This window comes from Mesoplodon mirus, assembly GCF_964341445.2.
Source record: "Mesoplodon mirus genome assembly, chromosome: 3".
NCBI classification, from domain to species: domain Eukaryota; kingdom Metazoa; phylum Chordata; class Mammalia; order Artiodactyla; family Ziphiidae; genus Mesoplodon; species Mesoplodon mirus.
The window spans coordinates 17,566,657-17,818,170 of record NC_138978.1 but is presented as its reverse complement, the minus strand read 5'-3'; the positions used below and the strand labels follow the sequence as shown (position 1 = coordinate 17,818,170).

The following is a 251,514-nucleotide window of genomic DNA, read 5'->3' as shown; positions in this document are numbered from 1 at the left end:
ATTTTACTGAAAGTTAGCTCAAAGCAGGCAGTTAAAATAGCTAATGCTAATGGCATGGTCAAATCTAAGTCTTCTTAGTTCTCAGCCTTTCTTAATCTCAAAGCAGCACTTGCTTCTGACCAGCTATGCTCAGCCTCTACCCATGGCCTTTGAAACTGCTTCCTCTCAGATCACTGATGTGTTTTCTTTCTTTCTTTTTTTGGCCTTTTTTTTTTTTTTTTTTTTTTTTTTTCCGCCGCGCCACCTGCGGTGGAAGCGAGAAGTCCTAACCGCTGGACTGCCAGGAATTCCTGTCTGATGGGTTTTCTTGTCCTCCTCTTTTTCTGTGTGTATCGCTAGAGCCAAGTGTTTTTCCCTGCCTCCATAAAATAGGTTCATTTGGGCGCCCCCTGGAGTGTTTCATTTAGAGAAGTAAGTTCCTCAGTATTTTTTATGTCATTTTTTTATTAGTTTGGTCAGCATACAAGATCTTTTGGTGTAAAATTTTGCCACTGAATAGTATTTAATGATTCTCAGTCCCTGTTGGGAATAATGTAGAATGGTTTGTGGCTACTGCTATAATTTCTCCTTAGCGTTTGACTCTGGACAGTAATAGTGATTGGAGAACGTGCGTGAATTAAATCCAGAATTGCAGTTAGAATGTCTGGGATCAGTAAGGGCCTTTTTAAATTTTGATAATTTTTTTGGAAGAGGGGTTTAAAAATAATGTGTTATGCCCCACTGATCCTCTTACAATTATAACCTATTGATTTAACACCACTTTAAACGTGGTGATACCTGCTCCCCTTCTCCCAGCAAAGAAATTCGGTGAGCAGGCTAATGTGCAGTCAGTACAGTTTTATATACATTCCGTCTTTTCTTCAAGCTTCTCTCAAGTCAATCCCTAGATGAAGCCAGACCAGCAGAGAACTCAGCTGTGCATCTAGGTTGAATTAGAAGGGACAGTATTTTGTCATAGCCTCTCCTTAGGAATGGATTTTAGAACTCGGTGCTGCATTTATTCTGTTAAGGACATTGTTTATCATATTATGAAGAGCGCCAAAGAGAAATTTCCCTCTTGTCTTGGTATCAAGAACAGTGGTATCTCTTAAGTCACTTTAAAAAATCTTCTTTTCCTTGATTTTAAATAGAACATATACATTATTTTTTTTAAGTTAAAATTCAAAAATTAATATGGGCTAGTGCTAATATTGATTACCCACAAGGGCACTGATAGTCCAAGTTTAATGTTCTTGTATACATACTCTTTCTTTTTTTCTTTTTTTCTTTTTTTTTTTTTTTTTGCGGTACGTGGGCCTCTCACCGCTGTGGCCTCTCCTGTTGTTGCGGAGCACAGGCTCTGGACACGCAGGCTTAGCGGCCATGGCTCACGGGCCCAGCCGCTCCACGGTATGTGGGACCCTCCCGGATGGGGGCACGAACCCGTGTCCCCTGCATCGGCAGGCGGACTCTCGACCACTGCACTACCAGGGAAGCCCCCCCCCCCTTTTTTTTTAATATTCATTTTTTGGTCGTGCCACATGGCTTGCGGGATCTTATTTCCCGACCAGGGATTGAACCCGGGCCATGGCAGTGAAAGCCCTGAGTCCTAACCATTGGACTTCCAGGGAATTCCCTATACATACTCTTTCTTAACGGCATCATGCTATTTAATTCTGCTACTTGTTTTTTCACCTGATGCATCTTAAACATCATGTATTTGTAGAGATTCCCTAAATCCTTTCTGGAACAAAGTATGACAGAAAAAAATACTCAAGTCCTAACGTATGTATTAGAGACTTCAATGCAAGTCACCTAACCTCTCTGAGTGTGTTTTACCGTTTGTGTGAGGGCATAGATTACATGGCCTGTAAGGTCTTTCAGCTCGGAAATTTCAGATTTGTAATTTCACTTCCTTTATAAATTGCCTTTTCTGATAAGAGTGTATTACATAAACTACAATTATCAGGATTATCCCAAGACTTATTTACAGATTTCTGTTCATTTAAAATTTTGTTTTAAAGTCGTGAATCTATCTTTCTCTATATTCTTTACTTGGAATGCTTTCTCCCCTTCTCAAAATCCGGTTTGTCTGAAATCTAAACTCCATAAAGCCTTCCCTGTTGATTTTGGCTACCAAGGACCTCCGAGTTTCCTGGCTACTAACCACACAATTTCCTGAGTGATGTATGCTAGCATTTTATTATTTCAGTCATTTTGTGTCTCCCAGGGATTGTCAGACTGTTTTCTGAATTCTCCACAATCTTAAGCATAAAGCTGCTACTTGACAAATAGTTCCCCAAATGGTTATACCTTCTTGATAGAAGCCTTAGGACATTTGTCCCTAATTTCTTAAGTTTCTACAGTGCCTTTGGTGAGTTACTAAGGAATTCTTATATTGACTGAAATGCCAAGAGGTAGTCCTACCCACCTTTCCCTGGTGTGCCTGGAGCTCTGACAAACCCTGCTTTACTACTTAGGAGAAATGCTCATAAGATCAATATGGGAAATGAGCTTCGTGGTACCGTAATGTCCATTTTAAAAAGGAAAGGTATCTTTTTGGTATTATATGTACTTATATAAACAAACAAACAAAAAAGAACTTTGATTACTCAGACTCAAAGTCCAAATAGGTTTTGGAAAACGCTATTCTTTATAACAACTGCCTTAACATTCAAAAATTGACAATTATCATTCCATAATTAAAACAAGGTAGACAACATTGTGCACTTTTATTTTTGTAAAATGTAAACTGAGAAGTACCATCTACCTTTCAATAATGTAGATACTGGTACTTTGTATGCATGAACTGCTTCCAATTTTGCTACTAAGTTCTTTATTTTAAAAGATTATAGAAGTTAAAAAAAATTTAAACAATGCCAAAGAAATTAAGGCGAGTCTCCCCTTCAAAACCTTCCCCAGGGCTTCCCTGGTGGCACAGTGGTTGAGAGTCCACGTGCTGATGCAGGGGACACGGGTTCGTGCCCCGGTCCGGGAAGATCCCACATGCCGTGGAGCGGCTGGGCCCGTGAGCCATGGCCGCTGAGCCTGTGCGTCCAGAGCCTGTGCTCCACAACGGGAGAGGCCACAACAGTGAGAGGCCCGCGTACCGCAAAGAAAACAAACAAACAAACCTTCTCCAACCCTCTATTTCCCGGAGGTAACCACTGAACAATTTGTTTTGCATCTCTCCAGACCACATAATGTTCTGCAACTTGATTTTATCATGTCACATATCATGGAGAGCTTTCCATATTAGGAATATAGATCCCCCACACCCTTTTTTTAGTGGCCACAGGGTTGAAATCCTATTTTTTTTAAAATTTTTATTGGCGTATAGTTGATTTATAATGTCATGTGAGTATCAGGTGTACAGCAAAGTGAATCAGTTATACATATATATATATATATATATATCCACTCTTTTTTAGATTCTTTTCCCATATAGGCCATTACAGAGTACTGAGTAGAGTTCCCTGTGTTATACAGTAGGTCCTTATCAGTAATTTATTTTTTATATATTAGTGTATATATGTCAATCCCAATCTCCCAGTTTATCCCTCCCCGCCCCCGCCTTACTTCCTGGTAACGGTAAGTTTGTTTTCTACATCTGTGTCTCTATTTCTGTTTTGTAAATAAGTTCACTTGTACCTTTTCTTTTAGATTCCACATATAAATGATACCATATGATATTTGTCTTTCTCTGACTTACTTCACTCAGTATGACAATCTCTAGGTCCATCCATGTTGCTGCAAATGGCGTTATTTTGTTCTTTTTTATGGCTGAGTAATATTCCATTGTATATATGTACCATATCTTCTTTATCCATTCCTCTGTTAATGGACATTTAGGTTGCTTCCATGTCCTGGCTATTGTAAATAGTGCTGCAATGAACATTGGGGTGCGTGTATCTTTTCGAATTATGGTTTTCTCCAGATGTATGCCCAGGAGTGGGATTGCTGGATCACATGGTAGCTCTATTTTTAGTTTTTAAGGAATCGCCGTACTGTTCTCCATAGTGGCTGTACCAATTTACATTCCCAGCAACAGTATAGGAGGGTTCCCTTTCCTCCATACCCTCTCCAGCATTTATTGTTTGTAGGTTTGTTTTTTTTTTTGCGATACGCGGGCCTCTCACTGTTGTGGCCTCTCCCGTTGTGGAGCACAGGCTCCGGACGTGCAGGCTCAGTGGCCATGGCTCATGGGCCCAGCCGCTCTGCGGCATGTGGGATCTTCCCGGACCGGGGCACGAACCCGTGTCCCCTGCATCGGCAGGCGGACTCTCAACCACTGTGCCACCAGGGAAGCCCCTTGTTTGTAGTTTTTTGATGATGGCCATTCTGACCAGTGTGAGGTGATACCTCATTGTAGTTTTGATTTGCATTTCTCTAACAGTTAGTGATGTTGAGCATCTTTTCATGTGCTTTTTGGCCATCCATACGTCTTCTTTGGAGAAATGTCTATTTAGATCTTCAGCCCATTTTTTTTTGTCTGTTTGTTTTTGGTTGTGCTTGCCCCGTGGCTTGCCAGATCTTAGTTCCCCAACTAGGGATTGAACCCGCAACCTTAGCAGTGAAAGCATGGAGCCCTAACCACTGAACTGCCAGGGAATTCTGTTCTGCCTCTTTTTTTTTTTTTTTTTTTTGTGGTATGTGGGCCTCTCACCGCTGTGGCCTCTCACTGTTGTGGCCTCTCCCATTGCGGAGCACAGGCTCCGGATGCGCAGGCTCAGCAGCCATGGCTCACGGGCCCAGCCGCTCCGTGGCATGTGGGATCTTCCCGGACCGGGGCACGAACCCATATCCCCTGCATCGGCAGGTGGACTCTCAACCACTGCGCCACCAGGGAAGCCCCTGCCCATTTTTTGATTGGGTTGTTTGTTTTTTTGATATTGAGCTGCATGAGCTGTTTGTATATTTTGGAGATTAACCCCTTGTCAGTTGCTTTGTTTGCAAATATTTTCTCCCATTCTGAGGGCTGTCTTTTCATTTTGTTTGTTTTCCCTTGCTGTGCAAAACCTTTTAAGTTTAATTAGGTCCCATTTGTTTGTTTTAATTTTCATTACCCTAGGAGGTGTATTGAAAAACATCTTGCTGTGGGCTTCCCTGCTGGCGCGGTGGTTGAGAGTCCGCCGGCCGATGCAGGGGACACGAGTTCGTGTCCCGGTCCGGGAAGATCCCACATGCCGCAGAGCGGCTGGGCCCGTGAGCCATGGCTGCTGAGCCTGCGTGTCTGGAGCCCGTGCTCCGCAATGGGAGAGGCCACAACAGTGAGAGGCCCGCGTACCGCAAAAAAAAAAAAAAAAAAAGAAAAACATCTTGCTGTGATTTCTGTCAGAGCGTTCTGCCTACGTTTTCCTCTAAGAGTTTTATAGTATCCAGCCTTATATTTAGGTCTTTAATCCATTTTAAGTTTATTTTTGTGTATGGTGTGAGGGAGTGTTCTAATTTCATTCGTTTACCTGTAGCTGTCCAGTTTTCACAGCACCACTTACTGAAGAGACTGTCTTTTCTCTGAAATTCTTAAGTGTTATTCCATTAGGGATTTATTTTTTAAATAAATTTATTTTATTTTTTTATTTTTTTGGCTGCTTTGGGTCTTTGTTGCTGTGCACAGGCTTTCTCTAGTTGCTGTGAGCAGGGGATACTCTTTGTTGTGGTGCGCAGGCTTCTCACTGCGGTGGCTTCTCTTGTTGCGGAGCACGGGCTCTAGGCATGCAGGCTTCAGTAGTTGTGGCACACGGGCTCAGCAGTTGTGGCTCATGGGCTCTAGAGTGCAGCCTCAGTAGTTGTGGCTCACGGGCTTCGTTGCTCCACGGCATGTGGGATCTTCCCGGATCAGGGCTCGAACCCGTGTCCCCTGCATTGGCAGGCGGATTCTAAACTACCGCACCACCAGTCCCACCATTAGGGACTTTTATGAGATCAGTTGAATATACTCTTTCAGGTAAGTCTCTCTTGTATCATTTAGACCATCCTTCCAGTAAGGGTTTATAATAACATAAAGAATGTGTACACCCACCTCCTCATTTTTTAAGGAGTTTGGGTGTGATGTCAGTTGAGACTGACCTTCAACCAAGAAGCCATTTTCTCACCAGTCCTGAGGCTTATCTAAATTTCTGATCTCTGATACTGGGGATGTGCCTATTCCGGGAGAGACTGAGCGCATTTAGGAAGGTGTCTTTATAAAATAACCACAGACTCATATTGAAGCACACTTTTTTTTTTGGCCACGCTGCGTGGCTTGTGGGATCTCAGTTCCCCAACCAGGGATTGAACCTGTGCCCCTTGCAATGGAAGCGTGGAGTCCTAACCACTGGACCGCCAGGGAATTCCCTGAAGCATACTGTTGACTATAACATGCAATCCGAAAGAATGAAAGTTAAGAAAGCAAAAATACGTGTCCAAGGCACACTCATATAAGTCCATCATACTTCTTTATAGTTTTGGTGCTATTGTACATCCCATATGCTGTGATAAGATAACCTAGACTGATGACCAGAATGCCAGCTTATTGATGACAGTGAAGACTGTAAATGCAAAGAGGGATAGACTACTTATGTCTGCTAGTTGAAATATATATTCTCTCCTATGAGAAAGCCTGGAAAATAAGTCAAAGTGCTATTATAAGTTTGCTTGGTTATTATGGACTTAGAATAGGGGGTGTGATAGCCTATGCATGGTTTTTATCATAGATATATATCTGTAAGAGAGACCAGAATATTCACTTCCGCTCGTCAGGACAGCCCTTCCTCATGCCCCAATAGTGCTAATATATGCAGTATAACCATTAGATTCCACTCTTCCTGGACTTTATGTACACTATTTTCTGTTAAGTGCCTGCCATATGTCATTATACTCATGATATACTAACCACGTTTTCCTAATCACAAAGTATTTACAATTTTGTTCTTTTAACTTTTTATTTTGATACAGTTTCAGACTTAGAGAAAGATTACAAGAAGAGTCCTAAGAATTCTGATACCCTTCACTCGGATTCCCCAAATGTTAACATTTTCCACCTATTTGCTTTATCCTCCCTCCCATCTCTCCATGTAGCTTTGCGATAGAGTACATAAACCAGCATGCATTGTTTTTTTAAAATTGAAGTATTAGTTAATTTACGTTTCAGATGTACAGCAAAGTGATTCAGTTATTTTTATACCTGTATATATATACATATATACTTTTTCAGATTCTTTTCCATTATAGTTTTATGAGATACTGAATATAGCTCCCTGTGCTATATAGTAAATCTTTATCTATTTTATCCACCACATTGATCTTTAAACCATACAGTTCAGCTACGGCTGCTTAATTTTTTTCTTTCATTGTATTTCCTGTAACGTGACTGTATCATTTCGCGCTTTCTTTTACAATTTATTTTAGTTCCTTGCCCAGCCACTTGGGCTTAGAAGAGAACTAGTATTTTAAGTCCCTCGGGTAATAATTTATAAAAATTACTATTTTTTAGTTTCTATCTTATTTTCTGGGCCGAAGTGTTAGAAGCTGTTTCATCTAGAAGTCTTTTTTACTCCCCTATTTATCCTGTTTCTTTCGTTATCTAAATTTAGAATGTGGATGCCATTCCAAATCTTTTATATTTATTATTATTTTTTAAAAATTTATTTATCTATTGGGTTGCGCCGGGTCTTAGTTGTGACCGCGGGCTTCTTAGTTGTGGCATGCATGCGGAATCTAGTTCTCTGACCAGGGATCGAACCCAGGTACCCTGAATCAGGAGCGCAGAGTCTTAACCACTGCACCACCAGGGAAGTCCCCATTCCAAATCTTTGTAGCAATACAAAAACCTCCAATACTGAAATTAATGTGGTATTTATAATGGAAGGTCATTACCCTAGAATGCATTCTTCAAATCTGTAAGCCAGAAATATTAAAAATATACCCAAAAAATGTTTAGGTACAGATGCAAATCTCCCTATGATAGTCTGCATTTGCCTTTTTTACTCTTTCGTACAGCTGCAGCAGATGGAGGGGGATGGAGGAGAGCAGGGTCATTTGATCTTTTATTATTTTCTGAAGCCTCTCCAAGAGAACCTTTGCAGATTAATTTTGTCCTTTGGGTAAAATAAAATTAATGTCCCAAGAGCCACTATAAAATACTTGGTCTCCAGCCTTCTCCTTAGGGTTCTGTTTCTGTATCTTGTAGTATGGCGATAGTTGCTGTGTTACGGAAAGGTTTTTTTCCCTTTCATCTTTTTTACGTTTAAGGAAACTGCTGTTTAATTAACCCCTGATATAAGACACTAAAGGAAAATTCCTACTGTTATCACTGAAGCCATGTTTTCCTCCAAGACTGGCCTTGACTTGACTGAATTTTTTTTTTTTTTTTTTGCTGTACGCGGGCCTCTCACTGCTGTGGCCTCTCCCGTTGCGGAGCACAGGCTCCGGACACACAGGCTCCGCGGCCATGGCTCGCGGGCCCAGCCGCTCCGCGGCATGTGGGATCTTCCGGGATCGGGGCACGAACCCGTGTCCCCTGCATCGGCAGGCGGACTCTCAACCACTGCGCCACCAGGGAAGCCCGACTTGACTGAATTTTATTTCTAATGTAAAATAGCTCTTTTCTTACGAAGATTCTAGATTGAACACCAGGTACCAATTTATTTATCAGCATTACACCAGGAATAAAAGGCGCTCCTCCAAACCATGGGGGAGAATTTCAGGGCTTTCAGGATTTTCAAAACATCTTCACAGCTCTTGTGAACATTTTTTGATTTGGGTGGACTGTGAGCCTCAGGGCCTGGAGCTTGAAGTCATCCACCGAGAACTCACACACAAGAGGGCCCTCAAGGTATGCATACCTTTCCTTAAGTCAAACTGCTTCTCCCTCTTAGATCTGGAACCCAGATCATTTTTTATCGGCAAAAATATAGACATTATCCTGTGGATAAAAGTTCACATTCTTTCAGTTCAGAGTAATGATTGTAAACTTGATCAAAGAACTCGGGAGGAGAATGGATGCATAGAGCAAGCAATCAGTGTTTTTTTTTTTCATTTAAGTTGATATTACAGTAGTACATCATTATACCGCATAGTAAGAGCATTGTTGTAAAGAATATTAAATAAGTGGCACTCAGCAAAACAAGACAATAAGGCAAGGCTAGGATGTGGAGTTTAGGATAGTTAATATTTCCTAAATTGAAGTTAGAGAAGTCCAGGAAATTGGTAATTCTTAGGATAGTCTTATAGGAATATGTGCCTTTAAGATTTTTTTTTTTTTTTTTTGCTGTATGTGGGCCTCTCACTGCCGTGGCCTCTCCCGTTGCGGAGCACAGGCTCCGGACGCACAGGCCCAGCGGCCATGGCTCACAGGCCCAGCCGCTCCGTGGCATGTGGGATCTTGCTGGACCGGGGAACGAACCCGTGTCCCCTGCATCGGCAGGCGGACTCCCAACCACTGCGCCACCAGGGAAGCCCTAAGATTTTTAAAAAAATTCTTTTCCATTATGTTTTATTACAGGATATTGAATATAGTTCCCTGTGCTATACAGACCTTGTTGTTCATCCATTCTATATATAATAGTTTGCATCTGCTAATTCCATCCCTCCCCCATACACCCTCCCCCTTGGCAACCACAAATCTGTTCTCTATGTCTGTGAGTCTGTTTCTACTTTGTGGATAAGTTCATTTATGTAATATTTTAGATTCCACATATAAGTGATATCTTATGGTATTTGGCTTTCTTTCTGACTTCCTTCACTTAGTATGATAATCTCTCGGTCCATCCATGTTGCTGCAAATGGCATTATTTCATTCTTTTTTATGGCTGAGTAGTATTCTATTGTATAAAGAAGTTTTATTACTATTATTTTCAATTTTATTTATTTATTTATTTTTGGTTTTGTTGGGTCTTCGTTGCTGCATGCTGGCTTTCTCTAGTTGCATTGAGCGGGGGCTACTCTTCGTTGCGGTGTGTGGGCTTCTCATTGTGGTGGCTTCTCTTGTTGCGGAGCATGGGCTCTAGGTGCGTGGGCTTCAGTAGCTGTGGCTCGCGGGCTCAGTAGTTGTGGCTCACAGGCTCTAGAGCGCAGGCTCAGTAGTTGTGGTGCACAGGCTTAGTTGCTCCGCAGCATGTGGGATCTTCCTGGACCAGGGCTCGAACGCATGTCCCATGCATTGGCAGGCGGATTCTTAACCACTGCGCCTCCAGGGAAGTTCCTATAAAGAAGTTTTTAACAAAGAATGAGAAAATATAAAGAACAACCAAACAGAATTGAAGAATACAATAACTGAAATGAAAAATACACTAGAAGGAGTCAATAGTAGACTAAATGAGGCAGAAGAACGGATCAGTGAGCTGGAAGACAGAGTAGTGGAAATCACTGCTGCTGAAGAGAAAAATGAAAAAAGACTGAAAATAAATGACGACAGTTTAAGAGACCTCTGGGACAACACCAAGTGTGCTAATGTTTGCATTATAGGGTTCCCAGGAGGAGAAGAGAGAGAGAAAGGGCCTGAGAAAACATATGAAGAGATAATAGCTGAAAAGGTCCCTAACCTGGGAAAGGAAACAGTCACCCAGGTCCAGAAGTGCAGAGAGTCCCATACAGGATTAACCCACAGAGGAACATACCAAGACACACTGTAACCAAAATGGCAAAAATTAAAGATAAAGAGAGAATATTAAAAGCAACAAATAACATACAAGGGAACTCCCATAAGGCTATCAGCTGATTTTTCAGCAGAAACTCTGCAGGCCAGAAGGGAGTGGCACAATACTTAAAAGTAATGAAGGAGAAAAACCTATCACTACTAAGCATACTCTACCCAGCAAGGTTCTCATTCAGATGTTTTTTTTTTCTTTTTTTCAGGATTTTATTTTATTTTCTCCAGGTCTTATTGAGATATAAACCCACAGCACTGGGTAAATGTAAGGCATACAGCATAATGATTTGACTTAAAATCATCATAAAGGGATTATCACAATAAGTTTAGTGGACATCCATCATCTCACATAGATACAAAATGAAAGAAAAAATGTTTTTCCTTGTGATGAGAACTCTTAGGATTTATTCTCTTAAGAACTTTCATATATAACATACGGCGTTAACTATATTTATCATTCTGAACTGATTCGGATTTGATGGAGAAATCAAAAGCTTTACAGACAAGCAAAAGCTAAAAGAATTCAGCACCATCACATCAAACCAGCTTTACAAAGAATGCTAAAGGAACTTCTCTAGGCGGAAAAGAAAAGCCCACAACCAGAAACAAGAAAATTACCGGAGGAAAAGTTTACATTCTTTCTTTGCTAGTAGAAAAAGGGGGGAATGCTCGCGTTACCTGGCAAATAGCAAAGAGCGATGCAAACACGAGCTGGTAACATTACTAATCATGGTAATCAAAACATAAAAGGGGGGCTTCCCTGGTGGCGCAGTGGTTGACAGTCCGCCTGTCGATGCAGGGGACACGGGTTCGTGCCCCGGTCCGGGAAGATCCCACCTGCCGCGGAGCAGATGGGCCCGTGAGCCATGGCCGTTGAGCCTGCGCATCCGGAGTCTCTGCTCCGCAACGGGAGAGGCCACGACAGTGAGAGGCCCGCGTACCGCAAAAAAACCCCCCCAACAACATAAAAGGGATTACAGCGCAAAGAAAGGACTGGTCATTACACTAATAGCGAGAGGTGGTGTGTGAAGGAGAAAGAGTTTTGCAAACTGAAGCGCTATACTGTAACTGTTGGGAGTGGGTGGGGGGTCATCAGGGAAGTGAAGCAGGTGAGCGTGATTAGGCTTCGATGGCCTCTTCTCGTCCTTAGCTTTCTTGAGCCGGGGCCATTATATTCGCCGATGCAGGTCTACTTCGCTGCCTTGGTCTAGTCAACTGAAACCAAGTCCCAAACTCACCTCTCCGGAGTGCCCGAAAGCCACAGACCTCCCATTTTCGGGAACAACTTCCAGCCCGCTGGCGCGGAGCTTAACGCTCCCGCCCTCACCCGAAGGACTACGTCCTGCGCAGGCGCATCTCCTCGTCCCCGTCCCCACGCCGCGTCATGCTCCCCCTGCGAGAGCAGAGGGAGGCTGTCCTCGCGCGTCGCGTATTTTGGTTGGCGACTGCGTCGCGCAGTCTGACGCGCAGATTGCGTCACTTCCGCCCCCTCCCGGGAGGTGGCGCTGGGCCGGTGGCAAGCCCCTGAAGGGAGCCGCAGTAGTACGACGGAAGATGGCGACGAGCGGCGGCGAAGAGGCGGCGGCTGCGGCGCCGGCGCCCGGGGCCCCGGCAACGGAGGCAGACACGACCCCGGGCTGGGAGGTGGCCGTGCGGCCCTTGCTATCCGCATCCTATTCCGCCTTCGAGATGAAGGAGTTGCCGCAGCTGGTGGCCTCAGTCATCGAGAGGTACCGGGCGGCGTCCCCGGTGGGGCGGGAGCCGGGAGGGGGAGGGGAAGTCGTGCCAGAGGATCTGGACCCGCTGCCCGGCTACCTCCTGAGGCTCTGGGACCGCGGCCCTGGCCCCGGCTTCGGGGCTCCCTGGCCCTGGGAGAGGAAGGATTGTCTCGTGTTGTTCCGCCAACCCGGGTAAATCCTGTGCCTCAATTTCCCTCACGAGCAAAACTTTTGAGGACGCCCTCTCGGGAGGGCGTGGCCAGGCTGGTTTCGGAGTAATTTTGAGATGCATCGACCTCGTAGGGGAATGTTCCCAGGGCTGCCCCCTGTGTTAAGGTCAAAGCGCTGATGAGTTTGCATTTCTCGTCCGCGCTCATCCCCCTAGCCTGGGCCGTAGCGGAGCCCGGGGTTTAAATTGGAGAGCTACCCCATAATTTAATAACGGTCTCCCTGGTGCTGTAATTACTTGGGGGCACGTGCTGTTTCTGTCACTGAAGCCACTAGTTATCATTGATGACTTTCTTTTCAGGTTGCACTTATGGTATATTGCTACCGTAATGGTCTTTGATTAAAAACATTTCAGTGTTATTCTGAGAGGTCATTTTCCCACTGAAACCGTATACTCGCCCTCTCTCTCAATGAAATATCTTTAGACTCTTACCAACGGGACTGTTTATTGGTTTGCTGTTACATGAATTTTTCTTTCTGAGATTCTTAGATTGTGAGAGTTGTGTACATACAAGGCCAGTGATATCACAGTGCCTGCCTTTTCCTGTCTTACCTTCCTCAGAGCAGTCTTTCATTAGTTTAATGGTAGACCTGCCTTTAAAGCTAGTCTCACTTTCATTTTTCTAGCCAAACCTGACTTCAGCAACTTTCTGCAATTGCTAACTGGGTCATTTTAGCTTCATGACCACAAGAGTATTCCTACATGTTATCCAGAAGGGTAGAAATTGCAGTTTATTACTCAAGGGAGACCCATGGTTTGACACATTGTCTATTATAGTGTTTATTGTTAGGTTTGTGATACTTTGGATGAGGTTTAAAAAAATAGAATAAAATAATGGTTTGGTTTGGTAAGTTCACAGTTAACTTTACAGATGGATTTTCCTATCTCGTTATTAAGCCAAGAAGGTTCGGAAGATGTAAACAAATATCAAAGATACTGCTCTCAAATTATGTAGTCTCTTTATAACTGTTTTAAACATTTGGATTAGTGATATTTTTCCCGAATTACACTTGTCGTGTTACTTAGAATGGTCAGTGTTCCACTTTTTAGAACATTTGCTTTTATGTTTTTATGGACATGAGCTGAGTAGGTAATAAAGTCATTTGTTGACACCCTGGCCCATACATCCAGTATTATGGGCCCACGCCTTTTAAACTGTAATAGTTAAGCAACTCCCTCCAACCTGTAGAAGGAACCAAAACCAAATATGTCAAGGTACGATTGAATTTTGCCAAATAAGTGATAGTGGCCCCTCTTGCACTCTGTATAGCTAAGATAATCAAGGGTTGCCTGCGTTTATAGACACTAATAAGACCTCTTTTCATGGTTTGGAAAAGAAATCCAAACTGATGGCTGTTTAGTAACACATATTTTTATTGGAAGGCAATATCCTTGAAGTGTCTGTTCTGGTTTTTGTGGCTCGGTCAACTTTGGAAAGCCTGTTATGTGTCCTCTTCAGGCTCTCTGAGAGCAATATGATCTGAAGGTTGTGCTTATTTCTGAGAGGTCATTTTCCCACCGAAACAGTTTTCTCTCTCTCTCCCTCCCTCCTTCCCTCCCTCCCTCTCTCAGTAAAATATTTTCAGACTCTTGCAAATGGGACTGTTTATTGGTTTGCTGTTACATGGTTCTGTAATTTCCAGAAGAAATATCTGGCTTACAAGTTCTTTACAGTTAGAACAACTAAACATATCAAGTGTTCAGTTTGGTGTAGAGCAGAGGTCAGCACATTTTTTCTGTAAAGGATCAGAGTAAATTTAACTTGCAGGCCATACGGCGTGTACACTAGTCATCTCCGCCATTGTATGGCGAAAGCAGCCATACACATTACATAAATAAATGGGTGTGGCTGTGTTCCAGAATCTTATTTATGGGCACAAATGTGAATTTCATATGATACTTACGTGTCACAAAATGTTCTTCTGATTTTTTTTTCCAGCCATAAAAACACATGTAAAAACCATTCCTAAATATGGGCTGTACAGAGGTAGGTGACTGGCTGGATTTGACCTGCAGGCCAACCACTGGTTTAGAGCACAAAAATTAATACCCTGCTATCACTATTCTGTTTCTCAAAAGTTTTATTTGCTTTTCCAAAAAAAAAAAAAAAAAGGTGTCAGAATTGTGGAATTATTTCTTGAACATCAAGTTATGGCTACTGAGTATAGAACCAGGTCAGAGCCAGCACTGTACAGATGCTGTGGCGTGCTTCGCTTTGCAGGTAATCAAAGGTTTAGGTGCCTAGGGTGCTACTTTACCTCTGTGGTTGCCGCTCCCAGACAGTCCCGTGTTTCTTTCTGTGGTTGCATGCCTTCCATGTTTTTCTTCCTTCCCTCCAGGGACCTTCTATTTTTCAGTTGCAGTCTGCTACTCTCTGCTTCCCTTTTTTCTTTTTTAACTTTTTTTTTTTGATGTCCTGGCTGCATCATGTCAGCTCTTACTTCCTATCCGGTGGCCTGCTCATCCATTGAATTCCTCCCTTTTTGACCTTTGGGGACGATGACACATGCCCTGAGAGACTCCTCCGCCATTCTACTTTCTGTCTGTATTCTTTCATACTACTTTCTGCTTCTATTTTTTCATACTTTTATAGTTGGAATTGACCTTTGAGTTTGAAGAAAAGGTAGAAGAAATAATTCCTAGATCCAGACCCTGTTTTTTTTTTTTTGGCCGCACCGCGAGGCTTGCAGGATCTTAGTTCCCCAACCAGGGATTGAACCCGGGCTCTTGGCAGAGTACTAACCACTGGACTGCCAGGGGGAGTTCCCTGGACCATGTTTGTTAAGTTTGACTTTGTAACCAAACTGAAACAAAGGAGAGATTAGCATGGATAAATTGGGAAGCATACTCTCAAAAGTGTCATTAGATTTTTTTTTTTTTTTTTTTTTTTTTGCTGTACGCGGGCGTCTCACTGTTGTGGCCTCTCCTGTTGCGGAGCACAGGCTCCAGACGCACAAGCTCAGCAGCCATGGCTCACGGGCCCAGCCGCTCCGCGGCACGTGGGATCTTCCCGGACCGGGGCTCGAACCCATGTCCCCTGCATCGGCAGGCGGACTCAACCACTGCGCCACCAGGGAAGCCCCTGTCATTAGATTTTTAAAGGAGAAAGATATCTGAGTTTACTTTAAGGGGACTTCATCTTCATTTCTGCTGCTTGTTGATAGCATGTCTTTTAGTAATAAAGATTGAAAATCTTTTAAACACCATTACTTTTCTAGACCAGAAATGAAGCTAGAACTAGCTTAATGGAGCACATGCCATATGTGGGCTTAAAGTGTAATTGCTGAATGTAGCCTTATATACTACCCAATACAGAATTCCTTTTTTTAAAAAAAAATATTTATTTATTTATTTGGTTGCGCCGGGTCTTAGTTGTGGCACGGCACACCGGATCTTTTTAGCTGCCACATGCAGGATCTAGTTCCCCAACCAGGGATCTAACCCGGGCCCCCTGCATTGGGAGCGCGGAGTCTTACCCACTGGACCACCAGGGAAGTCCCCAGAATTCCTTTCTTAACTCTGTGCAGGATAAGTTGGTGAGAATGGTTCTCATTGAATAATTTGACTGAGTCTTTGTAGATTAAAAAAAAAAACAGAAAAAAAGCCCTTTCCCCCTGACCCAGTCCTTCCTAGGCTGTCGTGCCTTTCTTAGTGATAAACCTCCTCGAGTCCCTGCCTCTCAGCTATTTGATAAAATTTAGGCTGAGAAGACCTACTCGGGAAGGCAGAAGCTGTTACAACATCCCTATTAGATAACGCACAGTCATTTTCTAAAAATCTCTTAAGGGAGAAAGGGGTGCAGTAGTGCCATCATCAGCCGAGTCCGTGATTGACCTACAGAAAGAAAGCCAGCCACCGGACGATCGGTGTATATAGTTAGTTGTGAGGTTAGGTAATGTTTCCATGTCTCAGTATTACATTCCCTGCAGGTTTGTGGAGAGTGTGAGGGGTGTATGTGAAAACTTTCAGTTCTTTGGTTAACATGTATTAAGGACTCTGTGACACACAGCAGATGGTCATTAAACATATTTTTAAAATGAATATCTCATTAATGTATTCGTTATGCTTGTTTCATGATTCTAAGTATCTTGAAACAAGCATAATAGATTCTGTACTTGGGAGTTTATGATTCTGATGAGGGGAAAGGGCTTTGTGGAGTTTCCACAGTTTACAACAAAGATATAAGTAGTAATCTAAGAGGGAGAAGGAAGGTGAATCCTTAGTCTTTTATTTTGCCCCATCAGATTTTTCACCTCTTCCTAGAAAAACCCAGATATTTCCAGACCCTGGCCAGTTCTTTTTTACTTACATGTCAAATTGGACTTCTCTGACCAAATTGGACTTCTGCTTAGCTGCTGTTTCCCTTTATGCTCTGCATTGCATTTATTTTGTATGGAATAAAACCACTTCAGATTCCTTGTCTTTTCAGCAGCGTTTGAGGCTCTGTGATACTTTTGTTGCAGAGTTTGTTAGGCGAAGCAGACGTTTGAGGAAAATAGCTTGACTGCCTAGAGGAGAGATATTTTTACCTTGAAATCTCCTTATTTTTCTTCCTGTCATATTTGCCTTCAATTTCTGCATTCTTCCCCTTCCTACCTAATGTCTTGCGCTTTCTTCCATTTCTTTGCCTCCTTTGGTGACTTGGTGTCTGTCAGGTTCTTGGGAAATGAGGGTGGGGTAAGGAATCGAGGCGGCACGTCTTCATCAGGGTACTCAAACACACTTGTTTCTTTAGAATCAAGAGATAACAACATTATCCTTTGGGCCACATGTCCACCTGCCTACTCTCCCCTTCAAGTCTCTTTTTTTTTTTTTAAAGAAGGCACTCCGATATATTTTCTTTTTCTTTTCTTTTTCTTTTTTTGGCCGCAACGTGCGGCATGCGGGATCCCAGTTCCCCGACCAGGGATCTCACCCTCGCCCCCTGCATTGGAAGGGTGGAGTCTTAACCACTGGACCGCCAGGGAAGTGCCCCACCTTTAAGTCTTTTTAACACTAATTTCCCTAGGTTTAGTCCTTACTTGTCCTAAGCAAATTGTAAGTTCAGCCTCAAGACTGCTCCATTTTTTCTATTGCCAATGTCCATCTTTCCCCAAAGTGCGTTCTTTGTTTTTGATTGGAATAAGGCAGTTGTGTATTTCTAGGGCAGGAAGTAGGGTTTGTTAAATCATAATAGGGCAGCATTGAACCAGGCAATTAAGTGTGTTTACTCCTATATTGTGGATATATTTTATTATCTGAATGGGAATGAAAGCAGCAGAATAAGTTTGTTCTTTGGATAGGCAGTTTTTCTCTTAGTTTTGGTAAACCTGTTCAGTTGAAAAACATGGGGGTAAGCAGCTCTGAAACTTTGAAATAAAGCAGAGAAGCTAAATACTTAGTAAAATGGATCAAATTACAGGGTGGGGAGACCTTAGAACAATGAATGCATAAGTGTGAGGATGGGAGTGAAGGAACAGCTATTCGTTGGAGGTGGAAGCAGGGGGTTGAGTTCTCTGCTGAATGTGATATGACTCTCACCTGTGTGATGGCCCCTGAAGCTTTGAGTGTTGCTTGATGTTCTAAGGTTTTTGTTTCCTTCTTTTTGTCCATCTGACAACTAGGGAGAAATGATCCTTGATGGGCAGGGAGGTTCTTGCACATCATAGGTGCTCCATAAATATTTTTTCTTGGTGAAGGAGATATTCCAAGATAAGGAACTGATCTTTGATAAACACCCGTTTAGCCTTGATAAATCTCCAAATAGCAAAGTGTTTGCAGTGCCAGACTCTTAAGTGTTGTTTGAGGTGATTCATCGCTCACGATGGCACCTTCCAAATGTTGAGCTTGTCTTTTTGGCTCCTGTGTTGATTTGGCGAGTGGGTGGAGTCCTGACTCTGTTCACGTTTCCCTTCCTAGGCTGATAGTTCTTGTTGGAGAATTAACTTACTGAGGAAACTATTTAGCCACATTGCTCTCCTCTTTCCATTTAATAAGACATTTTAGTGTTTTCTTTGCCTTCTTGTTCCGTGGGTTGCAATTAGCATCTGATTTGATAAAGAGAATGACATAAATGTATCCAGCTTTTAGACGTAGTTGGGCTCCAGATTTTCACTGAAGAGGCCATTTTCTCAGGTAAAGATAAGGGATGTGGTTAATAATCACTTTGTTGTGATCTAGCTGTATCCTGTGGGTGTGGGGAGGGGGATGGAGGACTTTGGTACCTAAAGAATTTTGGATTTTATCACCCATCAGATGATTTCTTCCCTTGAGTTGTTGATTCTTTTTAAGTTACTGCATTATGGACTGGACTTGTTTGGTCTTCAGAATGTGTTACTATAGTCTGTGTTCCCACTAACAGTATTTTGAGTGCCCTGCTTTACCCCTCCTTTGGCCAGCTCATGGCATTATTAGTTTTGTCTTTGCCAGTCAGTAATACAGGACAAGATGGTATCCTGTTGTGTTTTTACTTGTATTTCTTTAATTCTAAGTGAGTTTGAAAGTGTTTCCTGTTTATTAGCCTTTGCCACTTACTAAGCCTGATACCTTGAACAAGGTACTTAGTTTTAACTCTCTAAGCTTCACTTTTTCAACTTGGATATAAGGATGATAACAGTGCCTACCAAGTAGGATTGCTACAAGGATTAAGTCAGGTAATGCCTGTAAAGGGGTAGGATATCTGGCATATAGTAAGCACTAAGTAAATGTTGGCTGAATGATTTTCTTTGCAGTGAATCAGAAATCCTGCACCACGAGAAGCAGTACGAGCCCTTCTACTCATCTTTTGTTGCACTTTCCACACACTATATCACAACAGTTTGTAGCCTCAGTAAGTATTCTATTCCTGTCATTCCCTTTTAAGGGCTCATGAATAGGGAAATTGTGTGTCCTCTTGTTACGGTGTCTGAACAAGTTGTTAGTGAAGTCTGTATTTTAGTTGTAACCTGTTCACTCAGGAGTGGAGACAACTGTCAGTATGATAAGGCTCTGGAAGTTCCTTTACCGAGGCCAACCAAAAGGGATTTAAAAACTGTTTGGTTTGGACATCTATTTCACAACCATTAAGTTAACCTTCCTTGCCTTTTTAATCAAAAGCATTGTATTGATTTTACACATGTAGTTATTAGTGTGCTAATTTTGGGGGGCAGGGTGGGTGGGATTGGGGGGTTAGGTGGATACTGACCTGGGGTTAGCAGCCACTAACCAAGGCCCTATTCCTTATTTGGTTTTGGTGAGAAATTAGATTCTGCTTTTGTGTTCTCTGGTATGTGACTGGATTTCAACTTCAGTTCCCCATCTTTTAAACTTTTCTACCCCCAAATGTGACTAAGCCCTTACTTTCCACTATTTCTGAAATTTTGCATTTTCACTTTTTTTTTTCCAATCCTAACTCATATAGTTCTGAAGAATTTGAATTATTTTACTTAAATAGTTTGCTAAGCAAGCAAAGTGAAAGGAAGTTACAGGGTTGCTGAATAACCTTTCGGTGTCTAGTGCTGTTTATTATAGGCATTGGCTACCACTGTAAGAGTCACTTTTAGATTGGAGAAACTTTGAGTAGGAAGCCCGTTGCAAAAAGGGAAAGGAGAGGTAGTGTAGTCTACTGGGTAAGAGCATGAACTTTAGAGCCAGACTTCCTGGATTTAACTCCAGCTGCGTGACTTTGGTCAAGTCATTTAACCTGTCTATGGTTTAATTTCCTTATCTGTTAAAAAAAAAAAAAGAAGGGAAGGGGGGTAACAATATTATCTACCCCATAGAATTGGTTTAGGGATTAAGTGGGTTAATATATTTGAAGTGCTTGGTACTTACTGTGATGTATTTCCTATTATAATTATCTTAATTTCTAGTAAATGTAAGATAAATCGATCTAGAAGCAGTTGATGCTTATCAGTGCCAAAATGCCTTTGTTTGCCTGTAGAGTTGTTGGTTCTGAATAATTATTCTCGTAGAATGGTATTGGGAATGTTGGACATATGGAGCTCAATACTTATTTGGTTTATTGACTGTGAGGCTGAAGTGAGTTATAGCAGTCTGAAGTTAAGTCAAGTTTATTCCTTTCTCAGTTCCCCGGAACCAACTCCAGTCTGTGGCAGCAGCCTGTAAAGTCCTGATTGAGTTTTCTCTCCTGCGTCTGGAGAATCCAGATGAGGCTTGCGCTGTGTCCCAGGTAAGAGTGATGGGCCCATTTCTGACCCTTATTTTGTGGTAGGCTTGTGACTGACAAGTGGAATGATGGAGAAGGGATGGCATAGAGCAGGGCTTGGTAAACTTTTTCTGTAATAGGCCACACAGTAGATAATTTGCCGACCATCCAGTCCCTGTTGCAGCTGATCTCTGCCTTTTAAACTCTGCCTTTGTAGTGTGAAAGCAGCCGCAGACAATACGTAAGTGGATGCGCATAGCTGTGGTCCAGTCAACTTTATTTACAAAAATAGGCAGTGGGCTGAACTGGGGCTGTGGTTTACCAACCCCTGGTATGGAGGGCTGCAGAGGCTTTTTCAAGGATTGCGAAGATATGCCTATGGGGGCCAGGCAAGTGACATAACGTGAGTCACGTATGCTGGTTGAGAAGGGTGCGTGACCCAGCTGTGAGGGGGCCAATCACTGTTCGGCTCCAGCTGACTGTCGCCCTACAGGAATGGCAGCGGGGTTGCTCTGTCTTGTACATTATTGAGAGAGACAGGGAATCTGGCTTTGTATGTTCAATCTTCCGTGTCTTAAAAAGTTGGCCACAACTGCAAATGAAAACAACTACAACACCGAGAACAGTGCGACCAACCTGCAGGCAGAGAAGGTCTGAGGACCGTCAGGTTGTGATCTCTGCTTTCCTGTTTTTCCTCATTTGCAGTTCTGGGTATGAACCTAAACTTGGCCCTTTGCCAGCTAGAAGTCCCTAAACAATAGACTCCTCGAAAAGGCATATTTGAAATTTTTTTTTTTTTTTCCAGAAACACTTGATTCTCCTCATCAAGGGCCTGTGCACTGGCTGTAGCCGATTAGACAGAACTGAAATTATCACATTTACAGCAATGATGAAATCGGCCAAGCTGCCACAAACAGTGAAGACACTGTCAGATGGTGAGTGTTCCTTCACCAGACCTGGTTTCTTGGCCAGTCCTCTGGCCACGTATTTCCTCTTTTGCCTTCTAGTGGCACTCCCCTCATCCCTCTCTTGCTTTTATATTTTGTAGTGGAAGACCAGAAAGAGCTGGCTGCACCAGTAAGCCCAGAGCTGAAGCAGAAGGAGGTCCAGATGAATTTCTTGAACCAGCTGACGTCAGTTTTTAACCCTAGAACTGTAGCGTCATCACCCGTAGGTCCACAGACTCCGGTGAGTTACTTCAGCCAAATGGCCTCATCCTGTGGGGTTTGTTAAGATGATAATACTAGGAAAAATAGCTAACAAATGTATTTTACATTTGTGATATAAAATGATGTACCTGCCTTTGGTACAAAGCTGAAGAAGACAAACCAAAAATAAGTAACACCCCAATTCCTTCTGTTCACAGTTATTACTGTTTTGAGGACCATTCTTCCAACATTTCTCAATGCAAGTAGACAAAGAGCATGTACTCCTTTCTGTAAAAGGCATCACTCTATACTAGTTACAGAATACATATATTTTAAAGCTATATATTTTCCCCCTCCTCTTGGAAAAATGACTTGTATTTTCCCCAACGTTAGAGAGGAATTTCCCCCTCATTCACTGGGGGGTCTGAAGAGTATCTGTGGAGCAGCTGTTTACTTTGGATGGTTGGTTCTATTCTGAACTTGAGGACAGCAATCAACAGATGATAGTATCTTTTTTTTTTTTTTTGTAGTACGCGGGCCTCTCACTGTTGTGGCCTCTCCCACCGCGGAGCACAGGCTCCGGACGCGCAGGCTCAGCAGCCATGGCTCACGGGCCCAGCTGCTCAGCGGCATGTGGGATCCTCCTGGACCGGGGCACGAACCCGTGTCCCCTGCGTCGGCAGGCGGACTCTCAACCACTGCGCCACCAGGGAAGCACAGATGATAGTATCTTGATGGGCCTTTCACATCCTTTGTTTCTCTCCAGGCGGAAGGAGAAAATGATGAGCAGTCATCCACAGATCAAGCCTCTGCTATCAAAACCAAGAACGTGTTCATAGCTCAGAATGTGGCTAGTCTTCAGGAGCTTGGTAAGACTCTTAGTTGTCATCAGAAAGGTGGTTTCTCTGCTTTCAGAAATTCCTTAAGTGGAAGAAAATCAAGCAGCAGAGGCCCGTTTGTAAGGTTGAGCTTTTTCGTTAATTCAGGCGGCTCAGAGAAGCTACTGCGTGTGTGTTTAAACCTGCCCTATTTCCTACGCTACATCAATCGGTTTCAAGATGCAGTGTTGGCCAATTCCTTCTTCATCATGCCTGCAACAGTAGCAGATGCCACTGCTGTTCGTAATGGGTAAGGTGCCCCAGGGTGCATATGCTTTGCATTTTAATGCTGCTCTCAAAAAGAGAGAAACTGGTTAGTTTTTATGGCACGCCGACTTTCTTTAACTATCAGATTATAGAAGCAAGTGACTCAAAGAGACACTTTTGTTAATCTTCTCTTATATTCCAGTTTTCATTCACTGGTGATTGATGTAACCATGGCATTGGATACCCTTTCTCTACCTGTGTTGGAACCTCTCAATCCTTCTCGTCTGCAAGATGTGACAGTCCTCAGCCTAAGTTGTTTGTATGCAGGTGAGAAGTTGTTATATCTGATCTCATTTTCTCAACCAGGGACAGTTACACTTTCTGGAAACCATGAGATCCTTCTGAGTACTCTTTCCCCCTTTACTTAGGCCCTTCCCCCAAGGATCATCTAATATCTCATCTAGATGAAATGAGGTCTCAGTAGGAATCTTGTAAATTCGCTTATTGTTCAACTGCTGCCATTGTGTTATGTGGATATTTGATTTCATAGTGTGTGCACATGGTAAGTGTCTGCTGTTTGAAAGCAAAATTCCAAGTGCTTTTGGGATATTGAGATGAGCAGTATGTAATCCCTGCCCTCAAGGAGCCTATACTCGAGCAATGGAGGATAGATAGGACCACAGAGTGTAATATAAAACAGGAGATGATAAAGGCGATAAGAGAAGTATAGAATATTATGGGCACACAGAGAAGGGAGAATTGAGTCTTGCTGTGGGGGCAGATTTGAGGAAGGATTCATAGAACAGGTGGTATCTGTTTATATTGATAAATGCAACGACTGTTATTCTTCATGCTGCCGCAAAATCCCCTCCCTTCCTGTTGATTATGCTGCCTTGGAAGTGGGGCCTGACAGCTGGTGTTTACTCTCTTTTAAGTTATTGTTACAGTGGCTTTTTAACACAAATCACTGATCCTTGGTTTTAAATACCATAGTCCTGGTATGTCTTGGGAGACATAACAATTTCCGACATTTACTGGGTTCTGTGAGTGAGGATGTGAACAGTCTTGGAAACCTGACCTTGGGAGCACCAAGAAATTGCTGAGGTTAATCATCTCCCTACATTCTTTGAATGGCTTTATTATAAACATCTGTGTGTAAACAGGAATATAAAGATAAACGCACTTTCAATTGGGGAAGGCAGTATTCACAAAGGAGTTCTGTTGATGTATCTTGCAGGGCAGGTAGGATTTCAGTTTGGCTATCCCTAGGCAGAGGCAAAAGCAGGACCAAGAGTATCCTGGAATTTGGGGGAACGCGCGCGCGCGTGTGTGTGTGTGTGTGTGTGTGTGTGTGAGATTAGTGGGTGTTGGACAGCTGGAAAGAAAGTACAACCCAATCACAGAGGGCTTAGAAATGCAGTCTAAGTCATTTGGACCATATCCTGTAGACAGTAGAGACCATTAAAGATGTTGAAGTGTGCTATGATCTGAGCTATACTTTAGGAGCACATTGAAGCAGTAGTACCAGGCTGGAAGATCTGCTAGGAAGAATTTGTGGTCATTCGGGCAAGACGGGTGAAGAAGAGTCTGAGCGAGAGCAGCAGCAGTGGGAATGGAAAGCTAAGGCAGCGTGTGAGCAGGCACTCTCTCCAAGCCCGCTTCCAGTGTTTATTCCTAGTTCTCTATCTTTGATTTTTGCATTTTTAAATTTGCGGTTTATTAATTTCAATTTTCAGGGAATTTCTTGAATATCACATGGATCTCAGTGTACTTAGTTGATAAGGATCAAAGAGTCCTTAAAAATTCTTAGTTGTTAAGGGACTTCCCTGGCGGTCCAGTGGTTAGGACTTTGCACTCTCACTGCTGAGGGCGCCTGTTCAATCCCTGGTCGGGGAACTAGATGCCGCATAAAAATTCTTAGTTGTTTAAAGAGCCCAGATTTGGTTTGTTATTGAAATTTGGTCACTTGGGATTTGACTTAAAGAAAGGGATTTGGCCTTGATGTCTTTGAGAAATACTAAATGTGGGATTGTTTTTTTTCCATCATAAAAATTTTAAAAATATTTTAAAATTAATAATTTCATTTTTAAAGCGGTTTTAGGTTTGCAGGAAAATTGAGCAGATTGTACAGAGTTCCCATATACTCTCTCTCCGTTATATACAGTTTCCCTTATTATTAACAACTACATTAATAGGATACGTTTGCTGTAATTGATGAACTAATATTGATACATTATTATTAACTGAAGTCCATAGTTTATTACTTTAGGGTTCCTTTTTTGTGTTGTACAGTTCTGCGGGTTTTGACAAATGCATAACGTCATGTAACCATCATTGTGTCATACATAATGTTTTCACTGCCCTCCAGATTCCCTGTGTTCCACCTAGTGGTCCTTCTCCCCTACCCTTAGCGCCAGTCCCTAGAATCCACTGATCTTTTACTGTCTCCATAGGTATCTTTTCCAGAATGTCATAGTTAGAATCAACTATATAGTATGTAGCCTTTTCAGACTGGCTTCTTTTGCTTGCAGGGGGCGGGGGGTTTCAGGACCCCCCGTGGATACGAAAATCCACGGGTGCTCGAAGTCCCTTGTATAAAATGGTGTAGTACAGTCAGCCTCAGCATCTGCAGATTCGGCATCCACCGATTCCACTAGCTGCATCTCCAGATGCGGAACTGGGGATGTGGAGGGCCAGCTGCATGCATTTAAGGGTCCTCTATGTCTTTTTGTGGCTTGGTAGTTCATCTCTTTATTGATGAATAATATTCCTTGTATCGATATACTACAGCTTGTTCATTGATTCACCTATCAAAGGACATCTTGATTGCTTGCATTTGTTGGCAGTTATGACTAAAGCTACAATAAATATTTGTGTACAGGTTTTTGTGTGGATGGACGTTTTCAGCTCATTTGGGTAAATACCTAGGAGTGCGATTGTTGGATTGTATGGTAACACTGTGTTTAGTCTTGCCCTTACGGAATTTACTTTCAGTAATCAAATCATGGAATTGCTTGTAGGTGGGTTGTGTTTTTGTGTTTCAGTTTCTTGGAATGTGTGTATCTCTTCTTTTTCAGGTGTGAGTGTGGCAACTTGCATGGCCATCCTTCATGTGGGTAGTGCCCAGCAAGTGCGGACAGGGTCCACGAGCTCCAAAGAAGATGACTATGAGAGTGACGCAGCTACAATTGTCCAAAAATGTGTAAGCTACGCCTCTGGGGACATGGAACCTTGATTATTCAAATGAGGGAATACGGCCAGCTCCACTTTCTTTCTTTTTAGAGGGAAGGACGTGGAGTGCTCTCCATACCCCTTCCCCTTGGGTAGTAGGTCTAAGAGGTGGGCCTTTAGCTTGTTTATTTGGCAGATTGGTTGGCTCTGCAGCAAACACTGCAACTTTGTGGTGGCAATGGACTTTGTGAAAGATGAGTCATTCAATCAGCAAATATATATAAGGGCTTACTGTACTGTGTCAGTGTACTTTCAGTGGAGGCATACGATAGACACAAGACAGTTTCAGGTAGTGATAAGTGGATTGGATGAACAAATGTGATAGAAGGTGATCTGATGTGGTGCTGGGTGTGTTGCTTTAGATTGGGTGGAGGGGACGCCTCTGAGAAGGTGACACGTGAGCTGAATGAAAAGACAGAGTCAACATCTTAGGAAGGTCAAGGAAAGTGTGATGGAATTCTATCATTGGAAGTGGCTTGAGGATATTGATGTCTTCAAGCTAAATTGCTTTGGGTAGGATTTAGCATTTGTAATGAACTGTGTCACCTTGCTCAGATTTTTGTGTATGTTTGATATTGGACAGCTCGAAATCTACGAAATGATTGGACAAGCAATCAGTAATTCCCGCCGGGCTGGTGGTGAGGTAAGAAGTCTCTGCTATATTCCTGTCTTATATCTTGTCTGTAAGGTACATAGCCTGTAAGCTCTGTGTTTATATATATTTTTTGTGCCTTTTTCAATAGCACTATCAGAACTTCCAATTGCTGGGTGCCTGGTGTTTGTTAAACAGCCTTTTCCTCATATTGAACCTCAGTCCTACTGCCTTGGCTGATAAGGGGAAAGAGAAAGATCCGCTGGCTGCTCTCCGGGTCAGAGACATCCTTTCTCGTACAAAGGAGGGAGTGGGCTCTCCAAAGCTGGGGCCTGGAAAAGGGTATGTGTCCCCTTGACTGCCGCTCAGGTTTTGTTTTCCTGCAATTTTATATTGATGGGGAGCTAGTGTAACTCCTCTCATCTCCTCAGCAATAGAAAAATTTGCCTCCATCCAGTTTAATGTAACTACGAAGAGGATGATCATAGTTTACTATCTCTACATCATAGCTGTATGATTTTGGGTAAATCACTCATTCTCTCCGATCTTGTTTCCTTCTCTATAAGGGAGAAAACATCTGTGTAATACATATTTTAGGACTTATGTGAGGTTCAAATCAGAAAAAAAATGCTTCTATTTTGTAAAATGGGCTTGTTTGACTTGGAGTTGGTTACTCACTTATGTGTTTAACCTGTAAAGTGAGGATTCTGTCAGGTCCTCCTGGCTTGCTTCCTGAAACATTTACTACTGTTTTGATGAAGTCTGGACAGAAACCCTTGCTTGCCAGGAAAGAAGTTAGAGATGTGACTTCTGTGTTGTTCAAGGTTTTATTTTCTAAGCCTAGGCATTTCTGGATTTTATTTTATTTTTTTCAGTCCCTGCCATGTACCACTAGGCTCTATCCAGCCATTGAGGATAGAGCACTAATCAAAGCAATCTCCTTGCCTTTATAGAGTTTATTTTCTAACTGGAGCAACAGTGAACAGACATACTAGTAAGTTCATAATAGATTATCATATATGAGTGTTGTGAAGAAAAATAAGCCAGAACAAGGAGTTAGGGAGTGTCAGGGGCTAGTATTTTAGTTAGCACGGTCAGGAAAGGGCTCTGAGAACAGGGTGTAGAAGTGAAGTGACGGATGAGCCATGCAAATATTTGGGGTAGAATTGTTCAGGTTTTGAGGTGGAAGTATGACTGGCATTTTTAAGGCTCAGCAAGGTCAGTATGTCTAGAATAGAGAAATCGAGGAAGGATAGTGGTAGAAAATGCTGTCAGAGAGGTAGCCAGGGCCAGATCACCTAGGGCCAAGTGTAATCTGTAGGTGTTAGAGGGTTTGTGAGAGGGGAGTGGCGTGATCTGAATTATTAGTGACCAGAGAACCCAGCTGTTCTATGGAGAATACACTGCGGGATCGTAAGACAAGGAGGAGAGAGAACAGTTAGGAGGCTCCAGCCTTACTCCGCACAAGCGATGAGAGGACTCGGAGTGGGTGGTAGTAAAGGCAGGGAGAAAAGGTCACATAGGGATGTTTTGAAGGTGCAGCTGACAGGATTTGCGGGTGGCTTGGATGTTGTGTGAAAAATACGACATCAGAATTTTGTGGCATGAGTACCTGGGTTGTGTAATTTACTGAGATAGGGCACACCAGTTTATGAGTAGATTGGATGGCAGGAAGTCGAAGAAATGAATTTAATCTGGGCCATGCTGCTTTTGAGAGGACTGGCAAATCTTTCTGTGAGATGTTGAGTAGGCACTTGTGTATGTGAGTCTGGAGTTCAAGGAGGAAGTCGCATTCTGGACCTCATTCAGCAAATTATTCACTACTTTCTCTGTTCCAGGCTCTGTGTTCTGGAATGCTGTGATGAATAAAAAAAAATAGGCACCTTCCGAAGACACAAGAAGTTATTCATGCAAATACATGTCAGATTGTATCTAGAGAGTATTATAATAGGGGCTTTTGACCTGGTTAGAGAAATCAAGACAGGCTTCCCTGAGGAAGTGTTACTGAGCTGAAATCTGAAATAGACATTAGGATGGTAGGAAGTAGACACTAAGCAAAACAGGGAGGTAATCATGTTCCAGGGAGAACAGTAGTTTGTGATTTTTGAGCATCTGCATGCTTGGTATTGTAAAGGGAAATGGGAGAATGCCAAAAGATATATCCTTAGAAGTAGCAGAAACATTTGAAAAATGGCTGTAGTGTCTTGAGACTTAAAAGAATGCAAATACATTGTGTAGGTTGCAAACCATAAGAAAGGAAAAAAATTGCCCGAAATTCTACCACCCAAATTGGTAAACGTTCTGCCAGACATTTTTCTGTGCTCATATGTTAAACGTACATGTTTATGAAAATAGGATCACTGTTACAAAATATCGTAGACATGTTTACAGTCTACGATACGATTATAGATACGATTATAGATTCTGTGTTTTTAGTGACTGATGGTATTCTACTGTATAAATACACCATAGTTAACTAATTAACTTATTGGACACTTATTTAGTGTGCTCCAAATTTCTTGTTTTGATAAACTGTGCTTTGATAAACCTTCTAAAACATAAATCTTTGTGACCTTGTTCAGTTATCCCCTTGGGGTAAATTTCTAGAAGTATAATTGTTAGGACAAAGGGTATACTTACTTAAAAATTTGAAATGTTTTGCTAAACTGCTCTGATATACATTCCTAGCTGTTGTGTGTGCGAATGCCTCTTCCTCAGGTCCTGTTTGACAGTGGGAGTCATTAATCTTCATGTTTGCTAATCTTAGAGGAGAAAGATATTACTGTATTGCTCTTATTTGTATTTCGTTGGTTACTAGTGTGATTGTGATCATTTTCACACAGTCTGTGTCCTTTGCCCCAGTTTTCTCTTTGATATTTGTCCTTTCTTCTTATTGATTTACATGAACTTATTGTATATTAGATATACTAACCCTTTGTCGTGTGGTCGTTTGGACAGAAAGAGAAAGTTTTACTCAGATTTAATGTAAACCTTTGTTTTTATTCTCTTTGGTTTGTGTCCAGATATTTTGTAAAAGTTGCTGATTTTGAACCTTTTCTTCTCAAAAGAATGACTTTTAAAAAATTCAACCAACATTTAAATATTAGTGTCTTCACATGACCCAATAGCTTTTTTTTTTTTTTTTAAATTTTTTTTTTTTAACCCCACATTTGTTTATTTATTTATTTTTGGCTGTGTTGGGTCTTCGTTTCTGTGCGAGGGCTTTCTCTAGTTGTGGCAAGCGGGGGCCACTCTTCATTGCGGTGCGCGGGCCTCTCACCGTCGCGGCCTCTCTTGTTGCGGAGCACAGGCTCCAGACGCGCAGGCTCAGTAGTTGTGGCTCACGGGCCCAGCCGCTCCGCGGCATGTGGGATCCTCCCAGACCAGGGCTCGAACCCATGTCCCCCGCATTAGCAGGCAGACTCTCAACCACCGCGCCACCAGGGAAGCCCCACATGACCCAATAGCTTTGAATCGATAGTTTAAATTCCAAAATTTCATGGATTTGGAAGAATTTCTTCTAGTCCTGAAGTTCTTAACCTGAAGCCTGTGGATCCTTAGGCAGTGTGTAGATGGGCTTCAGGGAGGTTGTGAGCTTCTGAAATTATATGCAAATTTTATGTTTTTGCAATTTTTTTTTTCCCCCTGGGGAAAGGTCCATAGATTCTGAAGTGGGTGTAGGACCTCAAAATGGCAAGATCCGTGGTTTCCGAGATTGTAACTTGTTGTGAGTTGTTAACGTTTGTGTTTCCTTTTTGCTTTGTGTAGGCATCAGGGATTTGGGGTGCTCTCAGTAATATTGGCAAACCATGCCGTCAAGCTGTTGACGTCTCTCTTTCAAGACCTGCAAGTGGAGGCTCTGCACAAGGTGAGGGCTTGTCCTCAGAACCAGCATATTGACCATTGGCTCCCTTTCTGGCTAAGCTCGCTTGAGCCATCAGATCAGGTGGTTATTTCCTGCCGAGTCCTGACATTAACTCTCTTTTCATGTCGTTACCTTCAGGGTTGGGAGGCAGATGGTCCCCCTGCTGTCCTGAGCATTATGGCCCAGAGTACCTCCATACAGAGGATTCAACGGCTGATAGACTCTGTCCCACTGACAAACCTGCTGTTGACATTACTCTCAACTTCCTACAGAAAGGTGGGTGGGGTCATGCCATTGATAATTTGGAAGATCTTCTTATATAACCTCCTCAAAATGAATGAGACTGACTGTATGCCATGATCTTTATAAAGCCATAATTTGTGGTAATGGTTTTGAAGATGAGAAAAACTCTTAAATGGTTTCAAACATTTGAATTAGTTATTGATTATCAGCACTGTGGTCCATATGGCTACTTGGTGATTTGTGACAATTGGCATGCTGAAGCAAAAACATGGAGGACACTATGGAAACATTCCTTTTTCAGTTCTTGTCCAAATCTCTGGTTTTGGAGTGCTTCTATAGGATAAGGCCATGAGAGTCCTGGAGGGAGCTATTAGGAGAAATACTTCTTGGACTTAGAGAAAAGAAGACATGGAGAAAACTTTTCACGTGGCAAATGGGACGAGGTAGGATGGCTCCATTTTTGTGATCATCAATTACAGAAACCTCGCTATTTTCCTAGGCATGTGTCCTGCAGCGTCAGAGGAAGGGCTCCATGAGCAGTGATGCCAGTGCCTCTACTGACTCAAACACCTACTATGAGGATGATTTCAGCAGCACGGAGGAGGACAGCAGCCAAGGTAGACGCCCCTCTTCGCTCTCTCCCAGGGGATAAGCTAGAGTGCAGCAGGAAGTGTCCCTAGGGGCTTCCTGTAGCTTCCTAGCCACTGTTTGCTTTCACCCACCCGGCATGGATCTTGACGGCATGTGCACTTAAAGGCGACGTGTTATTCAAGAGTAAGCGGAGCTGTTGAAGATGAGTGATTAAAACTGCCGTCAGCAAAGCCCAGATTGCTTTTTGTTCCTTTCCCCCCGCAATCAGAATACATCTCAGTTGTTCATACTTCTTTTTGTGCTGACTCATTTTGGGAACTCTGCTCTGAGCTTTCCCAGTGAAACTCAAAATGAAGGCTGTATGTGAGGTGTTGGGTTTGGCTGACGTCATAGACATGTGGCTTGGGGAAGCATAGGGAAAGAAATGCCAGACTGCTGTGGTGAACAACAGGGCAACACTAACATTCCCTCCTGCCTTGGTTTGGAGAGGGATTGAATAAGATAAGTATCTCAGATTCTTTCTAACCAGGTTTGTGGGAGCAATGTACAGAATTGCCAGAGGTACGATTCTTATCTGGGGACTTACAGTTGGTAGACAAGTAAAACTCTGCTACTGAGCATGTTTGGCTTGCTGGTGAAGTAAAACGAGGTGGTTTCTCTTCCTCCACTGGGTTCCTTTAAAAAAAATACTGGTTTTATTGAGGTATAATTTACATACAATAAAATACTCCGATTTTGCATATACGTTTAGATGAGTTTTGACAAGTTTATGCAGCAGTGTAACTACCACCATGATCTACAAACCTTGTGTTCCTTTTGACTCAGGCACTTTTACAAAGCAGATGTACTAAAAATTTTTAAAAAACGTGTTATTTTTGTTGCATTTCTCTTTCCCTGTTAGATGATGACAGTGAGCCTATTCTGGGGCAGTGGTTTGAAGAGACCATCTCCCCCAGTAAAGAGAAAGTGGCACCTCCGCCTCCTCCCCCACCCCCTCCGCTGGAGAGCTCACCTCGAGTTAAAAGCCCCAGTAAGCAGGCCTCTGGTGAGAAGGGCAACATTTTGGCTAGTCGCAAAGATCCCGAGTTGGTAAGAGTGGATTTCTGAGGTTAAGGGGGAGGGAGAAATGGGGAGAAGGGGTGTGAAAAGCAGATCATTTGAACAAAAACATTTTGTAGGTTGGATAACTAATGTTTAAAGATATTTTTACTTAGGACATAAATGTATTGGTTATATTTGATTAAGTAACTCTTATACTCTCGGTGTTGTTTCTCTCACTGAGGGTTAGTAACGTAGCCTTTGGAGTTAGATACCACTTACTGGCTTTATGACTTTGGGCAGGAAACTGAATTTCTCCAAGCCTCAGTTTTGTCTCCTGTTGTATGGGAGTGATTGTACCTCTTCTAAGAGTGTTGTGAAGAATTAAGGAGCCCTTAGCCTAGGTCTGGTACCTCGTAAGTGACTGCTAACTATTTGTTCAACCGGTATTTATTAATGATGTACTGCGTGTCAGCAGCCCCTCTTCTGAAGCTCTATCAGTAAACAAGTCATATACAGTCTTTGCTTTCATACAGCTTGGTCTAGTCAAGGACGTGGATGGAAATTTAATTTTAATAGAGAAGTAAAGAACTGGGAATTCCAAGCATGTATAATGACAATATAGGCTTCAGAATTGAATATATCAATAATATCTTAGAGCTGGACCAATACAGGACCTTAGAAGAATGAAATACATGAGTTAATCTCTTTGGAAAGCCTGTCATGAAATATTTCCTGAAGTCTGTTGTATTAAATTGGCATACCCTTTTCTGTAACTGGTAGAATCACATGGGAAAGACTATTGTAACTTAGTCCCACTGTAGGTGATTTAAAATCTGATTTTTTAATTCATTGTGTTTATTGCAAGAGACCTATGGGCATATTTTATTTTCTATTTGTATTCAGGATTTGTAGGAGCTCTAGGCTTATGAACCTGCAATGAGCTTTTTTGTGTTCTTTTTAGTTCTTAGGTCTGGCTTCCAACATTTTGAACTTCATCACCTCTTCCATGCTGAACTCTCGGAATAATTTTATCCGAAACTATCTGAGTGTATCTCTTTCAGAGCACCATATGGCCACCCTGGCCAGTATCATTAAGGAGGTGGACAAAGATGGACTCAAGGGTCAGTAGACAGGATATGTGCCTGGTGGATTTTTTCCTAGTGGTGTTTGACTGTTGGCAGCATGGTGCGATGCATCAGTTAGATGCTTGAATAATTGGTTTTCCCATTTGTCTTCAAGGTGCATCAGATGAAGAGTTTGCTGCCGCTCTCTATCACTTCAACCACTCTTTGGTAACTTCTGACCTTCAGTCACCTAACCTGCAGGTTTGTGTGCACTACAACTGTGTAGGCCAAGAACTCTCTACATCTGTACTCAGTAGGCTGCACTTGTTTCTATTGCTAAGGAAAAGTTTATCATGGGATCCCCTCCCTGGAAAGAGTGTTGAGAGACTATCCTAGTATGTCCCTCTGCCTTAATTAGGATCATTTCAAGAAATGTGTCCTTTATCCCTAAGTCACTTAGTAAGCTTAAAGAAAAGGGAAAACAACAAAAACAACTCCTGATGACTATCCTAGTAGAAAAGTAAATAGACAACAGAGCATTTTATAAAAAAAAAAAAAAAAGAATGGCCAGCAAACATAGGAAATGTTCAACATCATTAGTAATCTAAGAAATATAAATTAAAACGCGTATCTTAAAGGATCAATCAAATTACAGGAGATGGATGCTCTCATATACGCTCTTACTTGCAAACCCACCACCAAAATAAAGTCTAGGATCTTGATTGTGGTTGTCTAAACCTTGTGGCTTGCTTTCCTCACTGAAGTAGTGGATATCTGGAATCCTAAATCCCTCATTTCATTAGTTTCATATATGTATTTGTTTTTGCATTTAAGGAATACTTTAAAATTTAAAATTATTTGACTGTTTTTAGCAATAACATCATGTTCTGTGTAATTTTTTTCACTTAATATCGTTTAGTACTTTATTGCCAGAATTCATCTGTACTGTTGCATATATCGTAGTTTTTGTTTTGACTGCTATATGATATTCCATCGTGTTTGTGACTATACCAATTTATTCATCTCCCTCTGCTCCTGCTGATGGACATTTGGTTTGTGTCAGTCAGGTTTTATTGCTATGATCTTTCTTGTACGTGTCCCCTGTATGTACCCTGTTACAAGCGAGTCTCTTGGGAATATAGGTTGGAGTAGAATAGACAGGTTGTGGAGTATGTGACCTTAAGCAGATAATGCCAAACTGCTCTCTGTAGTAGCTGCACCATGTTTTACTCTCACCAGTAGTGCGTCAGGGATACTTGGATTCATATTCTCTCCCAACATTTGATGATGTCATAGTCTGATAATAACATGGTCAGAGTTAGTGGTTCTCAATCTTTAGTGTATATAAGGATTCCTGGGGAATTTGTTAAAACTGCGGATTCCTAGGTACTGTGACCACTCACCCTCCCGCTCCCCCCCATCAACCCCAGTAGAATTTAATTTGGTAAATCTCCAATAATTTGCCCTAAGATTGTTTTGAAAATTTTTTTGTTACTCTTAGGATTATTTCAGTGGATTCTCAGAATCAAAACACAATTCAAGGGCTTGCACTTGCCGCCAAAGGGACAAAATCCAGGAAGCTGTTTCAAGAGGTTAAAATTGATTCTCACAATCCCAAGCTATTTGAGAAATTCTTAAACATTTCTTTTGTTGTTTAAAAAGATAATTATAAAACCTATTTATACTTACCTACTGTTACATGAAAAAATTTTTTTTTGGCAGGAAAGGGAATATATAGAGTAGAAAAGTTGTTGACCTGTCTAAGGTGAAGAGAAGGAAATGCTTCAGTTAGTATATTGCCTGCAGTACCTTCTCAGACTATAGGGTCAGGGTGTCCTGCCAAAATTATCAGCTCCTTGCCCAGATTTGAGCAAGGAGGGAGGTTTCAAAGTTCATAGATTTGGCCTTTTCTTGTCTAAACTTGTCCAAATAATGGGGAAGAAATATTTTTCTCTAGAGAATAGGATTCTTAAGACTCCTGTGATGATATTGCCCTCTTAGCATTTAAAAATAATTATAGACCTTGTGTGGACATGCAACCTGGCTGCCCATAGCTACTGACTCTGCAGAGGAAATCCTCAGATCTCCTTTTTCAGTCCATTTCCAAACATGGAACTTTAAATTGTTCCCCCACATTTCATTGCTATGAAGGATAGTCAGTGTGATCTATCTGCTGTTGAGTTCCGCTAACCTTGGATATTGTTTCTTTGGAGTAATGTGCAAAGCTGCCTTAGCCAAGGTGCCTGACTTAGGTTGCAAGACACAGACAGTGCAATAAAATGTATTTTACAGTAAAATGTATTTTGTTACTATTATTACTTAATATTTAACATTGCATATAACATTATAATAACTTAATAATACTATTACTATGGTGATCCAGGTTCATTCATAAGTATTCATTAACTATGTGCCGGGTACTGTTATAGGAACTGAAGAAATAAAGATAACTTGAGTTAGCATGGGATCATGAGAAAGAGGGGAGATAGGGTGTGGATAAAGGACCTATTGTAGAGATCATGGGAAATTATTTGAATGAGGTGAAGGACAAGGAAAGGAAGGAATTCAAGATATTGCCTAAATTTAAAACCCTTGAAACCCAAATGAGACTAGAAGGATGCTGTTGTCTTTAATAGAAATAGGGAGGTCAGGAAGGAGAGTTGGTTTGGGGGTAGATGGAGTGATGCTAAGTACGCAGTGGCTCATTCATCTAGGTTTAAGTCAACTCAGAGATTGTATTTACTCATGGGTCACATTTATTTATTTTTTCAGGATTCTTAAAAAAAATTTTTTTTTAATTGAAGTATAGTTGATTTACAGTGTTGTGTTAATTACTGCTGTACAGCAGAGTGATTCAGTTATACACATATATACATTCTTTTTTTATATTCTTTTCCATTATGGTTTATCGTAAGATATTGAATATAGTTCTCTGTACTGTAGAGTAGGACCTTGATGTTTACCCATTCTCTATATAAAAGCTTACATCTGCTAACCCCAGCCTCCCACTTCATCCCTCCCCCAACCTCCTCCCCCTTGGCAGCCACCACTCTGTTCTCTATGTCCGGATTCTGTTTCTGTTTCATAGATAGGTTCATTTGTGTCATATTTTAGATTCCACATATAAGTGATATCATATGGTATTTGGCGTTCTCTTTCTGACTTACTTCACGTAGTATGATCATCTCTAGTTGCATCCATGTTGCTGCAAATGGCATTATTTCATTCATTTTTATGGCTGAGTAGTATTCCATTGTATATGTGTAGCACAGCTTCTTTATCCATTCATCTGTCGGTGGACATGTAGGTTGTTTCCATCTCTTGGCTACTGTGAATAGTGCTGCTATGAACATAGGGGTGCATGTATCTTTTTGAATTATAGTTTTGTCTGGGTATATGCCCAGGAGTAGGATTGCTGGATCATATGGTAATTCTATTTTTAGTTTTCCGGGGAACCTCCATACTGTTTTCTACAGTGGCTGTGCCAGCTTAAATTCTCAAGGGTCACTTGTTTAGTTCACATTTTCTCAGAATGATCCTTTGGGTTCTTCAGGTACATGAGGCACAATTTGCCATTTTCTCTCTGTTTATAAAAACAAACAGGTCAGTGTCAGCTCTTCAACATGACTTTTAGTCCCATTTAGTAGGCTAGCCATAGAGTCATCGTGCGGTCAAGAAAACTGTATACCTGAGTGTGAGGCTCTCCTTTAAGGAAGGAGTAAGCTGAAGGCAGTTAGCAGAGGCATCATCTATGTGATTATATTGTTTCCTTTGTCAGTATGTTGAATTTTATAGCCCTTTCAATCAAATGAGAAAAACAGTTTATATATTATCAGTGTTTTTAGTTTAAATAAATAGTCACCATTACTACTATTGAAAAAAATATTTTAAATACGGTGAAATTTTGAGGTGCTAGTGGGATGAAGATGTCTAGAAAATAGTTGGAAATGTGAGTCTGAAATTTAGGAGTTAAGAAATTAAGATTGATAATGCAGCTTTGGGGATTATCCATTAAGAGGCAATTGTTGAAGTGATGAGATACAATGAGATGGATTGGGGATAGCAAGAGAGATGAAGGCTGAGGCTGAAACCTCAGGAATGCCAGCATTGAGGAGGAGTGGAGGAAAGGTAGCCGGAGGGTGGCAAGGAATGGGTGAGGCCAGGGTTTTGCTGTGCTGTGGCTCAGTTTTACTACTTCAGAAGTCAGTTCTTCTTCCTTAGAGCTAATAAGAGTTTGAGTGGTAGGGAAAAACTAGGTTCCTGAGGAATGTTAGCTCGTTTCTTAAGGTTCTGAGGCCTAAATAAACTGACCTAAAGACACAAATAACTGACATGAAACAAAAACTCACTTTAAAAAGTGTGTAAATAACTTATAAGGAATATACATTAATCATAATCCTCCCATGAAATTCATGATTTTAATTTTTCCATGTTTCCTTCTAGTCCCTGTCTGTATAGTAGCATAGTTTTACGGTTATTATCAGAACATTGATATATCCCTTGGTTTCTGCTTTTTCAAATTTTACTATTATATATGTAATGTAATATGTATAGAGTATGTTTTTATGTTTACCTTGGTCTTTACAGTTGCCACCATTATGGCTGCATGTCCCTTGATTTGATTTTTTTATTATTACAGTAATGCTCCAGTTAACACTTCTGATATAGCTCAGGCATGTTTATTTTTATTTTTTTGAATTGTTTTCTTGAGTCAGGAATTGAGAAGTTAGTCATTATGGCTGTGTTGAGCATAGTGATGAAGAATATAGGTTTTAGAGATAAACCTTGCTTCGTCACTTGGTAATCTTGTGGCTTTGGTCATGTTCTTCAGCCACTCTGAGCTCTGTTTCCCGTATCAGTGAAGTGGAGCACACCCCACCTGACGCTGTAGCTCTGAGCATTTAGTGTGATGGTCTCTGTACAGCAGTTAGCCTATGGGAACCCCCCAGTACCTGGGAACTACTCATGATATCTGTGACTTTTTGAATGTCTTCGAGGAATAGGGTCCTCTAGGATTTTTTAAAAATATATATTTATTTATTTTTAAATTTTTGTCTGCATTGGGTCTTCCTTGCTGTGTGCGGGCTTTCTCTGGTTGTGGTGAGCGGGGGCTACTCTTTGTTGCGGTGCGTGGGCTTCTCATTGCGGTGCCTTCTCTTGTTGCAGAGCACGGGCTCTAGTCACGTGGGCTTCAGTAGTTGGGGCTCGCAGGCTCTAGAGCGCAGGCTCAGTAGTTGTGGCGCATGGGCTTAGTTGCTCCGCGGTATGTGGGATCTTCCTGGACCAGGGCTCAAACCCGTGTCCCCTGCATTGGCAGGCGGATTCTTAACCACTGCACCACCAGGGAAGTCCCTCTCTGGGATGTTTTATAAGAATATAATTTAATTTGGCAGACTTCGAAATTTGTCCTGTATCCTGAGGTAACCGTGATTTGTGTTTTCTGAAGCCAAGTGAGAAAGCAGGCTTTTGTCTGGTTTTCCATTGGCATCCTGCTCAGCTTGTGTGTGTATTTGAGGAGATAAGTTGCAGCTTAGGTAACTAAGCTGAAAGTAAAGCTCATTTGAAAGACATGCCACAACTGGAGGCAAAGACAACCCTGATTAATTCTAGATGCCTTGACATCTTAGAGGCAAAATTTCTCTGCTAATACTATTACTAGAAGTTGTTGGACTTACAAGTTGTTGGAAATCCCCCTTTGGATTGTTGTTTGTGGCATGTAACTGATTATGAAAGAAAAATGTTAGCTATTACAGTTGTTGAAGAAGTTTTCTTTCAAAGGCACAGTATCCATTGGAAACTTATCATGATTCTGCTGTCTCCATGCACGTCTCCTTTTTGGGGACCCCATTTCTGACACTAATTAACTATAGTTGTTAATGGGGTTCAATCAGTATAATTTTTCCTTTATATTTTTCTCATGTGTGAATGACCTTTTGCAAACTGCTTCTGAATTTGAATTTCTGTGTCTTTCTTTCTTTAAAGTATTCCTTTCAGTGTTAAAAAGTAACGTTAGAGAGCATTAGGAACCTGTTGACTTCATCCCCTGCCTTTTTCCCTAATGGTCTCTTGTATGTCTTTCATGTTAGAATACACTGTTGCAGCAGCTGGGAGTGGCTCCTTTTTCTGAGGGCCCTTGGCCCTTATACATTCATCCTCAAAGCCTGTCTGTGCTTTCACGCCTCCTGCTCATCTGGCAACATAAAGCCGGCGCTCAAGGTGACCCGGATGTCCCTGAATGCCTTAAAGTTTGGGACAGGTAAGGTAACTTAACTAGAAGCTCCACGGAGAAGGCTGCTTTTTAAAATTTGTTTGACTTATTTGTAGTTCATCTGTGACTCTGGGGTGGTACTCTGATGATAAATTTAAAGTGGCAAGGGTGGAGGAGTGTGTTTCCGATGGGATTTGAGAGGAGTTGTGCTGTTTAAACAACAGAAGTATATAAACTACAGTCTGGAAATAGAATCTTCCTTTAGCACATGGGGGATTTGGTTGCAATTATGAGATAGAACCTGAATCCTGAACGTAACCAATTTTATTCTGACCTGGTTTTTTTTTGAAAGAGAGGGAACAGGGAAGCCAGCTCTGTCTTTGGTTATTTCGCTTTCAATGGTTATTTTGCTTTCAACATGAAACCACTTAGGGTGACTTGCAGTCTTTTTTGGACAACTTTTAAAGAATTTTTTTACTTGGGGGAAGCTCACATTAATCATCTAAATCCTCTTTAGATGGACCTATATTTGCCATTTTTGTTTACATGGTTGGGAGTCTTCAAAGCAGTTTGTTTTCCTAAACGGCTTTGTTTTCCTCTTCATCATTGTATGATCAAATAGCTCTAATGCTGGATTTGAGAAATTATAAACCCCCTTGAATGCCAGATATGCACTATATTTTTCCTGGTGGAATCTTGCAAAAAGGCCGGAAGGTGGGGGCCAGGGGGAGGTGGGGAGCAAAACCCTTATTAAAATACAAATCTCTTTCCTAATAGCCAAAGGCAGTGGAAATAGTTGGCTACATTCATTCCTTTTTTGCATAAAAGCTTTTCTCACAAATTCTCTGAATAGTACAATTTTTTTTATTGCTTTTTAAGTGCATAGAGTTAATTTTGACTGTTATCATGCAGTGATTTTTAACCTGTAGTATAAATTCTCAAAACGAGAATTAAACTATAGAATCAAATCATAGGGAAAAAGTAACTGAATTGCTTCTATTTGCCCGGATTTATTAATTAAAAAAAAAAAAAAGCTGCTTTTTGGAGAACTTGTAATTCTTTTCAGAATTGTCAGGAATGGCAGCGTGGGGGTTACCACCACTGTGGCCGTGGTTAATGTTGCCGAAGGGTCTTGAAAATGTGTTTGTGGCCAAATCTGGCTTTTTTGTTGCCAAGATTTAGTTTTTATCTTCTCATTACATGTAGCTTCTTGTCTTCCTTAATTCGTTACCTTAATTTAAGAAGTTGGACTCTTCCGGCATTGGACATTGTCACTCTTGGGGGATGTTCTGACTTTTCCTCACCAGACATGTCTCCTTTCCTCTGTGGTAGGTTTTTGTCAACAGTGAAGCAGAATGCCCTGCAAGGGGTGGTGCCCGGTGAGACGGAAGATTTGAACGTAGAACACCTGCAGCTGCTCCTCCTCATTTTCCACAACTTCTCTGAGAAAGGCCGGCGGGACATATTGACCCTTTTTGTGCAGATCATCCAGGAGTTGAGTGCCAACATGGATGCCCAGACGCGCTCTGTGCCTCTCATCCTGGCTCGCCTGCTTTTGATCTTTGATTATCTGCTTCATCAGTACTCCAAAGCCCCTGTGTATCTGTTTGAGCAGGTACAGATGAACACGTTCTTTTTTGCTTTACAGCTGTTACTGAGAGCATAATTATTCTCAAGTTACCATGCTCCAAACCAAAATGACCTGCTCACTTTAGGGTTTAGGTGTTCATTGCGGTGTGTTTGATTAGCCTTAGGTGACCCCTGGGACTTATGTCTTTGCACCCACAGTTTATGTTTAGCCAGAAGTGATAAATGTAGATTATTTGATTTGATGCATTTGTTAAAATTGGCTCATAGGCTCTGTTCACAGGTGTCCTTCTTTGAACTACTCCTCTTTACCTGTGTCGAGCACAGTGCCGTGTGTGTCGGGCCTCAGTATTTACTAGTGGTTGAATGATGGTCGAGCAGTAAATTTTATGGATTAGTAAATTCCTTTGTTGCAGGGATCCAAAATGAGGATGGAAGGGCCACTTAAGAATTCAGCGTTTCACATAGCACAGGGAGATCAGCTTGGTGCTTTGTGACCGACTGGAGGGGTGGGATAGGGAGGGTGGGAGGGAGGGATACGCAAGAGGGGAGGGATATGGGAACAGATGTACATGTATAACTGATTCACTTTGTTAAAACGCAGAAACTAATACACCCCCAAAAAAAAATTATGGCTGCTAGAAAATTAAAAAAAAAAAAGAATTCAGCGTTTCTTCAAATGTTTCATTGAGCACTATTCCCTTTATACTCCAGCAAAAAGATGTTTCCCAAAAGAAGTCACAGTAAAATCTAAAATTTTGTTTTGGTTTATAAGTTTCCCAAACTTTGCTGTACCAATCTAATGGCAAGCCTGGAGTGAGAAGCAGAATGATGACTGTGTATCTTTCTTAATTTGAGTATTTGTGTTTTAAAAGGTGCAACATAACCTGCTTAGTCCGCCTTTTGGGTGGGTGAATGGATCCCAGGACAGCAACAGCCGCCGGGCAACCACCCCTCTCTATCATGGGTTCAAAGAAGTAGAAGAAAACTGGTCTAAGCATTTTTCATCAGGTCAGAAAGAAGATTGTCAATAAAAAACCGACTTGCTGATTTTCACTGGAAGGGTTGAATTTGGAGCTTGGGGCATCCTTGAGGATCTTTGGTCATCGGTTTAGTCTCCTTCCTGTGGGTGGCAGATACCTAGAGATTCAAAACTCTTGTGGAAACAGACTCTTGCATATCCTGCATCTATCTAAAAGCAAAAAACATTGAGACATGAGAATTAGGAATCCTCTGGCCACAGAGTGCAGTATATGTATTCCTGCCACACTGGGTGATTGAATTAATTTTCCCTTAGGGACATGGTTCTAACCCGCAGGCTAATTTCTTTGGGTCAGGATCTTCAGACAGTGGGAGCTGTGACATTCTCTCCAGTGTTTCTCACATAGCAGTGGTCCATACTTTTCAGAAGGTGCCTCTTGTGTTCATTTTAGCATGTGTTTGCTTTCATCTGAGGATTGTTAGATGTAAAGTGTATTTGGTGGAAATGTTCATCAAGCTCTAGTATGAATTTATTATCATTGGGATCTCTTAGTAGTTAGTCCCTTTGATATTGGGGAAACAGCATTTAAGTTTAAGGCAGTCAGTCTAATGATACAAGTTTGATACAATCATCAAGTTTGTTGATTAACTTGGTGATTATAGAGCAGAAGTTAACTCCCAGAGCAGAAGTTTTCAACTGGGGATGATTGTCCTCCCCATCCCCAAATGGGCCCTGGGGCCATGTCTGGAGACATATTTGGTTGTCACAACTGGGAGGGTGCTACTGGCAATCAGTGGATAGAAGTCAGGATAGTGCTAAACATAGGACAGTTTCCCACAGCAGAGAATGATCTGGCCCAGAATGTCAATGTGTAGTGCCAAGGTTGGGAAACCCTGGTCCAAAGTGTTTTCTTAGTTTTTATGTTTCATGTTTGTTAGACTTGAGAATGAAACCATTCTTTCAGTAAGCACATTGTTTTTCAGATGCTGTCCCACAACCCAGATTCTACTGTGTCCTGTCCCCAGAAGCCTCAGAGGATGATTTGAACCGACTTGATTCTGTGGTACCAGGAATTTAAAAATCCCATTTTACATGTTGGTTAGGTGGTCTCCACCAAAATCAGTCTATCAGGGGAGAGGGAGTGACTTAACTTTTTGTAATGAGGGAATTTGGTCTGTATTAGGATTTGAGTTTATTCTAAAAGGAAAGTGTTGTTTGGAGATTTATTCACTGGGCTCCAGTTTGGCGGTAGGGGACATCCTTCCTGGCGGTTGACACCTCTGATACATTATTCCTGAAGACTATCTCTGTTAGCATTTTCACATGCAGCTATTTTAATGGACAAAATAGTTGCCTCATTCTAAAGCCTGCACTTGTGTGCTCACAATAATCCATAAACTGAGTTGGTCCCTAAGTGGGAATCATGCTGCAATGAGAAATTAATAACTATATTTGGAGTGAGCTATTTTGTCAATCCTGAGTTTAAGTGGTAGTGTCTGGGTAGTAGGAAAAAGATGTTTCAAAAAATAAGAAAAAACGATTGTCTTTCTTTCTTGATATTAGGCATGTGGTGTTCTTTACTCCAAGCTTGTCAAGTACGATGAGCTCTACATTGCACTGACATCCTTACTGGCGGCTGGATCCCAGCTTGATACAGTCAGGAGAAAGGAGAACAAGAATGTAACAGCCCTGGTAAGACCGTGGAAACCTGGGCTAATTAAGAAGAGTTTGGGATATGTTTGATGATTGGGTAGCAGTCTACCAGAAATTTCCTTCTGGCATCTAGTCAGTTTATTGGATATCCGTTTGCAAAACTGACTAGATACTTCATTATTTCTGTCTAGTTTGGGGGTTATGTTCACCTTAGAGATAATTTTTTATGTCTAATTTTTGCATTTTTTTGCTAACACTTAGAAGAATGTGACTTTGAGAGTAAGCGTCACCTAAGTTCTGTATCTCCTGTGAATGCTGGTTGTTGTATGATATTGAAAGCCTCACACTTGAGCTTTTCCTGTGGTCCTGTGAATGTGTCTCGTGCCTGTAGAGCTCATAAGAGCAATTAAGGCAAAGGGCCAGCTGATTGCGGGCGTGCTGAGGAGAATGTCTTGCTCTCTTTCAGTAACTTGGTGAATTACTGGGGAGCCAAAGTTGTCTCAGAATTGCTTTCTTGGCCTGTGAAATGTGCAGAATATGGAACAAGTTTTATATAGATATAAAATGTGAAATGTGCAGAATATGGAACAAGTTTTATATAGATATAAAATGTGCAGAATATGGAACAAGTTTTATATAGATATAAAATGTGCGTTTTACCATTTTCTGCTTTGGGTGTATTCTCTAGAAAGACCTGGTGAGCAGACTTGAGAGCCAAATCTCGGTTCTGCTTTGAAAATTGAATTTGGAACAATTCTTACTGTTAGGGAGCTGTTGAGGCAATACCAGAAGCTTCTACCTCTGTGATTGCTCTTTTTGCTTCTTCCAGGAGGCCTGTGCCCTTCAATATTACTTCTTGATACTGTGGAGGATTCTAGGGATTTTGCCACCATCAAAGACTTACATGAACCAGCTGGCCATGAACTCGCCAGAGATGAGTGAATGTGACATCCTACACACTCTGCGGTGGTCTTCCCGCCTCCGGATCAGCTCCTATGTCAACTGGATAAAGGTACCACAAGGCTTGCTGCTATGGAGTATTCAAAGCCAACATACTCTACTTCTAGGAACTTTTAAATTTAAGGCTAATGAAAGCCTTAGACACTGTCTGTATTGATCTCCTGAACACTTTTTTCTTGCTGTACATAGGACCACCTTATCAAACAGGGAATGAAGGCTGAACATGCTGGTTCTCTCCTAGAACTGGCATCCAGCAAGTGCAGCTCAGTGAAATATGACGTTGAAATTGTAGAGGAATACTTTGCTCGACAGGTATGGAAGTTTGAGGTCCATAATGATAGAACTTGGCTTATGTCACAGTTTTTTTTTTTTTTGCTACAACTAATTAATATCTTGTGTATTTTTAAAGATCTCATCCTTCTGTAGCATCGACTGTACCACCATCTTGCAGCTCCATGAAGTTCCCAGTCTGCAGTCCATCTACACCCTCGACGCTGCTATCTCGAAGGTCCAGGTCTCTCTGGATGAACATTTTTCTAAGATGGCTGCCGAGACCGATCCTCATAAGTCATCTGAGATCACCAAGAACCTGCTTCCAGCCACACTGCAACTCATTGACACCTACGCGTCATTCACTAGGTGTGATGGGCTGCCTGCCCAGAGATGTCGGAGATGGGGGAATGTAGATGCTTGGGTGGTTTACTTTCATCTTTAAATACTTTCTAGCATTTTTCTTGTAGGGTACAAAGAAAGATAATGTAATTTTTCCAAACACTGTCATTTCTGTTATTTACTAAGATGAAGCTCTTTAAATTTCATGGTATGTAGGTAGAGAAAAATTTTTCTTAATGAGTTAGAGAGTATTTTTAAAAAATATTTATTTATTTATTTGGTTGCACTGGGTCTTAGTTGTGGCAGGCGGGCTCCTTAGTTGTGGCATGCGAACTCTTAGTTGCATCATGCATGTGGGGTCTAGTTCCCTGACCAGGATCGAACCCGGGCCCCCTGCATTGGGAGCACAGAGTCTTAACTACTGCGCCACCAGGGAAGTCCCCTAGAGAGTATTTTGAAACCCAGCCCTTTCTATAATAAAGATTGCAAATTACACACCCTGTAGACTTGCTTTGTTTATTCTGCATGATGTTTAAATATTTTAGAATTCATTTATAAAAATTGGGAATTTATTCACAAGTCAAGATTTCTGGCTTTTCTTCCTTTAGAAGAACTGGCAAAACTGGGCCTGTCTTCCCACATGACAGTAACAAACTGCAGCTAAGGACTGGCTGCTTCTCGTTAGCCATTCTCACTGGGACCCTTTAAGCTCATTTACCTTATCTGGTCCCTGTAGGATTTCACTGTTCAGTTCCTATTTTATGGGGCGTTGATGGTGAACGGGACTTAGATCGTTGTAAAACTTAACTAATGTCTTAGTGTGAATGCTTTGCAGTAGACAGAGGACTATTGCTTGAGGCAAAATTTTTGAACGAATATGAGCAATAAACTTATGAACGACAAGTGTGAGCGTTTGCTACGTGTGAAGTACTTTTCTAGGTGTTGGGGGTACAGTGGTAGCAAAGCTGACTGAGTCACTGCCCTTTGAGAGTGTCTAGGCTCTAATCTGGCCCATCAGGCTAAGACTTTCTAAACTGAGCTGTTAATACATGTTCCTGGGCAAATTAGTTTAGGAAGTGCTTTTTTTAAAAAAGGAAAAAAAAAAAAAAAACTTCTCAGAGCCTTTAGTATATACATTGCCAGTCTTCTGAGGCCAGGAAGAGTGTGGTAGATATGTCCTGGAATTGAGTTTTGTCAGCGTTTCAGAGGATGGCATATTCTTTGGGAAACAATTACCCATTGTAATTCTTAGGAGACCCAACTGAGATAAAGGTTTTTGGATTTGTCTAGGGTTAGTTGTTCCTAACCCAAATGGCACTAGATTCCTTCAGCTTTGACCTAACCGCCTGTTTTTTTCTCCAGAGCCTATTTGCTGCAGAACTTTAATGAAGAGGGATCCACTGAAAAACCTTCCCAGGAGAAACTGCACGGCTTTGCTGCGGTTTTGGCTGTTGGCTCTAGTAGGTGCAGGGCGAACACCCTGGGTAAGTGAATGTGCTTTTGGATAAGACTGTGAACACTGGTATGAGTACTGGTGCGATTTCTCTCCCTTCCTACCCGCCTGCTGCATTTATCACTTCCTGGAATCGTTCCGAGTGTCAAGCACTGACATAGGTTTATCTGTTTTGGTCTTCACAGGAACCTTACTAGGTAAGCTTTGTCATTATCCCCCATTACTCATTAGGAAGTTGAGGCTTAGAGACGTTATTTGCCCAAGTCCTACATCTTGCAAGTGGCAGAGCTGGGATCCAAACCAAGATAAGTTGGTTCCAAGGCATTAGGCTGTTTCGCTGTTGGCAAAGACCTTTGTTCTTTTCATTTATAGAGATCAGGAAGACTAGCAAGCTACTGCTTAGTGCTTGGGAGAACTTCCTCCTTGTGTTAGGAATGATCTAATCGAAATTTAGGATGGGGAATCAAAAGGACTTGAGCAGGATTGGAGTTAAGTGCGATAGTTACCCTTTAAAATTTACAGGCATTTGTGTATTCCTGAATTTCAAGCTTCAAGGACCCTTTTAATGTTCAGATATTCTTACTTTTAGAAATTTAATTCCATTACCTCTTTGAATACTGTTCTTAATGTGCATTAATGATCCCTGCCCTCAAGATTTGTGTTAAGTAGAAAAGAGATCAGAGTGATACCTATTCATAGAAAGTCTAGATGTTTAATAGTGACTTGTAGTGACTTGCTCTCACTTTGCATCTTTTATTCAGTTGTCTTCTTTACTTGCAAGATTAGAAAGTGAATACGGTGGGAAATGAAAACCTTACAATTGAGATTGTTAGCTGTTAAGCAATTAGCAAGTTCTTGGACATAGTGCTGCTACTGAAATAAATATCCATCTAAGCTGTCTTAGTAATTATTTTGACAGCCTGGGCTGTGGTGTGTTTCTCTCTGCATTTGGGCTTGGCTTTTAAAATGCTGTGTGTCGTTCTTTCTCTCTTTCTCTCACGATGATTCCTTGTCCTTTCTGTCTCCTCCAGGTCCAACGCTGGTTCAGAATTTACCACCTTCGGTGCAGGCTGTTTGTGAATCCTGGAACAACATCAACACCAATGAGTTTCCAAACATTGGATCCTGGGTGAGCGTCTGTCTGTTCTCAGGAGTAGAAATTAGGAGCACTGTTCTGTTTCTGTGTTCTCTTCTTACTCTTTAGGCTTAAACTAGCTACCAAGAGATTTTAATATGCTGCAGTAGTACTTGCTATGGCTGAATCAATACTCAAGGCCTTGAATTACTCAAATGGTACTCATATGATCATTTTGCTAAGAATAAGAAGTCTGTTACTGGTTTATAGAATAACTGCTTTATTACAGTGGACCCTTGAACAATACAGGGTTGAACAGCATGGGTCCACTTACACATGATTTTTTTCACTAAATCTGGACTGCAGTACTGAATGATCTGTGGTTGGTTGAATCTGTGGATGTGGAACTGCACATACGGGGGGCTGACCGTAAAGCTGTGCATGGATTTTTGACAGCACAGACAGTCAGCACCCCTAACCCCTGTGGTACTTAAGGGTCAACTACTAGGAGCCTCAGTTTCTTCATCTGCTAAATACTGGGATGTAAATATTAAGGATATTAAATGTAGAGTGCCTAGCACATTATCTGTCACATGAATTCTCAGTAAATGTTAACCGTTTCCTTTCCTTTTTAGGTTATGTGTCAAGAACCTGCTCCTTTTGTCATACATAATTTTATGGGGTAGCTTTTAAGTTCTCTAGGCTTTTGGAAGGCTGTTGAGTCCTCTGTTAGTTTCCTTGATCTTTCTGTGTGCTCTACTCAGATTACCTCTATTAACAGATTGTTGCGTTATTACAGTTCTTTGGAAAAGCCAAGTGTTATAATCTAGTTATCCCTGCTTTGTAATCGTGACCTCTGTTTACATCACCCAGAGCTATCATGCAAGGGTAATTAAGATGTTTGTAATGCGGACCCAGATGCATTGTAAAATCCAGATCTTTCTCAGTTACTAGAGGCAAACAAACATAGTTTTAATGTTAAATATAATATATTCTAATTATTTTAAAAGTGGTATTGGGTATCTTAACTATGTACTAACTAAATTTTAGCTTAACTTTAACTTTTAAATTTTAACTCGACTTTGTGCTAACTAGAATTTGTTAACCGTTTCCTTTACTCCACCCCACTTTCCTTCCCAGGATGAATAAGAGTGTATACTGAATAGAGTCACTGTCTGTGAATCTCAGTGGGGTCTTTGGTTATGTCATCATGGTTTCTTTTTTCTCACGTAAGAATTTGGTCCTGGGAGATAGATGGTCTATCCGTTGACGTCTGCTTTGCCTCCTTTCAGCGCAATGCATTTGCCAATGACACCATCCCTTCTGAGAGTTACATCAGTGCCGTGCAGGCCGCTCACCTGGGGACTCTTTGTGGCCAGAGTCTGCCCCTGGCTGCTTCCCTGAAGCACACCCTCCTCTCACTGGTCAGGTTGACCGGAGATCTTATAGTGTGAGTACCTTTTACGTAGCCCTAAGTGCTCTCTACTCCTGTATTCTGTCACAGCTAAGGGAAGACAATGAGAGTTTTAATAACTGCGTAATAATACTTTTTTTGCCTGCTTCTATAGCAGAGAGAGCCTGTTGCCTTCGAGTATGAACGTTTACCTAGAATGATTTTTGGCTTTGATGTGAAGGGCAGCCGAGTACCTCCCCCCTCCTTCTGTGTAGTGTGTTCCAGAAAAGGCATGCTGGTTTTCAACCATATTGTGATTTGGAGGTCCTCTGGGTTTAAGTTTCAAGGTGACAGTGATGTATTTGAAGTCACGCTTCTCCAGATTCTTTGCGGAAGTTAGATGCTGCCATCGTGGAGACTAAGGGCAGGCCAGTGGAGGGACTATTTTGTTTTCCTGTACATAGGTCACGGGTAAAGTCCTATATCTCATTGCCTTAAAAGTGATCCAGGGCTTCCCTGGTGGCGCAGTGGTTGAGAGTCTGCCTGCCGACGCAGGGGACACGGGTTCGTGCCCCGGTCTGGGAAGATCCCACATGCCGTGGAGCGGCTGGGCCCGTGAGCCATGGCCACTGAGCCTGCACGTCCGGAGCCTGTGCTCCGTAACGGGAGAGGCCACAACAGTGAGAGGCCCATGTACCGCAAAAAAAAAAAAAAAAAAAAAAAAAAAAGTGATCCAGATTCCTGGGAATTCTTCTAGAAAGGTTGTCTGGGAGGGTTACTAGTTTAGGTTTCAGTTAATTTTCTTTTCTAAATATTATAAAATACATCTTATAGTATTAATTTAACATCTTAATAAGTGGACTTTTCATATGGAAGTGATTTTAGCTTCTGATATAATAATGAGAAAGGAGACCATGAAGTTGCATGATTATACCTATGTAAAAAACAACCATCAAAGGAAAAAAGCCCTTCTCAGTAAACGAGTAGATTGCCCTCTCCTCCCCTCGCAGCTTTTGAGAGGAGTATATTCACGAATTTGGTTCTGTTTTCTTTGCTGAAGTTGGTCCGATGAGATGAACCCACCACAGGTCATTCGGACCCTGCTTCCCCTTCTCCTGGAGTCGAGCACTGAGAGTGTCGCTGAGATCAGTAGCAACTCTCTGGAGCGCATCCTGGGCCCTGCAGAGTCTGATGAGTTCTTGGCTCGCGTTTATGAGAAACTAATCACTGGCTGTTACAACATTCTGGCTAATCATGCAGATCCCAATAGGTGAGCCTGATTGGGGAGGAGCCTCCGGTTCCTGTGACCTCCTGCTACCATCAATGCAATGTACCAACACTGGCTTCTTTATGTTGTTAATGATTAGATTATGATTGTGCTTTTTAACAGAAAGTTCTATACTTGTGTGCATTTTGTGTTCTTGTGGACACGCATGAAATGTTACTTGGAATCTTCTTTTGTGATTAATTCTTAGGAATAAAACATGCTGTACTAGATGTGATGAAGTGTACAAAGGAGCATGATAAAATTTCTAATATTTTTGTAGCCATGCTTCTGAGATAGGTGTCCTGTGGAATTAGGTGGTCTCATAGCATTGTTTGACCTTGATAGTGTAGGCCATGTTGATGTAGGAGAGTCTTACAGAACAGGTGAATAATTTACAGTTTTATCCCACTGAGAACTGTACAAATAAAGGGTTCCAGGTATTGGAATTTCCTGCCTTTTTGTTGTTGAGGAATCCGGGTTTTCATCAGGGGCCGCCTTTTCTTTTTCTCTCCCTCCCCACTTCTCTTTCGTCCCCCCTCCCCCCTTCAGTCTTTCCCTCCCTTCCTTCCTCTTTCTAACAGTTTGAAATAACAGCAGTGATTCTTGGAACTCTTAAGCCATCGACTACATCAGTTATCTCAGATTTTAGGAATTTTTAAATTTTATTTCAGTTTGATTCCTCAAAAATTTATTGAGCACCTACTGTATGCCAGGGTTTATGCTAAGCTTTGACAAAACAAAATTGAATATTGCCCTCAAAAGGTGTAGCCGTAAACAGACTTTGGATTTTTAAAGGTCAGGATTAGGAGGACATTGAAACAGCCTTGTTTCTGGTAGTTAATTTTTCTTTTGGATTTTCAGTGGACTGGATGAATCCATCTTAGAGGAATGTCTCCAATATTTGGAAAAGCAACTGGAAAGCAGCCAGGCTCGTAAAGCTATGGAGGACTTTTTCTCTGACAGGTGAGCTATGTTTTGTTCTCCTCAGTGAACATTTTTGAGTATCTCCTGGAAGTAGGGACCTGTCTATGTTGACTTGGGTGTTCTTTCTCAGGGAATACAAAAGCCTGCTTAGGTGTTTGTACCTCTGGGAGGACTTCGGTTAACTGCTGGCTCCTTGAGGTTATTGGTGGAGGGGGTTGATTTCATGAACACCTGGCATTGTTGACTCACAAATGACCAGTTCCCCTAGAGGGGATGAGATTGTGAAGAAATAGAAATGGATGCCTTTTATGTGAAGCTTAATGTGATTCTTCCATTTTTACCCTCCTGCCTTTCAGTGGAGAACTTGTGCAGATCATGATGGCAACAGCCAATGAGAACCTCTCTGCTAAATTCTGTAACCGAGTTTTGAAATTCTTCACCAAACTCTTCCAGCTGAGTGAGTGACAGCTTTTAGTAATCTTGTTAAGGGAACTTTGATGTCCAGCTAATGACTGTGCCTATCTGCTGCCCAAGTATAACTATGGCATGAAAATGCTAACATGTGGAGAGAATCCCTCAGAGATACTTCGGAAGGAAGTCAAAAACTTCCTTGGAGCCTTTCCCCCTTTCCTTGCTCACAGTCTGCGCCTTCCTTCCTTTCCCCCTGCCTTCCTTCACTGACCTTCGCCTCTCGGTCTGTCTCCAGCTGAGAAGAGCCCTAACCCGAGCCTTCTGCATCTCTGTGGTTCCCTGGCACAGCTGGCTTGCGTAGAGCCTGTGCGTCTCCAGGCCTGGCTCACCCGCATGACTGCATCGCCCCCCAAAGATTCCGATCAGCTGGATGTGATCCAGGAGAACAGGCAGCTGCTACAGTTGTTGACCACGTACATTGTTCGGGAAAACAGGTAGGGCACCTGCATTTATTTCACATGTTCTAACGGCCCCAGAGACAAGGTGAGATCACTGCCGCTGTCTTTCTTTCAGGAATCAGTCGTGAGCATTTTCAGTGACTCCATAGCTCCCTCTCAGTAGACTCAGGGAATCTAGTGGCTCTCCTTGATTTTTCCCATGGAAAAACTTTTGCAGCGACTTGGCATGTCATTTGTAACGGGGATGAATGTTCTGTGCTCTAGTAGGCCAAGTCCACAACTGGGCTTAGTGTGTATAGTCATGCATTTAATGTTTAAATTTAAACTCCGTAACTACTCTTATAAGTTTAGAAGTGTACAGTCAGATTCCTGTTGATTGCTTACCAACTTGCTATTTCTTCTCTATCAGCCAAGTCGGGGAAGGTGTGTGTGCTGTGCTGTTGGGCACCCTGATCCCCATGGCAACAGAGATGCTGGCCAACGGTGATGGGACTGGTTTCCCTGAACTCATGGTTGTGATGGCTACCCTGGCCAGTGCAGGTCAAGGTGCTGGCCATCTTCAGCTTCATAATGCTGCTGTGGACTGGCTGAGTAGATGGTAAGAGGGTGAAATTGGAGGAACGCATCTGTATGTTACAACATTCCTCTTAGAGAAAAGGGGGATAATTAATTACAGGCTATTTTCTGTAGCTCAGAGTGAGTATAAAAGAAATTTGAATCTCTACCTTTTTATTGGGGATTGAGGGAGTAGCCAGTAACTGTTCAGTTTAGATTTAATCTTCATTATTTTATTAGTAGGATTTTCTGTTCATTATTCCTGGGAGAAGTCTCGGGGAAAGTGTACCACCTGCCACTGATAGGAACAGAGCCCCCAACTTCTGATTACCCACATAATTTTCTAAGAATGCCTTTCGTTCAGTGTCCACAAATGGATGCGAGATACGTGAAGATGCTTCCTTTCTTTGATTCCTTAGATGATTTTGTGTTCCCCCCTCTTTTTTTTTCCTTTGGGACAGCAAGAAATACCTGTCACAGAAGAATGTGGTTGAAAAACTGAATGCCAACGTAATGCACGGAAAGGTAAGGCAAGTGAGGGGTGGCAGCAGTCGGGGAGTGGCCAGGTGGAGGTCTCCTTCCTGTCGGTTTCTGTCTCTGGCTGGCCTACAGAGGGTAAGGCCTATAATCTCAAAGGCCTAGAAGTGTGTCATTGCTAACTGCATGCCCTTAGGCCTCTTCTCGGTGGCAAGAAGTGATAGGAAGGAAAGATTTTGGTAAACAGACATCCAACAGAGTCCTTCTTAAAACGGTGAATTCCTGCTATTTTTAGGTATTGGCATCTCTGGGAAATTGTCCCCTGCTCCTGCATTGGAACTGTGTGCTCTGAGTGTTATACGGAGTTACGGTCTGCCTCCTCAGCTCCAGTCCAGATGCTAGAATTGTTTACTTTACCTGAAGGTTCAGGTCACTGTGCTGAGGAAAAGGGTGGAAACTGGCAGAAATCTTGCATTCAGGCATTTTCTCCCCCCACCCAACCCATGAAGCTGACATACTGGCTAAGAGCAGATAACTGGCCTCTGACCCACCACAGCACCATTCATCTCTCCCTGCTTTCTTGCTGATCTTTATCCTTTCCACACTGAACTGTTAAAGAGTGCAGAGTGAAGGACCTTAGAAATCTGAGGCTTTGATGCCAGACTTTTGGGTTTCTTTAGGCAAGCACGAACTATCTGTAGTGATTTGCTGGAAAAATTTTCCCTTGATCTCTGAAGCTATTCCTCCCCTCCTTCATTAATTAAAAACCCAGTAATTTAAACATCTTTCACTAATGGTTACAAAAATGGTAACAGCAGGAAAAAAGCCAATGAGAGCTTATTCATACTTTTAACATAGCCTTATTTCTTTTTTCTTGAGGTGTAATTGACATAGAATATTATATTAGTTTCAGATGTACAACATAATGATTTGATATTTGTTTTTATTGCAGAATGATCACAGTAAGTCTAGTTAATATCCATCACCATACGTAGTTAACAAAATTTGTTTTTCCTTGCAATGAGGACTGTTAAGACCTACTCTCTTCATAACTTTCAGATATGCATGCAATAGTATTTATTAACTCTAGTCACTATGTTTGACATTACATCCCCATGACTTATTTATTTTATAACTGGAAGTTTGTACCTTTTGACCCCCATCACCCATTTCGCCCACCCTCCTACCCCCTGCCTCTGGCACCACCAGTCTGTTCTTTGTATCAATCTATTTTTTTCTTGAATGATTTTTGTCTCCATTTTAACTTTTTTTTTCTTGATTTCCATTGTACTTCATTTTATAAAAATTTTTAAAGAGTTGTCTTTGTGCTTAAGAAACAATGAATCACACTGATTAAGTACAGTTTATTGACCAACTACATGTAGTCATAGTGCTAAGAGCTGAGGAAATAGATAATTAAAACATGTTGTTTTTCTTCCCTGCTTTTATACTATTCCTTTGATATTGAGCTTTATTGGAAAAAGCTTGAGAAAACACAGTTTACATAATAATCGAATATGGAGAACTGAAGTTTCCATGGTGTGGTGGTCTTCTCTTACAGCATGTGATAGTCCTGGAGTGCACCTGCCATATTATGTCTTACTTGGCTGATGTCACCAATGCCCTGAGCCAGAGTAATGGTCAAGGCCCAAGTCACCTCTCAGTGGATGGGGAAGAGCGGGCCATTGAAGTGGACTCAGACTGGGTGGAGGAGCTGGCAGTGGAAGAGGAAGACTCCCAGGCTGAGGATTCAGTAAGTAGAGTAACCACCACGGTCATGGCTGATTGGCACTTGCAGAGCTCACACTAACAATCCTTTGGCCCTCCCTCTAGCCCCTGTGAGCTTCAGAACTCTTCCCAGCCCTTGCTGCTTTCTCACAGCTTACATGACTAATGCCAGACTGATTTTCCAGGCCTGCAGAGCAAGCTGTAGGGCTCTAATCTCCTAGGGGAAGGACCGTTTAATAAGCACATGCCTTCCTCCATCTAGAGGCACTTGTCCTACAGTTCCTTGGTTTTTGCATCCAAAATGGAGTTTCAAAGATGAGTTCTTCATGGGGATGGTGTGAGCTCCCTTGTAGAGAAAGCATAAGATTTATTTTTTTCTTAGCCACAAAACCTTAAGGTCTCACCTGAAATTGCAGCATATTTATAGCCTGCAAGCTATCTTCAATTGGAGTAGGTTTCTACTGGTCATTTATGCGTCAGTGGTTTACTCTCCGTAGGGTGTGTTTTGTTTTGTTTTGTTTTGTTTTTTGCGATACGCGGGCCTCTCACTGTCATGGCCTCTCCTGTTGCGGAGCACAGGCTCTGGACGCACAGGCTCAGCGGCCATGGCTCATGGGCCCAGCCACTCCGCGGCATGTAGGATCTTCCCGGACCGGGGCACGAACCCGTGTCCCCTTCATCGGCAGGCGGACTCTCAACCACTGCGCCACCAGGGAAGCCCCCGCAGGGTGTGTTTTTATGGGTCCCTGTGTAGAAGGATGTATTTCTGATTAAAACTATTTATTATCTTTGAAGGATGAAGATTCTCTTTGCAATAAATTGTGCACTTTTACCATCACTCAGAAAGAATTCATGAACCAGCATTGGTAAGAGTAGTTTTTCGTTTCAGGTGAGGGTTTGCTGGGCCTTGATTGTTGGGACTTCTGGGCTCATTGGCTGGTTCTCATTCTTCGTAGGTACCACTGTCACACCTGCAAAATGGTTGATGGGGTGGGTGTGTGCACAGTATGTGCCAAGGTGTGCCACAAGGATCATGAGATTTCCTATGCCAAGTATGGATCCTTCTTCTGTGACTGTGGAGCCAAGGAAGATGGCAGCTGTCTGGTGAGAGATTGGAGCATTCTCTTGGCTATAAAGGGTGACTTGTTGGTGACACAAATGCTTAAGCCAGACTGGGCAATTCCCATGTCACCTTCATGGTGGCCTGGGTCAAGGACTAAGTTCTGGTTGTCACTGATTAGCTATATAGTCATGGCCTACGCACTTCACTTAGAATATTAGAACTTGCAGTGTCCTTAGAGATCTTGCAGTTTTTTCAGAGACCCCCTCCACAATTTCAAGACCTATTGCTCTAAGTGGGTAAAGTATCAGACATTAGGTGAATACAGTGAAGATCAGAATTCAGGCTTTTGGATAATCTTTAAATGGTTAGCCAGTGTCTCCTTTGGGTCAGATTTTCCTTCAGCATCTTAGGCAGTATTTCATCTATGCTCGTGGCAAGACTTGGGGCCTCTGACGTTTTCTGTCCCTAGGCTCTAGTGAAGCGAACTCCCAGCAGCGGCATGAGCTCCACCATGAAGGAGTCAGCATTTCAGAGTGAACCCAGAGTTTCAGAGAGTCTCGTGCGCCACACCAGCACTTCCCCGGCTGACAAGGCCAAAGTCACCATCAGTGACGGAAAGGTTGCTGATGAAGAGAAGCCCAAGAAGAGCAGCCTGTGCCGCACAGTGGAGGGCTGCCGGGAGGAGCTGCAGAACCAGGTGGGCTCTGGCGGCGTCCAGCACGGGGGCCAGAGCACGGAGCCTCGCCAGCTGGGCCACGAGCGATCAGCGCACCAGGCTCTCCTTACGACCCCACTAGTGGGCATGGGGTTGTTTTCTCCTCTCTCTAAATTTGCTGATTTCCACAGTGGAATATGAATAGTGTGTGTTGTTAGTCACTGCTTCATAAGGAAGAATTTATGACTGAGGAGTGTTTGGGAAATTTGTGGGAGGGTAAATTTTAGTTGTGTAACACTCTAGAGCACACTTTCTTGGTCAGGCTTCCTCATCTGAAGCACAGAATACAGAAGATGATTTGAGCGATTATTTTCTCAGTTTTCCTAAGGATGGTACATAACTAGAGGCATTCTAGATGCATTGGGGAGAAGTTAACTAATTACACATGGTGGGTGCGTTCAAGCAGTAGGATATCGACATGGGATCCCTGGTTTAGGAAGATTGCTCTAGGTTAGTAGCACAATAGCGTATTGACTGGAATCAAATCCAGTGTTATTGGAGAGAGTGAGATGAGGGCTAGAATATCAAACTGAAGTGAGGAAAGTGGGTTCTGGATTCTGTAGGTAGTTACTAGCAAGATTGTGGTGATGAGTATGACCCATTATTTTTCTCTTTTTTTTTTTCACTTGTGTATTTGGATTTTTCTCAGGCCAATTTCTCCTTCGCTCCTCTCGTGTTAGACATGCTCAATTTCCTCATGGATGCCATTCAGACCAACTTTCAGCAGGCTTCAGCTGTGGGGAGCAGCAGCCGGGCCCAGCAGGCCCTCCGGGAGCTGCACACAGTGGACAAGGTGGTTGAGATGACAGACCAGCTGATGGTGAGTGTGTCCGGGTCTGGGAGTTATGTGCAGGTGGGAACCAGCACGTTGACTGAGATGCCAAAGTGTGCTAGATACTCTGAGGAGTATCCTTAGAACAGTCAACCCCTGGCCATTCAGAACTTAGAATTTAAGATACCGTGACATCCAGTGTGAAAATCAGCATGTGAGGTGTGTCTTCCAGAGAAGGGAATCCAGAGGTCATTCGGACAAACCCAGTGAGTAAGTCTCCGTTTTAGTTCACATAAATATGTGGATCCCTGGATATGAGGAACGACATTTGGGGGAAATTATAATAGTTAGAAATTTCTTCTGTATGTAAAATAGAAGACCTCCTTATTGTATCTTCTCCCCTAAGGTTCACCTTGTTTACAAAAATAATGCTTGTCCTCTTTGGCTTATAGCCAAAGTTTACCTTTAGGTAATCTTCCTTTAATTCCTCCTATGACTTGGGTTGTAAATTGTAAGTCATTATCCACTTTACACCTGCTGCTTAGCACTGACTGAAGGACACCTGGCGTGGTCTGCCTGGAGTCTTCAGCAGCTGTGTAAAGTAGTAGAAAGTAAAGTGTCAGCATTTCCGGAAGGGAAGTGTGAAAATGAGTGAGGTACACAAATAGATCTCACAAGGTGACTGCTTTTAAGGGAAACATAATCACTTGGTAATACACACACATATATTCTGGTATTTTATTAAAAATCAGTCACAGTTGGGAATTCCCTGGTGGCCCAGTGGTTAGGACTTGGCGCTTTCACTATTGTGGCCTGGGTTCAATCCCTGGGCAGGGAACTAAGATCCTGCAAGCCATGTGGCGCAGCCAAAAAAAAAACAAAACAGGCGTTTTAACATTTTTTAAAAGTGAATACTTTGTATTAGTTTAGCTTTATGCAGCATTCACTGCATTGTTCTTATTGGACTGACAATAATTTTGATGAATTTACCTAGCTGTCTATGGATTAGAGATTGGAATCTATTGCTTTAATTAATTAATTAATTAATTTTTGGCTGCGTTGTGTCTTCGTTCCTGTGCTCAGGCTTTCTCTAGTTGCGGCGAGCGGGGACTACTCTTCGTTGTGGTGCGCGGGCTTCTCATCGCAGTGGCTTCTCTTGTTGCAGAGCTCGGGCTCTAGGCGCACGGGCTTCAGTGGTTGTGGCGTGCGGGCTTTAGTAGTTGTGGCTCGTGGAGTCTAGAGTGCAGGCTCAGTAGTTGTGGCGCATGGACCTAGTTGCTCCGAGGCACGTGGGATCTTCCCGGACCAGGGCTCAAACCCGTGTCCCCTGCATGGCAGGCAGATTCTTAACCACTGCGCCACCAGGGAAGCCCAGTCCCATTGCTTTTGAATAACTAAATTGTGCAGTGTCTCAGTCACATGAATAGCATGTGTATGAATCCACTTGATCTTTTTTGCCTTATTACTGCCTTCTCTCTCTGCTTCCCTCTTTGCCAGGTTCCCACATTAGGTTCCCAGGAAGGTGCCTTTGAGAATGTTCGGATGAATTACAGCGGAGACCAGGGCCAGACTATTCGACAGCTAATCAGCGCCCATGTGCTCAGGAGGGTGGCTATGTGTGTGCTCTCCTCCCCTCATGGGCGCCGCCAGCATTTGGCTGTCAGCCATGAGAAAGGCAAGGTGGGTCCTCCACTTCCTTCCCTTTCATTTGAGGTCATGTTTGTCTTAGGTGCTGAGCAAAACAAATAGATGACTACACTCAGATTGGCCCTCAGGGAAAAAGTCTGTTGGGTTCCAGCGAAGCTTCAGGGACAGAGCTCAAGAAACTTTTCTACTTGAACCCTGAGTTACTTTATTAGACTTAGGACCAGTGTGACTAGAACAGAGAGTCTAAATAGTTAATTCCCACTCTATTGTGGGAACCCCTAGGCGAAGGCAGCGACTGATGGTTTCCTAGGACACCGTGGCTCCCAGTCTTTCCCATTTTGGCCACTGAGGACACAAGTGGGGAGAGAAGAGTCTTCATAGGAAGGCTCAGTGATCCTTAGTTAGTTCTTTCCTGCCCTCCCAGCCCTCTAAGGGCGCTGGGAAGTTTATCGTGTTTTATAGAACCAGGAGAGGTTGGAGGAGAGTATCCTAACTTACACTTTTCTATATTCTGACTTCTTCATTATCAGTAAAGTTGTTTTAGTCACACCTTAAGTGAAAAACAAACTAGAGGTTAAAATAGCTCTAAAATCTTTTCAAAAACATTCTCAGAGAAAATGAGAAGGGACAGTAGTATATGGGAATTGTTTAAATAGTTCGTGAACTGATTATACAAAGAGAAGGTGGTTTCTTTTGTCATCTCTAGAAGGAGGAAATGAAAGGCATTCCATTCTTTTAACCAGGGGATGTATGACTGATATTGGTCTTGGAGTTTCCTAAGAGACTTGCCCACAAAAAAAGCCTCCAAATCAGTAGCTCTAGTGAAGGAACGTTTTTTTTATTGCTCTGTGTTCTCTGAGAGGATGTGGGTTAAGAATAAATTAGTAATTATTCCTTTGCAGATCACTGTCCTGCAGCTCTCAGCTCTCCTGAAGCAAGCAGATTCCAGCAAAAGGAAGCTGACTCTGACCCGCCTGGCTTCTGCCCCAGTCCCCTTTACTGTGCTCAGCCTCACGGGGAATCCATGCAAGGAGGACTACCTTGCTGTTTGTGGGCTGAAGGTAACAATCCTGATCCAGGTTTGGTTCTGTTAATATGGACCCCAGTCACCTTCTCTCCCCTGTTTTCAGCACCACTTTCTCTTATTCATTGTTGAGATCAGAACTTAAAAGCCATTGGGAACACAAAAGAAATCTCTGAATTTCTTCCAGATCTTCCAGATTTCTTTTGTATTGGAAATAATCTTTGTGTGTTCTTGACACTTAAACATGTTACTAGACAGTCTGAGTACTGTCTGGAGGCAGGGAATATTAGGGAAGAAAAAGGCAGCGTTAGAACTCTGAAATTAATGAGGCTACTTTCCAAATCAGTTTTTAACCATTCTCTTCCTTCAACCATGTCCAGGACTGCCACGTGCTGACCTTCAGTAGCTCAGGCTCTGTGTCGGATCATTTGGTTTTGCACCCCCAGTTGGCAACAGGGAACTTCATCATCAAAGCCGTGTGGTTACCTGGTTCACAGACTGAGCTAGCGATCGTCACTGCAGATTTTGTCAAGGTATCGTTACAGCCCTTTGATGGTCTCATCCTAGGATGGTTTTGCTTTTAAATCCAAAATGCCTGACCTCCGTTATATGTGCTAGCGTCTCTTAGAATTTAAAAATGAAAAAGTCTAACAGTTTGTTGCCTTTTGTTACGTTGTTGAGCAGGAGCTATCTGTGTGCAGGTAGCAGAAAATTGATTCTGGGTCAACACCCCCTGTGTCCAGTTCACAGCTGTTAATTACTGTACTTGGTATAGAATTTGTTGACGTGTATCTCTCCTCTGCTCATTCCCGAGAGGCAGTGAAAAGACACTTTATCATCTTGTGCTCATTGACTAGCACTTACAGGTGCTTGCTGAGTGGAGATTGAGTGCTCATTCCTCACTGATTGCAGCTCTGTGGGTTCAGCAGGATAGTTTGGGCATGGGACTGAAATGGATCTCCCTTATTTGATCTTTCTTCCTTCCATTCTGCAGATTTATGACCTGTCCGTTGATGCCTTGAGTCCAACCTTCTACTTTCTCCTGCCCAGCTCAAAGATAAGAGATGTTACCTTCCTCTTCAATGAAGAGGGAAAGAACATCATTGTTATAATGTCTTCGGCTGGGTACATCTATACCCAGCTCATGGAAGAGACCAGCAGTGCCCAGCAGGGACCCTTCTATGTTACTAATGTGCTGGAAATAAACCACGAGGACCTGAAGGTTAGAACACATGGCACTGTTCCCTTCTATGCCAGGTTTAATTAGCCTAGCACGGCTTCTGTTGTTCGTTTCTCTTTTTTCTTCTAACTTTTATCTAATAGCAAAAACTTCAGTCCTTTAGGACTAAACTTGAAGTTCCTTTATTCTCTTGGTATTTTTAAGGTTTCCTGCGGGGATCTCATACTTCAAGAATGAGACCCCATAATCATGGTGTAAAATGAATGACCAGCCAGAGCAGAAGCTGGTGCCCCAGGCAGCATGAGAAGTTAATGCGGATGTTGTGTCTCTGTTGTGACAGGACAGTAACAGCCAGGTGGCAGGTGGCGGTGTGTCTGTCTACTACTCGCACGTGTTGCAGATGCTGTTCTTCAGCTACTGTCAGGGCAGGTCGTTTGCAGCCACCATCAGTAGGACGACGCTGGAGGTGTTGCAACTCTTCTCCATCAACATCAAGAGGTGGGGATGAGCACTTAAAGGTGCACTTCCGCAGCGCCCATGTGCAGCAGGAGAGCTCCGCCCCTCGCAAGGGCTCGCTCTTCCCTGCTTGGTGTCTTTAAATCAAGCGGTGTCCAGTGTTGGTAGGTTGGGAGGCCTGCATGGTTTGTCTCCCACCGTGGAGACCCCAAGCTGTAACAGGTAGTTTGGGGAGCCACTGTCACTCAGAAGGAAAAGCTAGGGTCAGGGTAGCAAATGTGATTTTAATTTGATTACTGAGTTTTGAGAAGAGAATGTAAGTTTCTCCTAGACACTAGTGCTGCTAAGATACCCTTTAAGTTTCCCTCCTGGGGGGTCAATCAGTAAATAGAACATGGTGTCAGCAGATGGAGCGAGCTTGGAGCTTGGGGAGGTGGAGGCTGCCATCAGACTTCTAGGTGACAGGGGTGTGTGAGGTAGTGAGTGTTTTATTCAAGGAGGAGGCAGCAAAGTTTTAGGGTCTCTTCGCCTCTTTATTATCTGCCACTGAAAAGCACTTTCTCTCTGGCCTGTATTTTGTGAATTACCCGGTTTGAGATGAAATAAAATGGATACCATTCATACGTAGCTTGATGTGCTTGGAAATTCTTAAGAGGACAACGGGTCATCAGCCTTTGGCAGCTCCGTGGCCCTATGCAGTTGACAGCCTTACGCACATAGGGCCACCTCTTCCCTCAGACAGTGGAACCCAGCAGCTGACTGAGATCCTAAACCAGGACTCCTGCTGGGGGCGCACATTGGGGTGTATGAGAGTATTTATGTGGCTTGGAATAAGACTGAGACTCGTGGGTAATTTGAGTCCTTGGGTGGGTATATTGCTCTGAGAGTCCAGTGGTTCGTGAGGATGGCCTTTAGGTCAAGAAAAGAACTGTTAGATGGTGATTGACACCCTAACTGTGGCCACTTTTGTCGTCTGTAGTTCCAATGGTGGCAGTAAGACGTCTCCTGCCCTTTGCCAGTGGTCTGAGGTGATGAACCACCCTGGCTTGGTGTGTTGTGTCCAGCAAACTACAGGAGTGCCCCTGGTAGTGATGGTGAAACCAGACACTTTCCTCATCCAGGAGATTAAGACTCTTCCTGCCAAAGCAAAGGTCAGTGCCCCGTTCTCCCATCACTTGAATAGACTGTGAACCTGCTCTCTTTTTATATTTGTATGTCATGTCACTTTGCCAGCTCTTTCAACGGAGGCCTATAGAAGAATTTTCTCCTAGACGCCTTTTCTTTGGCAGCCTCAGCACCCCCTCAGTTGGCCATGAATCCAGTTGCTTCTCTGCCTCTTTCTGTAGGTTCTGGTCTATAGGTGCGGGAACCACCACTCCTCTGTCCCCTCCTCCTAGATCCAGGACATGGTCGCCATCAGGCACACAGCCTGCAATGAGCAGCAGCGGACAACGATGATCTTGCTGTGTGAGGATGGCAGCCTGCGCATCTACATGGCCAACGTGGAGAACACCTCCTACTGGCTTCAGCCCTCCCTGCAGCCCAGCAGTGTCATCAGCATAATGAAGCCCGTTCGAAAGCGCAAAGCAGCTACCATCAGTAAGGCCCCTCCTTAGAAGGCTGGTAGGGGTCGGGGACTTAGAGTAGACCGTTGTAGATAGCCATGAAGCGACGGGGACTGTCCTGCTTGTGCGGCTCATAAAGGAAGAGACTGTGCTAGCTAGTTTCTCAGAAGCAGAGTCAAGGTTCCTGAGGCCACTCAACGTTCTGTGCACCTGTTGGCTGTCCACGTCAGGCAGCAGTTCCTAGGTGCCCAGGAAAGAATTCTCTCTTGGACCTGGTTTGAGATGGTTTTCTCTGGGTTTAAAAAAAATGGCTTCCGTGATGTGGTGTGCAGGATGGAACTGATTGAGGGGTAGATCCTTTGGCTGGTTTATTCTCGCCGACGGGTGTAGAAGCCATCATAGGTGTCTGAGCTGGAAGTCTTTGCTCCTGAGTGATGGAGGAGGACTCTTCAGGGAGTGAAAGCTTGAGTTTAGGAGTGAGTGACTCGGGCTGAGCAAAGATCTTTACAGGATTCACCCCACTATCTCGAATTCGTTCTAGAGTCTATGTTTGAGATAATCATGCAGCTTATCCTCCTATAAAGAAATAGTTTCCTTTGTTTATTTTCAATAAACCAGCTCTGAGAGAGCTTGTTGTTACTAAGTGTACCCAATACTGACATCAGATTTCTTCGCCCCGCTAGGTTGTGTTGTGGCTGGGGATGATGACTGTTGGACAGCTGACCACGTGTAGGCCTCATACTGATGCAAACCTTATAATGCCGAGTTGGCCTAGAAAGATTAGGGAGCGTACGCGTGAGCTTAGGAGCACAGAGGTGGTAGCGATCGCACTGATGTTGCTCCGTGGCAATCTGATGCTCTTCTCCACAGCAACTCGCACGTCTAGCCAAGTGACCTTCCCCATTGACTTCTTTGAACACAACCAGCAGCTGACAGATGTGGAGTTTGGTGGTAATGACCTCCTGCAGGTCTACAACGCACAACAGATAAAGCACCGGCTGAATTCCACTGGCATGTATGTGGCCAACACCAAGGTGAGGACTGACTGCACCGTGCTGGGTTCATTCGCTGGGTAGAAGGACTCGAGGACACATTTAGAAGGTTTGAGGACACACCTACTCTTAGAATGCAAGACTCAACAGTCATTAACCCTTGATTCTAGTTTCATGGTCCCTAGAATTAATGAATATTCTCACTTCCATGCCAAAGGGCTCCTATTCCCATGTTTTCAGTAGGGTTACTGTGCACAGGACAGCAGGAGGTGGTTAATGCTGGGGAGAAAGAAGCCTGAAACTGAAGAGTCTACCCCCTGCTTCTGTTTTCCCATCCTTGGAGGAAAAGAAGTCAGTGCTGAGGAGTTAAAAATGATAAAGGTCTTTTGTAGGATCATACGTTGTGTCACTGTCACAGGAAGGATCGAAAGTTTGCCCTTCAGAACTTGCAATAATTGTGTGATGTGTGCCTCTTCTCCCTCCAGCCTGGTGGCTTCACCATTGAGATCAGTAACAATAACAGCACTATGGTGATGACAGGCATGCGGGTCCAGATTGGGACCCAGGCAATTGAACGGGCCCCATCATATATTGAGATCTTTGGCAGAACCATGCAGCTTAATCTGAGTCGCTCACGCTGGTTTGACTTCCCCTTCACCAGAGAAGAAGCCCTGCAGGCCGATAAGAAGCTGAATCTCTTCAGTGAGTCCCCAGCCCCTGGCATAGACTGTATCCTTCTCATTATGAATTCTGACTGGGTGGCCACTTCTCTGTGGCTTTCCAGTATTCTAGGAACCCTCTGCTTTACTGATAGCTCTGTGGTCTCTGCCATCATGAAACTTTGAGCTTCGTTTGAGATATAAAGGAAACAAGATTACAGGAAAGGGTTATACTCCGAGAATGGGAGGGGTAAAGACTGGATAAAACTCTGCTTCAGGGCTCACTTCTGTAGGGTTGGGTAGCCTTGCCGATGGGGTTGCCTGGGTGTTTAGGCAGCAAGATTAGCATGTGAAATTGCAAGGCTTTCTTAAGGCGCAGATGCAGGCCTCAGGGCACATGTCACCGAGAGATGTTTAGCAATGCCTTTAAACCCTCAGAGTACACATCCCTGAGCCTTTCATAAGGCGGGCAACTTTCCCTACCATTTACTGGCCACCTGTCTGATACTTTTCCTTCCGGAAACAGTTGCTGTTGGTATTCATTCATGATGATGATCTGTGCTTTGAACAAAAGGAGTGTTTAGAGATCCCTGGGGGTGGAGTTGGGAGATACGGTACCCTGATAGCACCAGAGGATCCCTACACCGGTGTTTGGGGACTCTTGTTCTGAGTAGGAGACTTTTGGTTCATGGAACTGTTTGTACATGTAGTCAGCATCTATACAAGAAGAAAGTGCTCCTGAAGTCTCAGGAGATAAAGTTCCTCTATGCCTGTGAAATCGATGAGGCTTGGTACTTTGTCCAAACTAGTCTGGTCTTTGCTTTGTAGGTGGTGGTGGTAACCCTTCAGAGAATGTGCTTCCTAAAAGCTTGCTCTTGCTTACTGCAGTTGGGGCCTCAGTGGATCCAGCAGGTGTCACCATGATCGATGCTGTAAAAGTCTATGGCAAGACTAAGGAGCAGTTTGGCTGGCCTGATGAGCCCCCGGAAGAATTCCCTTCTGCCTCCGTCAGCAACATCTGTCCTTCAAACCTGAGCCAGAGCAATGGCACTGGAGACAGTGACTCAGCTGCCCCTGCCACCACGAGCGGAACTGTCCTGGAGAGGTACCGGCACTGGCAGGGGCTGACTCCAGTTCTCACCGGTTCTCACTCTCCCAGCAGAGCCTGTGTCTTGAGAGAGTGAGCCTCTGAGTGTCCCAAGTCTGGCCTGTGAGTTTTTCAGGATTGCACTCAGTGTCTCCTTAGTGTGCCGACAAGGCCTGGAGGCAGCTCAGAGCCATCTGACTCCCAAGGCTCTGCCTGGACCCTTCTCTTAATAAGCTCAGGTACCCTTTGGAGTAGCCAGAGGCTGCTGACCAGAAGATGCTTAAGCCAGTATTATAGATTAGGATCTAGTCTTGCTGAAGATACAGGGACAAATCTTCCCTTTCATTCCGAGTTCATCGTCTTCTCATCTTCCTCTGCAGCAGCTACTTCATGTGGTAATAACACTGCTGGCAAGAGGCTGTCCCAGGCATCTTGTAGCAGAGTTCAGAGCCTCCTGAGGCTTCTCCCAGTAGCCTTCTTAAGCACTGCGCTTGGCTTCTTTGCGCTAGGGAGCTGCTGGTTTGCCGTGGCAGATGCGGGATGTAAGACGTTCAGTTCTTACATTATAAGTCGTAGGAATAGCCTGGCTTGGAATCACGGCCTCCTGCCAGCAGCCTCCCCACCCAACCCCTTTTCTCTCTCTTTCTTCCTCCCCCCACCCTATTCTTATATTGTTTGCTTAGGATGTATTTCCAGGTTTCTCTGAGCTTCACATTTTTTTCCTTTTTTTTCTTTTGCTTCTCCCCCAAGTTCTGAAACTGAGTCCCTAACCAAGCTGGACCGGTTAGTATGCCCTCTTTCTTTTCTCTGCACGAGCGAGTGTGTGTCAGAGAGCGGTGTAACCGATGGCGTGGCTTTGCGTTGATTCCGCTTCTGTGGAAAAGTCCTGCTTCTTTCTGTTCTGGTCGTTGCATGGCTGCAGAGCTGTCCCGTGTCAAAGTGGAGAATGTGGAGGGTTGTATGTGCGTGCTTGGTGTCGGCCGCTTCAGACTCTTAGCTTCCCCTTCCTTACCCCATCCCTCTCTGCTCCCTCTCTACAGTGGATGAGAAGCGGGGAGGGGGCGCCGGGACAGTGGAAAAGTTCTACTGTCTGAAAAGCCACCAGAGAGCTTGTTCTGTCCACCGTGGTTTTATGTCCCAGGTCTCTCTTTCCTGGCTCTTTACTGCCTTCCTCTGCCCCTTGACCTTTTTCTCTCCAGCTGCCTTCTCCACACTTTGCCCTCTCTGTCCAGAGCTTCAGCCCTCAGGATGTTGGTCTTTTTCACTGTACTGCTTTAAACCCACAGGAGTGAGCCCTTGGGAGCGTGTCACTTGGTACCCTTCAGTGGTTGGGTTTCCTGTCCTTCCCTTAGAGAAAATTGCCCAGTTTCCTAAAGGTGCTTTATAGTACCCTTTGAACGTTGGCAATTGGCGTGCACCTGAAAATACAGTTTGTTCTCTTCCCCGTACTTGGGGAACTCATACGAAGTGCCTTTGTGCATTTTCTTGGAGGTGTAAGTAAAATATAACCCCAGCTCTCCCAGTATAAGAAGATGGTTTTAACCTTTCTCTTTGTGTGTTCCCTCTGCCTACTGATCTATGGGGCACCTGAGCTTCGGGTCCCATTGCATCAAGACTGTTAAGCCCTTCTCAGGGCTCCCTGCCACAGGCAGCAGGAGGAAGCACATTTATCCTCTTTGAGGAAGAAAAGCCCTGTCTTTGAGTTATGGATTATGAACATGGCCTCAGGTTGATCTCCGAGCAGGAGCCAGGTTTCTTCTGGCCAGTAACACAAGGAAACGATATGCATGGTGCCTGTGGCAGGTCTTATTGTGCTTTGATTTTGTGTTTGGCATTCATTAGCTGTCCCCAAGGTCCTCACGACTGTAGTCTGTGCAGGCTAAAGCACCAGGCAGAGAGAAGGGATGTTGTACTCACACCAGCTTTTCTGTCTCCCTAGGCTGGTTGTGAGTTCTTTAGAAGCCCTGGAAAGCTGCTTTGCTGTTGGCCCAATCATTGAGAAGGCAAGTTACTTTTTTTGTGTGTGTGTGGTACACGGGCCTCTCACTGCTGTGGCCTCTCCCATTGCGGAGCACAGGCTCCGGACGCGCAGGCTCAGCGGCCATGGCTCACGGGCCCAGCCGCTCCGCGGCATGTGGGATCTTCCTGGACCAGGGCACGAACCCGTGTCCCCTGCATCAGCAGGCGGACTCTCAACCACTGCGCCACGAGGGAAGCCCCAAGTTACTTTTTTAAAGCACATGGGAGCTTTCTGAAGAGGCAGGAAGTCAGTGGAGTCATCAGAGGCCTCGAAGCCTTGCAGCTAAAGAACATTTATAGCATAATCTTGATTTGTAAAGATGGTCCAGAGGAGTCTTCAGCTTAAGGCCTTATGTCCTACTTTTGGGGGACCCATAGTGAGAGTGTTTTGTAGAATAGGATGAATAATTAGTGTTCTGAGTAAAGAACATTGTTCTGGGAGTCATGACCTTGGACTCTCTTTACCTGTATTGTGGGAGGATTGTAATTTCTGAAATTCTTTGTTTTGCTCCTTGCGGTCCATGGAGCTTCACCTAGTCCTGTTGGCCGAGAAGGGAGGAAGGCGTGGGGGGCAGCGTGTGGGCAGTTTATCCTGCATGGATTTGGTGGGGTTAGTGACAATCCTGCTGTCTTCTGCATCAGGAGAGAAACAAGAATGCAGCTCAGGAGCTGGCCACTCTGCTGCTGTCCCTGCCAGCACCTGCCAGTGTCCAGCAGCAGTCCAAGAGCCTTCTGGCCAGCCTGCACACCAGCCGCTCAGCCTATCACAGCCACAAGGTAATCAGGGGTGCCTTCTGTCAAGGCGTAAGTTGTGGTACTGACAGGGAATCAGGCAAGTTGGTTTTTTGGATGTAAAGCAGAGGCGTAGCAAAGTAAGGTGGGGAGAGGAGAGCGTTGAGATTAGACCCACACATCCTAAAGTTTCTCCTGAGAAATTAATAAATACCACTCAAAATGAGGACCAGCCAGTAATGGGCCACTGGTTTGCATTCATTTTGTTCTGCTACTCTAATAGGATCAGGAAGATTTAAGGAAGGGAGGAGAGGGATGCTTGAGTAGGGGTGGCTTCTCACTGAAAGAGTGGGGCGGGAAGTCACTCAGGGGTCAGGGCTGCTGGTGTTTCCACTCCTGCAGCTGTGCCACAGCCCTCAGTGAGGTGTACTTGCTTGTGATGAATTTGGTAAGTGGTTGTTGGAGAGACTGAGGGGGAAATCTGGGGAGAGCGGGTCTCACCTATAAAAGTAAGTAGCGACTGAAGGCAGTAAGTTAGGCCAGTTTCTAAAAATGGGAGAGACTGTCGACAGTTCAGATCCGTGAGGACGAAGCCGCCAGCCCGGATGCCTTGGTGCCTCCGACCCAGAGAGCTGAGAAGTGCGAGCTAACCTGCTGAACCTGTCAAGGAAAGGTGCTTTTGGAAACATAGCTTTGGTGTGAGCCTGCGAATAAATGACTTCCATAGGGAGGAGATCTGGGATGTTGTAGCTCTGGAGAATCGGCTGGTATTTCTAGTTTTCCTATCATACTTTGGTACTGATTTCATGGCTTTTGATTTTATTTTTTTAACGTTTTATTATATGAAGAAGTTGATCTGTGTTGGGCTGCTTTGAAGATTTGTTCCAGGTAGTCAATGGTAATTAACCTGTTCTCTTGAGAGGAGGTAGCCATCCTGATGATCTGTCAGTTCCCCTCTCCTCTGTGCTTTAGTACCCAGGCCTTCCTTGCTTTTGGTTCATCCTCTGTGATTCTTTTGTTGTAGGATCAGGCCTTGCTGAGCAAAGCTGTGCAGTGTCTCAACACATCCAGCAAAGAAGGCAAGGATTTGGACCCTGAGGTCTTCCAGAGACTGGTGGTCACAGCTCGCTCCATTGCCATCATGCGCCCTAACAACCTTGTCCACTTTACGGAGTCAAAGCTGCCCCAGATGGAAACAGGTGAACTTGGCCTGTATGGCCGTGGTCCTGAAATCTGCTTGCTACACCACCTTCTTTACTCTCTCATCTTCTTGTTCTCACTGGCTTCTGACTGACTTCATGCTCTGAGATAGGAATTTTACTTTCTTGTCTTTATATGTTGAAGGACTTTTGACATTAGAATTGTATCATTCTAAGTAACTACTGTTTCCAGTGCTTCCCCCTTGGATTACTCTTGAGTTTATTTAGTGCTCTGGACGTCAGATATAATCTGTCTCTGAATTTACTACCTCTTTAAGATCTTCAGGGTAAAGTTAAGCTTGTGCCCTGGTTGCTTTAAAGTAATAGGATCATGTCTTTTGCTTTTGTGCTGTACTTTTGCCAGTATTTTATTAATATCTGTAGCCTTTCTCAGTGCTTGATTCTATTTCCTCCTCTCTCCTCACATTGGCTGGGTACCAAACCTGCTTTGCTTTCATCACATAGAGCTTATTGATGCCTTTACAGTTCTGTTATTTACATATTTCCATATGCTGTCATCATCCTGTTCCTCCTCTAATACTATAATTCACGATCATTCTAGAAAATTGCACATGTTCCCCTAGCTTTTAGGAGTTGAACACTTGCACCTGAGATCTCTGAATCTGCTGTAAGCTCCTGAATGCTCCCCTCCTACTTAATTCTAACACACAATGTTTTCTGTGATATTCCTTTCCCAGACTGTTTTCTTCCTAGATGTGCCTGCTGGAGTCTAGGGATAGTTGGCATATTGACTGGGGCCCCACTTGAAACTCCCTCCCCAGGCAAGCTTCCTCGACCTGAGTTAACCTTAAAGCAAATTCAATTCCATCTGAGATTGACCGTCGTTAATAATTTTTTTTTCTCCTGCTTAGAAGGAGCGGATGAGGGGAGAGAACCTCAGAAGCAATTGGAGGGAGACTGCTGTAGTTTCATCACCCAGCTGGTGAACCACTTCTGGAAACTCCATGCATCCAAACCCAAGAATGCCTTCTTGGCACCTGCCTGCCTGCCAGGTATCATGTTAAAAGGGATACTTGATAGTGAAGCCTGATGTAAGTTGTTTCTTGGAACAGATTGAACTCTTCACCTTTAGCCTTCATCATCCATCTCTTCCAGAGTGGATATTTAGTGAATATTTAGGAAACAGAAGCCTGTGAGATCAATGTTCCTGATAGAGGAATTTAGCAGTGTAGCAGAGAAGTGGGACTTTCTTGTATCTCTCATGTCGGATTGAATACTTCACATAAAGAAGTGTGTGCGTGCGTGTGCCCTTAGTGGTGTTTATAATTGTTTTAAAAAAAGTCTTTGAGGGGACTACCCTGGTGGCGCAGTAGTTAAGAATCCGCCTGCCAGTGCAGGGGACACGGGTTTGATCCCTGGTCCAGGAAGATCCCAAATGCCACGGAGCAACTAAGCCCGTGCACCACAACTACTGAGCCTGCGCTCTAGAGCCTGCAGGCCACAACTACTGAGCCCGTGTGCCACAACTACTGAAGCCCGCACTCCTAGAGAGCATGCTTCGCGACAAGAGAAGCCACCGCAATGAGAAGCCCACTCGCCACAACTAGAGAAAGCCTGCACGCAGCAACGAGGACCCAGTGCAGCTATAAACAAACAAATAAATAAACACATAAATTTATTTATTTAAAACAAAACCCAAAAACATCATACTAGAGAATTATTTTATTTCTAAGCCACTGCTGCCTTTGGTATCTGACTTTTCACACTGTCTAAGGTTTTTAGGTGGAAGAGTAATAAGGTTCTGAATAGCAATCTAGAAAAGTAGAAGGACCCCTGTTACTCATTTGTGTTTGGACATTGCTTGGGCAGTAAACCCAAAAGGCTTGTTAGGGTCATCTTTATCACCTAAGGTTTGGAGATAGTAGGGAACATTTAGACTCTGCTCAGCTCTTCACATTTCTCTGCCCTGTCTCTTGATATCCATAGAGAGTAGACACCTATTTATTTCTGTGGTGCAGGATATTTGGAAAGGCTTTTGGAGACAGTCTGGGAGATTTAGGAGACTATTAATAAAACAAATCACAAACAATGCCTCCAGCCTACATTCTACATGTGTGTTTTGTTTGTTTGTTTTTCTGTGTGTGCTTGTCATTTTCTTGTTAGCTTGACCTTTACGTGGGCATAAGAATTTGTACTTTTGTCTTTGACTGTCAAGTAGTTAGAAGTTTTTTCACCATCTGTTTCTCCCCTTTAGGCCTAACTCATATTGAAGCTACCGTTAATGCTCTGGTAGACATTATCCATGGCTACTGTACCTGTGAGCTGGACTGTATTAATACAGCATCCAAGATATACATGCAGATGCTATTGTGCCCTGTACGTATCATTATAACCCCAGATAATCCTTATCTGAGAATGTCTGGAAAAAAATTTTTTTGTAAGTTTGCTAATTAATGAAATAAAACAGACTTAAAGGAGGGTATAATGGGAATTAAGAATTTTGCATATCAGTAAAACCTTTAACATCTTACTCATTCCATGCATGGAAAGAAAGGTTTGAAAAGGGAATGGACTTGGTTTGTTTTATTCAGTGCTGAGTCCCCAGGGAATATGCTGATGGTTGCTTCATAGTTAATGCTAAGTAAGTATTAATTAAATGAGTACCTGAACGAACATCATCAACATCTATTTCCAGTGACTCTGGCACAGAAGCTAGTGTTGGAAGTACTGACTTTAGCACAGAGCTAAGTGAGCCTGATCATCTGATGAAAAGCCAAAACCAATTTGTAGACAGCCAAAGGGACTTCAGGGCCAAATGACCTGCCAGTCTATTACTAGGAACTAAGATACAAGAATGTAGCATATGGGGCTTCTATATGCCAGGTCGGGGAAATGGGCTTAACTGTTGACCTGATTCAGCAGGTTGCAGGTGAGAGCAGGCAGATCTTCCACATGCATGTGATTGTCCAAGAAAGGAAAGTGTTTTATAGAGAGTTTCATGAATAATATTAAAACCTAAGAATGATGGTTTCCTTTCAACCTCAGGATCCTGCTGTGAGCTTCTCTTGTAAACAAGCTCTAATTCGAGTCCTAAGGCCGAGGAACAAGCGGAGACATGTGACATTGCCCTCCTCCCCTCGAAGCAACACTCCAATGGGTAATGTGAGGTCTGGGTTTAGGCTTGTGCGAGTGTGGCGGGGGGAGAAGGGAAATAAAGCACTAGGATGTGCTGCTCACGTTGACCAAGGCCCTGGAGACTTCTGGTGATGTATCCGTTGTTTTACGCCGCCTTATTCCATGAGGAATTGAAGGTGGTGTATAAAAAACGCATAGTAAGTAGAATAAAAAGAAGGAAAATCGAGGCCAGGGGAAAATAAAGGTACAATAGTAAAATCAAGCCAAAGACATAAAATCTGCATCACAAAGTCCTACATGGTTGTTAAGTGAAGATCTTATTTTTGGCTGAAAGCTTCCCAAAAGCCAGAGTGAAAATAAAATGAGAACAGTTCGAAAATCACAGTGACTGAAGAAAAAACCCGCCATTTTTCAGGAAATGAAAAATTTCCCCGCATGAAAGCTCTTACATTAAGGGTCCATTTTGTTGCCTAATGGGTAGGATCTTCAGGAGACTTACCTACAATAAGGTTGACAGCAAATTTCACAAGAGATTTCTCTCTTGATACCCTTGGATACAAGTCAAGGACATAACATTTAACATTTTAGGAAAAGCAATTCTACCAGTTGTCTAAATCTTAGCAGTAGTGCATTGTGTAACTCTGGTTACTTCGCTTAGCTCAGAGGTTAAACTTCCAATGAAAGTCACATACATAGTTTAAAATTTTATTTTAGTCACATGATAAAGAATAAAAAGAAATATTTGAAATTAACTTACTGATAATTCAATATATCAAAAATATTATTTAAACACATAATTAATATAAAAAATTATTAGTAAAATATTTTCCTTTCTTAAAAAACTTTTTCTTACTGTCTTAAAAATCTAGTGCGGGGCGGTGGGTGGGAGGGAGGTCCAATAGGGAGGGGATATAGGTATACATACAGCTGATTCACTTCATTGTATAGCAGAAACTAACAACATTGTAAAGCAATTATATTCCAATAATAAAAAAGAAATCTAGTGTGTACTATATACACTAACGTCACATCTCCATGTGGACTAGCCACGTTGTAACTAGTGGCTGTGGCTACTGTGTGGTCCAGTGCAGGTTTAGAGGAGCACATGCAGCTTCACGACCCTCAGACAACCTTCCTTGAGTATCATTCATCTTAAGCTTTTGATGAGTCAGGCAACAGTTTGTGCATCTCTTCTCTGTGGAGAAGCTAGAGTCCGGATAGTTTATGTTTCCAGTTAAGGTCATATGCACATACTTTTTCAGCCCATTGAGCGGAAGGCAAGGTCTCCCTCCTTTTTTGATAATTAGGAGTCTAACCTGGGCTTCTCCCTTTTTAGAAGGCTTTTCCCCGTCATACAGAAGCTGGTCCAGGTAGGACCTGTAGTGCTGTGCTGCAAAACCAGCTTTCATTTGACGCTTTCACATCTCAGCTGGTTCTTCTCTTAATGATGATGTAGTGTGAAAATCTCACTGACCCAGTTGTTTTGGGGGAAAAAAAGTAAGATAACACTCCAAGCTGCCGTGACAGATAATAGATAAACATCTCAACTGTATTATTTTCCCTGTCTTGTCCAGGGTCTCCTGAGGGTTGGCACAAGCTCATGGGACCTGCTGGTCTTAGATTTTTCTGCTTTAAGGAATCCAAGGGTTTTTGTTTTTGTTTTCCTTCATCAGCTGGAAAAGACTTCTCCTAAGTGGAGCAGGCTGTCACTGCCAGCCCCACCTTCCCAGATCCTGCTAGGTCCAGGAAGCAGGAGAACAAGGCCAGGCATGGCTCCCTGGAATTTATCTCTAAAGCACAGGGCACTAGCTGGTAGCTTGCTTGTCTTGGTTTTTGTTTGCTATGTAGCTTATCTTACCACCCGCCGAGGGAGGAAAGAGCAAGCGTCTTCAGGTGACTGGGGTTTCTTTGACTCAGGAGACAAGGATGATGATGACGATGATGACGCAGATGAGAAAATGCAGTCGTCAGGGATCCCGAATGGTGGCCACATCCGTCAGGAAAGCCAGGAACAGAGTGAGGTGGACCATGGAGATTTTGAGATGGTGGTGAGTCTCTGGCAGCAGGAGAGGGGAGGAGGAGCCTCAGAACTCTCCTCTAGCTCTTACTCAGTGGACTTCCACAAGCTGCCGTTTACCACGGGACACTGACAGAGCTTTCTCTCTGCAGTCTGAGTCGATGGTCCTGGAGACAGCTGAAAATGTCAACAATGGCAACCCCTCTCCCCTGGAGGCCCTGCTGGCAGGCGCAGAGGGCTTCCCCCCCATGCTGGACATCCCACCTGATGCAGATGACGAGACCATGGTTGAACTAGCCATTGCCCTGAGCCTGCAGCAGGACCAGCAAGGTAGAAGGCAATGCCAGGAACACAGTGGCCCATTGGCCTTGCACAGGAAAGAGGGTTTGGCAGTTACTGATATCCAGCTGACTGAGCTCGTCCCCAGATTTGGGGAGAGGTTGATCTGGGTGAGAGCTGTTCAGAGATACAGGTGGAGAGTGAGAGGGATCGCGGTGGGATTTTTAGTCTGGGAGCCAATCTCATAGTTTCTGTTAGTTTGGTCTTTTGGATTATTTCCTCCCAAATCTGTTAGATTCCTCCAGCCTGTGTCCTGCCTGAGCTGAAGGAAGGCTTCCACCATCTCTGTAACTAAATTTGGTGGGTGGACAGCAGTGGCTGTTGAGTAACTTCCTCTAGGCCAAGGGGGTCACACGCTGGTGAGTTTAGACTCCTGAGGGCAGCAGGTGGCCAAGCGGCGCTGTGGATGGGGTCTGGAGGGGATGCTGTGCTCACTCTCCACTTGTTTCCCAGGCAGCAGCAGCAGTGCCCTGGGCCTGCAGAGCCTGGGGCTGTCCGGCCAGGCACCCAGCTCTTCCTCTCTGGACGCAGGAACCCTCTCTGACACCACAGCATCAGGTAACTGTCCACAGCAAGGAGCGCGGCTCAGGGCCCCAGGACCCTCAGGCCTCGTTTCCAACGCTGTGAGAGTGTAATGGGCAGCTGCTTTGACAGGCCATCCTGGACTTCCTGCTTGTGCCTTTGCTTTAGAAATGCGGGTGTGGAAGGCATAGTGATGCAGCTTGGCAAAGGCATTCATGGCTCTGCTTCCCTACACTTTGCATGCTGCCTGGCTTCAGCTAATTCCCCAAGGAAAGGCCAAGAGAACAGCTTGCAGGTTGATCGGCTTTAGAGCTTAAATCTCAGCTTTCAGGGTTCTTCACCAGAGTTCTAACATTTTAGACAGTTTCAAAAGGGAGACAAGAAATGGAGCTCAAACCTTTTAACTTTTTTCTCTTCATTTGCAAATAAAAGTGAAGCTACAAGAAGCTGAGTTACACTTCAGGTCAGCGTGGGATCTGAGCTTGGTGGGTAGGGTTTTTGTGGACAATTCAAATGCATAGGAAATCTTCAGACCTCATTTTGTGTTTACTTTCAATCACTTTTCCTAATCTGATAAGAAAAAAATATGTCCTGAGTGGAGAGTTGGACCAAATAGAGGAGAATGGAACATCTGAACAATCTACTGGAAAATCAGCCCCTGAGTAATTTAAGGGTTGATTGAGAGTTTTCAGACTGATGTGTCCCTCTATTTGTTTCTTTTTTTTTTTTTTTTTTTTTCCTTTGTTTCTTGTTTTGGGCGTTTTATCCTGGATAGATAAGAAAGGGAGAAACTGGCTGTCCCCTCTCGCCTGCTGCCATGGCTTGTTGCTTTTCTTAGGTCTCTTTAGTTGCTGTCATTTCAGGCTTGGAGGTCACTGTTGTGCTGTGCCAGTTGTGTTCCTACTGTGCTCTGTGGCTGTCTTGGCTTTTCTCCCCCATGTATCTCATCCAGCATTTTCCTCCTGTCTCAGCTCAGCCCTGATCCTGGATGCTGTGGCTGTCTCTGGGGAATTTCCTTGCTTCATTATTAGCATCTGATGAGGATGATTAGGAAGTTTGAAATTTCCGAACGAGCTCCCCTCTGGACCATCTGATTTAAAAAACAGGGTGGATTTGAGAGCTCATGATAAGTGATTTCCTAGCATAAGCATAAATTGATTGCAAAACAAATCTCATGAAAATTCAGAATCTATGCTTTTGAATGGTAATGGCTATTTTCCAATCTCAGCAGGTGTCAGTAACACCTAGACTATGGTGACCGTGAAGCATTTTAGCTGGAAAACTGAGTGTCCGTGTCACAGATTCTTCTTGAATCTCTGCACTGTTTTACTTGCACTGTGATGTAACAGCGAAGGAAATGCCCAGTGAACTGGGTTTTCACTTCTGTCTAAGTACTGTTTGCAATGCACCATGTATAGTGTTTGTTCCTGTTAGTGATTAACCAGCAAAGCAAATCCTTCCCTTTTTTCTTTGACAACAGGATGTATAAACTGCATTGTGTCTTCTGCACTATGTAGTTTGATGCTTTTGCCCCGAAGAGGGGTTTTTACCTGTAACAGCTCTCGTTACTCTCTCAGCTCCAGCCTCAGACGACGAGGGCAGCACAGCAGCAACTGATGGTTCCACCCTTCGGACCTCCCCTGCTGACCACGGTGGTAGTGTGGGCTCGGAGAGCGGGGGAAGTGCAGTGGACTCGGTGGCTGGCGAGCACAGTGGTAATGTGGCTGGAGGTCCTGATATCCTTGGGCAGAGAGGGTGGGGACAAAATAGAAATCCCTGCCTGGGTCCTAGGATTGGTTTCAGCAAAGGGAAGTTTAATTATCTGTTAGTGGAAGAAAGAAATGACATACATAATCCCAAATCATGATTAATTGGAAACAATTATGGTATGATTTTGAAATCAGTCCTATGGTGGTTTTTGCTGCTTCTGTTGGGGAAGAGATTTTGGGCAGTCCCATTGTTAGTGATCTGGTATATTAATATAGCAGGCCATCTGTACTAGCTGGTGGGGGTTGAGCTTCTGGAATGAGGAAGCATGACAAGCCATTTTGGTTTGATCTTAAAAATCAGTCTCTGCTTAAAAATTGGATATGAACATTTTCTGTGGAAGAGATATAGAGTAGCTGATAATTTCGAGATTCCCAAATCAGTATATGTTTCTTCTGGAGTATGAGATGGAAATTTATCCACAGTCGAGATTAATTGTTCTTGTGGGTGGATCTTCTGTTCTTTGGGTACCCAGAGAGTCATTTAGTCATTTAGTCCTGTGGGGCCGAAATCGTGAATTCAATCCTTATTGATCTTCACACAGAAGAAAAAAATTTTCTAAAGCTACTAGTCAGGTAATTGCTGACTTCAGAATGCACTGGATTCCACCATGCTTTGGGAGTTGATTTGCACTTTTTAAACCATTTCCCTCTAGTATCTGGCCGGAGCAGTGCTTATGGTGATGCCACAGCAGAGGGGCATCCGGCTGGACCAGGAAGTGTCAGTTCAAGCACTGGCGCCATCAGCACCACCACCGGACATCAGGAAGGAGATGGCTCCGAGGGAGAAGGAGAAGGGGAAGGGGAAGGAGATGTCCACGCTAGCAACAGGTCAGGAGCTGGCCACTTGCACTCAAGAGGCTTTCCTAGGGGAGAATGTTTCAGGAATAGGATGATGGATCAGTTGCAGGAGGTGGAGTGGTGATAACAGTTTATTTCTTTTGACATGTAAAGGTAATAGACTCGTGAAACAGTTTAAAAACCTTAAGAAGTGTTCTAGGTCTGTCTTCTGGTCCTAATTAGAATTTCATCAAATCAACTGCAGAGAGAATAGAAAGTGGTTTTTCGCTAGGGCCCCCCTATATCCCTTAGTAAAGGGATTGTCGTAAAAACACGTATCCTCCTTAGTCAAATCTTTCTTGTTTCATCATTAACCATACACTTATTTTGTAGCATTCTCTTTATAAGTGACACTGTTTGGGGCTCAAAAGTGATAGTCATTAAGTAAATACTAGAAATAACTGCTTGTTCAGCATGTTGATTAGGTAATAGAGAGATCAAACAGCAAATACAAGTTTATGGCTAGAAATACCAGTGGTGGGGCATTTGGCAAATTGAAGGTAATCCATAAAATCCTAATCCAGCCCCCTGAAGAAATTCTGGTGGTGTTTGGTACTGGATTGGTGGAGGAATGTATGCTTAACCAAGAGGTGACTAGAGAAATAGAAGAGGAGGAAGAAAAGAAACCTAAGAATATACTCGTGATACAATGTTTGTTAAATTTGGTGAGGCCCATAGTTATCGCATTAGTACAGAAATCAGTATTTTGAACTGAATGATTTCGATCAGAAAAAGAGGTAACTGAACAGTCAGGCATCGGAGACATTTCGGGAGGGCATCAGTGAGTGTTTCCTCTATTCTCTGTGTTCTTCCACTTAAACTCTTGCAGCATCCCTTTGGGGAAGATGACCTCTGGCTCGGTTAACTGATGATATTTTGATGGGATTTGTTTCTTAACTGCTTAACCTAAAAGGCATTTTCTACTTAATCTTTTTTTTTCCTCTTCATGTGATTTCTAGGTTAATTCCATGTGTTCAGATAATGTGATCTTTGTGATTTTTGGTTCTTTGACGTTTATTTTTCAAAATATTTTTAATCCAGTCTACCTTTGCATTTTAATTGGAACAGTTAAGTTCGTTTATAACTAAGGTTAATTACTGATATATTTGAATTTATTTTGTGCTTCTTATTTGCTCTGCTTGTTTCTGTGTTTCTTTTTCTTTGTAGCCCTCTTGTGGGTTGATTTGCTCTTTTCTCATTCTCCCCTGTCCCAACTTTGCAAGTTTGGAGGTCGTTAACTCTGTTTCCCATCTTTTAGTAGTTATACTAATCACTTCAACGTGCATACTTAACCAAAACTAAGGTTAACTAAGAGCTATATCTTCTTCCTGAATTAGTACCTTAAAAGACTTTGCTCATTCTTATCAATGTAAGCAATTATATTTGTGTGTTTTAAGAAAAGTCTTTTTAAAGCTTTCAAGGTATTATTGCTCTTTTATATTATTTACGTAGTCAGTGTCTATTTAGATTTGCTCACATGTTTACCACTTTCTATGCTCATGTTTTCCTTGTGCATCTCAGACCTTCCATCTAGGATCATTTCCTTCTTGAAGTATGTCATTTAGATTTTCCTTTAGGGAGGTCCCCTGGTTTCAAAATCTCAGGTTTTGTTAGTCTGGAAATGTCTTTATTTAGCTTACATTTTGTGGATGTATTTTTGATGGGTATACAATTTTGTGTTGATGGTTTCATCCTCCCAGAATTGAAAATGGTATCCATTGTTATTGCCAATGAGATGTCACCTGCTGTTACAATTATCGCTTTGAAGACAATGTCTTTACTGCTGCTTTTAAGGTCTTTATCTTGTCACTGTTATTTGTAGTTTTACTAGGATAGGTTTAGGATGGATTTCTTTACATTTGTTCTGCTTGAATGTTTGGGTTAGTGTCTTTTATTAATTCTAGAAACTTCTCATTCATTAATCTCATTCAGATATCTCATTCATTAATCTCATTGGGCATTGCTTCTGCCTCATTTTCTGTTATTTCTCTTTCTGGGACTTAAATAGATGTTAGACCATCATATTCTCTTCTCCATGTATCTTAATATCTCTTTTCTTTCTTTTTTAAATTCCTGTGATTAGTTGTTTATAGTTTCCTAAGATTTATTTGAGTGACATCAGAAAACATCAAATACATAGTTATAGGTTTGGAAGCTATATAACACTTCTACACTGAAAACTATAAAAGCTAATTGAGAGAAATTAAAGAAGATCTAAATAAATGAAGGGATATACCATGTTATGGATTGAAAGACTCATTATTATAAAGGTAACAATTGTCTTAACATTGATACAGGTTCAGTATAATCCCAGTCACAAATCTTAGCTGGCTTTATATATGTGTCAAAACTGACAAGCTGATCCTAACATTTATTTGGAAGAGCAAGGGACTAAGATTAGCTAAGGCAATATAGAAGAAAACCCACAAAATTAGAGGACTACACAACTGTAGCTTATAAAGCTGTGCTCAGTAAGACAGTGGGATATTGGTGCAAGGATAGACAAAATAGATTAACGAAACAGACTAGGGTTCAGAAACAGATTCACACATACATAGTCACCTGATTTATGACACAGATGAGACTTCTGTACAGTGGAAGAAAGATGGTCTTTTCAATCAATGGCAATAGGTTGGTTGGAAATTAATACGGAATAAAATGAGTCTTGACCTGATCATACACAAAAATCAGTTGCTATGGATTTAAACACAAAAGGTAACACCGTACTGGTTTTAGAAGACAAAATATCTTCATAACTTAGGGTTGGCAAAGATTTCTTAAATAGGACACAAAAAGTGTTAACCAAAAGGAAAAAGATACATAGATTAGACTATATTTCAGCAGCTGATTCTTTTTTTTCCTCCTTTTGTCTCAGCATCAGGATTTGAGTCAGCTAATTTTTCTTACAGACTCCTGGATGGGGAAAAAGTGGTATGGGGGGAAGTGGTATATTTGTTTACTTTTAAAGTCAGGTTGTAGCCTTCTGTGGTTTTTTTATGAGATTCTCTTAGAAGACTCTCCTCACTTGGGGCAGATTCTAGGCATCTTTTCCTAGTCCAGACGCCTTGTAAGGTCCTAGCACCCTGATGTACAAGTTGCCTTTAGAGCATCATAGCCTCAAGTTTTCGGATGCCCTGAAATCAGTCTCAGGGCTCTCCTTACCCCTCTGGATTTCTGTCTTCACTCATCTCCTGGCCTAATAATTTCTTAATTGCTGGTGAGCTCATTATTACTTTTATTTTGACCTTGTATTCTGTGATCTTTCTAAATTCACTTAAATTCTAATTATCGGTTTTGATAATTAGATTAATCCTAATTATGGATTTGGTAATTAGATTAATTCTTATCACAGATTCTGCATGAACAATCTTGTCTCCTGTAAATAATGACATTTAAGGGTTTTTTTTTTTTTTTTTTTTTTTTTTTTTGCGGTACGCGGGCCTCTCACTGTTGTGGCCTCTCCCGTTGCGGAGCACAGGCTCTGGATGCGCAGCCTCAGCGGCCATGGCTCACGGGCCCAGCCGCTCCGCGGCATGTGGGATCTTCCTGGACCGGGGCACGAACCCGTGTCCCCTGCATCGGCAGGCGGACTCTCAACCACTGCACCACCAGGGAAGCCCAACATTTAAGTTTTTTCCATTCAGTCTTTATACACCTTTCAACTGTTTTCTCTTGCCTTATTGTATTGGGTAGGAGAGAAGTGGTGATGGTGGAAATCCTTATTACCTCATTACCAGACACAGGAGAAATGGTTTCCTATTTTGGCATGAAGTGTGATGTTAACTGGAAGGTTTTCTAGGATATTTTATTTATTTATTTGTTTGTTTGTTAATTTAATTAAAATTTTTTTGTGTGTGGTATGCGGGCCTCTCACTATTATGGCCTCTCCCGTGGCGGAGCACAGGCTCCGGACGCGCAGGCTCAGCGGCCATGGCTCATGGGCCCAGCTGCTCCGCAGCCTGTGGGATCTTCCCGGACTGGGGCACGAACCCGTGTCCCCTGCATTGGCAGGCGGACTCTCAAACACTGCGCCACCAGGGAAGCCCTTCTAGGATATTCTTTATCAAATTAAGTTTTGTTAGTAGTTTGCTGGGAGATATTTTATCTTGGGTTGGTTTTTGAAGCTTTCCAGTTGCTTTTGTGGCGCTTAGTTGATTATATGTTTTTCTCGTTTATTCTGTTTAAGGTTGTAAATTACAGTAATTAATATTTTCCATTATCAAACCAACCTTCTGGGGACACCTGATTGTGATGTCTTATCCTTTGCATCACTGGATTTGATTTGCTGATATTTTATTTAGGCCTGTAATTTTTCTTCTTTGAAATGTTTTTGTCAGGTATCGGTGTTCATGTTATTCTGGCCTCATAAAGTAAGTGAGGACATGTTTCCCATTTCTCTGTTCTCTACAAGAGTTTGTGTAAGATTGGTTTTATTTCGTCTGAGTTCTTGGAAAAATTTAGCCGTGAAGTCACCTGGGTCTCTAAGGGAAGACTTTCTTTAAGGGAAGACTTTCAACTATAGATTCATTCTTTAAATGACACAGAATTATTACTGTTTCTTCACGTGTCTATTTTGATATGTTGTGCTTTTCAAGGAATTCATTCATTTTACTGGCATAAAGTTGTTCGTAATATATCTTATCATCCTTTTAATGTCTTTAGGATTTGTAGTGATATACCTTTTTTCATTTCTAGTATGGGTAACAAATATTTTTCCCTCCAAAAGTCAGTCTTGCTAGAAGTTACCAACTTTATTTACAAAGAACCAACATTTGGCTTTGATTTTTCTCTGTTGTATGCCTACTTTCTATTTCATTTCCACTCTTGATTATTTCCTTTCTCTTCTTACTAACTTTTTTGTTTTAGTATCTTAATTTTTGGTGTGGGGGGGATAATTTTCTGTTTTTCTTTTAGCATTGTAAGATGGAAAGTTAAATCATTGATTTTAAACCTTTCTTTTTCAATACATATTTGAAGCTATATATTTCTCTCTAAAATTCCCTTTAACATTGCTTTGGCTGGAGCTCACATATTTTTATACATTGTATTTTCATTGCTGTTTAGTTCAAAATGTTTTCTAAATTCTTTTGTAATTTAGTCTTTGGCCCATGGGCTATTTAGGAATATGTTGCCAAATTTCCAAACATTTGGGGATTTTCTAATTATTTTTCTGTTATTGATTGACAGCTTAATTTACTGTGGTTGGGGAACATACTATGTGATTTCGATCCTTTGAAATTTCTTGAGACTCATTATTTTGAAAATGTTGTTTTATCTTTTTAGGATTTTCATTTGTTTTTAGCTGGAGGGTCAATTTAGGTAACCTAGCCATATTGCTAATGAAATTCTCTAAAGTTGTTTTAAGTTAACTGTATTTTTCAGGAATAAGTTAGTTAAAGAATTGTTAAGTAACTTATTGTTTTAAGTAATAGAATAACTGAATTGGTTTTACTTTGTCACGAGGAGGAAATTGTAATTTTGGTACACTGTTTAATTTTTTTGTTAAGTTGCAAGAGTACTACTATCTTAAGAGTTTGAAAAGTCAGTAATCTGGCATGATCTTGGTCCAGATCCAGACTCTACTCATTATGTTGGCTTTTTCCTTTCTGTGTATATTCACATGCATGTTCTCCAAATCTGAGGATTTTAATCCATCTCAGAACTTGTTATGTTTTATCCTAAAAGTATTAAGCTGCTTCTGTCATCTCGTCTTTCATCACTTGTACCTTATCTGTTCCTGAGCAATTTTATTCATTTGTAGTCCTCACACAGCTGGTCTAATTATTCGAAGATGCATGCCTGGGTTTTTGTGTATTACTATATTCTGAAGGTTGTTTAGGTCATTCCTTCAAGTTCTTTTTAGAACAATTGTCATTTATTATTCAAGACTATTTTCATTCAGATTTTTATTATACTGAAAATATTCTGGATACCTGCTAGGATATGGAATGCATGAAAATCACACTTAAAAAATATGAAGGCATGTGGTTTCTTACACACGTAAAGTAAAATGAAGCAAAATGGTTTATTAATTTTGAGAGTGAATCCATTAATTGATTTAGCAAATGCACTGTTAATCTGTGTAAGATTGTGTTAGGTGAGACTGCCAACCCACTTGTTGACAAGACCCTAATTAATTTTCATATTGGTCCTCTTGAATCAGCATATTCAGTAGAGATCCAGAAACACACATTTGTTATACTATAGAAGCCCAGTTGTATATCTGCAGATGAAGAAGGCTAGGTAGTGGCCAGCTGCATATATGGGAGAACTCACGGTTCTAGTATTGATGCTGAGATTGAATTTTATACTAGGAAAAATGATGGCTAAACTGTGAGAGGGCAAAGCAGTGACTGGCCTTCCTAAGGACTTGGGAAGCAAGAAAAAAGGGCTAGGTCACTATGCAATTAGATGATGTAAAATTTGTAGCCGGGAGAATTCCAGAAAATAATGCCTGGAGGCAGAATAGGGCCATGTGTTGGGAAAAGCCATAGAGCTTACTATTGAAGGTTTGGTTTGAATAGTGAGAACAACTAGGACCTGGTTGCTTGAGAAATATTTTAACTTTCCTGTAGTAAGTTTTCAGTACCATCAGCTGTATCTTGGAATAGTTTTGCTCCACTTTAACAGAGTGAGATTTTTCCTTCTATGTTGCTGGTATACCAAAGGCATATCTTTTAACAGTTTTTTTTTTTTTTTTTTTTAATGCTAGGATTGTTCCTAAGAAGTAGCTTCCTTATTTACGTCAGTGGCAGGAGGAAAGAACTATATTCAGCTGGTTAGTGTTTGTGTATTAGCTCATGTTTCATGTATTTTCCCTGGTCTTTTAGGCTGCACATGGTCCGTCTGATGCTGTTGGAGAGACTACTGCAAACTTTGCCCCAGTTACGAAGTGTTGGAGGTGTCCGGGCCATTCCATACATGCAGGTATCCCTCAGTTCACTTGGGTCTGTACACATCAGAGTTGGACCATCCCTAAGCATGCTCACAGCTCTCCTTCTGAGGCTCTGTAAGACTTGGTTTGGTATTAGGTCATAGATTAATGGAATGTAATTTTGAATTGCAAGTTATAGCCCTTCATTTTATAGATGAGAAGGCCGAGGATCACAGAATGAAATTAAAAAATTTCTACAGCCATCCAGCTAGTTATTGACAGAGCCAGGAACAAAAGTCTGCTTCAGAGATTCTTAGTGTCTAGTAACTCTTTTTTTTTTTTTTTTTTTTTTTTGGCGGTACGCGGGCCTCTCACTGTTGTGGCCTCTCCCATTGCGGAGCACAGGCTCTGGACGCGCAGGCTCAGCGGCCATGGCTCATGGGCCCAGCCGCTCCGCGGCATGTGGGATCTTCCTGGACCGGGGCATGAACCTGCGTCCCCTGCATCGGCAGGCGGACTCTCAACCACTGTGCCACCAGGGAAGCCCTAGTAACTCTTTATTAATATTAGTAGTAGAGTGTGGTCTGATAGCTGTTCTCCCACTAGCTGCCTTCGTCTTAGGCAAAATTGTTCTTTAATTAGAATACCACAGTGCCATATCTTAAGCCACTTTGGTTGGATATAGTGTAGGCTAGTCAATTAGTTTTGCAGACTTTTTGCAGAACATTTTCTGTGATGCCAAGGGTAGCATATGCCATAATTTGACTCTTCTGACTCTGGACACTTCAACTTTGGTTACGTTAGGACTTAGAACCTTTTCATGGATTATTGTTAGGATTGACAGGGCAGTCAGGAAAACTGAGATTTCTTCTGAAACACCTTGTGTTTAGAATTGTTGTTCTTTAGGGAATTGGCTTTCATGTTTTATCTCTCTGTTGACGTCCAGGTCATTCTGATGCTTACTACAGATCTGGATGGAGAAGATGAGAAAGACAAGGGGGCCCTGGACAACCTGCTCTCCCAGCTTATTGCTGAACTCGGCATGGATAAGAAGGTGAAATTTGAGAGTCATACTGTGTGAGAGGCAGGGATTGGCTGAGATCAGTTTTCAGTTTTTCATTCCTCTCTTAGAGGAACTTCATCTAGTTTCAAAGGGTGACCCTCCACTGAGGGCTCCAGTTCTGTTGATTCATCAGAAACGTTTTTAGTGCCTGCTTTGGCCCTGGCATACTTTTGGCTCTGGCTATAAATGAGGAACAAGACCAAGTCCCTGCCCTCATAGACATTTTGTATCTCCACAAGGTGAAAACAATAAATTGGTTGTTTGTATCTTAACATGGCTTCCTAGATGTATCAGGCTCTAGATCATCCACGTATAGGCCACAGGTACATTGGAGCTTGTTTTGTCTCTGAGTCCAAGTGAGGCAATCTTGTTGAGAGGACGCCTCAAGGTTAAAGTAAGTGTGGTCTTCTGGGCTCCGCCTCTGTCCCCAGGATGTCTCCAAGAAGAACGAACGCAGTGCCCTGAATGAGGTCCACCTGGTGGTGATGAGACTCCTGAGTGTCTTCATGTCCAGGACCAAATCCGGATCCAAGTCTTCCGTATGCGAGGTATCTTGCTTTGGGCTAATGGGTGTGGGGAAAGGAAAGAGGATTGTCTGGTTGGCGCTCGGACAGCGGGCAGAGGCCTCTGTTAGAGCCAGGCCGTTGTCGCTCGAGAGCAGTAAGATTCTAAGCTGCCACCGCTCAGGGGCCGAGCATCCACCTTTCTCGGGGTCCCTTCTAAGCTCTGATCTTTTCCAACAATCCCTCCACCGGGGGCGGTTAAAGCGTTTGGAAGTTGCATTATTGAAAAGCAGGAGACTGTTCTGCAAGGCGCAGAGGGGCTAAGAGGATTCCCCTCTTGTATGTTGCTATAAGGTATGGTAATAGAGCAGAGAGAAAGCACTGGTGTGTGGTGGAAAGGAGATTAACACAAAGCAGAAAAGGTAGAAATGGAGGCTGAACTGCATCCAGTCTTAATGAGCTTCTGAGCTGTGTGGGTGGCTGGGGTTTGCCAGGCTCTCCTAATGGTTTTATTTACAGTAGCTTTTCTCCCGCTTTTCTGTTCATGTGATCACTCACCCCATCTCCTTTGGAAGCTGGTTCTATGGAAAGAGCCCCTACTAGGAGGATGGGGCTGCAAAGAAGTGCCTATAGTGGAAAGTTTTCTCTCTTTTTAGCATAAATGGGCTTCTTTTCTAGCTGCCCAAGGAGAAAGAGAAAACCTCTTCCCTGCAGGTGGAAGGGTTATCTAATCCTGGCCTCCTTGGCCTCTGGCACATATGTGTAGGGAGATTAGATTTGGGAACTGGTGTTTCTTTGTTTTCTCTTACCATGCTGCTGTTCAGAAGAGTGGGGGAAATGTTTGACCTAGTCTGGAAACTTTTTTTTTTTTTTTTTTGCGGTATGCGGGCCTCTCACTGTTGTGGCCTCTCCTGTTGTGGAGCACAGGCTCTGGACACGCAGGCTCAGCGGCCATGGCTCACGGGCCCAGCTGCTCCGCGGCATGTGGAATCTTCCCAGACCGGGGCACGAACTCGTGTCCCCTGCATCGGCAGGCGGACTTTCAACCACTGCACCACCAGGGAAGCCCCTAGTCGGGAAACTTTTAACTCAAGAGACTGACTCCCTCACTTCCATGACAGCTACTCCTAAGGCTGTTGTGAGTGCGTTTCCTACCCCCAACACTCAGCTGAATGCCACACTGTTCTACAGGCCATTCTTAGCTTCTCCCTGGTTTTTCCCCAGTCATCTTCCCTCATCTCCAGTGCCACAGCAGCAGCCCTCCTGAGCTCTGGCGCTGTGGACTACTGCCTGCACGTGCTCAAGTCCCTGCTGGAGTACTGGAAGAGCCAGCAGAACGATGAGGAGCCCGTGGCTACCAGCCAGCTGCTGAAACCACATACTACGTCATCCCCACCCGACATGAGCCCATTCTTCCTCCGCCAGTATGTGAAGGTGAGGTCCTTCCCCGGGCAGTGAACCACTCCTGTCCCTCATCTAGGGCACTGTCCTCTTCAGTCTCAGTGAGTAGCACTGAAGGAGCCAGAAATGTCACATACTCCCCCTGCTGTTACAGGATGCCCTAGTTTAGAAGATGGGCTTTCGGGTCAGGTGAGTCTGGGAACATGTCCCTCGGGGAGAAGTGTTCCCACTTACCAGCCATGAAGCTTGGAGAAGTTCTATCTGACCTTAGTAAGCCTCAGTTGGCACACCTGGAAAATGAGCATACACATAGTATCTGCTTTATAGAGTTGTTGTGAGCACTGGACGAGGTGATGTTTGTAAAGCGCAGTGCCTAGCACATACCAGTGCTCAATAAATGTTAATTATTATTACCATTTCTGTTGCATTTGAGTCCGTGTAGTGGAGCAGATGGCCTGGGGTAGCTGTGCCTCTTGTTGCACCCTCAGGACAGCTTCGAATAGTATGGGAGTCTAACAGGGCAAAAATTTTGAATCTGATCATATCCTTCTCTTTGTATAACCTTCTAGTGGTTTTCCATAACTTTTCAGCCAAAAAGTTCTTTGCCAATCCAGCTATCTACTTAACTCTCTACTTGATCAACTGTAACACCCCCGCATGCAGCCCTGCTAATCGTTGCGTCTCTCCCAATGTACATGCTGTCCCTTCAGAAATTTTTTCCTCTCCTTCTGCATCCCTTCCTTCCCCTGTCTAGTTAATTCCTAGCCCTTCTTCAAGACCCAGCTCAAGTATTGGATCCTTCCCCAGAACACACTTTCCTGCTGTCTGAGCGAGATGGCCTTTCCCTGGGTCCCAGAGCACCCTGTGCACACATGTAGAGTCTTCCCCTCCAGACTATCAGCAAAGACCATATTTTATTTCTTCTCACACGCCCAGTGCTTGACATAGGTCTGATAAACAACTGGTGATTGAATATGTGGGACACGTGCCCCCAAACTCTCGCAGACTCTTCCTGGGGACCACACAGGTTGTAGGATAGCTGTTGTTTCCATTGTCCTCAATCTCTCGGTACCCCTGCCTCTGTGTGTGGGCTCAGGATCTCCACTGAGTTTAGTGATCTTTGACACCCCCTTGGTTACACGAATGTTTCTTGTTGTCATGGAAAACTTCGGTTCTAGGGAATGGAATACATCTCATAGAAAGTCAGAAATCCTTCTCCATTGCTGTTTTTTCAATTTTTTCCTATTCTAATTTTTGTGCAAGCAGAGTAAAATCAATCCAGTGTCAAAAACCAGAGTGAAATGTTAGAACATTTAAGAGCAGTGAGATCTGCCTCCACAATAAGCTTTGAATGTAATGAAATTGCCCCCAGGAGCCTGGGGTCTTCCTGGGTTTATAAATTAAGCCATCAGTCGGTGAAGGCTCCAGCTTTGAAAGGTGCCATTTACCATCTCCAGCGTGAGGTACTCCTAGTGAGCAATAGACCAGCCTTTTTCCTAACTGTGGTCGGGGAAATTGTCAATCACAGGTTCTTATACAAATGTTCTTGTCCCAGGGCCATGCTGCTGATGTGTTTGAGGCCTATACTCAGCTTCTCACAGAGATGGTACTGAGGCTGCCATACCAAATCAAAAAGATCGCTGACACCAATTCTCGAATCCCGCCTCCTGTCTTTGATCATTCGTGGTTTTACTTTCTCTCAGAGGTAAGTGAAGGTCCCAGCTGAGGAGAGGACACACCGGCTGTGACTGCCTTTGTGGCTCCCTTGCATCCTAATCCTCATGTGGTATTTCCCCCAGCAGAGTCCCTTGCACCATTTAGGTCTTGCCCCTCCAGAGTGTACTATGTGGTGAAACTGTGGAAGATGTGTATCAGAGCAAGCCATCCACTTTAGTTTTTGATTCTCTACACTTACCTTCCCCCACATGTGGTGATAATGGACAAGTTTAATAGTTTGGACTCTGCCTGGAAAACAGAAAGTATACTAGTTAAATGAACTGAGAGATTTTAATATAGAGAATTGGTTAAACAGCCACTGAAGAACTGAAAAGATAAAAAGGGAACGCTGCGGTAACAGAGGGGTAGTAACCGCAAGCAGCAGCTGCCAGCAGGCCCCTGAATGCAGAGGAGAGGCCCGGTGGATCTGAGGAGGGGCTGCTGCTGCTCGCACCTCAGGAGCTCTGAAGGGATGTGATGTGGTGGATTCTGGAAGTTCTAAAAGAAGCCAGTGAACAGGACCGCCCGGACCTGGTTTGTCCTTGACTATTGAAGAGATGCTAGAGGCCGCTAGGGTGAAGGGCTGCTCCTAGGACTGCAGGCAAGTGGGAAGGAGCAAGTCCCTTCTCTCCCTCCTGCCTTTTGGTGTCCCTCCAGTGCTCCCCACTGGCAGAACCTAAGAGGGGACCAGCCGGCAAGAAACAGCGCAGTTAGCTTTAGTTCTGGACTGGACGTCACAGAGCAGGGTGTGGTGGGGTGGCTTTGGAGCCGAGAGGAAATAGCTGAATAACCTGCACAGCAAACATGAGATTAACTCTGGGAAGAATAATGTTAGCAAACCCCAAACAGCCATTTCAAGTCATGTAGATGTAACAACGCAGCTTCTTCCCCACCTCTTTTACCTGAAAGAGAGATTCTGAATGTTTTTTTTCTTCACGCGTTCATTCTGGGTGGGCTGGAGTGCAGACCAGCCTCCTATAGATTCCTAAGTACTCCACGAGCGGTAGCAGGAATGTTGCTCCTTTTCCCTTTTTGACGTTTTTCTTTCTATGCCTTTCTTTCTCCTGGTCCTTGTAAGGAATGCTAAAGTTCACCAGGGGCTAGCTTGACTGCAAGGAAGTAGCTTGGTTTGTGTTACCAGTTTTTAGTAACAGCTCATGTAAACCCAAGGCGCCATGGCTGGTATAGATACAGTTCCAGAGTCATTGACTCTCTGTGTCGTTTCTCCCCTCAAGTACCTGATGATCCAGCAAACTCCATTTGTGCGCCGGCAAGTCCGCAAACTTCTGCTCTTCATCTGTGGGTCAAAGGAGAAATACCGCCAGCTCCGGGATTTGCACACCCTCGACTCCCATGTGCGCGGGATCAAGAAGCTGCTGGAGGAGCAGGGGATCTTCCTCCGGGCGAGTGTGGTTACAGCCAGCTCTGGCTCCGCCCTGCAGTATGACACGCTCATCAGCCTGGTACGGCCGGTGTTGGGGTGGTGTGGTAGGGCAGGGGAGGCTGTGGATGAGGTTCAGCCAAGTAGGTAATAGGATGGATCAGCACACACAGGGCTTTTCAGTATTTTGAGAACATCATGGCCGGGGTTGCGATCAGGATAAATCCATGATACCCAACTGGGTGCTGTACCAAATACAGTTGGCTTCAGGGTCTGCGATTGCCCCTCCCTGGTCCCACCCCCACCTGGCAGTGGTTCCTCTTTTGTGAGGAGGGGTGGCTTGGGCTTTTTACCAGTGTCATTTGCTCATGTCGTGGACAGGATCAACCCGGGATTTGTGCACCTCTCATTTTTGTCCCTGAATACTAAAGAAATGATGTATTATCGCCTAAGATCAGTTGTTTGACTTTGGAGAGTAAATTGAATATATTGCATAGGAACATCTAGAAAGAACATCTTCAGTGTTAAAGACTCCTAATCCAGTGTTCTTACTATTATGCTTTTAGCAAGAAAAAAGTAAACTGGATTGTAGTGTCTTAGGTCATGACCTACCTTCCTGCTGCATTATTGAGTGGTCTGAAGAATCCCTGAAAACAAAAGGGCTTTGTGTGGTGGGACGTTGAATGTAGGAGGCTCAGTGGGCCTTGGTCCCAGGTTCACTGGGGCACCGACCAACCTTACACAGAGGGCCAGGGTTTGTAGTCCAAAGCTGAGGTGATGACCCCTCAAGACAGCAGGTGTGGGTCGTTTCTGGTGAGTGGTTTCCATTTCAGATGGAGCACCTGAAAGCCTGTGCAGAGATTGCTGCCCAGCGAACCATCAACTGGCAGAAATTCTGCATCAAAGATGACTGTAAGCAGTGCTTCTCCTTTTGGTTGCTGTTATCCATTCATTCTTTCAAGAACTGTTCATCAAAGCCCACTATATGCCAAGCGTTAAACTGGGTTCTAGAGGTACAGCCATGAGCAAGATAGACAGAACTCTGCCCAGCAAAGAAGACAAGTAAAAACTTATAAGATTGCTAAGCGTCCATAGACAAAATGTGGGGTGCGGTGGGAGCACAAGGTAGGAGTATCTGACTTCCATATCGTTGTGGTCAAGTAAGGAGGAGAATCGTCTTCTTCAAAGGAGTGGGGGCTGGGAGCCAGTCTCTGTGTAGCTGTTGCAGTACTTGTCAGATATTTCCAAAGAGGGCGTAAATTCTTCTGGGAACTTCCAGCAGAGAACCTGGACAAAGGAGGTGGTGGGAGTAGGGCGGCCCTGGCGTCTGGAGCAGGTGCTCCCATTCTTGGGTGTGAGTCTCGCAGTTGTGTCAGAGCTGAGCCCCTGTCTCCTCTGCCTGCAGCTGTCCTGTACTTCCTCCTCCAAGTCAGCTTCCTGGTGGATGAGGGGGTGTCTCCGGTGCTGCTGCAGCTGCTCTCCTGTGCTCTGTGTGGCAGCAAAGTCCTCGCTGCACTGGCGGCCTCGGCAGGGCCCTCCAGTGCTTCCTCCTCCTCAGCCCCTGTGGCCACTGGTTCTGGACAAGCCACAACACAGTCAAAGTCGTCCACAAAGAAGAGCAAGAAAGAAGAAAAGGAAAAGGAGAAAGAGGGTAAGGGTCACCTTCTTGTCTCAGTGGCCAGGGTGATGTGTTCTAATCTCTCTGAGAGCACATCGTTCATTCTCTTCTTCCTCTTCTTTTTTTTTTAATTAATTTTTATTGGCGTGTAGTTGCTTTACAACGTTGTGTTAGTTTCTTGCTGTACTGCAAAGTGAGTCAGTCATACGTATACATATATGCCCTCTTTTTTTAGATTTCCTTCCCATTTAGTTCACCACAGAGCATTTAGTAGAGTTCCCTGTGCTATACAGTAGGTTCTCATTAGTTATCTGTTTTATACATAGTGTATACATGTCAGTCCCAATCTCCTAGTTCATCGCATTCCCCCCTTCCCCCCTTGGTAACCATACGTTTGTCATTCTCTTCTTCTGAAAGGCTTTTCATCCTGATTTACAGGGACCTAAAACCCAAATGCCCTCTAGTGTCTACTCTTGGTCTCATTTTCAGTTATGTTGAAGGTGACACCTCAAAGAGTGTGACTCCCATACCTAGTGTCTGTAACGGGACAGGTCAAAGTGCACCAAACATTTTTACTAGGCCCAAGTTTCTTTTTCTGTGAAATAATAACACTTGCTTCGTGGAGAGGTTGTCAGTGTTAAATGAAACTGTGCTTGTAAATGTGCCTTGTAAACTGGTAAATGCTCTACAAATGGACACTGCAGTGATCAGCACTTTAGCTGATTCCTTGCCATCAGAAAGGCAAAAGCTTTTTTCTGCGTTCCTGATTTTCATGGTCCTTGGAGGCCTGAGACAGGTGATTGGTGGAGAGCAGTGGAGGTTCACATTCCCCAATGAATTATTCAGATCCCTCTGTGCCGGTCTGTGGTAATGTTGACTGTTGTAGGTAGCAAACTTTTGAAAGGAAACTCCTTCTCCAGTGTGACTATCTTTGTCAGTGCCAGGCTTGTAGAGGTACTTTTTTTGGTAGGATTATTATATCTGGGGCTGACTTTTTGTCCCCCAGTAACCAACTGAAAGTTGTTTTCAAATCATAACCATTTTGGTGAAACTTTAAAACATGGACAGAATTCCCTCTCTTTCCACCTGAGCACCGGCTGTAGGACCCTAGACCACTTCTTCCTACTTTTCAGCCCTTTAGTCCTGCTTTGATCTTGCAGGTGAGAGCTCAGGAAGCCAGGAGGACCAGCTGTGCACAGCTCTGGTGAACCAGCTGAACAAATTTGCAGATAAGGAGACCTTGGTCCAGTTTCTGCGTTGCTTCCTGTTAGAGTCCAATTCTTCCTCGGTGCGCTGGCAGGCCCACTGCCTGACACTGCATATCTACAGGTAGGGTCCGGGGCTTAGTTTTAGCAGACTGTGTGGGTCTGGGACCAGAGTGGGTGGTGTATCAACAGTTCTGTCTTGGCTCTATGTCACATACTCAAGGTCATCCGTACTATAAGTATTTACACCAATCTGAATCCTCTTGACTATTGCAGATTTCTTCATTGAGTTATCTGCTTTTTGGCTATTAAACTGATGTCAGAAGCAAGAGATGATCTGTTTTCCACTAAGAAGGCTATGTTTAGAAGTTTGTAAAATGACCAGGCTTGACTCTTTAGGGTAACAAAGCTCAGTTTCTGCCATTGAGAGATGTCAGATGATGGGAATAAATCACCTCCTGAAGACAGGAAAGGATCATGCTACATCTGTTAAGGTTGATTGTCAAAAGAACAGTAGAGCCATTCAAACTTAACCCATAGTTGTGGGGAAATAGATACATCTCCAAAACGGTACCTGGGCCTTGTTGATAAGTAAAGGAACCTCAGGGTTTTCTGCTGCTTATAATATGAACTGTCATTTATCTACAGAAACTCTAGCAAATCTCAACAGGAGCTCCTGCTAGATCTGATGTGGTCTATATGGCCAGAACTCCCAGCCTATGGTCGTAAGGCTGCCCAGTTTGTGGACCTACTAGGATATTTCTCCTTGAAAACCCCACAAACAGAGAAGAAGGTAACAGACGATTGACGGTCGGAGAGGCTAACTTGCTACATTTTAACCTTTTTTATCTTGAGTTAAGAACGTTATGATCGACCCACATGGGAGTACATATATGAAGTGTCTTTTAAATATATATTAAGCACTCCCAGTATGTATGCCACCTAGATAATACACACTAGCAAATAAATATAGTCTGAATTTGGCTTAGCCAATAGAAGTAGATAAAGTGGGGAAGAAAATGCAACTCATTAAAGTTGCTTGGGAAAGAAAGTGCTCCTCTGGGTTTCCTGGCAGTCCTGATCACATATCCAACGTGTTTTTGCAATTAGATAACCATTTCATGGCTTCTCCATAATAGTAAAATTTCTCTTCCTCCACAGGGTATAGAAAGAGGGGCTGTCACTAAGATCGTGGAAACTACTAAAGAAGATAGAATCCTTTAAATGACTAGGAGTTAGGCTCAGCTTTGTTTGATTCTGAATGAGGGCTGCTACTTCTAGGGCAGTATCAGCTAGAAAGCAGAGGAAAAAAGTCTTTGCCAGTAAGACTTTCCCTTGGGCTTTAATTCTGGTCCTATATTGACTTCTGTTTTCAGTTGAAAGAATATTCACAGAAGGCTGTGGAGATTCTTCGTACTCAAAACCACATTCTTACCAACCATCCCAACTCCAACATTTACAAGTGAGTTTTGTTCTGCTTTCTTCCTATTTGAAGCTCGGTCAACAGTCCAGTTGCTATTTCCACATTGATTGGCTCTTATTTATGAATCAACACGCTCCTGTCTAGTTGGTCTTTGAATCCCTCCCTTGTAGTTGGGGCCTTGTGCATAGAAGGTGCTCAAAATGTAACTGCTGAATTAGGGTTTGGTAAGCAATGATTTAAGAAGGTCTCTAGTTTTCAAGGGTCTAAGTGTAAATCACATAAGGCAAGTTTACAGAAATGGTTGCATTAAAAAAAAAAAACTTTGGAAGAAAGTGTTGGTTAAACTGTCAGTTTATTATTTCCCTGGTTTATTAGTGACTGTTCTTTTTTTTCCTCCAAACTTTATTGAGGTATAATTTACATACAACAAAATTTATACATTACAAGTGTACAATTCAGTGATTTTTAGTAAATTTAATTGTGACTCTTCTTTGAGTCAAATTTTAATGTAACATTTAGGATTCCTGTGACCTCAGAACAGCTCAGAAATAGGAAACGTCTAAGGTCACTCAGTTGAAATTCCCTTCCTGTGACTTAACTCTGTTGGGATTTCTCACATTTCCTTGTGTTCTCACTAGAGTGGAGCTTACCTTGGGGAATATTGAGCCATGGTTTTCTCATGGCTTCTTTGTGAAGCTCCATGCCTTCTAAAATGAAAATCTCCTTATGCTAAGACTGCTTTCTTCCTTAGCACCTTGTCTGGCCTAGTGGAGTTTGATGGTTATTACCTGGAGAGTGATCCCTGCCTGGTGTGTAATAATCCAGAAGTGCCATTTTGTGTAAGTGACATCTTTAACATGGACAGTCCCGAGGCTTACAGGGCCAGTGGGTTTCTTGTTTTTCGAGGTTGATTATTACTGCATAGGCATCCCTCTCCCAATGGTTGGTTGCAGTGGTATTAATCCTTACCTGCCCTGCTACCTTAAATAGAAACTTCATCCATGGATGAAGAGTGGGTTACACTGATGAGTTTTGAAGAGGACAGGGTGAGCCGTTAGCCTTGAACTAACACAGTGTTTTGTGTTTACTTTTGCATTTAGTATATCAAGCTGTCTTCCATTAAAGTGGACACGAGGTACACCACCACTCAGCAGGTTGTGAAGCTCATTGGCAGCCACACCATCAGCAAAGTGACGGTGAAAATTGGGGACCTGAAACGGACCAAGATGGTGCGGACTATCAACCTCTATTACAACAACCGAACTGTGCAGGCCATCGTGGAGCTGAAAAACAAGTACGGGCTTTTCAGACTTGGGGAGGGGCAGCAGGCTTACGAGGCTCAATATCAGTTGTTGCCTTTGATTGCTGGAATCAGGTAAAGCAGCACATTTCTAGAGGCCTAGTATGTCCTCTTGCCTACTTAGGTCGTGGCTGAGGGACACAGGTGAAACACCAGTTCTTAAGGATGCTGACGAAAACTATTTTGAAATTATGTCCCGTGGAACCCTCAGGGTCTAAGATCTTCAGCAGCCTGAAGGGAAGCTGAGTGAGGGCTTCTAGGCTTCTCATACCCATGTTAACTAGAGCGGTTCTATTTTTAGATAGATGATTCTATATGGGAAGTAGTTGTTTCTTGGATTAGGACACTGTTCTCTTGTTCACAGAGCAGGCAGTATTTCTCAAGGAGGTTCTCTAGTTTGAAGTCCTTCCATTTTTGCATGGTGCATTCCCTCTACATATGCTGATGTTGGATCTTTCTAGATTCTCTGTCCTAACATCTGAATCTCAAGGCATGCTGTATATGGGCCAAAGAAGACACTAGCATGGGTTACAGTGTCAATTTTTACAGAGACAGACCACTTGTTGTTGAAGACTTAGGCATTTTTGTTGGGCAGAGAATATAAGTAGTTGCTACTTGAATGTTTAGACCTACAGGGAGTGCTGCTCTGTGCATAGAATGGAAGTATTGGTATTACTCTAAAGGTAGCCTAAAGCTAGCATGTACCACATGAACAAATGGCTACAGGAGCTCTGCTTAAAGGAAGTTTTCTCTTTGTCCTTTGAAAAGCATAGTTAACATTGATGATCTGCAAGTAGAAGCTGCTCATTGGGATGACCCAGTCCCCTCTGGAGAAGGTGGATTTGATTTTCTGTTGTGTAGACTCAGCGTAGCTGCTGGTAAAGACCTCAGACTCTGGAATGAGACTGTGGGTTCACATCCCCTGGAGAATTTACATAGCCTCAGTTTCCTTAACTGTAAAATGGAGGGAAGTCCACTTTCAGGGTGTTATTTTAAGAATTAAATGTGTTAGTATATGTGAAGTGCTGAGAACAGAGCCTGACACATAGTAAGTGCTCAGTAAATATTAGCTCTAATTGTATTAATATAATTACCTCTAAATTATCCAGTGCCTTTACTCTTTCTGACTCTACTTGGCACTTGGTCCGGATCCTGGTATGTCCCTCTGCCTCTCTAAAGCAACCTCAGTTTTATCCTTCCAAGGTAGTTGTCTGGATAGGAACTCGTGGCAGTCATCATCATGGTACCTCTTGGGATTACAGGCTTCAGTGTGGCACACTTTTGGAGTAATATCTTCCCTTGATGTGCATTCCCTTGTTTTTCTGGAGTATCAAAAATTATCATATATAATGTCTTAAAGCACCTGTATGTTCTCCCCCTTTTTTTTCAAGAGAGAAAGAATAGAGGGAACATATTTTTTAAATTAAGTTGCTTTTATTTGCCAGATTTCCTTTCCTTAGAATAACGACTTAATTGCCTTAGAAGAATAGGTAGGGACAGTCTTCTTTTCGTCTCATCGGACTGTCACTGCTGAGGGTCTTGTGAGAGGCTCTTAGGCCATCTGCCCCTCTGTCTGACACTGTCTCTCCTAGGCCGGCTCGCTGGCACAAAGCCAAGAAGGTTCAGCTGACCCCCGGGCAGACAGAGGTGAAGATCGACCTGCCTTTGCCAATAGTTGCTTCCAACCTGATGATTGAGTTTGCAGACTTCTATGAAAACTATCAGGCCTCCACGGAGACCCTGCAGTGCCCACGCTGTAGTGCCTCAGTCCCTGCCAACCCAGGGGTCTGCGGCAACTGTGGAGAGAATGTCTACCAGTGTCACAAGTGCAGGTAAGTGAGTGGTTGTCACCCAGGCCAGGCACATTCCTTGTATTCTTCTGTAAGAGTCTCACTGTGCTCAATTTCATTGTGTGGTGCCCTCATAATAACTAGAGGATCATGGGTATGTAGAGTGCGGAGTTCAAGGATGGAAAAGGAGAGGGAAGGGGAAGAGTGGGATGTGTGTGGGCGTGCGCGTGCATGTGAATTCACGAGACCGTCCAGGGGTGGGTGGTGCTGGGGTCCCTAAGTTTGGTTCTGGGTCTCCCTTTCTTGTTACCTGGTTGCTGAAGTCATCCTCGCCTATTTGCTGCTGCCCCGCCGAGAGTCCCTGCAGTAGTTTGCGGTGCATAGACGTGGCACGGTCCATCTCCTCTCCCTACAGATCCTTTGCTGCCCCCTGACCCAATCACTGTGGTTTTTCAGATCCATCAACTATGATGAGAAGGACCCCTTCCTGTGCAATGCCTGTGGCTTCTGTAAATACGCTCGCTTCGACTTCATGCTCTATGCCAAGCCTTGCTGTGCAGTGGATCCCATTGAGAATGAAGAAGACCGGAAGAAGGTGAGGCCACATCCGTCCGAGACTCCGGCAGGGCTTTGATCTGAGCTGTGAACTGAGCTCATGTGGGGAGTGTGCTTTTCCTTCTAGCTGAAGTCTTCTCAACTCAGCACTGTTTTCAGGGCTCGGCTTTTGAGTGGCAACGAATAAGACAGATATATTGGAACACATGGTTTGTGTAGGATTTTGGAGACATGTTGTTAATGAAACTAGAATATCTCAAGGGACAAATGACAAGATTTGGAAAGGCAGATAGAAGTTGGGTGACTTGCCCTGCATTTGTTCCACAGGCTGCTTCAAATTGCAGCTGCTGGCCTTCCCTCATTGTTGGCTTGTCCAGGGGCTAGTTCTCTGCCAGCTGATGTGCTGGGACTGGATATGGGAGGACAGGGAAGAGGGGGGAGCTGTCAGGATAGTCACTAGCAGCAGCAGCCTGGCAAAGCAAAAGAGCACCTAGCTTTGGAGTCAGAAGGTTGAAAGTTCCAGTTCCACCTGTGCTTTTTAATACTGTGTGACCTGGCATAAGTCACTGCTCTCAGCATTGTTTATTTATGCATATATCATATACATTGTGTATTATTAAAAATAACATACCTGCCCCACAGGATTATTGTGAAGAATAGAAATAATGTATGAAACACAGTACCTGACCTAGAGGTCCCTGACCGATCACTCAGGGAAAAATCTTCATGCTGACGAGCCTTCATGCACACCCCTGTCTCTTCCTGTCTAGGCTGTTTCCAACATCAACACACTTCTGGACAAAGCTGATCGAGTGTATCACCAGCTGATGGGACATCGGCCACAGCTGGAGAACCTGCTCTGCAAAGTGAACGAGGCAGCTCCTGAAAAGCCACAGGTAGTCCAAAGCTGGAGGGACATTTGGAGAGGGTTCTGGATCAGAAGCAGAAGACTAGCCCCTGGGTGAGGCCATCTCATGGTGGAAGGCTGACAGCTTCCCTCTTGGTTGCAGGATGACTCAGGGACGGCTGGGGGCATCAGTTCCACCTCAGCCAGTGTGAACCGGTACATCCTGCAGCTGGCTCAGGAGTACTGTGGAGACTGCAAGAACTCTTTCGATGAACTCTCCAAAATCATCCAGGTAGAGAAACGGGAGCAGCTGGACAGTGTGCTTGGTCATGTGTTATCGATGTCGTTTTCAAAGCAGTTCTTTGGTCTCCTCCAGCAGCTCAGCTCCGGGGGTGCCCTTGCCCGGCCTCATAGCTTCTCACCCACAGTGGTTTTGGGTGCTCAGTAGAGAGCTGAGTTCATTCCAGAAAACAGAATAATGGAGATTATTATAGAAGTGTTTTTCTTGACCATTCACAGCCCATCTTTTAGTAGAGGTGTTAACTGGTTTTAAAAAAATTGGGTGCCAAGGTTTTGTTCCCGTTTTTTCTGATAGACGTGTTTGCAGGCTTGAAGGGTAGGGCACACCAACTCCAGTCAACCAGGGTGGGCCATACGGTGGATGGCATGTTACAGACCCCACCCCCATGGGAGGGAAGGCTAGCCGCAGACGAGAGGAGCCAGGGTCCTTGTCCCTTAAGTTGCTGGTGTGCCATCTTTGCTACACATGCCTACATTCCTGACTTTGTTCTTTATGAGACAGTGTTACGTGGGAGTTAAGGGTGTGGGCCTGCGATCAGAGGCTGAGTTCTAACTCTGCCACTTACTTTGGTCAAGCCAACCCCTCTAAGCTTGTTTCCTCCTCTATAAAATGGGGATAAAGTATCTAACTGCTAAGGTTATCAAGAGGGTTAAATTAGATAATGCATGTAAAGTGTTTTTTCAAACCAAAGCTGATTTCTAGTTAACTTCCTCTTTTTATTTTAATTGCTGATTGATTTCTCCTTTGTCATTTTTTTTTCTTTTTTCTTTTTTTCCTTAGAAAGTTTTTGCTTCACGCAAAGAGTTGCTGGAATATGACCTGCAGCAGAGGGAAGCAGCCACCAAGTCATCTCGGACCTCCGTGCAGCCCACCTTCACTGCCAGCCAGTACCGCGCCTTGTCTGTCCTGGGCTGTGGCCACACATCCTCCACCAAGTGCTACGGCTGCGCCTCGGCCGTCACCGAGCACTGTATCACCCTGCTCCGGGCCCTGGCCACCAACCCCGCTTTGAGGCACATCCTCGTCTCCCAGGGCCTCATCCGGGAGCTCTTTGATTATAACCTTCGCAGAGGCTCTGCAGCCATGCGGGAGGAGGTCCGCCAGCTCATGTGCCTGCTGACCCGGTCAGAGCTTGCACCGTGGTGATGGGGGCCGCTCATGCCTGCTCGTGCTGGGGTGGAGGCGGCAGCGGTGCTGGGAGCACCAGAGGGTGCACGGAACCATGCTTCTCCCTGCCAAACAGCTTCGCTAGCTTATAATAGAGAAAAAAATGGGAAGAGGTCCCGGGTATAGCTGAACAAACTTGGGGAGCATTTGAAGCCCAGGTTTCCGTGTAGATAGTATGTTTGGCTTGTACTTGGTTGGTACCAGTGTACTTGGTTGGTACCAGTGGGGTTTCCTGAGGAAGCAGTTTCTGAGTTTTGGTGAGGGAGGAGAAGGGTGCAGCGGGGCACTTGGACTCAAGACTCACACAGAAGAAGACAGTTGGAGCAGTGGAGCCTAGGGATTAAGAGCTTGGATCTGGATCAGAAAGACCCAGTATCGGATATTTTGTACTATGTGCCTTGGACACATTTATTAACTTCTCTGAGCGTAAGGTTTCCTTATCTGAGAAATACTGATAGTGGCAAATATCTTAAAGGCTTGTGGTGAGGATAGACTAACATAACTCATGCAAGTAATAACTCATATTTGTGGAGTACTTAGTCTGTGCCCATGCAGTACCCACAGCTGGATTTGGATTATTTACTGAGTATGTTGCATAAGTTCTGGAACATGTTAGCTGGTTGGTAAGTATTACTTGCTGTATTATTTATTCACTCATCTAACAGATATTTATTTATTGAGCATCTGCTGAATGCTAGGCACCGTTCTAAACACTGAGGATACAGTGGTAGATGAAACAAAGTCCCCGCACTCATGTAGCTTACCTTCTAGAGGGGAGAAGGGCAGTAAACAGGTAATTACACAGTGCAGTGTCCGGAGATTAGATGTGAAGAGCGGTACAGCTGTGATGGCAGCCCTGGTTGCGGGTGGGGTTGCTGCGGAGGATAAAGTGGTCAAGGACGACCTCCGAGGGGTGATACTCCGAGCAGAGCCCTGTGTGAGGCGAGGGGGCAAGTCATGCAGATACTGAAGGCGCGGGCTGCGCACAGAGGAAATAGCAAGTGTCAGGAGGAGAGGCAGGGGTGTGCCCGGGGTGTGAGGGGCGGGGGCCACGAGGAGCCCTTGTGCATGGAGTGGAGGATACCAGTGGGGGAACAAAGGGGAGGGGATTTAGTGAGAGATCGCCAGGGCCCTGATCCTGTAGGGTCTTGTAGGCCATTATAAGGACTTGGATTTTATTCAAGACATGTTGGGAAGCAAGAAAGGGATGTGACACAATTCGTGGGGTTTTTTTTATTATTAAAATATACATTATTACAAAGGGACATAGATGGGAAATGCGGATGCCTTGTGGGAAATGAAGTGAGGGTAGTTGGCGAAGATGAGGAAAGAGCTGTGGCCAAGGCTGAGAGTGGACACCTAGATTCTGGAGGCTGACACACCAGGCAGTGTCTGGGGACCGTGCAGCCTGGGATGTGGGCTGGGGAGAAAATCCCCCGTACGTCAGTGCTGCTCTATTCTCGGTCAGCGTCTCCTCCCAGGAAAGGCGGCTGGGGCATGCCCTTTTTATTACACAGCAGGGTTTTGTGGGGCTAGTGTGTCTTCTTGTCCCTGGGAAGGCTGGGTAGCCCTAGACATTGATTTCCTTTTCTCTGGGCTCCTTCAAGTGCAAAGGAGGGACACAGCCAATGGTGAATAACAGGACTCCTTTCTCTGCCTCCCTAGGGACAATCCAGAGGCCACCCAGCAAATGAACGACCTGATTATTGGCAAAGTCTCCACAGCCTTGAAGGGCCACTGGGCCAATCCTGATCTGGTGAGCAGGCTGGCTGTCCCCTCACTCTCTGCCTTCATTCCCTCGGCTTCCTCCCCGCCGGTCTCGTTTGCAGAGACGAGAGGGAGGGAGGGAGCGGCACATTTGCAGAGCTCATGTCCCACAAAGATTTTCCCAGGTCAGAGTCAACCTCAGAGAGAAGAGAAATGAGTGGTTGGCCCTGTGGAGGGTCTCCATCTCTCCACTGTCTCTCTGATGGTCCACCTGTGACCAGACGTTCTAATGCTGAGTCCCTGGATCTGAGCATGGATGTGAGCCCTAGTCCTGGGATTGACCCTGCAGACCCTCCTCTACTCATGTCTCTTCCTGTTGGCCTTCTAGGCAAGTAGCCTTCAGTATGAAATGCTGTTGCTGACAGACTCTATTTCGAAGGAGGACAGCTGCTGGGAGCTCCGCTTACGCTGTGGTGAGTTTGTGGGGACGTCTGGTTAGCAGCTTGCTAGAGAAAGGAGAGGAGGCTTCAGGATGCAGTCCTAGGCGCAGGGCGGGAGAGGGCAGGGGAAGCTGTGCTTGGGCAGCCTTGCCACGGCAGGCGTGATGTGTTCTGTGATCACGTGTGACTCTGCCTTTCCTTCCTCTGCCCAGCACTCAGCCTTTTCCTCATGGCCGTGAACATTAAGACTCCCGTGGTTGTTGAGAACATTACCCTCATGTGCCTGCGGATCTTGCAGAAGCTGATTAAACCACCTGCTCCCACCAGCAAGAAGAACAAGGTACGGGGCCAAGAGGGAGGGCGGGGCGCAGGCCCCGGCCAGCACCTGCCCTGCCTCTAAAGGCCTCTGCTCACGTGAACTCGCTCTCCCTGGGCGGCACCAGTGCTTCCTTTGCGGCAGTTCAGCAGAGCTGGGTTGGGGTTTTTGAGAAGGAAGGTTTCTCAGAGGGAACTCAAGAGAAAAGCAAACACAGAAACACAAACGCGTAGAACAAAGTGGTTAGCGTGGAGGACTGCCTCTTTCTCCGGTCCCGTCAGATGACTCGCAGCTCCCAGAGGACACAGCGTTCTTTCCTACCCCTGTGCCTTTGTACATGCAGTTTTGCGCAGTGGTGGAAGTCCTGGGCTCTGAGGCAGACCTCTTGATTTCAAATCCCAGCTCTTCCATTCACTAGCACTGTGACTTGGGCACGTTACTTAACTTAGGTTGCTTGGTTACCCCATCTGTAAAATGGGAATACACTTTCCACCTGAAGTGTTGGGAAGAATAAATGACTTAATGCAGATCAAGTGCTCAGAGCAGTGTCTGGCCCATGTTAATCCTTAATAAATGTTATTTGTGGCCGTATGGTGTCTCCTCTGCCTGGAATGCCCGCCCTCATTTTGTTAGCTGCTCCTTCAGTTAACCAGTTCTCAGCTAGGCTGGCTATGAGCTCCTCGGATCCAGGGATTGTCTTACTAAGATGTTTTTATGTCCAGTGCATAGCGTGGTGTCTAGCATTATAATAGCCACTCAGCAAATCATTGTTAAGTGAATGAATAAAGCCAAGTTTTTAATCCTAAAATGGCCTAGCCACAGATGAACTTGCTTAACACCAGTCGGGCCGTAATTCTTTCCCTCGGCCGTGCCTGAGGCCGTCAGTGCCTCCTATCCCTCTTTGTAGTCCTTGGGCCATTCTCCTTCCTGCTCCATCCTGATGGAATCCCTTGGTGGGAACCGAAGTCTTCATTGTAGGATTCCGAGTGGTAAGCAGTAGGGAGGAAGCTGGGCAATGAACAGTTTACTCTGTTTCCCTTCCCTGGTCTGCCCGGACAGTCCTCAGAAAAGAACCCCCCTTCCTTCCCTTTGATGAAGGTTTACTTTGCCTCAGAGCTAAGTCTCAGCAAATAAAAATTGGTTCTTGATTAAAAAGAGGAACCTCATCCCCACGTAACTCATTTTTCCCACAGTGTGAGGTAAAAGATTTCCACAGGGTTCTTACTCTCTGAGCACTGAAGCCTCACATTTTGCTTAGTTTTAGCCCAGAGAGAGCAGCAGTTCTCAAAGTTTGGCTCATAGATCCCTGGGTGTTCCCAAGACTCCCAGGGAATCTGCGAGGTCAACATTGCTTTCATAATTACCCTAAGACATGATTTGCCCTCTTCACTGTTTCGTGGCATTTGTGCTGATGGTGCCAAGTCAGTGATGGTGAGGCCTCTGGAGCCTTAGCACGAAGAGGCTGTGGGCCCAGCTCCACTCAGAGCCGTGCTCTTCCCTGCCATGTACTTTCCTTCTAGAGTGTCCTTGATGAAGCATCGCCGGTTAATTTTAGTAAATCTTGACTCCTGGGTGTTAATCTTTTTTTTTTTTAAATGATTTTTAAAATTTTATTTATTTAATTTATTTATTTATGGCTGCGTTGGGTCTTCGTTGCTGCGTGCAGGCTTTCTCTAGTTGCGGCGAGCGAGGGCTACTCTTCGTTGCGGTGTGCGGGCTTCTCAATGCGGTGGCTTCTCTTGTTGCGGAGCACGGGCTCTAGTCACGTGGGCTTCGGTAGTTGTGGCTCGCGGGCTCTAGAGCACAGGCTCAGTAGTTGTGGCGCCCGGGCTTTGTTGTTCCGCGGCATGTGGGATCTTCCCGGACCAGGGCTCGAACCCGTGTTCCCTGCATTGGCAGGCGGATTCTTAACCACTACACCACCAGGGAAGCCCAGCTAATCTTTTTAATATTCAGCAAGACTATGTGCGAGGCCCAGAGACAGTGCCCTGGTGCACTGCAGCGCAGTGGTTGTCCTGGGGAAAAGCGCTTGTGTGACTGCGTTGCAAGCTGAACCAGCTGCTTTTTTCATGGAACCCCGTTTGTGCTTGAAAGGAGGGCTGATGAGCAAATTGTGGTTGTTCAGAATCGGGTGTTTGGTAGACATTTTCTTAAAAAGTGAATAAAGTGAGCTTGTCACTTAAAGAGGAATTGACGTAACTCGGTGAACTAGTATTTTCCAAATGACCAGTACATGTTACCGAATCTTGTGAGAGTAAACAATGAATTTTAGTGGAATGGAATACGAAACATTTATTGATTGGTTTCAGATTCCACATTCTAGCCAGTCTTTAAGAACCTGTAATTTGTTAAATTTTGGTTTAGTATCAAAGAAAAAATCCACAAGTAATTGAAAAACCTATTAAAATATTCTTTTTTCCAACTAAATATCTGTGTGAGTACTTCAGCTGAAACAACATATCACAACAATTTGAACTCAGAAGCAGGTATAAGAATCCAGCTGGGGCTTCCCTGGTGGCGCAGTGGTTGAGAGTCCGCCTGCCGATGCAGGGGTCGCGGGTTCGTGCCCCGGTCCGGGAGGATCCCACATGCCGCGGAGCGGCTGGGCCCGTGAGCCATGGCCGCTGGGCCTGCGCGTCCGGAGCCTGTGCTCCGCAACGGGAGAGGTCGCGGCAGTGAGAGGCCCGCGTACCGCAAAAAAAAAAAAAAAAAAAGAATCCAGCTGTCTTATTAAGGCAGTCTTTAAACAGTTTCAAAAATATAAAGCAGTGCAACTCCTTTCTCTAGATTATTTTTGTTTTGGAAAATATAAAAAATGTTATTTAGGTTGCCAGGTAATGGATTTATTCTTACTTTTAAATGAATTAATAAATATTTCAAGAATTGCTGAACCTTAATTTTCAATAGGTACATATTGATGGAGAGAGCTACACACACAAGAACTCTTTGGAGTCAGTAATTTTTAAGAGCAATGGGGTCCTGAGGCGGAAAAGTTTGAGAACCCAGAGTCCTGGGGCTCTGCTGTGTAGGCTCCTTGGGATTAGTTATGGCTCTTTAAATTCTGGAGGCTGCTTAGTGACCCCTTGAAGATTTATGTTTGGGAAACTACAAATCAGCCTTGGGATAGGAATTAGTATATGTGGCTATAAGACTGTCTGCAGGAAGCCAGTTACACTTTATCCTGCATAGTCAAAGTCAGCGACCCTAAGCTCAGCATGGAGTTGCCACTGCTAAATTGGATCAAAATGCTTTAAAGGAACACATAGGGGGCATAAAAGATATGAATGTTGATCCTTCAACATTCTTGCCTTTGCATATGTCCCCTTGGGGTGCCAGTGCTATTGTATTGCAGCTGTGGCTCAGATGTGCCCTCAAGCTCTCTCACCTTGTCCGCTTTCCTCCTGCAGGATGTTCCTGTCGAGGCCCTTACCACAGTTAAGCCATACTGCAATGAGATCCATGCCCAGGCTCAGCTCTGGCTCAAGAGAGACCCCAAGGCATCCTATGAAGCCTGGAAGAAGTGTCTTCCTATCAGAGGTGTGTCTGTCTCTTCAAGACTTGAGAAATCGGTCATTCCCACCCCATCCCAACAGCTCCACAATCCCCCGCTTTCTGTCCCTGTCTTCTCTTTACCTCTCCCTGCATCCCTTTGCCTGCCAGGGATCGATGGCAACGGGAAGTCCCCCAGCAAATCAGAGCTCCGCCATCTCTATTTGACTGAGAAGTACGTGTGGCGGTGGAAGCAGTTCCTGAGTCGTCGGGGGAAGAGGACCTCCCCCTTGGATCTCAAGCTGGGCCACAACAACTGGCTGCGGCAAGTGAGTGAGCATCCCCTGGGCCCCTCGCCCTGCTGCGCTGGCCTCAGATCCCGAGCAGGGTGTTTCTGCTCCGCCCCACTTGTCTGCTCTGCTTTCTCTTCTTTCTCTTTGTTATTCTTGCTTCCTTTCACATAGGTAGAGGTTCTCGGTGGCCGCCGCCAGCGTGGTGGACTGGCCGAAACAGAGCTCTTTCCACCTTCTCATCAAGCTCGTGGTCTCTGGTCTCCTCCCTGACCACTGAACGGGCCCGAGCCTCAGTGCCTGTACTCCCCTTTCTCCTTCCGCCTTTCCTATCTTCTGCTGTCCTCTTCCTCTTTCCAGCTAATGTTCTTCAAGATTAAAGTACTTATATTTTAGAGAATTCATTTGTCCATTGGTTCATAACATAAGCAACTGGTTTACATTAAATGTTAAGTGTTCACCGTGTAGCCGTCCCCAAAATACAATTATAGATGGCTTTGCTAAGGAGAATACCTGCTTGTCTTTTTTCGTACTTCAGTCATCTTGAGTACGTTCTCCAAAGTAGTTGATGGAGAAAATCTCCATGAAGAAGGTGGCTCTTAGGCAGCCTCTTTACCAGCCTGCAGCAGTCTGATCTTGTGTTAGCTGGTGATTTTTACCTTTAACCTTTCCTAGAGAGGTACCCAGAGGACTGCCTCTGGATGGGTGGCTGTTGACTGTGCCCTGCAGGGCCCGATGAGAGGCTGTTAGTTGAGCCAGGGCTTCTGTCCATACCCCGCAGGTGCTCTTTACTCCCGCGACGCAGGCTGCACGGCAGGCGGCCTGTACCATCGTAGAAGCTCTGGCCACCATCCCCAGCCGCAAGCAGCAGGTCCTCGACCTCCTCACCAGGTACCATTTGAGAGTGGGATGGGCAGGGTGGTTGGACTTCATCGCGAGCCCTTCCCGCTTTCCCAGGGGGGATCCATAGATCAGGGTGACTGGAGGCGCACCTGTGCTCTGTAACTGTCTCATTCCTTGTGGCAGGTCACAGACACAAAGAGGTTCTAAACAGCTGAACTGTAGGGGTAGTAGCCGTGGTGGTGGCGGTAACAGAGCAGCAGAATTTCAGCAGCTGGTGTTGTTTGAGATCTTGTGAGCTTGTAAATGCTTGGCATGCACTGTCTCAGTTAATCCTTAGCTGGGCTTAAAGTGGTTAATTAACTTGCCTACTGGAAGGCAGGATTTGCATCCAGGCAGTCCCATTCCAAAGCCCACATTACTGGCCACTAAACTCTGGTAAACTTACCTTGTGAGTGACTCAATCACAACCAGACTCATGCTGCCCCGATAACTGCCACTCATCTTTTGGTGCTTTATTGTTCCAAATGTGTACAGTTTGTTGCACTGCATTACCTGTTGTGTGCTCTTGAGCTTTCCCCAAGGGTGGGGAGTTCCCGAGTGGGGAGTGTGGGGTTTTCTCGCCCCACCGCCTTCCTTCCATGGAAGAGGGAGTGAAGGACAGCAGAGGCATGAAAGATGGAGGAAGCAAAGGGGAGCTGTTAGGACTGTTGCAGCTGTTTGGGTTCTCTCTCAGTGCCTGTCTCTCCACGGCAGTTACCTGGACGAGTTGAGTGTAGCCGGCGAGTGTGCCGCCGAGTACCTGGCGCTCTACCAGAAGCTTATCACTTCAGCTCACTGGAAAGTCTACCTGGCAGCTCGAGGGGTCCTGCCCTACGTGGGCAACCTCATCACCAAGGTACCTCCGTCTCACCCAGCCCAGCAGAGCCCCTTTCCCTAGCTCTGCTTTCATTGTCCTCTTTCTCTGCGTGAACTTTGTGGTGTTCTTTTATGCCAAGAAGAAACATTTGTTGAAAATGCAGCCATACCTTGCCTTATTGCACTCTGCAGGTGACTGTGGGTTTTTGATAAATTGAAGGTTTGTGGCAACGCTGCATCAAGTAAGACTATCAGCGCCATTTTCCCAACAACATTATTTTTTAATTAAGGTATAGACATTGTTTTTTTAGACATAATGCTATTGCACACTTACTAGATTACAGTCGAGTGTAGACATGAGTTTTATATTCATGGGAAAAAACAAATCTGTGTGACTCGCTTTATTGCAGTAATCGCTTTATTGCAGTGGTCTGGAACTGAACCTGCAGTATTTCCGAGATCTGCGTGTGATACTTCTGTGACTTCATTGTGTTCATCGTGAGGATGTGCAGTCTGTTGGGGTCACTTTGACTGTTCTCCATTTTTAAGCAGTCCCTTAACGTCATTGCAACTGTCCTTGGCTTCTTGGAAAGGAGTTCTGCAAAGGTTCAGCTTGAGAGAGCATTAGAATAAAAAGATGGCGCTGCCAGTTCCTGGCCCAGTGGTGGGGCGGACCGGTGTCGTTGGCAGTCCTGTCACACTAACTGTGCTTATTGTCCTGTTTAGGAAATAGCCCGCTTATTGGCTCTGGAGGAGGCCACCCTGAGCACTGATCTGCAGCAGGGCTACGCCCTCAAAAGTCTCACAGGTAGAGAGAGCCTCCCAGCCCTTCCTTTAGGGTACCCTGGGTATAGTTTGGGGACTGACCCTTAGTTCCTTGGATGCTGTGGTTGACTCTCTTCTCTCTCACGTTGACCGCACTGCACTTTTATTAAGGTCTGCGTTTTTCTCCTCAGGGATGGCTTTACCTCTTTGAGCATCTGTTGGCTATTGACTAGTTCACATCATTGAGCATGCTCCATGCCAAGCGCAAAGATAGTGTTTCCCTGCTTTTGAGTTGCTCGTCATCTTTTGAGGATGAATTAAGCCTTCTTAGCTTAATTCTCATTCAGAACTCTTGCAGCAACTTTTTCCTGTCCCCACAGGCCTTCTTTCCTCCTTCGTGGAGGTGGAATCCATCAAAAGGCACTTTAAAAGTCGCTTGGTGGGTACTGTGCTGAATGGATACCTGTGCTTGCGGAAGCTGGTGGTGCAGAGGACCAAGCTGATTGACGAGACCCAGGACATGCTGCTGGAGATGCTGGAGGACATGACCACAGGTAGCACCACCCAGCAGCCTGCAGCCTGAGATTCCCATGTCCCTTCTGGCTCCACTTAGGTACACTGGTCTGATTTCCCCAACTTCCTCAGAGCCAGAGCAGGGGCAGCAAACGTCTCACATTCAAGGAAAGAAGGAGAAGAAATTTCTCTTGAGACTATTGGTTCTTGGGGTTGTAAAATTCCGGAGCTGGCCTCAGTCATTTGGGACTTATTTTATACTGGCTGCGCCATGTAGCTTGCGGGATCTTAGTTCCCCGACCAGGGATCGAACCCGCGCCCCCCGCAGTGGAAGCGCAGAGTCCTAACCACTGGACCGCCAGGGAGTTCCCAGTTTGGACTTTTTATATTGAGCTCATAGTGCGGGAAGAGGTCAAAAGTTCTCATGTTGGTGTTTTTCACTGGTTCTGGAAGATTCTCGGCCATCATATCTTCAGTTGCCTCTGCTCTCTTCTTTCTCCTTGTCCTTGTGGAGCTCCACTCTCACTCTGTCATCCCTGTGTCTTCCTCTCTCTTTCATAGTGTCCATCTCGTTGTATCTTTATGCTGATTTTGGATAACGTCTTCCATCCCATACAGTGTCATCCAGTTCATTAATTTTTTCTTCACTCTGTTATCTTTTTAATCTACCCATTGAATTCTTGCAGTTCTGTGTAGATTTTATAGTCTCTAGTTTTTTACTGACATTTCCTACTCCTTTTATAATATTTCAGCATAGCAAACTTATTTCTGTGTCTGATGATTCTAAAATTTGAAGTATTGGTCTAATTCTGTTGTTTGTTTTTCTGGCTCTTGCTTATGGTGCCTTAAATCTTTTCGCATTTTGTAATTTTTATTGACTGAGCTCGTGTTTTGAGGGTTTATCTGTGGAAATTCTTCAGGGCCCGAGTCAAAGGTGGGTTTTTCCAGAGAAGATTTGTAACCGCTTCTGTGAGGCATCTCAGGGTACAGCCATCCCAGGGCCACCTTCAACAAAGTTCTGACCTTAGATTTTTCAGACCTCCTAGATAGTTTGAGCCACAAACCCCTGTGAAGAACAGCTTGTTATGAGTTCTTGGAGGAGATTTTTCCCCCCTCTACTCGGTGCCACATTTTGAGGGAAGACAATTTCCTTTCATTGATTTGCTTGGGGGAAAAGGGAGAGTTACTTTTAGTTGACCCTTATACCAAGGATGTAGCTCTTTTGGGGTACCAGATTTACATGTCTGTGTATAGCGGGGTGGTTCCTGCCAGATTCTCCACCTTGGCAGATTTGGGGCTTTGTATCCAGCTCTCAGATCCTGGCAGGTTATGGAAATGAAAGCTCATGGCAAAAATTCGCCTCAGTGCTTTGCTAACCTCCGTGGGTTCCCAATTTTTCTTAATTTGGGGGCTGTAGCTTTCTTTGCTAGTGTGGCAGTTCACTGATACCTTTTTATTCAATATTTTAAATTGTTTTTAAGTGGAGGAGTGGAAAGGAGGTCGGGGGACACAGTCTACTGTATTGCCAGACATGGAGGTCCTTCTGGGGCCATTTTCAGCTGTCTTGCTGAGCTGGTTTGTGACCTTGGCAACTGGACCCTTTTCAAGAGCGTAATTACAGCACTTGCATATATGACTTGAAGTTTATCTCTTTCATTTATAGAGGGCAACCTACTTAACCTTTTAGAATGAAACTGAAAACTATAACTTCCTTTTGATTTGACTGGAATGCAGTTAGGATCATTATTTGACATTTTTGGGTACCTATTTTGGGCAAGAGGATGCAAGGTTATAATTCCCAGAGGGAGCAAGCACGTGTACACAACTAACTGTGATGCTCTGTGTTGACTTGGGTATTAAGGCTTTCAAATGGAATGTGGTCTGAGTATAAGGATCAGTCAGCTTCAGGCTTCCAGTTGAAATACTGATATTGCCACATAGGACATTTAAAGACTTGCTAGGCAGAAAGAATCTGTCAGTGATGGAACTTCATTTAAAGTCTCGTCTTAGTTTCTGTGTGTGAAGCTCTTTCCTAACTGACTTGGCCACACTGATTTCTGGTAGGTACAGAATCGGAAACCAAGGCTTTCATGGCCGTGTGCATTGAGACAGCCAAGCGCTACAATCTGGATGACTACCGGACTCCTGTCTTCATCTTTGAGAGGCTCTGCAGCATCATCTATCCTGTAAGCATAAGCAGTGGTGCTTCCCGTGGCTCTCGGGGTGTTAGCATGAGCCATTTCTCCATGAAGCCTCTTGGTGATTCATTATAGTCATGGGTAATCTTACCAGCGGTGGCCTGTTCAGGCAGTGTTTTAGGAAGCACTGCACGTAAAACAGAAGCAACCTCATAATATTCCCGTTCCACATGGTGGGAAATCTAAGGACCTTCCTTGGTCTCATTTCCTAGATTCAAAGTCAAAATGAATCTTTCTTTTTGGGCTAGGTCTAACCTCCCATTGCCCAAATCCTTGTATTAATCCAATATGCTGTGAAAGAAGCAACACTGAGCTAGGGCGTAAGGAAATTTTCACCCTCTTCCTTCTTTCCCTGCCCACGTTTTGTGCACGCTTGGATGCCGGTGTATCTGTTTCCGTAGCCTGAACTATATAGAAGCGTGGTATGATCCAAAGATCCCCTCCTGTTATTGAGGAAGAATGCAGAACACCAGCATTGTCAGTTAATGATGAGAGATCAGTGGGGTTGGGCGTGCCTGAATATTGTATAATATAGAGAAGACCCTTTCCTTGACTGGAGGGTCACCAGGGACAAAGTCATCTGGCCCCAGGTTGGTTGGCATCGCATGAGACGAGCAGGAGGAGAGCCCTCTCTCCCCTCATGTCAGTGATCCAGCTTTCATGGGTCACTCCTCATCTGCTTATTTTGTTAGGCTTTCCCTTCTAATCTCCCCTTAAGTTTCAGAGAAGGTGCTTGATATTTAAGGCTATTTGAATTATATTTGGATTTTTTGAATCACCTCTGAGCTTCTTATCCTTTATGTCTTTAAATATGTAAGGGGCTGGATGAGTTTGGTGTGTTTTCCTCAGAGTGTCCATGAGCCAAGGTAGCATGGTCTAAATCAAAAAGGTCTCTGCCATCCCTCTGCACGTGTATTTATGCCATCCCTTCTGCTGCTTCCTTCTCTCTGTCCTTTAGGAGGAGAATGAAGTCACTGAGTTCTTTGTGACCCTGGAGAAGGATCCCCAACAAGAAGACTTCTTACAGGGCAGGATGCCTGGGAACCCATACAGCAGCAATGAGCCAGGCATTGGGCCACTCATGAGGGATATAAAGAACAAGATTTGCCAGGACTGTGACTTGGTGGCTCTCCTGGAGGATGATAGTGGAATGGAGGTAACAAGCATAGGACACCACTGTCATGGTTAGGGGTTCTTTCCCTCAGGAACCGATTAACACTGGGCCTCTGTAAATGCGGGCTAAGGATCTCCACCTACCTACCCCACCTGATGTTCAGGGTAATTACCTGTAAAGGGCTCTGCCCACTGCCTGGCACGTGGTAAGCAAATGGTTGGTGACTGTTGCTTGTCATGGCACAGGCTTTTATTGTTCTTGTTGTTGTGGCAGAGGCTTCCCAGGGATTCCATGTTAATTAAGCTCCCTAAATACTGGCACTTTAGCCCCTGTGCAGATTTCTGGCCCTGTATCTGGTACCGTCTGGCAGACAACACTAGGGTCTGGCATTATCGTATACATGGTGAAAAGCATGTTGGTGAAATAGAGAAAATTGTCTTCTTTGGTGCTGAGCTGAAATGGATTCAGGATAGGAGAAGGTCCTCAGCAGTTTTTTAACCTGGAGTCTTGGTTTGGGTTAAAGCTGTTTGTAACCCCTGAACTTGTGCACAAAATTCTGCGTGTTGCGCACACATGTGCATTTTTTAGAGAGAGAGAGTCGATAGGTCCCTGATGCACAGACATTATGCCATAAAGCACCCTTTGACCTTGAAACTTACTTGCCTTACAATTATTTCCAAATAACAGCATCATTTTCTTTTCTGTTCAGCTTCTAGTGAACAATAAAATCATTAGTTTGGACCTTCCTGTGGCCGAGGTTTACAAGAAGGTCTGGTGTACCACGAATGAGGTATGTGCTTGTTTTCTTGCTTGGAGGTGTGGTTTGACTTGCAGGCTTGTACTGGGAAGAGCCGTTGTTCATCGTTACCTGCCCAGATGGTAGCAGCATGTAAGGACCTTTACTTCCCCTGTCGGTGTTGGTGTGGAGAAAACCAGTCACCTTGTCCTCCTTGTGAGGCAGCTTACTGGTGAGGGGAGAGGAGCTTCAGGAGGGGTGAGCGTTTCCTGGCCATGCAGCTGGCCCGGGCAAAGTCTGAGGAAGCCCGGTGATGGGGAGGGCTTGCTGTCAAGAGTGGACACCTCTTGACTGAGATTAATCTCAACTCTCATGGGCTTGCTCACTTTTCAGAACATTTTCCAGTACTGTGTCGAGGAGCACAGTTTTTATTTTACTAGTTGGGAAATTGAGACTCAAAAGGCAGTTGTTCTGAAGGAGTGGAAAAGGGAAATGAAGGAAGCATGACACTGTGGTCCTTTTGGCCACCTCAGTACCATTTGTCCACTTATAAAAGTCAGATATTCCACTTCCCCCGCTGACATTTTAGCATCAAAACAACCATACATATTTAATCCCTGATGCACCTAAAAAATTAAGACCAAGCTTCTCTGGGCGCCCTTGTAAATGGTGGTGTGGAACCCAAAGAATATACGTCGTCAGCCTCCCCTTTTGAACCAGGAGCAGGAAGTTGGGATCATTTGTCCCTCCCATTAATGCGCTTAATCCACCAAGGGGTTCTTCTGGCAAAGTCCAGAGTTTGTGGAACCTTTTTTTTTTTTCTGGTACGCGGGCCTCTCACTGCCATGGCCTCTCCCGCCGCGGAGCACAGGCTCCGGACACGCAGGCTCAGTGGCCACGGCTCACAGGCCCAGCCACTCCGCGGCATGTGGGATCCCCCCAGACCGGGGCACGAACCTGCGTCCCCTGCATCGGCAGGCGGACCCTCAACCACTGCGCCACCAGGGAAGCCCCAGTGGCACCTTTTTATCCGGGCCTTCATCAGCTTCCCTTTTTACTTTATCCCCCATTTCCCTGATAAGCAGCCCATCTCTTCAGCCATGGTCTATGGCTGTCCCCTCTCTTAGTTCCTGCTGGGCTTCCACAGCTGGAAATGCTCTGGGACCTGTCCTGACAGGTTCTCTCCCTCCAGGGTTTCGTCTCCTGAAGCTGAGCATGGCTTAGAGGCAGGCAGCTTGAATTAGTATGGTACCTGCTCTCCCACTTAATTTGCTCGAATGTGACTTCAAGCCTCCGTTTCTCACCTCCAAAATTAGGATAATACGACGTGCACTAGAGTGCCTAAGCTGGTACCTGGTGGAGAGTGAAGTCTCATGATCCAGTTTAGGAAAGTTGCTGGAATCGTCTAATTTACAAGACTTATTTCTAGTCATTCTCTCAGGTTGTAGGTTTAGCTTGAGGAAATTTGGATGAATCCTCTCCTTGCTGTGGGGTTATATGAAGACCTCAGGATCTCCCTAGGCAAAGATTGGTGTATTCTGTTTTCTTGCTTTTGATTCCTGAGACTTGAATCGCAGCCCTTTGATCTAATTGACTTCCCTCGTCCTGATCCCCTGAGTAGTGGTCCCTATTGATTAGAGAGACTTTGTACTCCTGAAGGAGGCACAGGCTTGGAAACAGAACTGGGCTTATAGCTGGATAACTTTGAACAAGCTGTGTAACCTTGTATAAAAGGGTAATATAAAGTGCCTAATTAGCATAGGGCTTAGCGCAGAGTAAAAACAATAAATACTAGCTGTTATAGTTATTACATAGTTTTAATGAAATTAAGTGAGGTAGTGTCTGTAAAATGCTTCACACAATTCCTGGCTTGTAGTAGACCTTAAATAAAATGAGCTTTCTTTCCTCTAAGTCAGTTGTAGTGCATCTGGATTCTAGATTTTGTGGTTAAGACCCTGCAGAGAAATAGAAGTTGTCCACACCGCCGAAGCATTAAGCAAGACCAGGTGTCGAGTCCTTTGCATTTTCTGGGCCTGTTCACAAGCACATTTCTCCAACTCTGTCTGCTCAGGGAGAGCCCATGAGGATTGTTTACCGGATGCGGGGGCTGCTGGGCGACGCCACCGAGGAGTTTATCGAGTCCCTGGACTCCACCACGGGTACGGCCCTTCCCACAGACACCGCTGCATGTTTGGTTTGAGGACTGGGAGCGCTGAGCAGCAGTTCACGTCCTGGGACTTGGGGGCAGTCTGGGCAAATGCTCTCTCTTAATTCTGTTCAGAATTGAGGGGGGGTTACTCCTCTGGCTGAGGAAAAACGCGGTTATCAGTGGCCCCGTTCAGATGCCGCTGGGGCCATGGTGGGGGGTGCTGGGGGAAGTGCAGCGAGCAACAAATGAGTGCTCAGGGCCCCTTATTTAGGGTTTTTGTTTTTGTTTTTTTCCGCTAGTGGTTGTAAATGCGTGTATTTTCACATATTTGAGTAAACAATTTTAAGTGACTTGAAACTTTAAAAAGAGTTACTAAGAGTGAGACAGTGAAGTTTGATATCCAATACTGACCCCTTTTATTGGCTACGTTCTTTAGTGGAGATATGGAAAAGGGAAGTAGCCACCGGCCTGGAAGAGGGCTGTGCTTTATTCCTGTTTTCACCTCCATTTTTGCTTGGCTTCCCTTTTCTTCCAGACGAAGAAGAAGATGAAGAAGAAGTGTATAAGATGGCTGGTGTGATGGCCCAGTGTGAGGGCCTGGAATGCATGCTTAACAGACTGGCAGGGATCAAAGACTTCAAGCAGGGACGACACCTTCTAACAGTGAGTTGGAGGCAGCGAAGTGGGAGAGGCCCCCGTGGACAGAAGCTTGTGACCCCTGCCATTTAACCCTAGGGGGCAGCATGGTGCCGTGGACCAGTGGAAGCCAGTGAAGGACCTGACAGCCTCCTTGGCCCTCTCTACACTTTAGGCTCCCTCCCCCACTCCCCTCTTCCCTGCTGAGTCCTCCTGAAAAACCAGCGTGATAGCAAGCCTTCTGCTATATTTCTTTAGTCACCTGTGGAACTAGTGTCTAATTGTCTTTCCCCAAAAAGCTGCACCTGTGTCAATTATTATTACTACTGCTTTTTAAAATGGATTTTGTAAGTAACTCTTTAATTTTTTGTAGGATTTTGTTTGGTTGTTCATCCACGTATCTCATTAGGGAAGAGCAGAGGATTCTAAAGGCACCATACATATTACACTGTTGTTTTCACCTTCAGGGAACATGAGAACATACATATTGTACCCATGTTTTCAATGAGCTACATGGTTCTGAGCTCCCACGGGCCATGAGCTTTGGGATCTTTCTGTTTACTGTTATTAGTTCAGAGTCTGAGTTAGTACTGGCATTTCCCCCAAGACAACAGGGCATCACCTATTCCACGAAGAATTAGTGTCCTTGCCATAGTTTTAGAGACGGCAGAGATATATATACCCAGCCCACGGGAGCTACTGCTGGAGAACATTGCTGTTGAGATGCAAGCCTGACAGGAGAGCCCAGCCACCGTATCATGTCTCCTTAAGGAAACTTCGCTGTCCTCTGTATTTCAGGGGGAGTACGTGCTGATTGTACACGACCCCTCTTGGACATTTCTTTCCTGCTTGTCCCCATGTCTTCACTCTCAGATGATCTCATGGGTTTTGACTGGCTTTTCTTGTCAGGTGCTGCTGAAATTATTCAGTTACTGCGTGAAGGTGAAAGTCAACCGGCAACAGCTGGTCAAGCTGGAAATGAACACTTTGAATGTCATGCTGGGGACTCTCAACCTGGTAAAGAGTGTGGGCTGCAAAAGACAAAGAATGAGCCTCGGTGGGGGAAGTCCTGGGTGGGGGAAAGACGTGTCACTTCTGGGCTCAAGTGAAATGGATTTGTGGCCTTTTCAAGCCCTTCATCTGTCTAACTGATGGGCACAGAGGCTCGAAGTATTCAGGCTGTTCCTTATCCTCCTGCTGGCTCACCCCGTGCTGCTGCCCTGGCACCCGAGAGCTTCCTTGTTTCTTTCCTGAATTCAGATGAGAAGCAAGAGGAAGTTAGTCCCCACACCAGTCCAGACTGCACCCCAGTGCGAAGGTAGTGCCGTTCACCTCAGGGCAACCAGAAAGAAACCGAAACGTCGTTTTCACTGTCCTCAGAAACCCACACACTGCCTGTCTCTCCATGCATGTACACATGCACATACACACACACACGCACAGGATTTCCGGAATGTAAGGCCACGAAGGACGTCCTCGAGGAGCAGGGCCCGTGAGCAGTGAGTGGTTATGGTCTGTCCCTAGACTGACTGGGCCTCCTCCTCCTGCAGGCCCTGGTAGCTGAGCAAGAAAGCAAGGACAGTGGTGGTGCTGCCGTGGCCGAGCAGGTGCTTAGCATTATGGAGATCATTCTGGATGAGTCCAACGCTGAGCCCCTGAGCGAGGACAAGGTGAGTGGAGCCCGGCCTGTCCACCCGCAGACATCGTCTCATGGCCAGCCACTGGCTTGTTTGTGTCTAGCTGTGTCAACCAAGAATGACTGAACCTGCCCAGTTCACGGTGACATCATTATGTTAAAGCCTGAAATCTGGATTCAGAGGAAACAAAGCTGGCTGTTTCAGTTGATAGACAAGGGCCTTAGTCCAGCCCCTCAATTCACAGTTGAGGAAGCTCCAAGCCCAGAGAGATGAGTGAGCCGTTCGATATCATATAGTCGGTTACTGTACAGTTGGGGGCCTAGAACTCAGGTCTGCAGCTTCCAGTTCAGTTTCTCTCCGCTTAGCACACCCACGTGTTCCTCTGTTCTTGTTGGTGCTGATGGTTTGGCTAAAGATACGACCAAATGAATACCAGGCAGCCTGCATTCTCTCAGGGGAGGGGAAGATTGTGTTGGTATATTTTGACCACCTGAGACTATTAACAGAGCCACTGCAGAAAGTTAGAAACGAATTTGTGAGGTAGAACTCACACTGCTGATTATTCCCCAGGAAGTGCTGAGATGCTGTTCTTCTAGGGCTACTTCTGATGGCTCTGATGGAAATGGATGAGCTTTAAGGGCCAGATGTTGGCTGCAGCCAAAGTCCCGACCTTATTAGTGGGCCTCCCGTCCTCTCTCTTACTGCAGGGCAACCTCCTCCTGACGGGTGACAAAGATCAACTCGTGATGCTCTTGGACCAGATCAACAGCACCTTTGTTCGCTCCAACCCCAGCGTGCTCCAGGGCCTGCTTCGCATCATCCCATACCTGTCCTTCGGGGAGGTGGAGAAAATGCAGACCTTGGTGGAGCGGTTCAAACCGTACTGCAGCTTTGATAAGTATGTTGCTTAGATTTCAGACAGTTAAACGGGAGTCCCTGTGAAAACCCTGAACTAGTTCTGTGAGACTAAGGAAGAATCACCTGAGTTTCTATTAGATTTTTGTGTGTTAGTCTGGCCTTTAAGGGGCTTGGTCTAACTGGGGAGGCAAAAAGTAAAATACATTGTGTTAAAGTAGCACCTGGTGAGGCAGAGAAGAAGTGGTTGGTGACATGGGAAGGGGATATGACAAGCTGGAGGGAGTCACGTGTGCAAAAGCATGAAAATGCAAGAGGGGGTTGGGAGTTAGGGGGGCGTGGCAGGAGCCAGATGAGAAGGGTCTTTATGTTATGCTCAGGAGTTTAGACTTGATCCTATAGGCCATTGAAGATTGTCAACCAAGAAAAGGACGTGGTCCGCTTTTGTTCCTCCTTTCACACTCCCAGGGTCTTTGCTCCTTCCTCCTAGGTATGACGAAGATCACAGTGGTGACGATAAAGTCTTCCTGGACTGCTTCTGTAAGATCGCAGCTGGCATCAAGAACAACAGCAACGGGCATCAGCTGAAGGATCTGATCCTCCAGAAGGGAATCACCCAGAATGCACTGGACTACATGAAGAAGCACATTCCCAGTGCCAAGAAGTAAGGGGCACCTCTGTCAGAGGGGCTGCTCTCCTTCCCCTCTTTCTGGTTCCTTTTCTCCTTCATCATCTTGGCATCCCTCTACCTTCCTTGGGGTCTCCCTCCCCTTCTGGAAACTATCAAGGTGACCATGCAGCCCTTGGGGCTGTGGGAAAGGATGGCAGTTAGTTGGTTTCTGTTTCAAGGAGACAGAAACTTCTATCTGGTTTCACTTCTATCTGATTTCTCAGCTGAGTTGGGTGGTCCTTTGTGATTCTTTATGGCACGCTTGTAGGGTCACATCTCAACAAGCCAGAATCAACAGCCGGTTTCTAGGTGGCCTTTGCTTCTCTGGCCTGCTCATAAGCCTCCCTCTGCTTTGCAGTTTGGATGCTGACATCTGGAAAAAGTTTTTATCTCGCCCAGCCCTGCCGTTTATCTTGAGACTTCTTCGGGGGCTGGCCATCCAGCACCCTGCCACCCAGGTGAGTAACCAGCATGCACATGGGCCTTATTCTGGAGCAGGACACGTCATGTGAGGGAACCACACCCCCTCTCCTCATCTGCCGCGACTGAGTGAAGGTAACCACCTGATTAGCCTTTAGATGGGAGTTGCCCTAATGTATAAGACTCCCAGATTAGAAGGACTCTCAGAAGTCATCTGGTTCATCTCTCTGAGTGCAGACAGGATTAAGTTACATTTGTGATTTCCTCATTCAACTCATTCTTATGTGGGGCTTCTTTATCTCACGGCTTAGCTGAGCAGCGGTTGTGAGGGTGTGGCTGGCCAGAGGGTAAAAAGAGTTTCGATTTCTGGCTGTAGTCCCTGGGACATTTGTAATGCCATCACTACCATTTTCTGCTCTGCCCCAGGCAGCCAAAAACTTGGTTCTCAGGGAGGCCCAACCCTGTCCGCCATGTTGCTCCTTCCTGATAGTCACTGGGCTGAGCTATCTGTTACTCTCACAAACCCTCATTGGCCCAGACGGGTGGCCAGTCTGGATTTGTTTTTTTTAATTAAACTTCTTATTTTGAGATTATTGTAAATTTACACGCAGTTGTTAAGAAATAATACAGAGACATCGTGCGTACCCATTACTTAGTTTCTCTCAATGGGAACGCCTTGCAAAACTATAGGAAATTTATCACAGCCAGGATATTGACATCCATGCAGTCAAGATTCGGGACCTTTTCCTTACTGCAGGGATCCCTCCTCTTGTCCTATCTATCTGTCTATCTATCTATCTATCTACTTATTTATTTATTTAGGCTGCGTTGGGTCTTTGTTGCTGCGCGGGGCTTTCTCTAGTTGCGGCGAGCGGGGGCTACTCTTAGTTGCGGCGCGCGGGCTTCTCACTGTGGTGGCTTCTCTTGTTGCGGACCACGGGCTCTAGGTGTGCAGGCTTCAGTAGTTGTGGTGCGTGGGCTCAGTAGTTGTGGCTCGCGGCCTGTAGAGCGCAGGCTCAGTAGTTGTGGTGCACGGGCTTACTTGCTCCGCAGCATGGGGGATCTTCCCAGACCAGGGCTCGAACCCGTGTCCCCTGCGTTGGCAGGCGGATCCTTAACCACTGTGCCACCAGGGAAGTCCCTATCCTTTTATAGCCACATCCACCTGCCCTGGCAACCACTGATCTTCTCCATCTCTGTAATTTTGTCCTGTCAAGAATGTTGTATACTAAATGGAATCATAAAGCATGTAACCTTGGGGATTGGCTTTGTTCACTCGGCATAATATTTTGGTGGTTTGTCCTGGTCGTTGTATATATTAGTCGTTTGTTCCTTCTTACTGCTGAGTAGTGTCCACGGTGGGGGTGCACCGTGACCCGTTTAACCATCACCCACTAAAGGGCGTCTGGGTTGTCGCCATTTTGAGGCTGCTATGAATAAAGCAGCTGTGAATGTTCACGTGCAGGTTTTTGTGTGAATAAGTTTCCATTTCTTTGGGGTAAATGCCCAAGACTGCAGTTACTGGCTTGTGTAGTAGTTGCATTATTTTGTTTTACAAGAAACTGCCAAACTGTTTTCTAGAGTGGCTGCACCACTTTACATTCCCATTGGCAGGCTGTGAGTGGTCCGCTTTATCTGCATCCTTGCCAGCATTTGGTGGTGCTTCAGCCATGCTGATAGACGTAGAGTGATGTCTCGTGGTTTTAATTTGTTTTCTCTAATGGATAATGACACTCACTGCATATCTTTTCATGTCTTTCATCTGTCTGTCTGCTTCAGTGAAATGTATGTCCATATTTTTTGCCCATTTTCTAGTAGTATTGTTTGTTTTTTCAGTGTTGAGTTTTGAGAGTCCTCAGGGCTGCATTTTTTGGTTGTTGTTTAGAGCTGTCTATCTTGAGTATAGTTCCACGTTCTCATTTAGTGATCTGTTCTGATAACTCATTCCAAAAATGTGGTTAATTGGCTACAGTAAAGGTTCTTCCATATATCTCACTCAAATAACTATAGTACTCAACTTTTGTTCAGTTCAGTGGAAATAGTTATAATTACTACATCTTATGGGTAATTCTTCCTACGTAAGAGTTTTCACTTTTTTTTACCCCTATCCTTGTAACATCTTTATGTTGAATGTGGGTAAGTCAAGGGACAGAGTTGTCATTTGGCCAGTGGCAACACATTGACCTGAGAACTCAGGTCAGTGGATTCCAAGCTTATTCTTAGTTACTAAATTGAATTCTTTTTTAAAAACAAGGCTTCATCTAGTTAGATACTTGGCATTCATACTTCTGACCATTCACTTCTCTTTTAGCACGTATTTGTGTAGTGCCTGTCGTGTACCTGTGCTGCACTAGGTTGAGGCAACGTTGGCAGATGAGACAGTCACAGCTCCCTCTGGGAGCTTACTGTCTGGTGGAAGATGGAGCCGAGGACATAGTGATAACAGAGCAGGGGGTAAATGCAGTGTGGAAGGGGTCAAAGGGAAGGGGATTTCTAAGAGGAGAATAGGGTGCCCGCAGAGGCTCAGAGGTGAGAGAGCTTAAAGCATTCCAGGAATTGAAAGCAGTTGCATTGGAGGTGAGACATGGCAAGAGCCGGCACTGGAGATGTAAGCGTGGGTCCACGTCACATGCCCCGCGGAGAAGGGTGTGGATTGTCTCCTGAGGGTAGTGCGCCTGGCCGTACCCTAGAGGGTGAATTGGATGGAGGTGACAAGGGAGGTGGGAAGAACAGTTGGCAGGCTTTTATTGTGATCTAGGTGAGAGGCCATGGCGGCTGAACTCCAGTTAGTGAGGTGGACAGTGAATGGATTCGACAGAGATCTGGGAGGTGGAATAAATGGGATTTGGAGATTGATCGCACGTGGGCAGTGAAGAAGCTGGGTGAATCAAGAACTCCGTTCCGTATCTGGACTGAGTGACGGGAGTGGTGATGCCATTGAAAGAGACGGGGGACTAGGAGGTTTGGGAGTGAGTTGGGGGAGGAGAGTCTGTGAGGTTAGATTATTAGTGTGTGGTCTGTCCTCCTAACTAGAGTGTAAGCCTCGGGAGGGGAGGAGCTTCACACGCATGTGTGTGCACACACGTGCACACAGTACACAGCCCGAATGTTAAGTCTAGGGGACCCGTGGAATATTCAGTAGGCAGTTGAACCGCGATTTCAGAGTTGAGGAGTGTGGGACAAGAGCTAGCCTGTCATTTCGCTGAGGTATGAAGTGGACGCATACCTGCTGTGAAAACAGATCTGTGAGCTAGTGAGTGACCTGAGTTGAGTGCTGAGCTTTCACACTGCAAGTTGGCTTTGTTGTTTTCGATTTATTGTCAACTGTGTGGTAACTGGCATCAGCTCACCAGTGATGGGGTGGTGTGGATGTCACAGTGAGCTCCCCTGGAGAGCTTTTGCAGATTTCCCCTGCCTTCAGTGTTGTGATGTTCTCCCACCCCTGTGGATAGTGTGGTGCTGTCGTGTAGCAGCTGCCAGCATTTTTAAGCACAGGAGGTTTTTGTTTACATCTATTTCTTTCTAAGTTTTTTCTTATCCCCACTCCCACGTGTGGTTGTACGTCTGGAATTCCTAGGTTGAGAAAACTGCTGTGCTCCTGGGTTTGGTGGACGCGGATGAAGAACTTAGCACAGCCCCCGTGAACATCAAGGGCCTTCTTTGCTTGGTGTGGTTGCTGAGTTCACCACTGAGGCCTCATCAGGTGCTGCTTCTCCAGGGACTCTTACCTGAGCCCCTCTCACTTTCACTGTGCTGAGCACTTTACATATGGCATCTGATTTAATCATCATGGCGGCCCTGGCCTGCCCCCATTTTATAGACAGGGTTATGGAGACTGAAGAGCGTGGTGACTAGTCAGAGGTTGATGGCAGAGCCTAACCTCCTCCATTTGTCCGAATCTCTTGAAGTGTAAAATCAGAGGATCTGATTGAAACCAAGCAGATGACATGAGATTGTGCACATTTTTTAAACCTTTAAGCTCCTGAGAAGAACGCTTGTTTACATAATTGGAGGCCTTCATCTCTTTGGTCCCTTCTTGACAGGTTCTGATCGGAACCGACTCCATCACAAACCTGCATAAACTGGAGCAGGTGTCCAGCGATGAGGGCATTGGGACCCTGGCAGAGAACCTGCTGGAGGCACTGCGGGAACACCCTGACGTAAACAAGAAGATAGACGCGGCCCGCAGGGAGACCCGGGCCGAGAAGAAGCGCATGGCCATGGCCATGAGGCAGAAGGCTCTGGGCACGCTGGGCATGACGGTACAGCCACGGCCGGGTCCCCGCATTCTTGCCTACCCTGTGGCACAGTCATTTGTGCTCTGGGGTTTCAGAGCTGGGGTTAGGGATGGTGAAGGTGAAGGCTGTGGGCAGGGGGTCGGTGTACTGGGCATCACGCTAGATGCTTCACCTTCTTTCATCTTCCCGACAACCCTTAGATGTGTGACTATCATTGTTCTGCTATACAGATGAGGTTCAGAGGTTAAATGACTTAACAAGTTCACAGAAGCGTTAAAAATGGTGATAATCATTGTTTATCAAGGATTTACTATATGCCAGGCACTGTGCTTAGGCAGCTTCCTTGTAAGATTGTAAGATTTAAGCTCTCATGTGCTTCTGAGAGGTTGATTTTATACCCATTTTTCAGATGAACTGATTGAGGCTGAGAGGTGAAGTAAATCGGCAAGGCACATAACTAATAAGTGGCTGACAGGCGTTTGAACCTGGGTCTGCTCGACAAGAAGGGCTCTGTGCTCTTCTCACTGTCCTACCTTGGAGGAGGCAGAGGTCCTATGAGAGCCTTCTCCAGACCAGCGAACTTGAGTGTCAGCAGTTTTAAAACTCCCATGGGAACAGTAAATGAATCATGCTGCAACAGCCCTTGTCAGCCGCGAGCTGGTCTTGCTGGCACAAAGAAAGGGGGCTTCTTTGTTGGCAAGTGGCACCTTGCCAGGGTTCTAGCTGGATGGTTACCTCTGCTTCAGTGGTTCCTGTAGGAAGAGAATAGCAGGAGAATCTGGGTCTTTATCCTCATTAGAAGCCAACTAAAGAGATGTCCTTTCAGTGCAGCAGTCCTTTTCATGTATGTGGAAGGTCAACCCTGTGCCTGCGTGTCCCCACGCTGCAGTGGGAGGGTTTGTGGAAATTCCCGTCTGACATGCCACCTGGGGTTCCCCTTACAGACCAATGAGAAGGGCCAGGTCGTGACCAAGACGGCGCTCCTGAAGCAGATGGAGGAGCTGATCGAGGAGCCGGGCCTCACATGCTGCATCTGCAGGGAAGGGTATAAGTTCCAGGTACGGCTGCAGGCTTGCGGTCAGTCCCAAGGGCCCGGTGGCCTCCCTTGCCTGAGGCCTTTTTGTTCTTAGGCCAGAGTCAAGGCTCGTATCTTAGGGCCAGCTATCCTCTCTAAAGGTGGGAAGGCAGACTGATCTGAATGGTAGTCTTCATCGTCATCAACAGCTACCACTCACTGGGTCCCTTCTGTGTGCCAGGCCCTGTGCCCAGAGCCTTTATGTAAACTGGGTAGTTTTATCTTTAAACCTGTAAAAAGCCCTAATTTATGGATGAGAAAACAAAGTTCATGTAGCAGAGCCAGAGTTCTAGCCCAGGCTTTTCTGACTTCAGACCTGGGACTTCTATTTATTTATTTGTTTGTTTATTTTGCGGTACGCAGACCTCTCACTGTTGTGGCCTCTCCCGTTGCGGAGCACAGGCTCCGGACGCGCAGGCTCAGCGGCCATGGCTCACGGGCCCAGCTGCTCCGCGGCATGTAGGATCTTCCTGGACCGGGGCACGAACCCGTGTCCCCTGCATTGGCAGGTGGACTCTCAACCACTGCACCACCAGGGAAGCCCAGACATGGGGCTTTTAAAAACACATCATACTGCTTCCATATTCAGATAACCTGGGGAGAAGGTCAGGACCTTGGCTTTCTGGGCTCCACCAAACTCGATTTAACACCCAAAGGAGCAGAACAGCAAGTGACCGGTTTGCTCCCCTAAAGGCCTAAAAGGCATCCCTCTTCCTCTCCAGCTTGAATTTATTACTTAGCACCCAAGCCTGTTGAAGGGCCACTACCGTGGGCCACAAGCCCTGTGAGTCCTGCTGTGACGCAGGCTCCTTGGAGCTTTCTGGTCAGTTTTGAAAAACAAGGGACTTAACAAGAAGGCACTTTATTCTTCATTTTCAGATAAAAGAAGCAAAAAGGAAGGGACCATTCAGGCTCGCATTTCTGCCCTCTGTTTCGCAGCATCCACTTTATTTCAGTTGCTCCCCACAACCCCCATTTCACTGGGGCTCTGCCCAGCCAAGTGCTTAACCAGGAGACTGAGGGGCTCACCATCACCCCCTTTCCTGAATGCATCCCTTCCTAGGATCGTAGACCCTCGGGGCCCCTCTGCTCTGCTTCCCCTCCTTTCACAGCCTGCCTTGGGGTTTCACCTCTCCTCCCTTTTATGTTATCTTTGCAGCCCACCAAGGTCCTGGGCATTTATACCTTCACCAAGCGGGTAGCCTTAGAGGAGATGGAGAACAAGCCCCGGAAACAGCAGGGCTACAGCACCGTGTCCCACTTCAACATCGTGCACTACGACTGCCACCTGGCTGCCGTCAGGTGGGCCTGGCTCTTGCGGGGTGGCTCCTTCACTAGGCCTCCCCTTGCATGTGCTTCAGTTCTAGCCCTGTGTGACTTCAGGGGAGCGGGCAGCTCGCCAGAGGCCCTGGACTGGGAGGGGGTGGGACTGCCACCCCTGAGGCTTTAATTCTGTTCCTTAGGCTCTGCGAAGTATGGCGTCCTACCTTCAGCCATACAGGCCCAAGTGCCATTGCTGCCATATGATCTGGAAAAGACACTTGGCTTTTGGCCCAAGGCTGGTGAGAGCAGCCTTGCTTACTAGAGGCGGTGAAGCCGGCATTTACCATCGTGGTTACAAACGGCTGCTCCTCTCTGTAGAGTCAGGCACACACGGGCCAGCACTTCCTTGGTGTCAGCAAACCCTCCTCCACCCCCGCGCGCCCAGGTGCCTGGTTGCCAGATTAATTCCAGCAGACACTTGTCCCCGCTCTCCTCCCATTCCAGGCTGGCTCGAGGCCGGGAAGAGTGGGAAAGTGCCGCGCTTCAGAATGCCAACACTAAGTGCAACGGGCTCCTTCCCGTCTGGGGGCCCCATGTCCCTGAGTCAGCTTTTGCCACCTGTCTGGCAAGGTGAGTGTGGGACATCTTGCATGGTAGAAAAAAGAGAGGATTTCCAGGAGATGGGGGAAGATCAGCTGTCAGTGCGGCCCCGGGGAAGCCATCTCCTGTCACCTTCCTCAGGAATCCATGTCTGTCTTTGCTTCCTGACAGGGGAGCCCGTCCGGAAGAGAGGGGACTCTGCTGGGAGAAGCCAGCACCCTCAGCGTCTGGGGCCCCAGGTGGAATCTCTGGTTATCTGCTACCTCTCCTCCTTTGCTGATCTTAGGACACAAAACACAGGACCCCTGACTTGGTCCTCGAGGCCAAAATTTCCCAGAGTTCACTTCTATTTCTCTGAGGTTTAAATAATGAAAATAGCTTGATGGCGTGGGGAATATCGGGCTCCTTTCAAAGCCTCCCTTGTCTTAAAATCCAGAGTAGAGTAGCGAAACATTCTGTGAGGTCCTCATCTCTTGCAGATGCCTTGTGCAGTGGTGCCCCACCCCAAGTCCTATTGTAAAGCTCGGGGCTGAAAAGGTACTTACCATAAACCAGGCGCTTGGCAGTAATAAAGATGAAAGTCATGTTGGGCAGCATGTTGAACTGCTTACCATGTGTTGTTATTATACACATTCTACAGATGAAGAAACTGAGGCACAGACTTAATCAGGGGCAGAGTCCAGGTGGTTGGGGATGTATATTGACATAGGAAAACCTTTTATTTGGAGGTTGAGGAGATGATTCTTATGGATAGATCACGTTGTCAGTCAGAATGGATAAGTTCTACATTTCTTCTCCCAAAATGCACTTCCAGATGTGGTCACAATATGTCCTATGACATGAGTCCATCAAGAAATGCCCCCCCTGCTCTCCCCCCACCCCCAAACCGGCGCGTTCTCCTCAGAGCTTGGAGAGCATCGCGTTCAGTCACAGCAGAAACAAAAGTGTGCTCTGCTTTTGTCTTCGCCCGAGCCCAGCCCTTGTCCTTGACTCCCTCTTTCATTCTCTATCCATCTGTGTAACCTTCACAACCATCAGGCCGAAGGGAGGCTCTGCCTTCCCAGCTGGGTCTTCACCAGGGAGCTTGCTTCCACTTCACCACCTGTTCTCTTCTCCCAGGCACAATACTTACCTCCAGGAGTGCACGGGCCAGCGGGAGCCCACGTACCAGCTCAACATCCACGACATCAAGCTGCTGTTCCTGCGCTTCGCCATGGAGCAGTCCTTCAGCGCGGACACTGGAGGGGGCGGCCGGGAGAGCAACATCCACCTGATCCCGTACATCATCCACACCGTGCTTTACGTCCTGAACACGTCAGTACCGCGCGTCTCAGGGCAGCACTGGCTGATCCACCCCGTGTTCCTCTGCCCAACAAGCTCTCCCGGCTTTTCTGTAGCCGTTCTAGTTAGTTCTAGAACGAATGTCTGGCCCCAGGCAGCCTTTACCGAAGTAGGAATGTTCATCTGCACCTCTTTAGAATCACACAGAGTAAAGAGTATGGTGGCTTCCTTTTCCAAAACTGTCTCATCTACCAGCACGGGCAGCCAAGGGCTGCCTCCTTGAACTCACCTTCAGCCCAGAGGGGAGCAGGAAGCGGGAGAGGCCAGATCATCGAAGCTTCTACTTCAGTGTAGCTGCTACTTGCAAGACTGTTCCCTTGGATGGGGGAGGCCATGGGTCAGGGCCACACACAGTCACTGTCAAAGGCACACAGGCTGTTCCAGGTGAGCGTTTCACAGCTGGAGGATGTGGCAGGGCCAAGGACCTGGACTTGCTATCCCTGTTTCTTCTTCAGTGAGCGAGGCTTCTGGCAGCTGTGAGCGGGGAGGTGTTGTTGAAGATTATTTGGGAAAGTCAACTGAGAAGGAAGGTAGCCCAGAAAAAAAAACAGATTTGTATCTTCATCTGTATGTACGTTGTGGAGCAGTTCGGAAACACTAAGGGGGTAGAGAATAGTCTTTCGTTCCACCCTAGATTTAAAAAGCAAACTAAGAGATTTAATATACTTTAGCTCTTAGATTTGACTTAAATAGTTTCGTACTTTTAGGCCCCATCTTCTAGCGAGAGTTTTACACACAGGTTGAAAGGCTGTGTACAGTCCCCCCAAGGCAGCTGCAGTTCAGTTTAGGCAACAGAACAATTTGTCTCTTCTCCTTTCTGGTCTTCAACAAAGTGATTTTCCCCTTCCCTCCCATTTCCTTGTGAGAGAAAAGGCTGACCTGGAGACCGCAGGCTTCATTGTTAACCAAGAGGCACTGGCGGGTCTCCACCAGTCGTTACATCGTCTGCTCGGCTGTGTAGACTGTCAGAAGAAACACCTGCGTCATTGACAGCACGAACGTTCCCATTATCCAGACTGTGCTTCAGGCCTGAGCAGTGCTGATTGCTGGTGTCCGTGGGGCCTTTGACAGAGCCGTTGCCTCTTCTTGGCAGCAGTGGGGTGGAGGGGGCTGCCCCAGTCTCCGGGGAGCAAAGCAGACCCAGAGAGGCTGCATGATTTGTCCAGCAGAACAGAGCCGGTGGCTTCAGATGTCACTGTGTCTGTGAAATGCCAGATACTCGTAACTCATGCTTAGTTTCCTTAGTTGGGGAGGGAGCGGGCTGTGTCCTGATGGTCTCGGTCAGTTAGAGGCTGAGCCGGAAGCTGCACGAAGAAGCACTGTTTCCCAGCCACAGCCTGCTTCCCTCGCAGGTTCACGCTGGTGTGAGCTTGGTCACGGTGGGCGGGGGGGTGCTGGTTGAGCAGGGATCGCTGCCTTTGGTGGAACGTTTGTACATGAAGGCGAGTATGTCACACACAGACGAGCCAGCGCAGAGCGGAGCGGGTCGCGCGATGGCACAAAGCTTCTGATTTCCAATTCTGGACACTCCAGTCTAGTGTAGCTGCCTGTTCCATCCATGTTCATCCATGGAGCAGAAGGGTGCCTGGTGTCCCCGTACCATCCCCCCTGCTTTCCCACAGTTCAGTGCCTGGCAGTGCCATGTGAAGACCTGGTAACTTTGATTCAGCCGTTACTAGTGTTGTGTTTTTATTTCCCTTCAGGGAACTAGGATGGGGCATCAAGCACTCTTGGCCTGAGAGCACCATCCAGGTCGTAAGGAGAGAGTGTAGCCAGAAATCTGGCTACAGATTTATAAGGAAGTGATCTCTCAGTGCCCGTCTAGTGACCTGTCGAAGCTTCATTGCAGGTGGAGAGTCCACGCTGGGGAGGCTCTGGAGCCAGATTGCCTGGGTCACAGCCCAGTACCTTCACTCCTCACTGTGTGGCTTTGGGCAGAATATTTACTCTCTGTGCTGTAGTTTCCCCTTCTGTAACGTTGGGAGAGTACCTGTCTCATCGGGTTATTGTGAGGATTAAATGAGATAATCCATGGAAAGCTCTTAGAACGGGCTTGGGGTTAAATAAAGTTGATGATCACCATTGTTGCTGCAGTTCAGGCAAAAGCGAGACGAGAAGCGGTGCTCGCCGGGAGGAATCTGTTCTAATGGAGGAGAGAGGACACAGACACATAAAAGAACACACCAGAATAGCCTAGGAAGGGCACCGGCTGCAAATGCCGTGTGAACAATTAGCTGTACTGAGACTCGTGGAGTCGGGGAGTGTGGGCTGTGGGCTCAGAGACTCTGGGTTCGCTGACTGGTTTGGTGACTTTGGTTGTGTCACTTCAACCCCCGGGCCTTGAGATACGCTGGTAAAGAGGTGCTGGCTGTCACCTTCCAGAGTTGTCAGGACACGTGGATGGCGGAGTGTTTGTGAATGTGCTGGACACACGCGCAGTTGGAATTGTGTGGAGCTGGGCTGGGGGGTGGGGGACGAGGAAGATGCCCCCGAGGAGGACTGGGGCGGGGCTGGGGGTGCCCCGCTTGGAGAGGAGGCAGGAGGGGCGGTGGAGGACGGGTGGGGGTTCCGTGAGCCGAGTGTTCAGGAAACTTAAAAGAAGACGGGAGATTGAGCAAGCCTCCTCCTCTCTTGCTGCTCGTGCCTTGCTTCTGCCCTGGTTTCATGGTGCTCCTTTTGTTCCAGAACCCGAGCAACTTCCCGAGAGGAGAAGAACCTCCAGGGCTTTCTGGAGCAGCCCAAGGAGAAGTGGGTGGAGAGTGCCTTTGAAGTGGACGGGCCCCACTATTTCACTGTCCTAGCCCTCCACGTCCTGCCCCCCGAGAAGTGGCGAGCCATACGCGTGGAAATCCTGCGGCGGCTGCTGGTGACCTCTCAGGCCCGGGCAGTGGCTCCAGGGGGAGCCACCAGGTCAGTGCTTGCTTCGGGAAGTACCTGCTTCAGGGAGCCATCTCCTGGGCCGCCTGTCGCCCGGACTCTGTAACCGCTGTGGGTAAAAGCTGCCCGCGGCGTGCAGGTGCTGAGTGGAGGCGCCTCGCTTGACTCGGTAATGGACCCTGAGCCTTCCTGGCCGGTCACACCAAGAGTCAAGGCCTGACGCCGCCGGGTGCCTGCCCCTCTGGGTCAGGTGTTCAGGCACTAGAAGTGTGGAGCCAGGCTTACCCCTGGGGGCTGCCCTCAGGGAGGAAGCCAGCCAGGCACAGGGTGAGGCCTCTCAGGAGAAGGATTAGGGCTGGCAGGCAGTTGAGACAGGTAGCCAGGTGCTCCGAATCTTGCTGGTCTGCGCATAAACCAGCAAAGCTTCCTGGGGGCTGTGCTCGGGGATGTTCCTTTCTGGTATTAAAAGCTCCTCAGCTCCCTCCTTGGTCACATTCCTATCCCATCTGCCCCCGCGTTCCATGAGCCGTTTTTCTTTCTCTGCTGTTGGTGTGGACACCTCCCTAAGAAGGAAGGCATTTCAGGAAGGAAGTGGTCTTTGTTTTCATGACCCCGTGCTGTGATTTGGGTCAGCTGGGAGGTGTCTTGAGGCAAACAACTGGAGACAACAACAGCGAGAAGCCCTTTGCGACGAGTTCACAGATTGCCCCACGCCGAGGGGACTCCTTGGCGCTACTCTTGGCCCGTCGTGGCCCCGAGCAGTCTGCCCTCCCTGGGCTACAGAGTAGGCTATGAGTTGTCAGCTTGCTTCTGCCCTTGAGGGAAACCTGCTTCACTTTGGGAAGGTCTGTCCTCGTGTGTCTGCTTTCACTAGGATCCGAGGGGACATTTCCAACAAGGGTGCAGGGGAGGAGCTTTTAGGCCCCTGATAATGACAGACCAAGGGGAAGCAGCCTTGGCCTGAATTTGCTCACCTGGTGTCAGCACCTCCATCAGCTCTGATTTATCAAGTCGCTAGTGGTAGGCACCTCGTGGCCCGGGGAGACCAGGTTGGAGCTCTGCTGTTGGATGCAGCCAGTGCCAGCCTCTGTGTAGAGCAGGAGGGGGCCGGTCTTGTTAGATTCCTACCTAGCCCCTGCCCCCATTCCAAACATAGCACTTTCCAGTGTTAACCAAGAGCCTGAAGCATTAATAGTTAACTAGCTGCTAGGAATCAAAAGTTAGATCTGGAAGATACTAAGTTGTTGATAAGCCAGGCTCGGCCTGTATCCATAGCACGCAAAGTGGCTATTTACTGGGCACACGCTCTCGGTGACAGGTGTGAAATCTGAACCCACAGGAGCTGTGTTGCTTTCAATTAGGAGACTGGAATTCATTACTGTCCCAGGCAGTTAAGGAAAAGCTGATTTGGTCACAGCTTAATTAGGAAATCCAGTGTGAGCTGCACTCATGAGTTGCCATTTCCTCTGTAGCAGTTTAGTCACCTTTACTAATTAACCTGAAATAATTAAGTTGGGCAGGGCCACCCCAGATTCCTGCCACCAGTGCGAAATAGCTGCAAGAAGCAGCAGCCCTGGCAGGGTGTCAGGGTGTGAGCAGGGTGCCCTGGAAGCAGGGTGGCAGAGTGCTGGCCATCAGCACGGTGTTGGGACACCCTCCGAGGAGGGACATTTAGGGGGTGACCCCCTGGTGATTGGGGCAGTGCCACTGGCAGCAGGCGTTGTCCTCAGCCCGTTGTGGGGTGGGGGGCAGCAGCAGGTACGCAACAACCTAGGAGTCTGCACGAGAGAAGTTGCTCTCTTCTGCGGGCTTTACATTCAGGAAAAAAGATTCTTCTGCCGGGAACTTGCAAGTATTTAAGCCTGGGACTTTCCTAGGCTTCCGTCAGAGCCTTTTCTGTTCCCTTGTCTGCCAGCGCACGGAGTTGCAGAGAAAGAATTCTCATCGTCGTCCACAGGCCCACCTCGCAGTAGTTTTCCCTTTTGGCTGCAGCATCCTCATGCGTGGCGGTCGGGGAGGAGGTGGGCGCTTCGGAGATGTTGGGGGGAGGGAGGGTACAGGTAGCATACCTTAGCGAACAGAATTGTCTCATTTTATTATTTTACTTGACTCTGGTTAATAACTTAAACATTGACTGAATGTAGGTGTGGTTGGCCTGTCTCATGTTAGGTAGTCCCTTCACTTGAGGCCCATACAGTGTAGTTTTACCTTCTAAATGAATAACATCTATGCTTGTCTGATGTTTATGATTCTAGCGTATATAAACACATGGTGCGTGCGTGCGCACACATTTTAATACTAAGTTCTGGTCCCTTTGGTATGGGCTCTGTTCCAAGGTATAGAATCTCCATGACAAGGGTTTATCTAGCCTTTACCTATTACAGATATGAAGGCAGTTTGCAGACAAAACCTCTCCTAGATCTTGGGCTGTAGAAACCAAGTCCTAGCACCGGCACTTCACTCACCGTGCAGAGGGGGTGCTGGTCGTTCTGTACTTCATGGTGGCCCTACCTGCTGTAATCATTCCTCAGACCAGGAGCGTCTGCCGAGAAGGCGGTGGACGCTGTTGTCAGTGACGGCCCTCCATGTTCCAAGGGCCTGGCTGCTCTCTAATCCCAGACTGCATCACTGGATTAAGTAGCAGCGATGCTGGTGAGCATCCGGGATTAGCCCGGGATTTCGGCGACGTTGGGCCGGCTGTGGCTCTCATCTGAGACATCACTGTTGTCCGACGCCAGGTGTCCACCAGCTTGCTGGTTTTAACACGGCACGGGGTTGGCAGATTACTGTGTGGGACTGCTTTAGGTCTGCTGGCTGCTGGTAAAAACTCTCCAAGTGGGAGTGTGAAGACTGAAGTAGAACCTTGTTTCCTCCGGCATTTATTAGGTCCCGTCAAGTCTGAGAGTGCGTGTGGGGGCTAAACACAGGGAAACACGGGACTCTGCGGCGACTCTTTAAGGCAGTAGCCTTTTGGCTTCCGTGTTGCAACTTACATTTCCCTCTTTCCCATTTTCCCTGGCTTAGCAGAGTCGCTACTAGAGATGACTCTGTCACGCAGCGTCTTGTGGTGAATAAACCTCTGGGTCCCAGGGCTTCAGAAGCTCTGACCCGTGGCTGCTTTCCTCTGAGAAGATGGCAAGTGGCTGGAGCTGAGTGATGCTCAGTGCCCGTGACTCTTCCCCTGCTCCCAGAATGCTTGGCTCTGTCCTTGTGAGTTTCCTCCCGGGGTCTTCACGGACATGGGATTTGGTTTTATTTTCCAGGCTGACAGACAAGGCAGTGAAGGACTACTCTGCTTATCGCTCTTCCCTTCTCTTTTGGGCCCTCGTTGATCTCATTTATAACGTGTTTAAGGTAAGGAGGCCGCTGGGAGCGTGGCCGGGTTTGGCAGGGCCGTGGACGTCTGGGCTTGTGGCTCTGACCCCGCCTCGGCAGCCGGCTCCCCCACCAGCCTCCCCCGAGACACAGGCCGACCCGCCGTGGGGAGGGGTTTACCCTCTAGCTCCGACCCCTGCGTATGTAGACTGCATTTGTAGCCATGACCGCTCCTGTGACCCGGTCTCAGGCTGCTGCAGACCCTCTTCTACAGGCAGCTCTCCCCCCACTCCACCCCGAGTCACCCTCTGTTTGCTCTCATCCCCTCTGTTAGGATCAACTCCGTTGCCCTGTGTGAGTGTAACTTATTCCAGCCCAGTTTATAATAGGGACGCTCCTCTCAGCCTTGAGAGAATCGGAGGGTTTGGGGTGGTTCCTTTCATCATCTAAATGAAACAGCTGAATTAAAGCATGTTGATGAGTCCCTCTTCTTGGGGAAATGCCGATGGTGGAGGGGATGGGGAGGAAAGGACGCATCGCCTCTCGAAGCTTGTAGGTTCATGTGACGTGTGCTTAGGAGAGGGGCTGTGAGAGGAATGAAGTGAAATTTTGTTGTTCCTGGAAGCAGAACACATCCTCCAGGGAAGACTTGGATGTGTGTGGGAGGGCTCTCTTCTTCCCTGCCTGACCTGAGCGACCTGCCCAGCCTGTGTGTCCTCTTGCTTCTCGTAGAAGGTGCCAACCAGCAACACGGAGGGTGGCTGGTCCTGCTCTCTCGCGGAGTACATCCGCCACAACGACATGCCCATCCACGAAGCTGCCGACAAGGCCCTGAAGGCCTTCCAGGAGGAGTTCATGCCAGTGGAGACCTTCTCAGAGTTCCTCGACGCCGCTGGTCAGTGTCAAGGTTTTTCATCTTTCACAGATCTTAGTGGGGCTGGCCATCGCTTTCATCTTCACACACAGGAAAAAGCAGGCGAGAACCAGCCTGTGGGCCACCACCGAGGGGTCTGGGAGAGATGTGTACATACCAGGTCCCTGGTAACAAGATGCGGCCGTGACGTGTGGCTCACTTCACCCCAGGTGCTGTGTTCCTCATGCACGCGCTTTCCCAGTCCGCAGGGCAGCCCTGTGTGAGGTGGAGCTGTGGTTATCCCCATTTTACAGTTGGGGTAACTGAGGCTTTGAAGATTAAACAAGTTCCCAGTGGGGCATAGCTGGAAAATCACTGGACCCCCTTTTGGTTTCCTGGCTTCTTACGACAGTTCAGAGAACTAACATGGAGCTTACCTGTCTTCCTCCTGCCTTTTGGGGACTGAGACATCTTATGTCACAGCTGCCCCCGGGGAGGTGTGGAAGATTTCAACTCTGATTCTTAAGATAAATAGTAAATATCAAAAGAGAGCAAAGGACATCTCTGCTAGTAGGGATAGGGCAGTGCTTTGAAGTGCTGTCACATGAGACATCCTCAGACAGTTCCTCATCCCCCAGCTGGTAAAAATGAAGTCATTGTTCTCTCCTGTGTACAGGTTCATTATACAACAAATTTGTCATCCTAATTGCAAACACATTAAAATTTGTTTGGATTTCATAACCAAGCATCAGGTGACAGCAGGGGGAGGTGACTTGGGCCAGTGCTGGGAAATCAACCCAGAATTTAAAGTCCCGTGCCCTCTGAGGGTGTGGGCACTGCAGTCCAGCCCCCCATCACCACCGTCCTTTCCAAGGTAGGGCTCCCAGAGCCAAAGCAGCGGGAGCTGCACCTGCCTAACTCTTCTGTGAGCTTGTTTCCTTTTCCCTGATGCCTATTTTGTCAAGTGTGAAGAGCAAGAAAAAATCTCCCCAGATCCCACTATCAAGAGAAGGTCGCCACTAGCATTTTCTAGTCTCCTCTGGGCACTAAACCCTCAAACGTTCGGAGTGATGCTCAATGTGAATTCCTCTTTCTTCCCCATGGAGCTTCCCCAAAGCTCCAGGCCTTTCTTCCAGTTTGGCCATTTGTTGCAGTGGCCTCAGTGGAAGCCATACTGGATGGGCCTTTGCTGGTCTGGTGCCTCCCTGTTACCTGTCGGTCAGAGGTTGCCACCACTCACCCCAGTTCCTTTGTTAACTTCACTAGTTGCTCCCATGGGTGTCTTTTCAACCTAGACATTTTACCTTGGCTATACTCCTTGCTTTCTTCATCAAGTGACCCCGACTGAGAGCAGGTAGCCTGTGTGTCTGTGTCCTCAGGGCCCAGTGCCTTACCTGTCACCCAGGGGTCTGGTCTGGTCTACAAAGACTGTCAATATGAACGTCAAAGTCCGAGGAAGAGGAGGAAGAGGCGGGCAGGGGAAGGAAGGTATTCCCCTTTGTTCAGGGCTTTGCGTCAGCCCTGGAGCAGGGAAGAGAGGGGGGCAGGTCAGGCGGGAGGCCACTGCCGCCTTCTACTCAAGCACAGGTGTTTACGGCATGGCTTTATTGCTTGGTTCAAACTGGTAGGAAATTTCAGAACATCCGACACACCCTACTCAAATGCAAGGACGAAAACACCTTCCAAACCAGCAAGAGCTGATGGGGGCCACTCCTCCTGCATTAGCCCAGACTTCAGTTTGAGTGTTGCCCCGCCTCGGGGTTAACGACCCCGCATTGGTCAAATGAGAGCCCTGCTTGTGGGGGGGGGGCGGGGCCGCAGGGGACCTGATGCTGATTGAACGAGCACCTTCTGTGCCCTGGGCACTTTCACAGAACTGGCCTCATCTAATCCCCGGGGTGATGTGACAAGGACTTGTCACTGTCCCCATTTGCAATGGAGGAAACGGAGCTCCTGAGCTCTGGCAGCTTGCTCCGGGCCCTGGACTAGGGGTTGGGTTCTTTTACCCTACCCTGTTCCTCCCAGCCCTCGAGGGCAGTGGGGTTTGCCTTTGTTTGGCCCCAGGTCTCTCTGAGAATCTGCTGAAGGCTGTAGACATTCTCTCCAGAGGACCCCCCTCCATTGCGCACTGAGTTTCAGTGGACTTACAGGCCCCTGCAGGGTCAATGGACCCGGGTTTAGCACCTCCGCCCTGGGGAGATCGTGAGCTGGCCGCTGCCACTTTAAACGCCTTTAATCCTGCCGCAGCGCCAGGTGTCGGAGCCCAGCTCCCCTCCCAGAACGAGAGTGTTTGCTCGGTGACTGTCTCTGCGGTCATCGCTGGTCTCCCGTGAGAAGCTGTGTCCGAGCTTGTCGGAGCACAGTGTGTTCCCCGCGTGGACGCAGCCTCCGTGACTCAGGGGCTGGGGGCTGTGAGGGCCACTGCTAAGCAGTCTCTGCCTGTTTTCCAGGTCTCTTATCAGAGATCACTGATCCGGAGAGCTTCCTGAAGGACCTGTTGAACTCAGTCCCCTGAGCACCACACGGAAACGGTGGTCAACAGAGATGGAAGCTAGCCTGCCTCTGTGTTCTCCCCTCCTGTGTGTGATTTCCGCCACGGGTTGCTGCATCGTTGCTCCATCATTGCTCCTCCCTCCTCCCTCCCTCCCTTTTCTTGGAGTGGCTTGGGGATTTTAGGCTTCCTGTTTTATCTCGTGTGTGTGGTGCACTAGCTATGAAGTTGTCTGTAACCCAAGCCGTCGAGGGACCTGTACATACCTAGGAGCCACGAGTTGTCCTGGCCAACTGAATACTTGAGTGTGCACATCTTGAGAAATAAACAAATGACTTAATACACATTGAAAAGGAAGGTGTTGCCTGTGCTTGAACCCCTCCTTAGTGACACTGGCCAAATACTTCTTGACTGCACAGCCCTTTCTGGCGTCAGCAGGGAGGCCTGCGTGTATCACATTCGCTGTCTCTTGGCGCCAAATGGAGCCTGTCTGTTCTCGGCCAGCAAGTTGGGGCACCGCATTTGACGGCTATGATCTTTCCTGAAACAAACGCCTTGGCTTCTCTTAACTTTTGGTCTTAAGAGCTGGAGTCCAAAGACATGTGATTTTCTAGTCCTCTGCCAAAGGCCGGCTCAGCGCAGTCGGCACTGGTCTTTCTACAGCAGAGGCATTTGACAGTCCCCTGTTAACTTCAAATGGGAAATCCTTTGGCGACTTCTCTTCAGTGTTGCCATGTTGGGAGAAGGCCTGGGGCAGACTCTGAGTGGCTGTCCTTTACTGAGCGCCTTCTCTCTGCCAGGCCCGCGTGTGCGTGCGCGTGCGTGTGTAATTATTTCTAGTCTTTCTAACAGCCCTGCAAGAAGGGGCCTATGAACCGACATCACTTGCTCAAGACCACCCAGCCTGTAGCTGCCAGAGCTGAGGTCTGCGCCTCCGAAGTCGTGTCCTAAACCACTGTGGCAGCTGCCTCTGGAGGCCTTGAGACCTGCTCCCCCACGTTCATGGGCAGCAGCCCTCCTAGCGAGGCAGCAGGACTCCCACGAGCCTCCCCCCGGATTGTAGGGCAAGGCTGATCCGGACACGCCCTCGCAGGGAGGAGGAGCTCGGTGGTGGCTGCCTCCTTCACCTCCCTGTGGGCCGCTCTGCCACCTGCTTTCCCGAGTGACAGGCTCCCCTATCTTGATGTCCAGTGTATGTGGCCCACTCCTCAGGCCAGACCATTTGGGATAGAAGGGGCCTCTAGGTCCCTTTAGAAGACTCCCAGAGCCAGGACTTAGTGTCTCTTCCCTGGAGCCCCTGACCGGGCAGCCGCAAGCAGGAGTGAGTGTCGTGCTTGGGCTTTAGCCAGAGAGACAAGGGCAATTTGTTGCAAGAGCCCAGCTGGAGGGACTTCCCTGGCGGTCCAGTGGTTAAGCCTTCGCCTTCCAGTGCAGGGGGTGCAGGTTCGATCCCTGGTTGGGGAGCTAAGATCCCACGTGCCTCGCGGCCAAAAAAACAAAACATAGAAGCAATATTGTAACAAATTCAATAAAGACTTTAAAGACGGTCCACATCAAAAAAATCTTTTTTTTTTTTTTTTGCGGTACGCGGGCCTCACTGTTGTGGCCTCTCCCATTGTGGAGCACAGGCTCCGGACGCACAGGCTCAGCGGCCATGGCGCACGGGCGCAGCCACTCCGCAGCATGTGGGATCCTCCCGGACCGGGGCACGAACCCGTGTCCCCTGAATCGGCAGACGGACTCTCAACCACTGCGCCACCAGGGAAGCCCACATCAAAAAAATCTTTTAAAAAACCCAAAAAAACCCCAGCTAGAGGCAGGCAGGCCCTGGCAGATGAGAACGTGCGTGTGCCGAGTGCATGGGGGTGCACGGTGGTGTGGGTGGGCGACGGGGCTTTCTGAGGGGCGGACGAGCTCGAGGGAGGGGACAGCGACGTCTAAGGGCGTCAGGCGCCCTCTCCTTCGTTCAGATCCCAGCTCCACCACCCTGGGTGTCTCCGCAGTCTCTTCATCTGTAAAATGGGAATGTCGGTATCTACGGGGTCGGGTGGTTGGTTGCCAGGTTTACGCGAGTTTACTTGGTTGCCATGTAGTAAGGAAATGGCCGCTTTTATTACCGATGAATTCATTTGCAGTCTGCAGAATCTTGGCTTTTTCTTTAACGAAGCTCCACGTCTCAGGTGAGGTCTAAATATGTCCAGCTTTGAAGGTGGATGACGGACCTTGGCCTCAGGCACACTTGCTTCTCACACTGAGCACAGCAAGTTCATTCCCTCTCGTAGGTCCATCATCTCCCGCTTTCTGGTCGTCTCCCAGGAGACATCCCAGGTCCATGTTACCATGTGGAGTTGCTGTTACGTAACATCCTAGCAGGGAATAGATTGGAACAGCTTCATCTGGGACAGCAAAGGCAGCGGGGAGAGTAGGGAAGGGTGCAGGGTAAACAGGTGGGACTATCCCTGCCTGCCGGGTGGCGGGCACTGATGGAGGCTGAGCCGCACTCATGGCAGTGCCTCGGGGCCTCACGCTTTGACCGAGGGCCTTCAGAAGCTTAGCCACGGCTTGGTTCCTTGGGCCTGCAAGGCTGAGGTCTCCAAGGCTCAGGACAAGGTGTTCACTTCTTTTTCTCTGCCCTTCATTTTTTGGTTTCTTGCAAAGTCCTCAGAATTTTGGCCCCAGCCCAGTCGCATCAAGTCTCTTGTTTTCATGGTCATAGCTTTTCCTGGTATGTACCCCTGCTGCTTCCCCGTGCCTGCCGCAGTTGCAGGCAGGTTGCCGACACGGTGGCCGTACAGGTCTGTGACGGGTCCCAGAGCGGTGCCCTCGGCAGAGCTTGGGCAGGAGTGGAAGCTGGTCCAGGGCAAGAACTCGGCCTCCTCCAGCCTGCGTCCCCTGACAGCACCAACGGACATCGGGCAGAAAAGCAGTTAGTCCCTTCCTGTCTCGAACCATTTTCTGGGCTAATTGCTTCTTGGGTCCTTGTCTTTCTCAACAGGCAGCCCCACTGGGGGAGTTCAGATGGTTCCAGACTGGCCACACCTGATGATGGCCTCCCCCCCACACGTGCCCTCCTCTGCCCACCAGGCTGCTCAGCTCAGGGGTGGGGTGGGGCCTGGGAGCCAGGGCTCCGGGGAAAGGGCTTGGGGTCAGATTTGGGTTCAGAGCTGGCTGTGCAGCCTCAGACCAAACCCTTTACCTCTCCGGGCCTCAGTTTCTCCACGTGTGAGATGAGCACACCTCATCGGGGGTTAGCCAAGGGAGCGCTTATGCAGCCCGCGGCTCAGAGGAGGCTCTGGAAACATAACTTGTTGGGGTTATGAACGAGGCAGCCCAAGAAGAGCTTTCACAGGCCTGGGTGGGGTTCCATCCACAGCAGGGCTCCTACAGTGACAAGAGCTGTTTGAAGGTAGTGAGTCTTCTGTCACTGGAGTTACCCAGGCAGAGGCCGGGTCTTAACCACAGACGTGCCACATGGAGGTGGCGGGGGGCGGGGGATGCTGATATCAGAAGTCACTTCCAACTCAGGCCGGGGCAGCGGGTGGGAAGTCCAGGGGCTTTGGAGTCAGACAGTCCTGGGTTCTGATTCTGCCTCCTCTACGCCTGGCAGGCCCTGCAGGCCTCAGTGGGTCCCCTGCAAAGGACGTGAGCAGTGCTGCCTCACAGGATAAACGTGACCATATTTGCAAAGCGCCCCAGCTCAGCGTAGGTGCCAAACACTTGTGGGTCCTGAGAAGCGTCTCTCTGATGTGGGAACGAGGCTTCCGAGGGGCCTTTCATGGAGTCCTGCTGAGAGCCCCCGCCCTGCCCCCCCCGCCCTTGACTCTGGCTGTCCCCCAGCCGGTGGGGCAGGGCTGCGGGGAGAGTGGCTCATGGGCTTCTCAGAGTCTGAAGGGAACCTGGGGGAGGCAGCAAACCAGAGGAGAGAGCGCCCACCTCCCCGGGGTCCCCTCCCACAGCTCTGGAGGGGCTTTCTCCCCGAGAAAGGGGAGATGCTGAGGCAGCGTGAACCTGATGCGCAGGTCGGGCGTGGCCCCCGCCTTGCTCCCCTCCGTGCTGCACTGTGCTGCCCCCGGCCCGGCTTGGGGGAGGACAGGATGCACCCACGTGCACGGGGGTTTCCATCTCATTAACTCCTGGGGAGGTGGAGGGTGGATGGAGATCTGTCTAATGAGCCACTCTGGGGGGAAACCGAGGCCGGGCAGGGACAGGGACTTGCACAGGCTCCCGGGTATCAGCACCGCGGGGCACGTGGCCTCACTGAGAAGTCGGTGGACATGCCGTTCAGAGGAGGCCCCAGACGCTTCCCCACATGGTCCTGACCAGCCGACATGTGCCTCGCTCCGCGGAAAGTGCTCACGGGGTGTTTTGAGCCTCACAGCCGCCCTATGAGGTTGGCACTAGTATCCTCCCCATTTTCCAGGTGATGAAACCGAAGCCGCTCCGTCAGAAGTGGCCGAGCAGGGATTTGAGTCCAAGTCCCCCTGAGGCCACAGTCCACAGCCGTCATCTCTTTGCCACCTCGTCTCTGTGCTTATCCCAGATGGACGCTCTCTTGGAAACATCTGGACTTGAGTGGCCGGGACTGTGGGGGGCAAACAGGAAAAGCTCCTTAGTGCCCCAGAGGCTGACCTGGCTGGAAGCGGCCAATTGGTTCAGGGAGGGTGTCCGGGGTGAGACACATCTGGCTGCTTTCGTACCACCTGAGAGCCAGGATAGTTTGTACGTTTTTAAAGGGTTGGAAGAAAAACACAGAATATGCAACAGAGACCGTATGTGGCTCATAGAGCCTGAAATGTGAGTCTCCGGCTCTTTGCAGAAAACGTTTACTGAGTCCTGCTTCAGAAGAGGGATCCACAGTGGGTTACAGTGAAGAGGGACGCAGCCTGGGGGCCACCGCCGCCCCCCGTTGGCCGTTCGAAGTCCCTAAAGTTCCCCATGCCATCCTGTGCCTGTAGTCACACTGCCACGTGTAGATTTACAGCAAAACCCCACAGGCTGACCCCCTGCTTGCCCTCGGTACCGCCTGCTGAAGACAGTGCTGGAGGTGAAACAAACGCTGTGACCAGTGACGAGGGTGCTGGTGTCGCCGTGGGACGCGGAGGGGCTGAGAGGCTCGTGGCTGTGAGTGGCAGAGGTCCGATGCGAACCGGCCTGAGTGGTTAAGGGGACCTACCATCTCACCCAACAGCAAACCCAGAGGGGGACCCAGGAGTGGCTGATCCGGGTCTCCGAGCGAGAGCACATCTCGGGCCTCGTCTGTTGGCTCTGCCCCCAGGCGGCTACCCTCCAGGTCCCCCAGGGCTACTGCCCCCAGGGGTCCCTGTATCGCTTCCCGCCTGGCCCGACCACACCAGAGAAAGATGGGGCCTGCTGATCCCTGCATCAGAGCCTCGGGAAACCTCTCCCGGAAGTCCCCAGGGGTTCTCCCTCACGTCTCATGGGCCGAAGATGGGTCCCTCACCCATCTCTGTGCCAGTCCCTGTCAGGAGACGAGACAGCCCAGCGTGGCTCAGACAAAAGTGGCCCTCCCTGGGGCTGGACAGGGCAGGGATGTGAATGCTCCCGGGGCCCCCCCGAGCCAGAGGCAGGGGCGGGAGTGCTGTGCAGTGGGCAGAGAAAGTGTCCTAGTCCACCCCGGGGGCTCCCAGCACCCCTCCCTCACTTCATCTGGTCCACACAGTCCACCTTACTCCAGACACCAGGCCTGCCTGTGCCCCACGGCCGCTCCCACCCCCGCCGGCCCCCAACTAGTTCCCGCATTGATCCTGTTTCTTTGCATTCCTGGCTCTAGTTTCAAAGTCTGGGCAGGCTGCAGGGAGGCTGGGAAAGCAAGGGCCTGCACAGCCTTTGTGGGGATTGAGGCGGGGCGCCCAAGACTTACAGGTGGGCTCAGATGAATCAGAGGCCAAAAACGAGGACAGCTGTTTTCCCCTAGGGGGTGGGCCTGGGAAATGGGGGAGTTTGTGTTACAGGGAAGCTTTGGTGTCCGTTGACCTGGGCTCTCGTCCCAGCCCTGCCAGTCACCACCCGCTTGGGCAGATTGCTTAATCGCTCGGGGCCTCAGTTTCCTCATCCATAAAAAGGAGCTACTCATCCCAACAGCAGAGTTGAGCAAGATGATGACCACTAGGCCCCTGGCACAGCGCTGTCACTGACGACCACAGAACTGTTATCAGGAGCCGCTGGGAGCCTGGCACAGGGCAGCATTCACAGACACATCCATGGAGCCCTCTCTTTGCCCAAGCTGAGGGCCAGGCCTCCAGGGGAGGCCAGAGGGACACCTCAGGGATGAAGGGAGAGGGTTGAGGCCTGGTGGACTGAGGCACAGGACAGCCGGGACCCTCAGGGAGGGAGAAGCCACCTCTGGATGGGGGTGGTGTGCTGGCGTCAGGGGAGGACTTCTTGGAGGAAGTGGCGTTTGAGACGGGCTCCTTAGTGCAGGGAGCAGAATCTCCAGAGGGGCCGGGACAGCTGTGGGGGAGGGTATGTGGGGGGAGGCCAGCCCCTGAGGGTCTGGGCATGTCTCACAGCCAGTGTAGGCACTGCCCTGGGAAAGGCCTGGTGCCAGGTGAGTGGGCGGCGGACCCGGGAGGGGCTGCAGGTATAGGGTGCAGCTGGGGTGCTGGGAGGCAGGGGAGGTGCAGGACCGGGAGGAAGGTGGCCTGGCCGCAGTGGACAGGACATGGGTCCGCGTGACCCAGGGCATGTCCCAGGCCCTGCTGGTCTGTCTCTAGCTTGAGGGGGTTGGACGAGACCAGGTCTTCTCCTGGTGCTCCTGGAACCCCCCCAGAGGCTTAGCCTTCCATTTCTCCACCCACTCAGCTGCTTGTTTCCCATTTCACAGATGGGAATACTGAGGCCCGGGTTGCAGGTGATAGAGGGACCTCGCAGGGCAGGACGCGGTGAGTGGTTTCCAGGGGCTGACGTATGCCTTTTTCTTTAGTTGTCTTTGTATTCCAGAAGATCTCCACCCCCACCTTTTCCCCACAACAGTGGCATTTTGAAGAGCCCAGGTAGGTGGTCTTTTAGAATGTTCCACAGCAGGATTTGTCTGTTTCGCTGAAATGTCATTTAACTGGTTCTTCTACCTGCTCCTGTCCCATAACCAGAAGTCAGATCAAGGGCTTGATGAGGGTCTCCTTACAACCTCCCAGCAAGAGCAGCCTGGGGACTTTGCCAGCCCCTCCCTTCCGAGGGCCTGACTATTTGTGATACTGTTTGTCTGACTGCTGGCCACTCGAAGCCTCCGTTCCCTCCTTTGCCTGGTGCCCTCTAAGCACCTCCTCTGTGCCAGGCCTGGGGGACGGGGACAATTACTGGTCACGTCCCTCTTCAGCCTTCCATGAGAGAAGGCTGTCGGTCCCGAGCCGAGGAGTGGACAGGAGGTTGGAGGCCGTGACAGAGGGGACGTGAGCTGGCGGGCGGAGTGGCTGAACCACGGGGTGGGGGGCCGGGGTCAGGGAGGCTTCCTGGAGGGGCCGCCTGGGCTGAGTCCCAACAACCAGTAAAACGTAGACTGGGGGGTGGGGGAGGGGTGGGGTGGGGCAGGGGAAGAAAGTTCCAGGCAGGACAGCAGAGGGGAAGGTGTGAGGGCCAGAAGCAGCAAGCCTCTGGGGGATCACAGGTGCGAGAGGGACTCAGGCTCGGCCCTCAGGAGGGAAGTGTGGCCCAAAGCCGGTGGCCAGGCACCCTGTGACATGCGTGCCTCTGGACACGCCTGGCCACCCCTTCCCAAGGTGGGTGTGAGGCCACCGCCCAGGGTGGTAACAGCCTAGCTGGCTCCCTCCACCCTTCCATCCTGTCTCCACTGTGACATCTCTATCGAGAGTGCCTGCCAACCCTGCCTTCGTAAAACATGTCAAAGTGGCCCTCCTTCCCCTCCCCCAGCTCAGCCCCTGCTCTGGATGGTCCTCAGGAAAGACTCGCTGGCAGAACCTGAGCGTTTCCAGGCTCCCAGTGTTTTGGCAAAACGTAAACTTGGGCCTGGAAATAGCCCCTCGGGTTCACAGACAGGTCTCAGAAGGACGGGAGGGCTGGGAGCTGTGACAACGAGCATCGATACCTCCCACCCTGCCTTCCTTTGGAGTCGGGGAGCCCTGCCCTCCCTGCCCCACCGCCAGGACAGCTGCCCTATCACTCTCTGTAGAGCCGGTCCCCTGGCCAGAAGGCAGTGACATCATCTCTTCTTGGGCAAGCTCCGTCTGCCAGGGTGGGGCCCCCACCAGGTAGAGGCTGGCACGTGTCTGGGCACCTGAGCCCAGGCAGGCCGGAGGGACAGGGAGGCAGCCACACAGCCAAGATCCTCAATCCCTATCTCTTGGGATTTTCCCAGCCTGCCCTGGGGCAAGCTGTGATCCTCTTCTGATGGCCTGGGGCCTGGTCTCCATGAGGCAGGAATTCTCCTCGTCTGTGACTCTGCATCCACCGTAGAGTTAAGGATGGCTGAGTTTCAGGAGATGGAGGAAGCAGAGAATTCTCTGTGTGCACATTCCTACGTGCCAGGGTGGGACTGGGGGCTGGGGCAGGTGCCCCCCAAAGGCAATGGGGCTGTGTAGCTTGTGAGGAAACAGCTGCACCCACACTGGCCTCGGTCCCTCCAACAAGCCAAGCCCTTTCCAACCCCAGGGCCTTTGCTCATGAAGAAAGCTCTTTCCTCAGATTCTCATAGACTCTTTCGGGGTACCTGAGTCACATGTCACCTCCTCAAAGGGGCCTTTCCCAGCATCTGTCCAATATTGTCCCTATTTCTCTCTATCCTGCTGCCCATTTTATTGTCTTTGTAGCACCTGTCACGCTCTGAAGTTGCTGTATTTATCCGCCTGGTTGCGTGTTCACAGCTGGCCCCCTGACTGTTCATCTCTTGATCACAGCCCTCTCTGGCTCAGGTGGAATCATCTCTATAAGCATCAGCTCCCTGGCACCGCAAGATTCCCAGAGGCAGGAGTGCAATCCTCTTCTGCCTGTACCCCTGGCATTGAACTAGGGAAACTGGAGGACACTGCCACCAGCAGCCTTGCAGTTAGTGTGCCCTTTCAAGGATGAGCACCTTAGGGAAACTGAGGCAGCTCTCAACTCATTTCTGTCCCCAGCCCCATCTGCTGGACCTGGGCTTACTCCTACCTGTTCACAGGTCGCAGGGACCAGGTGTTCATTGTGCCTGAGTATGCCCAGTGCCCTGAGCCCAGTGGGACTACGCAGTCCAGGTGCTGAATGAGCTTAATAGGAGAGGGAGGGAAGGAAGCCAGGGATGGCCATGCTAAGGGCTCCTAGGCTCCCCTGGGTCAGTGGTTTTCACACCTTATTATTTTCCAGCCAAACTCTAAATGGACCACGCCACCCCGCCCCCAACCATCCCCCCCGAATCCCGCCACAGGTGAAGAGAAGTCCAAGGTCCAGCTCTGGGGACATTGTCTCAGTGGGACCTGGTGTCCCACCTGCTTGGTATGTCCACCCCTCCTCCAAGGGGGCTGCGGCTCCACGGAGAACAGAATAGAGACCACTGGTCAGAAACAACGGTCTCACTTTACAGACGGGGAAGCTCAGGCAGCATCGTGAGCTGGGGGCCAGCCGGCCAATGTCACCCAATGACCTTTCCACTTCCGGTGGGCTTGCCGTGCCTTGGTAATGTGCGCGGCCCGCCCAGCACTAGAAGGCATCTGTGCCTGGCCCATCCTTCACCAAGGCCACTGAGGGCTCACAGGGCCAAGGTCCTGTCTCCGATGGCCCCTTTTCTGGCTGTGACCTTCTCCTCCCCCCTGGGGGAGAGGGGTGGCCCCCCAGTATGCATCGGGAGGGTAAGGGGGTTCCTTCAGTTTGCTGGGGTGCATGGAGGCCCCACCTGGCAGGCACTCATCTCCTCGCCTTAGCAGGTGTCACGTAGCCCCGGCCGTGGCCATGTGGAATGACCTGTAGCCAGGTCCCCTTCTGTGGAATTTGGGGCACAAAGGCTGTTCCTACCGTGGGGAGTGGCATCCCTGGCCGGCCAGGGAAGAAGTTCTGTGCTGAGCTCAGCTTGGGGTTGACTCACGCAGGGACCTCTCCTAGGGACCCGGAGGAATCGCCTGGCCTGCCCGGGGCTCGCACGAGGCTGCCCGGTGGCTCAGGGCCCTGAACACGTGCCGGCTAATGAGTGTGCCTCCCGCCTGCCTGGCCAGCCCGTCTGCGACAAGGCTGAGCAGAGCCACAAGTGCCCGGCGGGGAGCCGCCCTCACTCGCGGGTGGGTCTTGGCCCTGGGCCTGCTGACACCAGGGTTTTGTCCTGCGCCAGTGCTGGGCCGGCCCGTCGAGGGGACCATCCGTCCTGGGCGCCCGTAGGAGTCACAGTGGACAATGAGGCAAACGAGGGCTAACCCCGAACAACACAGATCACCCCTTCGTTTGTTGGTCCCAGTTAAAGGCAGTGGGTGGCTGGGCTTCTAGGAAGAGAGGGTGTGGAGGCAACCTGCACTGTGGTTGGTACCGCAGCCGCCCATGATGTCTGCCCCAGATTATGGCTCCGAGAGGCAGGAACAGGACTGCCCAGCCCTGTCGCATGCAACTGTAGCCATGTACCTGGGGTTCTCAGGAGAGGCCCGCGGGGAGATGTGGGCCCTTCTGAGCCAAACCATCGCTCAAAGAGGAGAGTGGAGAGGTGGGGAGTGCCAGAGGGGGAGGAGCAAAGGATCAGGCCTGGGTCAGCCTGGCCTGAGTGCAGTTCTGGCTCTGACACTCACTGGTTGTCTGATGCGGACTTTGTTCATGCCCCTCCCCAGTCTGAGCCTCAGTTCACTGCCTGTAAAATGGGTTTACGGATCTTTATCTCGTAGGGCTGTGATGAAGACTCAGCAGATTTGTTTTTTGTTTTTGTTTTTTTTTTTAATTTTATTTATTTATTTTTGCTGTGTTGGATCTTCGTGTCTGTGCGAGGGCTTTCTCTAGTTGCGGCGAGCAGGTGCCACTCTTCATCGCGGTGCGCGGGCCTCTCACTGTCGTGGCCTCTCTTGTTGCGGAGCACAGGCTCCAGACGCGCAGGCTCAGTAGTTGTGGCTCACGGGCCTAGTTGCTCCGCGGCATGTGGGATCTTCCCAAACCAGGACTCGAACCCGTGTCCGCTGCATTGGCAGGCAGATTCTCAGCCACTGCGCCACCAGGGAAGCCCAGCAGATTTGTTAAGGGCTTTGTAAACTGTAAAGTGCTGAAAAAATGGTGTGCTGTTTTTATTATCTGCCATAGGCAGCCAGATCACTCCCAGCTCCTGAATTCACCCCTGGGGAGACCCAAGGTCCCTTCTGAAGCCATGAGCTGGCAGGAGCAGAGGGCCTGGTGTACAGCCCAGCAGAAGGGCTACAGGTGGGGTCCCTGTCTTCCCTCCCCCAGGAGAAGCAGCCCTGGCTGAGGCTAAGAACCTCCTTAATTCCCTTGAGTTGGGAAAATTCACTTGGGAGATAAAGCGTGCTCCTTCTCGCAACTGTTTAGAGAACGCAGAGATCTTAGGGTCTGCATCAGACAGACTTGGGTTTGAATCTGGGCTTTGCAACTTACTAGCTCTGGGAAGGAGGGTGTTCACAGGGGTGACAGTGGCCCAGAGGACAATCAGAGCCTGAGCAAGGGGACAAGGATACCCCATGGAAGGGTGACCTGGTATGGGTATCAGAACCCAAAGGGGTGAGAAGTTCATCCACGAGGGGGGAGTCGGCCACAGGGGATGTCAGAGCCCCAGCAGGGTATGGAGGGTGGCCAGATGAGGGGTGCCAGAGCCCAAGAGGGGTGAGGAGGGCATCCCTGTGGGGGGGGGGCGATGGCAGTGGTGGGAGACTGTTTACCTGTGAGGAGATTCATCAACTTCGTAAATATAGTAAGGATCAAGGAAACACAGATTTTCACATCCAAGAAGGGAGTTACAGATACGGAAAGGGAGAGAACGGAAATGAATCCTGTGGCATTGGATTGGAAATTGAGGTATCCGTGTGTACTCATGGTTTTCAATATGAGAGAGATATAGAAATATAGATGTAAATGTGTAAATACCATATAGTATATGTGTGTGTGTAAATAAATATGCTTCCTGTCCCTGCCCCCAGCTCTGTCTACAGAGAGGGCCTGGGAGTAGCAGCTCTCCCCAATAAGAACGAGCCCATTTAGCACCCAGATGGTGGCTGCTATATACCACTCTCCACTGGGGTTCCTTAGAGACATGGCTGATTCTAGGGCTGAGGCGGGGAAAGTACAAGACGAAGCTGGAATGGCTTCTTGTGCCAGAAATTAAGGAAATACTCAAAGAATGGTGGACACGTGCCAAAATGCCCAGGAACCACTTGAAGGGGCAACCACTGGCCAACTCTGGGACAATTTGAGAATTAATGGTAAACAATGATAGTCATGGATTATAAACTGCTGAATACAATAGGAAACCATGAGTCCATCCTGCTATAAATAAATAAGTGAATAAATGGACAGTTTGGTGAGGAATGGGATAGTTACCTAGTCTCAGAGTATCTCCTTCTTAATTACAAAGGGAGAAAGAGTCACTTGACAGTGGAGAAACCTGGCAGACACCACCTTAATCAAGTGACCCCAGTTGACATGATGGAACAAATTCAAAGCTAAGTAGGTGCCACCTGGGAGTGTCCTGCCACAAACGAACCCAGCCATGAGGAAACAGCAGCCAAACCCAAATGCTACAAAATAACTGACCCGACATCTTGAAAGGTGTCAAGGCTGTGAAAGGAAGGGTGAGTAACACTGGTCCAGAACGAGGAGACCTGACAACTTAGGTGTGTGAACTGGGTGCTTTGGCTATAAAAGGCATTGCCGGGACAGTTGGGCAACCAGCACGGGGCCTGGGGAGCAAAAGGTAGCAGTGTTTCGATGCTAACTTCCTGACTGGACGGTTTTGCTGCGGTTGTGTAGGGAAGTGTCCTTGTAGAAGGTAAACACCAAAGAATCTGGGGTAATGGGGCATCAGGTCAGCAGCTTACTTTCCAAAGGAGCCAGAAAAAAAGTTCTTACTATTATATGTGCAAACTTTCTACCAGTTTGATATTGTTTCAGAGCTTAAAAACTATTAGTATAAAAGCAGGTGAGGGCTTCCCTGGTGGCGCAGTGGTTGAGAGTCCGCCTGCCGATGCAGGGGACACGGGTTCGTGCCCTGGTCCAGGAGGATCCCACGTGCCGCGGAGTGGCTGGGCCTGTGAGCCATGGCCGCTGAGCCTGCGCGTCCGGAGCCTGTGCTCCGCAGCGGGAGAGGCCACAACAGTGAGAGGCCCACGTACCAGAAAAAAAAAAAAAAAAAAAGCACATGAGCAAAATAAACAGAAACAAGAAAAGAATTCCTAACATGAGACCATCTGAATGCAGCACGTAGGCAAATCCTGACATAAGATGTGCTCAACCAATGTCCGTAATTCTGCTGATGACTGTTGAGTGTCCTGCATCTCCTGGCCTTGTCTTTTCTTTCTGCCCATCCCTGTCATTTCCCTCCCTGCTCAAACGCTGCTTCCTCCAGGAAGTTCTCCATGAAAGTGTCATTCACAATTGCTGGTAGCATAGGGAGTACGGGAGGTGGTTGCGCTGCGTGAAACCCCATCCTCAAGCTCTCCTCCTGCCCTAACCTTCCAGCATCCTCTAATCTGGGTGTCTGCTCCTCTCCTCAGAGCAGGTGTCTTCCCAGAAACCACTGGCCCAAGGTCAAGGCCATTCTGTCACTCCGGTCCCAGAATTACAGCGAATCTGGTTCACTGAGTCCATTCCCCTGCCTCTTGGCAGGGCCATTTTAAAATTGGCTTGGTGAAAGCAGGCCTTATCTTCTTTCTATGCTTCCAAGGAACACGATTTCAAAAGCACACACATCACGCAACCCTCTCAGGCTGGGCTGCCTTGATCGCTCGGTCCCACGGTTGTTCATCAGCTGTGCATCCCTGGCCGGACCTGCGGAGCACTTGCTCTGCGCCAGGCACTGAGCTGGATGCTTTATCCATATTCGCTGGTCAAATGCTCGCACAGCGCGATGTGCACAACAGCTGCGGTCACATGTCCCTCTCACAGACGAGGACACGGAGGCGCGGAGAGGCTGAGCCCCTTGCTGGCGGTGCTTTCTCCCTGGACAGTTGGTCGTCAGGCTCAGGGCTGGCAGCTCTACCTTTGTCTGCTCGTTTCATCCCCACAGCTCCCTGTGACATCCAAACGACTCTCTTCATTTCTTAGGGAGCCTGAAGCTCATACAGTTTGGGGGGCAGGAACTCTGAGAAAAAGAAGACAAAAATATCTTACTTTTGCAAACTGCTGAACACACACGAGCAAGTGAACCCGTTGCTGAGGCCCCTCCTGGAGCCTTGGGGGCATCTTGGAAGCTTAAGCCCCCGTGGCTTCCAGGTAAATCAGCCTGTGCTCAGAGAGGTGGGGTGGCTCGTCCTGGGTCCCTCAGCTCACGAGGAAGATTGGACCTGAGGTCCTGGGAAAACTGCCCTCTTCTTGTCCTCACTTTCTCAATCTTGCCACGTTCTCAAGGTGAGCTGGGCTGGGTGGCGTGGTGCTCTGTCTGGCTTTGGGGTGGGGCAGTTAGAAATCCCAGGCTTGGACCTTCAGCATCACCTTGGGAGCTTGTCAAGAATACATGTTCCTAGGCCCGCAGCCCCCCAGATAGAGCTTTAGTGGGTCTGAGGCAGGGCCTTGGAATCTGTATTTTAATAGGTCCCCCGATGAGGCTGAAGCAGTCACCCCCTTTGGGGACACACTGCCCCGCGACAACTCTTCCGCCCCGTCACCTCTGTGTCTGGCTCTCTGCCAGTCGGGCCTGGCACGGTGGCTGAGGTCTGTGTTAATACACCATGGGCTGAGCAGGCCTCATTCTCAGGTATGCAATTAGCAGCCCCAAGAACAATACCCTGTTTTAATCATTACAGCTCCAAGCCCATCTGGTAATTTGCTGCTTCTTTTATTGCAATAACAAGCTCTGGCTTGGGAACAGGGGGCAGAGCTCTGTGCTTTCATCCCAGCCTTTCCAAACACCTGCACAGGGGGCCTGTGGGAGAGCAGGAGAGACACCTAACACCTGGACAATCTAGGAAGGCTTCCTGGGGGGAGTGGCTGCGGGCTGTCCACCAGCAGGACCCAGAAAGGGGCTGGAATTTGGCCCAGGGCTGGGGATATAATGATAGACACATGGGGTGGACACCATTCATGCCCTCGTGGTCTCACAGCCTGTTAGAGACGAAAAAGTAGAGAAACCGCTGCACCCAGAGGGGCAAATTGTTGTGGTCCAAAGGTGCCCCACCTCAGCTGCGGTGGGGGCAGGGGTCAGAGCAGGCTTCCTGGGAGGAGATGATGTCCCCGCTGAGCCGTGAGGGTGAGTAGAGTTGGACCAGGTGAAGGGGGTGGGGGGTGGGATGGGTGGACGAGTTTTCTGGTCAGAAGGAAGAGCATATGTGCAAAGACCAGTGAGGCTGGAGGCGTAAATGGGGCCTCGTCAGCCAGGCTGAGGGCTCGGACCCCCATCTGAAGAGTCATGTGTTGCAGATGATTATTCTTTTCCAAAGGCGTCCGTAACATTCTCTCCCATCTCGCTTGCTCTTCTTTCAACATGACCTTGACATTCCTCCTATCCAGTGCTGGCGTCTATGTCCCCTTCCTTTGACCCTGGGTGGAACTTTCTGGGTATATGGTGGAGCTTTGTGTATGACACTCTGTGACCTCCAAAGTTAGGTCACAGAAATGCTTTTCCATCTTGCTCTCTTGGGGTATTTACTCTGTGAACCTGGCTGCCAGGCTCTGAGAAAGCCCTCTCTTGGAGAGACCACGTGTAAGTGGTCCAGGCAACGGCCTTGCTGAGGTCCCGCTGACAGCCAGCATCAGCAGCCAGGCATGTGAGCAAAGACTTCTCCAGATGACTCCAGCGCCAGCCAGCCTTTGAGTTTTCCCAGCTGAGGCCCCAAACATCACGGAGTCAAGGCATCCCCGATAGGCCCTGTCTGTTCTTGACCTACAGACTCTGAGCCTAATAAAGTGGTGGTTTTATGCCACTAAGTTTTGGGTAGTTTGGCGAAGATGGTGAACTGCCAATGGAGGCAACTTGGTGGAGGGATGCTCTGGAAAGTTCACCGGGTCTGCAGTGTGGAGAGTGGGTGGGGAGGGCTGAGGCTGGAGACAGGGGGGCCTGTTAGTGAAATAAACAAAATTTGAAACGCCAGCACCAAGACCATGTTTGCCCAACCCCCATCCGTGTGGGAACTCCGACCACACCGTGCCAAATGGCCGTTCAGCCTCCGCCCGCACGCTCAGGCCTCACCAGGCTGCCCTGTCTTCTGTCCCTCAGCTCCGAGCGTCACAGTGTTCTTTCTCGGGTCAAATCGACATCTGAGCCCCTGACGCATCCCTGTGTTGACATTGTTCTGTTCTCAGAATTCCCATGCAATCCTTCTCTCCCATTCTCTCCTTCAAGGATTTGGTGATGGTGACCATCTGTTCTTCTGTAGAATTAGCAGCTGTAGTTGTGTCAACTGCTCCTCTCATGGTTTGAGTTGCAGACCTGGGTTTAAGTGGAGGCTCCATCACATCCAGCTGAGTGGCGAGGGCTCACTTCCCCAAGTCGCAAGGTTCTCTTCAAGGGCATGGCTAACAATAGTGTCTGCCTCCTATCGCTGTATAGAGGGTGACGTGAGTTGATAAGGCATTTAGTGCAGGGCAGGGGCTCAGTCAATGTCAGCACATACAGTGGGACCTAACCCTTACTGCCTCTTGTGGCTGCCGTCAAAAGCAATTGAGCCAAAGGGAAGGAAAAAGCTTTACACCCTGTGAATTGCCAGGGAGGGAGCGGGGCATGGCTGTCACTCTTTTATTATTATTTTGAAACAACTCAGCATTGACCTAACCTGCTCCTGGGGACCAGGCAGGCATAAGGGGGTGAGGGCCATCCTTCAGAGAACATGGGGAGGGCACTGTCCCCCGTAGTCAAAGGCGGTTCTATTCATGGCTATCATCCTCTCTCCCCGAGCCTGGCTCCTGGCTGAGTCACCCACGGTGGGTGAAGGCTCTGACTGTGCCATAACCATGCCTGCTATTTCCTCGTGAGGGTGAGGTCATGGTCAGCAGCAGGTGCTTTCTGAAAGGGCTGAGGGTGCTGAGGGGCTGGGGCTATCGTGGGAATGGGGTTCACAAATCCCTAGTCTCGCCTTTGTATACAAGGACCCTGGGGTTGCCACGTCACCGTGTCCAGGGTTCCCTGGACAGTTCAACCAACCTGGATCGTGTTCTGGGAGTGGTGCTGGGCTCATGCTGACTCAGGTGGCTTGGGCTGCCAGGGATGGAGGGGACAATGGGGCTCCTGGAGCCCCCATGGGGAAAGGTAGGGACTGGAGGCTGACGGTCTTGGCCCCTCCTCCACTTCAACCACAGCATGTCCAGTTGGATCTGGTTCATATATTGGGGTTCCACATAAGACTTTGAAAAAAAGTTTAAAAAAACAAAAAGAACTAAGTGAAGATTTTAAAACATTTACTCTAGTCCACTGAGCCTAGAGAAGGGAATGGATTGCCCAGGTCACATGACCAGGCAGTAGCAGAAATAGAACCAGAACCTGATGGAGTAGAGATTTGCTCTCTGCCTCCCGAGGCATCCATCTCCCCTTTACCATTTCCCATCCTGGGCAGGGGATGCAAGTCTAGAGCATGTGATTCACACTAAGCCAATCAGTGCGTTCCATTTCTCTGGCCACAGGGATTGGCTCAGGAGTGAACTTGTGGCCAAAGCAGGACCAATCAGAGTGAATCTCAGGACTTGGGGCTGGGAATCCTGGGATTGAGATGCTTTCTCCTTCCTACTCAGGGTGACGAGGGGGGGCCCCCTTCCGCCAGGACTGAGCCAGTCACGAGAGGAGGCTGCTCTGCCGCAGGAAGGGGGAAGATACACAAAAAGTGGGCCCTTGGTGATTTTTAGACCAGTGTATCCAGCGTCACCTGCTGCCAGACTCTTGGGCCTCTTCATTGTTTGGGCCAGTTTGAATCAGATCTTCAAGTTCAGCTACACAACACTGCAACTGAAAGCATCTGCCTGTGCAGGTGTCTGTTCCCAGGCCTGGGATATTGCCATGACCACCACGTGCGTGCAAGGTCATGGCCCTTTGACCTCTGAGCCCCTCCTCCAGGTTGCTGTCATACCCCACCCTCTGAAGATGCTGGTAGTGGAACCCGGACAGGCATCCACGAGCTCCTGGCTCGGCCCTTGGAACTGGTGGGGCTGCCTTTCTCACCGAGGCATCCTCCCCCCGCCCCCCCCCCACCCATCCACAAGCCCCAGGCACTTCAGACCCTGAATCATCCACCTTCAGAGGCCTCTGCACCAGAGCTATGAGGAAGACGCCTTCTCAGCCGAATTCCCCTCTCAGCCTCTGACTGGGAGCGGCACAAGGAAAGCTCAGAAGGGGCTGCCTCCTAGCTGGTCATGACCCAGCTGTGCCCCAGGTGTTTGGATGTCACCCAGGGGCTCTTCTCCGCTTGAGGGCAACAGCAACAATCTATTACATGCCTACTGTGTTCCAGGTACTCTGCCAGGAGCTTTCAGGGCAGTCCTTTGCTAAATCCTCACCACCTCCTGAGGACGGCAGCAGTGTGGACCTGGGGTTCAGCCTAGGGACTCTGGAGCCAGGTGGCCCGGGTTTGAATCCTAACAATACTACATACTAGCTGTGTGACCTTGGGCAAGTTACTTAACCTCTCTGTGCCTCAGCTCTCCTATAAAACTGGGATGCTGCATGTTAGACTCTTGAATGAGAAGTCAATACACATAAAGGGCTTAGAACAAAAATGCCTGGCCCATGGTAAGTGCTATATAATGTTAGCTGTTATTGTTATTATTCCCATTTTACAGATGGCAAAACTGAGGCTCAGAGAGGAAGAATAACTTGCCCAGAGCACACAGCTGAGTAAGCCAGGTCTGTGTCATTCCAGAATCAATGACCCATTTTATTGCCACTTGAAGTAACTCCCTAAATGTGTTACTTGAATGGTTTTCTGCAACTGGGACCAACCAGGGCCTTGTGCTTCAACAGGGGGCAAATGTATAAAGAATGTATATGGAGTCTAGCCTGGCCTTTACTCCAGTCACATAATTTTAGAGGAGACCCTAGCGATTATCTATATCTGAGCTTCCAATATGGTAGCCACTAACCATGGGGCCATTGAGCCCTGGGTATGTAGTTGGTCTAAATGCTCTGAGTGTAAAATACACCCTGGATTTTGAAGGCTGAGCACAAAGAATGTAAAATTGCCTTAATTTTTTTTTTGCAGCATTTGCGGCATGTGGGATCTTAGTTCCCTGACCAGGGATCGAACCTGTGCCTCCTGCGGTGGAAGTGCAGAGTCTTAACCACGGGGCCACCAGGGAAGTCCTTCCTAATCCTTTTTTATATTGACTACATGTTGAAGATACTTTGGCTATATTAGGGTAAATAACGTATTATTGAAACTAATTTCACCTGTTCATTTTTACTTTTTTATGTGGCCGCTAGAACACTTATGACTCACATTATGTTTCTATTGGACCGTGCTGATCTAGGCTATTATTCCATTTTACAGATGAGGAAAATGAGGCCCAGAGGTATGATTTGCTTTAGGGTTTTTGTTGGCAGAGCTGAGCCTCCAAAGCTCCACTCCAGGGCTCATCCTAGGAATGCCAGTTGCTTCAGGAGGTGAGAGGTGAGCTGGGCTGCACAAGGAGACTTTTGTCACAAAGATCTTTTCTCCTTTTGCCACCGTGGCTCTGTTCTTTCCCCCACCAATTGCACCCTTTCCCACCTTCACCCCCTCCACACTCACAACCTGCCACAGCCCTCTGCCCAGACCACAATGTCGAAGAATTGCCCAATGCAGGGATTTCTGAGACCCCCGTGATCCACCCTGTCTGCCTGCAGGAAACACTGGCTGAAATATTCTAGACAGAAAACCCACCTCTGCTTTCAAAGACCTCCTGGCATGGAGGATCTATCATCGTACTTCTCACTTTGCTCACCGTGGACTCCAGCATTCTCTCATTGAAGTCTTCCTGGTGTCTAAACCACATCCCTCATGCTGCCTCCTTCCCCTGGGGCTGTCTCCTGGGGGTTTTCTCAAGGACTGGCTGGGGGTGGAAAACCAGGCTGGAACATCTGGATGGGATGAGCTCTTGGCAGAGAGAGCCACTGCTCATCTCAGTGATGGTGGCTGCTCGCTCCCTCTCTCTCTCTAAGTTTCCTAGAGGTAAAATAGCGGTGAGCTCACCCTGTGGTCTCCAGAGCCCTCATATTTGGGAGCCCAAAGTGCACTGTCACCTCATCCCTTCCCAGGAAGAAAAAAGCCACTTTCTAGTAGCATGATGGAGACAACTGTGTGGAACACTGGCTTTCGAACATTTTGATCACAACTCACGGTAAGGAATATATTTTTCATCACCACTTTGCATACACCACACACACCAGAAACAAAAGTTTTATGAAACCAGACTTCCCTTACTATACGCACTATTTTTTAAAAACTCTTTTCCACCTTATTCTATTAAAAAGTGCTGCTCAGGAGCCACTAAATCGATTTCACACTCCACAAGTAGGTAACAACCTGCAGATTGAAAAATGCTCATTGAAGTGAACCAGAACTCAGGCTCTGGAGATGGATTTGTCTGTGCCTTGTTTCTATTTGTAAAGGGAACATGATGGTCCTGAATTTGCAGGGCTGCTGTGAGGGCTGAGAATAAAGGAGGGAAGGCAGCTGGCATAGAGTAGGGGCACAAGAAACAGGGTTCTGTTGTTATTGCCTCACAGATGTACCCATGGGAGGTTAGGGAAGGTGGGGCCATCGGCTCTGGGCTATGGTTTGGGAATGCCAAGGATGGGTGTGTTTCTCCACCGACAGAATCTCACCTATCTCATCACTAGATAGGCATTCCTTCAGACTGACTTCAGGCAGGACTAAATCGCCCTGCCCAGCTTGGTTCCTTTTCTGTGTAAGTGCACCCTGCTACAGGTGTGACTCGGGTCCCCAGTACTTTAGAAAAATGAGTTTGTCAGACTCTCCCAGCCCTAAGGGACAAGAGGGAAGGAACACTGGGGCAAGGAACGTGTCTGAAATGTGAGCATTTAGAAGTTGGTGGGACACCTGGAAGGTCTTTCTGGACACCTGGCTATAATCCCTAGCCTGTGCCTCACTCCCACCCCGCCTGCCCCACCAGCCCCAATCTCCCAACGAAGAGACACTCTGGGGTGTGGGTCTGGCTTCACCACCCACAAGCTGAGTGGTCTTGGATAAGTCTCCTCACTTCTCTGAGCCCCAGTTTCCTCATCTGCAATACTGTGGTTGTACTTCCGACCTCACTGGTGAGATTTCCATGAAATAGTGCCTATAACATAAGTCACACCATTGCCGGCACACAGTAGGACCCAATGCATCTTAGTTTCCTCTTTCCAACCCATCTTCCCTCCCTACATACTACCTAAAAGCCAACTCCTGGGAAAAGATCTGCCTCATTAGGCAGTGAGCTCCCCATCACTGAAAGTATTCCCCCTCCCCCCCCAAAAAAAGGCTGGAGAACCGAGAGAGTCATTGTAGAAGAGATTGGGACAATCCTGGTTTGGGGCACCGAGTAGGTGCTTTATACATGTCTGTTGAATAAATAATTGTGATTCCTGTATTGGGAAGGAGGTTGTTCTAGAATACTGCTGAAACTTGGCTACATATCAGAATCCCTAGGGAATTTAAAACACATGAATGCCTGGATTTTACCCCCATGGATTCTGAAGTGCAGTTTAGGCATTAATATTTTTAAAAGATCATCATTTTCCAGGTGATCCCATGTGCATCTACGTTTGAGAACTGGGACACCAAGTTTCCTTCTAAGTCCAAGACGATAAGTATGTGTTATAAGGTCATTTACACTTTAGTATAATAAATTTAGTGTAATAATAAATACTAAATTTAGTGTAGTATGTTGTTCCCACAGGGTACAAGTTATCTTGTACACTATGTGATATATATAGTAAATGGTTTAAAAAATGTGATATCAGAGTTCAGCTGGATTTTCTTTATAAGAAGCAGAAAGTATTCAGATGCGTCAGCTGAGTCTTAATGCTGAGGGCTAATGGTCCATTGGCATCCACGTTAAGTGGGGCAAGTGGGTTCGCTAAGCACACCCTGGATGCAGAAACTTCTGGGATTACAGAATTAAAACAGGAACCTCCAGTTTGATGGGAGAGGCCTAGCCCCTGACTCAGGGAGTTCCAGTCTGATGGGGGAGGCACAGCCCTTGCCCCCAGGAGACTCTTAGAGATAGCCTTCTTTGCTCTCAACTTCATCCAGTGTTGTCCAGTTTATAAAGTATTCTTCTATCTAGCATCCTCCGTAAGTGATTGGTCTAATGAGGGGACAACCCTTCCACCCTTGGGGAACTTTCTGTAGAATTCCTCTCTCCAGTATTCCCAGGCTGATGGAAGACACGACTACTGAGCGTCCTTAGGGGGTCCTTGTTCTGATGGCTCCAAGAGTTCCCACCCTCTGGTGTCTGGGCAGGGGACAAGGAGGCCTAGTCGCTGTGCCCTGGGAACCCACCGGGGCTACTGTGAGAGTTGGCAGCTCCATGGTGCCTTTAGCATGCTCAGTTGTAATCATCTCCTTCCCTAAAACAAGAGCTCCTAATGGAAAGGGACTCTGCATTAGTTTTCTCTGGATCCCCAGAAGGTTTGCTGACTGATGGATGGACCAACTCAATGAATGAATGAATGAATGAATTAAGGCAGCCGGGAGGTTGCATTTGGACCCTCATCATGGTAGTGACCCTGCTCCTTTGCCCTGGACAGCCTAGAAGCCCTCCTGCCCCCTCCTTAGTCCCTGAGTTTCCAAAGAGGATTGCACACTCCTGTGCAGGGTGGATTGTTCCATCAGCTTTGTAAAAATATGCCCGAGACCTGGTGGAGCCCTGAGGCCCCTAGGAAAGGGTCCCACCTCTGCCAACAGGGATGCCATGCACTTCTCAGTGGGAATCATGTGGAACCCAAGAATGGGAGGGGTGATGGGGTGGCCTCTTCCTTCATGGGGGGCCCCACGCCTCTCCTCTCCTCTGTACAGAAAACTGCACCTAGAAAGAGATAAAGGGGAAATGCATCCAAATAAAATAGCAATTGTCTTGGGAAGGGCTGGGGATGGAGGTAACATGATTACTTCTCTGTAGTTTCCAAAATTCCCAGGCACGGCCTTGATAATGAAGCAAACCTGCATAATTTCATAGTCCTGTGCAAAATCTCCCCTGGTTGTCCCCACATGGTCCTGCCCATCCCCTCGGGCTTAGTTTAATTTCTTGAGATTCACTGGAATTTGCTCCAGGCACTGCCAGTGAGCTGCCCATGGCTGCTCTATTCCCTGGTTGGTCTGAACTCTTCCGGGGGTGGGGGTAGGGGGTCCATTCCTTTCCCTGGTTGCTGGCACAGGGTCTATGCCAGGAATCAGCTCAAAAGAGCCACAGGGGTTACCTAATAAATGTTACTATCTGACTGCTACTCCCAAGGAGGGCTTCAACGATTCCAGTTTGCTCAGATCCTGGTGAAAGAAAAAGAGGGCAAAAGTTTCCCGCCCACTCTCATCTTGCAAATTCTCTCACCACCAAAATGGGTTTGGGCTTGTGTCTCCACTTGGGCCCCGAGATCTTTCTCTACTTCATTAATCCATTCATTCTTTTATTCACCCATATATTCAACATCAGACCACGCTCATCAGATCTACGGTGGATGGTCTAGTGTCACCATGACCGTCTCTTATCTGGCCTTGCTCACTGGTTTTCCTTTCTTGCCTCCTTAGACTGTTCTCTCCCAGAAAGATTCAGGGTACACCTCCTCCTCTGTGCCAGGTCGCATTCAGGGCCCAGAGGCCAAATATTAAATCAAGAAGGCTCTGGCTTGAAGGAATGCATCATCTGGTCAGGAAGAGAGATGGGCAAATGGATAATCCGGGTAAAATGTGTTAAGGAAAAGAATGATCAGGGAGGAATGGCCTGCCAGGGTCTTCCAGGGTGCCCAGGAGGATCGGCCGGGGAAGGGAGGGAGGAAAGCCAGGGTGGGCCAGGGGACATCAGGGCTGGTGGGCTGGTTCTCGGGCTACCACCACCACCGGGGTCGTTCTTCCCTCTTCCCCTCACCTCCTCCCAGAACCACTGTACCACGTCAGCAGGTGGGGGCAAAGTGAGAAGGGGAATTCTCAGCAGCCCACATGGGTGAAAGTTTGCTGTGTCCTAAAACTTGGCGCTAAAGTCAGATGTGCGGGATTATCTGTGAGCCTCAACCATCCTGGCCTTATTGTAATCTCTCTTGTCCCAGCTTTGTCGCGGGGAGTAGGTGTGATTATCCACGGTGTTGCTTTGGGCAGGACTTCAGCATTGCAGAGAAGCAGACCCCTTTGCCCTTCTCCATCCCCCTGTCCTCCTGCCCCTAGGTTAAGGGAGCTGATCCAGTGGGACACAACACATTAGCTGCCTGCAGAAGCTGCTGATGGAAATCCTCCATGGTCAGGTGACCTGCTTCCCAGAAGGATTTGTTTGTCTTTCAAAGAAGAAATAAATAGAAACTGATTCTTACACCCTATGGCGAGCTCCCGTTCCCAGAAGGCACTGACCGGGTGTTCTGTGCAGAATCATGATATTGAGCTCTGGGGAGGGGTCTAGAAACCCTAGCTGATGTGACCTGAGTTAGGACAAAGTGGAAAGAAGTCACAGTGCAGTAGGGAGGGGGCTGGGATTATGGCTAAGTCTCTTGGGTCCTGGTGACTACCTGTTGGCAAAATCTAATGTTTAGCCTGGTTTGGGCTCGGAAGGAAGTTGGAAGGACTTGGGGTTGGCCAGAGACCCCAGGAGTCCTGATCCGGGCTATAATGAGGATACCCCATCTTGAACAGGTCTTTGGGGAAACGAGGTGGCAGGATGCCCAGTAGGCCCCTACCCTGGGACACCCCTCATGCCAGGCCTGGGGCCCACAAAGTTCTTGGCCTAGGACTGAGCTGCCCTGGAGATATCTGGGCTTGTGGCGGGGTTTTGCCAGAGAGATCTGAAAACATGATCGCCTGTGTGATTTTTGGGGCCCAGTGCGAAGTGAAAACGTGGGCTCCTGTCCCAAAGTAATTAAGAACTTCAGGATGACTAACACAGGACATGATACCAAGCATGGACCCTTCTGAGCACACGGCCCTGTGCACAGCTCCCACGCCCCCAAAACCCACTGTATTCTTTTCTTAGGGCTGCTGGAACAGAGTCCCACAAACCAGGTGGCTTTCAATAAGACACATGTTGTCTCCCAGGTCTGGAGGCTAGAAGTGTTGGCAGGGTTGGTTCCTTCCGGGGATCTCGTGGAGAATCTGTCCCAGGCCTCGTCCCCCGCTGCTGGGGTCTCGCCAGCAGTCTGTGGCTTCCCTTGGCTGTAGCAGCCTCACCCTGATCTCCGTCTTCACATGTTGTCCTCTCCTGTGTGCCTCTGTATGTCTTTCGTCTGAGTGTGCCAGTTTCTGGGTCCAAATTTCCTCTTTTTAGAAGGCCACCAGGGACTTCCCTAGTGGCACAGTGGTTGGAACCCGCCTGACAATGCAGGGGACACGGGTTCAAGCCCTGGTCCTGGAAGATCTCACATGCCGCGGAGCAACTAAGCCCATGTGCCAAAACTACTGAGCCTGCTCTCTAGAGCCTGTGAGCCACAACTATTGAGCCCGCGTGCTGCAACTACTGAAGCCCACGCATTGCAACTACTGAAGCCCGCGCGCCTAGAACCTGTGCTCTGCAACAAGGGAAGCCACTGCAGTGAGAAGCCTGCGCACCGCAACAAAGAGCAGCCCCCGCTCACCGCCTGCGCGGTGAGAAAGCCTGCGCGCAGCAACGAAGACCAAATGTAGCCAAAAAAAAAAAAAAAGGCCACCAGTTGTGTTGGATTAGGGCCCACTCTAATGACCCCATTTTATTTTTATTTATTTATTTATTTTTATTAGCTTCTGCTTTATAACAAAGTGAATCAGTCATACATATACATTTGTTCCCATATCCCTTCCCTCTTGTGTCTCCCTCCCTCCCACCCTCCCTATCCCACCCCTCCAGTCAGTCACAAAGCACCAAGCTGATCTCCCTGTGCTATGCGGCTGCTTCCCACTAGCTATCTATTTTACATTTGGTAGTGTATATATGTCCATGCCACTCTCTCACTTTGTCCCAGCTTACCCTTCCCCCTCCCCATGTCCTCAAGTCCATTCTCAAGTAGGTCTGTGTCTTTATTCCCATTTTACTCCTAGGTTCTTCATGACATTTTTTTCTTAAATTCCATATATATGTGTTAGCATATGGTATTTGTCTTTCTCTTTCTGACTTACTTCACTCTGTATGACAGACTCTAGGTCTATCCACCTCATTACAAATAGCTCAATTTCGTTTCTTTTTATGGCTGAGTAATATTCCATTGTATATATGTGCCACATCTTCTTTATCCATTCATCCGATGATGGACACTTAGGTTGTTTCCATCTCCGGGCTATTGTAAATAGAGCTGCAATGAACATTTTGGTACATGACTCTTTTTGAATTATGGTTTTCTCAGGGTATATGCCCAGTAGTGGGATTGCTGGGTCATATGGTATTTCTATTTGTAGTTTTTTAAGGAACCTCCATACCGTTCTCCATAGTGGCTGTACCAGTTCACATTCCCACCAGCAGTGCAAGAATGTTCCCTTTTCTCCACACCCTCTCCAGCATTTATTGTTTCTAGATTTTTTGATGATGGCCATTCTGACTGGTGTGAGATGATATCTCATTGTAGTTTTGATTTGCATTTCTCTAATGATTAATGATGTTGAGCATTCTTTCATGTGTTTGTTGGCAGTCTGTATATCTTCTGTGGAGAAATGTCTATTTAGGTCTTCTGCCCATTTTTGGATTGGGTTGTTTGTTTTTTTGCTATTGAGCTGCATGAGCTGCTTATAAATTTTGGAGATGAATCCTTTGTCAGTTGCTTGATTGGCAAATATTTTCTCCCATTCTGAGGGTTGTCTTTTGGTAATGACCCCATTTAACTTGCTTACCTCTGTAAACACCCTGTTTCCAAAGGTCATATTCTGAGATACTGGGGGTTAGTACTTTGGCATCTCTTTTTTGGGAAGACACAATTCAACCCATAACACTGGCCCTGCCGGAAGGTCGCCTCTGGTTCAGTTCAGCTGGCGGATATTAACTGACTTGTCTGTGCCCGGCTCCCTCCTGGGGCAGGTGAAGCTGCCCTGGACGAACTTCCTGTCCCCATGGAACCTCCTGGCAGGAGACAAAGTGGCCCCCAGGACCTGGTGGCCAGCAGGCCTCTGCCCTGTCTTTAAGGGCTGGGGGTTCCCCATGTGACTCTCTTGGGCGCACAGACCCTGTCTACCTCCCACCTCTGTCTATGTAACCCAGTGTAAGCCAGTCATCACCTGCCGGCTGCCGGCTCTGTTGCTGTGGTCCCTGCCCTGCATCAGTGTCCTCACTGCTCATCCTGTAAGGGGACTCTGCAAAGCAGCCATTGCCTGAGAGTGACAACTGATGTGTCCCTTTGTCCAAAAGGACGGTGTCCTGTGCTACCACTCACTAATCATTAACCTCGAGTTCCCCCTCCTCTTTTCCAATCTGTTTCTTCACCTTAAAATCGGGTCAGCAGGACCCGCCTCGTGGTTCTGTTGTGAGCTCTGGAGATTGTGTGTGTCGGAAGCTCCCAACAGAGCCTGGAGCTCTGGGGAACACGTAAGAGACAGCAGCTTGGAGCCCCGTTCTCTGATATATTGGGGGGAAAGCCAAAATCTGCCTCGGAGGACCAGAGGGCTTGCAAATGCCCCCACTTTGGGAAGGGAGCTGACGCGTTTGGGGGGTGACAGGTTGCAGGGGCGGGAGGATGAACCTGGTGGGCAGGCAGTGTCCTTGGAGTGGACTGCGTTCAGGGCCCTGCACCTGACGTACACTTGGGGCTCTTGCTTTTGGCTCAAACCAGGGATGGTGTCATCCATTCTTTCTGAATGATCATTAATTACCTCTGAGAAAAATTGCCAGCTATAAGGTTTGAGGCTTTTCCTCCTATTTCTTTTCTTTCTCTTAATGAGTGTGATGGGATCAGCAGAGCCTTGTGAGAGGGAAGCTCTTCCCTTTTTAGGGCAAGGCATCTCCCCTTCGTTGACTCATCCACCCCACTTCTGGCCCCCAAGCGTGCACCTTGCCTGTTCAAATCGTCCCAGGCACCGCCCTTCCCTGGAAGGCGGGCCCCCACCTTCGTGTTTAAGAGGCTGAGTCATCAGTGAAGTCACCCCTTGGCTGGGTTCTCAGACAAGCACCTTCTTGCCTGGGATGCTCTGTTCCCACTGGCTCCCCGGCTGTACCCCGGTTCCACCCCGGCTGGTGCGCGGGCTGTGGGCCGGGACCCTGGGCTGGTGGTCGGTGAGCAGAGCTGGGCCCCAGGCCCATCAGGCCCCGCTGGCTTTCATCTGGCCCTTAACCCAACTGCTGTCGGCTGAAGGCTGCCTCTGGGCCCGGCCCCAGCGTGGGCACTGGGATCTGAAGATGAGAAGACCCTGTGCCTGTGGGGCTGGGAGGAATGTGCACATAGAGATTTCCACTCATTGAACTATTTGTGCCAGACTCTGTTGGTACACTTAGGGGGCAACACCCGACTGCCCTAGAGGTCAGGGATGGTGATTCTGGAAATGAGTCTTGAAGGCTGTATCGGAGGCTGCCAGAAAATGGGAGGGGACACATCAGAGGGAACAGCATCAATCAGAGGGAACGACATGTGCAAAGGTCCAGAGACACGTTTGGGGGAGTCAAAGCAGTTTTTGTGATGGAAGAGATGAAGGGGGAGGTGGCAGGACTTGGACAGTGGTGGGCTCTCTGTCACACCAACGAGCTCAAACCAGGACACTGGGGACCACAGAAGGGTCTGAAGCATGGGGGTGACATGACCAGGGTCAGGTTTTAGGCAGTGATGCTGGTAGCAAGGTGGGAAGGATGGACAGAGGGTGGAGACAGGTGGCGGGAAGCCCAGTTGGCAGCTGGGATGATAGTCCAGGGGAGGTGGAGAGTTCTGGACCAGGATGGGGCAGGGGGACAGAGAGGAGGGTCGGGTTCCTGTGAACTCAGGGCCCCTGGTCCCTGAAAGCAGCGTTGCCTTTTGCAGCTGGTGGTGCCCTTCCCTCATTTCTGGCCGCGCTGCCCCTTCTCCATGACATCTTCCTGTAGGTTGGCCAGTCGGCGTGGCTCCCCTTACATCACGTGATCTAAAGCGCGTTCAGGTCCACCCTCTGGTCTGCATCTCCCACCTGTCCTCCTGTGCATTGAGGGGAGTGTGGGGCACCCCCGAGATGGACGTGGGCTCTGGCGAGCAGAGGCTGAGAGGTTCCCCAGAACACCTGCTCCTAAGAGGTGGTGGACCCTACACCAGGTCTCTGTACTCCTAGCCCTGGGCTCTCCCCCGTCGCTGAAGCAACCCCCTTCCTTGGATACCTACTGTCTGCACAGTGGGATACAGGCTTCTGAGTCAGATGGTACAGGTGCAGGTCTGGGGTTTCCTACTCCCAGACTGTGTGACCCTGAGCAAGTAACTTGACTGCTCTGTGCTTTAGGTCCTTTACCTGTAAAGTGGGGATATTCTCATTGGGCATATGTGAGACTGAAATGAGGTCACAAAGCCTGTGCATGGTCGATACATGAAACAATGTGTTATCATGCTGATCGAAGCCCCCGGCCACCCCCTCTTTGCTGGCCTACAAATATTGGAGCATCTTAGGATATGCGGAGGACGCCCCTCTCCTGACCTCCAGGGGCATGTCTGCTGGGACATCAAACACCCATCTGGAAAGTAAGGAACTGTCCCTCCAGGAGTTTCTAAATAGCGGCTGCCCTCATGCAGGACAAACGTCTGGTGACTGGCCGAGCCAGTGTCGCCTGCCTGAAGACCCATCCAAATGCTCAGCAGCTAAAGGCTGCTGTATCGCCTGCACCCGGTTCCCAGCAAATGGGCTCCTTGTTCAGTCTGACTGCGTCTGCTCTCAAAATCAGCCTTGGGGTCAAAGCAGGTGCCTGTCTGTGCTTCCATTTCTCTGCTCCCCCAGCCCTCGCTGCAGAGAAGTGGGATAAATATGTAATAAAATCATCAGCAAGAAATGTTTCTCCGTGTCTGCTCTAGGAGGGGTGCCTTGTAGCCAGGCACTAAGATTCATCCCTTCATTAGCCTTTTCGTCTCTTTTAATAAACTGAATGAGGGTTTGGAGGCAGCAACTCATCTGCCCTCAATAAATATACCAAAGAGATCATTAGGCTCATACAGTGCAGTGCAACGCAGCCACAAAAGTGACATCCTCCACCTGTATTCAGCAGCGTGGAGCTAGATCCACATTATTTTGTTAACTGAAAAAGCCAGTTATTAAACAGTAATGTAAGAACATAATCCTATTTTGGAAAAATATACATAATACACATGCCCAGAAGGAGTCTAGAGACAAACACACCAAAATGTTGGCAGTGGTTATTTCTGGAAGGAGAGTTTAAGGTGATTTCCATTTTCTTATCTGTATGTTTGTGGGTTATCTAGAATTGGGGTTTTTGTGCAGCCCATGAGCTGAGAATGACTTCTACATTTTTACAGAGAATTAAGAACAAACAAACAAAAATCAGAAGACTATGCTGTAGAGAGCATATGTGAGCCACAAAACCTAAATTATTTAGGGGCCTTTACAGAAAAAGTTCACCAGCCTTTGGTCTAGAAAAAAAAATTAACATGAGCATGTATTACTGCTATAAAAGTAAAAGCAGCAAGTTTTCCTTTTTGGGAGGTAGTCAATGTCCCCTTAGCAAACAGATGCATCTAGAATAATTTCTTTGTATTCAATAACACACCTATGGGTTGGGAACCACCCTAGACTCATCCCTCCCTCCTCCTTCCCTCCTTCTCTCCCTCCTTCCTTCCCTCCCCCGCTCCCTTTCGGCTCCCTCTTTCCCTGCTCCCTCTCTCCCATCTCCCAACTTTTCCTGAGCACCTTCTATGTCCCATAGGCTCACAATCCAGGAGGGAGACAGACACAGGATCAAGTCACCACGACACTTTGGCCTGATGCCACAGTGTACCTGCAGGCCTTCCCGGGCAAGGGGTCATGGGCTGGGGGCTGGGAGCACTGGCTTTGCCCGGGATGGCGAAGGTGCTCCAAGGAGGACTTTGCTTGGGGTCTCCTACGATCACCCAGGACCCAGGACAGGCCCTCAGAAAGGTGATTCAAAACACCAGGCCACCTTGGCCAGAGTCCCCTGGATCAAGGTGACCAGGGGTGGTTTGGGGACCAAGAAGGGGCTTGTTTGAGGATTTCGAGTCGAAAGTCAACACGTGGAAAACAAGTGGAATCTTGAGGTGGCAGGAGACCTGCCTGGCCAAAGGGCAGATGAAATGGGGCTTGGAAAGGCTTTTGGGGGCAGCAGAAGGTTGTGACTGGGGGTGGGGGGGGAACGCCCTTGGGGAGCAGGCAGTGGATGCCAGGTGAGGAGTTGGGCTTTGTCCTGGAGTGATGGGGAGCTCCCCAGGGGTCTTTGGAGTGAGGACAGATGTGGGCAGCCCCACGTGGGCCGGGTGGTATGGGGCGGGGCTGGAGGCAGGGAGGCCAGAAGGCTGGCACAATCACGACCCACTCCCCCACCAGCTGGCTTCCTGCAGCTGTGTCCAGAAGGCCCACACCTCCCTCCTGCCCGCTCTCCCATCGACTCCGTCAAACCAGTAGAAGGACTGGGAAATGACTGTGGGGCAGGGGTGGGAAGTGCCCAGGGACACCGCTTCCTTCCTCTTAGCTTCTGATCTAACTTTCAGCACATCTTTCTAGCCTTAGTCACACTCGAGATGATTGTGCCGGTCCTTAGCACCAGGGGAACGGAGGCAGGGGGCCAAGCTAGCTGGGGGCTCTCACCGCACACTGCCCACTTGCTGCTCCCTTTCCTGGTTCTGGGATTTAGGGAATAAGCCAAACGAGCAGGCCAGGCCCAGCCTCACTGCACCAGGATTTCTGATCACCTCTTGGCTAGGTGTGGTGCTGGGCTCAGGCCAGGCAGACCATGGTGGGAATCCCAGTTCTGCCTCTCTGTGTGACCCTGGGCAAGTCACTCCCCCTCTCTGGACCTCGGTTGCCTGATCCTTAAAAATTACTCACCATATAAAAACCAAAGGCTCTAACGCCCACAAATTACAGAGTAGGCTTGCAATCAACATTCCTTCCCTCCTTTGCAGGCTTATAAGGCAACTAGGTAAAGCCTGGGCTCTGCCCTCAGGGGGTTGTTACCTGTGGAGCCAGGACAAAGCACACTGAGACAATTAGACAAAATAAGGGAGCTGAATAACATCATAAGCTGTTGCCCTGCCCTAGCACACGTGGCAGTTTGTACCTCGGACCTCTGTGGTTCTTTTGCGGCATTGCTCACACAGGGCTCCTGTTCAGTTCCTTGAACCCACCAGGTCCTGCCACAGGGCCTTTGTATAGGTGGTTTTCTCCACCTGCAATGCTCTCCTTCTTGCTATCTACCTCTGCCACCTACCCCACCGAGATCAAGGAACTCTCTAGGCAAGACTAAATTTTAATACACTTTAATTAAAAAAGAAATGATGGCCACCCGGCACCTGGATGGGCAGGAAGAGGAGGAAGAGTGCCAGTCTGATGTCCCCACTGTCTCAGCTCTGAGGAGGCACCTTGCTTCTGGGGAGGGCTGGCCTCTCCCGGAAAGGGTTGATGGCTCCCTTCTCTGTGTGCCTGAAGAACTTGGAACTCTCCTGAAGCCTGGCCACGTTGCTTTGCAATGACTGGCTCACAGGCCTTTCTGCCCCACTGGACTGGGTGCCGTCTCCATGGCAGCTCATCTTCCCAGTCAATCTTGCCCAGGAGGCTGGCAGTCTGTAGCACACAGATGTCAACCCAAATGTGAATTATGGGTCAGAGCATCGCTCCTGGTTCCCACAATGCTTAACTCCACAACAATTTTCTTGTCTTCTGTTGTTTTTTTTTCACAGCTTTACTGAGGTATAATTTGCATTCCATACATTTCACCCATTTTAAGCATACAGTTCAATGAATTTCGGTAAATATATACACTTGTGCATCCACACCCACAATCAAGGTTTAACACACTTCTGGCACTGCAAACATTCCCTCGTATCTCTTTGCAGTACATCTCCAGTCCCAGGTAACCACTGATGTGATTTCTGTCACTGTAATTTTGCTTTTCATAGCATTTCATATCAAGGAAATCAGATAGTATGTGGACTTTGGTGTCTGGCTTTCTTTGCTGACTATAACGTTTTTGAGGTTCATCCACATTGTAGCACATATCAGTGTTTTTTTTCCCTTTTAATTATTGAATGGTATTCCATGGTATGGATGTATACATTTTTGTTCAGCATTCTCCTGTTGGAGGACGTTTAGGTTGAATCCATTTCTTTGGATTTAATGAATAATACTGCTGTGATCATTGGCATACAAATATTTGTGTGGACGTCTGTTTTCAATTTGCTTAGGTGGATATTTAGGGCTAGAATTACTAGATCATGAGATAAAATGCTTTTTAGGAAGCCTGTCAAGCAGTTTGTCTAAGTGGCTGTACCACTATGCATTCCCACCAGCAATGCACAGGGTACCAGTTTCCCTATATCCTCACCATCATCCCCAAAGTTTCCTGTGTTCCTCTGTATGTTCCATTATAGTTTTCATCTCAAAATTTGATTTGGGTCTTTTAAAATTGACATCTAACACTATATTATTAGTTGCAAGTGTACAATATAACCTGGTATAGTCAGGTGTTTTGGTTTGCTTTTAATCTTACCCATTCTAATGGGTGCATAGTGGTACCATGTTGAATAGAAGTGGTGAGAGCAGACGTCCTTGTTTTGTTCCTGGTTTGAGGTAGCGAGCATTGTCTTTCAACATTAAATGTGATGCTAGCTGTGGGTTTTTCGCAGATGCTCTTTTTGTTTGTTTGTTTTGCGGTACGCGGGCCTCTCACTGTTGTGGCCTCTCCCGTTGTGGAGCACAGGCTCCGGACACGCAGGCTCAGCGGCCATGGCTCATGGGCCCAGCTGCTCCGCGGCATGTGGGATCTTCCCGGACAGGTGCACGAACCCGTGTCCCCTGCATCGGCAGGCGGACTCTCAACCACTGCGCCACCAGGGGAGCCCCCTCACAGATGCTCTTTATTACACTGAGGAAGTTCCCTTCTATTCTAGTTTGCTGAGAGTTTTTATTGTGAATAAATGCTGACAAATGCTTTTCCTGCATCTACTGAGGTGATTGTATGATTTTTCTCCTTTGATAATATGGTGTAATATATTTACTGATGCTTGGATGTTATGCTAAACTTGCATTCTGAGATGAACCTCAAACAACCATGATGTATTATCCTCTGTATATATTGCTGGGTTTGATTTGTTAATACTTTAAAAATAGTTTTGTATCCATGTTCATGAGAAGTATGTATCTATAGGATTTTTTTCCTTGTGATTTCTTTGTCTGGCTTTGCTATCAGGATAATACCAGCCTCATGAAATGAATTGGGAAATGCTTCTTGTATTTTCTGAGTTTCTGCAGAATTGGTAGTATTTCTCCCTTATGTATTTGATTAGGAGTCACCAGTGAAAGTCATCTGGGCCTGACCTTTTCTTTGTGGGAAGGTTTTTAATTACCAATTCAAAATTTTAACTTCATATAGGTATATTAAGATCTTCTCTTTCTTCTTGAGTCAGTTTTGGTAATTTTTATCTTTTGAGAAATTTGTCCATTTCCTTTACGTTTTCAAATTTCTTGGCATAAAGTCCATAATATTCTCTTGCTGTCCTTTTTCTTCTCTTGTTTATATTTCTTCCATAAAAGATTTACTGAGCCATAATTAACATACAATAAACTACATATTTTAGGGGGTATAATTTTATACATTTGGACATATATATACACTAGTGAAACCTTTACCACATCAAGATGAGAACAAATCCACCACCCCAAAAGTTTCCTGTGTCCCTTTGTATATTGCATTATAGTTTTCATCTCGTAAAATTTGACTTGAGTCGTTTTGAATTTTGAGGTAAAATTGAGATATAACATTATATTAGTTTCAGGTATACAATGTAATGATTCAATATTACATATACTGCAAATTGATCATCATAAGTCTAGTTAATATCCATCACCGTACATAGTTACAATTGTTTTTCTTGTGATGAGAGCATTTAAGATTTAATCTATTAACAAATTTGAAATATGCAGTACAGTATTATTCACTATAGTTACCCTGCTGTGCATCTTTTTTAGATCTTCCAGTTTATACTGGAAATTTTAGTTTCATTGATTTTCTTAATTGTTTCTATTTTATTAATTTCTGCTCTTCCCTTTATTACTTCCATTCTTGTACTTAATTTGGGTTTAATTTCTTCTCCTTTTCTAGCTTCTTAGGGTGGAAACTTAGATAATTATTTTTTATACCTTTTTTTTCCTAATATAAGCATTTAAAGATATAAATTTCCCTCTAAACACTGCTTTAATTAAACTCTGCACATTTTGATATGTTTTTAAAATTTTCCTTCAGGTCCAGATATTTTTCTAATTTCCTTTGTGATGTCTTTTTTTGAGCATGAGTTATTTAGAAGCATTATGTTTAACTTCTAGGTATTTGATGGGGGAGGGTTCCCACATTTCTTTCTGCATTAATTTCTACTTTAATTCTTTTGTGTTTAAGGAGTATACTCTGTATGATTTCAATCCTTTTAAACATGCTGAGACTTACTTTGGGCCCAATACTTGGTATATTCTGGTGAAGGCTCCATGTACACTTTAAAAGAATGTATATTCTGCTTTTGTTAGGTGGAGTCTTATAAAGGTCAATTAGGTAAATTTTCTTGATAGTGTTATTCAAATGTTCTGTATCCTTCCTGATTTTCTGACTACTTTTTCTATCAATTACTGAGAGGAGTATTAAAATCTTCATATATTTTGGGCCATTTTTATCATAGACATATACATTTATAATTGTTATATCCTTATGCCATATTGACCTTGTAGTCTTTATGAAATGTTCTTCTTTGTCTACAGTAATAATCTTTATCTTAAAGCTTCTTTTGTTTGTTATTAATATGACCAGTCCAGCCCTCTCATGGTTTTGTTTGCATGGTATATCCTTTCCTATCCTTTTACTTTGTTGTACACAGCATATAGTTGGATCTTGCTTTTTTTTTTTTTTTTTTTTTTTCTTTTTGCTGTACGCGGGCCTCTCACTGCTGTGGCCTCTCCCGTTGCGGAGCACAGGCTCCGGACACACAGGCTCCGCGGCCATGGCTCGCGGGCCCAGCCGCTCCGCGGCATGTGGGATCTTCCGGGATCGGGGCACGAACCCGTGTCCCCTGCATCGGCAGGCGGACTCTCAACCACTGCGCCACCAGGGAAGCCCGGATCTTGCTTTTTAATCCAGTCTAAGACACCTCTGCCTTTTGAAGGAAGGTTTAGTTCATTCACATTTAATGTATTACCGATGTGGTTAGAGTTGGTCTGCAATTTTGCTGTTTGTTTTCTACTTGTTTCACCTCTTGTTGTTCCTGTTCCTTATATATTGCCTTCTTTGTGTTAAACAAATCTTTTTTTTATTGAAGTATAATTGATTTGAAATGTTGTGTTAATTTCTGTTGTATAGCAAAGTGATTCAGTTATACATATATATACATTCTTTTTTAATATTCTTTTCCATTACGGTTTATCACAGGATATTGAATATAGTTCCCTGTGCTATACAGTAGGACCTTGTTTATCTATTCTGTATATAACAGTTTACATCTGCTAACCTCAGCCTCCCAATCCATCCCTCCCTACCACACCCCCCTCCCCCTTGGCAACCACAAGTCTGTTCTCTATGTCTGTGAGTCTGTTTCTGTTTTGTAGATAGGTTCATTTGTGTCATATTTTAGATTCCACATATAAGTGATATCATATGGTATTTGTCCTTCTCTTTCTGACTTACTTCACTTAGTATGATAATCTCTAGGTCCACCCATGTTGCTTCAAATGGCATTATTTCACTCTTTTTTATTGCTGAGTAGTATTCCAATTCCACATTGTATATATGTATCACATCTTCTTTATCCATCCATCTGTTGATGGACATTTAGGTTGTTTCTATGTCTTGGCTATTGTGAATAGTGCTGCTACGAACATAGTGGTGCATGTATCCTTTTGAATTATAGTTTTGTCTGGTTATATGCCCAGTAGTGGGATTGCTGCATCATATGGTAGCTCTATTTTTAGTTTTTTGAGGACCCTCCATACTATTTTCCATAGTGGCTGCACCAACTTACATTCCCACCAACAGTGTAGGAGGGTTCCCTTTCTCCACACCCTCTCCAGAATTTGTTATTTGTAGACTTTTTAATGTTGGCCATTCTGACCGGTGTGAGGTGGTACCTCATTATAGTTTTGATTTGCATTTCTCTAATAATTAGCAATGTTGAGCATCTTTTCATGTGTACATTGGCCATACGTATTTCTTCTTTGGAGAAATGTCTATTAGGTCTTTTGCCCATTTTTCGATTGGGTTGTTTGTTTTTTTGTTGTTGAGTTGTATGTGCTGTTTGCATATTTTGGAAATTAAGTCCTTGTCAGTCCCATTGTTTGCAAATATTTTCTCCCATTCCATAGGTTGTTTTTTTGTTTTGTTTATGGTTACATTTGCTGTGCAAAAACTTGTAAGTTTGATTAGGCCCCATTTGTTTATTTTTGTTTTTATTTCTAGTGCTTTGGGAGACTGACCTAAGGAAACATTGGTATGATTTATGTCAGAGAATGTTTTGCCTATGATCTCTTCTAGGAGTTTCATGGTGTCATGTCTTATGTTTAAGTCTTTAAGCCATTTTGAGTTTATTTTTGTGTATGGTGTGAGGATTTGTTCTAACTTCACTGATTTACATGTGTCTGTTCAACTTTCCCAACACCACTTGCTGAAGAGACTGTCTTTTTCCCATTGTATATTCTTGCCTCCTTTGTTGAAGATTAATTGACCATAGGTGTGTTGGTTTATTTCTGGGCTCTCTATTCTGTTCCATTGATCCATATGTCTGTTTTTGTGCCAATACCATGCTGTTTTGATAACTGGAGCTTTGTAGAACTGTCTGAAGTCTGAGAGGGTTATGCCTCCTGCTTTGTTCTTTTTCCTCAGGATTGCTTTGGCAATTCTGAGTCTTTTATGGTTTCATATAAATTTTAGGATTATTTGTTCTAGTTCTGTGAAAAATGTCATGGGTAATCTGGTAGGTATTGCATTAAATCTGTAGATTGCTTTGGGTAGTATGGCCATTTTAACAATATATAAATATTTTTTAAATAGATTTTTTTTTAAAGCCAATCACTTTTATTATCATTCTTGTATTTTATAGGACAAAAAAAAAAAGAGGAATGTAGCAAACGTGTCAGGTTTTATAAAAAATATGCAGGTTTGTGTACGTTGCTCTATTTACACCTGGGAGCAGGCTCTCCCCTCCTTCAGGTGCAGCAGCTGCCCTCGTCCAAGGCCCCTTTGCAGACACAGCCCTGGGAACACTTGGCATAGCTCATGGGGCAGCAGGAGCAGCAGCTCTTCTTGAAGGATGTGCATTTGCACTCTTTGCATTTGCAGGAGCCGACACACGTGCAGGATCCACCTGTGGTGCAGGAGCAGTTGGGATCCATGGCGAGAGGAAGTGGAGGCTGGGGTCCAGAGACTGCAGCACGAAAGATGGCAAGGACGTCGAGGGTCATGCTTAAATAGATCTTTACTGGAGTATAATTGCTTCACAGTACTGTGTTAGTTTCTGCTGTACACCAAAGCAAATCGGCCATATGCCTACACATGTTCCCATATCCCTTCCCTCTTGAGCCTCCCTCCCACCCTCCCTATCCCAACCCTCTAGGTCATTGCAAAGCACAGAGCTGATCTCCCTGTGCGGTGCTGCTGCTTCCCACTAGCTAACTATTTCCATTCAGTAGTGTACGTATGTCGATTCTACTCTCACTTCGCCCCAGCTTCACTCTCCCACCTCGTGTCCTCAAGTCCATTCTCTATGTCTCGCTCTTTACTCCTGCCCTGTAACTAGGTTCATCAGTACCATTTTTTTTTCATTTTAACAGTATTAATTCTTCCAATCCAAGAACATGGGTTATCTTTCCGTTTCTTTGAATCATCTTCAATATTCTTTATTAATGTTTTATAGTTCTCAGCATATCAGTCTTTCACCTCCTTGGTCAGGTTTATTTCTAAGTATTTTATATTTTTGTGTGTGCAATTTTTTTTTTTAAAGAAAAGCTTTTTATTTTTTTTTTAATTTTAATTAATTAATTTATTTATTTATTTTGCGGTAAGCGGGCCTCTCACTGCTGTGGCCTCTTCCGTTGCGGAGCACAGGCTCCGGATGCGCAGGCTCAGGGGCCATGGCTCACAGGCCTAGCCGCTCCGCGGCATGTGGGATCTTCCCGCACCAGGGCACGAACCCGTGTCCCCTGCACCGGCAGGTGGACTCTCAACCACTGTGCCACCAGGGAAGCCCATGTGTGTGCAATTTTAAAAGGTTTTTTTTTTTTACATTCCCTTTCTGATATTTCATTGTTAGTGTTAAGAAATGCAACCAATATTTCTATATGTTAATCTTGTATCCTGCTACCTTGATGAATTTGTTTATCAATTCTAGTAGTTTTTGTGTGGAGTCTTTAGGATTTTTCTTTTTTTTTTTTAAATTTACTTTTTCTTTATTTTTATTTTGGCCATGTTGGGTCTTTGCTGCTGCACACAGGTTTTCTCTAGTTGCAGCGAGCGGGGGCTACTCTTTGTTGCTTCTCATTGCGGTGGCTTCTCTTGTTGCAGGGCGTGGGCTCTAGGAGAATGAGCTTCAGTAGTTGTAGCATGTGGGCTCAGTAGTTGTGGCTCGTGGGCTCCAGAGCGCAGGCTCAGTAGCTGTGGTGCACGGGCTTAGTTGCTCCATAGCATGTGGGATCTTCCCAGAGCAGGGATCGAACCTGTGTCCCTTGCATTGGCAGGCGGATTCTTAACCACTACACCACCAGGGAAGTCCCAGGGTTTTTCTATATATAGCATTATGTCATTGGCATACAATGACAATTTTACCTCTTCCCTTTCAATTTGGATACCTTTTATTTCATTTTCTTGGCTAATTGCTGTGGCTAGGACTTCTAATACTATGTTGAATAGAAGTGGTGAGAGTGGGCATCTTTGTCTTGTTCTGGATTTGAGCAAGAAAGCTTTCAGCTTTTCACCATTGAGTTTTAAATTGGTTTCAGGTTTGTCATAAATAGCTTTTACTATGTTGAGATACGTTCCCTCTGTACCCACTAACAAATCTTTTAAAATGCATGATTTTAATTCTATTTTTTGATATTTTTGTAGGTTTTTAGTGATTTCTCTAGGCATTGCAATATACACTTTTACCTTATCACAATGTAATACAAATGAATAATGACTAACTTTCACCAAATTTGCAGTATCGTAGTTCAATTACCCACCTTTCTTTGTGCAATTGTTATCACATATATTACACCTATATGTGTTACAAACCTAGATACACAGTGTAATAATTTTTGCTTTAAACAGTCATATATCTTTTAAAGAAATTAATAAAACAAAAGAAAAAATATATCACACAGTTACCAATTTCAGTGCTCTTAATTCCAGCATGTGTATTTGGATTACTGCAGGTATCATTTCCCTTTAGTTAAAAGTTTTTATTCAGTTTTCCTTTAGTTTTTATTGTAATGCAGATCTTCTAGCAACAAATTTGCTCAGTGTTTATTTATCTGTAGATGTCTTTATTTCACCCTTATTTTGAAGGATAATTTTACTGTATAGAGAATTCTTTGTTGACAAGATTTTTCCTCAGCACTTTGAATATGTCATTCCAATGTTTTCTGGCCTCCATTATTTCTGGTGAGAACTCAGCTGCTTAGCATATCGTTATTCCTCAGTATGTGATGTGTCTTTTTTCTCTTGCTGCTTTCAAGATTTTATCTTTGTCTTTGAGCAGTGTGACTATGATGTATCTAGGTGTGATTCTGTGTGTTTATCCTTCTTGTTGAGTTTCTTGGATCTTTTAGCCAATGTTTTCACCAAATTTGGAAAGATTTTGGCCATTATACTTCAAATGTTTTTCTTCCCACTTATCTCTTTTCTCTCTTGGGGCTATAATGAAACATATGTTGCAGTGCTTGATATTGTCCTGAAGATTTCTGAGATTCTGTTGATGTTTCCTCAGTCTTTTCCCTCAAACTGTGTTTTTCAGTTTGGAGAATTTCTACTGATTTATCTTCAAGTTCATTGTTTCTTTCTTCTGTTATCTCACATTTGATATTGAGCCCATCTGGTGGATTTAAACTTTTTTTTTCCAGTTATTGTACTTTTTAACTCTAGAATTTCTATTTGATTTTAAACTAGTTTTTAGTTATCTGTTGAGAGTTTCTATTTATTCACTCTCACTTAGTGTATTTTCCTTTAATTCTTTGAATACACAGTGCTGCAATTCTTTGAACATATTTATAATATATTTTTTTAGCTTTTAAAAAATCTATATTCAACATCTGGGCCCACTTAGAGTCAATACCTAGTGACTGCTTTTCTTTTTTTCCCTCGATATGGGTCACCTTTCCTGCTTCTTTGCCTGTACAGTAATTTTTGGTTGAAAACCTGACATTGTAGATAATACATTGTGACAACCACTCTAGATTATTTTGTTTTTCTGAGGTTGTTGATTTTTCTGTTTTAGTAGGTAATTAACTTGCCTGGACCTGAGCTGCAAACTCTGTCTCTCCCACAGCATGAAGCTACTGATCTTTCTGATCATTTTAATTTTTTTTTCTATTTTAGCTTGGCTCCCTAGGACTCTCCCCTGTTTCTGAATAGTTCAGGGTCAGCCAATGAGTGGGCATAGGTTATGCTCAGACACCTCAAGCCAATAAGGATTTAACCCTTTGCAACCTGAACTCTGGGTGGGTTGAGCAGCTCATTCAAAGGTTCCAGTTTCAGGCATGCTAAGAAGAAGAGGGAGAAAGTTTTAAGTGTCCCAGGGTTTCCATTTTCTCTGGGTTCTCTGGGTTCTCCTACATTTATGCTTAGTTTAGCATTCCGCTGAAGACATGTGAAGAATTTGTTGTCTTAACCCTTCTGCGGTATATTAGTCAGGGTTTGCCAGAGAAACAGAACAGTGGGATATATGGATATAAATATAAAGAGGAGATTATTATTTTTTAAACACCTTTATTAGAGTATAATTGCTTTATAATGGTGTGTTAGTTTCTGCTTTATAACAAAGTGAATCAGCTATACATATATATATATCCCCATATCAAGAGGAGATTTATTATAGGAATTGGCTCGCCCAGTATGGAGGTTGAGAAGTCCCATAGTCTGCCATCTGCTAGCTGGAGAACCAGGAAGCCATGTAATTTCAGCCCAAGTCCAAAGGCCTGAGAATCAGGGGGCCAACGGTTTAAGTCCTGGTCTGAGTCCAAAGGCCTAAGAACAAGGGATGCTGATGTCTAAGGGCAGGAGAAGATGGATGTCCCAGCTCAAGCACAGAGAGCAAATTCACCCTTTCTATGCCTTTCTGTTCTATTCAGGCCCTCAGTGGATTGGATGATGCCCACCTGCGTTGTTGAGGGTTATCTTCTTTACTTAGTCTACAGATTCAAATGCTGCTAATGTCTTCCAGAAACACCCTCATAGACACACCCAGAAATAATGTTTTACTAGCTTTATTGGCATCCCTTAGCCCAGTCAAGTTGAAATATAAATTAATCATCACATATGGCTCTCTCATTTTCAATATCTCCCTGTTAAATATGCCACCTTTGAACCATGTCCACCATCTTTGGCCAGTGAAGCTGTGGGTTTTTGCTGCCCTTGCTGGAGAGATCTGACACCCCCAGGCATAAAGGCCAAGAATTCAGTCTCTGCCCTCTGCAGCAGTTTTTCTTGAATAAAGATTTTTCAAGTTGTTACACGCCTTTGGTCATTTTCCAGTGCTCTGTTAGAATAATTTTGTCTAGTATTATACTTGTTTTTTGTGGAAGAAAATTGCTCTGTGTTCTCATGAGGACAGTACTGGAAATCTTTCCCTTTGTAATTTTTCAAGATTGTATTTTATTATCCATCTACATAAGTTTACCATAAACATTTAGAAAATAAGATAGCTTTCTCAAATCACTCATAATCTATCGCCAGAGATAATAATTGGTAACATTATAGATACATCCTTTTATATCTTTTCACACATATACATTTTGGGCTTCCCTGGTGGTGCAGTGGTTAAGAATCCACCTGCCAATGCAGGGGACACGGGTTCGAGCCCTGGTCCGGGAAGATCCCACATGCCGCGGAGCAACTAAGCCCGTGCGCCACAACTACTGAGCCTGAGCTCTAGAGCCCACAAGCCACAACTACTGAGCCCATGTGCCACAACTACTGAAGCCTGCATGCCTAGAGCCCGTGCTCCACAACAAGAGAAGCCACCACAGTGAGAAGCCTGCGCGCCACAACGAAGAGTAACCCCTACTCACCGCAACTAGAGAAAGCCCACATGCAGCAACAAAGACCCAACGCAGCCAAAAATAATAAATAAATAATTTTTAAAAAAAGAAAGAGCCCTTCTCTTTAAAAAAAAAAAATATATATATATATACATTTCAAAATGGGCTAATTCGATATATACTTTTTTTTTTTTTTTCTTTTTGCGATATGCGGGCCTCTCACTGTTGTGGCCTCTCCCGTTGCGGAGCACAGGCTCCGGACGCGCAGGCCCAGCGGCCATGGCTCACGGGCCCAGCCGCTCCGCGGCATATGGGATCCTCCCAGACCGGGGCACGAACCCGTATCCCCTGCATCGGCAGGCGGACTCCCAACCACTGCGCCACCAGGGAGGCCCGATATATACTTTTAATTGTGGTAAAATGCACATAACACAAAGTTTGCCATTTTAACCATTTTGAAGCATACAGCTCTGGGGCATTAAGTACATTCACATTTTTGGGCAGCCATCACCACCACCCACCTCTAGAAATTTTTCATCTTCCCCAACTGAAACTGTGTACCCAGGGAGTTCCCTGGGGGCCCAGTGGTTAGGACTTGGCACTTTCACTGTTGTGGCCTGGGTTTGATCCCTGGTCAGGGAACTAAGATCCCACAAGCTGCCGGCACAGCCAAAAAACAGCAACAACAAAACAAAACAAAACGACTGTGTACCCATTAAACAACAACTCTCCATTTCTTCCTCCCTCAGCCTCAGGCAAACACCATTCTACAGTACTTTCTGACTCTCTGAATTTGACTACTCTTAAGTACCTCATATATGTAGGATCATACAGTATTTGTCCTTTTTAAAAATTTTTTTTAAATTTTTGGCTGTGTTGGGTCTTCATTGCTGCATGCGGGCTACTCTTCGTTGTGGTGCATGGGCTTCTCACTGCAGTGGCTTCTCTTGTTGTGGAGCATGGGCTCTAGGCACGCGGGCTTCAGTAGTTGTGGCACACAGGCTCAGTAGTTGTGGTGCGCAGGCTCAGTAGTTGTGGCGTACAGGCTTAGTTGCTCCGCGGCATGTGGGATCTTCCTGGACCAGGGATCGAACCCATGTCCCCCTGCACTGGAAGGCAGATTCTTATCCACTGTGCCACCAGGGAAGCCCAGTATTTGTCCTTTTGTCACTGGCTTCTTTCACTTAGCGTGATGTCCTCAGTGTTCATCCATATTGTAGCATGTGTCTGAATTTCCATCCTGTTTAGGCTGAATAATAATATTCCATTGTATGTATATATCACATTTTGCTTATCCATTCATCTTGGGGTTGCTTCCACCTTTTGGCTATTGCGAATAATGCTGCTATTACATATATCTGTGCCATTTCTTTTGGATATATACCCAGAGAGGAATTGATGGATCACATGATCATTCTGTTTAATTTTTTGAGGAATTGCTGTAATGTTTTCCACAGTAGCTGCATCAGCAATGTGCAAGGGTTCCAATTTCTCTACATCCTCACCAACACTTGTTATCTTTTGTTTTTGTTTTTCATAATAGCTATCCTAATGAGTGTGCAGCGGTTTCTCGTTATAGTTTTGACTGGCATTTCCCTTATGATGAGTGATGCTGAGCATTCTTCATGTGCTTATTGGCCACTTGTATATCTTCTTTGGAGAAATGTCTATTCAAGTCTTTTGTCCATTTTAAAATCAGGTTGATTTTTTTGTGGGTGCTGTTGAGTTGTAGGAGTTTATTTATTTATTTAAAATTGAGGTAATGTTAATAAGTTTTAGTTGTACAACATAATGATTCAATATTTGTACACATTATGAAGATCACCACAAGTCTAGTTAACATCTATCACCTTATATAGTAACAAAAATTTTTTTTTCTCATGATGAGAGTTTTTCACTCTGTTAGCAATTTTCAAATATGCAATTCAGTGTTGTTAACTATAGTCACCATGCTGTACATCACACCCCCATGACTTTTTTATTTTATAACTGGAAGTTTGTACCTTTTGACCCATCTCACTCATTTATCCCACTCTCTACCCCCGCCTCTGGCAACCACCAATCTGTTCTATCAACGAGTTTCTTTTTTTGTTTTAGTTTTAGATTCCACATATAAGTGATATCATATGGTATTTCTCTTTCTCTGACTTATTTTATGTACCATAATGCCCTCGAGTTCCAACCATGTTGTTGCAAATGACAAGATTTCATTCTTTTTCATGGCTGAGTAATATTCTGCAGTATATATGTGTGTGTGTGTGTGTGTGTGTAAAACACATTTTTTTACATTATTCATCCATTGATGGACACTTAGGTTGTTTCCATATCTTGGCTATTGTGAATAATGCTACAATGAACATAGAGGTGCATATGTCTTTTCCAGTTACTGTTTTAATTTTCTTAAGGTAAATACACAGTAGTGGAATTGCTGGATCATTTGATAGTTCTATTTTTAATATTTTGAGGACCCTCCATACTGTTCTCCATAGTGACTCCACCAATTTACCTTCCCACCAACAGTGCTCGAGGGTTCACTTTTCTCCACATCCTCACTGACACTTGTTATTTCTTGTCTTTTTGATAATTGCTATTCTAACAGGTGTGAGGTAATATCTCATTGTGGTTTTGATTTGCATTTCCCTGATGATTAGTGATGTTGAGCATCTTTTCATGTACCTATTGGTCATCTGTATGATACTTTGGAAAAATATTCAGTTCCTCCTCCCATTTTTAAATTGGATTGTTTGCTTTTTTGCTGTTGAGTTGAATGAGTTGTTTATATATTTTAGATATTAACCTCTTATCAGATATATGCTTTATAAATATTTTCTGCCATTCAGTAGGTTATTTTTTCATTTGTTGATAATTTCCTTTGAGATGCTTTTATTTTGGCTTTTGTTGCTTTTGTTTTTGGTGTCAGATTAAAAAAATCATCATCAAGACCTATGTCACTGAGCTTTCTGAGTTCTTTGTATATTCTGGATATTAATCCCTTATTAGATATATAATTGGCAAATATTTTCTTCCATTCTATGTATTGTCTTTTCACTCTGTTAATAGAGTCCTCTGATGCATAAAAGCTTTTAATTTTGATGAAGTCCAACTTATCTATTTTTTCTTTTGTTGCCTGTGCTTTTGGTTTCATATCCAAGAAATCATTGCCAAATCCAATGTCATGAAGTCTTTCCCCTATATTTTCTTCTAAGAGACTTACAGTTTGAGTTCTGACATTTAGGTCTTTGATCTATTTTCAGTTAATTTTTGTATATAGTGTAAGGTAAGTGTCCAACTTAATCAATCAATCAGTCAATCAATTATTTTGCATGTGGATATCCAGTTTTCCCAATACCATTTGCTGAAAAGACCGTACTTAATTTATTGGATGGTCTTGGCACCCTTGTTGAAAATTATTTGCCCATATATGCAAGAATTTATTTCTGGGCTGTCTGTTGGTCTATATGTCTGTACTTATGCCAGTATCATACTATTTTGATTACTGTAGCTTTATTGTAAATTTTGAAATCAGGAACCGTGAGACCTCCAACTTTGTACTTCTTTTTAAAGGTTGATTTGGCTCTTCAGAATCCCTTAAGATTTCATGTGAACTTTAGGATATATTTTTCTGTTTCTGAAAAAAAATGTTGTTTGGATTTTGATAGGAATTGCATTGAATCTGTAGACAATATACATGTTTTTTAAACTATCTTTTTTCAATGAAGTGCTATGAATATATGAACAAAACATCATGAATATCTTTTATGTTCATAATATACTTCAAAAACATCATTTTAAGGGCTGCATAGTATTCTACCATGTGGATATATTCTAATTTATTTAATCACATTTTACTGTTTGATATTTAGGCTATTTCCCATTTTTGATATTATAAAGAGTATATGATAAGTATCTTTGTACCATTATCTTTTCACACGTGGCCTTTTCCTGGGGGGCGGTCATCACTGAGTTTTAACGGTAGAGAGAACATTGACATGAGAAATGATTTTCTTGGAACCCCTCCATTTTACAGATGAAAAACCAAAGGCTCCCAAAGCATCAGTGCTATGGCTGGGCTTGAATTCTGGCTCCACCACTAATGAGCTAGATGAGTTTAGGGAACTACCTTAACCTCCCCTCATGGATAAATTGGGAGTAACAACAACAACAAAAAACAAAGTGGGGGAAGTAACAATACTCAGCTTATAAGGCAAATGTGTTAGCTTAGAGCCCAGCATAAATTAGACATTCAGTAAATACTTCTCCCTCTCTTTCTTCTTAGCATGCCTGAAATTAGAACCCAGGATCTTTCTTTTTAAAAAAAAAAATAATTTGTTGGGCTTTCCTGGTGGCGCAGTGGTTGAGAGTCTGCCTGCCGATGCAGGGGACACAGGTTCGTGCCCCAGTCTGGGAGGATCCCACATGCCGCGGAGCGGCTGGGCCCGTGAGCCATGGCCGCTGAGCCTGCGCGTCCGGAGCCTGTGCTCCGCAACGGGAGAGGCCACGGCAGTGAGATGCCTGCGTACCGCAAAAAAAAAAAAAAAAATTGTTGCAGTGTTGGTTTTCTTAAAAAATAAATTTATTTATTTTATTTTTGGCTGTGTTGGGTCTTCATTGCTGCACGCAGGCTTTCTCTAGTTGCAGTGTGCGGGCTTCTCCTTGCGGTGGCTTCTCTTGTTGTGGAGCATGGGCTCTAGGTGCACAGGCTTCAGTAGTTGTGGCTCGAGGGTTCTAGAGCGCAAGCTCAGTAGTTGTGGCGCATGGGCTTAGTTGCTCTGCAGCATGTGGGATCTTCCCGGACCAGAGCTCGAACCTCTGTCCCCTACATGGGCAGGCAGATTCTTAACCACTGTGCCACCAGGGAAGCCCAAACCCAGTATCTTTCTTAATCTAATCTTTCTATTACTGCAGCAGAGACCTGAGATACTTTCTAATCCCATAGTCTCACTTGAAAGGAAGGGAAAAACCCTTCTTGCTCCTAAACCACAATTCTTATTACCTTCATTAACTAACTAATATCTATATAAATTATAATATCTATATAAATTATATAACCTTTTATGTGTTATATGTATTTCTATTAATTTATCTTATGTAATATAAAATTATAGTTTATATTAATTATTTACCAGGCACTGTTCTAAGCACTTTATGAATGTTAATTCATCTCATACTTTCTAGCAGGGAAAGTGGAAATCAGCTTGGACTGAGAAACTGCGAATCTGGCCAGCCGCTTATCAGTCTGGAATGACAGACCTGGGTAAAGCCAGCTGCAGGGGAACCAGGAAACCATTCTCCTACAGCAATAGACACTGCAGTTGTAAAATGTCATAACACACTTCTGTAAGTGACAACTGCTTTCTTACTGAGATACAGCTCTTTGAAAATCATCGACTACCAAAAACTTTGCTGTTTGAGATTTTATCAGTAGGAAGTTTGGAGAAGGATGGAATGTAAGAAGCAAATATCCCTTTCTTGCCCTGAGGGTCTAAGTCACTTTGACACAGAGAAGCAGCCCTGATTTCCAACCCTAGTGCAGGGCTGCCGATAAGGGATTTCTGAATACAACATTCCACATCTATCTTAATTTTGTAGTTTCCAAGGAAACAGGACTCTGGGTCAATGTTGCAGCCCAGACCTGATGTCAATCCCTTTAAACACAGCACTGCTTTTCTTTTTTTTTGCGATACGCAGGCCTCTCACTGCTGTGGCCCCTCCCGCCGCGGAGCACAGGCTCCGGACGCGCAGGCCCAGCGGCCATGGCCCACGGGCTCAGCTGCTCCGCGCGGCATGTGGGATCTTCCCGCACCAGGGCACGAACCCGTGTCCCCTGCATCGGCAGGCGGACTCTCAACCACTGCGCCACCAGAGAAGCCCCAGCCCTGCTTTTCTGTGAGGCTATCGAAACACTGCTTCATTTAAATTCCACCTGAATGCCATCCTACTCCAAAGTTCTACAGTAAAACCTTATCTTTTCCTCTGTTTTGTTCCTTTGCTGTGTGTTCTCCCTCACTGCAGTGGGTTGATAAATCTGACTTTGTCAGATTAAAGGCCTGTTCTGGGTCTTAGCTTGATTGGTTTGGGATACAACTTTTAGGCCTCAACTCCGAGGATGCCCACGAGAAACCTGGGTTGCATGTCACCTCAGTCCAGGGCTTCCCAAACTTGAGCTTGTATCAGAATCACCAGGAGAACTTGGTAAAGCACAGATTGCTGGCTTCCACCTCCCAGGGTCTCTGATTCAGTAGGTCCAGGTGGGAACCCTAGAAGTTGCATCTCTAGCAAATTGCCAGGTGATGCTGATGCTGCTGATTCCAAGGGACCACACTTTGGAAACATTGCCCTAACTAACCTGCATCATCTTCACATAATAGTATTGTAAGGATCAAGTGACAAGTGTATGAAGACCTCAATTCAGGATTTGGGATATAGTATGTGCTCGATAAATGTAAGCTATTCCTGCAATTTTTTTGTTGTTGTTATGTGTATTTTTTAAATTGAAGTATAGTTAATTTACAATGTTGTGTTAGTTTCAGGTGTACAGCAAAGTGACAGTTATACATATATATACATATATATATTCTTTTTCAAACTCTTTTCTCTTATAGGTTATTACAAAATATTGAGTATAGTTCTCTGTGCTATACAGTAGGTCCTTGTTGGTTATCTATTTATTCCTGCTGTTTTTAAATGAACTACTCAGATTCTCAAATAATCCACTCACCCATCCATTCTTCCTCTGAGAGCTCACAGTCTGGGGGCAGATAGACAACCAATTAATTACAACACAAGGCAGAATGAAATAAGCTCCTTGTGTAGATGTTAAAAGCATAACTTCAGAGTCATACTGTAAATATGTCATTGTGTCTATTTCCCCCCACTGAGTATATTTATCCTGACCATTTCACCATGTCATTATTAGAAAACCTTCCAAACCAGAAATATTAACTTGAGCTTATGCTGAATTTCTTTCTTTTTTTCTTTTCTTTTTTTTTTTTTTTTTTGCGGTACGCGGGCCTCTCACCGTTGTGGCCTCTCCTGCTGCAGAGCAGAGGCTCTGGATGCGCAGGCTCAGTGGCCATGGCTCATGGGCCCAGCCACTCTGCGGCATGTGGGATCCTCCCGGACCGGGGCACGAACCTGCGCCCTCTGCATCGGCAGGCGGACTCTCAACCACTGCGCCACCAGGGAAGCCCTATGCTGAATTTCTGTTTAACCATTCTATTGTTGAACGTTTAATTTCTTCCAAATGTTGCTAATATAAATAACTCTCCTATGAAGATCTTTGTATCTAAGCTGTTTGTCAGGATCACAGATGACTTTCAGAAAGAGGCTTAAAATGAGGAAATAGTTGGGGCAAAGGGCATGAATTTTTAAAAATCTCCCACTAGCTATTGTCAAATTTCTTTCCATCTTGGAATTGAAAGGTTGCTGGTTAAAGCTTCTAGATGGCAACATCTGTGCTCCTTTCGTAAGGGTTCCATGATTCTAAAGCACCAGGCAAAATTAGGGGGGTCCCAGCAACAGATTCAGTATATGTTCACCGTCAACCTTTGCCTTTCACTGTTTTTTGCTGAGACTGAATGAGTGTGTTGGCCTGGATTCTCCCAGCATCTTCTACCCCTTTCTTCCTCGGTTAGAGGGCAGTCTTGGGCCAGTGTTTGCAGTGACATGAGGGCCTTATTTCAGCTTCCTTTACCCAGTCCCTAATGGTGCATGAACTGTTTTATGGGTTTTCAGTGAAGTGTTAAAGGATGGGAGGGAAACCATTTCCTGGTGACCTTTATTTAACCCACTGCTTGGCTGAAATTTGAATAAACTGAGGCAGGTGATAATAGAGCATGAAATGGCTAAATCTATGGTCAGCCTTCATTTAAAGTAAATTGGTCTTCAAAGGGAGTAGCACCTTCACCACCATCCCCAAGGACCACCAGCCTTACCTGTGAATAGAGCATCCTTGTGGGCACTTGGCACCACCTGTTCAGTCCTGCCCTTGCTTCTAAGGACTCATTCAACCCCATGGGAGAAACCTCCAGATATCCCCAGCCCACATTTGCTCTCTCCACCCCTGAGGGCTGCACTGGGGTCTGAGCTCTTTGCATACCTCGTCTCAATACTCACACCTATTGGTAGCCCATCTCACAGCTGAGAAAACTGAGGCTCAGAGCTGAGCGAGAACTTGCCCGAAGGAGAAAGCAGGAGAGCTGGAGTTGGAAGTCAGGTTGCCTGTGTTCTGAGGCTGGACTGGCTGCCCCATGTCAGTCCTGGAGAGTTGTCTGTGGACCATGTACCTTGCCCAGAGTCTTTTCCCACTGCCCATTGCTTACATCACGTTTGCAGCCCTTGTCCATGCATCTGTCTTGTTTTATTATTATCATCTCCTAATCTGGATGCCTGACTTGCTATTCTCTGGGTAACCCTACCTAAGCACAGGGCAGGCATGGCATGGGTACCCAGAGGTGCTTGGGGATGTCCTTCCTTTTCCTTCCTTCCTCCATCCCTCTATTCCCAGAAGGAATGATTTTGGTAAAAAATATATATATATATATATATATATATCCAGGAGGGGGAAATGTCTTCATTTCCACTTTTGTAGTTCAACTTTTTGTTTTAATTAATTAATTAATTAATTAATTAATTTGGGACTTCCTCGATGGTCCAGTGGTTAAGACTCCGTAATTCCACTGCAGGGGGCGCAGGTTTGATCCCTGGTCGGGGAACTGAGGTCCCACATGCCATGCAATGTGGCCAAAAAAAAAAAAAAAATTAATTTGAAGTATAATTTATCTACAACGTCATGTTAGTTTCAGGTGTACAGCAAAGTGATTCAGTTATACATATATATGCATATATATGTATATATTTCAGATTCTTTTCTCTTATAGGTTACTACAAAATATTGAGTATAGTTCCCTCAACTTTTTTTTATAGAGATACTCAAGTTATCTAAATCATCTTTCCCCTAAACCCACTACGATCTTAAAGAAAGCAATAACAATTCTAGGTAGTTCAATGTCTAATATTCGTAAATGTTGACTGATCAATTTCAGCTCCCACAGGAGACACCAGGAGATCCATGTAGCAAGCACCATTGCCCCCCGCCCTTCTTTTTCCCTTCCTTAGGTATTTACTGTGTGGCCTCCCTGGAGACACAGTGGTGAAGTAGATGGCCTTGGCTCTCTTGGCCATCCCCGTGGGTCAGGATGCAGGCACTCACGGTCAAGGATGGCCCAGTAGGAGGTCTCTGTTCAGCATTTTCTCTTTTTCCAGCTTTATATAGTTATACTTGACAAGTAAAATCGTAAGATAGTTGAAGTGTACATCATAATGATTTAATATACATGCCCATCTAGTTAATTAACACATCCATCACTATATATATATAAAAATTTTTGGTGAGAACATTTAAGTTCTACTCTCAGCAAATTTCAATTATATAATACAGTCTTATCAACTATAGTCACAATGCTACACCTTAGACCCTCAGGCCTTATTCACCTTAGAGCTGAAAGTTTGTACCCTTTTAGCAACCTTTCTTTACTTCCCTCACCTCCCGGCTCCTGGCAACCACTTTTCTAGTCTCTGTTTCTATGAGTTGGAGTTTTGTTTTGTTTTGTTTTGTTTTTAAGATTCCACATATAAGTGATACCATGCAGTATCTGTCTTTCTCTCTTTGGCTTAGTTTCACTTAACATAAAGCCCTCAAGGTCCATCCATGTTGTCACAAATGACGGGATTTCCTTCTTCCTCATGGCTGAATAGTATTCCGTGGTAATATATATACCACAACTTTATCTATTCATCTGATGATGGACACTTGTGTTGTTTCCATATCTTGGCTGTTACGAATAATGCTGCAATGAACAAGGGACTGCAGATATCTCTTTGAAATCTTGTTTACAGTTCCTTTGAATTTATACCCAGAAGTGGAATTGCTGGATCTTATGGTAGCTCTATTTTTAATGTTTTGAGAAACCTCCATACTGTTTTCCATAGTGGCTGCACCTGTTTACATTCCCACCAACAGTACAAGAGGGTTCCCTTTCCTCCATATCCTGGCCAATACTTGTTATCTCTTATCTTTTGTTGTTGTTTTTTAAAAAATATTTATTTATTTATTTGGCTGCACTGGGTCTTAGTTGCACCATGCGGGATCTAGTTCCCTGACCAGGGATCGAACCCGGGCCCCCTGCATTGGGACCTCAGAGTCTTAACCACTGGAGTCCCTCTTGTCTTTCGATAATAGCCATTCTGACAGGTGTGAAGTGATACCTCATTGTGGGTTTGATTTGCATTTCCCTGAAGATGTCATGATGAACACATTTTGGTGTACATTTTGGCCATTTGTATGCCTTCTTTGGAAAAATGTCTACTCAGGGCCTCTGCCCATTTAAAAAATTATTTTATTGGAGTAAGGTTGCTTTACAATGTTGTGTTAATTTCTGTTGTATAGCAAAGTGATTTAGTTATACACACACACACACACACACATATATATACATTCTTTTTCATATTCTTTTCCATTATGGTTTATCACAGGATATTGAATATAGTTCTCTATGCTACACAGTAGGACCTTTGTTGTTTATCCATTCTATATATAATACTTTGTATCTGCTAAACTCCCAATCCAACCCTCTCCCATCCCCCTCTCCCCCTTGGCAACCACAAGTCTGTTCTCTATGTCTATGAGTCTATTTCTGTTTTTTTTTTTTTTTTTTTTTGCGGTACGCGGGCCTCTCACTGTTGTGGCCTCTCCCGTTGCGGAGCACAGGCTCTGGACGCACAGGCTCAGCGGCCATGGCTCACGGGCGTAGCCGCTCGGCGGCATGTGGGATCTTCCCGGACCGGGGCACGAACCCGTGTCCCCTGCATCGGCAGGCGGACTCTCAACCACTGCGCCACCAGGGAAGCCCCTATTTCTGTTTTGTGGATAAGTTCATTTGTGTCATATTTTAGATTCCACATATAAGTGATATCATACTGTATTTGTCTTTCTCTCTCTGACTTACTTCACTTAGTATGATAATCTGTAGGTCCATCCAGGTTGCTGAAAATTCTGCCCATTTTTTAATCGGATTGTTTGGTTTTTTTTTTTTTTTTTTGCTATTGAGTTGCATCAGTTCTTTATATATTTTAAATGTAATCCCTTATCAGACACATGATTTGCAAATATTTCCTTCTGTTCCATAGGTTGCCTTTTCATTTTGTTGATGGTTTCCTTTGCTGTGCAGGAGCTTTTTATTTTGATGTAGTCCCACTTGTTTATTTTTGCTTTTGTGGCCTTTGTTTTTGGTGTCAAATCCAAAAAATCATTCCCATGACTGACATCAAGGAGCTTACCCACCATGTTTACTTGTAGGCAATGCATTCTCTCTTTAAAAAAAAAAATTATACTAATTATTATTATTATTTTATATTTATTTATTTTTGGCTGCTTTGGGTCTTTGTTGCTGCACGCAGGCTTTCTCTAGTTGCGGCGAGCGGGGGCTGCTCTTCGGTGTGGTGTGCAGCCTTCTCATTGCCCTGGCTTCTCTTGTTGCAGAGCACAGGCTCTAGGCGTGCAGGTTTCAGTCGTTATGGCTCACGGGCTTAGTTGCTCCACGACATGTGGGATCTCCCCGGACCAGGGATTGAACCCGTGTCCCCTGCATTGGCAGGCGGATCCTTAACCACTGGGCCACCAGGGAAGTCCTGGCAACGTATTTTCTATAACACAAATATTACAGAGATCCAGGACGTGAATTTTCTTCTGCTCTCAGAATGAAATGGCAGGAACCATGGCCAATGTGTGATTTATTCTTTGGCAGCCACCCAAGGATCCCCCTGCCCCTCTCCAGCTAGCACCTGCTGGCCCCGTGCATGTTGTGTCCTGTGGAAGGCTGGTGCTGAGTTTAGCTAGGCTCACACTGGCCTCCCATGGAAAACTGCTGTTCTGTGCATTGGGCTGATGTTTTCTATCACTAAAATTGAACCGTGATAGTGCTTTTTCAAATCATAGAAAAATAAAATGAATATTTTTGGTATAAGTTTTTCCGTACCTACTGCCTTTGGTCCACACCATCTCTGAGTAGTTGATGGTGTCTGAGTCTGCCCCAAATTAAGCTTCATCCACTGATATTTCATAATGTCTCTGCAAAGTCACTTGAACCCTTTTGGGAAGTGCTGGCCTGGAGCATCCAAGCCAGAAGCTGCCCTCGGGGGCTGCAGGCTCGGTGCTGGTTCCCACGCTTCCTGTGTCTTTGGCCCCGTTAGGTCCGTACTCTCCCCACCCTCACCCCTGTGCTCCAGGCATGCTGACCTTCTCCCAGGCCTGGGACAAACCTCAGTTCTGCATCTCTGCGGGACCTCTGCTCCCAGCTTCTCTCTGCCTGGGGGATGCCTGATCATATTTTCCATCTCCCACTCCATCATCACTCCTTCTGGAAGTCTCCCCTGTCCCCACCCTGCACACCCCAGACTGGGTCACCGTATAGCTCAGTTCTCATCATGGCTGTATTTTCATATGCATTTATGGGATCATTTGATTCTTGTCTGTCTTCTCCACCAGAATGTGAATCTTCCAAGGGCAGAGAGTGGGAACCGTGTGTGTGTGTGTGTGTGTGTGTGTGTGTAAGAGAGAACACATGTATTTGTGCACACATGTGTGTTACCTTACTGTAATTTCCACGGTCCTCACCATAGTGTTTGCACATGTCAAGCACTCAGTAAGTATGTGTTGAGTGGATGAGTGTGTGGTGCTGTGTCAACAGAGAAACCGAGGCCCAGAGATGTGACTTGCTTTGGGCAAGTTCCTGCAGCCGGAAAGGGCCCGAGCTGGGACTTGAAGTCAGGCCTCTGACTCAGCCCAGTGCCCTTTCTACTACTCTCGGCTGCCAGCTTCCCTCGAGGTTTGGCAAGTTAAACACAAGCAAAGCGTTCAGAGGAAATTTACCGCAAGGCAGAGTGTTTACTAGCGATGACCTCACCTCCGTGGCAGTGAAAGGGCAGAAAAGAGCTGAAAAGAAAATACCTTTCCAATGAATGAGCTGGGCCGGCCGGGCCCCAGCTGACTCATGAAAAAGGTTTCACTATATAAGGATTTCACTGCTCCCCCCAGCCCCCCCGCCCCGGATGTGTCTTTTGCCCTGAGGCCAGGTCTGGGAGGGGGCAGGTTGTCAGGCTCCCAGCTTGGAGCCGTGCTTCCAGGGGCCCTTCCCTCCCCTGCTAGAGTGTGTTTTCTCCTCTGTCTGGAACCTGTCTCTCCAGCCTTGTGTATAAACAGGCTCGTGTTAATAGCACCCACCTAAGTTTCGGTGGGTCTGGCTGCCAACTGCTCCTTGGACATCTGGCCCCCACAAAACCTTACTTGGTTGGGTCTGGGAGTCCGAGGGTAGGGACCTCTTGGGTCTCCAGTGCCCTAGAAACCTCACTACATTCATCACCAGCCCCTGTTCGTTTGTCCTTTCTTTTTTGCCACCCCTCACCCCTCCATGTCTTTGTCCTTGAAGTCACCAAGGGGGCCTGACCTCAGTGGTCAGTGCCATCTGTAGGAATATGGAGATTCATGCCAAGAGCTGTTTTCCCAAGCTCCCCCGCTCCCACTGGGTCCATGGTCCTGTGTTTCTGCAGAAGGTGAGCAAAGGCTGCTCTTACCACTCCGCTCACACCTTGGTCCTTGCAGACAGCACTCCTGCCCCCTGCCCGGGAACCTCCTCACAGGGGACGCACGTGGTGCCACTGCCTGATCCCATGCTCCCTCCTCTTCAAAATGACATTTCTGACCACAAGCCATCCATACAGATCAATGCCCCTGCCCTGCCTGCCCTCACCGGCCAACCCAACAGACAGTCCTGAGCTGTGTTTTGATTCTCAGCAGTGAGGACTGTGACCATCCCCAGCCACTTCCGTGCACCCCTGATACTTCTCATGATCACCTGGGAATTATCACCCACCCATTTTAGAGATGGAGAAGCTGAGGCTCAGAATGGTGAGAAATCTGCCCAAATCTCACCACCGAGAGGGATGGGGACAGCACAGGAGTGGGCCTCTCACATCCCCCTCTCCTGTGTTCATCAACTGGGCACGATGCCATCCCTCTGACCTGCCTGCTGCAGGGACACACATCCAGGATCAGACAGAGAGCAACCTGCAAGGAGAGCCTTAGGCATATAGGAGGGAGATCCCAGGAATTCCCAGCACCCGCCAGCAACTGACGGAAATAGTTGGGGGGTGACATCACACATCGGCAGCCTATTGATTGCCATGATAGGCAGGTGTTTGTGTTCTGTCAGAAGTGGATAATGATTAAGCCAAAGGCTGAGGGTTAGAAAGGGGAAGGAAGTGTGGATTTTGACCCCAGGCCACAAGCTCTCAGAGGTGGGGAGAGGACAGGTGGGAGCTGGAGCAGTGAACCAGCCAGCCCCCCACTCAGCCAGTGTCCGCCGCCCTGCTCCGCTGCGCCAGGAACAGGCTGTGGCACTGGTGTCAGGTAAGCAGAGCTGGGTTCCATCCCACTGCTGCCATTTCCTGGCTGTGGGCCTCGGGCAAGTCCCTTCCTCTGCCTGAGTCTTGTATTCTCATCTGTAAAATGAGACTGTCAACCCCCTACTTCATAAGGGAGTTGGGAAGATCACATGAGATAAGCCAGGTAAAGGGCTTTGCATGGAGTGGATGCTTGATAAATGTAGATTTCCCATCTCTTTCCACCACATGGAATACCAGCGCTAGATGAACCCTAGGTTTGAACCCCACCTCTATCATTTCCTGGCTGTTCCGCCTGGAGAAAGTAATTTCCCCTCCCTGAACCCCACTCCGTCTGCAGGAATGGGGATGATGAGGGCTACATAGCAGGGTTTGGAGCAAGGGTCCAATATTATAATGATAGCTAACATTAATCAAGCTCTTAGCTAAGTGCCAGGGGTCTGGATTGGGGTCTGATGTTCTGCACTTCCAACAAGCTCTGGGTGGTACTGATGCTGCCGACCCAGGGACCACCCTTTGAGTAGTGAGGTGACAGATGAAAGTCAATGGGATCATGGGACTGGGGAGAGGGAGTGGGTGAAGCATGGGCACCTGCTGGAAGACTTTTTAGTGGGCTGTTGCCTTCAGGAGGCCACTGGGGTGTTGTTTTTTTTTTTTTTTTTTGCGGTACGCGGGCCTCTCACTGTTGTGGCCTCTCCCGTTGCGGAGCACAGGCTCCAGACGCGCAGGCTCAGCGGCCATGGCTCACGGACCCAGCCGCTCTGCGGCATGTGGGATCTTCCCAGACTGGGGCACGAACCCGTGTCCCCTGCATCGGCAGGTGGACTCTCAACCACTGCGCCACCAGGGAAGCCCGAGGCCACTGTTTTGAGAACAACTAAAGGTGATCTGGCAATTAACTAAATATATTATTGCTGGGAGGTGGGGAATCAGTTCTTGGCCCCTGGGTGCCCTAGTGCAGGGAAGAGACTGACAAGTACCTGTTATAACCCAAACCGTAAGAACTCTGGTTGCCCAAGCACGGGCCCCCAGGGGTTCTGGGACAGAACCCTCATCCAGGCTAGGGGTCAGGCAGGCTGACTGCAGGTGAGGTCCCTCAAGCTGGGTGTCCAAGGATGGGGAGGACTCAGCCAGGTGGAGGAGGGGGAGGGCAGTGTCCAGGGGAGGAAAGTGCCCAGGCTTGGGGGGCAGGGAGAGCTGGGGTCACAGCTCTGTCATTGACACTCTGTGTCACTGTCATGCTGTGTGACCTCATCAAGGGACGTCCCCTCTCTGGGCCTCAGCTTCCTCTTCTGTCAGGTGGAGGTGATGCTTCCTATCTCTAGCGCTTTGGGGAGGGAGAAGGTAAAAAGAGGTAGTATCGGGCCATGTCTGGCTTCCAGCAGCTGGTCAACCACTGTGACATCCTTTTCCTGGTAACACAGGAATTCACCGTATGAGCACAGGGGTCCTGGTCTCCCAGGGGCCTCCTTGGGTGGGGAGCCCCTGCCCTTCGGCGCTCCACACGGCTCCCCCCATCCCAACAACCAGGCTCTCAGGCGAGGACAGGGAGCGTGCCAGTGTCCCAGGGAGACTGGTTTCGTCAGAGCCTCAGACCTTAAACCCCTCATCACTGCCTGGCAAGAAACCAGAGACCTGGCTGAGATAACAGGGCTGTTATCATGGTAAACAGACCCCTCCGGGGATAAAGAGGGAAGAATAGAACAACCTCTGTTTGTCCTCCCCTGGCATGTCACCCAGTAGCATCCGACCTCCCAGATGGCTTGACTCAGCTGCAGTGACCCAGGGCTGACCTGACTTCAGAGCTGCCCCTCTGTGCCCACCCTCCTCCAGCCCACTTCTCACCCCCATCCTAACTGGCTTGTCTATGTGTTTCCTTCTCCCTCTGAATTTTATCTGTTTCCCCAGAAGCACAGCACAGTGTGGTAGAAAAGGGCTTGGGAATTGGCATCGGATCTGGGCTGGAATCTCGGGGATCCAATTCTTTGGGTGGGTTGCTTACACCTAAGGTGACCAAATATCCCAGTTTGCCTGGGACTGAGGGGCTCCTGAGACAAGGGACTTTCAGTTGTAAAACAGGGAGGGTTGCAGGAAAATTGGAGTTGGTCAGTCTTTTTACCTCTCTGAGCCTCAGTGTGCTCAATTTGCTTGTAAAGCTCCGTTGGGGGGATTAAACGGGATAATTCGAGGAACCTGGTAGCACATGGCGAGTTGTCAATGACGGCTTCAGTTACTTCTCTGCCTGGAGGAAATCGCAGGGTTTCGACCTTGAATTTCTCACCTCCCTTATTCCCATGACCTTTTCAAATTGACACAGAAGCAGATCTTGGGTAGTGTCTGCATTTAAGAAATCATTAAACCTGTATGTAGTGCTTTTGCTCAAAATGCCTTTTGACTGACAAGGCTAAAGCAATGAACGGAGGCGGCTTAGTAAAGAGAGACAGACTGGAAACCAGCAAGCCAGGCCCACTTTGAATCTGCAATTAATTTGTTGTGTGACCTTTCACAAATCACTTTGCCTCTCTGGGCCTCAGTTTTCCTATCTACAAAATGGAGGGTTGGACTGCTTGGTCTCTAAATGCAGCCACCAGCTCTAACGCTCTATGATCCTGTGGTACAGATGCTCATTACCCTGCACACTCTAATGGAGGAGGTATTAAGGATGGGGCTGGGTTGGTGCCTGTAAAAGGCTGAGGAGGAAGTGAAACGGTACTCCTTCTCGGGTGAGACCTAAACCCAGCTGCATTTCAGATTGGGACTTGAACCCATAATCCCTGATATCGGAGGGGACTCAAACCCACTGTCTTTTAATTGAAACCACTCACTTGGTGCCAAGACTTACTGAAGCTCAGGTTCTTTTGTCTCAGCACAGAAAAAATTCAGTGTGAGGTAAAGCGATAGGTAAAGAGTAAGTTTATTAGCACAGGATGCCTGTGAGAGATTCAAGCGGGCAGGCAAGGGAGCGCAGCCCCGAGAACAAAGAGGGATACATTTTTACAATCAAAGAAAAAGTGGAGGGTTTCCCTAGTGGTGCAGTGGTTAAGAATCCGCCTGCCAATGCAGGGGACATGGGTTCGAGCCCTGGTCTGGGAAGATCCCACATACCACAGAGCAACTAAGCCCGTGCGCCACAACTACTGAGCCTGTGCTCTAGAGCCCGTGAGCCCCAACTACTGAGCCCATGTGCCACAACTACTGAAGCCCACGTGCCTAGAGCCCGTGCTCCACAACAAGAGAAGACACCACAATGAGAAGCCCGCACACCGCAAGGAAGACCCAACACAGCCAAAAATAAATAAATAAATAATTTATTTAGGAAAAAAAAAGTGGGGAGGGGAGAAGATATGTTCTAACCGGGACTGTCATGGCGCCATGTAAATCATATGTGTATTAGCAGAAGGGTGGTGACATATACTAAAATATGGTAATTCATCTCAGGTTTTGGTATAATGTCCCCTTTCACCTAGATTTTTCCCCTTTCCCCTATTATTTCTGTCTAGGCTACATGCAGAAATGCTACTTTTCAAGGACCATTAACTTCCTGACTTCATGTAACAAGATTCAGATTCCCATATCTATTGTCCTGTGTTTTAACTATCAGGGTTTGTGGCTTGAGTGTGCCTGGTGCCTGGATGCACCTGGTCTTCCTTCAAGGTAGAGTAGATTGTTGCTAGGTTTCTGTAATTTTTCCTTGAGTGGTCATTAGCTTACAGCAGTCTCCCAGACTCCCTCAAAATTCCATCTCTGTCTTTAATCCCCTATGAGACTCCTAAACTATTTAATTATCTTACTCTATCCCTATCATTAGGAACCAAGATTTTGGCACCTTCTTAAGCACCAACTAAAATCTGGAAAATAGTGCAAAGTGGAAAATGACTAAAGCATCTTATAGATAGAGCAGTTGGTTGATGTCTGCAAAGCAGGCTGGGCAAGGTCTCATGACACCGGGCCAACGGACATTTGTTTACTCCCTCCTCTCTTTAACTGTTCATTTATTTCTTCCTTCCTTCCTCCCTTTGTTCACTCATTCTTTCACTGAGTGATTCACATAGTGATTTTTTAAACATCTTTATTGGAGTATAATTGCGTTATCTCCTCCCTCTTGTGTCTCCCTCCACATAGTGATTGATAGCCTGGATTCTGAAGCTGATTTACCTGGGTTCAAATTCCAGCTCTGTTAATTATTATGTGACCTCAGCAAGTTACTGGACTTCTCTGTGCCTCTGTCTTCTCATCTGTAAAATGGACACAACAGAAGTACCCAGCTCGTGGGGTGGTTTTCATGTTAAATTTCTAAACTAGCACCTGGCATTGACCAAGTGCAACATACATGTTTGCTATTACCGTTTATTCTTTCACCATTTACTAAGAGATAATTCTGAGGCAGGCATTGGGCCGGGCAACCACCAGGGATTCAGATCTGGAGGATAATCCCCAACCTTGAGGAGGTCACAAAGAGATAAACTGGCAATTATGAAGTCATGTGGTTAGTGTTGCTGTGTTGTGTAGGTTAGCACAAGGCACTATGGAAACAAAGAGCAGAGGCACCCAGCCTGGGTGGGATGGGCTCAAGAGCTGGTGTGTGCCCAGGAAGGCTTCCTGGCAGAGGTGTCACCTGATCTGGGTCTTCAGACACAGGTACATATTAGCCAGGAGGTGAAGAGGGTGGGGTGATGGGAACCTCTGGCAGAGGAAATGACTTGTGCAAAGGCTTGGAGGGGAGAATATGGATGTTTAGGGAACAGATGTGGTTTGCTGTGGCTTGCTGTGGTGTGGGTAGGTGGTTGAAGAAGCCAGAAGAGCAGCAAAGCCTTAACTATGCTGAACATTTCAGGACTGCTAAAAAGTTAATATTTTAACAGCTAGGCCAGTGTCCCCAAATTTTAGGATCATGCTCCAAATAAACACATACAAAAAATCTCCATTATATAGAGATTTAGTTATGAATAAATTATATACATGTACTGCCACACAAATATATCATGTACATTATAAGACACACAAAAATACAAGCATTTAATTGGATTTTTTTTTTTTGCTATTGAATTGTATGAGTTCTTTATATATTTTGGATATCAGCCTCTTATCAGATATATGATTTGCAGATATTTTCTCCCATTTGGTAGATTGCCTTTTCATTGTGTGGATGGTTTCATTTGCTAAGCAAAAGCTTTTTAGTTTGATGTAGCCCCACTTGTTTATTTTTGCTTTTGTGGCCTTTGCTTTTGGTGCCAAATCATCACCAAGACCATCGTCAAAAAAGCTTACTGCCTATGTTTTCTTCTAGGGGTTTTATGGCTTTAGGTCTTACATTCAATTCTTTCTTTTTTTCTTGTGAGTAATTGTTTAGTATAATTTAATGATTTTAATATTTTGGAAAGAATTGCCAGCAAAGATCACTTTTTAAGGTACCTAATTAAAAAAAAAATCTAAGGCAACCATGAAAATCATGTAATAAAACACATAAAGTTAAAACCAGAACTTCAAATCATTCATCCTGCGTTTGGGTCTTTAATATACTTTGAGTTAATTTTTGTGTAAGACAGTGGCCCTGTTTCATTCTTTTGCATGTGGCTGTCCAGATTCCTCAACAGAAATAAAAAGAATACATATAAATAGAAATCCTGGTACTTTCTCTCCCTTGCACCAATGGCTGCTCTTGTGTATCTCCTGAAATACATCTCCCTTACCCCACTTTTTTTTTTTTTTTTTTTTTGCGGTACGCGGGCCTCTCACTGTTATGGCCTCTCTCGTTGCGGAGCACAGGCTCCGGACGCGTAGGCTCAGCGGTCATGGCTCACGGGCCCAGCCGCTCCGCGGCATGTGGGATCCTCCTGGACCGGGGCACGAACCCGTGTCCCCTGCACCGGCAGGCAGACTCTCAACCACTGCTCCACCAGGGAAGCCCTCCCTTACCCCACTTTGAAGCTCACTACTCTATCCTACGGGGTGTGTGAAAAGATGGCACATGGAAGAGAGTGGATTTTTACATTTAAAAGGCCATTTTGACATTGATACATGCTGGAATCCCTGAAGTCATTAAAATGAAGATAAAGTTGTATATTACTAACATTGAAACGTGCTACTATATTAAGCTAATACATTGCAGGGTGACAATTGCAGGGTGCAGGATCTTTAGTGCTAAAACTGGGACTGTCCCGAGCAAACCGGGTTACCCTAGGAGCACGTCTAGAACAATCCTATCTTGTAAAGAATATAAATGAACATTCAGAAAAGAGTTGGAAGGCTGTTCATCCAAAATATTAACAGTGGGTGGTAGTGGTGGGTTGATGGGAAATTACAATTAGCCTTTACTTCTTTTTATTAAGTAATGTATTTTGGTTTTCGCTTACCTGTATTAGATATTTTCTGTTGAGCAATATGCATTATTATGTGAATTTTAAAACGTGAAACATGAAAGTTAAGACCGCTTTAGCAAGCAGGGCATAGCACAGAGGAAGGTGGAATAAGGCAGAAGTCCTGGGCAAGTTAGAGACAGAGACTAAGGCGAGAAGTGAGAAGGGGCTTGGACTTGGCAGTGGTGACGAGGAAGGGAAGAAAAGAGGGTTCAAGTGATTAATGAGAGAAGAAGAGTCAGTAGGACTCTGTGACTACTAAACTGTGGGGACTGAAAGAAAGGCAGGCGTTTCGACGACCTGCAAGTTTCTGAGTGGTGACATTGACTAAGATGGATAATGCAGGAGAAATAGAAGTTTTGAGATGGAGGAATAAAGATGGGAGCTCTAGGGGGCTGGTATTACACTGTTGGCTTGATTTTGGACATATTGATGTGTCTGTGGGACCCCCAGGAGGAAGTGTTAAGAGTGGAATTTATCACAGGAGCTCAGGGAACTAGCTATTTACTGGCCAGTTTCTTGACTCGAGTCACTATTACCAGCACCCTCCCTTTGAAAAGTCATCCAAACCTTCAACAACATGCTCTACCGGCCTAGAAGTCCTTTCTGACTCATGATCTGTTTTGAAAGGAGTTAGGTTTTAAGACGCACTGCAGTAATCCACTGCTATCACTTGTAAGTGGCCAAAGATAACTCATTTGCATTATATGGAAAGTTTCTCGTCTCTATCTTTTAACAAAAAACCCCCCGAAAACACAGCAAAAAAACCAAACAAAACGTGTGTACCCCTTTATCTTCTTGTTTCCCCTCCAGCATCAGTGCAGTGATTCTTTTAAATGTATTGAGACTTACTGCATGGCCCAGTATTTGGTGTATCTTGGTGAGCCCTTGAAGATAATGTGTACTCTACTGTTGGGTGGAGTGTTCTACAAATGTCCATTAGGTCAAGCTGGTTGACGGCGTTACTCAAGTCTTCTATATCCTTGCTGACTTTCTACCTATTCTCTCAATGATGAGGGTGTTGAAATTTCCAGCTCTCGCTGTGGATTTTTCTACTTCTCCTTTCAGGTTTTTTTTTGGTTTTGGTGGTACGCGGGCCTCTCACTGCTGCGGCCTCTCCCATTGCGGAGCACAGGCTCCGGACGCGCAGGCTCAGCAGCCATGGCTCATGGGCCCAGCCGCTCCGTGGCATGTGGGATCCTCCCGGACCGGGGCACAAACCCGCGTCCCCTGCATCGGCAGGCAGACTCCCAACCACTGCGCCACCAGGAAAGCCCTCCTTTCAGTTTTTGTTTCATGTATTTTCGAACCTCTGTTATTAGGCACATATATATTTAGGAGTAATATATCCTCTTGATTCATTGATCAATTTCTCATTCATTAATATCTCTCTTAATCTCTGGTAAAATCCCTTGTACTGAAGGCCTACTTTGTCTGAGTTTAGACAATGTACATTTAATGTAATTATCGATATAGTTGAGTTTAAATCTACTGTCCTGCTATGTGCTTTCTATTTGTCCCACCTCTTCTTTGTCCCTTTGTTTCCCCTTGCTTGGCTTCTTTTGGATTATATATACTTTTATAATCCTATTTCATTTTCACTCTTTCTTTTCTTTTCTTTTTTTTTTTTTGGCTGCGCAGCTTGTGGGATCTCAGTTCCCTGACCAGGGATTGAACCTGGGCCATGGCAGTGAAAGCCCAGAATCCTAACCACTAGGCCACCAGGGAAAACCCTATTTTCTGTTTTAGTGCTTGCTTTAAGGTTAATTATATGCATCTTTAACTTATCACATAATATTTGCATACTTTACATATTTATTAGTCAGGGTTCAACCAGAGAAAGAGAACCACTGGGAATGATATATAATAAGGGATTTATTATAGGAATTTGACCTTATGCAATTATATGGAGCTGGCTAAACAGTCTCTAAAAGGCTATTTTCTTTGTGTCTGGTCCTAGTATATTACTGGCAGTGAAGGGAAAGAAATTGGGAAGGGGAGATGGATTCAAAGTGGGGGAAGAGTGGGGGAGAACAGGAACAAACCAGCACCCACATGTCATCTCTCACTCCTTCCAAGATGCCATCTTCAGTGATGTGACTGACCTAGACGAGAAACTGGGGCTTCCCATCATGAAGCTGAAACACCTGGGCCAGGGATCAGAGAAACTGCCGGATGATCCAGCAGGGGCCAGAGGGGCTGTGGGCTCAGCAGCTGCCTCACGATGACAAGGTGACCCAGCTGTTAAGTGACAGTGTATGCGAGCTGCACCTGGTGTCCCTATGCCAACTTTTTGAGTAACAAAACAAAACAAAACAAAAAAAAGCAAGTGGCTACTGCTTTACTGTACCTTGCAGATGTTGTATAAAATGTCTCTAGTGACCTGTGCTAACTTGGAACTATACAGGGAAAGATATTCTGGGAAATATAGTTCCAGCTTAGCTGAGTTGGTATAATATAAATCCACTTTAACAGAGAGTGTAAGAAACTTTATAACAGTATATTTCCATTGCCCATTCTGTCCTTTGTGTGCTAGGGTTACTACACGTTTTGCTTTTATATATATTGTAAACAGTAATACAGTAATAGAAAACAGTCATATTACTTTTGCTTATCTTTTAGAGAAATCAACAACTGAGGGAAGAAAGGACCTTCCTATTTTCTCACATGTTTATCATCTCTGGTGCTCTTTATTCCTTTGTTTAGTTCAAATTTCCATCCAGTATAATTTCCTGTCACCCAAAGAACTTCCTTTACTATTTCTTGTAGTGCAGGTCTGCTGGTGACAAATTCTCTCAGCTTTTGTTCTTCTTTTCTGAAGAAGTTTTTATTTCTCTTTCATTGTTTAAAGGGTATTGTTGCTGGCCATAGAATTTTAGGTTGACAGTTTTTTGGTTTTTTTTTTCCTTTCAGTGCTTTAGAGAGGTTCCATTGTCTCCTGCTTGCATAGTTTCTGATGAGAATTCTTTTAATTCTTATCATTTTTCTCTGTAAGTGACATGTCTTTTTTCTCTGTTTACTTTTAAGATTGTCTTATCGCTGGTTTTCAGCAATTTGATTATGATGTATCTTGGTGTGGGGTTTTTATGTTTATCCTGACTGGGGTTTGTGGAGATTCTTGAATCTGTGGGTTTATAGTTTTTCTCAAATTTAGAAAATTTCCAGCCATTATTTCTTCAAATATATTTTATGTTTCTTCCTTCCTTCCTCCCTCCCTCCCTCCCTTCCTTTCTTTCTTTCCTCTTTCTTTCTTTCTTACTTTCTTTCTTCCTGTTTCTCTCTCCTCTCCTCTTGGACTTCAACTACACATATGTTAGACCATTTGATGTCATATCACAGATGTCTAAACTCTGTTCATTTTTTTCCCATCTTTTTTTGTCCCAGTGCCTCAGTTTAGGTACATTATATTGCTATATTGACCTTTTGGGTCAATTATCTTTTCTTCTGCAGTGTCTAATCTGCTGTAAATCTCATTCAATAAACTTTTCATTTTAGATAGGATATTTTTCATCTCTAGATGTTCTACTTGATTCTTTTTTATATCTTCCATTTCTCTACTCATTATGATTACATTTTTCTTTAAATACTTGTAGTTATAATAACACTTTAACATCTTTGTATCTAGTTCCATCATCTCTGTCATTTCTGGGTCCATTTTTATGGATTGATTTCTCTTCTGGTTATGGGTCACAGTTTCCTGCTTTGGGGCATATCTAGCAGTTTCTGACTGGATACTGGACATTATGGATGTTATATAGTTGAGTGTCTCAGTTTTGTTGTCTTAAAGAATGTTGGGCTTTGTTGTAACATGCAGCTTGGTTTCTTGCACACCATCTTTATCCCTTTGAAGCCTGTTTTCAAACTTTGCTATATCTGGTCTGGACTAGCCTTCACTCTAGGGATAGCTCAGCCTACGGCTAAGACATGATGTCTACAAAGTTTCCACTGAATGTTTGAGGCTTTTACTGAGTTTTCACTACTCTGGCTGGTTGCAACTCAAATGTCTCCTGACTTGTGTGAGTTCTGGGAATTGTTCTGCTTGCAGCTTTAATTTTTTAGTTTTGCTCTATCTCAGGGAATTTTACCCTAGTACTCAGCAACAACTCCAGAAGGTCCCATGCAGATTTATGGAGCTCATTTTCTGCACAATTTCCTCCTTTCTGGAACTTTGCCATACAACTCTAGCTGTGTCCCTGGACACCAATCTCCAAATGCTCAGTTCAGCAAGATTACTATATTCTGCTTGGATCCCTCTCCTTGGACCATGGTCTGGAATATGACTCCAGGCAGAAAACCAGGACAGTCAGCACTCCCACCCCACCCCCGACCCCTTCATTTGTTTCTCTTCTGTTAGTGACCACATCCTGTCATGCTTTTCATTGTATTTTGAAATACAGTTGTTTCATGTATTTTGTCCAGTTTTCTAGTCGTTTAGGGTAGGGTGGGAAGGTGAGTCTAATCCTTGTTATTGCATTGCAATCAGAAGCAGAAGTCAGGAACTCACATAAAGAAAATCTCTCTAATGGCTCAGTTTAAATGTTACCCCTCTCTCGTGAAGCCTTTCTTAATTTGTGTCTCTTCTGTGTTTATTGCCATCACACCCTGCCTTGACTTATAATTACATACATATGTGACTGCCTCAATGGATTATGAGGGCCTCAAAGTTATTAGCTTGTCTTAGTAACTTCTCTGACCCTAGCATGTGATGGGCCCTTGGGAAGTGAGGCAGGATTACCTTGTGTAGCTTGACAGTGAACTGAAGTGACCCCGATGAGGCAATGGGCATCCCAGTCTGAAACCCAGGAGGGCCGGCTCTCTCCCAGTGTGATCACCACTAGGCGTACTCCCAGGTAAGATCATTAGGGTGCACAATTCTCCCTTATTAGGCCGGGGACTGAGGGATTGGTGAAAAGAATCCAAGCCTGTCCAGACTTGCCAAACACATCATCCTGACCTTAGAGCTCACAAAGCCTCAGATCTTGATGCAATGGAGGGGCTTGACCACAGGTGCTCTGACAGAGTGATGACCCCCCAGAGTGAGGCTAGGCCAGTCCCCAGGGGCAGGTCCCTGGGCCGAGTGTCCAGGACCTCAGGGGGCTGCTGTTTTTGCCCACATTCCCTGGGAGTGGAGCAAGGATGGGAAGTGGTAATGTCTGTGTCCCAGCCCTTGTTCTGTGACCGTGATCAGCTGACTTAGTTCCCCCACCTGCAAAATGAAGCCTCAAACAGGATGAACTTTTCCTGCTCTAAAGAGCTGGGTTCTGGCAGCTGAGGGTTGATAGTCCCGGAAGTCTCTGGTTCCCCGAGGTGGTGATTCTAGACTTTTAATAATTGATGATTCTGGGACACTGGCTTTCTGTGGCTCTGTGATTAGAACAATTTGTAGCTCTCGAACAATCCATGATGCTGTGACCCTACCCTTCTGTGGTGTCGATTCTATGACACTCTGTTGTGCAGCTCTGCAGCCCTGGAGCGTCCACGGCATTGACCTTCATCAGCAGCCATGGCTTTGGTGTGCTAGGACCCAGCTGTCTGTCTGTTCAAGGGCTTAAGCCTGCTCCTAGTTCATTGTTCCCAGAGTCAATAACTCCAAGTGATTCACTTACAGGAGCCAGAGAGAAACAGAGGTGCAGGGAATGCCAGCCCGGCTGCGCTTGGATTGAAAGGGCTGAATTGTCTGCCTGCCTGAGAGAGGCTTTGTGGTTGGCTGTCTGGTGAGGGCCGGGCAACCCCACGCCATGCCCATACCAGAGAGAGGTCTGCCCTCCCAGCCCATTACCTGGCATTCGGCTCCCCCAATGATGAGCCTGTGTCCCAGCAGGAGGGGTGAGCAGGAGGGCAGGTGGGGGCCCACTGCTGATTCCTGGGGCTACCTGAGCCTGGGCTTGTGCCTGTCTGGCCAACCCTGGGTGAGACCCCTCTTTCTCTGCCTGGTTTCCAGCCTGACCCCATCTGAGGTCCTCCGTGCAGCTCGCAGAAGTCCTCCGGGCCTGATTATCGGACTGAGACCTCTGAGTACATCCCATGGAATGTCCGTTTCCATTTCATTTCCCTTTAAATGGGGATCTGGGTGCTGCTCCCCAACTTGTTGGCCTGTGGATTAGAGGCAAACCCTTGGCAGTCCTATAATCGCGTCCCTGACCCGTGGCTGCCTTAAGGTCAGTTTCCAATACACAGGGACAGACTGGAGGAGAAGGGACGAGGGATTTGAAGTGACCCCCACTCTGCCACCCGGTCCTGGGTGACACCTCATGTCCCCTCTCTGTGCTGCGGCCTCTTTTTTTTTTTTTTTTTTTTTTGTGGTATGCGGGCCTCTCACTGTCGTGGCCTCTCCCGTTGTGGAGCACAGGCTCTGGACGCGCAGGCTCAGCGGCCATGGCTCACGGGCCCAGCCACTCCGCGGCATGTGGGATCTTCCGGGACCAGGGCACGAACCCGTGTCCCCTGCATCGGCAGGTGGACTCTCAACCACTGCGCCACCAGGGAAGCCCTTTTTTTTTTTTTTTTTTTAAGTTTTCTCCCAGCAGCTGTCGAGGACAGAGAGCACATCCTCTCCCAGTGAGAGCAGAAAGAATCTGCTCTTTGTTTTTATTTTTATTTTTTATTTTTATTTTTTTTTTGAAGAAAAATTAAGTCATGTATTTTTAAAACCAAACCACTAGGAAAATATATCACAGTCTTGAAACAGCAAACAGACAGGCTATATTATCATTTCAAGTAATAAGTTGGTAAAAACACAAGGTCCTTAATACAATGATAAGGTGCCAGAACTGGGGCAAGAACAACGCATGACGCACAAGTAGTATTTGGTACCAGAGGGCTGTCCCGTTTTTTGCTCTAAAGGAGTCACAGCTTGCCCCTGAGTTGCTTACTTTTTCTTCTTTGACCTTCGTGTTGCCAAGGGATTGTTTCAACAGAGCTCTGTTATCACAGGGGGCAAAGTAAGCAATACTGGGTTTAGGCTTTCATTCTATTTTGTTTTACGAAAACCAGATTTTTCCAAAGCCAGTACTTCATAACTCTCTTAATTAAGCAGCTAACAATTCCTCTTTCACTGTTCATTCTTGAAGACTAGCATATAGCACAATCAAAATCCCCTTTCCCTTCAAGGGTGAGTGTCACTGCAAGATTGTCTTGTCACTCGGCTGACTCTGCTGCTGACAGCCTCAGGGCTCATCATGGCTGCCAGTCAGAGGGAAGGTTTGCTTCCCCTACCAGTGTGATAGCACTTCTTAAATTTTTGCAGGGTTTCCAGGCTGAAAGATGTCATGTGTGAGAATTTAAAGAAATGCGCATCCACATCCTGACGGCCAGAAATGAATATCTGCAAGGACCTTTTCAAAGTTTTTATCGAAACTACCTCTCCCAACTATACATCTTAAAGTAGCTTCATGCCCTTGTATATAAAACAAAACCACGCAAAACAAATCCCCAGAAGCCCCCTTTCCCCTTCTAAATTAGTGACCTCATGGATTTTGTCTTATTTCCAGTTTGTGGGAAATGTTGTAGTGATCCTTCTGGTAAACAGGAGGTTGACAACAAACAGAAACACCTCTCCTCACACTCCACCAGCTCATAAGCAGGTCAGATGAACCTGCCAGCCTGTTGGTATCTGTGTACTAAGAGAATCTGGTACCTTGGAGGGCTCTGGTTTGGTACAAGGGAGACTCCCTGTTGCCAGGATAAGCACTTGCCATGTGAAATTCAGGCTCACAGAAACTCTCCTGTGCTATCTCTGACCCCAATTTTAGCACCAGGTTTTTTCACTTTCTAGGTTTCAAACACAAAGGAACCAGTGTCCAGAGGCAAGTGATGTAGGCCTTAAACTTGCTGCCATCCTTAATTTCCTCATTCATAAACTTTCCCATTTCTCTTTTTAAATAGACTCTTGCCTTCAGCCCCGATGGCCAATAGCAGACATCTATTTCCCAATGGATGACAGAGACTCTTTCATCTTCTTGGTCATGGTTGGGATGAGGTTCATGTGGTCATCTACACACGTGGTCACGCAACGCTCCAGCTGCCGCTTCACCTGAAGCTCTTTACTCCCTGCATCAATTGAATCTTTGGCTTTGTCGTTGCAATGCATAGTGCACCGGGCCAGGCGGTCCTGGAACTTCTCCAACTCGCTGGTCACCAGGGCCTGGGCTTGAGCCAGAGGTGCATGGCAGCGCTCAATGCACTGGTGCACTTGCTGCATGGACACCTGGCTGTCCTCACAACAGCCGGCGCTGCACCGGAACATGAGGCCCTGCATCTTCCGGATGTTCTCTCTCTCCAGACTCTTCACCATAGAGTCCACCGCCTCCTGCACCCGGAGCTGCTGCAGCTCCGCCATGGCGACACGGCGCTGCTCCGCGCCGCGCCGGCGCCCACATCTGCTCTTTGTTTTTAAATATTTATTTATTTATTTGGCTGTGTTGGGTCTTAGTTGCGCCATGCGGGATCTAGTTCCCTGACCAGGGATCGAACCCAGGCCCCCTGCATTGCGAGCGCAGAGTCTTAACCACTAGACCACCAGGGAAGTCCCGCTACAGCCTCTTTAACCTGTAAAATGGAAGCGTGGTGCCGCCCTCATGGTGGCCGTGGTTCTCACCACGTGAGCGTGTGTGTGCCAAGCGCTCTGGGGACTAAGGGTTGGTTACTGTTGTGCAAACAACAGCGTTGGTTCTCCAGGAGCCCGTGTGAGCCTGCTTCTGGCACCACACACACCACACAGGAGTCCCTGGCCTCCGGGGAGAACGTTTGGCGGGTCCTGCCTCACCAGGAGGGGGTCACACACGCATGTGGACACAGGACAGGTTGATGACCTGGAGATCACTGCCACTGCTGAGCTGGCCCCCTGGCCTAGGCCATCCCCCGGCGATTCAGCGCTCCCAGGAGAATGCTGTCACCACACCCCACGTGGCGCCGGTCACGTGGAGGTGAAGGAAGTCACGTTCTCCTCTGCGCAGTTCCCGCCCCCCCACGTCCCCGCGGCCACTGGCACAGCAGCCGCTGCAGCTCCAACTCCTCCCAATAAGCAGGGCCACCGAAGCTCTGCCCCGTCACTTATATCCCATCCAACTCAGTTTTGTCATTTTTCTAACCAAAGAGGATCGGTCAGAAAGAAATCCCTCATTCAGGGATTTGAAGGCGAGGGATTGAGATGTTTCCCCTGATGACAGAGTTCTGGCTGCAGGGGTGTTGCTGATTTGGGGGTGTTGACAAAAATAATCAATAAACAACCTATAAATAGGAAAAGAGTTTTATTTGAGCCAAACTGAGGACTATAGCCTGGGAGACAGCCTCTCAGGTAACTCCGAGGAACTGCTCTGGAGAAGCATGGTTTTCAGCACAGTTTTGTGTCAGAACAAAGAACATCAAACAAGTCAGGGACACATTCCTTCAAGCTTTCAAAAAAACCCAGATCAGCACATACACAGTGAGTCAGTACCGTCTTGGCACCTGGGAAGGAGGTCTTACCATTGAAAAAGTACCAGCATTGGCATCCCGGGAAGGGAGGCATTTAATCTTTATTTTTAACATGGACATTCTTTCTTTTTTTTTAATTGAGGTATAGTTGATTTAAATGTTGTGTTAATTTCTGCTGTACAGCAAAGTGATTCAGTTATATATATATATAAAACTCCCCCTTGGCAACCACAAGTCTGTTCTCTAAAATGGACACTCTTTGCTTCTGGTCAATGTACCCTTTTCTTTAATAATTAAAGCAGATACACAATGTTTGTTTGATAGGCCACAAACAGGCTGTGTTAGCTAGCATGAAATTCAAGTTAACTCATGTATAAGCCAGAATGACTTTCCATACCTCAGTATGTGAAAATTTCTTTTATCAGGGGTGTATCTATAAAGATGCCCTCTAGTTTTCTGGCTACAAAGCTCCCATGTTTCCAGTTCCTGAGAGCCAGGTCAGTGGCAAAGCCAGCAGGGATGATCAGGGCTCCAGGTGGCCGTGTGGCCGAGCCTGTGAGCAGGTTTTTCCATTCCACCAGTGACCTGGGGCCACCCTGGTGGCCTGGTCATGCCCTTGCTTGTTGGCCTGCAGGGTCCCGCAGGAAAGGGCGTGCTTTTGTGCAGCTGCCATTCTTGCCTGAGCCCTCTTTTGACCTCTAGGGTAAAATAGCCGCTGTTAGTTGCTGAAAATGGTTCTCTCTTTACATGTTTTCTTGTGGGTGCACGCGCACACACATACACACACCATGTCTCCCTTTCTGTCTCTGAAATTGATGAACAGGTCGAAGGCCAGTTCTTCAGGGTCATCGCAGAACTCCCTGTTGCACTGGTGTTCTTGGCCGTCTTGCAGGTTACCTTGGCAACGTTTACATTGCTTTTTTGGCTTTCATTGTACAGCCAGTACTATAAATTTTCTGTTTTGAGTTTTGTAACTTTGTGGCATTTTAGATAATGTTGTGGTTGTACTTTGTTGTGTAGAGTAAAAGGACTGTGTTGAATAAACCTAGGATTAGAGTGCAAAAGTAAAATTAAATAATAATGCCATTTGTAGCAACATGAATGAACCTAGAGATTATCATACTAAGTGAAGTAAGTCAGATGGAGAAAGACAAATATGATATGATACCAGTTATATGTGGAATCTAAAAAAAAAAGAACTTATTTACAAAACAGAAACGGACTCACAGACTTTGAAAACAAACATATGGTTACCAAAGGAGAAAGGGGGGGCGATAAATTAGGAGTTTGGGATTAACAGATACATACTACTACATATAAAACAGATAAACAACAAGGACCTACTGTATAGCGCAGGGAACTCTACTCAATATTCTGTAATAACCTGTATGGGCAAAGAATCTGAAAAAGAACGGATATATGTATATGTAAAACTGAATCACTTTGCCGTACACCTGAAAATAACACAACATTGTAAATCAACTATACCCCCAAATAAAATACAAATTAAATTTAAAAAATAGAATAAAATAAGGAAAGTAATGGTGATTCCCCTGCTAGGGTTGCTGTGAGGCCTGAGTGTAATCAGGTGTAGCCCTGAGGGAACAACTCTGTAGATGGCAGCTCTAGGGTTGAGGTGAAGGTCATAGGAATCAGGTGACCTGTTTGAATCTCAGTTTAGACACTTGTTGGCCAAGGGGCCTCGGGCAAACCTTTTCTGCCTCAATTTCCTCTTCTATCAAATGGGGCTAATAGGGACATGGTGAGGATTAAATTTTTTAAATGTGGATCACGTAGCACAAAGGCCTGGCACATGGTTGACCTCAGTTAATGGAGTCAATAGTATTATTAAATATTCCTCGTGATGTCTGAGGACCCAGCATGCCTGGACTTCATTCATGAACTTCGCAGGGAAATACATGTCCCTGGGAGGTGTGCAAGATGGCCTTGGGCAAAGACTCTGGCCACAGACCAGATAGGGCTGTATGTTGGAGCTTGGGATTTCTTTATATGGAAGGAGGCTGAGTGTCCTGCACCCCTTGCCCAGTTGGCTCCACCGGAATTTCTAGATTCCTAAGTCATTGGTGAAGGAAGCACCCTTCCTTGCCCCTGGAGTTTCCTGGGAAGGGTTTGGTCTCTGTTTGGTGCCTTGTTATGGGGTTTCCATGGGGCTGCCGGAGCTTGGCAATTGCATTGACCTTGGCTGCAACACCCCTGGTACCAAAGCTGGTTCACCTTGAAGTGTGAGGAGGAGAGAGAAGGAGGGTGCTGCCGGCTCTGGGCCAAGGATGGAAAAGCCTGTAATGAATCAGCTTTGCTGCGCTCAGGATGAGCAAGAGGAGAGGCCCGTCCAGGACCCTGTCCTTCTGAGTGCTTCGCCTTCCTGACTCTGAGGCCAGCTTTCTGTTCCTTCTCTGTTCCAGTTCCAAGGTCTAGGCCTCCCAAAGGCTCTGAGAGTGAATGTGGGCCCGGTACCCAGGCTCCAAAAGCATGCAGTCTTTCCCTTATTCATTCATTCAAGATTTCACTGAAATTCATCTATTACATGCCAGGCCCTGCACTGGTGTTTAGGGAAACGGTTGTGGACTTGCCGTCAAGCAGCCTACAGTCTAGAGGAGCTGGTAAAATGATAAAACAACGGAAACAGCAGTGTTATGAAAACTTTTTTGTGTATTTGTGGCATAGACCCTTTTAAGAATATGATGGAAGTGAAGAAACTTCTCTCCAGAAAATGTAATAAGCACATGCATATGAAATTTTACCTACAGTTTTAGGATGTTTATGGGTTCGCCTGACACCCATTCGAGAACCCAGATCAAGAGTTTCTGAATCATAATGGGAAAATAGCTGAGAGAGCCAAGCAGGATACTGTTGAAGTGCAAAGCTAAGGGACGTTTCTTAGTCTAGGAATACAGGAAAGACTTCCTGAAGGAATTCACAATTATTCATTCAACAAGCATTTACTGAGCACTGACAAAATGCCATCCATTCGTGATAAACCACTGACTAAGAGAAGCAAGTTTCCTGCTCTTCTGGAGATCATGGTCTAGTGGGGAGAGACAAAGATAAACACAGAATGTCTGGAGGTGATGGGGACCCTGCTTTAGGGAAAGTGCCAGTGATAGGGAACAGTTCATGGAAAGGCTCTAAGGGTTTCATTGTGAGGTTAGTGGGAAACCACTTTTCTCTTTAAGTTTAAAATTTAAAATCTGCATAAATGGAAGCAGTATGCACATGTCTTTTTATGGCTGCTTTTTTTCATCCAACGAACCTTGATAGATGTTGAATTAACTTAGCTAATTTGTTTTCAATGCTATATAGAATTATATGGGCACATGTATATCATATTTTATTTATCCATTCTCATATTGATAGACATTAGGTTGCATTTCATTTTTTACTATTACAACTGATTCTGAAATGGGGGATTAATGGGTTTGTGCATTTTCAACATTATAACAAGTTGCCAGATGGTTCCCTAAAGTTGGCATCCGAATTTATATTCCCACTAGCAGAGTCTGAAAGTTCCCATTTCCTTATATCCTTGCCAGCAGTTGATACTGTCAGCCTTTTAAAAATTTGACAATGTTTTTGGTGTAAAGTGGTAACTCGTTTTAATTTGCATTTCCATGATTACTAGTGAGATTAAACATGTAACTTTGTATTTATTGGCTCTTGGAGTTTCTTGTGAATTGTCTGTTCATATCCCTTGCCCATTTTTCAACATGGCTGTCTTTCCCTTTTTTTTTTTTTTTTAACATCCTTATTGGTACATATATCCCCATATCCCCTCCCTGAGTTACTAATCCATCATCTTTCGTAAATGTTGCAAACGTCTTCTCCCACACTGCTTCCTGGAGGGTTTTAAGAAGAGGAGCGAAGTGATCTGATTTACATTTTTAAAATTTCATTGCCTATGGTGTGAAGAATAGATCCGGGTGATAGCCATGAGTGGATGCAGGGAAACCAGTTAAGAGGTCATTATAATAGTGGTCCAGGGATGGATAATGGTGGCCTGGACCAGGGTGGTAGAAGAGGAAATGGAGAAAAGTGGACAGTTGCAGAGTACGTTTTGGAGGTAGAGCTGACAGAACTTGGTGATAGATTGGATGTGGGGAGAGAAGAAAGGATAGGAATCAGGATGACTCAGGTTTTTGGCTGAGCAACTGGGTGGATGGTGGCGCCATTGACTGTGATGGAGAATGGCAGGTGAAGAAACAGGTTTAGGCTGAGAGTGGAGGAGTAAACATTTCTGTTTTCAACACGTTAATCTTGAGACAGCCTGTAGATATCCAAGTGGTTAAATCAAGTAGGTAGTTGGATCTATGAGTCTGTCTACAACATGTTAATCTTGAGACAGCCTGTAGATATCCAAGTGGTTAAATCAAGTAGGTAGTTGGATCCATGAGTCTGCAGTTCATGGGAAACAGCCAGGGTTAGAGATAAACATTTGGGAGTCAGCAACACGTGGATGGAATTTCAAGTCACAAGAGTGGATAAGATGGAAACGACAAGGGATCCCCCGATGAACCTCAGCATAGCCAACATTTGGAGGTTGAACAGAGGTGGAGAATCAGTAAAGTAGACTTCCCCTAGAACATACACTCCATGGGGCAGGGTTTTGTTCTGTTGACTGCCTAGGACCTAGCATAGGGCTTAGCAAGTAGTAGGCTCTTAGTAAAGATTTGCTGAAGGAACGCATGAAAGAATAAAGGAATGAATGAAGATATTGAGAAGGAGTGGTCAGCGAGGTAGGAGGAAGAGAATAAGGTATCATGGAAGCCGAGAGAAAGGTTTCGAGAATGTGGGAATGGTCAATTGTGTGGAATGTTGTCAAAAAGTCGCATAAGAGAAAGATGGAGAAGTGACCATTGGATTTGGCAACACAGAGGTCATCGGTGACCTTGATAAGAATATCTGAGACTTGAAAGATGAGAAGTTTGCCAGGTCCTATGAGGCAGGGGGCAGAGTGGGGGTGGGGAGTGAGAGAGAGAAGATTTTCCAAGCAGTGGGAAATGCAGGGATATGAAAATGCAGGAAGGCAAGAGGGCAGGCTCATGTCACTACAAGTTATTCCAGCTGATAGGAGGGTGAAACTGGCCCCAAGAGAAGAGGCTGGGAGTATGGGAAAGCCGAGCTTAGGCGGGGGTTGAGGGCAGCCCAGTGGTTTTAGAACACAATCACTTGAGCTGGGGTTAACCCTAACCCTAACCCTAACCCTAGCCCTAACTGATGGTCCAGGTGTTATTCAAGATTCCAGGGTCAGAATTCTGATTCAAACTGGTTTAAGCAAAAAGGAATTATTTTTTTCGAGGGATAGATCCTGACTTCAGATACAAGACTTGGCCTCTCTCCTGGTTCTCCTTTTCTCTGTGTTGGCCTCCTTGTCAGGCAGGCTGTTCTCTCGCGGGGGTCAGGATGGTGGCCTGCAAGTCTAGGCTTCCATCCTACTCCCTCTGCAATCCCAGCAACAACGCTGGGCTCATTGCCAACCTTTCAATCAAATGGAGTCTCATTGGCACTGACTGGTGGTCATGGGTCATTCCTGAGCCAATCACTGTGGTCAAAGAGAGGGCGCTCTTCTCTGATTGGCCAGACATGGTCATATGCCTATCCCTATAGCTGGGGGCAAAGATGACTCTACCCGAGGCAATTTTCCTTCGGAAAGTCAAGGTGCCAACAGAAGAATGGGGTGAGGAGTATGATGCTGGACAAGCAAACCTAGAATTCAATGATTACCCAGCATAGAAGCCTGTTGTTTTGCTGAATGTTAGAATATTTTAAAAAAGGAAGTACTTTTAGAGATTCCCTAATCCAGTGCTGTCCAAAAGAAGTAGAATATAAGCCACAGATGCAACTTTAAGTTTTCTAGTGCCCACATTAAAAACGAAAAAGAGAAACAGGTGAAATTAATTTTCATAGTATATTTTGTTTAACCCATTAGATCTAAAATATTATCATTTCAGTATATAATCAATATAAAAAGTGTTAATGAGATACTTTGTATTCTTTTTTTATAATAAGTCTTCAAAATCTGTATTTTATACTTACAGCACATCTTAGTCCAAATGTTAAAATTTCTCCAGAAATACTTCATCTGTGTTTAAATTTTATCAAATTTACAATGGAATTGGAACATTAGCCAACTCTAGCTGTGAGCCTGACCAGAGACATTATTTATAATTCAGCCATTTAAGATACACCTGTACTCAAAAACTCTTGTATGTTTTTTTAAAGTTTTATTTTTCAGGTGAAGAAAAATACATTCGAAGATCGCTACGTCAAAAACAAAAAACAGAAACAAAAATCCCTTTGTTCCAAATGTACCTAACAATTCTCCAGTGACTGTATATCAGTTTTAAAATTCATATTAATTAAAAATAAATAAAATCTCAAATTCAGTTCCTCAGTCTCACTAGCCGCATTTCAAGTGAGTGGCTACTATACTGGATAGCGCAGCCCTAATCCAGTAAGTTCACTTGATGGAGAGGGAAGTAAGGTCCAGGGAGAAGAGTCGTCTGGCCAAGGGCACTGGGCTGAGTGGGAGCAGGACCAAGGTCTCCTGACTCTGTCGGGGCTGTTCTACGCCACTTCGACAAATGCCCTGTTTTGAGCAGGTCACTGAACACCAATCCCAGAAGCAGCAATTTTGGAAGTGGAGCTGGAGACAGAAGCCTTTTCTTGCTCCCCACTTCTCAGCAGTGAGAGTCCCAGCCGGCAGAAGGCAGAGCCTCTGGTAGTAAGAGTCCAAATTCTTGCTCAGACTGTAAACTTCTTAGTGTTCCTTTATCTTATGTTCATCTTGTCTGTGGTCATCTCCACCACCGGATGATAAATGTCTGTAGAATGACTGCATAAATTACTGAGCACCCACTGTGTTCTAAGCACTGCAACCAGCCTTAGGGACACTGAGATGATGCTGGCCCAGCTCCTGCCCTCAAGGAGCTCATCATCTTGCCCAGGGAGGGCAGAGCAGTAAACACATAATTTAGGGTGCCCACAGGGTGGTGTGGGCAGCGCTTGTGGGAGCGGGCACATCGTGTGCCTCATGTATGGAAACACCAGCAAGCAGCCTCCGGGCTGGTTGAGTCCTTGGGAAAATTTGTTGGGAATCCACACCTGGTACCACCGGGTGTTGGGCCTCAGCCTGTGGGTGTGGGGGTGTCTGGGTACCAGCCCAAAGTCTAGGAAGGGTTGTTTTGGTTGTTGGTTTTTGGAGCCGAGAGGGCTATTGTTAGGTACTGTCTCAGCTTGTTGGTGAGTGGTGCTGGCTTGAGACCATAGGGTGGGTATTACCATCAATTAACATTACTTCACTGATGAGGACATCGCTTCATCTCTTCACTGAGCACCCACAGCAGCATCCTTCTCTCTCTCTCTCTCTCTCTCTCTCTCTCTCTCTCTCTCACACACACACACACATACGCACACGCACATGAACAGCTACACAATTTAATTTGCAGAGCCCAGTGCACAACGAAAATGCAGGGTCTCTTGTTCAAAACTTATGAATTTCAAGATGGCTTCATTGAAGCAGAGCATTAACCAAGTGTAGGTCCCTTGTGCACCCTGGGCCTGTGTGACTGCACAGGTCATGAGGCCGGGCAGCCACCCCTCCCCCCACGCAAACACACAAGGTCCCTGCTGTTGGCATTAGACTCGTGCCTTCCCTTCTCACCCTCTGTGAACGAGGTGAAAAGCGTGTCAACTAGTGCCAAGGTTTGAGATTTGTTACCTCATGTCATCTGTCGACATGCAGATGTAGACAGTGACTGTCCTGCCCACTTTACAGACAAGGAAGTAGAGATGCAGAGGCGGGCCTGGCCCTGGAACCCAGAACTTAGCTGAGGCGGGGGCTTGGGCTCGTGCCCCTGTACCGCCACCTCTCCTCCTAAGAGGAATAAGCCACCTCATTCTTGGAGTCCTTCCTGATTTTTTTCTAATATTCTTTTCCTCTGAAGAAAATGGGGAAACTGGTAGAATAACGGAATCACCAAATTCCTCTAGCCATGTGGGGTCACTCTTCCCTTCAATGAGTCCCCACCATGGGGACCCGTGGTGTCCCCACCTGGCCCGAATCACCAAGGATTAGCAGGGGGGTGTGTTTCCCTGAGTCGCCTCCTGCAGCTGTCTTTGTCTCTCCAACCCCATGTGGACTCAGAAGTAGCCCGTCTTCCTTTAACTTCTCAAGGTGCCACTCACCTGAGCAGCACAGGCTTTTACTGAGATTTGGGGTCACGGAGAGAATTGCATCACAGAACAGCAAACAGTTGGAAGGTACCATTAGATGCTCATCCTCTTAGCCACCTCCGGGCCCCCATTGCCTCCCAGGGCTCCTTCCTGAGTGAGGTTTCCCTCAAGTACCTCCTTACTTCTCCTGTTTTCCTCCCTGGTTCTGAGGCTGCCTCTCTTACCTCTTTCTTGTATGCCCATCCATCCATCCATCCATCCATCCATCCATCCATTCCTCACCAAGCATCTAGTATTATCTGGTCCTGTGTTTGGTGCTAAGATACAAGGAAGAAACAGAGGACAAGTCTCTACTCTCATGGGCTCCCACTCTGGTGGGAAGATGAACCTGAAATATTGGAAACAAACACACAGATTAACTTCTACATTTTAGTTGTGACAGGTACCATGAAGGCAAAGCGTGGAAAATAAGAACAAGTTGGGGCAGAGCCATTTTAGACTGCATGGCATTTAATCTAAGACCTGAAAGATGAGTGGGGGCCAGCAATGGAAGAAGAATGTCCCTGATAGAGGGAGCAACATGGGCAGGGACGCTGAGGTATGGAGGAGCTGGGGGATCTATGTGGAGTAGAAAAGGACCCGGGGTGTCTGGATGGTGGTGAGCAAGGGGGAGAGCAGAGGAGATGAAGTCAGAGGCGGGGTCAGATGGTGCGGGGCTCTGCAGCCATGGAAAAGGGCTGGGATGTAATTCCCTGTCCAGTAGGAAGCTATAGGAGCCTTTTGAGCGTGGGAGTGATGGGATCTGAATTACATTTGAAGAAAGATTAATCTGGCTGTTGGGTGGAGAATGAACAGGATTGAAAGGACAAGAGTGGAAGTGGGGGACAATTGCAGACAATTTCAGGGTTCATGGGATGGATGAGGACGGCTGGGTCTGGAATGGTGGTGATGAAGTCAGAAGAGACGGACAGATTTGGCATTTATTTTGGAGGCAGACCAATACTCCGTGCATAGTGTTTGGAGATGGAAGATGATTCCTACATTTCTGGGACCTCCCCTCTCATCTAGAGCCCCACTGGCACTCCTTGTCCAGCCTTCAGACATGTGACCCCAGCCACCCAGGGCACCGAGCACAAAACTGTGTTCCTGGGTATTCGAGATGGAGAGAAAGGCTGGTGGAACCCCTTGGAGGGTGTTAAAGATCTAGTCAAGTATCAGATGGTGGAGGTTGAACAGAATGACCTTTGATAACCCCATTTTTCTTCCTGATTATTAAAGTAATACACAAAAAATTTAAAAGGTTGATGATGTCATATGTGGGCAAGGAGCAGGTATCTTACATATCATTAGTGGGAAAATCAACAGGTAAGTCTTATTTTTTGGAACATACTTTGGGGTTATCTATTTAAATTTAAAATGTGTGTGACCACAGACTTCCTTAGAACCTCCTCTAGAGAAATGAGTATGTACCTGCATGCATACAAGCTTGGATGAGGATTTTCACTGTATCAGTGTCTGTATAGCAGAAACTGTAAACAATTGAAATATCCATCAATTATGGATAGGTAGACAAACTGTGGTCCATCCATGTAGATACCATGCAGCAGTTAAAATAATTGAGGTAGATCTCCTTATTACCAACATGAAAAGATCTTCTAGGTCTGTGGGTAAGTGAAAAACAAACAAACAAGTTACATTTCAGTACAGTACATACATTATAATATCAGATATGTAAAAAAAGAAAAAACCCTAAAGAATGCTGTCCATTTCTAAATGTACACACACATCTATGCAAAATGCGTAGGAAAAAGACTCAAAGGAATGACATTAAACTCATCACAGTGGTCACTGATGGGAGAGGATGGGCGCTAGGGCGGGTGGTGGTTAAAGATGATGCTGCCCTTATGTGTTTTGTTTGAATATTTCACCCCAAATCTATTTTCGTGCATTACTGGTGTAATTAAAAAGTTAAAGCTAAAACTAATATATAGTCATTGCAAAGCCTCTGAAAATAACAGCTATGCAAATGAAGGGGAAAATACGTATATTAAATACATCCCAAAGATAACCATTATTAAGATCTTACTGTACATGCTTCTGAATCTTTTCTATATTTTCCTATGCTTCAAAAATAAAAATAAATAAAACAGTATATTAAATATACTGTTTTATGACCTGATTTTTAAATACTATATTGTGTCTCTCTGTGTCAATAAATACTCTCTCAAGTTTTTTTTTTTTACTTTTTACATATTTTATTTATTTACATATACTGAAGTATAGCTGATTTACATTATTGTGTTAGTTTCAGGTGTACAGAAAAGTGATGCAGTTATACATATGTGTATATATATATATATATTTCAGATTCTTTTCCCATATAGGTTATTACAGATTATTGAGTATAGTCCCTGTGCTATACAGTAGGTCCTTGTAGGTTATCTATTTTATATATAGTAGTGTGTATACGTTGGTCCCAATCTCCTAATTTATTCCTCACCTCCCTTTCCCCTTTGGTAATCATGAGTTTGTTTTCTATGTCTGTGGGTCTGTTTTTGTTTTGTATAAAAGTTCATTTGTATCATTGTTTTTTTAGATTCCACATATAAGTGATATCATATATTTGTTTCTCTATCTGTTAAGCCAAGTTTTTTTTTAATGGATGCATTTAATGTTCTATGCTGCTTACATTTACCATCATGCACTTGAATCCCCTGTGGTTGACACATAGCTCATTTATATGTTTTCTTTATTATCTACAACCTTGTAAGTGCATTTTTATACAGCTGTCCAGTTGTTTATTTAGGATCATTTTATTTGGAAACTATGTGGGATGAAGCTATTTTAAAGCTTTTGATACACAATGCCCAGTCGCCTTCCATAAATGGGAACCCACTGCAGACTGCAAAGACAGTATGTTCCAGACAGGTCTTCTCTGCCTCGAGGCTTTTCAAGAGCAGCTTCTTATCCAGAGAGAATCAGTGGCATTTCTCTCATAGGTGACCTTCAGAGAAAGAAGCGTTATGTCTGGTCCGGGTTGGTCTTCAAAGGTAGAGCTGTCCAGATAACCTTTTGAAGTCCCTTCCACAACTGATCTGAGGTTCCAATAACAAGAAGACAAACCATGCAAGCTGCTCAAGGTTAACTTTGACATCTGGCTGTGATGGCTAAAGCCCCTGGGAGGATCTTCAAAGACTGCCATCTGAGAGCCCCGTCAGGAGTCATGTTCCCTTGAGGCCCACAAAGACAGGGCTCCAGTATGGATTTGCTGCACTTTCCAAACGTAGCCACCTCAAAAGGTGTGTATACCTCCCCAAATAAGATGCTGGGCATTTTTAAGAGGCAAGGAGGAAGTCATGTGATAGAAGGGTACTATGGTGAGCCCCAAAGGTGACCAGTAAACTCTGAGTTTTCCCAAGGGCTAGAGCAGCCTTGAACCATGAGTTATGATGTCTGTGCCTGGCTCTCAGGGCAGGCTTGAGGAAGGCTCCTCCAGCAAATCCTTGATTCTCCACCCTTTATAAAACCTCTCCATCCACCTTTCTTCAGGCCAGTGCACACAGCACATTGGTGGAAATAACCTTTACATGACCCAAACGTGGCATAACATAAGGAGCAACCACCACCCCTGCAGCCCCCAACTGCTTCTCCTCTACTGGTCCCTGCTTGGTTTTCTGTAAATACAAGTGTATTAAGAAATACAATGTGGGAATTCCCTGGTGATCCAGTGGTTAGGAATCGGTGCTTTCACTTCTGTGCCCTGGGTTCAGTTCCTGGACAGGGAGCCAGGATCCTGTAAGCCATGCTGCGTCACAGAAAGAAATACAATGAAATCATAGTTTCATTATTGACTCTCTCACCCTCCCATTCAATCACTCTAAGCAGCAAAGATCTTTCAAATATATTCCTTTCCCCCTATTCCCATGGCCATCACCCTGTGCCAAACCCTCATCACTGCAATAAGAGTGGATGCTTATATAGACCTTATCACAGGCTAGGCATTGTCTTAAGCATTTTAACATTTGTGATTTCACTTAATACTCACAAGACTCCAAAGAGGCAAAGCCTCATGGCCGGTCTCCCCTCTCCCGTTTCTCTCTTTGGAGTCCACACCATCCTCATGGTCGCCAGGGAGTATGGGTGCCCATGAGTGGTAGTTTCAAAAATAAACAAATGGGACATAATGAGACTTCAAAGCTTTTGCACAGCAAAGGAAACTATAAACAAGACGAAAAGACAACCCTCAGAATGGGAGAAAATATTTGCAAACGAATCAACGGACGAAGGATTAATCTCTAAAACAGTTCATGCAGCTCAATATCAAAAAAACAAACAACACAATCAAAAAATGGGCAGAAGACCTAAACAGACATTTCTCCAAAGAAGACATACAGATGGCCAAGAGGCACATGAAAAGCTGCTCAACATCACTAATTATTAGAGAAATGCAAATCAAAGCTACAATGAAGTATCACCTCATACCAGTCAGAATGGCCATCATCAGAAAAATCTATAAACAACAAATGCTGGAGAGGGTGTGGAGAAAAGGGAACCCTCTTGCTCTGTTGGTGGGAATGTAAATTGATACAGCCACTATGGAGAATAATATGGAGGTTCCTTAAAAAACTAAAAATAGAATTACCATATGACCCAGCAGTCCCACTCCTGGGCATATACCCAGAGAAAACCATAATTCAAAAAGACACAAGCACCCCAATGTTCATTGAAGCACTATTTACAATAGCCAGGACATGGAAGCAACCTAAATGCCCATCGACAGATGAATGGATAAAGAAGATGTGGTATATATATACAATGGAATATTACTCAGCCATAAAAGGAATGAGACTGGGTCATTTGTAGAGACGTGGATGGACCTAGAGACCGTCATACAGAGTGAATAAGTCAGAAAGAGAAAAACAAATGTCATATAATAACGCATATATGTGGAATCTAGAAAAATGGTACAGATGAACCAGTTTGCAAGACAGAGATAGAGACAGATGTAGAGAACAAACGTATGGACACCAAGGGGGTAAAGTGGGTGGGGGGGATGAAGTGGGAGATTGGGATTGACATATATACACTAATATGTATAAAATAGATAACTAATAAGAACCTGCTGTATAGCACAGGGAACACTACACATCTCTGTACATTAGAAACTAACACAACATTGTAAAACAACTATACCTCAATAAAAAAAAATTTTTTTGCTGTCTTTTTTTTTTGGCTGCGCCACTCGGCATGCGGGATCTCAGTTCCCTGACCAGGGACTGAACCCTGGCCCTCAACAGTGGAAGCGTGGACCCCTAACCACTGGACCACCAGGGAATTCCCTGCATTTCCTTTTTTAAATTAAGAACACTTCATCCATGTAAAACATATAAGTGAAATAATAATAATAATACATCCATATACCCACCATCCTACGTAGGAGAGCTGACATTATTAATTCCTGAAGCTTCTCCATGTCTCTCCTTGAGCTCTGCATGTCCCTCCCATCTGGAGGCAATAACCTGAATTTTGTATTTATCATTTCTTTGTCCTTTTCTTTACAGTTTTCTCACAGATGGATGCAGTCCTGAACAATATACTGTCTAGTTTCGCATGTCTTTGAACTTTGGAGAAATGGAATTGGGCTGTCTGAGTTTTCCGACAGCACGTTTGTTTTCGATCTACATTTTGTTTCTGAAATTCACCCATATTGTTGAGTAGTGCTCTTGTGCATGCGTTTTCGCTGCCGTAATGCACTCTACTGTGTGAATAAACCAAAGATCACTGATCCATTCTCCTCTTGATGGACATAGGGCTGCTGCAATCAATATTTATTGCATCCCCTGATGCACATGTATAAGAGTTTCTAGGTGAGGCACACGGAATAGAGATGCTGGGTTGGAAGATATGTGCATCTGAACTTGACCAGACAATGCCAAGCTGCTTTCCAAAGCGGCCGTATGAACTAACAACACGCCCACAAATGGTGTATACAGAGCTTTCATTGTTCCATAACCCTGACAACACTTGGTGTTGTCAGACTTTAACACAGGTGCCAACCTGGTAGGAGTAAACTGGCATATTATGGAGGTTTTAGGTTTGCATTTCCCTGATTCCTAATGAGACTAAATGTTTACTGGCAATACTTGTTTCCTTGTCTGTGCAACGTTTGGTTAAGTTTCTAGTCTTTTTCTGCTGTCATCTTTTTCTTATTGATTCTTTAGGAGCTTTTTATATATTCCGATCCTAATCTTTTGTAAATTATATGCCTTTCAAGTAGCGTTTCCCAATCTGTGGCTTATTTTTTCACTTTCTAAATGGTGTGTTTTGGTGAACAGAAATTCTTATGCTTAACGTAGTGGAATTTATTGATGCTTTCCTGTGTGGTCTGTGCTTTTTGTGTCTTCTTAAGGAAATCCTTCCTTCCCCTGAGGACATAGTTTCCTGTATCTTCTTCTAAAAGTTTTGACTTGCACGTTTAGGTCTTTAGCCAACTGGAATTGATTTTATATAAATAAGGATCTAATTTCAGTTTTTTTTTCCATATGGATAAGCAACTGTTCTCGCTCTACTTATTGAATAGTTCATCTTCTGCGTTATTTTTAAAACCACCTCTTCTCTAGATCACATTTCCATTATGCTTGAGTCTGTTTCTGGACTCTCTAGTCTGATCCAGTGGCCTGTGTGTCTATCTCTGAGCCAAGACCACACTACTCCAATTACTAAAGCTTTAAAATGCTTTAATGATCACTTTATATTGTATGTATTGATACCTGGTAGGCCAAGCCCTACTCCTTGTAATTCTTTAGGAATGTCTTGGCTCCTTTTGGCCCTTTGTCCTTCCATGTAAATTACAGAAAGAGATTGTCATATGGCATGAACACCTGGTTGGGATTTTATTTGGAACTGCACTGAATGGTAAATTAATTTCTGCAGATATTATATCTTATATAGTTAACATTGGTTTATATTTACCTGCATGGTTGTCCTTTTTTTCATTGTTCTATCTTGCAGTTTTGACCTTACACCTGGAATCATTTTCTTTTGACCTGAGGTACGTTTTTTAAAGTTCCCTTGGTGAAAGTTTTTTAAAATTTTTCATTGGAGTATGGTTGATTTACAATGTTGTGTTAGTTTCAGGTGTACAGCAAAGTGAATCAGTTATACATATATATCTCTCCATTCCTTTGCAGATTCTTTTCCCTTATAGGTCCTTGCAGAGTATTAAGTAGAGTTCCCTGTGCTATACAGTAGGTCTTTATTAGTTATCTATTTTATATATAGTAGTGTGTGTATGTCAATCCCAATCTCCTAATTTATCACTTCCCCCCACGTTTCCCCTTTGGTAACCATAAGTTTGATTTTGAGATCTGTGAGTCTGTTTCTGTTTTGTAAATAGTTCATTTGTACCATTTTTTATTAGATTCGACATATAAGTGATATCATATGATATTTGTCTTTCTCTGTTTGACTTACCCTTGGTGAAAGTTTATTGGTGGTCAAGACACCCAGTATTGGTCTGTTTGAAAATTTTGTCCTTGCTCTTGAAAGATAGTTTTGCTGGGTACACAAACTTAGTGACAATTATTTTCACTATGGGACAATTATTTGGTCCTTTGAAAATATTATTCCACTGTCTTCCAGCCATAGTTGTTAACATTGAAAAGTTAGCTGCCCTTGAATCCTTGTTTCTTGGTTCATCATCTGTTGTTGCCCTCTCTGACTATATTTTCTCTTTGACCATGCTCTTCTCCAGGTGCATTATATTATACATACATGTGAATTTAAGCTTTGATCTTACTTGAGATTTACTGTGCTTCTTGAATATGATTCATGTATTTCATCAATTCTGAAAAATTCTTACTGTTATCTTTTCAATCGTTGCTTCTTTCCCATTGTATTAGTGTTCTCTGGCTGCTGTAACAACTTACCACAAACTTCATGGCTTAAAACAACAGAAATTTATTCTTTCACAGTTCTGGAGGCCAAAAGTCCTAAATCAGTATGATTGAGCTGATATCAGGGTGTCAGCAGGGCCATGCTTCCTCTGGAGGCTGTAGAGGGGATACCTTCCTTGTCTCTTCCAGGCTCTAGTGGCTGCTAACCCTCCTTGGCTTGTGGCAGCAACACTCCTGTCTTCAAGGGAAGCATCTTCAAACCTATCTCTGTCTTGTCTTCATGTAGACTTCTCTGTGTGTTGTCAAATCTCCCTCTACCTCCCTCTTATAAGGATACAGGTAATTGCATTTAGGGACCTTGGATAATCTACCCTAATCTTCCCATCCTCGACTCTTAACTTAATCACATCTGCAAAGACCTTTTTTTTTTTTTTCCATATATGGTAAGATTCACAAGTTCCAGGTGTTAGGACATGGATATCTTTTGGGGGGCCGTTTTTCAGCCTACTTCACTGAACTCCAATGAGATGTATGTTACACCCTCCCTCTCTGTCCTCCATGTCTTTAGGTTTTTTCTCCTGTAGTTTATAATTTTATCTCTCTGTGCTACATTCTAGATAGTTTCTTCAAATATATCTTCAGTTTCCCAAGTTACCTTTTCAGCCCTAAATGATCTGCTATTTAATCCAGCTATTGATTTTTATTTTTTAATTAATTAATTTATTTATTTATTTTTGGCTGTGTTGAGTCTTTGTTGCTGCATGTGGGCTTTCTGTAGTTGCAGCGAGTGGGGGCTACTCTTCATTGTGGTGCGTGGGCTTCTCATTGAAGTGGCTTCTCTTGTTGTGGAGCATGGGCTCTAGGCGCATGGGCTTCAGTAGTTGTGGCACAGGGGCCCAGTAACTGTGGCTTGTGAGCTCTAGAGTGCAGGCTCGGTAGTTGTGGCCCATGGTCTTAGTTGCTCCATGACATGTGGGATCTTCCCAGACCGGGGATCAAACCTGTGTCCCCTGCCTTGGCAGGTGGATTCTTAACCACTGCACCACCAGGGAAGTCCCAGCCATTGATTTTTAAATTTCATTTAATGTATTTTTCATGCCTAGAAGTTCTATTGGGTTCTTTTTCAAAACTTCATGGTCATTTTTATAATCTCTTGCTCCATGTTCAGTTTGACTCTTTTTTGAATTGCTTCAATTCTTTAAATTGAATGTGGCTAGAGAAAAATATGTAACCCTTTTGAGAAATTGTGCTGTGAAAATGATCAGAGAAATGGGCCAGTTGCTGGAGGAGATGTAGGGTCAAAAAAAAAAAGAAGGTTGAGAAATTACTTCAAGGTAAGAAAGAGATTTATATGGTGATGAGAATGACCCAGCAGACAGGGGCTGGCTGATGGGGCAAATGTCCTTGTATAGGGGAGAATAGACAGGTCCAGTGCACAAAGGGAGTAAAGGGGCTCGGGTACGAGCTGGAGAGTTCACTTGATGGTCACAGTGGGAATGCAGAGCAGAGTCATATAGGTTGGAATGAAGTGATGGCTGGATGTGGGCCATCTCTTCAGGTTGCTTCTGCTTCCTTAGTACATAGGAAGGAATGTCATTAAGCTGAGAAGGAGGATGGGGAAGAGATGCCTGAGCTTTGAGAGAGGGAAGGTGTGAAATGCTCATCTAGGAGAGTATGAGAGTTGAATCGCTTGGGAAGTGGAATGGGATGGGCTGGCAGCCACAAAATACCCCATGGAGAGTAGTGGGCTGAATTTGATGAGACTGATCACCAAGGTTGTATTTTTCTAAAGCACAAATTTAACTATGTCCATCCCCAGCTTAAAACCCTTATTCACTCCCCCTGCTCTAAACTCCTTTGTACGGCAAGGTCCTCCATGACCGCAGGTTTACCAGGTCCCAATTATGCCCTTTACACCCAACAGCCCAGAGCAGCTTGCATTTCCCCCAAACAGATTTTGCACTTCTCTGCCATGGCTCTTGCTTTTTCCACTGCTTGGAATGCACTTCCTGCCTATGCCCTCCTGTGGGGAGTCTGTCCACAGCATCTGCTTCCCTCTGCTTCCTGCCCTCGCCCCACCATCCCCTGCACAGACGTTTCTCATCTGTTACAGCTCCTATAAACCTTCACTGGCTCTCGGTCATCTATGGTTCTACCTCATCTGCTCCATCAAGGGCACAGACAATGTCCTGTCCTTTCTGTGTCCCTGGTGTCCCACACCAAGCAGGAGTTAAGACAGTGTCTGCTAAGGGGATTGACCGAGGGCTTCTAGAGGAGAGCTGGGTCAGGCCAGCAGGGCTGGTACCCAGCGTGCCGTTAGTGGAATCACTGGACTGTGGAGAAGAAATCGGAACAGTGGCCAGGAAACTGAGCCAAGGCCTGAGGTCAGGAGAAAGTAGGCCACACTCTCAAGTGGAGGACTGAGAGGGAGACGGATGGAGAGGCTGCGGGAGTGAGGGGGAAGGCGGGGGTGCGGGGGCGGAGCCGCATGGTCCAGGACGCACGTCTTTGAACACTGAACACCTGGCAGAGTGACCCTACTGTCACCTGGTCCTCATGCTGGGGAGGGGCACAGGCTGCTGCGAAGTCCTTTTCTCTCTGGGGATCGTAGACTTCTAAAGGTAGGAGAGATGTGAGGGGTCCCCCAGCCCCTTCATCTTCAAAGAACCAAACATTCCACTCCCAACAAGCCCCAAACGAGCCTGTAGGGAAAAAGGTCAAATGCGGATCTGCAGGTGGCCTGCAGTGAGGCCAAGAGCGGAGCTTAGGGGTCAGGCTGCCTGTCCCCCCCAACAAGCTGTGGTGCTGTGGGCTAGCTGCTCTGTCTCTCTGAGCCTCAGTCCTCTCATCTGTAAAAGGGGAATGACGAAGAAGACACATAACCCAATTAAAAAACAGGCAGGGGCCTCCCTGGTGGCGCAGTGGTTGAGAGTCCGCCTGCCGATGCAGGGGATACGGGTTCGTGCCCCGGTCTGGGAGGATCCCATATGCCGCGGAGCGGCTGGGCCCGTGAGCCATGGCCGCTGGGCCTGCGCATCCGGAGCCTGTGCTCCGCAACGGGGGAGGCCACAACAGTGAGAGGCCCGCATACCGCAAAAAGAAAAAAAAAAAAAAAAAAAAAAAGAAAGAAAAAACAGGCAAAGGATTTGAATAGACATACGTCCAGAGAAGATGGACAAATGGCCAATGAGCACATGAAAAACTGCTCAACATCCTTAGTCCTTAGGAAAATGCAAAGCACAACCACAGTGAGATACAACTCACACCCATTGGGCAATAACAAGTGTCGACAAGGGTGTACAGAGTTGAAACCTGGGTGTGTTGCTGGTGGGAATGTGAAATGGAGCAGTTGCTTTGGAAAAGCAATTTCTCAAAATAGTAAACATAGAGATAGCATGTGACCCAGTGATTCCACCCTTAGTTATCTGCTTAAGAAAAATGAAAACATACATCCACCCCAAAACTTTTATACGAATATTCATAGCAGCATTATTCATAATGGCCCAAAAGGAAGCAATTCAAATGTCCTTCATCTGGTGGCTGTAGAAGCAAAATGTGGTATTTCCATTCCATAGAATACTGTTTGAGAATAAAAAAAGATTGAAATATTGAAAAATCTACAATATGGATGAACCTCAAAAACATGCTAAATGAAAGATGCTAGCCTCAAACGATATGTTGTATGATTCCATGTATAGTGAAATGTCCAGAACAGACAAATCTATAAAGACGTAAAATAGATTCATGAATGCCTAGGGCTGGTGGGAGGTGCTGTTTTTGGGGAAGTGGGGAGCGACTGTAAATGGACCATGTTCTGACATTAGATTGTGGTGATGGTAGCCCAACTCTGTAAATATAATAAAATACATTGAATTGCACCCTTCAAATGGGTGAACCTTGCGGTATGTAAATTACATCTCTGTAAAGCTATTTAAAAAGAGGAGGGAAACAGTGATGTCTGTTCTGCAAGGTTGTTGTGGGGATTGAGTGAGAAACTGTGTATATGGTACCCGTGTGCCTGGAGCATAGCAGGTGCTTGTAGCAGATGCAGTGGGTGCCCCCATAGACCCACATCCTCACTCCTCCACAGCGCTCTGACCCCACTTCCGGCCACTGCCCCTCCAGGTCTTCACCTGGGGGCTTTCTCAGGCCGCATCTGTAGTAGGCGTGAAGTGCTGGGGAATTCACAGCTCCCTGCCCCCAAGATACACTAGATGATAGACAGGAGTTGATGCATAGAGACCCCAGATTTCTCAGCTTGGATTCTACACCGGCTCCAGAATTTCCCCATTGGGATTGAGCTCTAGCTACCTGCTACTACCGCCCCATTTCCTGCTCATTTCCCCACTCTCCTGCTGGCATTTCCTGGGATCACCTCCCCAATAAACTACGTGTTTAGGTACATGAATCCTTGTATTGGGTCAGCTTTTAGGGGTGCCCTGTCCAAGGCAGTGCTTCCGAGCACTGTGACTATGGTCCCACTGAGGCTGATCCTGTCTCCTGACCCAGCTGGCCCGTGTCCATCTGCTCCCAGTGTGCTGTACAGCCCTGGGCTCTCTACTCCACTTTGAGGAGGGAGGACTTGCCCTGGAAGGAGCTGAAGCCCAGGGAAAGAAAGAGAGGCACCCAAGGATTCTCCAGGTGATGATAACTAGGTGGATTGAAGATTATTTGGTGCCTGGCACTACGTGCAAAGCACTGCCCATGTATTATTTAATCCTCACAGCAGCTCCATGCTTTGTTTGACTGAGTTGAAAACTGAGGCTCAGAGAGGTGAAGTGACTTGCCCAAGGTCACACAGTGTTTAAGTTGTGATATTTGAATTTGAACCCAGGGCCTGAGCTCTTGGCCATGGTACTACCTTGCCTTTCTTGGAGCCCTGCTAAGCAGCTGACCCACCTCCTTTCCATTTAGACTTATGGGGACTCTGGTTTAGGGGAGGTTTTGGTTTGCTCTGCCTGCTGCCGCATTGGCCCTGAGCCCAGCTGTAAGAACACCATTCAGATGTGTCTTTGGTTGGCTGGGTTTTTTTTTTTTTACAGATTTATGGTGGGGGGAACCCACTCTCAAGAGAGAGCCTGGGTGCTGGACAGGGAGCAAGGACGCTGGTGTGGCCTTCTTTGAGGTCCCAGTGACTCATGAACAAGGCAAGTGTCAATCTGTTTCCTGGCCCATAAACCAAGTTTATGGGGTACACTCTTCGGATTTGCAAGGGGCTGGAAGGGCTGTTGTGGGGATAGCTCTCAGGGTGGCCCTGGGGAGTCTGGGGCCTGCAGCCCTGGATCTTTGGTCAGGGACTGCTGTGAGAAAGCAGACTGGTACCTGGAAAGGCTGAGTGCCACCCCTGGGGCCAGTTTGCTTTGAACAGCTGGGAGCACAGATGGGGGAGGAACTGAGGAGGAAGGTGGAGGGAACTCACGTTTACTGAGCACCTAACCCCGATCTGCTGTATTGGGCACAGGACAGTCATGGAGACAAAAGCCAGTACCCGCTCTTGCACTTGGAGGGCAAGGAAACAAAGAAACTGACAGTCACAACCACAGTGCAGTAATAACATCAGACGATGATGAGCCTCACTGTAGGTAGGGGCTTCCCAGGCTTTATCTCACCCAATCCTCACACGGACACCAGGCGCAACCTGCTGTCACTGCCCCCATTTTACAGGCGAAGCAGCTGAGGCAGAGCAAGGCTCATTCAGTTATGCAATGACACAGAACTAGAGCCGAGAAGAGCCAGATTTGAGCCCAAGCTGTCTGGCTCCAGAGTCTGCAGGCTAAGCCTCCCCTTCTACTGCCTCACCAGGGGCAGGGGGCATCGGGAGCCCAAGGCAGGGAAAGGTCTCCTCTGTTGGGGTGGGAGTGGGGTATGTAGCGGTCTCCATACTGATGCCCGGTTGTGGCTTTGAACGGTGGGTAGGAGTTAGGTGCAGACTGGACAGGGAGGGTGTTCTGTCAGAAGGAATAGCCTGTGTATAGGCAGGGAGGCTTGAGCTAGCATGATGGGTGTGGTGAATTACAAGTGGTTCAGTACTGCTGGAGCATAAAGCAGAAGCAGGGGAGAGGTGAGGTGAGGTCATAGACCAGGAGCAAGGCGTGGAAGACCTGTCTTGTTCTGCTAAATCATTAGGAATTTGTATAAGACACAGTCCCTGCCCTCCAGGGCCTTCCCTGAGCTTGCGGAGATGAGCCAGATCATCAGGAAATGATGAATAATCCACCACCATGCAGGTACCAGTGTGGGGAGGGCAGAGGAGGGAGGTCTGCCCTGGGTCCAGGAGGGATGGGCTGTGGGGGAGACTTCCTAGAGGAGAGGCCATTTTGCTGGGTTTAATAACAGGAAGAAGAGGTGTCGGAACAAAGGTGCAGAGGCTGGAAAGAAAGTACCAGGTTTATGTGGGGGACATGAAGAAGATGAAGGGGTGGAAGAAAGATCAGCAAAGCATATGTGATGTTCAGCCCTGCCCACCAAATGCCCATTTGGAGTCTGACCTGGGTTCAAATTCCGACTGGCTGCTGACTGGCTGTGTGACCTTGGGCAAGTCACTAAACCTCTCTGAGCCTCAGTTACCTTCTCACCTGTAAACTGGATGGAAACAAATGATGAGGGATTGACTCACTCTGGTACCATCACCAAGATCTTGGCCATGTCAGCCCACCACCTTCACCGGGGGTCGGAAAACTTTTTCTCTAAGGTGTCAAATAATAAATATTTTAAACATTGTGGACTATTTGGTCTCTGTTGCAACGACTTAACTCTGCCACTGTAGCGTGAGAACAGCCATAGACAAAACATACATCAATAAACCTGGGTGTGTGCCAATTAAACTTTGTTTCTGGACCCCGAAATTTGAATTTCATATATTTGTCACGTGTCACAAAGTATTCTTCTGTTTTTGATTCTCCACTCCCTTCCCCAGCTATTTAAATATGTAAAAACAGGGCTCGCCTGGTGGTGCAGTGGTTGGGAATCCGCCTGCCAATGCAGGGGACATGGGTTCGGGCCTTCCTTGGCCCAGGAAGATCCCACATGCCGCGGAGCAACTAAACCTGTACACCACAACTACTGAGCCTGCGTGCCACAACTACTGAAGCCTGTGCACCTAGAGCCCGTGCTCTGCAACAAGAGAAGCCACTGCAATGAGAAGCCTGCGCACCGCACTGAAGAGTTGCCCCCGCTCGCTGAAACTAGAGAAAGCCCACGTGCAGCAACGAAGACCCAACGCAGCCAAAAATAAATAAATAAATAAATAAATAAATAAATAAATATGTGAAAACAATTTTTAGCTCATGAACAATACAAGAACAGGCAGTGGGACAGATTTGGCATGACGGCCACATTTGCGGACCCCTGACCCAGACTATTATTTCTTTAGTACGTTCTTTAGATTCACTTTGTCCTACTTAAATAAATTCATTTGAAAAGGAAACTTTACATCACACCAACACCACTTAACATGAATAGAAAGTGACCATGAAAATAACATCAAAAAGCAAACTAGCGTAATTAAATTTTCACATGATCCAGCCCAAGGGTCCAAGCCTGGGGCCTGTTCTGTGTGTATTAAAGAGACATAAAGAGGTATTAGGGACAAATAGAACAAGACAGACTTTCTCCTGGTCAAATTCAGGAAAAAAATATGGAAAAGGAATGAACAAGAGGGTATCTCATCATATAAGTTAGTGTTTAATGCCGCATCTTGTACGGCCTAACATCCTCTTGTGGGAGGTGACATTGATGTAATCCCAGAATTGCCAGTACGGTGCCCGGCTGTGGTACTCTAGACCGCTCATGGAGGCATGGTGTCCTGAGTTCTAACTGGGGTCTTTTACTATCAGGGGAGGAAAAATGCTGTCTCTGATCTGCCTGTGGGGCGTGAGTCAACCTCCGTAAGGGTTGTTGTTTTTTTTTTTTTTTTGCGATACGCGGGCCTCTCACCGTTGTGGCCTCTCCCGTTGCGGAGCACAGGCTCTGGACGCGCAGGCTCAGCGGCCATGGCTCATGGGTCCAGCCGCTCCGCGGCACGTGGGATCTTCCCGGGCCGGGGCACGAACCCGTGTCCCCTGCATCGGCAGGTGGACTCTCAACCACTGCGCCACCAGGGAAGCCCTCTGTAAGGGTTTTGAAATCACCTAATGACAAGTTGATGGCCAGTGCAGGGAGTTATTATTGTTAATAAAATACTAATCACAATAATGGTGATGAATTGAGGCTGATGAGAGGTTAGTGCCCAAAGGTCTCCGAGCATTGAAAAGCATCACTAAAACAATAATTAAAATTGCAGCAAGGGTGAGTCAAGGTCATGAAAGCAACTTAGGCCCAGTGGAAAAGGCAACAGAGAAAGACTCGGGATGCCACCTGCCCCTCCAGTCAGAGGCCCACAATGGGGATGCAGAAGGCTCATGAACATGAGATAGTCAGGCTCTTGGGATTTGTGAGGCCCCAAATGAGATGATGACTTTTGATGTGGGGCCTCTCACTGGGGGTTCCTGGACCTCAGTGGCCTCATCTGAGAAATGCAGATAATAATACTTTACATGCAGGAGAAAGGGGGCTGGACCAGATGAGCCCTTGCGGTCGTGTTCCTGTGCTGCCAGTTCTTCCCTGATGAGAGGCTCAAATCCTGGTGCTCTGGTCATTTCACCGGCCAGGTGGTCTCCACCTGGGAGAAAATATTTAACTCAGGGTTTGCAAATTTGCTACCTGGGGGCCAAATCTGGCCCTTAGATGTGTTTTCTCTCACTGGTGAAGTTAAAATTTAAAAAACAACATAATATTACATATTATGAAGTAATAAAAACAGACAGAAACATACACAGTACATAATTATATAGCTCAGTGAACTGTCACATAGCAAACAGCTGTGTAACCACCAGGCAGGCCAAGAAAGAGAGCATGGCATGGTAGGCACCCCCCGGGACCCCCTCGTGTCTCTTCCAATCACTTGACACCATTTAAACATTTTTTTTAGTTTGATCATGTGATATCTTTTTTTCTGACACCAAATTATGTGGGTTCTTTTTCACACCAATTTTTCAACATCAACTAAGTGTCCAACAATTCAGTTCATTCTGACACTAACTACTTGGAATTAGCGCAGACTCCACAAGTTAATGACTCAATCCCACAGGACTGCACCCCACTTCAGACACCAATCACAAGTCCTGGGGGCCACCTGTACTTCTCACCAACTGGCTATAAATCCAGGGGTAGCCATAACCCCCTCCCTAGGTTTGATATTCACTAGAACAGCTCACAGAACTCAGGAAACACTTTACTTACCTTTACTGGTTGTTATGAAGGACACAGTTCAGGAACAGCCAAGTGGAAGAGATGCACAGGTCAAGGTTATGGGCATAGGGTGATGAGCATGGAGCTTCCTTGCCCCCACAGGGGTGCCACCTTCCAGCAACTCAATGCGTTCACCAACTCAGAAGCTCTCTGAACATGCTGTTTAGGGTTTTTTATGGAGGTTTCATTATCTAGGTGTGATTGATTAAGTCATTGGCCATTGGTGATTGAACTCAATTTCCAGCCCCCCTTTCTTTGGGGAGGGGGAGCTGAAGATCCCAACCCTCTAATCTTTCTGGCCACCAGCTCCCATCCTGAAACTATCTAGGGCTCCCGCTCCATGAGTCATCTCATTGCTATACAGAAGGCAGTAAATTACAGGGTTTTAGAAGCTCCTGGTTTAGGAACCAGGAACCGTGGATAAAGAACAAATATTTATTTTTTATTATACCACAGACAGTCTTCAAGCAGAAGCAGGTAGGCTCTCTACTTTGCCACAGACCCCACCAACCCTTATTGTCTTGCACTGCCCAATTTACAGATTTGTGTTGCCTGCTCAGCCTCTGTAGGTATTTGGAGTGATGATCCCTGCTTAACAGATGCTCTTTGTCTTAATAATAATAGAAACAGTGGTTCTCGTCATCCTCACCATCCTCATTATCTAATAATAATAATTAATAATAATAATAATAAAGTAGCTATCAATTGTTGGGTATTTATAATATTCCAGGGACTGTACTGAGCACATCAGATACAGTATCTTGTTTAATCTTTACAGAAATCTTTCCAAGTAAACTCTTCAACTCTCCATTTTTTCAGATAAGGAAACAAAGGATGAGAGAGTTTGAGTGCATTTCCCAAGGTAACACAGCAAATAGGGAAGCTGATTGAGCCTGGATGTTGAAGTGGGATGGGGTCATGTGGGGAGTGGGACCAGGTCTAATTCTTGGGAAACAGTTTTGTGTTGTGGGAATGGCATGGGTTTGGGGGTCAGATAAGCCTCGGTTTCAACCTTCAGGCCACCACCCTGGACAAGTTATGCAGTCTTCCAGGCCTCAGGCTCCCTATCTATAACTTGGGCACTGTGACAGCCACCTCACACAGTCACTGGTAGGACTGAGTGAGCTAAGTGCTGGGTAGAAACTCCATAAATGATTCGTCACCGCAACCAGCCTAAGCAGAGGGGTTGCTGGAAACTGGGGATCCCCATGGATCCATCCCACCTCTGCCTCCTTCAAGACCAAGTTCAAGGCCACCTCCTTCAGGAAGCCTCCCCAGGTTCCCAGCAGCCCCACTGTCCTTGTCTTTACTTTCAAATTCCCCAGGACTGTGGTTTATGGGACAACATCCCATCCCACACCTGCTGCCCCTCCCAGCCTGGTGTTCGCATTTTCTTCCCTGAATGGCTTTGATCTCCTGGAGCACTCTGGACCTTGTCATTCATCACTTTTGACCCTCTGTGGGTGTCACTGGTGGGCCTGCCTGGTCCCCTCCCTGGGCAGTGGAGACTCCTTGAGGGCAGGGGTCCGGGGAGAGTAGACAGTAGGGTCTTGAAGACCTTCTCTCACCCCATGCCTGCTCTGGGGCTCAGCAGAGGGCATGCCTGTTGGTGGTGGACTTTGGTGGGTCTCTTGTCCCTTCTTGGCAAGGAAATGTATGGGGATGACGTTTCTTTTGCCAGAGAATATACTGGGGGTTACACACCTCTCTCGTTTCACCTCCCTCGAGTTTTTTTCAGATGGTATATTAATTTTTTTTTATTTTAGTAAACTATACATAACATAAAATTTACCATTTGAGCCATTTTAAGTGTACAGTTCAGCGGTATTTAAGTACATTTACAATATTGTGCAACTATGACCACTATCCATTTCCAGAACTTTTTCGTCATCCCAAACCGAAACCCTGTACCCATTAAATAATAACTCCTCGTACCCCTCCCTCTAGCCCCTCCTGACCACTCTTCCACTTTCTGCCTCTATGAATTTGCCTATTCTAGATACCTCACATAAGTGGAATCATGCAATGTTTATCCTTTTGTGTCTGGCTTATTTCACTTGGCCTAATGTTTTCTAGGTTCATCCATGTGATAGCATGTGTCAGAATTTCCCTTCTTTTTATGGCTGAGTAATATCCCATTGGATGTCTTTACCACATTTTGTTTATTCATTCATCTGTAGATGGATACTTGGGTTGTTTCCACCTTTTGGCTATGGTGAATAACACTGCTCTGAGCATTGATGTACAGTATGTGTTTTAGTCCCTGCTTTCAATTCCTGGGTATATATTCCTAGGAACAGAACTGCTGGTAATTCTATGTTTAACTTCTTGAGAAACAACTAAACTGTTTTCCATCATGTCTGCACCATTCTACACTCCACCAGCGGTGCATGAGGGTTCCAATTTCTCTACCTCCTGGTCAACACTTGTTATTTCCACCCCACCCACCCCCCTTTTTATTGATGATAGCCATCCTCGTGGGTATGAAGTGTTATATCATGTGGTAGCATTATAATTTTAAGGGTAGCCCTTATAGCCCCATTTTATAGTGTGGGAAACTAAGGCTTGGAGAAGTTAAATAACTTGAGGTCACATACTTGTGCTATAGGGAAGAATCTTTGTATTCTATTACAAGTTAATCACTAAAGGGATGTTGCCTGTAAGCTTAAATTATACATAATGGCCCATCTCTGAGAACCCTGCCTCCCAGGTAATGACATTAAGCTCAAATACCTTTGTTTAGCTCACAGGAAACATCCTGACCAGGCCTACCTGTGAATGACTCCAGAGGCTGACTGGAGCCAGGAAATGTTTGACTTTACTCCCTCCCCTTTTCGTATAAGAGAAGCCTGAATTCTAACTCAGGCAAGATGGTTCTTTGGGACACGAGTCCACCATCTTCTCGGTTTGCTGGCTTTCCGAATAAAGTCGCTATTCCTGGCCCCAACAACTTGTCTCTTGATTTATTGTCCTGTCATGCAGTGAGCAGTACCAGCTTAGACTTGGTAACACTTGGATCTAGGATTTGAACTGGAGGGTTACAAAGCTCACTGTCTTCTCACTATCCCCACCACCTGACTTGAATTCCTTGAGAGTAGGGATTGTGCCTTCCTGTTCCTTTGTGGACACCAAGAAGGCAGGGAATTCTATCATAGAACCACTGAATTTTGGGGGAATTGAAAGGTCCTGGGAGATTGCCTATTCCAACCCCTCACTCTTCAGCTGGGAAGGCTGAGGCCCAGAGCAGGGCGATTCACACTTGAGTGAGCAGCAGGACAGAAACAGGTGTCACAAGCCCTGGGCCTTGACCTTGTGTCCTACTGGCTCCCCCAGAGGCGTCTCTCTAGCTGCTCGCCACCCCCTTGTCTGACCCATGGCATGGCTGGGCACCGGGAGGCGGGTCTGGACTCCAGGACAGGTGACCAATGTCCGGGTCACAGGGGATGAGCTGTGCCTCCCCAAAGCCTCCTCCAAAACAGACGTCAATCCTACCTGTGGACCAGGTGGTTTGAACCTCCCCGACAGGTAGACGTGGTGGCTAACCTTGAATGGGACCACCAGAGGAGGGCGGGGATCTGAGGGCTCCTGACAACTGGCCAGACTAGTTCTTCCCCCCAGACAACCCCAGTGGTTGTCTCCAAAGGAGACCAGAAGGTCCCGAGGATGGATCCCAGCCCAATGGCAGAGGCTTGCCTCGGCTGTACGGGAGGTGGGGACCGTCTGACTTTGGGAAACCAGGGGATAAAGGGAGGGGTCTGTCCATCCACTGTATCTGGGGTGTGCAAGTCAAAGGGACAGACTGTGGGGTGAGAGAAAGAATATGGGTTTTGGCTTTTTACAGTCCGAGTTGCAGTGCTGGCTGGACCACAAATGAGCTGTGTGACGTTTGCAAGTCATTTGAGCTTCCTAGGCCTTGGTTTCCTTATCTGTAAAATGAGGATGTGAGCATGTGCTCATAGCATCACATGAGGATTAAATGATTGCCTGTGTGAATAAAGCTGAGGGAAGTAAGTGTCTGAGCTTTAACAACTGCTTGGCAAGCTGAGCTATAATTAATCACCATTTTCTGCCTGATCTTGAGCTGCTAGGATTGGGCTGGGTGAGGGGCTAAATGTTAGAGTTATGCCCAAGGTGACCTTTCCTCCCAGTTTAGGCTCTCCTGGGAGAGGTGCTTCCCCTTCCCTCCAAGGCCCCTCTGACCCCTGATTCTCCATCTCTCACTGTTACCTGTGACACCATCTCCTTCCTCTTTGCAAAAGGTCTGCAGATGGAAACCAGTGGTGTTACTGCTCCTCCCGGGGATGTTTTCATGTCAAGGGGTCCTTTAAAACCCCTAACAGCAAGGATCAGGCTCTGATGACTTCAGAAGTCTTTGCAGTGCAAAATAATATTAATAACAGTAATGGCCACTTATTAACCACCTACCATGTGCCAGACGTTGCTCTGAATCCCTTAAGTTCTTTCCCTTTTTTAATTGTCCCAAAAGAAGCATGAGGTTGGGACTTTTATTTTCACCCCACTTTATAGATGAAGAAAGTAAGGCACAGAGAACTTAAGTAAGTTGTCCCATGTCACACAGTAAGTGGCAGAGAAGGGATGCAAACCCAGGCAGCCTGACTTCAGAGCCCACTACAGCCTCTATTTAACCGAGCACTCAGTGTGCTCCAGGCATGTTTTCAAGATGCTTTATACACATGATTGTCTCTACTTTCTCTGTCTGGCAATACGTTGGATTTCTCTTTTAACCCTCACACCAGCCCTATGATGTAGGTACTATTGCCTCTGATTTAAAGGTGGAAAAACGGAGGCTTGGAGAGAGAATTGCTTTCTGTTGCCTCTCCTGCTGTTGCAATATTACTTATAAAGCAAGTGTAGAATCAGAAGCTGCTTTGTCCTGAACACCCCTCCCAGCCAGGAATGGTGGGAGTGTCAGAAGTGGAAGAGAAGGCATTGGCTTTAGAGCCAGAGGTTAGGATCCCATCTCCACTATTGCTAGCTTCACAGCTCTGGGAAAATCCCAGAGCCTTGTAAAGGCTGGATATTTTCGTGAGTACAACGGCAGAAGTTATGCCCACCTCAAGGGCCATTGTGAGCCCAAAATGAGATAAGATGCTCAGAACAGAAGGCACATAGTAGGTGCTAACCAAATTGTTTCATTGCCCTTAAAGCTACATCTTTTGCTCCGTGTCCTCATAACACTTTGCTTGGTGCCTCTCTTGGTCCCACTTACTAGAGGTGAGCTAGTGTCTAGTTATTCAGGGACCTGGGGCTGGAAACTTCTTGATGTCAAAGGCCACATCCCATGCATCTTTAGATCTTCCACTTGGCCCAGTGCTTTTTATGTTATGCAATAACTTTTTTTTCAAAGGAAAATAGCTTTTCTATTTTTCTCCTTTTAAAAGTAATAAGTGCTCATTTTAAAATGGGGGAAGAATTTGTCTTTGTCAAATGATGTGAGGCTTAACTGAGGTGATAGTGGTGTCGCCCTTACCATTGTGGCTTGTAACTGTTATTATATATGTTATATATATATATATATGTTATTATTATTCAGAAAACACAGAAAGGTAGGTAAAAGAACAGAAACCATCAGCTGACCTTTTGGATATCCTTACAGATTTTTTTCCTATGTCTATACACATAGACAAACCCACAGACATAAGATGAATACTTTAAAAGTGGGGTTTTATAGTTTTTTTCATTTTCTAATTGAAGTATAGTTGATGTACAATATTACATAAGTTACAGGTGTACAACATAGTGATTCACAATTTTTAAAGGTTACAGTTACTACAAAATATTGGCTATATTCCCTTGCTGTAGCTTACTTATTTTATACATAATAGTTTATACCTGTTACTCCCCTACACCTGTCTTGTCCCTCCCCACTTCCCTCTCCCCCACTGGCAGCCACTAGTTTGTTTTCTGTATCTGTGAGTCTGTTTATTTTTTGTTATATTCACTAGTTTGTTTTATTTTTTAGATTCCACATATAAGTGATACGGTTTTATAGTGTTTTACAGTCTGCTTTTTCACTTCAGTGATAACTGGAGGACCTCTTTCTAGGCCAATAAAGATAAGTGTGTATTATCCTTAGGATCGCTTGAGCATGACTTCTTATGCATGTGCCATGACGTACGTAGTCAATCCCCAGTTGCTGGACACCGAGGTGTTGCCTGTCATCTGAGTTGGGCTGGAAGGTGCTGGGCAGGTGTAGACCGAGGAAGCCTCTGGCTGGTTGAGGTCTCTGCAGTTACAAAATAGCCATCGGGGAAGTCACCAAGAAGGCTGACATGGTGACTTCTGTGGCAAGTAATTTCAAACGTGCGTTAAGGACAATTAGGGAGTTGATCCTGTTACCAGAGTCTGGGATGAGTTCAGACGTATTCCTCCTTTTCATGGCGCTGGAAGCGGCAGGCCTACTGGGAAGAAGGGCTTTGACTCACTCCTTGCTGGCAGTCACCTCCTGGGAGGCGGGAGGCATCCCCACTGCTGGGATGTCTGTTTCAGCAGAAATAGGACCATGAGGTCACAGAGGACCTGCCTGCCTTCCTCTGAGGGATTTCCCTGACACGTGAAAGTCTGTTTGCAAACCAGAAATCAGAGGTAAGGTACGTGGGGATTTACCTAGCTCACCTCCTAATGGAAGCAAAGCAAGCCAGTAGAGAAGCAGGAGGGTCCCCATGGGGTAAGGACTCCCCTGTCAGGCCTGCCTTGTGGTTTCTGGAACTCCCAGGGCCTCCCCGGCAACAATCCACACATCCTGGTCCCCCATGAAGCCGCAGGGCCCTCACTCACCCTGAGGTTGGTGTGGATTTTGCAGTATCCAATCAGGACCTGGCTTAAGGTTTCAGACCTTTGATCTCCAGGCCTTGGAACCGGGCAAAGAATCTAGCTTCTCCTCTCCAAGCTTCAGTTTCTCCATCTGTAAAAGGGGAATGATTTGAGGGCAATTTGAGGGTAATTCCCTCAAATTGACGAGGTCTGGATAGAATGAGATGATCCATGTGAAGCACTTATACGATGCCTGGCACACAAGCTATTTCTGCTGGAACTGATCTGAGCAGGACAACGTGAGGAATAAGTGAAAGGCCACATGTGAAGCAGAGAGAAGACTCTCAGTACCTGTTGGTTCTTGAGGTCAGGGGCCCATCTCTTCGGACAGAGATGGACATGTCGCATCATGCAGCTGAGCCCTTTGTAGAGCTTTCCGACGATGAGAAGAATGAAGCCTGAGAGGTCATCTCCTCTGAGAGAGGGCTGTGGGCTTTAGAGTGACCTCAGAGAGCCATCCCCCTCTGCCAGGCTCCCTCCCAGGAACTTAATAGCATTTCATTTAGCCCCTACCACAACCCTATAAGGCAGAGATTTCATTCCTATTTTATAGATGGGGAAACTGAGGCTCAGAGAGGTCCTGTATCACACATCCAGTAAGGAGTCATCTTGTTAAGCTCTGGGTTCAAAATTGATTAGGGCACATCAAAGAGAGGGGCCCTGCATCCTTGGGGCTGGACTTCTAGCTGCACTGGCAGAGGGTGAGTGGCCTGGGACTGGGGCGACAGGGTATGGCTTCTCCTTCCCAAGGAGCTCCGGGTCAGATAGATGGTGTCCTTCCCTCCCTCAAGGAGCCCTCCCTTCTTGAGATGAGGGAGACAAGGAATTGGTGGGAATGCTACAGACAAATGAATCTACAACGGGGAAGAGCAAGAGGTCCCTATCTAGCCTGGTTTTGGGGGTGCAGAGTGGTTCTAGAGGGAAGGGCTACCCTTCACCCTAATCCTAACCCTAACCCTTAAAATAAAAAAGGACTGACTATGCTAAATATTTTTATTTTATTTATTTTTTTTTTTGTGGTACGCAGGCCTCTCACTGTTGTGGCCTCTCCCGTTGCGGAGCACAGGCTCTAGACGCTCAGGTCCAGTGGCCATGGCTCACGGGCCCCAGCTGCTCCACCGCATGTGGGATCTTCCCGGACCAGGGCACGAACCCGTGTCCCCTGCGTCGGCAGGCGGACTCCCAACCACTGCGCCACCAGGGAAGCCCCAATGTGATTTTTTAATGTATTTTTTTCAGATTATTTTCTATTATAGGTTATTACAAGTTATTGAATATAGTTCCCTGTGTTATTCAGTAAATCCTACTTGTTTATCTCTGACTGTACTAAATATTAGCTGGGATTTGGAGCAATCAGAACTCTCATACGCTGCTGAGGGGGGTGTACATTTACAGAGCCAACTTGGAAAACTGTTTGCCAGGATCTACTAACTCTAAACATACACATATCCTGCAAGACAGCAATCCCATCGCTTGATTTCCACCCAAGAAGAATAAGTGCTATGTTCACCTAAAGACAGAGATGAGAAGGCTCACAGCAGCTTTACTCCAAATAGCCCCAAACTAGAAACCACCCAAATGTCCATCTGTGGTAGAATGGACAAATACATTGTGACATGTTCATAGCATGTATTATTACCCAGCAAAGAAGAAGAACAGAATGCTGCCACACTCAACTACATGGATGGATCTCTTACAGATAAGATTGAGCAAAAGAAGTAAAAAACTTACTGTCTGATTCCGTGTACATGAGGCTAGAAAGGAATGCATGGTGAGAAAAGTCAGAACCGGATAACCTTTGGGAGGTGTCTCTGAATGGGGTCACCAGGGAGCCTTCTGTGTGTGGGAAATGAGCTGGGTGTGGAGTACCCTGGGGTGTGCATACATAGAAATTCGTTGAGCCATGCACAGAATATTTGCTGAATGTACATTATCCCTTAATGCAAAGTCAAAACAAGACAGCAAATGAAGAAGGAGACTGCTACCAAAGCCAAGATCTGGAGGACAAGTAAGTGCTAGCTAGCGAGAAGGGGACCAGTGTCCCTGGAGGTGGAACCAGCATGTGCAAAGGCCCAGAGGCAGGATTGCATGGTGTTGCTTCTCATCGTGGCTCTGGGCTCATCTGATGATGCTCCTGCCCCTCGCTTCTCTGTGCCCCTTTCTACTCACTCGAAGGCCGTCACTGTGGAACAGGGTGGCAGAATTCACTTGGCTCACTTCTCAGATCAATATTTGACTGATCCATCTTCGGGTTTTTGAGGAAGAGGCTGGAGCCGGAGCAGGACGGATGGGACTTGGAGTTAGAAGTTGGGTTCAAAGCTCAACTGTGCCATTAATTGTGTGTTTTGGGGTAGGCCCTTCACCCCCTAAGCCTCAGGCTCCCCATCTGTAAGACGGGTCTTTAACATGTAGAGTTTCAGTGACAGAGTCAGGGTAGAGAAGATGTTTAACATATGCCAGTCATGAGGAAATGAAGGAATAAGGCCTGAAAGCAAGGGCCTCCCCAAATTTGTGGCTCCCCCTAAAATGATCCAGCATGACCCTGCTTAGGCTTCTGCAACCCTCAGCCTTGACTTCCTGCCTCATGGAGCTCAAACCACTCACTAGAACGGTGCCTGGCAGGGTGCTGAGGAATGTTGACTCATGACAGCTGGTGCTTAATATACGTCAGGTGCTGCTTTCAGCTCTGTGGACTTGTTTCACCCTCACAGTAACCCCATGAACGACTACCATCCCATTTTACAGAGGGAGAAACTGAGGCACAGAGCAGTTGAGTAACTTGCCCACAGTCACACAGTTAATTGATTGATCCTGGACCTGCATCCCCTGCTCATAATCACACTGCCATACAGCCCAGTTGGCCTTCATGAGAGAGGCCTGCGGAGGCCTGGAGAAGGTGCTGGAAGTAACCAGGGCTCCCCCAAGGCTGCTGACCAAGATCAGGGATGTCCAGGCAGCCAGGACACTCTGGCGCCCTGACATCGGTGAAACCCACGCCCTTTATGAGGAAGGCAAACCCACCCAGAATAATTGTTGAGCCAACAGGCAGCTTAAGCCGCCTGTAAGCCTGCAGGTATCCAGGAGGGATGAGGATGGGCAACATGCTGCTGAAGTCGCCCTTTCTGCCAGCTTTTATTTTTTTTTGACTGTTTTTATTGTCATTATTGTTTTTGGGGAGGTGAGATGGGCCATCTCAAGAATTTCCCTGTGCCTTGTAAAGGATTAATTTTCACCTGTAGCATCATGTGGGACTAATAACCACTCCCTTTCCTCTGTGCCATCATGTTTTATTGCTTTCTTTCATTTCACCATGAAGAAACCTGATGGGAATATTCTAGAAACTGCAGCCTGTGGGGTGGGGATGGGGGACTCAGGGGGAGGGCAGTTCATTCTCCCTGGCAGCAGGACTGGGCTCAGATGCCAGAGAGGGCCACTGGGTGTGGGATCATGGGAGACGCTTATTTTTTTCCCCTGCTTCTTAAGACATCTATGGGCTTTTCACACTGGCATAAGCAAAAAGAATGAAAAAAAATTATGGTGATAATAGCTAATATTTATTGAGCCTTTACTTCATGCTGACTTTATATGCATTAACTCATTTAACCCTTACAACCACCCTCTGGGGTAACTACTCTTATTAGTCCTATTTCCAGATGAGGAACTGATATGCAGAAAAGTAAAGTAAATAAGGTAATGAAAAATTCAAACTACCAAAATTTTAAAAGAGATTGGCCATAGAAAGCAAGGCCCTACCAATGCCATAACGTGGATGAACTTCAAAAACATGATGCTTAGTGAAAGAAGCCAGACACGAGGGATCACATATTGTATGATTCCATTTATAGGGAATGTCCACAAAAGGCAAATCTAAAGAGACAGAAAATAGATTAGTGGTTGCCCGGGGCAGGAGGTGGAAACAAGGAGTAACAGTAAATGGCATGAGAGATCATACCGGGAGAGGTGACATATTCTAAAACTGATTTATACTGATAGCTGTGCAACTTGGTTAATGTACTAAAAACCCGTTGAAGTGGGTGGATTGTATGATATGTAAAAAAAAATGCCTCAATAAAGTTGTCAAACCAAGAAATGTAATTAAAATGTGAAAATCTAACCCTCATTGAACACCTCTTAGGCACTTTACAGGAATTTTTTCCAGTGCCAACAGCTCATTCAGTTGTTTACCTAAACTCGTCTTTGTTGAGCACCTATTATGTGCCAGGCACCATGCCAGAACATGGGGGTACAGTGGTGAACTGGACCTGGTTCTTGTTCAAGATCCCTGCCCTGCTGGAAATCACGGTCTATCAGGCGTTGGGGGGGTAGGGCGGGGGTGGGGTGGAGATGACAATGAAAAAGCCAGCAATGGCAAGAGAGTGTATCTGGGGCTGTCATGTTGTAGGCATGGTGCTGGTATAGCCCAGAGGAAGCAACCCCATTCAGACCTGGGAGGTGCTGGGAGGACGGGGAGGCTGGGACCTGAAGGATGAGGGGGTAGTTAGCTGGTGAAATGGCAGAGGGCTAGAGTGGGGAAAATGAAAGTTGTTTGACCATTCATTCATTCATTCTTTCTTTCTTTTGTTCATTCATTCAGTAACTGTTTATTGAGAGCCTGCCAGGGGCGTGGCACTTTGACAGGGTAGGTGGCAGAGGCAGAGGGTATAAGGGCCTGGTGGGTGAAGTCATACCCATTTCACTGATGGGCCTCAGAGAGGTAAAGTCCTTGCCAGTTTACACAGCTGGAGCAGAGATACAAACCTAAGCCAACTTTTGTTCAAAAGCCCATCTCTGGAAGAAGAGGCCAGGCAGGTCAGACACACCACTGTGAATCTGAGGGCCACGGGTAGGTATCCTGCTAAGAAAACCCATCCTTGATCAGCAAGTGGAGGCTGGTATCCTTCCTGGGGATATTCCTTTGTCTGTTGGAACAACTCCTCCCCGCACCTGGTGAGGACCCATCTGTAGCCCCTTTGGATTATTGATGGGGGAGGTGAGGGTACCCAGGGCTGAAGGGAAGGGACCACTGATTTCAGTCTGGCTTGGGGTGGTACTGAGCATTGGAGAGGGAGTGGGGGCCAGAATTCTAGACCAGGCTTTGCCATTAATTATCTGGGGCTAGTCCCCACCCCTCTCTGGGCCTCAATTCTCTTGTCTCTAAAATGGAGCATTGGGCTTGCTGCACTCTGAGCTCTGTCTGGCTGACATTGGTGACCATGACTTCTGGCTATAGATGTCTCAGGAACTATATGGGCTGGAAGAAGAGTGAACAACTCATCCCGGTTTGCCTGGAACTTTCTGGGTTTTAGCATTGAAAGCCCCACATCAAGGAAAACTCCTTGATCCTGGGCAAATGGGGACAGTTGGTCACTCTAGCTGCAAGGGCATTAGGCTGGCCTCCCCTCTCATCTTGCCCACAAAGAGCAAGATACATAGCATCTCACTTTTGCACCTATGTGGCCACAGAACTACTTTCTAGCCATTTTGTTTGTACAAATCATATTTCTAGGACTCAGTTGAAAAGCCCTTCAAGTCCAGGTACCACTTCGTCCATTTCCTTGGGATCTCCTGGCCTTGCTCAGCCATCTCTTCCTGGTCAGGCTTCCCTCCTCTGCACTTCGGCCCCCGTCTCAGGATGGTCTGTTGGGTTGTCTGTCTCCATTAGCTCCCCCAGGGCTCCTGGAGTTCTTGCATTGCTCACGGCTGTTTCTCTAGTGTTAGGGCAGGGTCTGTGCTAACGCAGGAGCTCAAAAAATAAT

At 46.0% G+C, this 251,514-nt stretch overlaps 3 protein-coding genes across 7 annotated transcripts; 1 reads left to right on the top strand and 2 right to left on the bottom strand.

Moving 5' to 3' along the window:
- The first annotated feature begins 12,107 nt into the window (after positions 1 to 12,107).
- UBR4 (ubiquitin protein ligase E3 component n-recognin 4) lies at positions 12,108 to 141,909 on the top strand. Of its 5 annotated transcripts, none has more exons than XM_082612626.1 (106): positions 12,108 to 12,339; positions 19,267 to 19,364; positions 20,602 to 20,705; positions 21,487 to 21,616; positions 21,730 to 21,869; positions 22,596 to 22,698; positions 22,816 to 22,957; positions 23,117 to 23,241; positions 25,992 to 26,116; positions 26,729 to 26,788; positions 26,889 to 27,079; positions 30,506 to 30,605; positions 30,741 to 30,878; positions 31,345 to 31,462; positions 32,338 to 32,525; positions 33,439 to 33,598; positions 33,717 to 33,802; positions 39,628 to 39,797; positions 41,082 to 41,364; positions 42,212 to 42,347; positions 43,302 to 43,381; positions 43,882 to 44,010; positions 44,801 to 44,983; positions 45,121 to 45,243; positions 45,341 to 45,570; positions 46,906 to 47,027; positions 48,028 to 48,125; positions 49,364 to 49,521; positions 50,525 to 50,734; positions 51,593 to 51,694; positions 52,012 to 52,112; positions 52,362 to 52,560; positions 52,934 to 53,122; positions 53,541 to 53,604; positions 55,118 to 55,309; positions 56,080 to 56,150; positions 56,241 to 56,388; positions 56,817 to 57,044; positions 57,712 to 57,882; positions 59,332 to 59,514; positions 60,384 to 60,542; positions 60,886 to 61,038; positions 61,500 to 61,727; positions 62,026 to 62,183; positions 63,121 to 63,292; positions 63,539 to 63,740; positions 64,577 to 64,740; positions 65,184 to 65,400; positions 66,246 to 66,462; positions 68,384 to 68,447; positions 69,106 to 69,240; positions 70,220 to 70,394; positions 71,267 to 71,407; positions 72,610 to 72,731; positions 73,401 to 73,512; positions 75,408 to 75,538; positions 75,660 to 75,837; positions 76,300 to 76,404; positions 77,946 to 78,083; positions 78,791 to 78,965; positions 85,805 to 85,901; positions 86,795 to 86,902; positions 87,343 to 87,459; positions 88,639 to 88,848; positions 90,371 to 90,520; positions 91,767 to 91,994; positions 92,746 to 92,824; positions 93,318 to 93,563; positions 94,691 to 94,859; positions 95,384 to 95,528; positions 96,112 to 96,197; positions 96,910 to 96,997; positions 97,259 to 97,452; positions 99,051 to 99,290; positions 99,705 to 99,843; positions 100,574 to 100,699; positions 100,814 to 100,942; positions 101,732 to 102,075; positions 103,784 to 103,874; positions 104,214 to 104,298; positions 104,478 to 104,605; positions 107,989 to 108,118; positions 108,242 to 108,399; positions 109,142 to 109,251; positions 109,957 to 110,098; positions 110,785 to 110,866; positions 111,204 to 111,377; positions 113,401 to 113,522; positions 114,493 to 114,690; positions 115,358 to 115,438; positions 117,456 to 117,543; positions 118,069 to 118,196; positions 119,079 to 119,186; positions 119,720 to 119,839; positions 120,514 to 120,704; positions 121,152 to 121,325; positions 121,690 to 121,789; positions 125,795 to 126,013; positions 126,934 to 127,047; positions 128,224 to 128,366; positions 128,832 to 128,957; positions 130,047 to 130,241; positions 132,954 to 133,178; positions 136,409 to 136,499; positions 137,193 to 137,355; positions 139,764 to 141,909. In XM_082612626.1, the coding sequence occupies exons 1-106, from the start codon at positions 12,164 to 12,166 to the stop codon at positions 139,826 to 139,828; spliced, it is 15,546 nt and encodes a 5,181-aa protein (XP_082468752.1). In that variant the 5' UTR covers positions 12,108 to 12,163; the 3' UTR covers positions 139,829 to 141,909. The 5 variants fall into 5 exon arrangements, with proteins under 5 accessions (XP_082468752.1, XP_082468750.1, XP_082468751.1 ...); XM_082612624.1 differs by having other exon boundaries at positions 66,186 to 66,462; positions 75,411 to 75,538; XM_082612625.1 differs by having other exon boundaries at positions 66,186 to 66,462; positions 77,952 to 78,083.
- Positions 141,910 to 178,299: 36,390 nt separating this feature from the next.
- LOC309799081 (metallothionein-1A-like) lies at positions 178,300 to 178,525 on the bottom strand (the record flags this gene model as incomplete). Its single annotated transcript, XM_082612108.1, has 1 exon — positions 178,300 to 178,525. Exon 1 carries the CDS (start codon positions 178,483 to 178,485, stop codon positions 178,300 to 178,302), a length of 186 nt encoding a protein of 61 aa, XP_082468234.1. The 5' UTR covers positions 178,486 to 178,525.
- Positions 178,526 to 212,005: 33,480 nt separating this feature from the next.
- Positions 212,006 to 212,509, bottom strand: LOC309800791 (protein FAM136A-like). Its single transcript, XM_082615110.1, has one exon. It carries the CDS (start codon positions 212,473 to 212,475, stop codon positions 212,059 to 212,061), a length of 417 nt encoding a protein of 138 aa, XP_082471236.1. The 5' UTR covers positions 212,476 to 212,509; the 3' UTR covers positions 212,006 to 212,058.
- Between the last annotated feature and the right edge of the window lie 39,005 nt (positions 212,510 to 251,514).

Coding starts and splice junctions, on each gene's coding strand:
- LOC309800791 (XM_082615110.1), bottom strand. CDS start 212,475: ATGGCGGAGCTGCAGCAGCTCCGGGTGCAGGAGGCGGTGGACTCTATG.
- UBR4 (XM_082612623.1), top strand. CDS start 12,164: ATGGCGACGAGCGGCGGCGAAGAGGCGGCGGCTGCGGCGCCGGCGCCC. Junction 19,365..20,601: donor CACAACAGTTTGTAGCCTCA/GTAAGTATTCTA, acceptor TTCCTTTCTCAG/TTCCCCGGAACCAACTCCAG. Junction 96,198..96,909: donor CCCAACTCCAACATTTACAA/GTGAGTTTTGTT, acceptor TTTCTTCCTTAG/CACCTTGTCTGGCCTAGTGG.